General features: G+C 39.7%; 1 protein-coding gene, 2 long non-coding RNA genes and 1 other non-coding gene across 27 annotated transcripts; 2 read left to right on the forward strand and 2 right to left on the reverse strand.

Annotated features, from left to right (window-relative positions):
- Positions 1 to 15408: 15408 nt before the first annotated feature.
- ZNF462 (zinc finger protein 462) lies at positions 15409 to 190443 on the reverse strand. Of its 24 annotated transcripts, none has more exons than XM_087886386.1 (16): positions 189239 to 190439; positions 179479 to 179602; positions 105027 to 105276; positions 98734 to 104159; positions 96245 to 96409; positions 93215 to 93318; positions 85703 to 85738; positions 85070 to 85188; positions 76672 to 76863; positions 56028 to 56147; positions 42560 to 42815; positions 39388 to 39524; positions 29959 to 30182; positions 27359 to 27491; positions 20778 to 20892; positions 15409 to 18278 (listed from the first exon to the last, which is right to left on the reverse strand). In XM_087886386.1, exons 3-16 carry the CDS (start codon positions 105241 to 105243, stop codon positions 18056 to 18058), a joined length of 7467 nt encoding a protein of 2488 aa, XP_087742512.1. In that variant the 5' UTR covers positions 105244 to 105276; positions 179479 to 179602; positions 189239 to 190439; the 3' UTR covers positions 15409 to 18055. The 24 variants fall into 24 exon arrangements, with proteins under 24 accessions (XP_087742512.1, XP_087742504.1, XP_034266529.2 ...); XM_087886378.1 differs by having other exon boundaries at positions 93215 to 93489; XM_034410638.3 differs by having other exon boundaries at positions 93215 to 93492.
- Positions 190444 to 194341: 3898 nt separating this feature from the next.
- Positions 194342 to 194494, forward strand: LOC117662057 (U4 spliceosomal RNA). Its single transcript, XR_004590268.1, has one exon. It is a non-coding gene; the product is annotated as a U4 spliceosomal RNA (small nuclear RNA).
- A 14964-nt stretch (positions 194495 to 209458) lies between these two features.
- Positions 209459 to 222461, forward strand: LOC117662014 (uncharacterized). The gene is made up of 2 exons (XR_004590240.3): positions 209459 to 209632; positions 221853 to 222461. It is a non-coding gene; the product is annotated as an uncharacterized LOC117662014 (long non-coding RNA).
- A 27651-nt stretch (positions 222462 to 250112) lies between these two features.
- On the reverse strand, positions 250113 to 258838 carry LOC117662015 (uncharacterized). Its single transcript, XR_004590241.2, has 3 exons — positions 258759 to 258838; positions 253722 to 253891; positions 250113 to 250594 (listed from the first exon to the last, which is right to left on the reverse strand). It is a non-coding gene; the product is annotated as an uncharacterized LOC117662015 (long non-coding RNA).
- Positions 258839 to 288358: the final 29520 nt, after the last annotated feature.

Raw genomic sequence — 288358 nt, forward strand, 5'->3', positions numbered from 1 at the left:
TCCCAGTCCCCCACACCAGCCAATGCCAATACCAACACTGCAAGAAGGACAGGCACAGGGATGAATGTGGTCCACAGGCTGTAAAATGGTCTGTATATGATCTTACTTTAGAGAAGTCCCTTTGAAGTCAATGGTTCTTGATTTCAAGCAAGTATGTGTAGATCTCTAGTCCTATTAAGTTATGAAACTGCAACAGTTTATTTCTATTGAAGGAGAATTTATATGAGCATGGCTGCCTCTGCTCATACAGTAGGCTGCACATCTTCAATGAGGTAGAAGATAAGACTTGGCTATTGCTTCTCCTCACTGAAAGTGAGGATGCTATAAAAATGCTTGGATACTACAGTTACAGGGAGGTAAAGTTACTCGCGTCCGTGGCAACCTTTAAGTCACATGTGCCTCCTGGGTGGTGCTAAATAAGTAACAGACGGACTGGTAGCCATACATCCGCGAGGATCTCCTGGCTTCACACACAATCCCATGGTCCTTTTAAGGACCTTTTAAGTACCCCCCAAAAAAATAGCAGTAACTACAGTTACAGGAAGCTTATCACACAGTTATCTATGGTCCCTGATTAGGATGTTTGTCTGTGAATGGATGATCTCTCCCACGTCATATGTAGGGAAGGAACTTTGTCTTGTTTTAGAACCAGCATGGTGGTTGGGCTGGGTTGATGACGAGAAGGTTGGCAGTTCAAGACTCAAGCAACACGTGATGGGAGGAGCTCCTGTTCTTGCTCCAGCTCCTGCCCAACTAGCAGTTTGAAAGCATGCAATTGCAAGTAGATAAATAGGTACCACTTCAGTGGGAAAGTAACGGCATTCCATGCATCTCGGCATACAGTCAGGCTGGCCACATGACCATGAAGGGTTTTTGGATAATGCTGGTTCCCTCTGCTAAGAAATGGAGAGTTGGACATGATTTGACAGGGGAAACTTGTTGCTTACCTTTATGGACATTTAGTTGCAAGATTCTGTTGATAAGAATTCAGATCAAACGTAATGCATTCAAATGTATTTTGGCTTCCTATCTCAGTCTCCGCTGTCCATAAGATGCTGCTAATGCAGCAACAGGGTTTTTCTTGGGACAACGAGCATCAGGGCTACAGAAATTATTCAGAGAAGGACATTTAACATACAAACTCTTCAAAACATTTATCAAGATTTTGTGGTATCTTCTGTATTTGCTTCCAGGAAAAAAAAAAGTCAGATTTCAATAAAAAGGTAAAGGTAAAGGTAAATATATGCTAGTTGTTCCCGATTCTAGGGGGCGGTGCTGATCTCCGTTTCAAAGACGAAGAGCCAGCGCTGTCCAAAGACATCTCCATGGTCATGTAGCTGGCATGGCTAAACACCAAAGGCGCACGGAACACTGTTACCTTCCCACCAAAAGTGGTCCCTATTTTTCTACTTGCATTTTTTACCTGCTTTCGAACTGCTAGGTTGGCAGAAGCTGGGACAAGTAACGGGAGCTCACCCCGTTACACGGCACTAGGGATTCGAACCACCGAACTGCCAACCTTTCTGATCGACAAGCTCGACGTCTTAGCCACTGAGCCACCACGTCCAATTGTTTAATAGTTCAATAGTTGGGGCTATTTAAACAAAACACCTTTCCTAAATCTATTCTGAAGCCTTAAGGTTTTGAACAGCATTAATATACATCCAACAATCTATCTTTGACTTCATGAAATCTGGTGCACGTGACATTGGAGATAGAGCCCAACGGCAGGCCAAACATGTTTGTGATCTGATAAAGTAATGTGTTTTCAAATATTTGTAGTCCATTTAGTATTCTGAAATAAAACCTTTTCTTTTAAAAGGAGATGATGCCGAGACATTTTCCAGTTTTTAATTTTTTTTTCACAAAACACCAGTAACATGAACACAGTAAAGTGGAAGAGGCCCAGAGTAAAAGTGGAATGAACTATTGAAATCATCTATGAGTTCATTTTCTGACTCTATCAAGGAAGATAATTTGCTCTGATAAGGAAGGAAGCACTGCCTTTTTTTTAAACCGTTCCAATTGAATCATGCTCTGTCATCTTCCATGATTTATTAGAGCCATTATTGAAATTATAGTGTAGGTTACGTACAGGAGGTGAATGTAAGAAGAGAAGAAATTAAAGAGAAAGAGTGAGAGACTGAGTTCATGAGAGAGAAAGATGGAGAGACAGAAATAAGTGGGAAATGAGAAAGCAGGTCAGAATATACAGATCCTTGGTATACAGTACTGTGTTCTAAAGCTGGCCTTTGTAACATCAGAGGGTCTCTGAGAGGGTGCAGAGCAGAGGTGGGTTTCACCAGGTTCTGACCAGTTCTGGAGAACCAGTTGCGGAAATTTTGAGTAGTTCAGAGAACCGGTAAATACCACCTCTGACTGGCCCCACCCGCATCTATTCTCTGCCTCCCGACTCCCAGCTGATCGGGAGGAAATGGGGATTTTGCAGTAACCTTCCCCTGGAGTGGGGTGGAAATGGAGATTTTACAGTATCCTTCCCCTGCCATGCCCACCAAGCCATGCCCACCAAGCCATGCCATACCCACCAAGCCACACCCACAGAACCAGTAGTAAAAAAATTTGAAACCCACCACTGGTGCAGAGTGCATATTTAGCTTGGAGCAGCTTATCAGTTAAAAGAACCTTCTTCAGGCAGAGTTTGAAGCACCTGAGATGGTGGATGGAGACCAACCTTTGCTGCGAGGGAAAAGAAGAAAGAAAAGGCAGAAAGAAGTAAAAGGAACAAAGAGAGGGCAAAGGGCAATGAAAAGGGAACACAAGGTTTGAAAGATAGGCTGGCCTCCTTCCATGGGCTCCTATCCACTGATTCTTTGCAGACCGATTGGAGCTGGGGAAAACATGGACCCTGTTCTACAACAATTCAGAGACAGCTCCATCTTGCAACCCCATGAAGCAGCCACGCTTCCCTCCTGCTGAATAATAAAACATTACAACCACCTACAGTAAGAATTCAGTTCTTGGGTATCACGTTAGCAAGCCCTTGTCTCTTAGACAGCAGCGCTGCTGCATTCAGCAGCGAAGGCGAGGCCGTTCCAACAGATTGCCTTCCAGATGCTGCGCAGGAACATCTGGAGGCCTCCCTCGCTATTGGCCAAGTAGGCTGGGAATTGCCCTTCTGAGTCTCTGGTGAGCTGCATGTTGAGGACAACTCCCTGGAGCGTCCTAAAGAGCTAAACCCTTGTGTCCCTGACTATGGTTTATTGAATAAATCATGGCTGCCGTGACTGGGGACTGTGTCCAATGGGAATTGGAGGAGTTTGGGGCCTGGTGCGGAGGAGATAATAATAAGGTCAGGATAAAATGAAGCTAGTCAGCCATCAAACGCTTATTAGCTGAAACCAGTCATAAAACCGTCGTCGCTTGTGACACCAGCATTCTTGCCCGGATGAGCTGATTAATGCCCGGATGCCTTCAGAATTTGGGGGGGGGGGAAACAGATAGTGGAAGGAAGCAAAGCTGCATTTTAACACACCCCATTTTAACTCACCTGTCTGTGTTTTCTTTCAAATGTGCTGGTGGATAATTTTGGAGAACTCATATCTCCCCCTCCCCCATCCCTCACCAAATATGGCAACTTCATGGGATTTGTCTGGATATTCTAAAATAGGGTAAAAAAAGTGATCTTAACCACAGCTGGATTTCTGATGCGGTGAGTTCAATATTGTCATCACTGTCTGAGGAATTATTCAGGATTTCAGACTGGAATTTTTTCTGGTCCTGTTGCGCGGTAAGGAAGCAGACGTTAAAAATCAGGGAGAAAAAAATAAAGTGTCAACTCACATTGTCTTGCAGGAGCTATTCTAGTTTACGGCCTCACAGTTTTTTGTCTGGTGCCTTAACCGTTACACCAGCCTGGGTCCCTTGAGGGCTATTAGTTACCTAAAACTGAAGACCAGGGACTAGAGAATTGGGTTTTATTCCCCAAGGAATTATCCTTTCTCTATGTTTTCCTAATCCAAGCAACGTGTGTGACCAGTTTACTAAGGGTCACATTTTTTTATATAGGAGCAGAAATTGAGTAGCTAATATCTCCTATATAAATGCCCATCCATACAAAGGGAAGATTTATCTTCCAAATTTTGCTTCCTTGGGGGGGGAGGGGGGGCTAAAATTATTATAGCCAGCTTGCATTTTTAGGATTGTACACAGCAACGTTTCCCTTTGAGCACAACAGTGACGGATAGAAACTGACAGCTTGGGCTGGATCCACTTGATTTGATTCAAAAAACTGATCAGAATTTTCCCCTTAATCCAATTACTCTGTAGTGTAAATTGAATTAAGCCACAGTATCAGTAACAAAAGGGGGGGGGGGGAGAGTGGGAGTGGATGCATTAAGTTAATTGCTAATAAGGTTGCCAGGTTGCAGCCTGAAAAATCATGCTGTCTCTCTCACAGCCTCCAGCTGCCGAAGAATTAAAATACAGCTGTGGCCCTTGACATATTTAACTCTTGCCCACTTTTCCTTTTCATCCATTGGAGCTGGGTCCAGAAGATGGGACAGAAAGATGGCAAAGGGACAGAGGAAAGAATTGAAAAAACACCCCACCCGAAAACCCACCAGATCCACAAGCATAATTTGCTTCTCCAAATCTGCCTTTCCTTTAACAAATATCATCTAATGCTATAGCGTTTACTCAACTTGGCAGCCTCAGATGTGAAGGACTCCAGTTCCCATCATTGCAACACATTGACCCTGCTGGCTGGTGGTGATGGATTTATAAACCAACACATTTGATAGCCTAGCCTTAATGCAAAAAAACAGACCTTCTGTTCTGATGGTAAATATCAGAGTCTTCTGTGGAAGTGAAAGCATTTTCCAAATGTTCTGCGGGTTTTTAATAAACTGGGAAAAAAATAGATATCAAGGTTCAAATGACAACATGGAACATCAAAATTGCCACCTCTCTCTCTCTCTCTCTCTCTCCCTCCCTCCCTCCCTCCCTCCCTCCCCCCCTCTCTCTTAATATATACCGGTATATTTATTAAAGTTTGCACTTTAAAGTATTGAAAAACTCATTACTTTTTACTTTTCCGGCAACATTTTTCTTTCTTAATTGAGGTTTATGTATTTAATCCATCACAAAGAACTCAATCCGCATTAAATATTGGTTCTGGAAAGCAAAACGAAGCATAAGGTCCATCCATTTATGGAAGATTAAGGATTCAAATGAATATAATTAATCAAATAGAACTTATTGTGTAATTAAAAGTTAACAGTCCACATCCATACACCCAAATCCGTAAACCGAGCAAGGAAGAGAACAATAAAGTCTTCCCTCACAGGAAGTCCATGAGAATTTTTATCTGAATCGATTAGCATTTGACAATTAAAATCTAATGCCTCTTTGCAGTTTGTTCTGCCTATAAAAGATGACTTTCCAATTTTTCCTCTGATATCATAAGGAGCATTAAAACATTGCCAAAATAGGGGAAATGCTATTCAGGTAGTATCAGTGTGATTTCTTCAAGGGAAGCCTGAGCTCTTCAGTTTTTTGGAATCCTATATTTTAAAATTAGGTAATTGGGCTTACCAAATGCTGGGCCAATGCCCTTCACCTCTGAGATTTTGTAATAAGAATTATGAGTTAAAGAGATCAGCTTTGCTTAACGTTAATCACTCTTTAGAATGATTTCAGAAGCAGAGATAGTAATTAGATTCCATGGAGCAATGAAGTTCCAGAGCCTTTCTTGTAATTTAACTTGGTCATAAATGCAAGGAGCAATGAATTTGATCAGAGTTGGATGAACCCCACATTATTCTTACTTGCGGACAAAACCCAGGTTATTAAAAGTCCACACCTCATGCATTAATTCACAAATTAAGTCAATAAATGAAGAAGTGGGGTTCAGTGGTAAACAGAGGCACATTGACAGAAGCTATTCCTCCAGTGGATTACATTTCAGAGCAATCCTAAACATGTTTAATCAGAAGAAAACCCCAGTGCATGAACTAAATTTTGGTCCTTGTACTTATGCCAAGATTTGATGCTTACCATGGAATGCTTTCGATTCTCAGCTCTTCTGATCCGCGTTTTGGGCGGTTCTTTGCCGAAGCAGCAAACCGAACACAGTTTTAGGGAGTCAACGTTTTAATCCGCAACAATCGGGCATCAGAAAGAACCAAGTACTTTGATTGTCAAGCTGCAGCCAGGCTCGACATCTATATTAATTTCCCTGCTGCTGGTTTAAACAGGGTACCTACTCACCCTTGAGTAAGCAAATAACAACACTGGTGTGAAAGAGGCTGTCTCCCATCACCAGCTCTTTTACTGCCTGTGTTCTCAACCACTTCCAATCACCTGACCTCTCTTCAAGATAATAGGTCAGTGATGACTAACCTTTTCCGGACCGAGTGCCCAAAGTGTGCGTGCAATGTGCACACGGTCCCCGCGTATGTGCTTCCGCACGCCGCCCCCCTCACGTGCCCCGTGCATCTGTGGCAGAGACCCAAAGACCAGCTGGCCGGTGGGAAGTTTGCATGCGTGCACAGTGGAGCTGAACTGGGGCGACAGCTCGAGTGCCTTCAGAGAGGGGGCTGCGTGTCACCTCTGGCATGCGTGCCATAGGTTTGCCATCACGGTAATAGATAATGAGTTTTAACAGATGTCGCCCTAGTGCAGGGGTGTCAAACTTGCATCATCATGGCATCGTCACCTGACGTATCACGACTTTTTTCCCTTCGCTAAACTGGGTGTGGGTGTGGGTGTGGCCAGCGCGTGACACATCCGGCCCGCGGACCACGAGTTTTTACAGCCCTGCCCTAGTGGAAGGGAGGATGAGATGAAGAAGGTAATGTCATGGAGAAGCAGTTAAACAAAAGAAATTGCCATGGTGTCTATAAATGTTAAGGGAAGGTGAAGAAACAGATAGGTCAAAAAAAGGCTACATCTTATTGAGAGGTAAAAGTTTCAATGCAGTAACATTTTTATACAAATTCCCAACTCAATCCTATTTGGAATATTCTCTAGAATCTTAATTGCTTTAGTTCAGAGAGAATGTCCTTCTGGAGAAGGAAGAGAAAAAGATAACCAGGGCAATTAGAGAGCTGAAAAACCTTACCTCCAAGGAATAGCTATAATTCATTGTGTTTTTAAAATTAGAAATGGAAGATTCAAGAATGAGACTTTAATGAACGTGGAAGGTACATTTGCTTCCCTTGCAGTCAAGGAATAAGACATACAGAAGAAAAGGTAAAGTATCAAGCGTCGTGAGGAAGCAAAAACGGTTTGCAAGGAGAGGAAGGTACTGGTAGTCCTTCAGTTTCAACACAATGGAGACCGGAATTTTGGTCATAAGTCATTGCAGTCATAAGTTGAGACATAATGTGACCAAACTCAATGTTATGACCGTTTTTATGATGGTTGTAAAGCGAGTCACCATGGCTGTTAAGTGAATCCAACATATCCAATGGGTGGGGTTTCTTTTGCCATTTGCTGTCGGAAAACGGCAAAAAGTCACAAATCTTGGTCATGTGACCATGGAATATTGCAACAGGTTGTAAATGTGAGCCCGTTGCCAAGCACTTGAAACACAATCATGTGGCCTTGAGGAGGTGGCAGTGGTAATTTCGAGGACAGGTTATAATTAGCTTTTTAAAAGTCTATTGTAACTTCAAATGGCTGTTACATGACTGATCATAAGTCAAGGATTGCTTGTATGAAGTGGATTAAGGAAAGGCGTTGGTATAAACCAGATTTAGCTTTTTTTTTTTTTTTAAACCACCTTTATTTATTTATTTGGCATGCTATTTCTTACTCCATTCCTGTGTTTTCCAACATTGCTCACTTTCAAAGGAAGTGGGCAGGGGTGAAATCCAGCAGGTTCTGATAGGTTCTGGAGGACTGGTAGCGGAAATTTTGAGTAGTTCGGATAACCAGCAAATACCACCTCTGGTTGGCCCCAGAGTGGGGTGGGAATGGAGATTTTGCAACATCCTTCCCCCAGGAGCGGGGAGGGAATGGGGATTTTGCAGTATCCTTCCCCAGGAGTGGGGAGGGAATGGAGATTTTGCAGTATCCTTCCCCTGGAGTGAGGTGGGAATGGAGATTTTGCAGTATCCTTCCCCTGCCACGCCCACCAAGCCACACCCACTAAGCCACACCAAGCCCACCAAGCCCCGCCCACAGAACCTGTAGTAAAAAATAATTGGATTTCACCACTGGAAGAGGGTGATGGGCAGGTATGGATAGCATTTGAGGTAATAAACTCATAGCATTTGAGGTAATCTAGTTAAATAAATGAGCAGAAAGTACAGGAGAAACTTAATTAGCACAACTTTGCACTACAGATTGCTAATTTATAGCCAACAAGTCTTTCTTCTCCTTTGGTACAAGCAAAGTACCACACACACCCCTGACCAATCTCCTGCTTGAGCAGGGACAGGTGTGAGCTGCTGCTGGTTGTAACAGCCAGTTTGCCCGGAACCGAAACTGTGAGTGTGTGCCTTCCGTGCATGCGTGCAACATCAAAAACTCGGCAATTACTGTATATAAGGCGTAATAGCGCCAGGGCAGGTGGGTGGGGCCAGCCGCTGGTCAGAACTACCAGTTTGCCCAAACCGGTCCAAATCGGCAGCAGCCCACCACTGAGCAGGGGGCTGGACTAGAAGACCACAAGGTCCCTTCTAATTCTGATATGTCCATTTGACTTATCTATTCTTGATTCAGATAAGTCAATCTGCCCCAAGTTGTATTAACTGGTCATTAAAAGGATTTAAAAAGAGGATTGGGCAAGTAACTATGCTACTAGCAGTTAAGATGGCTATAGAGTTTAGGGATTTGTAGTGCACGTTAGGGTAAATGAAGTCCATTCTCTAAGTATTCAAGGAATATCCTTTGGAAGCTTCTTCCAAATCTTTCAAAGGTTGATTCTCGCACTCTCCATATACTTGCTTTCCTGGCACTTCCAAGTAGAAGACAACTTATCTGTGCATCCACATCAGGGATGGGTTCTACTTACATTTACTACTGGTTTGCAACGGGGCCGTGCGCACATGCTCACTTCGCGCGCGTGCATGCGCTCTTCTGCACATGCACAGAAGCATCCTGATGACGTCAGGGTCAGTGGGCGGAGCCTCCTGCCAGTTTTACTACTACCGGTTCTATAGAACCGTCCGTACCGGGGGCAACCCATCACTGATCCACATGATCACAAAGACAGGCTGAGCATTGCAGAAGATGCTATTTTGCTTCAAGGAGAATGTGCTTTGTTAGGCAAGGCATAGCTGAGGTCAAGCTGTCAAGGACTTCTAAATTTTCTGCCCGGACTAACTAAAGCAGGGCTGTCCAACTTTGGCATCTTTTAAGATTTGCGGATTTCAATACCCAGAATTCCCCAGCCAGCAAGTCCACAAGTCTTAAAGTTTCCAAGGTTGGACACACCTGAACTGGAGCCACTGTGCTCCAAGAGAAAATGTCACTGAACTACATGCAAAGTTGTAAAATTGCTGGGGCAGAAGCACATGGACTGAAGGACTAAGGATGGGCATGCCAGAAATCACAGAATTTACTGGAATTTTCTCCTAAAACTGAAGTGTATTCTATCCTTGGGAGATTTGTCACGCAACCCTCCAACTTTTGCTTCAGCCATTGGCAACAAGGCCACTAAGTGGAAAGATGTAAAGCAGGGGTGTCAAACTCAAGGCCTGAGGGCTGGATCCGGCCCACAGGGTGTTTAGATCTGGCCGCCCTGGAAACAGCAAAGGACTGGCCGGTGGTGCCTCTGCCTGGGAAAAAGGAGCTTGGGAGGGCTGCATGCGGCCCTCTCGAGCTCTGTTTTCCCTGGCAGAGGGTTGCAGGAGGCCATTGCAGCCAAAAACGGAGCCCAGGAGCCCGTTTTCACTGGCAGAGCGCTCGGACCATTACAGGCGCCCCTGACACGAATGATGTCGAGCTGGCCATGCCCCCCCCCGGCCATGCCCCCTGGGCCCTCAAGGTCAAACACAACCCTAATGTGGCCCTCAATTAAATCAATTTTGATACCCCTGATGTAAAGTCTTCTAACTCCACCCTTTTCCTTGGGGGGGGGGGAAAGCATTCTAAATTAATTATTAAAAACCAACTAATAAAAAGGGGATTAAGAGATCCAAGAATATCTTTTCTCAGAGCTTCTGAGGTCAGTCTGGCCTGGCTGGGTTATCTGACTGGATGCACTTTCTTCATTCCAAAAGGATATTTCTTTGTGCTGCCATTAAAATTTGGTCAACAGTGAGTGAGGTATTTGTGGCGCGATGCCCTCAGGAAATGTAAAACAGCCAAAATTCCCTTTGCATTGCCCAATGCTTTACCTTCCTCCAGTCCACCTCACCGATTCTCGTTCTGTTTGCTTTTGTTATTGCTACAAGGCTTAGAGCAGAGTTTTTCCAAACTTGACAATTTGAAGGTATGTGGACTGGGGGATTCTGAGAGATGATATATAAAGTTGCCAAGTTGGAATTACACTGGCTCAGGGAATGCAAGTGGAACAGCAGCAACCATGAGGAACAGCTGTATAGGTAGTCCTCCCTTAATGTCTGGTTGCTTAGCAACCCTTCTGTAATGTATTGAGTCTGCTCCTGGAGCAGGCCCCCCTAGTGGGCGTTGATGTAACGTTCTGTTCACGGATTGGTTAGCCGTTTGACAGCTGATATATAAGAGCTGTCAAACAGAGGTTCGCGGTCTTTTCCGCAGAGTTAGCGTGCTGCCAGTTATGTTGTAGAGTTAATTAAACAATTTACCTGAGAGAAGATCCTCGCGTAAGCGTCGTTCCTCAGATGATCGGCCAGTATTTATTAGTGGCGACGAAGGTGGGATCACTGATCTGAGGAATAAACGATAGAATAATAAGGATATATGAGGGGCTAGGAGCAGCTACCAGCAGAAGTTAAACCGGTGATTACGTTCTGTGCCATTAGGTGCACGGGCGAGTTATTGAGGCGGTGAAATGGCGTCCCCACATAATTTCCCTCCGTTTAACCCAGCAACCGAATCGTGGGACGCTTATATGGCCCGATTTGACTGTTTCCTTATTGCTCACGATTATACAAACTTGTCTAGTGAGCGCAAACGGGCATACTTCTTAAGTTTCTGTGGTACCGAGATGCTTGACATGGCCATGACGTTGATGGCACCTGAATCGATTCACTCAGGGACCTGGGAGGAGTTCCTAAAGAAGCTTAAGAAGCATTATGTCCCAGCCCCCTCGAGAATAGCCCACCGCCAGCATTTCTATCACTGGGACCAGGGCCCTGGGGAGACTATTAACCAGTATGTTGCAGCCCTGAGGCGAGCGGCGCAACACTGTGAGTTCGTGAATCTCGAGGATTATCTTCTTGACAGGCTCGTGAGCGGGGTCATAAAATCTGTGCAGTCTCATAGAGACCTACGTAATGACTATCACAACTTACGACTGTAATTTTGCACTCAACCAAGTTCATAAAATGAGGACTGTTTGTGGAAATTCTGGAGATTTTGAAGGTACCCAAGGATGCTGACTCCTGAGGTTAATTTAATCTGTCACTGTATTTTTTATTTACTGTAGTTATAAAAATACTTTTGCATACATACAAAATATATTTTTGTGCTGGAAATATCAATACCTTGTCAATATTTTGCAACTGCCAGCCTTCTTAGCTTTTTTTCCATGCTGGAAATTTAATGTGTGTAATGGGAATTTAATTCTACACTGTTGGAGGGTATGAGGTTGAAGAAGACTGACAGTTCAATTTTTAATTGCCAGTGTCAGTTGTATTAACTCATCTAATTTCTTTTCAGTGGTAATAGCTCTATAGATACAGCCTTCTAGATGTTACTAAATTACCCATTCTAAAACCAGGCTAGTCAATACATCAGCTAACTAGGAAAAACTAGTTTACTTTTACCAAGAACAGTTTGGTAAAAATAAGGCTAGCAGATCTGGGATGCAGAACTCCAGAAGATCCCTAGAGGGCAGCAAAGAGAAGGGCCACTTGCATTTTTGCATGGCTGCCTTATCTCTAAGCAAATTCTCTTTCCAAATTCTGTCTCATACTGATACTAATGGCAATTGCTTTTCCTCCTTGAGTTTGAAATATTAGCAATCAATTTGTTTATTGACTGTTCCAACTGTGGTCACAAAATGAGGACTACCTATATCTTGGGTTAAGAATCTGTCAACTTTTTTTTCAAGCTGGCAGTTTTCCAGAAGTGTTGAGACTCTAGAAGTCCTCTACAATTACACTCTGTAGGTTAATGGAGGATGACAGATTAGAGAAAACTAAGCTAAATTAATATTACTTTCCCATTGCAGATGACATAGGATAAATGACCATTTATCTAGTTAGCATAAGTTATGGCAAGGGTGAGATTTTTTCAAACCATTGTATTATCACGAACAGACTTTCTGGCTAACACTGGAAGACTTTTGTTCAATTCTTCAGTAAGCCATAAAGCTCATTCTATGATCCTTCACAATATATTTGACAACTTTTCAGTATACTATACAACTCAAGTTTATGATTACAGTAAAATGGGAGTTTTTAGACAAAATGCGAGAGATAAACGAAAGTATAGGTTAATTGTAATAGTTTACTAATCGAAGAACCAGGGGTGAAATCCAGCAGGTTCTGACAGGTTCTGGAGAACTGGTAGTGGAAATTTTGAGTAGTTTGGAGAACCGGCAAATGCCACCTCTGGCTGGCCCGAGTGGGGTGGGAATGGAGATTTTGCAGTATCCTTCCCCTGCCACGCCTACCAAGCCACACCCACAGAACTGGTAGTAAAAAAATTTGGATTTCACCACTGCGAAGAACCATCTGTAATCCATTCTTCTATTAATCATAGTTAGACTATAGGAGAACACACAACAGCACATTACTCTGAGCATATTTTTTCACCATTCAAACCAATAGCTTTCCATCTTCATTTTTGCAGTTATGTGCAACGTCTTTGAAATAAGTGTACTTCAAAGTCCTTTAATTGGTATGAGGACATTGCTTATGTATAGTTTCATGTATTGCCTATAAACTCTTCCAAATTAACAAAAATTAATGATTATTTAATACCCCCCCCCCACACTATAGAATACTATAGACCAATGGCCGATCTGGGAGTTGAAATACACACAGCTTAAGAGTTGCTACAGCCCCACTTAACATGGCCAATAATTAGGGATAATGGGAGTTGTTGCTCAACAATATCTAAAGAAGTTCCCTATCTTGATGGCTCTTAATTGCACCAAAATTAAGTATTTTGCTCCTGCTCTTATTCTATTCTTATCATTGCTTTTCTGCCCCCAGTAGATTTTTTCTTCTTAATATTCCCTGAATAATTTATTTATTTATTTTATTTATTTATTTATTTTATTTTTCAATTTATATACCTTCTCCCTGAGGACTCAGGGCGGTGCACAGCCAGAATTAAAAACATGAAATACAAATATTAAAAACAATTAAAATCTATATAAATTTGGCCCAAAATTTAAAAAACCACAAGCCAATTAAACATTTAAAAATTTTAAAAAAATTGCTTCCTAAGCCAGCCCGGCTTGCTGGAAAAAGTGGGTTTTTTATTAATTAAATAATTAATTAATTATTAATTATTAATTAACTCTGCATGTTTATAATTATCACCAAAATAAGCAAGCAAGTAAAGCAACATGATTCACTGAAAGCCCTTTAAGATGGCACCCAAGTGGTATGGGGAGAGAGAATAGTAGAGGCATTTGTTAAGTGAGTTTTTGCCTCTTTTTATGACCTTTCTTGCCACAGTTGTTTAGTGAATCACTGCTGTTATTAACATGGTTGTTAAGTGAATCTGGCTTCCCCACTGACTTTGCTTGTCAGAATATCACAGATCTTCTGACCCCAGGACACTGCAACTGTCATAAATATGAGTCAGTTGCCAAGCGTCTGAATTTTGATCACCTGACTATGAGGATGCTGCAATGATTGTGTCAAAATTGGCCATAAGTCAATTTTTCAGTGGTATTGTAAGTTTGAACAGACACTAAATGAAGTGTAAATTGAGGATTACCTGCAAGGAGATTGGAAATACAACACTTCTTCTTTTCCTAAATTTTGGAGATATTCCCAGAATATCCAGATAGCATAGCCATCAAACAAGAGCATCATGTGACAATCCACAAAAGAGCAGTGGTGGCACAGTGGTTAGAATGCAGTACTGCAGGCTACTTCTGCTGATTGCCAGCAGTTCGACAGTTTGAATCTCACCGGCTCGAGGTTGACTCAGTCTTCCATCCTTCCGAGGTCGGTAAAATGAGGACCCAGAATATTGGGGGCAATAGGCTGACTCTGTAAACTGCTTAGAGAGGGTTGTACAGCACTGTGAAGCGGTATATAAATCTACGTGTTATTGCTATTGCGTGCTATCCTTCCCTGCCCGCCCTCACCAAGTGGTAATAGATGGCATTAGAAGTGGAAGTTTGAATAGCTATGCCATTTTGGTTTTTAGACTACTGGAACCTACATCTATGGGTATTTGCTACGTTTATAGTGTCTTACTTCTCTTATTAGGAAAACTAGTTTTCACTAACCTGGATGACTGACTTCTGGGAAGAACTATGTAGCTATTATCATTAATTATTAGCTAAATGAGTTTCAAGGGGCATGATGGTTCAGCGGTTAAGACCCCAAGCTTGTCTGGTGGAAAGCCGACAGCCCAGGTTTGTGACCTGACTGCCATGTGACCGGTGAGCTCCTATTACTCACCCCAGCTCCTGCCAACCTAGAAGTTTGAAAGCATGCAAATGCGAGTAGATAAATAGGCACCACTTTGGCGGGGAAGGATACTGCATTCTGTATTTTCACGCCAGCCACATGATGACAGAAATGTCTCTCAGACAATCCAGGATCCCTTGGTTGAGAATCAGAGATGAGCACCGTCCTCCCGAGTCGCAGTCGTGTCTAGACAAGGGAAAACCTTTAAACCTTAAAATGAGTTTCAAACCTGCCGAGTTCAATGGAAGATCTGGTGATGTCTCTTGAGGAAACCAATGTGTTGAACCCTGTAAGATTAGCTCCAAATGAAGAACTTAATTTTCACAAGACCAATATATATATATTTTGACAAACTTCTAAAAAATGTTAAAAGTAATCCAACCAAACTTTTCATTGGGGAAAAAAATTAGCTGGGTCTGACAACGATTAAAAAGTACTTGTCTTTCATTGCTGATAACAATGACATCAAATTAAAGGGCCAATATTTCAGGGTTAAAACAAGACAAAAGAAAGGCAGAACGTTTCTGAACTTGAGAGAACCATACGCACACTTCTGTTTGAAAATTTTTTATTCGTTTTCTTTTGCCTTAAAAAAGTTATCAGTGCAACATTTCAGAACATCCACGCCTCACCCACCAAACACTGAGCAGTAGTTAATTTTAATTAGGAAATACTGAGTTCTGAAGCCAGTGGGTTATCATTTTGCTATTTATTTCCTTCTCTCAAACTCTGAAAAAAGTCCTCTGTATAAATTAAACAAATAAAAAAAAAAAGGATGTTACTCTCAATCCTAGGTCATCATTACAGCCAACAGAATCGTAATAATGCATCTAAAATGTGTGTCCACAATATATCAAGGGGTACATTTGGGAGGGGGAAAAACACAAGAAAAAAATATGACATTCTAGAATTGTTAAAAAGGATAATGGTCCCATATATTTATTAACAGGTTAGCAAAAAATAAAAATAAAAATAAACCAAAAAACCAAAAACAAAACAAAAAAAAATCCAATGGATTACAATATTTACATGTTATTCGAAAAATAAAGTAGTGATAAAAGCATGTCACAATCATTTCTTTTTTTTTTTTTCTTTTTCATTTTTGGTAACCATTACAAACATCCAATCCAGGTATGGAACTGTTTAAATACATTTGATATGAGGCCAATTAAAAAGAAAACATTCAGACACAAAATGTTTATTTATACTTCTCCTTCCAATGTGTTCGCCACATGACTTTCCCTCCCCACCAAATAATTAAAAAAAAAAAAAAACCAAAAAAAACCTGAAAGCCCACCCTCACAAACTAAGAATCTGCAAAATTCAAAACATGCTTTTTCAAGTAGCATTTCCTCCACAAATGCAATGGTAGTCGTAGTTTTTTTTCTTTTCACCTCTGTTACGCCATCCATTTGAGAAGTTTTGTGTGGATATCGGCTTCTCCGCAGCTTCCTGTCTCCCATCCCATCCCTTCCCTTCCCCTCAAAGTTAAAAAAAAAATAATAAAAAGGAAAAGGAAAAAAAGAAAGAAAAAAGAAAAGTAACCCAAAGAGACACATGCATTTCTAAAACTAGATTTCACTCAAGTACTTTCTACTTTTGGAAAGTAACCCCGTTTGTTCACTATCAGACCATTCTTCCCTGGGCCTGGACCTTCTGCTTCAGATTCATGCAAGATATCCCAACATTTTTACATGGAAAAAGGAACTCAAAACACAACTTTTGTTCCTATTTAGGCTCTGCTGTTCCCCCTTCATGTGAAGAATGCAAGGTGGCGCGATGATTTCTCTCCCTCCTTAAAGTCCACAAAATGTAGATCTCTAGGCTCCTAATATTGCAAAACCAGGTTACCTGAATTTTAGAACTATATGTGGTTATCGATTCCCTTCCCCTCTGACCCTCCTTGTACCAAAACGAGACACACCACATTAAAAAAAAAAAAAAAAAAAAGGCAACCATTCTTAAGTAACCGAAATAATAATCAGTGAAAGATGTTCAATTGGATGAGCAACAGAATGATTCTGAGGACACTTGGATGGGTCCACAACCTGCATAGCTGTGCTGTAAGTTTGGTTCTTTAGTTAAAGGGTTTTTTTTGTTTTTGAGTTTCTTTAAAAAAGTTACTTCTTTGATATCGCCACATGTTTAAAACTAAATAATAATCATCGTCATCACCTATTCACAAGAACTACTTCTCCTTCCCAGCCCTATCACATTGGGTGAGGGCAAAGGAGAAATGCGGGGGAAATAACATTACTTTACATGGAAAAAAAAATAATTGTGCTGTATTGTAATCCCTCAGGCTGAGCCGACGTAGACATGGGGCAAACAAGAACGGCACAGAGTCAATCACATGAGTCTTAAAAAAGAAAAAAAATAAAATAAACCCAACCAACCAACCAACCCAACGCCCTAAAATCATAGCTGAACGCTAACAAACAGCTTACCTGGAATAAAAGATGACAAGTCACAGACAGGTATCTAGGAATTCTCTCTTTTTTGTTTTGTTTTTTTACTAAAATAATTAAAAAATCACAGTATTTTAAGAAATAAACCCCCCACAGGGATTTTTGAGCACAATTTTGTTTTTTTTTTTGTTTTCTTCTCTTTTAAAACTTTGTGGTTTTTCTTCCATTCACCATCTTGCCCAGCAGTCTGTCTTTCTATATATATTTAACCACAACGACAACAGGTAGTACTCACAAATGCAGAGATTTGTTTTGTGTTTTTTTTGTTTTTGTTTTTAATTTCCCTTGGTTAATTCTGAGGTACTAGGAAACAGGTGACTGTTTTAAGCCAAAGCAGTCTTTAACTTTCTTTTTTTTTTTTCTTGGGTTTTTTTTTTTGTCACTCTGGAAAAGCGTAATATGTATATTAAAACTAGAAAAAAAAAAAAGAGTGCCCCAAAGTTGGGCACGGAACTTTGTCCCCTGCATTCTTCCATCCTTGGGACGTCTCCGTCGTCGAAAGGATCCCGAAGTCTCCAGTGGTGGAGCACAAAGGCAAAATGCAAGACGCGTCTGGGAATTTGATTCTCGCAAGTCCAAAGTTATGACTGTGTAACTTCCCATTGTCGAGATCCAGAAGAGTCGTGCGGGTGTCATGGAGCCACGGATCCCACCGTCCTCAATTAAATAAATTTAATCTATGTACACACACGCCCACGCATGCACGCACACATGCACGCCCACACACACACACACACACACACACACAGGTACCAGTGCTTTGAAAATAGATCATTCAGTCCTAAAAGCAGCTTTGATTCTTCCTTGTCCCCCTGCCCGCCCCCTCCCCATTCATCACTGTTCAAGTAGGTTGTCGGAAATCACACCAGGTGCTCATTCACTTTTGACCTCTGCCATCTCTGGGAGTGATTTATTATCAGCAGCAGCAGTAGCAGCAGCAGTGACACAGATGGCAGCTTCGCTCTTGTGGGAAAAGTCCACCAGTCTCTTTGGGCTGCTTTCCATTTCTTCTGCCAATGGTACCTTAACCGTCTCTTCTGCGTTCTCTTTGGCCTGGCTTTCGTCACTGATGACCCGGTTGGTTTCATTCATTGCCCTGGAAATGGAGACAGGAAGGGGAAAAAAAGGTGACGATTTGGGCATCACAGGGACTTCTCGGCTCTTCTTGCTAGGACAGAGCCAACATGACTTAGAAATTTGGAAGAGTAGATCCACGCTGGCTTTAGGAGTAACTTAGCACATCAGCTGGCCTCTGAGCCTGGGAATGAGATGATACGTTTGCAGTACAGGTGGTCCTTGAATTATGACCATAAGGGAGCATAATGCCCATTACGGTTGTAACGTTAATGGAATCGCTTTAAATGAATGAAACCCCCATCTCTTCTCTCCCCATTGCATTCGTTAATCGAATGCACGGGCCGTTAAATGCGCATGAAGTTCCTAAGGGGTGGGGAAGACCATGGGGAGCCCAGTGCAGAAAAAGACCACCTGCCTGGGGCCACCCAAGGTCTCCCCACACCCACTGAGATATCTCATATTCCCCTTCCCATCCCTTAGGGTCCCCATAGCTGCTTCAGCCTCCTCCGCACTTACCTTTCGAAGATCGGCAGAGCTCAGGGCTACGTGACAAAGAAGTGGCCTTATTCTCAGATGCAGGTGAAGTTGTCTTCTTTAGATCTCGTGTTCTTCTGCCCTCTTTGGAAAAAGCTTGTCCCTCAGACAACGGAGACCTGCAGGGGTGCGAGATCGCACCCTTGAAGGCTTCCATCCCTTTTGCAAAAAGCTTTTTGGCGCAGAGAAGAGAGGCCTGCAGGGGGCGATCTCGCGCATCTGCAGGCCTCTGTCCTCCACACCAAAAACCTTTTGCAAAGGGGATGGAAACCTTCAGGGGATTGATCTTGCGCTCCTGCTGGCCTCCATAGTCTGTGCAAAAAGCCTTTTGCAAAGGGGGCAGATGGGCATGTAAAACAGCTTTACCAGTTTCTGAGAAGATAAGTCACTTTTCTGCCACGTGGCCCTGAGTTCTGCGGATCTTCTAAAGGTAAGTGAGCGGATCAGTGACAGGATAGGAAGGAGCCAGTGGGCTAGCACATCGGGGCAAGTGCCTGTTAGGACTCTGAGGGATGGGGGAATAGGTAGGGGGCATGAGTCTCTGTGGTTGGTTGTAAGACTGAGCGACTACCATGGTGCTGCAACATTCTAACTGTGGGACTGGGTTGTAAATACTTTTGGGGGTAGTGTCGTAACTTTAAACCATTGCTAAGTGAGCTGTCGTAACTCAAGGACTACCAGTACAGGGCAAAATAAGGTGGGTGTTGTTTCTTCCAAATGATTAGCAAGCTCCCCCTTAAATCAGAAGAGAGGGAGAGGAACAAAGGCATCAAGAAGCACCTGTCTTCATGCACTTGCTGATTTGGGGGACTAAAACATACAGATATTTGGTTCCCAAGATTTAATTTCTTTTTCCTTTTAATAAGGATGACTAATTAGATTTTGCAAGATTATGGATTTCTCTGGGACTTAAAAGAGTAACTGGGCAATTTATTGTAGCTTAAGAGAACCAGTTTGTTATAGTGAGGTTAAAACACCAAGGCTATGGTGTGAGTATGAGTCCCAGTTCCATCTTAGGCACAAGGCCACTTGGGTGGCTTTGGGCCAATTACTATCAACCTTAGGCAGGAGAAAATGGCAAACCACTTCTGAAAAATCTTGCCAAGAAAACTGCAGGGAATCTAGGCAGTCACCAGGATCTGACTCAAAGGCAGCAATTTTTTAAATTTTATATAAAAGGAGTTCATGGGTTAATGTCTGTTTAAGACTAAGCATAAAATACAGTTAGGGAGTTGCATATTTTTGGTGGGGGGCAGGGAAAGGTTGTGTCTGCATGTCAGCAACTATACAGTAGAAACAATTCCATTCATGAATATAATGCATATGTCCAAGTAATGAGACACCCTCACCCCCCAAAAATAGAATACAATCAAATGTCTACTATATAATCCATGTTGGGAATTACTATCTAGTTAATGGATAACAACATTTGAAAATGTTATCCCGATGAAGCAGGATATTCAGAAGTAGATGAAAATATTGTAGGGAGTTGTTTGTAGGGAGAAATTATGACTTTTGTATCAAGACTGATATATATTATTGTCCCACTCAAATATTTGATACAGATGAATAAATAATTACATTTTGTGGAATGAAAAATACACAGGATCTCTTGGTGAGTTATACTGAGGGTAGCTTTAATTTTTCTAATTTTCAACAATATCACTGTGGTTATATATTAGACATTCATGTATTAGAAGGAAAATATTATTGACTATTTACCGTTAGTAAACTGAACACAGTTTTGAAACTACTGTTCAGTAACCTTGTAATCCAACAAGTTCTTTGTTTTCATTACAGTAAAACCCAAAGCTATATACAGTAAAAATACGGTTTCCTACAGTCAGCATTAATTTATCTTTAACTGGCTGATAATAAATATGCTTTGTTTATAGAATTTGCTTCATAATACACAGTATACCAGGGAAACACTCTATTCTTCCCTTTGCTGGTGGAAGAAGTGGTAGCTTCTGGATTCACTTACATGCCATGTCTCAGTACATGCCGTTCCCATTCAGAGCCTTCAGCAAATGTTCGCCCGCAAAATTCACAGGGGAAGCGTTTTTCAGGAGGACCGTTTTCTGAAAACCTCATGTCCCCTTGGAGGAAAAGAAGCGCATAGACATGTATCAATCTTAAGAATAAGACAAAGTTCTCTGAAGAAGGCAGAAAGAGAAAGTAGTCTGAAAGTCCAATAGAAAAAAAAATACATCACAAATTTCCCTACTTGAAAGGACTCGTGAGATGGGAATCCAATATCTTTAGAAAGGGACATTTTCATTTGGCAAAGAATGTGACCATCCTGTGCTTCTCTTTGAGACACACCCACACACACATATTTGAAAGGTAAGAGAAGCACAGGATGGTCACATTCTTTGCCAAATGAAAATGTGTGTGTGTGCATATATGTATGTATGTATGTATATATAAATACACACACACACACACACACATATATATATATATGTCTTCTTAAGTTAAGTTAAAGTACCCGAGATTTTAATTTTTTGCATATCTATCTATCTATCTATCTATCTATCTATCTATCTATCTATCTATCTATCTAGAGAGAGGGAGGGAGGGAGGGAGGGAGGGAGAGAGAGCGAGCGCCTAGATTTTGCTTAATGGTGTTTGAGAGAGGGTGAAATTTCATTTCATGAATAGAACATTTTACCGATTTTACCAGTCTTGTCTCCAACTCTTTATACAGGTAGTCCTTGACTTATGACCACAATTGAGTCCAAAATTTATGTTGCTAACTGAGAAATTTGTTAAGTGAGCTTGGTCCCATTTTATGACTTTTCTTTCCACCGTTGTTAAGTGAATCACTGCGGTTGTTAAATTAGTAACATGGTTCTTAAGTGAATTAGGCTTCCCCATTGACTTTGCTTGTCAAAGGTCGCAAAAGGGGATCCCGGGACACTGTAATGGTCATAAGTGTGAAACAGTTGCCAAGCATCTGAATTTTGATCCCATGATCATGGGGATGCTGCAAAGGTTGTAACTGTGAAAAACGGTCGTAAGTCACTTTTTTTCAGTGCCGTTGTAACTTCGAACAGTCACTAAATAATCTGTTGTAATTTGAGGACTACCTATTTCTACAGTGGTGCTTAACAGTGTGTGAACCCTTTTAAATTTTCAATATTTCTGCATAAATACAAAGAATCCAAGACCTCGGTGCCTTCCGCCATGCCTTTAAGACTTTTCTTTTTCAGCAAGCCGGGCTGGTTTAACACATTTTTAAATGTTTTTAATGGGATTGTTATTGTTTTTTAACTTTGGGGCCAAACGCATATATATCTTTTTAACTGTATTTTAATGTTTATATTTATGTTTTTACTTTGGCTGTGCACCACCCTGAGTCCTTCGGGAGAAGGGCGGTATATAAATTTGATAATAAATAAATAAATAAAATAAATATGATCTAAAATGTGACCTGTTCTCCACACAAGTCCTAGAAGTAGACACAGAGAACCCAATTAAACAAATGGGTGTGTATATATGTGTGTGTGTGTGTGTGTGTGTGTGTGTGTGTTTGTATACAGTTAATATCTCGGGTTTCTTCCTGTGTAATTGTAAACATATCCCTAAAAGGGTAGTAGTGACGTTTCGACGAAATCGCATTCGTCATCTTCTGGCTGAAGTTCTCGGTTTGGTGCTTATGGGCAAACTGTGTGATCGTAACTGATGTTTTTCTATGAAAAGAGGCAAAGGTATATTCTGATTGGTCGACAGTTGTTGTATTCTGATTGGCTGATGACGTAGCTGTATTTTGATTGGGTGGAAGCGCTGTTGCTTGGTTGTGGGTTAATGGATAAGTTATGCTACTACCCTTTTAGGGATATGTTTACAATTACACGGGAAGAAACCCGAGATATTAACTGTACACACATATATACCCGTGAAAACTTACATAAACATAAACATAAACATATACATACATACATACATACATATATATATATATATATATATTCATTGAGGATAATGACCTAAAGCTATATATTTGCATATGCATCACTTGTACATTACCCATCATACCTGTCTCATTGTTCTAAATCATACATTAACTTCACTATCAAAGCTGATACCAGACCCAGCATAGAAAAACTCAACGAAGTAGTGCAAGATTTGAAGATGTGGAGAGACCTGGCCCATAGAATTGCCAAGATTCAGACTCAACGGGTATCATCCTCATCCTCATCTAGTAACCTTGAAAATAATTCTAGGTTCCAAAGGCATGATTTTACTGCCATAGCTCAACTACTTTAACTATCGTTAGCTAATTATACTATTATTATAACAATTACTATTATTGTTAGTAGTTGCCATACTCAACTATTTAACTATTGTTAGCTAGTTATATAGTCCCTATATAAAATAATAATCCCAGAGGATATGGGAGAATTATGGGGGATCTTATAACTTCTAGGATTGTTATTTTACATAGATACTATCAATCTCTAAAGAGAATTATTTCCACTTGTATGAATTGTTTTGTATAGTACAAGGCACAGAAGTCAGAAAATGCCTCACAGTTGTCATCTTTGCCTTGCGAAAAATAGATGCTGGTTGACGACAAATCAAATAAGCCAGCACTGCTGGCTTAACTTTAACTTGTGAACAAACCTATTTTGTTATAACAACTGAAGAGTCACTTAACAGAAATATGATTTTTATGAGTTCATTCGGGCTAAATTTACTTGTTCTAGTGTTCTGTGAGCATCTTTTCAAAAGTTTTTCTGAATAAGAGTGCAATTTGGTTCCACTGAAGTGGGTGACATTTATGCCACAGGTCAGTGATAGATCAGAGCCAAAGGTCTGCAGCCATACGATCTCCACCTATAGGGAAGGCATTCCTTGTAGAGTAACACTCAGTGAAAGTGTTTATTACTCTGGGAATGCCCTGCCAATCAACCCTTTGAGAGTAGACCAGCCAAATACTTCTCACTGATTCTAACGGGGGAAGCACTAATTATCGGCTTAAGCTTTGGCTGGATGTTATTCTGCAGAACATAATGGAGCATTCCCAAGACCCTGAAATCACAGTGGACATTCCTCCTGGCTAAAATAAGGGAGACCAGTGTGAACCAGAGAGCTGTCTGCCAAACAAAAGATGAAATGTTTTCTCACAAAATTAAGACGATTGCCACACAGGCCATTAAAAATAATTACTTGGACTATCTTGCTTGATTTCTTTTCACTGAATATGAGACAGTACCATCTGCTCCAAGCATTAATTCTGTAGTGGGGATTATCCTGAGTAAAAAGAACAACAGAATGCCAATGTCTCTCGCTTCCCAGAGTCCTCTCAAAGTACATAATGAAAAACAGTCGGATTTTGCTTCATTTAATTGCTGATCTTTGCTTGCCTCGTTTCCACTTTGTGTTATGCTGCACACAACTCATGAGCCAACCTAACCCATTGACAATCTCTCTTTTGCTTTTCTGTGTGATCTCATACACATATATTGTATGCCCTTCTTCCCCTGCAGGTTTTTTTTTTTTTTTTTTGTGGGAATGGCTGCAAGAAATATTGTCAAATTCTTCCCAAGACTTTTCCAAACACATAGATGTGTTTTTGTTTCAGAGGATACTGTACTACAACTGTCTGAAATTCAAGCCAGGCCAATTTAAACTATCCTCAAACAGTTTAAAAAAAAAGACTGGTTGTTCTTTTGAGGTTAAACTTTTTTTAATTCCCCAAATGTCAATCTATCTGCTTCAGAATTTGGGTCCTCAAAGCAAGCAAATTCTTGGAGGGAAAGGGAAAGGCCGTCTGTAGTTTTACAGACTTTGCTGTTGAAAGTTAACTCAGAGTAGATACAACTCCATCATTTAATAATTTATTTCTCCTAGGGTTCTCTGCATGTTTCTGAAGGGCCCAGTACTGGAAAATGTTTATAAAATGTCCACAGGTTTACAGCTCAAAGCTAGTAAGACGAAGGGGCTTTGTATTTTAGGGTGCTCTGATTTTGGCGATCTCCCATCTTTTGTTCTGGATGGGATTGCCCTACCTTAGACAGATCCCGTGTGCAATTTGAAGGTCTCTCCTCGATTTGCAGCTTCTATTTGAAGAGCAGGTGGCAACCATGGCCAGGTGGTCTTTTGCACAACTTTGTGTTATGCATCACGTAACTGTTCTGGACTGTGAGGTCTTTTTCATAGTCACCCATGCCTTAGTCATTGGATTACTTGTACACACTCTACAACAGGCTTATTCAGAAGGTTTGCCTGGTGCAAAATGTGGCAGCACAGCCAGTTCTGGGTGCCAGTGGATCAGTATATGTAGGTATCTCTACTGTATTGCTATCAGGATGCTTTTGGGTGCAATAAAAGGTATTCTTCAGAGCTTACGGGCTGGGCTGGACTACCTACCAGGTTATGTCTCTCTAGTGGTGTCCACCCATCTTGTGGGATCCAACAGAAAAGGCATACTCCAGGTCCCACCCATGATTTAGTGCTGTCTGATTTAGGAACAAAGCCTTTTCTATCAAGGTGTCCATCCCCAGGAACATCGTTCCCCCAGAGACTGAACTTGTCCCAAAGCCTGTTGGCCTTTCACAAGGCATGGAAAACCTGGTTTTGTCATCAAGACAGAAGATAAAAGTGGGCGAACCATTTCTTAGTCATAGTTGTGCTAAATCAGTGTTCTCAATTACTATATAGTTTTATGTCATTTCTACTGTTTTTCGCCTGTATTGCTTTTTACTATGTTTTTATAGCTGCCTGGAGTCATGCATATGAAAAGGGGGGGGGGTGCATATTAAACAAAGAAACAAATAAAAATTGAGACTTATGTTTGTGGAGAACAGATCTATCAACAGCTGTGAGTCAGATTAGCTAAGAATGGATTGTAACAATACAAGGGAGATATTGTTACCGTTAATTATGATTCCCTTTCGAATCAGCATACCGTATTTTTCGGAGTATAAGACGCATCGGAGCATAAGACGCACCTTAGTTTTTGGGGAGGAAAATAAGAAAAAAGCTGATTGGCAGATGGATCGGCCTCCCGGAATACCCCCAAGCTGTTCCCAGAGGTGAATTTTAGCAACAGGTTCCTTGTTGTGAGCTCTGTGCCTTGCTTCTTTTTCTGCCTCTGAAACTTCTGAAACTCTGTTTCAGAAAAAAACTTTTTCCTGCCTCTGAAAGCCTCCGAAACAAAGCCTCTGAAGCTCTGTTCGGGGGCTTCTTTTCTGAAGCTCTGTTTGGGGGTTTCTTTTCTAAAGGTTCATTTCTGATGCATTTTTTAGCCTCTGAAACCTCCGTTTGAGAAGCTGGGCAGGGCTACATTCGGAGTATAAGACGCGCCCAGATTTTCACCCTCTTTTTTTGGGGAAAAAGGTGGGTCTTATACTCCGAAAAATACGGTATGTGAAATCCCAGTGAATTAAGATTGTGTTTTTTCACTCATTGCCTGCCTGCTTGCCAGCCATTGGGAGGATCCAATTCATAATCAAAGATCAGCAGCGCAAGAAATGGGTACGATTCAGGTGTCCATAATGGACAAACAGCAAGTCCTCAAGACAATGGCCTTCTCAATCATGGCACCTTGTTTTGCCCCTTTTCTCCCTACCCACCCCAAAAAAAGTTCACTTGGTATCAAGGTAATCTTTATGGTGTTACATAGATACATTTTCCTTCCGGTCATGCACATGGATTTAATAATTCTTTAAGAAACAGAAGACTTTGGGAAAGTGAGTGCTTATGCTCATTGGCAGTTCCTTTTTGTTGAAAAATTAATACTACGGAGGATCAGATCCATGAGTTAAGCTCCAAAGAGGTTAATGTTTAATTGTGCTCCTCAAATCTGAGATCTACAGTATATTTCGGAGTATAAGGCACACCTTTTTCCCCTCCGAATGTAGCTTTTTCGAAGCTTTTTTCCAGCCCTAACAAGGCGCTAACGAGTGAAGCATCTTCCCAGCTTTGCCTGCTCCCTTGACTCTCCTCCTAGCAAGTGAAGCAATCTCCATGCTTTGCTCTTTTGCGCCGACTCTCAGCTGTTCTTTAGAAGCCTTTTTTCAGCCCTAACTAGGCGCTAGCTGAGTGAAGAGATCTCCCCGTGCTTTGCCTGCTTTTCTCATTGCTGCTTCCTCTCAGCTGTGCCTTAGAAGCTGTTTTTTATCCCCAAGCAGGGGAAACTAATGTGCTGAAACTGACCAGACTAAGGACACTAGCCAGATGAATACCTGGTAGGCAGATTTTTTCCCCCCTATTTTCCTTCCCCAAAACTAAGCTGTGTCTTATACTCCGGTGCATCTTATACTCTGAAAAATACGGTATTTATAAGGAATTGGGGATCTACCGGTATTATACCTGGACTGTTGCAAAAAAACAAAACAAAAAACAAAACCCCAAAAACAAAACCATGATGATATATTCTTGGACTGATGAACAGACTCTAAAGGTTGCCCGAACAAACTGTCCTTTGAACAGGCTCCTGCTGTTTGGAGGAAAGGCAAGTCAGTTCACATTTTAGCATGACTGGAAGCTTTCAAAATGTTTCTCACTGGAACTGCTGGGTGGAGGAGAATTAATTAAGACAACCACAACACTGACCTCTCTCTTCTGTCTCGGGGCTCATCTCCTCATCCTTTTCTTCCTCATCACTGCTGGAGCTCTCCTCTTTTCCTTTCATTTGTTCCAACTGATCTAAGTTAACCCGTCCAACCAGCTCAAAATTGCGACTCACCTTTGGGGAAGAAAACAATACAGTGTATTTGCAAAAACTGCAACGAGTGCTACTCTTTTAAAGCAGCTGCTTATTTTTCCTGGGAGCAGGACACTCCTACTGTATATAAGGAACTGAGAGTCCAAACACTGTATAGTAGAGTGTTATGGAAACAACAGGTTGAAAAAGACTGTGATAGCACTATGCGTGCTTGAACTCCATAGACCAATACTCTTCTCACTATTCCACGAGAGGGAATCTTCTCCGTAGGAGCAAAGTAAAGAGTTGAAGATCTGAAAAGGGTTAAGTAACAGAGACAGATGATTTCTTCTGGCAGGGCTTACATTTGCCCTTATTTGAAGTAAGATGAAAGTGCTGATGAAAGAAAAGACAGAGATAAGAGAAACAATGCCCTCTGGAACGATCTGCTCCCGAGATACCATTGGCATGGACCCTGTTGGCCTTTAGAAAGGAAATTAAAAAAAAAGCACTTTCTCTTTGGGCTGGAAAAATTGGAGTTCCCGTCTGGAGCAAGATATGAATGCAAGTTTCTGGTTGCCTATTAATCTCTTAGAAGTTAATTAACATCGTTCATCTTGTTTTGATTTGGGGCACTATTGCACGCCATCCAGAGTTGCAATGTTCAAGTTGAGCAGCTTTAATAAATTCTATAAACACAAGCAAAACACCACTGATAACTTTCGAGAGGGTGGAGCAGGAAGCGGGCCATATCCATTCTGCTCTTCCAAGTCCCAGCACAGTCGAGCAAAAGAACATACTGAGAGTGTAATTAGACCTCCCTAGATTGATTGGTTGATTAATTAAAGGCTGGGTATAATGACTGGATTTCCAGAGATGCCCATTATTTCTCACGTCAGTGCAACCAACACCTCCACCTCTTATAATGTTGCTGGCTCGCCACCCAGTGCAGCCACTATAGGGAGGAATGGTGAAAATCTGGAGCCCTGCATAATATCTTAAGAGATACAACCACCGGGCATGGGAACTAAAGATGGCAGCCTTCAATTGATTCACTGGGTGATTCTGGCAGGAACAGGAGGCAAAAAATAAACTGTTTTGACCAGCTTGAGATAATATATACCATCCTCCTCATTCCACATATGATTTAATTGAGCAGGATGTATTTTATGTAGTCCTACACCATTATTATTAAGACAGCTGATAGGAATAAATATGGTCCTCTGTACAATTAAATTGTAAGGAGGCCTTTCACTGCATGCTTCATAACACAACTCAATTTATACATTTTGCCAGCCAAACGTTGTGACTCTTTGGGATGAGACACCTGCTAACAAAACATTGGCAGGACAGCTTGGGCAAGGGTGGTGAATACAGAACACCTTCCTAATGTCATGTATCATGTCACCATCTGGAATATTGTGTTTCACTTTGCATCTCAATGAGCACACAATTAAACAAATATGTGCAGAGACCTTTGTTACTGTCTGCTGCTTGCAGCGGGATGCCCCAGCCTATCCCAACAGCCCGTCTTCTACCATTCAGAGGCAGAGAGCTTCTGAAAAGAAGAGGCTCTGCCTTGCCATCTGATGAATTGTAGGGGGTGAGATTTTATAGGCTGTGCGTCTTTTGCCATTTCTACCACTTAAAAGAGCCATTTTAGCTAGAGTTCCTGGAAGCTCATCACCCGGAACCAGATGCAAAGCAGTGATGCCTGTAGCTTGTACTGTTGAATGTATAAAGAATGAAGCTGACACTCAACACGTCCAGCACTGGAATTTGTTTCTTTATACTAGAAACAAGCACATGGTCAAGTTTAAGGGAAAAATGCATTCCTGGTTTTCCATCCAAGCTCATTTTATCACAGCAGCTCGATTTAGAAGGGGAGGTTTTTTTTTCTCCTGGAGTTGCTGCTGTTAAATGACTGATAATCAGAAAACAGTGATTGATTTATGCCAATCTATTTTCTGCCGCGCACCTGCCATACGCTAACAGCAAGTTTACTGTCCGAATGAAGATCCACTTCCAATGGAGAGTAATTCACTCCCGATTATTATTAATTTTTTTATAGAAGTGAAACATTTTTGGGAGGGGGGTGGCAAGCACCAAAAGTGAAGAAGAAAAGGAGTTCAACCAGATGTTGAATCAGTTAGAATGCTACTGGAGTATATAAATTCAGAAAACCAAGATGAAGGGCATGGAATGAGGTCTCCGCAGTGCAACATTTAACAGCAGGTTAAACTTCTTTTGCCTAATAAAGACTGATAGATTTTCCTCTATGCATTTACCTCTAATAACATTTTAAAGGCCCAGAGTCCAGGGCCTGCACCCTGTGACATCCCTTAATTATGGATACACGTGTTCAATTCATTAGATACTTATGGAAAAAAATGAGTTCCTTTAGAAGAGGCTGGCCAGCTGACATCTCAAGTAAGGCGAGACACGCCCCCCCTTTTTCCTCCCCCCCCCCCCAAGGCCTGGGCCTCAGTGAGCAGAAACCACCGCTCACCTTATGCTCATCGCGAAGGTGAGCATCAAGCTCATCCGTGTGCTTGGTCTCGTAGTAGCAGAGTTGGCATTTGTAAGGTCTCAGCTCATTGTGCTTCTCTATGTGTTGCTGTAGACTCTCATCGCTGGAACAGGTGAAGGTGCACTTGTCACAGCGGAAAACGACTCCCTGCAAATATTTGGACAGCTTGGAACGGCAAACTTCTATGGGAACCACTCGCTCTTCTATTGGGGCGAAAAAGAGATGATAAGAGAAAGCATCATTAACAAGGAGAGGTATTTCTGCTATTTCTCCAGATGCTCAGGGATGGTCACTTCAGTTTATTTTTCTGTACTTTACGAATCCTCGATTTACAACCATTCATTTAAGGACCGTTCAAAGTTACGACAGCACCGGGAAAAAAAAAGTGACTCATATCATGTTTCACACTTATGACTGTTGCAGCGTCCTGGGGTCATGGGATCGCCTCTTTGCAACTTTCTGACAAAGCAAAGTCAATAGGGAAGCCAGATTCATTTAACGACCAGGTTACTAGCTTAACAACTAGTGATTCGCTTAGCTTCTGCATAGAGAAAAGTCATAAAATGGGGCAAAACTCACTTAACAATTGTCTTGCTTAGCAGCAGAAATTTTGGGCTCAACTGCAGTCGTAAGTCAAGGACTATCTGTGCTTGTCATAAAAACGCCACCTTTTACCCATTTTTTGTCTCAATTCTCATCATAGCCATATGAATTAGGAACACGGTTCTAGTTTTGCAAATATGCCCAGGCTGTGACCTTGGGAGTAAATTTCACTCAACTCGTTACTTTTGAGTGCACAATACATCAGCTTATCCAGTTAGTTACTGAATCATAAAGCCAATTCATTCATGATAGATGGAATAGGTAATTCAAAGCCTGTTCACTTCTTTTTTGTTCTAGCTGCGATTCCCCAAATGGGAAGTATTTTCCAAATTCTGCTCTGGCATGTTCCATTTGCCTATAAAAAAAAAAGAAGGGATGGGACGCAGCAGAGCAAAGTGGAATGATAAACATATTAACTGGCTACATTGGACTTCAAAATTGTTGTAGGAGGACATTTCTATTTCTATTGGAAGTTACTGCAAGCCTGAATGCTATTATTCCTCGGCAGAAGGACTTGAAATTGGATGCTAGTGCATAGTAGCTGAATCAGAAATAATAAAATTTGACTTTATTACAATATGGGCAACAGCTTTTCTCTAAAACAGATGCTTGTTTAGCAATGTTAAGACTTTATATTGCCGATTATTGTTGCAATGAGTGGTTGCTGTGGGTTGGTTTTTTTTTTTTTTTGAGGGCATAAAATGGTCTTCTAATCAAATTTGCCAGATTTTGTTTTTTGTATCCCATTGGTCTTCGATGAGTTTTTTAACAGCTTTCCCCCCTCTACTTCTTCATCTGTGTATATTTGCCAACTGAAGACAGCCTTTCAGAGATCTGATGAAATGCCTTATTGTTATTAAGGTGTTTCTCAAAATTCCCCATTGTAGCTATCAGGATTAAGAGCAATTAGAACGAGTTTCAAAAGAACCAGCAGGCAGGAGGACCCTTTGAAACCTACCAACTTCATGCAAGTGAATTTCTGCTCACCTAACAGAACTTCCCTTCCCTTCCCTCCTTCCTGGAAGGATGTGGAGAAGGGGAGGAACAGTGCAGAGAAAATACACAGCAAATAATCCTTGTTGCCTATTTATAAGAACGTGCATCTGTTTCTAAAGTTTTTGATATAAATAGTAATAATGTGTGTGCAATTCCTAAGTTTAAATGAAGGCATTTCCTACAATGGAAACAATTTGTGTGCTTTAATAAGTTTGGATTGTGCTGCTTCTTTGGAGAAACTGAAGTCTAAACTACTAGAAAAACGATTAAAATTATGGAGGTGCCAAGAATGAAGGCACCAGGCTACAAAGTGGGAGACTGTGAATTCTAATGAAAGGCAGCTGGGTGACCTTGGGCCAGTCACTTTCTCTCAGCCCACCCCACCAGTGGTGGGTTTCAAATTTTTTTACTACTGGTTCTGTGGGTGTGGCTTAGTGGGCGTGACATGGCTTGGTAGGCGTGGCTTGGTGGGCATGCCAGGGGAAGGATACTGTAAAATCTCCATTCCCTCCCCAATCCAGGGGAAGGATACTGCAAAATCCGCATTTCCTCCCAATCAGCTGGGACTTGGGAGGCAGAGAATAGATGGGGGTTGGGCCAGTCAGAATTTTTTCTACTGGTTCTTGAACTACTCAAAATTTCTGCTACCAGTTCTCCAGAACTGGTCAGAACCTGCTGAAACCCACCTCCTCACCCCACCTCACAGCATTGTTATTGTGGAAAATATAGGAGGAAGAAGTAGTATTAGATATGTTTCACCATCTTGAGTTATTTGTAAAAATAATAAAGGCAGGATACAAACAAACAAACTCTAAGAAAATCATTGGGATACAATGAACAAACAAGTAAATAAATATAGGTAGCCCTTGACTTAAGACCACAATTAGAATTGGAAAATTCATCATTAAGTGGTGCAATTGTTAAGCAAGACATAACATGATTGCGACTTGCAACCTTCCCTTCCTGCTATCACATTGGCTTTGCTTGTTGGAAGCTGTCTGGGAAGTCCCACAAATGGTAATCACGTGACTGTGGGAATGTTGCAACAATCATAAGAACTTGTTTTCAACACTATCGTAACTTCAAATGGTCACTAAATGAATGACTGTAAGTCAAGGATGACCTGTAGGTCATCTGTAAGCAAGCTACCATGAATATCCAGGAGCAAAGAGGAAGAATGATGTTCATCTTTTGAAAGAAGTCAAATAAATAAGCTATTACTGGGTCATGTCACAGCCCCAAATAGTGAGGAAGTTTATGTTCAGTCAGTAGCACTTTATCAAAAAATGTCATGTCCCAAAATACCATCTCCTATGGAACCATGGCATTTATGTAGGTCATTAATTATATGAGAAGTAACCTACAGGAAGATCTTAAACAAAGTAACTGCCAGCTGCCATCTTAAGTTTGCTTGTGCCTCGCTACCATGCGGTGATAGTCTGCCATGAACGCTGGGGAGAGTGGTTGGGAAGGGGGAATGCTTGGGGGAAAATGAAAGTAACTGCTGCATCTCCCTGAGAAGCTGCTTCAAGGTCACGGACTGGGAAAAGAAGGCAGCTGCATACCAACTGACTGTTCTGAAAACATTTTGCATGAACATGATTGAGCATGGGGCGGTCAGTGATGGGAGGGAGAGAAAAGTTGAACTTAGGGATTTTTCTGTACGATTCTCAGTTCTGCCTATGCATTACTGCACTACACTTGACTTCTAATAAAATTATACCTTTCTCAGAAAATGGATCCAAGGGTAGAGCAGGGGTGTCAAACTCGATTTCATTGAGGGCTGCATCAGGGTTGTATTTGACCTAGGGGGGACGGAGTGGGCATGGCTGGGATAGGTGTGGCATGGCCAGCTCGTCTTCACTTGTTTCAGGGGTACCTGTGGTGGCCAAATGCTAAGGCAGGACTTCCCTCATACCCTCACTCACTGTCATTATAATTTCCTTCCTTCCGTTTTGTTTTGCTAGCCCTCTGCCAGTGAAAACGGGGCCTGTTTTTGCTGGCAGAGTGCTGCAGGAGGCAGTTGCAGCTGAAAAGAGCCCGGGAGGGCCGCGTAAGCTCAGTTTTTGAGGCACTGCAAACCGGTCCTTTGCTGTTTCCAGGGTGGCCTCGCAGGCCAGATCTAAATACCCTGCAGGCCTTGAGTTTGACACCTCTGGTTTAGAGGTTTAAGTGGTGGTAGGTCTGACAGTAAATGTAATTCAAAGGCCAGATCAAACATTTACTGGGCAGCAGATAAGACAAGTTCTTGGTTTGCCTTGTCATCACATCTCACGTCATGGGTGACCCAAGCACTCATTTTCCCTTTCTTCCCAATAAGTACAGCCTGAGTCAGGGCATAATATAAGTGCATTACACAATGCATTTTCTGTGCACAGAACAGAAAAGGATGGCATATTTGCTCCTCCTTGCCACAATGAGAGCAGAGCTGGCTCTATAACTATCTGAACTTAATTGCCAGTTCTTTAATCATAGAGATCTTAGCTCATCGTCAAATGCACCTTTCTTTTCAAATTGTGGTCTGTGGAATTTGAATATCTTATTTGCTGTTTATACCTGCATAGGAATTATTTCTCTCAATTTAAAAGAAAAACAGTATTAATAAGATTCCAATGGTAAATATGTTACGTTTGCCTCAAATAATGCTGAAATTATTATCTCCCTCTAATCTTTGAAAAATCGAAGCCCTGATACCCTGCACAGCAACTGTCCCTATATTAAAAAAAAAAAAAGAAGAAGGAAGCAACAGCAGGTGAGGGAGAAAAACAGTCCTCATACTTTCAAATAACTATCATTTTATTCTGCTGATCAAGGTGAAACAGCGATACAAGATATTTAAAAAAAAATTTAAAAATTAAAGGCCTCAGGCAGATATTATTTGGTAAACTGCATGAAGCACTGGAAAAAATGTCAGGGCATTTATTGAAAGCCTGCATGAAAATTTGATTTATTAGAAGGTGCTAGCTAATTACATTATCTGGACTAAATGAGAAAGCTTTAACCTTTGGCTGAGGATTAGCATTTCTACCGCCCTGAGAATAAGGGTGCCAAAGGATTCAGGAGAGCTAGTTTGTTAGGAAAAGCAACCTCTTTTACAAGTCAGAAGTAATTCCTTACTACCACTGCAACCATGCAACAACTACTTTAAAAATCGCCCTGCAAATCTTTGTAAAGTACACAGAATCCCCGTTCCACTAGGCCTGTACGAAGTTAGTTGAAACCCAGCTTAGGTTGGTGTTCCAGTTGAATGACTGAATCAAGCAGCTCGGTACTGGCTTAGGCAGATTGATAACATCCTGTTTAATGAGAAACAGTCGGTAACTTTTTCTATGAGATTCTTGTTTGCTTCCCCACATATCCCTTAACTCTGGCTATATAGGAAATTCCACATCGTATCTTAATTGGATCTGAATGGAAACAGAATGTATGCATTTTAATCCCAACTCTACCTACGAAGTTTCTCTGGCACATATCTGAATTTGTTATTTCTGATTTCCACTGGAATAGAATATATTTCCTCTATTCTGAAACCAAGAAAGAAAACATAACATAGTCGTAAGTTGCTGTGGCCATTTTTCCTCTCTCCCTACTTCCAAATCTTTTGAGTTTAGAAATCCTAGGAGATTACTTAATACATGTGATTGTGGGTGAAAACGCCTAAATCTCACAAGGTCTTCTTTTTTTTAATAATATACTTTGTTAATGTACAACCACAATTGAGTCCAAAATTTCTGTTGTTAAGTGAGATATTTGTTAAGTAAATTTTACGACCTTTCTTGCCACATTTGTTAAATGAATCACTGCAGTTGTTACATTAGTAAGAAGGTCATTTAAGTGATTCTGACTTCCCCATTGACTTTGCTTGTCAGAAGGTCGCAGAAGGTGATCACCTGATCCTGCAAATATGAGTCAGATGCCAAGCATCTGAATTTTGAGCACGTGACCACGGGGATGCCACAACAGTCGTAAATGTAAAAAACAGTCGTAAGTCACGTTTTTTCAGTGCCATCGTAACTTTGAACAGTCACTGAATGAACTGTTGTAATCAAGGACTACCTGTTAAGATAAAAAAAACTAGTACAAACTAAGAAAAATATAAGAAAGGAAAAAGCAAAGAAGATCTTTTGAAGCACTCAAGTGGATTCTGACCAGGGGTGGGTTGCTGGGAGTTCACAGGTGTTTGGGAGAACCTCTATCTAAGATTCTGTGCAGTTCAGAGAACCCCCAAATCCCACTCCTGGCTGGCCCCACCCACCCCACCCCTCCCAGGAGTCCCCACACAGCCCATTTTGGATGCAGGAGGCTCGGGGAGGGCGAAAAATGGGCCTACCGGAAGTTTGGGAAGGGCCTCCGGAGCCTGAGGAGGCCATTTTCGCCCTCCCAAAGGCTCGAGGAAAGCCTCCGGAGCATGGGGAGGGCAAGACGCCCCTCCCCCCACAGTGGTGGAGGAGGCTGACTAGGCCATGTCCACCATGTCCAGGCCCACCCAGAAACCGGGCAGAGAACCCCTTGCTAAAATTTTTGAAGCCCACCTGATTCTGACCAATAGATCACAAATTGAGACCCACTTGTCTAATGCCAATGTAGATTGTAACTAAGCCTAAATGTCCTCTGTATTTTGTGACACATTCCCCAGAGAATCAGATGTAGCAATTTTTCAATTTTGTTGATAAAAGCTGAATGCCAAGTACTAATGCATTGCATGTGAAATAACAGATAATGCTTGCTCTTTGGTGATGCTATCCGAATGATATTTGCCATTTCCTTGAAACAATGGGCATGCTTCTGAGCATGCTTCCTGTTTGAATTTTTGATGAAATTATTATCACAAGTGCTACTGTTTGGGAAAAGTTTATAACGAAAGCTTCAAACATTCAGTCATATATGGCTTGGCTGGCATAAAAAAAAAAAGTCAGATATTGACAGAAGTTTTCACAGCTAAGATCTGTCAGGCAAAATTGGGCTAAACCCAGAACACTGCCCAAGAAAAAGTTAATTTGAGTAAAACAAATATTAGAGATGATTGACAAATTAGAACCCAGAGGCTCTATTAGTCATCCAGCCCATTGGACTAGGAAGACATTTTGACATCTAAAAGATTTCATAGGAATAGATTTTCAGAGGGAATGTATATTGGTGGGGTGAATCTGATGAAGAAATAGACAAAAAAAAAAAAAAGCACAATATTTTTTAAAAACCTCAGAACCCGAGTTAGCTATTTTGAACTTTACTAGTTTAGAAAGAATTGGCAAATGGCTGCAAAAATGCTTTCGTGGATTCAGAGTTCTAGGGACTCTACCACATTTAAGTATTATGACATCAGTTTTTCCTGTCCTGTCACAGGTATTGATCAACACTATACAATAAAATAATATTGGATATTACTTTGTATACATTAATGTGGGATATTACTTCATTAGCTTGCTAATAAGGGCAGCCTGCTTAGCTTTCACACCAAGTATAAAAGAATATTTTTTCAGGAATTCTTTATCATACAGAGGGAAACAGTATGCTATTCTTCACAATACTGCAAGTGCAGCTGCATCTAGATCTGCCAGGATCCTGATATTGTAGTGCTAATATAGCCACACCGTGTAGAACACAACTGCTAGTGATTTCCATCTCAAGACTTACTGTACAAGGCTGGAACTCAATCTCTGTGTTTCTAGTCTGAGGGCCTTTCACTTCTACACCAAATTGACTCTTATTCCACTCATACATACTTGTAACTCAGGAATTATTTAAGCAACCTATCCTTTGTAGAAACGGCAGAAATGAAACCTAGAATGCGACAAGATCTGCATTTCAGAGAGCGTTAACACAAAAACCACACTGGTTTAATTCATATTTCTATTTTTGCCTTTCCTCCAAATCCCACTCTTCAATCTTCAAAAGCCTTTTTGCAAGCTTGGGAGACCAACGGGATCGGGCTACATTGCCCTGTAACTTCCATAGATCTAAAACTCAACTGTGACAGCAACAGTTTCCCTTCCCTTCAGTTTCAGGATTCCGTTACACGGATCTGAACACCAAAGAAATCCCCTTTTTTGGGATGCCATCAAAAGGGCATCTGTGAAAGTCATTAGTCTGCTCTTCCTCTACATTCAGAGGCAATGACTACAGAAGCAGCTCTGGCTTTCCTGCCTCCCCTGTTCAAATTCTCAGAAACAACAGAAGCTTACAAAGAAGTGGCAAGCCACCGTGTAAGTTGCGACAGAAACACAAGAAAGGAAAAATATATTCTCCCGGAGAGATGGCACATGCTACTCATTGCTTCGGTGCCACTACCCTGCTGAGGAACACTACTCAGCGTGCAATAAGGCAAAATTCCACCCCAACACATGGATATGTGGTTTCAATAGCCAACAGACCATCTCAAAGCATCAAGGCTGATAACTATGGGCAAGGTTCCCAGCCAAGAGGACTCTAAGCAGCTGTCTTTTCAGAACGTATAAATCTGCAGCCAAGAGAATCAGATATTATTTTGCTTTTTCAGTGGGCTAAATGCTTCCAACATTGTAAAGATTAGGTAAGATCTGATGCCAGGCATAGAAAGATATCCTAGGCCTAAGGTGATATATGGAAACAGGATTCGCGGGCATTTTTATGATAGGCACACATCTACAGAGCTTGTAATGACAGTCTTCATTGTGAATACAAATGAGGAAAGCACTGAGTTGCGGATGGCAGCAAATCAGTACACTCCTTGGTGCCTAGGTGAATACAAGAATTGTATTCACATTTCTATAATCACATGAATGAGCAGCCTTTTGAAGGTTGGTAGCCACAATGGACTGGCCATGGCTTTCTTTCATTTCTAGACTTCCAATGAGGGTTTTTGGAAGCTTAACCGCTTTATAAAACCTTAATAAGGTCACACCTGGAATACTGCATTCAGTTTCGGTCATCACATTACAAAAAAGATGTTGATACTTTGGAAAAAGTACAAAGAAGAGCAACTAAAACGATTAAAGGTCTGGAGATTAAAACATATGAAGAACGGGTGCAGGATTTGGGTTTGGCTAGTCTAGAGAAAAGAAGGACTGGGGGGGGGGGGACACAGCATAGCAGTATTTCAGTATTTGCCACAAAGTGGAGGGAATCAACATATTTTCCAAAGCACCAGAGATCAGGACAAGACACAATGGATGGAAACTAATCAAGGAGAGAAGTAATCTGGAATTAAGGAGAAATTTCCTAACAGTGAGGACAATTAACCAGTGGAACAGCTTGCTGTCAAAAGTTGTGGGTGCTTCATCACTGAAGGTTTTTAAGAAGAGACTGGACAGTTACTTGTCTGAAATGGTACAGGATCCCTTGCTTGAACAAGGGGTTGGACGAGAAGACCTCCAAGATCCCTTCTAGCTCTATTCTTATTAAGCTTTCTTAGGGTTTTTTAAAATTATGTTTTCATGTGATTCCTGTCTCAGAATGGTTTCCAGCAATGATAGTCAGAGAAGTATCTAGAGCAGAGGTGGGGAACAATGACCCTTTTATGACTTGTGGACTTCAACTCCCAGAATTCCTGAGCCAGTATGGCTGGCTCAGGAATTCTGGGAGTTGAAGTCCACAAGTCATAAAGGGGGCCATTGTTCCCCATCTCTGATCTTGAGCACTAAAAAAAAAAAAAAAGGTTTAAGTCACATGCTTATGCCACCCTTATATTATGTGGATGCTGAAAATTGACAAGTGATCATGGATATCACAATTCTGGTATTCTCCTAGGCACCATGTTTTCCAGTGAGTAATGAGGAGCCACACATGCAGACCTTGGAAGGGTCACTGATACATTCTTGTAAAGTTCTTTACCTCTATGAAGGACAATATGGTCGATCATGTTCCGTTTATATTTGGTGTGGTAGAGACAAAGAGGACAACGGAGATCTTTGGGTCCTTCCTCTGGAACTGCTGAATGCCCAGCTTCCACATGCATAGTAAAAGCAGATCTACAAACACAGAAAGTAATACACAAGCTCAGATAAGTGGGGAGAACCTTAACCTTTGAGTAATTTTTTTGTGTGTGTGTGACAGAAACTACAGATATCAACATTTACAGGCATGCTATACAAGTTTGTCAAGACAAATTTCTCCGATTTAAGGAACAGTGGGTTTTATAATATTCCCAGGAATTGATAGAAATAAAAGCTAGGTCTGACTCATATTAAACAATAATGGTTTGTGACAACCCAGACATTATTTTGTAAACCATGGTTTAAGGCTTAGTACAATTAGTTTTTTGTTTATTCATCAAACTACAGTGATAACAAACTATAGCCTAGGTGATGAATTAACTCAGCCACATTTTTCATTTAATCTCTTTGGAGATTTAGGATTAAATGTTATGTTAACCAATTTTAACACAGATTAAACCTAATTAGTTATATTAATGAATAATTGAATACAGGTAGTCCTTGATTTACAACCACAACTGAGCCCAAAATTTATGTTAAATGAGACATTTGTTAAGTTTTGCCCCATTTTATGACCTTTCTTGTCATAGTTGTTCAGTGAATCACTGCAGTTGGTAAGTTAGTAACCTGGATGTTAAGTGAATCTGTGAGAAGATCACAAAAGGGGATCACATGGCCCTGGGACACAGCAAGTCATAAATATGAACAAGCGGGCAAGCATCTGAATTTTGAACACGTGATCATTGGGATGATGCAAAGGTCGTAACTGTGAAAAATGGTCATAAATCACATTTTTCAGTGGCGTAACGTTGAACTGTCACTAAATGAACTGTTGTAAATTGAGGACTAGCTATATTCAATAGATCAATGTTACATTGGTGCCAATTTCAAATATATTTAAAGCAAAAGTATAGATAACCAGCATGTATTCCAAAGGGAACAGAGTGGGCATGTACAGTATGGCCACAGAAAGGCATTTTAAGGAAAAAAGGGAATTCATCTCGAAATAGAAAACTTCTCCATTAACCCATAATATCAATCCATCCATCCAAATAGAATGGGAAATCCATATTGTCCTGACTGAGATATCTGTACATACTTCACATGGTTGTCAACATGTGTTTATGCACAGAAAATATTGGGATGCAGAAAATTTTGTTTTCAAAGTAGAGATTACCCATATTGTATCTGAATTGGGATCTATTCATGCAAAGTAACTGCAGGTTCATATACTGTAATTTATATCATATATCATTTCTTCCAAAGGACATACAACTAGCAGAGCATAATTCCATTTTCACAGTTTTATCCAAAAACTCCATGAACCGTTTGTGAAGTTTCTTTTGAAAAGCATTAAAACCAACTTTAGGGAATTCAAAACTTAAGAGAAGGAAGATTTTGCTGACTGCAGAACCCTACAGAGAGTCAATAAGAATTCACTACTATATTCCCCTAGGCAGGTTTCTAAATTCTTCTCCCTTCAGGGCAAATGTCAACTTTAACTAAAGAGACAAGGTAAAGCGCTGTTGGAAGAGCTGTGTTCGCACAGTCCCTCCCAGCCTATGCACACATAACGTTACTGAAGCTGCAAATATACAAGTGCAGCACAGGCAGCGCCAAGGTCAGGGGTGTCAAACTGGCGGTGCACGGTCCAGATGCGTCATGCGCAGGCCATCTCAGCTCTGCGAAGGGAAAAATGCCATGATATGTCACGTGACGGCAACGTGACGCGGGGAGTTTGACACCTGTGGCCTAGCCTATTTCTACATGACACAACTGCAATCTTTGTGTTGCAGACTATGTTAGAGTGAAGACCATAGGAGGACTAGCCTACGCAGCTGTTTGCAAAAGTGTGCATACTTCATACACCAATAGGCTTTCACACTTTTTCTGTCCTATGCATATTACAGCTGACAAGAGATTATCCATAAGCACATAGCCCTTTGCAGCTTGTGCTGCCCACTGGATTGTGTTTCTGGATTATAGACAGAACCATCCCAAGGACCCTAAATAAAAACCACAGCCATTGAAAGACATTTTAAATGTTTTGGGGGCAAACAGCCCTTATAGGATCAGCCTCCCCAATGACAAAGTGGATTTCAGGAGAAAGTAGCTTGTTGCTTTTCACACTTCTCCTTCACATGGAAAAGAGTGAAGTTATAATTGTAAGCATTTGTGGTCCATTGGATTAAGTGTTCAAAGTTTTGTAGGTATTTCTAGCAATGTGGATTACGGTTCTCTTACTCGCTTCTACCACCTTGTCTCAGACTCTAAAACTAAAACAGCAATCCTGTAAATCAGTGATCTAGGAATGAATCCAGTGTGATATCCTTCTGAGCTGATATTTATCGGGTTGTACAATAAAGCAAATATTTTTGTCTACTTTTCCACGACAAAGACTAGAAGCATGTTATATCGTAGTACTGCTAATAAATAAGTGGGTGTGTTTTGCAGTATTTAGTACAAGCAGCAACTCCTCCGCCCCTCCCCCCCACTGTGTAAATGGGACATAAACATCAGGATATGGAAGCTGAAGTCGCAATACAGAAATAGAGGGAATGCAGATCTACTGACAGAAGTTGTGTCAGCCCTTCAGGTAGTTCAGACAAGAAGCACCAACGATGAGCACTAACACTAACTTTATTTTAAGGTTAGAGTAGTATAATTTTTGCAAGACTGAAAATATCTCTCCCCTCTCTTACTTTTACTCTCCTGAAAACTAGGGAAGGTCCCTTCTGAGATGCTTTCTCCAGCCTATCTCTTCTTTGGACTCACTTATCAGACTGTTGTCTAGATCAAGGGTCTCCAATCTTAGCAACTTTAAGACTTGTGGACTTCAATTTCCAGAATTCTGGGAGTTGAAGTCCACAAGTCTTAAAAGTTGCTAAGGTTGGAGACCCCTGGTCTAGATTGTAGTTCTTCCAGCTGTCTCCCAAGGTCATTCCAACAGACCATTATAAATTGCCAGGAATAGCTGCAACTGGCAACAGAACAACCTTTAGCTATTCAACCCTGAATAGCTGCTTAATTGGCAACAGAACAACCCTTAACTCTCCAGTGTAGCAACTTACTTAAAGCCTGTGTAAAATGAACAGTCTTTGCACTTGAACAACTTCTTCCCTCCATGTTTGTCACGATAATGACGGCGAATGCTCTGTATGTAACCCGAAGTGAATTCACAAAATTCACAGTTAAGGATGGCTTCGGCTTTCTGGTCTCCTCCAGAAAGTGGGACAGGGCTAATGTTGTTATTATTCCTTGCCAAGGCTGCGGACTGATAGTGGTTCAGTTGTTGCTGGACATCTGGAGGTTCTGAATAGGAAGAATCTGCAAGGGAAAGTAAACAACTATTTAACATTAACATCAAAAAGGGGAGAGAAGGAAGGAGGACAAAGGAGGAACTGAGTTTGAAATTTAACTGCAACGCTAGATGAATGCTGTTCTAATTTATTTTTTTTCATTGATTTTAAGAAAGTTGATTCCTATTGGTTGAATTATTGTTTTAACATATTTGACAGTCAACATTATGGGTTTACTGTATTCATTTGCTGCTTGGGCAGACAAGGTCCAAAAAGGTGCTTAAACATACTTTTAAATATGTAAAGTAAGGTATGTAACGTGAGGTGTAGCACAGAGTGAATTTTATCAACTTAAATACATGAGCCAGCTGTGTAGATGTCCATATTTATCCACATTATAAAAAGCAGTGTAGCCTATTTCAGTGTATTAAAAATGAAAGTGCTCTTGAAGTGGATCTGGAAGCTACAATTAGGACAAATCAAAACGACAGAGCCTCTTTCAAGTTGAGTTTGACTTATCGTTGTTGTGTAGAGTGTTCTTGGCAGCAGTAAAAAAAATGGCTTATCATTGCCTTCTGTTGGGATGTTCTTTCAACTTTCAATCTAGCCTAAAGCCCTGGGATTTTCTAAATAGTCCGCATGCTAGCCAAGTCCAACCTGGCTTAGCTTCAAAACATAGATAAGATCAGCCAAGTGCTGCCACCTACTGAAATGCTGAAGAGTATTGCAGCCACATTGTAAACTGGAACTGTTTGATGCCAAGAATTGACATTAATTGCTGCAAGTTTATTTTTGGGCTGAAGTTGCTGGTTTTAGCCCAGAAAATTCTACCAGGCTCAGCATAGAACTACAGCATATAGAATATTGCCTCATAACTTAGCTTTCAGGTGGAAATTAGAGTTTTCTTTGGATGCCTCTTTCTTTTTTCTTTTTACTTTAAAGTAACTCTAATTGCTACCAAAAGGAAAATCCAAGTACACATAAAATAATACTTTTATTAAAGTACGCACATCTAACTTTTCTTTTAGGGATATTGGAGATGGGTTGCAAAAAATGAGCATGATCATTAGATAGAAGGAAAGAATTAGGAGTTTTTCTAACAATTTCTGAATCATTATCACCATTGAATGATCAGATCAATTCTGGCACAAAGATTTGGGAGCCCTATCTTTTATAAGTCTTAACTTACAAGCATTCATTTAGTGACCATTAGAAGTTAGAGCAGTGGAAAAATGACTTACAACCGGTGCACGTAATAAAACCATCACAATTGCATGACCAAAGTTTGAGCACCTGGCATTTTATTTATGATGGTTGCAGCATCCTGGAGTCATGTGATTTCCATTTGAATGTTCCCAGCTAACTTCTGACAAGCAAAGTCAATGGGGGAAGCTGCATTTGCTTAATAACTGCGTAATTCATTTAACAACTGTGTCAAAAAAGGTCACAAAATTGTGCACGGTTCCCTTCACAACTGCCTTGCTTAGCAATGGAAATTCTGGTTTAACTGTGGCTGTAAGTCAAAGATTACCTGTATGAAATAAGCACATGGAAAATACTGTACGAAGATTGAAAATGAAGGAGCTTGCAACAGGGAAAACATCTGTCTTATTCCAGATTCAATAAAGGGAATATCCCATTATGAAATGTATTTTTTGCAGCTTTTACTCCAGTGAGGAAGGAAAAAGGTCTATGCATTACCAGCAGGCAAGCTTTACTTATAAAATTTATGCTATACAGGTAGTCTTCAACGTAGGACCACAATTGAGCTCCAAACTTATGTTGTTACGTGAGAAATTTAAGTGAATTTTGCCCCATTTTATGACTTTCCTTGCCACGTTTGTTAATTAATAACATGGTTGGTAAGTGAATCTGGTTTTCCCTTTGACTTTGCTTGTCAGGAGTCACAAAAGGTGATGACATGACTCCTGGACACTGCAATTGTCATAACTGTGAGTCAGTCAAGTATCCAAATGTAAACCATGTGACCATGGAGACATTAAAACGGTTGTTAAGTGTGAAAAATGGCCGTAAGTCATTTTTTTCCAGTGATGCTGTAACTTTGAACAGTCACTAAATGAAATGTTGTAAGTTGAAGATTACCTGTATATGGGAATACAGATATAACTAAAGTGGGAGGCTACAAGTGCTGATCAAAACTACCGCAAAATTATAATTCCAAAAAGAGATAGATATTTAGAAACTTTGTATTTCATCTTTAGAACTGTAAGCTGAATGTCAAATTTAGTCAAATCGATATAACCACAAACAAAAAGGACTTTTAATCAAAGCAAACAAAAGTGGAAAATAAAAAGAGAAAATATAAATTACAATCTGAAGTAATGGAGAGATATGTCTAATTGCTACAAGCTAAGTTTTTGATATTTAACCAATTTGTAAAATCACCAAAAGGGAAAAACCCTCTAAAGTGATTTGCATGACCCTATTAAGGTAACTGATGAATGAAGAGCTTGCTAGTCCCTGCTTCATTCATTCAGGGAGTGGGTAATAAACTATAGATGGATTGTGGCTTCTTTTCTTGGCTTGTCCTGGGAGAAATAATCCAGAATCTGTTTGAACAAACCACATTATTTGCTTGTGGGATAAGCATAATTACAACACTTTAATTCATTAAGATAGACTTGTGCCAACTGGCTTAATCTAATTCTTGATAAGAAATTTTCTTTGATTCTTTGCAACTACTGTTACAGAAAGAAAAATAGAAGAAAACAACAAAATGAAGGACAAAAGAAATAACAATGGTTGAATGGGACCTTTCTCAGCTTCTAACAATTCAAATATATAGGACTAGCTGGATACCCATGCTTTGCTACGAAACTATGTGATGGGGCGTGGAACAGATTTCTTTTCAGGTGGGGAGGGGGAGTAGAACTCCTTAGCATCAGAGTGTGTTAATAATAATATAGGAAATACTAATGCTCTGATGGTCATTTAGAAAAATCCTTTCTTAGTGAGCATCTAGAAGCCAAGAAGAACATACATGCAAATTTCAAGTTTGTAGGCTTTACGGTTCTGGAGATTTTGTGATTATGGCGTGAGTGGTTTTCGCTTTTATATATATAGATTTTAGAGGGATGCCCCATAATGAAGTCTTTCAGGTGTTCTTCAGATAGCTCCCCCTGCTCATAAACACTATGAACGTCAATTGTGGGTTCGAAACCTCTGGACGCTCAAATAGATCATAACACTAAAATTAATTCTACAGCACCATAAAACATGCCTTGAATTTGGGACATGAATCCTATCTTTTGAAAGTTTTAGGTCACACTTCTTAATCTTTGTAGTAGAAGGGGTATAAATTAAATGGCATCCACACAAGCAAAACACAGGTCTTTAAGCCGGTTTCTCTAATTTATTTATTGTGCGAGTGTAGGGCAAAGCAAGGTCATGTAGAGATTTTAATGGGCCATAAGTTTAAATCACAGTGTAATACATTGCTTTCTTCCCTTGAGTCAAGCTGTCTCATTTAAATTTCTTCCCTTAAAATGAAGACAAAAAAAATTAAATTGCCAAAATTTAATCCTGGTATTAGTAGACTCATATAGAATATGTAAAACTGCTATATAATTTTTCATTTCCAGATGAAAAGGGAACCCAGGTAGTTCCTGACTTATAACCATTTGTTTAGTGACCGTTCAAAGTTACAGTGACACTGAGAAAAAAAAGTGACTTATGAGGTCCTTGCACGTATGACTGTCACAGCATTTCCAGTCACATTATCAAAATTTGGATGCTTGACAACTGGCATGTATTTATGATGGATGCAACGTCCTGGGGTCACGTGATCGCCAAACTTCCAATAAGCAAAGTTAATGTGGGAAGCCAGATTCACTTAATGACTATGTGAGTCACTTAACAATTGCAGTGATTTACTTAATAACTGCAGTAATTTGCTTAACCATGGCAAAAAAAAATTCATAAATTCAGGTATGAATCAGTTAATGACTGCCTTGTTTAATAACAAAAATTCTAGTCCCAATTGTGATTGTTAAGTCGAGACTACCTATAGTACAAATGAAAATTTCTACCACAAAGGCACACTTCTTATATTCAGTATGCATTCAACAGTATATAACTCAATATTTGGCTGTATTCCTCCTTATTCGATCCCCACAAATCTGCAAATAACATCGGTTTTAAGCCTGTTTGTGTTTTTAGCTAATGCTTTGTACAGCTTCCTCCTGAAATTTGGCTCTGCTCCTGTACAATGTTTCTTTCAAATTTTGCAAATTTTTAAGGAACCATTTAATCAGAATATGTAAAATCCCTGTTTAAAAGTGAGTTTATAAATCGAAGAACCCAGAATAGAACAAATTGCAATTGGCCTTGTTATGAATCTGAGAGCAAAAGTATTGAAACTAAGTGAACGTGGACTTAATGGGAGGTCCACACAAAATGCTTCAGTTTTCTAACACAAAATATGTGCTCCCAGCAAAAGATCTAAGACAGGCAGAGAGAAAAGAAAGCAGTATTCCAACAAGCAATAGCACTTATATACCGCTCCATAGTGTTTTTCCAGCACTTCCTAAGCAGTTGGCAGTCAGCATATTGCCCCAAACAATCTGGGTCCTCATTTTACTGACCTCAGAAAGATGGAAGGCTGAGTCAACCTTGAGCGGGTCAGGATCGAACTCCTGTTTATGGGCAGTGTTAGCTGCAATACTGCATTCCAACCACTGTGCAACCACTCCAAATGCCTTTATCAGAAAAATCTGGGAAAGTAGCATCTACTAGTACCATTCAATGGAGTTGTGAATTAAGCACATGGCTGCAACTCTTGAAAGCAACTAGGATCATAAGGTAGGTGCAAAACAGTCACATGATTTCTAGGAACAATTGCTATGTTTACCCTCCTCCAATCACCCAATTATCTTTTCCAAATTATCTCTGCACCGTCCTAAGATCTACTTTAGTGCCTTTAGAAAGAGACAAAATTATTTTATCTAACTAATCTACTTAACGCCTGCAGCTGTCAATGTTCTTTCAGTTCTGAAGATTTTCCAATTCTTTACTGTTTCTTTTAAATCTTCTTATATATGCTCATGCTTTGTATGTCGTTGCTATTTAGGTGTTTATAGTCAAGAGTTCAAGTATCATTTAGAGGTCCAGTACAAAATTGCACCACGGGCCTCTTTTTACATACGCACAATAGCATCCTGTGCATTACATTTTATGAGTCATGAAAGAACCATTTCTATTTTAATTTGGAATGGCATTTTCTACATTTCTGAAATTATACCACAGCCCACACTAAAGCATTTCTAACAATCCATAAGGCACCCAACCTCACTTTGCTCTCAAGTGATGAATCTTATCTCCAAGAGCACTTCAGGCAAAGATCCTGGACCAACAACTCTCTCTTTAAAACTCACAAGTGCTTGCTCTGCTTTGCAACAGGAGCAAAGATGTATGAAAACAGGTTTCTGTTTAGTATCTTCATATGTGAATTTCAGATTAGTCTCAAAAGACTTCAGTCTGGGCCAGTCTCCTTGAAACCCTTCCCCTTGTAAACATTTCCTTCATTCTGGATATACTGAAGAAAATGAGCAGCTTTTTAAAAGCTTTAGTGAATTTAAGGCAAATAAATACTGTACTTTTATTTTATAGGAAAGAATGAAAGTAAAACACCCTTCTGAATAAAATATAAGAATAGGTCATAACAATGAACTAATAGTATAATTAATCAGATGAAGTATTATCAGAGAAAAAAGAGAGCAGATACGGCTTATATTGGAAAAGAATTTGCTTTAAAACACATTCAAATATCAGAAAGATTTCTTTTTCTATTTTTCCTAAAATTGATCTCTGAGGTAAGGCAGGCAAGAAAAACCAGTAAATCCCATGATTCAGTTAAAATCTAGGCTTCCAGAGTTGAAGTTCACTGTTCATCACGATGCTCATCTACCTTCTCAACATGTCTTTTGGATCTTGGATATGGTAACAAAAAGGCAAGTATCTTGCTTAGAATATATCGCCGAAAACATGTTTAAAAATTTCTCGCCAAATTCCATATATTTTAATTGTTGTGCCATAAATTCCCAATTAACGTTATTGAATGCTTTCTGGGCGTTTAAAAATAACAGTATTACCTGTGTACCATTATGTATCTCATAATATTCTAAAATATTTAGTATTATTCTATTCTTATATTATTTTTCATTTGTCTTTTTGGTAAAAAGCCTTTCTGGTCGATATGAATGAACTCATTTAGGAACTTTTTTAGACCATTGGCTATTACTGATGTGAATATCTTGTAATCTGTATTTAGAAGAGATATGGGCCTATAATTTTTAATTAGCGTCCTATCTGAATTCTCCTTTGGTATCAGCACAATATTTGCCTCTACCCATGATGACGGTATCTTCGCCTCTCCTAACACTGCATTGTATACTTCAAGGAAGACTTATCCTAGGCTATCTTGAATTTCTTTATATAATTCTATTGGTAGACTATCAGGGCTTGGTGTCTTATTATTTTTTTGTTTTTGGACTGCCTCCATTAATTCTGACATCTTTATTTCTTCATTTAGCATATTTTTAATTTCTTCCGGGATTTTTGGTAGATCCGCTTTCTCAAGACATTGTAATATTCTCTCTTCTGTGTGGCAGTCAGTCTTTTTATACAATTTCTTATAGAACTCCTGAACTATGTTCCCCCCCCCTCATTTTGATAAGAGTATGTTCCCCTCTTCATCTTGTAATTTATTGATCCATCTCTCTTCGGTCTGTTTTTTTAGTTTATATGCTAACCATCTACCCAGTTTGTTGGCATTTTCAAAAAAAAGTTGGTTTGTCCTTTTTATCTCTTGTGCCAGATCTTTTTTCTCAAGTAGATTCAATTTATGTTTAATTAAGTCCTTTTGTTGTTTTTTGTTTCTCTTTTACAGCTCCTCTCATAATATCTCCTCCAATCTTTTGTATTCATCTTCCAGGCAATTCCATCTTTGCTTTTTTATTTTATTTTATTTTGCCATATAAGATATGGTAACTCCCCTCATGAATGCCTTAGCTATGTCCCATAAGTTTTGTATGGATGTATCTTCTTTTTTATTTTCTTTAAAGAAGCAGCTTAATTTTTTGGGCATCATTAATTTAAATTCTTCATCCTTTAAAATCAATCTTTTTAGTGCTCATCTTGTTTCCCTCTTTTCTCCTATCAGGCTAATTTTCATAAGATTATGGTCCGCCCAAAGATTTGTGTCAATTTTGACTTCTTTCACATCTGATTGTATTTTCATTGACATCCAAACCATATCAATTCTGGACCATGATCTGTGTCTATTCGAATACCCAGTTTTTCCCCAAAATAAGACATCCCCTGATAATAAGCCCAATCAGGCTTTTGAGTGCATGGCAATAAGGCCAAGTGCTTATTTCAGGGTTCAAAAAAATATAAGACAGGGTCTTATTTTCAGGGAAACACAGTAGTATGTATATTAGTTTATGTCCTGATGTCTCTGTCTCCAAATATCTTTTATGTTCAATTCCTCCACCATTTTAAAGAAAGTTTTGGCTAAGGTTCTTCTTATTCCTTTCCTCATCTTATTACTTTTATAATCTAATTTTTTGTCAGTTATTGCATTGTAATCTCATAAAATACAGATGTTATCATATGTTATATCACGAATGATATTATGTAATTTCCTATAAAATTTCTCTTGTCCTCCATTTGGGGCATAGATTTCTACTAGTAAAACTTTTTTTTTATTTGTTTCTGTCTCTACAATCAAAATCCTGCCTTCTTCATCTTTGTAGATTTGCTTAGCCAAAATCACCTTTTTAATGTATAGCACTACTCCTCTTTTTTTTCTTTTTTCTTTTTGTGCTAATGAGGCAAATATGTTCCCTAGTTTGGGGTGTTCCAACAATTGTTTTTGTTTGTCTTCTATATGAACTTCCTGTATTGCTATTATATCCAAATTTAATTTCTTTAGTTTATTGAATGTTTTCCTTCTTTTCACGGGTGAGTTTAATCCATTAATATTGAGAGATAAGATTTTTAGCTCTCCCTGCATTTCTATATCTATATCTCATTCTTGTGCTTCTTGTTGCTCTATCTTCTTTTGGTTCTTTGAGCCTTATTTATAGAATTATAAATGGAAATACAGTAAAAGGGTAACTTACTTAATAATACATATTATAACAGCAACAAAAATTGAGTTTTGCCCAAAATTGGAAAAATAAGGAAACTCCTCTACAAGAAGTAGTGATCAAAATTTTTTTGACATGGAAAAATTAACCTTGGAATTGAAAAATGAAGGCGAGTCAGAATACCACAAGATATGGAACAAATTGTATCAATGGTTGGAACAGAAAAGAGGGTCAAAAAACAAGAACTGACTAGAATTCATAAAATGGAGAATTAAAGTTATATAACTACAATAGAATGATAATGGATAAAACAAATGTATAAGTAATATAGATAGAAGAAGGATGTCTTTAGATATGTAAATACTGAACAGACTAATTGTATATAAGTAATAAGGTATATATGATACTTATCTTTCATTTTAGTATGCATGGCAAAAAGAATGCCAGGACAGTTACACCGTGTCCAATGTTTTAATATGTGTGTAATAAAACTTTAATTAAAAAAAAAAGGCAAGTCATGGGAGAAGTCAGATAGATTATGGAACAGAGCCAAGAGTTTGGCTGAATTATAGCATCAAAACAGCAGTGACATCAATTGTGTCCTCTGCTTAGGAATCCCATGATCCCAACACTACAAGAGAGCCAGGAAATTCTTTCTCCGTTGACCTAGTCTATAATTAGTAAGCATCCCCTTCCACATTGATGCCTACAGTTTGGTGTCAGGATATTTTCAGCCCTCCAAAGAAAGTGTGTTTAACAGACTTTGCTAAAACTTAAACGATTCCCCAAAAAAGTGCCATTTTAATAATACATAAAATGAATTAGAGGATTGGGGAGGAGGGTTTAATTTATACCAATAGGACAATCTGAGAAAGGCAAAGTCTAGGGCAGCCAAAGTAATAACCCAGAGAAAATAAGCTTGGCTGACCACAACTTCATTTGCATTTTTTGGCAGAGGTTACATATTAGAGTGGCAGTCCTCCACCTTACTTCCTTTCCTAAAACAAGCAGGACAGGGGCCATTTGGCAGGTGGGTTGCTCAAAGCTCTCAAACCCATGGTGCAGCTCTGATATAGCGTGCCTAATTGCCCCATGGTGGGTTTGTTTTTCTAATCATCAGAAATAAGAGAGCCAAAGTAGACACCAGCAAGCTCCTCCAATATAAATGGAAAGCGCTGAGCTTGATTAAGCCACCCTGTATTGTCATCCCAAAATCTGAGCAAGAAGTGAAATCCAAGAATGAAGAGAAATGCCCACCAGTGTATTGAATATAAAGGCTGGGCTTCACATCGGTGAGGAGACAGAAAAGGTAACTATGAGGACGTTTAAATTTCTTTTGCTACATTCTGTTGGAAGGACAAGTGTTGAGTCTTTAGAAGGTTTGCTGGACCAGCTGAAGAGTGTTAGAATAAATAGACACATTCTCAATAGTGAGCTGCTGGCTCAGTTCCATTCATAGATGGTCTTAAAGCTAGACCCGTTCAGGAGAAGCAGTGATATGCGAAGTGCAGAAAGGGAGTAAGAAGCAGCAAGCCAAATAAAATTTTTAAAAATATTAGAAGAAGAGAAAATAAAATGACAAATAGTTAGAACTAATTTATATGAATTATAGTTCATGGTATTTTTTTCATACCTTTCTATCCTTGCTTCCACCACAATTTGCTGCTTCATACATTACCTTTTGTTCTGAAATCATCACACCTTATTGTTTCTCAGGGTCCCATAAACTCTATACAATTACTTTTGGGCTTTTCCTTCTTCTCAACCCATTCATAAGTTGTGAATCCACATCCATTCTCTCTCTTCAAGCAACCTGTCTCTTCATACTGCTCCTCTTCTACATTGTCCCTCACTTTTGTATTTAATCCATTCATTTTTGAACTTATCTCTTCTTTTATTATACATGCTTATTAAGCACTCCATACCCCTGCATTCATTTTCACTACTTTTAACAAATATTCACTCCTGGCAAAAGGACACATACTACCCAGTATCTTTCTACCTGTGTTTATGTATCTTAATTTTTTTCCATTTGTTTTTCAATCTTTATTAGTCATTGTACCAAGATACACAATAATAATATCGAGGTCTGAAAATCAAAGTGGAAAGATGTTGGCCTAAACCGGCCATGATGGTCCTAATGGTTATTGGCACGCTGGGTGCCATATCATGAAATCTTGGATGGCATTCTTCACTTCTCAATTACAAAAGGCCACACTGCTTGGATTCACACATATGCTATGCCGATATCTTACAACATCTTACACCAGGGGCCTGGTGGCTCAGCAGACTGATAGCATTGTGATTAACACCAGCTGTCTGCAATTACTGCATGTTCGAATCTCACCAGGCTCAAGGTTGACTCAGCCTTCCATCCTTTCTAAGGTAGGTAAATTGAGGACCCAGTTTGTGGGGGCAATAAGCTGACTTTGTATAAATATACAAAAAGTATGACGGCTATTGCTTAACGCATTGTAAGCCGCCCTGAGTCTCCAGAGAAGGGCGGCATATAAATCAAATTAAAAAAAAAACCTCAATGCATGTGAACGCCAACATCAGCTAAAGAATTAACAGCTGTGATTTCACACTGTTGTGTACATAATAGTAATGAACACCATGAGCATTGGCAAAATCACCATCAGTCATTTGCAAAAGACAGCTTCACTTGGGACAGTTTGCATCCTGTGGTGATACTTTAACACAACAAATAATAACATTTATCTATCCCAGGTCCTTGGGAAAAACTTGATAGGTGGATCAAAAGGCCAAATCTGGTCTAAGCATCTAGCTGACTGTGTGATGAACTGTAATGTGCTGCCCGACTTCCAACAATTCAGGTGCTATATAAATTACTATTACATGCTATATTATATTAATTATATTACATATAATTATATTTATTAAGGTTGAGCAGAGTGGTGTTTCTTTCTCCTAGGGTGCAAAGAAAAAATATCTGCTGCGAACTCTGTGCGTAGCATCAGGAAGGACATCTGGCCAGTAAATGCTTAGCTCCATCTAGTCGCTCCGACTCTACCCTGAATTAAGTGATTACAGGATTGTTAAAAGGCGTATGATTACATGTTAAGGTGCTGGCCTAGAAATTAGGAGCCTGAGTTTTAGTCCCACTTTAGGAACGAAAGCCAGCTGAAGGACCTTGGATCTGTCACTCTCTCTGAGTCCAAACTATCTCACAGGGAGAAAACGGGGGGAGGAAGGAGTAATAAGTATTTTCTCCACCTTGAATTACTTCTAAAGTAATAAAGGTGGCATAAGCAATAATATGTTGCCCACAGATTGTAATTTGGAGATACATAAAACGTATTGACAGACACTCAGGATGTAGGCTCAATCCATCTGTTAAGAAAAATAGAGGAATTATATATATCTATACTTTTACTGGAAATTCTAGGATTTACTATATGAGAAACAAATACGATATACTATTGCAGTACAATATGCTGCTAGCATTTCCTCTGCAGAAGCAGATGACAGCCAACAATTTGTGGTTACTTAGGCTCACATACAGCATCAAAACATTCCCCATAATAAACTATCATACATTTCCTTCTTTTTTTAAAAAAACAACAACACTTCAGTTAAACATATAAAAATGCTGTTAAGCCTATATGCTAATTGATAGGGAACTAGGGTCTTGTATGTAGTTTAATAAGCAATTTAAGCAGAAGAGTTCTTATTGAAAACAGAGGGTTTCTTATAAGTATAATGTCCGAAAGTATTAATCTGGACAAATTTTCAAGTCGTTAAGCAAATCCAGCTTTCCTAATTGCATTTTTTGCTGGTTTTTTTTTTTTTTTTGCTTTTTTTGCCAGAAAGTTGCAAATTACAATCATGTGACCACAGGATGCTGCAACCTGACATAAATGTTAGCCTATTGCTAAGCACCTGAACTGTGATCATATGACTATTGGGGGGTGGGGAGAACAATATGATGACCATTAAATCTGAATTTTGGTCATGACTTTTTCAGAGGAAGAAGTTGTAATTTTGAACTGTCATTAAACAAAAGGTTGTAAATCAAGAACTACCTGTATTAATAGACCAGTGGTCCCCAACCTTACCTGCTTGGCAGCCCGGCGGGGTGAGGGGAGATGGTTCCATGTGAGCGGTAGGCACCTGCCTGCCACTTGTGCAAGTGGCACACTGCTTATGTGGCCAACTTCCAAACAGGCTGCGGCCCACTAGTGGGCTGTGGCCCAGGGGTTGGGACCCCTGTAGTAGACTACCGGCTACTGCTGATAACAATGCCAGGGTCCTCTCTGATGCTCTTTTGTTGCATGCCGTGGCACTTAATGAAATGGTCAAGGAAGAGCTCCTTCTTAAACATATGGGAGAGCCTGGTGGCTCAGCAGACTGATAGCATTGTGATTAACACCAGCTGTCTGCAATTACTGTAAGTTCGAATCTCACCAGGCTCAAGGTTGACTCAGCCTTCCATCCTTTCTAAGGTAGGTAAATTGAGGACCCAATTTGTGGGGGCAATAAGCTGATTTTGTATAAATAGACAAAAGTATGAAGGCTATTGCTTAACGCATTGTAAGCCGCCCTGAGTCTCCAGAGAAGGGTGGCATATAAATCAAATTAAAAAAAAAATGTTCAGAATCTTTTGTTAACTGTGTTTGCTAGATAAAACTGAACACTGTGGCTGTGGTGAATGGCAAGGTGATATGGACAGTAATGTCAAGGATGGATATCTGCTCACAATAGCCAGGTTTCATCCAAAATGGTTAAGGAACTAAGACAGGCGCTACGTATATTGCATCTTAACACCACGAGGGATACTATTTAGGAGGAAACTTGAGAAAAACCTTGAGGGAGGGTATATGGCATCAATCGCTTTTACCTCTCTCAGTTAATTTGGTTCCAAACAAGTAGATGGAAAAGCGAGAGAAACAAAATGTCTTATACAACCAAATAAAGCCCCACCTTTCTCCACCCATCTCTCTGTGGCTCTCTTGTGACAAAGGGGCAGCACATTCCTTACAATGACCAACTCTCTTCCTGAGCAAGGCTACATTACTTCCAGGACATTTTTAGTGGCAGCTGCCTGAGTTCATAAAAGCACCACTGTTGCTTTTCTCCATTGGTGCTACAAGAACAGGTTTTCTTACCTCTAACTGTGATTCTTCTTCTACAGCAAAGACTTTTGGAAGGAAGCCTGGCCCTCTGCACATGCATCAAGATGGGGTTCCAACATTCCCCCCAGCTCCCCAAGACTGATGAGTAAGCATCTAAAGAAAGGAACATAGGGGAGGAGCTGTGAATGCACAGATGACCACTTGAAGAACGATGGTTCTTCATTATAGTTTCTGGGCATCACACACAGGGGAGAGTCGTCAGCTTAACTCCAGGAACTAGGCAACTGCTTCTCTAGTTGAGAAGAACGACACGACAACCCTTCAAAAACCCACCACAGTTTTCTGCTCACTCAAACAAAACAGCTGCTTATCAAAGGACCTATAGGTAGTCCTCGCCTTATGTTATGGGCCACAATTCGGACCAGAATTTCTGTCGTAATTCGTTGTGATTGTAAATTGAGTTTTCATATGAAATAATAGGAAGAGGTTGACTAATCTGATCTCATTTGCTACTTTGTGAAAACCTGGCAAAAAAATTAAATTAAATTAAAAATCAAAGCCCTCCGTGGCACAGATCCAGGTTATTTGATGAGCTGTCTTGTCCTGCTAAGTCCGAGGTGGGGAACTAGGACCCTTTTATGACTTGTGGACTTTAACTCCCAGAATTCCTGAACCAGAACCTTAACTTGTAATAAGGCTCCCTTTTTACAACTCTGTAATCTCTTAATTTGAGGTAGAGTCAGGGTGACTGGATGGAACTGAGCATTTACTGGCTGGATGCCCTTCCTGACGCCACGCAGAGAGTTCACAGTTTTTTTTTCCGTTGCACCCTAGGAGAAACATCTGCCGTTACCTAGGATTGCGCTCTTGACCTTCTGAGTGGAAGGCGAGCATCTTCACCACCAGGCCACCATTCTGCTCAACCTTAATATGTAATAATATATAATAATATATATAATTAATATAATATAGCATATAATAGTAATTTATATAGCACTTGAACTGTCGGAAGTCAGGCAGCACATTATGATTCATCACACACTAATGGCTCAGGAATTCTGGGAGTTGAAGTCCACAAGTCATAAAAGAGCTATAGTTCCTCATCCCTGTGCTAAGACAAGTTTGCCCTATTCGTGCCGACAGAGGGTGCCTGCTGTGGATCCCATTGGTCAAGGAAATCCTGGAGAGGAATTCAGAAGAAAAGCCTTCTCTGCTGTAGCCCTCCAGAACATCCTGTCCCCTGGGGTGAGGTCTGACCCCATCCTTTATCCTTCTGTAAGGGTCTCAAGATTGGCTCTGCTGGTTGGTCTGGGGACCCAATAGGGAGATGGCTACTGGACTAATTAACTGACCCCACCTCCCTCCTGTGCTTTCTGCTCCCCTTCTGCCCTACTTTTTGCTTATTATTGTATTTTACTGTTTTATTGTTTCCTTGCTTTGCTATTGTCATGTTTCAATTTTGTTTTATCATTTTTTCTGTTTTACTATTGTTAAGTCACCCAGAGTAGCCCCACAGTGAGATGGGTGGCAAATAAATTTGAGAAACAAACAAACCAATAAATAAAAACATATGGGAGAAGTGAGGTCCCAGGATTTATTGCAAGAAAGAGGCCCTTTGACACAGAAGGCATACCAAAAAGCTGTGCACCATGTTGTCTCTCTCTGCCAAATATTGCCACTGGCTTGGAGTGTCTGTATGGTTGGATCAATGAGGTACATTTCCATAATGCAATACTATCTGTGGTCAATACTATCCTGTACAAGTATCTTAGACTATCACATTTATTCATCTTTTAATAGTGCAATAGTAAAAAGCTACCCACACAATCAAGACTATGTTCAATGTGATGTTGTAAAGTAATCTTTGTTTAAAAATAGCTGGGAGAACTTTGATTTGGAGAATCTGGATTCAGAATGGAATTAATATTACATCAGACAGTAAATAATGGTATATTTAAAACATTTGAAACATTACAAAAAAGAATAAACCAATACAATTGGATGGATGGATATATATATATCACACACACACACACACAGACACACACACACGCTAAATCATTCACTAATTTCAGATTTTGCAAAATGCGTTAATGAGCAGCTTCTAAAACTGTGGAAGCTCTAGATACATTGTAGAAGGTTTTTAAAGAGACCAAACTATATTTACTACTATTAATAGTAATTATTAATTAAAAAAAAGAATAAAAATGAAATATTGAATAGTATTGGAATAGCCTTTATTGTAAAATCAGTGACAGCAGGCTTTAAGAACTGTTATGTATGCTTCCTGTAATTTAAAAATTCATTTAATCCAACAAAAAGTCCTTTTTGAAGGTTTACTGGATTCATCAGGATGGCCCCCAAAAGCTTGGCTGTTATATTTTTCACACTAGAGATGTAACAAATTTGAAAAAACTTCCAGTACATGACATGATTGTGTTAATGGTATTTGATTAGATAAGGAACTAGAAGTAGAGATGACCATATGTCATGTACATATGAGTTCCTTTAACATTTAAAGAAAAAAAAATTACACAAAAAGAAAAAGAAAAATCAGCATTAAATTCTACTTCAAGCAATTAATTTTTCATTCCATTCTTGTCCTGATCTTGAATCCATTTTGGGCTTACCTGTGGTAAACATGACTTATTGCATGAACTGGAGTGAAGGAAATGTGAGTAAGTCTACCTACCACTGAAGGCAACTATTCTACAAATCATACTTTAAGCAGGAAGAATTGTATCCTACAACTGTTATCTCCAAGACAATTTTGGTTCATCCACCCTGCCTTGTATGAAGGATTATTACAATGATATCATCTTTTCCATATAATCCCCTTATGTGTTCCCACTGCTTATCTTTTTTCCTATCCTGGAAAAAAATACTCTTCATTAATGCATTTTGATTGGCAGGGCTAAAAGCTCTCCATCTGGAAACATCTATTAAAACTATAGGATATACATTAAGTGTGGTGTACCTGTGAGTCAGCGCACTTCTATAAGCGCTCAAAGAGAACTGAGCGTGAATGTATTATTCTGATTGGTAAAACGGGTGGATGTAAGTCGTGGGAAGGGATTTTCAAAAATTGGGTAAAGGAAAAACTCAGCCTTCAGATGGTTCCACGCATCAGCAAAGGGAACGCACAGCTTGCTTGCCTTGAACACTGCTTTTGTTTTCTCCCCACACAAATCTCCCAGTTTGAAAATCTTCACTTGAAAGCAACACGCTAAACAGCAGTGAGAAATGTGGTGGCAGCCGTGTGGGAAGTAGAGAGGTAAGGAAGCAGAGTTCAAGAGCACTAAAGATTTGCTCACTTCATGCCGCACAAGCAGATAAAACGGGAGGGAGAAGCAAGCCCAAAGAAGAAACAAACAAACTCAAATGGAAAACCAGCAGAAGGGTAGGATATGCAGGAAAATCATATAGCGCACGTAATTTTTTTTAGCTGTAAACAACCCAGTCACTCTAATTACATAGATAGATAGATAGATAGATAGATAGATAGATAGATAGATAGATAAGATAGATAGATAGATAGATAGATAGATAGTAAGATCTGAGCTGCAAAAATCCAGATAATCACTAGAAAGTAGCAAGAGTTAGTTTTGTGTTTCTTTTTTTCTGCTGAAGGAAAATCATATAGTACCCATAATTTTTTCAGCTGTATACAACCCAGTCACTCTAATTCGATAGATAGATAGATAGATAGATAGATAGATAGATAGATAGATAGATAGATAGATAGATATATTAGATAGACAGACAGACAGACAGACAGACAGACAAATTGCAAGATCTGAGCGGCAAAAATTCAGATAACCTCTAAAAAGTACAAGAGTTAATTTTCTGTTTCTTTTTCTCTGCCATGTAAAAGTTTTCTAGATGTCCACAGTACAGATCCGATAGCCCTAGCACATACACTTTCTAAGTACCTGTTTTGTCATGGGCATAGATGCGTTATGTTAAAACTATACAAGGCTATAAAGACCACCTACCTACGTTCTTTTCTTCCGCAACAGCAAAAAAAAAAACTTCTTGAAGGGAGGAAAATAAAACCCTCTAATGTGTCTCATCTGCTTTCTCTTGTTACATTGCATTTTTGGCTTGTTCACAAGAGAAAGACACAAGCTGGGGACTCCAAGTCAGCTGTGACTCTCAGGGATGATGGGAAGGGTAGCTGCCTTTTGAGGTGTCAAAAGAGCGGTGGGTGCCACTGGGGACTTCATGAGAGGGGTGGGAGTCTCCGGAAGAGAGATTTACTGTATTTATTAGAATCACACATTGCCTTATCTTTGGAGAGGTCAGACTAGTTTACACATGCTTGCCGAGCAATTTTTTTAATCCAAGCTGCTAAAATAACCAGAATTAGTATAGCTCTGGACTATACTTTCTTGGCATCAATGACCTACTACTCTTCACTCTATTTTCTTGTCTTACAAAAAATACCAGTGCACAACTAATAGAAATCACAATTTCTAAACTACAGGTAGTCTTTGACTTATGATCACAACTGAGCCCCAAATTTCTGTGGCTAAGTGAGACAGTTGTTAAGTGATTTTTGCCCCATTTTACAACCTTTCTTGCCCTAGACCATTGCAGTTGTTGTTGTTGTTGTTGTTATTATTATTATTAATTAAATTTTTATATTACCCTTCTCCCGAAGGACTCAGGGCGGTGAACAGCCAAGATTAAAATACATGCAATATGAAAATTAAAATAATTTAAAACATAATTAAATCAATTTGGCTTCCCCAATTTAAAACCCCTTACCCATAAAATTAACCAGTTAAAAATTTTAAGCCAGCCCGGCTTGCTGAAATAGAAAAGTCTTCAGGGCTCGGCGGAAAGTACGGAGGTCCGGGATCAGTCGTATCCCTGGGGGTAGCTCATTCCAGAGGGCGGGTGCCCCCACAGAGAAGGGTCTCCCCCTGGGGGCCGCCAGTCAACATTGTATGACTGACGGCACCCTGAGGAGACCCTCTCTGTGGGAGCGTATTGGCTGGTGGGAGGTTATCGGTGGCAGAAGGTGGTCTCATAGATACCCAGGCCCTAAGCCTTGGAGCGGCTGAGGGATGAGAACCAATACCCTGAGGATGAGGATGAGAACCAATACCTTGAAACGCACCCGGAAGACCACCGGAAGCCAGTGCAGCTCGCGCAGGAGAGGTGTTACATGGGAGCGCCATGTCACCCCCACAATCACCCGCGGGGCCGCATTCTGGACCAGTTGGAGCCTCCGGGTGCTCCTCAAGGGGAGCCCCATGTATAGAGCATTACAGTAGTCTAGGTGGGAAGTGACAAGGGCATGAGTGACCGTGCATAAGGAGTCCCGATCCAGAAAGGGGCGCAACTGGCGTATCAGGTGAACTTGATAAAAAGCCCCCCTGGCCACGGCAGTCATATGCTCTTCTAAAGACAGCTAGTTATTAAGTTAGTAAACTTAAATTGTAAATTGTTAAATGAATCTGGCTTTCCCACTGACTTTGCTTGTAAGAAGGTCTCAAAAAGTGATCACATGACCCCGGGACACCACAACTATTGTAAGTATGAATCAATTGCCAAGCACCCAAATTTTGATCACATGACCATGGGGATGCGGCAATGTTCATAAGTCTGAAAAAATGATCATAAGTCACTTTTTTTTAGTGCTGTTGAAGACTTTGAACGGTCGCTAAATGAACTATTTTAAGTCAAGGACTACCTGTAACTGCTTATTTCAGCTAAGCCTTTCACTCAGGGCTCTGTTCTAATATTCAGTTATCATGCATCTGGATCTATTTTGAGCAAAAGCCAAGTGAGCAACATATATCAACAAGAGTACGTTTTCTGTGTATTCTTAGTTCTAAACACTGAGTGTGTTTGTAGTCAAACATAATAGGCAAAACAGCCCACATTTTTCTAAAGAAATAAAAACCAAACCCTTGATTTGAATCCTCAGCAACGGGGAGACAGGTTGGTGAACCAAGAAGGTGGGTTGATAGACTAACCCCATGTTCTAGAACAGGGGTTTCAAACACAAGGCCAATGGGCCAGATCCGGCCTGTGGGGTGCTTAGATCTGGCCCATGGGGCTGCCCGGCAAACAGCAAAGGCCAGCGAAAATGGAGCTTGGGAGGGTTGCACGCGGCCCTCCCGAGCTATGTTTTTGCTGGCAGAAGGTTGCAGAAGGATGTCCCAGCCAAGAGCTGAGTTTTTGCTGGCAGAGGGTTGCAGGAAGCTGTCACAGCTGAAAACGGAGCTCGGGAGCCCTTTTCCGCTGGCAGAGCGCTCGAGCCAGCACAGGCGCCCCCGACACGAATGACGTCAAGCTGGCCACCCCCACTCCGCCCCCTGAGATCAAACACAACCCTGATGTGGTTCTCAATGAAACCTCAATGAAACCGTGTTTGAAACCCTTGCTTTAGATGGTGCAGAGTGCCAAGACACAATTGACAGAAGCAACAGACTTTTTGTTAAAAAAAGAAGAAATGGCCTGGAGGAAATCCCTTCACCTTGTGTTAGACATGACATTTTTCTCAAAGGACCTTTGGGCTAGTTTGTTAATAAAGTGAATATATGGGCTGATCATTATGAAATCCAAATAGAGTTAAATACAAGGGGTTGTTGATGTTGCATAATCCCTTTTACTAATAGGCAACACAAATTGGAGAGGCTTCAAGAGTTAGCTTAGTCTTACTTTGCTTCTATTATCAAACCAAATGAGAGGAACCACAATTACGCCGAACCCCTATCAATCCAGCAAAACCTGCAGGCATCCCTTAATACACACAGAGAAGCACAAACAGACACAGATACAACTCCCCAAGCATGGCCCTAAACTGAAACGGAGCACTCCGGTTTTTATTATGGGAGGCTGAAACAGTACAACTCTGTATTGTAAAATGTTTTTAAAGGTCATTGCTAGAACTACATGGATGATCTTTAAGGTCAGCAAGATTTGAAGGAGACGTGACTTGTTATCCAGGATGGGACCAGCCAGGCCTTTTAGACTAAACTACATTGAGGGAAGGGGAATAAGAAAATGGGAGTGGAAGCTGCATGCAAAGGAAGCACGTTGTGAGCAATGTGATGTTCAAATACCAGTCTATATTATTCATCCAAAAGGCCATTAGTTGGGAATTTTACATGTTGCAAAAGAAGCATCCGAAAAGGTATGAAAAACAAAGCTTTGGAATAAACTTTCAGAAAGCTGAACAGAAGACAATGAATTTTCAGAACTATATGTTACAGTAGCTCTTCTTTTGTACCAGCCTTGAAATTGCATGGAAGTCTATCAAGGCTGGATTTCTGCATCCGCTCTGGTCTTTAAATACATTGTCTTTAAAATACATTGAAATAATATGAGGGAGAGGGAAAGGGAAAGAGAATGAGAGAGAGAGAGAATGAGAGAGAGAGAATACTGTAAAGGGCAAGAATTAGAGGTGGACTATAGCAATGGTACCTATTATGTTATCTAAGTCTCTTTGAAACTTATTTTCTCCTTTTTTAAAATTATATACTGCACGTATTCAAGTTTGAATGGGTTAGAAAAGACAAATGCTAAGCAACAACTCACATCTGTCAATTTCACTCAGAATTTAAACCAAGAGAGGAAGTTTAAATGAATTTGGTGAGCCTCCAGCTTCATACCGTTCCATTTGCTGCAATTATTTTTAGTTTTTTTTTCTTTTTTAAAGAAGCACCTTCTTTAAGAAACTGCAATATGTTGCTTTATAATTTTAATTATGAAGAAATCTATTTGGAACTACAGTACTATAAACCTAAACAAGAGGATAGAACAAGAATATAATTGCAAAATTACGCCAGCCAATTTTATTCTGTTTTCTGAATCTTGATCGCATTTTTAGAGAGATTAAGACTAACTTAATAATACAATAATAAAAGAACATTGGAAAGGTGTGATTAGTTATGGCATTTCTGTATTGCAGTTTTGTAAGAAAGAATCTGAAACAGTAGCTTTTAGCTAACAGACATACATTTCCAAGTGTTCAGAAAAAAATATAACCTGACAGTACCACACCTTACACTACCTGTAGCATTTTCACATCCACACATTTTAAATTTCCACTGATTTCAGTGAAGAACTTCAGTACGCTTGTAAACTTTCCCTTCAGAAAATCCTTTGGACAGACATAGGTTAAATTTCACTGAATCATTTCTACATTCACACCGTGTGTTTGTTTTCCTATTATTTTTCATACACGCCAATTGTTGGTTTACTTTCCCAAGAGAGACCATGGCATTAACAAAAGATAAGCCCTTTTGGAAGGGCTTCTATTTCTTCACTTCTCTTACTTTGATCACTTCAAAATGAAATGCACTCTAACTTATCTACACATTTTACTTTTTCATTTCCCTGTCCCCGTTCCCCCCCCCCCAAACCCCCAGGAGATAGTCAACAGATCGCCAAGATGCTGAATCAACACATCCAGCACAACAGAAAAATGAGAGATAAACAGAAATCAAGTATCTCCTTTCTGCCAGGGGGGAATCAGAAATAATGGAAAATTTTCCCACTAATTTATTTTATATTTTTACTTGTTTCTTCAGTGCTCAACTTCCTTATTTCCCCAGACCCACAGCCAGCTTTTCCTCAAATGCATCGTTACTCCGAGGAAAGGAAACAGTAACTTGATTTTTACAATATCAAGATTAGAATGTGAGTTGTAGTAAATGGCTCTAGTCCTTATTACTATGAGGATTCCTGAAGCTCCAATCACAGTCCAATTCCTTTGAATTATCATTTCTAGCTTTATTATCAGCAACTGGCATGCAAGATATCCAAAATTATCAAGGTGAGTTCATATGATCCAGACCATCATATGGAACTTAAGGTATTTTAAAAGAAAGGTACAAAAGTAGCTTGTTTGTGCTGATGCTTAAGAACATCAGTAACATAAAAAGTAGAGTTCAAGTGAATGGTATCCTTTATCTCTTGCTCTAAGTATCCTCTAAGCAGGAGTGGTATTCACTTACCTTCGCTACTGGTTTGCAAGGACCTTCTGCGCATGCGCAGAGCATAAAAAAATGGAACGTGATGATGTCCAGGTGGGTGGGCGGAGCCTCCTGCAGCCGCCACTACCAGTTCTCCCGAACTGGATAGAACCGGTTGAATAGCACCACTGCCTCTAACCATCCATGAAAGCCCAAGAAAAGAAGCAAGCTTATCTGTCCCAAAGGTGCTTTTCTTTGAAAACTTTTCACTTCTCATCGGGGTGAAATCTAAAATTTGTTACTACCGGTTCTGTGGGCGTGGCTTGGTGGTGGTGGGGTAATGTGACTGGGTGGGCGTGGCCATTTTTTTTTTTTACTTTTAAAACCATTTTTTTCTACAACCTCTTCAGCTAAGAGGTTGTAAAAAAATGTTTTCAAAAGGCTCTGAGGATCCAAGCTGAGTTCCCTGATCGGCAGAGGCTTTTTTAAAAAGCCCCTGCCGATCAGGGAACTCAGCTTGGATCGTCAGAGCATTTAAAAGAAAACAAGGGTTTTTTTCTTTTAAATGCCTTTGAGGAGCCGCGCGATCATCAGAGGCTTTTTTTTTTTACTTTTAAAAGCATTTTTTCGGCCGAAGTTGTAGAAAAAATGCTTTTAAAAGTAAAAAAAAAAAAAAGCCTCTGATGATTGTGCGGCTCAGCTGGGCATGGGGGGAGGGGAGGGGATTTTTGCTACTGGTACTCTGAACCACCCGCCTCCATAGCTACCGGATCGGGCGAGCCGGTCTGAACCGGTCTGAACCGGTAGCATTTCACCCCTGCTTCTCATCCAAGAAGCTTCTTTCAGTTCTGGTGGGTAATGCAAGTTCTTCAGCCAGAAGTGAAGAAGCTTCTTGGATGAGAAATGAAATTTTTTCAAAGAAAAAAACAACAACCCAGAAAGTCCAGTTGCCTTTTGAAAAGCACCTTTGGGACAACCATGACCCAGATGACTGAAAATCTCCACAGACACCAAAGCCTGCCTGTTAACTCAGAAAACATCTCCTATTAAGAAGTAGCATTAACTGCATTTGCTCAAGTACCCCATTCTCTAACAAAGTTTACATTGATTTTTTTCTCCAAAGAATACGTGTGTTAATTAGCATCCTGTTCTTAAATTCCAAGGAGTTGTGATACTTATTTTCCTTTACAAGAGCATACATTTTACAGGAAACGCTATGCTATCTAAGAAACAAGTTTATTGTCTCTTAGCAAAACTATACAGCAATGAAAGCTTAGCTACATAAATTTAAATTAATCATCTATTACTACAGGTGATATTTATTTCAGTTCCCCTTGAAGTATAAGTTATCGAGGCGTTTGCTTCCACCTGACTGTACCAAGCAAAGCTTTAGGGATTTACGCAGTTAATAATTGAAAGAGATATTGCAGAAGGAATTTGGGACGATTAAAGTAAGACTAATTTAAACTGCATTTCAGATCACACAGCCGTCTAAGGATGCTTGTGCTGTCGCTAAGCAAATAGTGCTTCCAACTGCTCGCTCGCTATTCTCTCTTTGGGCTCTGTTGACAGGTTCTTCCATTGACATAAAAGAACCGAGAGCTTTTCAAGCAGAAAAACTAGACAGAAATTGTAATTAATAAATAAAGAGGAGAGCTTTGGGGCATGCCTAGAATTTCCAATTTTGGGGATGGCGAGAATAAGAAATTATCAGCTTTCCTGACATTTTTCTATCCTGTTATGACTCCTGCAGGATTCTATTCAGGGTCAGTGTGATAGGTATGCAGCTTTTAAGAGAAGATGTATGTACCTGCTTTAAGGTGCTCTCAGTTTTGCTAGGTAAAAATGGGATGAATTAGACTGGTAAGTACAATGGACAAATTTTTCCAACATAGTATAACCACCTCCCCCCCCTATGTTTCAGACAAGACCTAACCTCTTTATCCCTGTCTACTACAAATTCCTAGAGGGGAAAAAAACCTGTCATTTCCTGCTTTCTACACTTGCAGTGTGAAAAGAGATTTATGATTAACAAGGTTGTCACTATCGGTAGCAAGAGAAAAGCATATAGGAGCATAGAAAGGTTCTAATAACGAGTCACGCCATTGGTCCAGCCACCATACAAACTGGATGACAGCAGCTCTCTAAGGTTTCAGTTTTGATCTCACAAGCCTTAATTGAAGATCCCCGTCATCTACTGCATGCAAAGTAGGTGCTTTACTGCCGAGTTATGAACCTTCACTACTACAATTTTAAATTTAGGTTACATCTGTGTCTATGAATGCCCAAATCCTGGCATTCACAATGGTGGCTCATGCCAACGCTCCTCATCCTAAATTTGGGGCTTCCCCTAGTCCTTCCCCATTTTTCCATGGAAAGAAGCTTCTCAGGAATGTAGAATTTATTCACAATTGTTACTTACGTTGCAATAAAACCATTACAGTGCTTTTAGCTACCAAAGCCATCACATTCTTTTCTATATATAGGCAGACAAGACCATTACAGGTCAAACAAAGCCAAAGCAGAAAGAAAGGGGATGCGATTCAGAAGGGTTTTCTCGTTCTCATGACAGATAGAAGACTATTCTTCTCTTAAAAGCAATTGAATGAAATTCCCAAATCAATCATAAAACCAGAGGAATTTAAAGAGCCACTTCAGAGATACCAGGAGAACTGAAAGAACCACTTGGAAACAAAGATAAACTACAATGGTATTCACAGGTGAGTTCAGACAGATGTTGTACAGCAGTTTTTATGGCAAAAGAAATAGATTTTCAATATGACATAAACATCATTACTACATGCATTATGTACCGAAATCAATAAAAGTAATACTGTTGGCTTCCAGAGATGTCTTACTAATCATTAGCAGAGTGCACCAGGTTCAACTGAAGGAACAATCCAGTTAATCTTATTTCCAGTGACTACACAAGTCAGTTATATAGCTGATTCTATACAGTCTAGATCTGTGATGGCAAATCTATGGCACGCGTGCCACAGGTGGCACACGGAGCCATGTCTGTGGGCACGCCAGCGTTGCTCTAGCTCAGCTCGTTCGTTTGCGCGCGCCAACCAGCTGAAGTCAGGAAATGGGCCGTTTCCTGCCTTCAGAGGGCCTCCAGGAGGGGGGAGAGGCCATTTTCGCCTCCCCCAGGCTCCTAAAAAGCCTCTGGAGCCTGGGGAGGGCGAAAAACAGGCCTACCAGGCCTACCGTGCTATCACGTGCCAAAAGCAGGGTGACGGCAGGGGGATCGCGCTGGCATGCATGCAGGTAGGGGGCATTGAATTAAGGGTGTGGGCACACGCGCGTGACCCCCCATGCTCCCCCCACTTTTGGCAAAAAGGTTAGTTATCACTGGTCTAGATCCAGACCCTGTCAAAGTTAAAAGAGCAGAAGCATTCAGCAAATGTATCATTTATTTAAATTTAGGCAACTTCAAACCAACTCTGGGCTTCCTTTTTATCTTGTTTTTTTATTCCTTTTAATTCTGGGATAAAGTAAGATTAAAAATAACCCAATGACTTGAAATCCCTGTTCACCTAGACAGGAGTTTAGAGACCTCACCATGGAGGAGAACTACAGCTGCCCAGAGTCTTTTCAAATATGGTAGCTATAAGCAATTTTACACTTGAGGCCCTACCAAAAAATCTTGGATTGCACTTAGAAAATCTGCACATTGACAATCTTTTCATCTGTCAACTGCAAAAGGCCACACTGCTGGGATCTGCACATATACTATGCCAATACATTACAATTTGGGAGTTCTTGGGAAGAATCTGACATCTATGGAGGGCAATCCAGCTAAAGAACTGGTAGTTGTGACTTCAGATCATCCTGAACAGATAATAATAATAAGTGCAAAAGGCAGCTTGACTTGGAACAACTTACATCCTGTGACAATACCAACATCTGCCTATTCCAGATCCTTGGAAAGGACTCAATAGGTGGATAAAAATGCTCAATCCAGTTTAAACATCTGGCTATCTATGTGACCAAACATAATAATAATACATTTGGTTGACTGTGCGACCAACAACAATAATACTTTGTGGTATACAAGCTTCAAACGCCTCTTCTTGGCTGTCCTTCAAATTTGAACACAATCAGCATGGACAAAACCACCAACAGTCAATTGCAAAAGCAGCTTTACTTGGAATAGCTTACATCCTGTGACACCATCACCATCCTGTATCAGGATTGAACAAAAACATCTGCCTATCCCAGGTCCTCGGGAAGGTCATGGTAGGTGGATAAAAATGTCAAATCCTGTCTAAACTTCTGGCTGACTGTGTGATGAACCTTAATAATAATCAAATGACAATTTCTACCTATCCCAGATCCTTCAGACAGTCTGAACATCTGGCTGCTTTGTGGCCAACTGTAATAACAATGGCCAACAAGAAACACAAAACAATTGTTGATAAGAAAGAGAAAAAAGTCTGGATAGTGGATGTTGCAGAAACTTGGAGATAGCAGAAGAGAAGAGAAAGAACTGGAGAAAATCACAAAATACAAAGATCTGTAAATAGAAGTAGAATGAATGTGGCAAAAGAAAACAAAGGTAGCACCCAATAGGGATAGGCACCTTGGGTGCTATCCCAAAACAATTGGTGTACTGTTGAATATCATTGGCATTGACAAAATCACCATCAGTCAGTTGCAAAAGGCAGCTTCATGTGGAATAGCTTACATCCTGCGACGGTACAATTAACACCATCAAATTACAATAACCTGCCCATCCCAGGTCTTAGGAAAGACTCTGTAGGTGGACAAAAACATCTAGCTGCCTATAATAACACAAAACATGATTTGGCCTTAATTACGATGAATGGCAATGAGATATGAGGTTAACCATAGATAACACTGAATTAAAAGGGACTGCAAAAGCAGAGATGCTCTTAAGTGCTACACTCAGGAAGCTGGCCAATTTTTCATCTTTGCAAATTCGGTGTGTGTGTGTGTGTGTGTGTGTGTGTGTGTGTGTGTGTGTGTGCTCTTTCCAAGACTCTTCTGTGCATCACAAACAGCATGTTGATTTTTAAGCTTGAGGAGGATTCCAAGATCCCGATCCCTGGAGTTTGATGAGAGCTAAAGCCTCAAACATGGGAAGCTGCTTCCTCTCTGGTCTAAAGGGACCTTGGTATTCTAATGCACACAATGTGGATGCCTGTGAAATACGGTCTCAGAGGAGAAAATAAAACATCCAGTACTCCACAAACTATTTCTAGAGGGGCCTTCAACAGCTTTGAAAAAAGAATAGCTACTTTAAAGAAATCTGTAGAACAATATATGTCTTTGCAACAATTACTACTAATTCTAATTCTTACCCAAACACTCTCCTTTCAAAATATATTGTTCTTATTTCTATTTCCAACAGCAGCACTGCCTGTACATTTGACATAAGTGAGGATTATTTTGTATTTTTATAAATTCATGCAGGCAGCTCTACCAATTTCTATGAGATTTGTCTTAAAAAAAATTCAAAAGACATTGTTTTATCCTTTTCATGACAACTGAAAATACTCATTCTCCAAGTGAATATAGGTCAAGAATTTAGTTATTTTTATGAATCTGCATGTAGTTCTTGTATATAATGCCATATCTTAATGTATGTTTCTTTTATGTTTTATTGAGTTGATTCAATTTTTTTTGCTATTCTGAGCCACTCAGGGTCATCAGGTCAGCAGCCTACAAGTTTAATAAATTATCATTATTATTAATTACCTGTAGAGTTGGGGATTTTTCAAGCTATAATTCAAATACTATTGTGAATTGCAAAGTTAAACTTGAGATGCGCTGCAAGTTTTTAAAGCAAATAATTTATACGGAAGCCAAGTGCTAAATAACACCTTGTTTCAGCTTTAAAGAATGCAAAGTTAAAATGATATATTCTTGGCATGCAAAGTCTTTTAGGATTATGCACCCCCCCCCTCTAATCTCTTCTTTGGTGAAACTTTCTTGAAATGTTCCCAGACTCATTCAGGTATGAATTTGAAGTGCAAAATTTGTGGAGCAAGAACATTTGGGTTAAATATTTGGTTTGATAATAGGTATAGGTGTTCTGTTATTTTAATTAGTTGCTTTCCCATTTTTAAAAAGAGAATCACTATTAATCCAAGAGCAACCTAAATATCTAAGGTATTGAAACAGAAATAAATGCATTATTCCATAGAGTTGGTAGACTGGAAACTAGTCCAATCATCCCATAACATATTATCTTCCATCATCCACTGACCAATATTGCTATCTTCACTTACATCCCAGATTATCAAGTGAGTCATTTCATATTATAATTATGGGCATGGAGAATGACGACCCATCAAAGATATCCTCACAACTATATCCAAATTTTGGTGCCATTGCGGTTTGTCATAAAGGGAACAATCTTAGTTTTGCTGACAATATGGTAATGAGGTAGGTAAGTTTTCCTCTCCATCTAATCGTTCCTTTCTTATCATTATTTGTTCCGAAGTCATCTACAGCCAAAACTTTAAAAATGTATCATGAACAATATGCCAGTATCGTTTCCTTGCTGATCTGCCTTTGCTTTTTTTTCCAAAAAATAAAATTGCCTTCCACGATTTACTAACTATGATGTTTGAACTTAGATGGATTTTTTTCCCCCTCTCAAAACATCAGGAATGGTGAAGCCCAAAACTAATAATAGCTTCTCACTATGGCTTGTAGAGGTGGCAAGGGGTGGTAGAATTAGAGCTAGTGATTCGGACATCTCAATAAACAAACCATGGCAAGAGCTTTTCTGGGATGAAGAATCCAAAATACATTATATGTTAATATACTGAACTTTCATTGTGAATCTATAGTTCTTAAGTGTATTAATAAGACATTCTCAATCCGGCCAGGATCTTACTAGCTGTCACAGGTATCCCTAGCTGTGGCTACGCCCAATCATAAATTCCACTGTTCTAAAAATATCCACTGTCAATATACAATTTCTTTGCAGTAATATAAATTGCTTTTACAAGCTCTCTCTGCCGCAAAAGTCATTTCCACACTGCAGTGCTGCAGTGAAGGGAGCACCTGGTGAAGAAACCTGTCTAACATTTAATTACTAAACACCACTCTCCAGTAAAACAGTAGCTTGAGTGCACAAATATTCTGTACAAATCCTCACAGCAAGACTGACCCTCTCTGACTCTACTTCACACCTCAGAAGAAAAAAAAGCGGAAACCACTGAAGGCCTTTCTACAATCTCACAGCATGTATTTGCAAACTGCTTAGCCACAACAGGATTTCGCAAACAGTATGTTAGATCTGCCTTTCCCTAGCTATGAGTGTCATTTCCACTATATAATCAGCCATTCTAGACAGCTGCTTAATATTGACCCACAGCAAAAGATCAGTTGCTTGCTGGATTTCAGTCCCTGGCTACTCTGTTTGCTAGCCAACAGCCTTTGGCTGAAATGGGAGAGGTACATAATCATTTTTGGTCTGCTCTCGATAATCCCTTTGGGTCACTGACATAGCTCCAGTGAAGGGGTTCCCCCCCCCCATTGGCACCGGGCCGCAGCATGCCAGAAACCGGGCTGCACAAACAAGTGAAGCTCCATCCGTGGGATGCAGGCATGTCCCCTCCGGTCTGCAGAAAAACCTCTCTCCACAGACCCAGTCTCTGTTGCCCAAAAGGTTGGGGGCCATTGCTCTAGAAAACATAGGAACCAGTCACACTCCTAAAAGGAAATGTGATTATATTGCTAGAGATACTGGAGCTAAATGGAATTTAACGAATGGCTTGGTAGTATGGAAATTTGCATATCTAAGGAAGTCTGATAAATAATACAAATTACAGGTAGTCCTCGACTTACGACACAATTGAGACCAAAATTTCTGTTGCTAAGCGAGTCGTTAAGTGACTCCTTGCCCCATCTCACTATCTTTCTTGCCACAGTTGTTAAGCAACTCACTGCAGTTGTTAATAGTTAATAACATGATTGATAAGTGAATCTGGTTTCCCTGTTGACTTTGCTTGTCAGAAGGTGGCAAATGGTGATCACATGACCCCGGGACACTACAACCATCATAAATATGAGGCCAAGGGCCTGAATTTTGATCATGTGACCATGGGGCTGCTGTAATGGTTGTAGATGTGAAAAATGCGTCATAAGTCACTTTTTTCATTGTAATGTCAAACAGTCAAACTGTTGTAAGTCAAGGACTACCTGTATTTATAAATGTTAAGGGTCCCAAACACTCTCTGCCATATATGCCCTTGGTCCCATATATGCACACAGTTTTCTGTATTTTTAAGCAACCATATAACTGTGATGACCCAGGCTGGGTACGGAAAGGACACGACCAAAGTGAATGCTTAATTCCCTTTTATTGTTTCAATCTTCCTCCAAAATCCCCACAGTTGACTGCAAATTGAAGATCAGAGCTCTAAACACACACACACACAGACGTTTCCAATAGTTCTGGCTGCTATACATCCAGAAGAGCAGCCAAGGAGCAGATGCGGTACGGAAAACCTGAACACAGGGCATCCTTGCTGGGGCTACAGCAAAAACCTGGAGCAGAGCAGTGTTGCTGCGCGCTCGCACAAAGCTAGGCTAGGCAAGTGGAATTAAAGCAAAGCAAGGCAAAGCAAAGCAAGGTAGCAAGATGTCAGTATTTGCAAGTGTGGCCGGAAGAATGCAACACTTGTTCCTGACAAACGCCCCTCCCCACAGCGTCCCCTTAAATCCTGTTCGCCAGGTAAGCCTGGAGACAAGGGACGGGGTGCCCTCTTCCTGAGCCGCCCTGCGCTGATCCCGCCTCCTCTCCATTCTCCATGCTCAGGGGAGGCAGTTGTTCTTCTCCAGAGCTCCTCTGTTCCACTGCCTGTCCTTTCCGTCTCCTCCTCCCTCGCTCAGTCATCCTGTGCCCTCTCTTCCTCTCTGATGACCCTTCCCAGGCCCGAGGAATCTGGGGCTGCCTCACCCTGCTCCTCCCTGTTGCTCCTTTGGGGCCAAAGAGGCAGCACCATCTTCCTCTGTCGGCCCCGTCTCCGTCTCCTCCTTGGACCCGGCCTCCGACAGACCCATGACAATAACTTCATATACCAATGAACAATGGTGAGCAATTTAGCAGTAAAGCCAACTTGTGGAGCTTGTTTCTATACTAGAAATTGAAATCACTTCAAGGATGTACAGGTAGATCTCAACTTATAACCATAATTGGGACTGGGATTTCTGTTGCTAAGTGATGCAACCATAAAGTACAATGCCAAGTGACCATATTGATTAGCAAACAGGGCATAGATATGAGGAGAAAAAGATAGGTGGAGGAAGTTGAAGCGCCCCTGTGGGTTGTAAATGGAGGTGGGATGTGAAGTGCCTGAATTGTTATCATGTGACCATAGGGGGCGCTGCAATGACAGAAACCTCAGGCACTGGTCATAACTGCCTTTGTTCACTGCAGCTATAACTTCGAACAGTTGCTGAACAAATGGTTGTTAAGTCGAGGACTACCTGTAATGAAGTTGATGTTCAGCAGTATAAAGTTTAGAAAAATCACTGGAGGGATTTCTCCCTTTATCAAATGAGGCTGAGGATGTCAATTTCATTATTTCAGCACCTGTACTCTGACAGGCTCCTTAGTCAGCTGTTTCCATAATTGTCAAAAATAATGTGATTAATAAACCTATTAGTAAAGGGTGAGTGGATATCCACAACACAGTCCTTTTAATTCTGTAAGGTGATCTGGCTAACAGAGACATCCTTTTTGCTAATACGTGGGCTGGTTTCTTATTATTAGGAACATTATGAATTCCCAAACTCTTTGGCAAATATCAAATTGTTTGGGTATATATATATATTTCCTATTACTCTCTTGGCATAACATTATGTATTTTGAAAAAAAGTATATTTCACCATTGCATATCTGAATGAATATATAATTGAGAGCAAACACGGATATTACTGCTGCTTATACCAGTGGTGAAATTCAAATTTTTTTACTACCAGTTCTGTGGGTGTGGTGTGGCATGGCTTGGTGGGCGTGGCAGGGGAACGATGCTGCAAAATCCCCATTCCCACCCCATTCCTGGGGGAAGGATATTGCAAAATCTGGTGGCGCAGCAGACTAATGCACTGTTATTAACATCAGCTGCCTGCAATTACTGCAAGTTCAAATCTCACCAGGCTCAAGGTTGACTCAGCCTTCCATCCTTTCTAAGGTAGGTAAAATGAGGACCCGGATTGTGGGGGCAATAAGCTGACTTTGTATAAAATATACAAAAGTATGAAGGCTATTGCTTAACGCATTGTAAGCGCCCTGAGTCTCTGGAGAAGGGCGGCATATAAATCAAATTAAAAAAAAAAAAATCTCCATTCCCACCCCACTCTGGGGCCAGCCAGAGGTGGTATTTGCCGGTTCTCCGAACTACTCAAAATTTACACTACCGGTTCTCCAGAATCTGTCAGAACCTGCTGGATTTCACCCCTGGCTTATACTGTATAAGAAACTGCCTTTTAGTAATATCAATACAGATTTGATTTTTTTTCCCAGTTCCAAAGCCTTTAGACTTATTTTGCTCATGTCACAAATATTTTGTAAAAACAAAGATAGTTATGTCAGTCCCTAAGAAAGAATAATATACAACCCACACACCCTTTTTGCCTCATGCTAGAAAAAAATGCTTCTTTTACTCACTACTTTGGCTTAAATCAGGACTTATTATTCTTTTTATAAGTCATCAGAAAAAAAACCTGTAACCACATACAATTTTCATTTGACAGAAAGATCTACTAAAACAGTCTGAGGCAGAGAGATAGTGTTAAAGAACTTGCCTGACCTTTCAGTTTTTTAAGATTACGCTAGATGCCAAAAATTACACAACCTGACATGCGATAAAGTAACCAAACTTTATTAAGTGTGTGTAACCTGATAATGCTTTTAAAAATAAGTTATCAAATTCTAAACAATCTGCTATATGGAAAAGTTATAGAATTCTAAAAAATTAACTATGCTAAGCATTACTGCCATACTATTCCATTCACAGGTGCCACATTTGCTTAAAAAAATCACGAGGCCACTTTAGTTGTAACATATGTATACTGACCCAATAGCGGAAGTGGTGGACTAGTTCATAGCATTAATCTTTATGGTGTTTAGAAATTTTTGTTAAAGCTACTCAGAGACTTGCTAGCTGGTTTTTATAGATGTTTTCACAGCCTAGTGTCAGAAAATGTCAGAATTGATAAAGAAGAGAATATGTGTTGAGAGGAAGGGATAGCAGGGAGCATCTCTTTACTATGGTTAAGGAAGGCTCACATTTCAGGTTCCCTGACTCCATATGGCATTGCTTAAAAATGAATCAACAAATTTGCTTTCCCAAACACCTCTTACTGCTACTGTATGAAGGGTGACAGCCAAGGATCAACAAATATTTTAGCCTCGTTTCCCCAACAACATAATCCTCAGCTAGGGAAAGTCTGTAATGCTTCTGCTTCTTCATGTTAAAGCTGCAAAATAATGATAATGCAGTATCCTAAGACACTGAACAAGAAACGCAGGGAAATCTAAATTGTTTACGTGCCAATTATAGGGATAAAACATGAACGAGCACTGCTCTTCGGTGCCTATCAACATCCAATTTGCTTACGTGGGATTTTTCCACCCCCTTTACAAGTGAAAAAAAAATTACCTCTGTATTAGACTGTTTTTTCCCCATGAAGAAAACAGATTCTCCCTCTAGAACCCTGGGGCAGGAAGGGGGGGGGGTGCCGAGAGCACCTCTTACCATTTGAGTCTTCCACTTCTTCAGCAGTAGTGTGGTTCTTGGAGGCATGTTGAGCATGCGAGGTTACAAGGCTGATAATTCGTGGTCTTGGTAGTGTCAATGCCTTCCCATGCACTTTCAGGGAGTGCTCTTTTAACTGGCTGATTGTCATGGTGGAAAATGAACAGGAGGAACATTTGTAGGCATGTTCACCTGTTTGAGCAAAACAACAAGCAAGTCATCAGCTCACAGGACAACAGGAGGTGGGGAAAAAGTAGGAGGGTGAGAAAGGAAGCCTGGGGGGGGGGGGGATATTTTCCTTCAAATGGAATCAGCAATGGGTTCTAACGAAATTCCATGGGATCCTCCTTTGGGTGGTCCCATAGAATAAAATAGTTGGAACTGTGCTATTTCCTTTAGTCTCAGGACCAACTCTGAAACCTGGTTGCCGTACTGGAAGCTGTTATTTCCTTCCAAACCAAATGTTCTGGAAAGTGAATTGTCATTGCTTTTTCCTGGAGCTGAGAGGGAATGACTGGCCCAAAGTCTATGTTACACTGCCTAGGACAGGATTAGAACACATGGTATCCCAGTTTTGCAGCCTGGTGCCTTAAGCGCTGTACCAAATTATCTCTAATATGAGAGATTGTACATTCAGATAAATGAACTGCTGATTGTTATCCGTGGTGAAAATTTCCCTATATGCATGGCATATCGATGGGACGGCAAAGCTTAACAAAAATTGCTTGAGGGGACAGAAAATGGGGATGGGGCAGCTTCGCTTGAGGAAGCAACTCAATCTCCAAGAGATAAGAAGGGAAATACCAGGGGCTAAAGTGTACAGTGAAAACATAATATTCATGCCAAACAGTACTTAAATGATAATAACCCTCATTAACATGATTAATGATGTGTTACTTGTACCGTGTTGATTGAGGTCATGAGTCCAGGGGTGAAACTGTAAACTCTCCTAGTGTGTCTACTGGTAACTACTAATTAATCCTTTTACTTGAATTGAACTTGACATTTGGGCATCATACATACAGACTTACATGCCCATCACATTATTTCTTTCCCAGGGAAGCAAAGTAAGTGCAGAAAAGGAACAGGGAAATGTAACCCAGAGGAATTAAAAGCACAGATATCAAAAGGAGAAGGAAATTTAATTCTTAGACTGGTAGTTCTCGCTTGTTCAGTGGCAGGTGTTAAGTACCATTAATAAGTGATACACTTATACATGGTACTTACAACTGGTCCTTGTAGTTGCAGCCATCACACTGCACCCCTAGTCATGTCATTGCAATTTGGGCATTCAGTAACCCCCTGCATTTCCCATCATCATAGCATTCTACGGTCATGTGATCAGGATTTGTAACCATCCCTGCTGGCTTCTCACAAAGCCAATGGGAAAGCCGACAGGAAGTTGTAAATCACAAGTCATGTGATGTCCCTGCTTTACAACTGCATGGCTGTCATTTAATGATGGCTGCCAGAATTGTTGTCACCAACCATCACAGTTGTATGACATCATGCTTAACATGTGCACAACTTAGTGATGGGATTTCTGGTGCCAATTTTCATTGTTAAATGGGAATTACCTGTAACACCATAATTTTTCTTATCTTTCTACACTTGAGGATCATCCTTGCATCCACCACACATCTATCCACTGCCTTTTCTTTTTTAAATTTCTCATCTTTTTTGAACATCTTATCAACATTATCCAGTTACATTTTCAGTGTTTTGTTTTCTCTTGACCCACTGACTTCATTCATTCTTTCTGACCAAATTACTTCAATGTATTTTCAGTTTCCCATCTTTGATAAATATTTTACCAAGGCCCACAAATTCACCTAAAAAACCCTGTTCTTGTTTTTCATAATTTTTGCACAGCTTGCAGTGCTTAACTTTATTATTCCTCTCAAAGATAACTACTTTGATCTTTAATACATTAAAGTTTAGAATTCACAATATTAAGTGTAAATCATCTGGGTCCTCAGCCAACAATTCAGCATTATTTCTACAGAAATGTACATAGACATTCACATTCCCAACAAATGTATTTCTAATGTCAACAAATGTATTTCATATATATATATACTGTATATGCAGAAATGTATTAAATATCCAAAGGAATATCACACATCCTTTTTGAATCTTTTAAGCATGTATTTATTCTTCTTATTTTTTCTATTATTCATTATTCTTATTGAACATACTTTACATTCAACAGACTGTTCTCAGCAGCCTTCAACTCTATAAAATATCCCTTAATTCAATGCTATTTATTTTAGCCTGTGTTCTATATATAAGTTAGTATAATAATCTTTCTTTCTCATGTTCATAGATTTTTCACTAACCTGTTCAAAAACAAAACTTCTCCTTTCTAAGCCTTTGGTTGGTGTAACACCATATGCATTTCTCAAATTCTGCTCAGTGCCACATTCTGAGATCAGAATTCTGCTCAAACTTTCCCAGGCATATGAGACAACTTAATTGCTGTGTAATTCTTACATTCCTTTTTGTTATATTTCCCTTTGAACAAAGGAACATAATGGCAGTCTTCCAATCATCAGGCACAGATGAAATCTTCACACACATTATATAAATGCACAGCCACTCCAAACCACATCCTTCTTTTGACATTTCTCCAGTTCCACTATCTATACCTGCAGCCTTATCATTTTCCAACATTCTTCTAGCATTTATTGCTTTCATTCATTTTTTTCTAACAATAACAATCATTTCAATTCCACTGTCTGCCATATCAATACTACTCTCATGTAAATCTCTTTTAAAAATTCTCAGTATTCTCTTACATCAATTACACACACACACACACACACTATCACTACCATCACCTGACATTTATAATTCTTCAAAGTCATAAAAGCAGCATATATAAATAAAATAGCAAAATAAAACAGTAAATATATGTCATTGGGGAATGAGCCTCATGTAGATGGCCTAATGAAAATAATTTCTACTTTCTAGTTATCGTTGATATGATTCCCAAAGAGTCAATACAGCACCTGAGGGCAGGAAAGAAATAATGGGTGGAAACTCATCAGAGCAAGATGCAACCTGGAATCAAGGAGTAATTTCCTGAGAATTAGTCAATGGAACAGCTTTGCCTCTTGAAGTTGTGGGTATTCCATTGCTGAAGTTTTTCAAGAGAAGATTGGATAACCATTTGTCCGGGATGGAATAAAGACTCCTGTCCTAGGCAGGGGGTTGGACTAGAAGACCTCCGAGGTTCCTTTCAGCCCTATGATTCTATGACTTCTAACGCATCTTACATTCTGATAACCTTTCATTATCCAGATCTAATGCAGCATAATAGAATTATGGTGCAACTAGTTTTGATGCCTGAACAACCGAGAACATTTGAAGATGCACTAACAAGTGAATATAATGATGTTAGATGGAACATGTGCAAAAGGATCAAAGGACGAAAAGGAGTGCAATTAGAAATTAAGTGATAAAGGGGTTTCAAATTTTACAAGGACACTGTCTTTGACATGAAAACAAGACTGCTCCAAGATCTGGTGGATGTTATATAATAATGCTTATTTAGGGTAATTGTTTATGATGAACAAAATTTCAGTTTAAAAAACAAAATGACATTTAGGTGGAGGAAAAGATGGCTGTTTCAAGACATTACAAAGTACTGTATTTTTCGGACGCACTGGAGTATAAGACGCACCTTAGTTTTGGGGGAGAAAAATAAGAAAAAAGCTGATTGGCAGGTGGATCGGCCTCCAGGAATATCCCCAATCAGCTGTTCCCAGAGGTGAATTTTAGCAACAGGTTCCTTGGTTGTGAGCTCTGTGCTTTGCTTTTTTTCTGCCTCTGAAACTTTGTTTCAGAAAAAAATGTTCTTTTCTGCCCCTGAAAGCCTCCGAAACAGAGCTTCAGAAAAAAAGGCTGTGAAGCTCTGTTTGGGGGCTTCTTTTCTGAAGCTTCTTTCTGATGCTTTTTTTCAGCCTCTGAAACCTCCATTTGAGAAGCTGGGCAGGGCTACATTCGGAGTATAAGATGCACCCAGATTGTCACCCTCTTTTTTGGGGGAAAAAGGTGCATCTTATACTCCGAAAAATATGGTATTAATGATGTTTTCAAGAACTACTATATGAACACAAGTCTTTTTTTTTTCCTATTGAGGCAGACTAACATTTATGGATCAGGTCTCCCCATTCCACCTTCCTGCCATTCACCAGAGGAAAGAAGGAACTCACAAAATAATATGATTGAAAGGATATTTATTGCATGGAATATTTGTTGTTGTGCCCTCAAAGTCAGTTTTGACTCATGGTGATTGCCTAGACAAGTACTGCATTTTTTGGCAAAAGTTTTGGAAAGTGGTTTATCATTTCTTTTTCCTAGTGGTGAGAGAGAATGACTGGCACAAAATTTAAGTCATACTGCCTAGGGCACGACTAGAATTCACAATATCCGAGTTTCTAGTCTGGCGCCTTAACCTCTATACTAAACTGTCTCTAATGTGAGAGACTGTACATTGTACATTATCATGTCCCAGGATAATGTACAGGATCCAATCTGGATCGATCACTGGGACCAGAGGTTTAGTTTTCCAAGCTTCTGAACTCATGCTGGAGTCCATCCTCAGGGTTCTCTCTCACCAGAAATTCCCTGAGGTTGGGCTCTAGCACAGGTCTGAAAACTCAGAAGATTAAACCTCTGGTCCCAGTGACCGACCCAGATTGGTTCCTGCATTGTACATTCAGATAAATGAGCTGTTGATAGTAATCCACTTTTTTTCCACCAGGAAACAGGAGATATTTATGTGAGTGAGAATACCTACCATGAACTGATTCTAGTGTTTCTTCTAAGTACAATCCCAGTAGACCAAAATACACACTTCAGCCAGAAGTTACAACATGAGAATATGAGAATAAGAATTGATAAGAGGAAAACAAATGACAGTTCCTTAAAATGCTTTGCTAAATGTATTTATAAACAAAAGCACATCAGCCAACTGTTGATAGAAAAACGAGTATTCCAAATGCTTAAATACGAAAAGCAAAAATGCCAAAGTCTACAGCAGGATGAGTATGGGTTTATATATATCATTCATATTCTAAGTTCGTTCACAAAACAGAAGTTCCATAGACGTGAATGTTTAGGGTAAATGTTAGAATAACAAAACAGCTCTGCATCCCTCAAAGTGAGTTATGTAGAATAAAAATAGAAAATAGAATATGGAGGTCACCGGAGAATATTACGAAAGGCTCTGTTTTTTAGTACAGAAAGGTATTATTTGATTCCTCCATTAAGAAATCAGCATATAACCCTAAAATACACTTCAGCAGGACACTAAATGCTTCCGGCCCTCCTGCTCTACTTCTGGTTATGCAGCTAATAATTAACAACCCAAAACAAACCCTTTGACATAAAAAAAAAAAAAAGCAAAGGATATTCTGCAAACAGACAATTAATTGGCCTAAACTGCTTTCCGAAGGATTAGTTGCAAAATATGCATTAGGTCAAGAAACTCAGAAAAGCTAAAGAAAATATTGGTAGCAAATCAAATGAGTAGGATCCGTGGGTATGAAGAAATATAACAGCATTTCAAAAGTTGTTTTTTAAAAAAAAAAACATTTTCCATTTACAAGTCAACTGAAACGAACACCGAGTAATATTAAAAAATATACAGTGCAGCATACCTGGGCTCATAAGTACAACTTTATTATGCTAGAATAAAGGGCAAATCTAGTTTATTCCAAAAGTCCCTTTCAACTATATGATTCTAGTGTACTAGTCCATTTACAATGCTGAATAAATGTTTTCAGGATATGTATAAGCAAGTGTACAAGCAACCCCCGTTCCTCTGCTGACTAGATAAAAGAGCTAGCATTCAGAGACACTGCACAGAAATTCCTTTAATTATCAAGATTATTAGCCATGTGGATAGCTCATGTATATGAATGTGCTCAACCCATGTTTAAAACTATCTAGGCTAGTGGCCAATACTGTATCTAGTGCTAGAAAATTCCACAAGTTAATTCTGTACTCAATCAAAATAGAACTGAATAAAAATAGTACCTCTGTCATGTCTAGCTTTGAAATAAAATACCAGTTTTGAATAGAAATGTAATCACAGAGAGGAAAAAAGTCAAGGTAGAAATAAGTCATAAGATCCTGATGTGTAAACTGTGGTAAAACTGTAGCAGTACAGAACACAATGAAGATCACATAACCACATCTTGATACTTATGACTTCGTTAAAGAGGAACACAAACATTGAAAATCGCATGCAAGTATGTTCAGGTTATAACATTGGCTAAACATTCCTGAAAGAACATAAACTGGAATGACTGACTTCAGGGCACACCTTCAGCAATATACTTTCCTAAAGATCTGATCTCAAAATTATAGAGTTATCACTCAATTATCACCTGGAAGGAGCTTGGAAATCTGAATGATGGGGCCAATCTACCCTCTTCCCCACCCAAATTTTTTGGAACCAGGGGTGAAATGCTCCCGGTTTGGACTGGATCGCTTGATCCAGTAGTGATGGCGGCGGGTGGTTCGGAGAACTGGTAGCAAAAATCCCTGCCCCCCCCCATGCCCAGCTGAGCCATACGATCATTAGAGGCTGTTTTTTTTACTTTTAAAAGCATTTTTTCTACAACCTCTTCGGCCGAAAAAATGCTTTTAAAAGTTAAAAAAAAGCCTCTGATGATCGCGCAGCTCAGCAGGGATCGTCAGAGGCTTTTAAAAGCATTTTTTCTACAACCTCTTCGGCCGAAGAAGTTGTAGAAAAAATGCTTTTAAAAGTTAAAAAAAAAAATTGGCCACACCCACCCAGTCACATTACCCCACCACCACCAAGCCATGCCCACAGAACCAGTAGTAACAAATTTTAGATTTCACCCCTGTTTGGAACTAATTGATAAATGAAACCAAAGCTTATCAGAGACGAACCCATAATAGGACAGAACACAACAGCCAATCAAAGACTATGCTATACTTATTGAAGAACTAAGACTTACAAAAATGATCATAGACACAACTATAAAAAATAAAATTTGCAACTACCATATCCAGTATTTGGTAATATTATTTTAAGATAAGTTTCTCTGGGAACGATTGAGGGCAAAAGAAGAAGGGGACGGCAGAGAATGAGGTGGCTGGATGGAGTCACCGAAGCAGTCAGCGTGAGCTTAAATGGACTCCAGGGGATGGTAGAGGACAGGAAGGCCTGGAGGGACATTGTCCATGGGGTCGCGATGGGTCAGACATGACTTCACAACTAATAACAATAAGTTTCTAACTATGTTTGCTTTAACAAAGTTGTATCTTTCTCAACAACATTAATGTTGAAGAGAAATCTCTGAAGCCCACAGCTATTATTGAAATTCTTGGTTTTGAAATATATGCCCATAAACTAATGAGTTGGCAGGCTGTATTTAATTATTTTCAAGCTATTGTTAGTTATGTAGCTGATGAAGAACAGTCAAAATTATAACTGTCAGATTAAATACTCATTTAACAAACTCACCTAACTTCTCTGTGCTTTACTGAACAGACTACACATTATAATACTTAGTAGAATTTAGGTAAACCATAAGAGTTGAAGTTTCTGAATATTACTTATTAAAATATTCATGGTTTCCCACAATTTTAAAGGAGTCCATAAATTCAAAGGTTATAAAGTCTTCCCTGGAGATCACCAAGGCTCCTTGGGTTAATACATAACATGTTAGGACACCTATCAGAATGTGATTTCTTAGAATACACATGCTTCAAAATGTACATTTAAGCATGACAATCTGTCCATGAATGTCTATTGAAGTGTGCACTCCATTCTTGTTGCTTATTCTTACTGAACTATACAGTGACATCATATGTCCATATCCTCATAAAAGTGTTCAATATGGGATCTTTGCACAGTAACCAAAAAGCAGACTGTTAACGTAAAGACAAAATTATGCCAAACAACAAAATATGCAAGGAATGATGGCTATGACTAGGCTCAAAACAAAGTGTAAAACTACACTGTGTAATCTGAATATGAACATTTGGCACAGCTCTTTTATTTCAACCTGATTAACATTTACTATCCAAAGGGGGTGGCTGCTCTGCTGTAGCCTAAGCTCTTAATTCAACCTCTTGCCCTGGTTTCCACCCTAGTAGAAGTTTAATTATGGCTCTGGAATTAAGTTCCAGCCTGTGTCTAATTTAGGATCACCTAACTCAGTTGGTTCAATTCCAGCTTAAGATTTGCTGAATGGAGAATTAGCTTAACTTAAGCACTTTTCCCCTAATTGGCCCCAAGGCTCACTTTAAGGCTGCAAGCTACTGTTAATTGATGAGGCTACAGCAGCAGAAAACAGCGAGGGTGGGGAAAAAAGAAAGGGGACCTTCTTTTTATGAAACTAGGGGAGAGACTTACCAGCATGGACTTTGAGTAGGTGAGTTTTCAGCCGGCTATTATAGGAGGACTTGAAAGGGCAGAGTTTGCAGCGGAATGGTTTGTGATGTCCGTGGTGTGCTTGCATATGGCGATCCAAGCTTGGCAGGAGAAAAGCAGCAATGGAAAGGAAAAAAGAAAGAAGCAAAAGTATCAATCATTTCAACCAGTATGGGATGACTGAAAGACATCAACTTTCATCAACCGCCTGCACCGGCACAGATTCATTTTCTTTTCACAGATAAGGTGCACTGCGGAAGAGGTGCAGGAAAATGAATATTATATTATTTATTGCATTTATATCCTGCCTTTTGTTCAGGAGCTGAAGGTAGCGTACTTAGAGCTCCCTCCTCCAATTTCCCCTTCAATAGCATCACCATGTGCTAGGTAGGACAGAGAGTGAATGATGGGCCCAAGGTCACCAGGGAGTTTACGCAACTGAGAGCAGGCAAGAAACTGGTCTCTCCTCTCCTAATCTAATACCTTCACCACCACTAGCCCCCTGAGCTGCAAGCCAGATCTCTCCAGTGGCCCCATCGATGGGTTAAAAAGCTCAAGCAGTAGCAATTCAGGGCAGAAAGAAGGAAGAAAAGGAGAAGCATCACACAACTGTACCTCTGCCAGAAGAGTGGATATGAGTCTCCTGAAGGGCTGAGGAGGAAAGGAAGAAAGTGGTCACCTATATCCAATGTGCTGCCTGGTCAAATTAGCTTCTCCACATGGGACCATGTACATTGGTCCTACAACTGCCTGTGGCCAGGTCCATCTTTTTTTATTTATTTTAAGACTGAAGTCTCAGCTCACAAGGCCCAATGTAACCACTTCTTCTGTCTCCACTATAGCAATAGCACTTATATACCACTTCATAGTGCTTTACAGCACTTTCTTAAGCGGTTTACAGAGCCAGTATTCCCTCCCCCCCCCCCCCAGCAATCTGGGGTCCTCATTTTAACAACCTTGGAAGGATAGAAGGCTGAGTCAACCTTGAGCCATTCAGTATCGAACTACTGGCAGTCATCAGAATTAGCCTGCAATATTGCATTCTAACCACTGCACTACCACTATGGTTACACCACTGATAACATGAAAATGATTAAAATGAGAAGTTGTGTATTGTTCATTTATTAGATTTGTTAAAGGTCATCCAACTCTACGAAGACTCTTGGCAACATACTGTAAGTCCAATGCATATATTAAAAACATAAGTAAAAATCATATTACTGTCTGGACCAAAACAAGACTCCCAACATGGAAAATAAAAAATAATAACCTTAACAGGAGTTTTACAAACACTTTAATTTCAAGCCAAGAACACAGGCGATTTCCAGGAGACTTCTGGAAATCAAGGAGAGGCACAACTGTGAATATCTTCAAGGGAATGTTGCTCCAGAAGCCAGGAGGTGTTTCTTACACGCACACTAAGTACCATGGCTTTCCTCTTTTTACACACACAAAATTTTAGAAGTTGAAAGCACTTGCTTTATAATTCTATTTGTAGCCTGCATCGTCGAATATGACTGTAGCATGTTATGGTGAGAAGAGGTAGGTGACTTTCAATAGCTAAGCTCTTTGTAAATATGCAGTACCATCAAGTACTTCTCTTTTCATCTAACCATTGTTCATTTATTTCAGTCTTTCTTAGCTGAAATAAAAATACTTAGCAGACAGTTGAAGTCCCTGCTTCCTATCAGGAGAAAAAAATGCTGTGAATTTTTGCATAAAAGAAGACATTTTCCTAGGGGTGCTAGATCCACAATTCGTATTTAATTGAAAAAACTGAACATCTAACATGAAATTAGGATTGTTAGAGCCACCTGCAGAATATGAATAAAACAGATCCATTCAAAATATTGATTCCAACAAAAGTAAGCCTTATCTCCCAAAAGTCATGCAAATATGTGGGAGAAGTTGGTTTCCTCATTGGCTACTTATCTGAACAGTAAGAAATGCCCTTGCTATAAATTTTCATCCCCAGGTGAAAAGTATCTCCAGTATTTTTAATTATTCTCTGCTGGGAAGAATGATCATTACAGAAGTAAAATAAGACCAATTATTAAAAAGTAATTTAAAATTATTTCATAAAAACAGTCAGCAACCAGAACGGCTGGTAACGTCAATCTAAATGAAGAGCAGGATTTTTTTCAAAACCTTTCAAATGAGTGTTTTAAAGCAGGGGTGTCAAACTGGCGGCCCATGGGCCAGATGCGTCATGTGCAGGACACCCCCATCCCAGCTCCACGAATGGGAAAAACACCATGAAACATCACGAGACGGCAATGTGATATGGTGAGTTTGACACCTGTGTTTTAGACTATCCCAAAGCCTCTTTGAAGCTCAGATTTTCAAAGCAACCACATCAAGTTGCTTCTGGCTGACTCTATGCATTCAGACATAACCTCTTCACTGAGAAAAGTGCAAATCGCACACCTGAACAAAATGTGTTCCATACATTCTGAAGCCATCTTTCAAACGATTTGCTTTTATTTGTGTGTGTGTGTGTGTGTGTGTGTGTGTCTATATCTAAAAGGTGGAATAAAAATATAATAGTAATAATTATAATTATATTAATAACATGATTTCTAAATGATTTCTCCAACGTGGAGAAAATAGCCAGATTTATGAATAAACCTAACAATTTTCTGGGGTCCTTCAGATGATGATAATAGCCAGGGAAAAGAAATAGGAAATAATAGTTTGTATTTTCACTTAACAATAGTTTACCATTAATTCAAACTGAAACCTGGGACTAGTCTTATTTATGTCTGGTATAACAAGTTAATTTCTTACCTTAATTTTCACTAAACAAATTTAACTACAATTGTTAACTACAATTCAAAGTTAGATGATATACTATGATAATAAGCTATGATAATAACATAGATAATAAACTATGGCTGAACAAATATGGAAGTTAAACATTCTGAATTTTTAGCTATTCCACTAAATGACCAGAGAAAGTGCTAAGAGAGAATTCATTAATAGATCACTAAATTGACTTAAGTATTGATATGCACAGCTGTTTCTGTTCAGCTATCACTGTTAACAACGACTACCAACCAAATAAATTAAATATGAAATTACACAACCTTGTTTCAGTTTCATTTTAGCCCAGAATCAAAGTCATTACTTTATAATACCATCTACACTTCTGTTTTTTAATTTGGACATTTGTACTTTAAAAAGTATGGTTAACCTCCTCAAACCATTTATTTTATACCATGTGGACTGCAAATTACTTTTAATCCTTTTATTCACTAATAAGATTAGGGTTTTTGTTCTGTATTATCACTCCAGGTTTTTTTTAAAATATATATTCTTTGGTAGGATAAATTGGAAATAATATAACTTTTATCAATACTAGGTGAGAATATAAGTATAAAATTAAAAACCTGACTATTTCATTTTACTTTTCATTGAATCCATAGAATATAAAATATAATTTTGATTAATGCATAGCTTGGAGAAGTATATTAATGAAAAAAAAATACTGAAGAACGAAAAAACCAATTATCTCAGGTGCTTTACTAAAATACTGCGAATAGTATTTCCACAATATGCTTTATTTTAAGTTATTAGTGGGAGACTTATCCTAAAGGAAATCCTGTAACTTAAAAAAGTACAAGTTTAAAATAATAAAATGGAGCCGAAAGGATTTTATTTTAAATTTAACTTAAAATATTTTTAAAGTATCGTTTCAAAAAAGAACCAAAAGAGCAATCCTATCTCTGTCTCCCCATAAAATTAGCCCCCTAGTGGCTTCATTTTTCTTTTCAAAGGGAGTTTAAAAAAAAAAAAACTCTTGTCCTAGGAGACTGACCCAGGATGACTAAAATACAAGAAGCTGGTGTTATCAAGAAAGAAGAAACTGAGGGAAATCTAGTAATAGCTAAACAATACAAATTGGGAGCCTACATGGCAGTCATGAATTATTATCATTGTTATTAATATAATTATAATTCTTACTATTATATTTTTATTCCACCTTTTAGATATAGACACACACACACACACACAAATAAAAGCAAGCAAGGTCCTTTCCTCTGTTTTTCTTCAGAACAATAACCCTGTCAGGTGGGTTAGACTGAGAGTGAATGACTTGTCTGAAGTCACTCAGCCAGTTTTCATGCCTAAAAGTATTACCCAGATTGTAGGCCTGTGGAGATGACCTAGAGGTGCATCAGAGAGACAATGTCCTCTTTGTTTGGGCAAGGAAGCAACATGACTTGCCTCAGGGAAGCTTTTGGCATCCATTTGAAGGCTTCCTGTTGTATCTTGCTTTTCTCAGCTGCAAACTCAAGAAAATGACATCAGCAGGGTTGGAGAAGGCTAAGAGGACTACTACATTCTCTTGCAGTTTCCTTCTAGTCTTCTCCAGTATTCACAAAAGCCAAAATAGACTTCTGGGCAGCTACATACAGAAGCCTTACTTTGACTTCCCCAAGTGGTGAAGGATGCTGGAGAAGGGCTGCAAAGCGGAACAGTCTGGAACAATAAAGTCACTTCTTTTTACAAGAAATGGCTTGTTACTTCACAAACAGCTTCAAGGTAATGCTTCTCTTAAATCTTTGAAGCATCCTTTTCTACGTAGAAATGCATGGTCTCAATGTGCAGTGCACTTGAATATCCATTTCTATGGTTGATAGAAAGGCTGATCCCTGAAGAACTCTAGCTAGTACACACTAACAATGCATCCCTCGCATCTCCTCAGAAACCTAGGATCAGAGCAAAGATAGGTACCTTAAAATGGGTTCCCTGCTAAGGATGTAGGGGAAATCTCCACAGACAGTATTGACAAGATACCAAATTGCAGGATAATTATTTGCACCGTCCTGATATCTGCAAGATCTCACATTTTCTATAAACTGAAGGATTTGGGAAGGTCTTACAAGGAACAACATTTCCACCACTTTGGTGGTGGAAACTCTGCATGTTCCTAACAGCATTAGATGACTCTCCACTGGATGGATCTCAGATTTTATCTGTACCAGGGAAAAAAAATCAGAAAATGAAAAGCTTTTGCTGGTATAGTTAAGACTGCCTTGTTTTGGTTCCAGATGACAATGACAAAGCTGACAGAATGAAATTCTGCCTCAAAATTGTAGCCTGACTATAATAGTTTAAGGCTACCTTAAATTTAGTGCCTAATGCTTACAAAGGCACAAACCTGATAGTATTATAAACACTGTGTCCTTAAAGGTTTTTATTCAAACAAATTATTCAGTAAATACTATCATGAGATTCCAATGGGCCAGACCTAGAGATTATTTACCTCCATCAAATATTTCATTTCCTGTTAGATAAATAACAATGCATCATTTATTTCTGTGGGTTTATGGAAGAACCTAAACAAGGAAGGAACTTCTCTAGACTGACAGGTGGATAAGGTGAACTTGAAAGACTTGTATTAATTCCCTTCCTCTTCCAATTGGGACATTTTTACTACTCATGTTTGTCGATGACTTCATTCGTTTCCTTAAACTCCATACCGCAACCTGAATCTCCTGACATCCCTTGCATCCATTCCACCTCATCTAAGACCTTACTGCCTACAGCTAAATTGGAAGCAGTAAAGTTATGATCCTTTGATCCAACCTATTTCTTTGCCATCACTTTCTGTAACTAAAGTAAATGAAGTACACAACGTATTTGCATCACCTTAAACAGATTTCCTTCCTAATCCAACATATTTTTTCTGTGGAAAACCATCCCACAAGATCTATATTCTCATCCCTGGCATTCCGAAAGCTATGAAAAGACCTGCATCTTTAAAGAACTGAGACATGAGCAGGTTTATAATTAGTTTTAAGGAGACCCAGTTTGGTCTAGTGGTTAAGGAACCAGGCTAGAAACTAGAAGACTATGAGTACTACTCCCACCTTAGACTGAAAGCCGACTGGGTGTCTTTGGGCAGGTCATTCACTCTTTCAACCCACATAGTCAATTCCTGTTGCAACCAATGAATCAACCCTTGGTTGATTTGGGAAAAAAAGCAGAGCCTGCACTGGTGGGGAAATGCTAGGAAGAGGGGAAAAAGTATGACTAGTTTCTTAAGTGCTTTCATTTTTATGTCATATAGTTTTAATTATTTGCTAGTAATACAAAATTATAATTTGTACATTTGTTTTATTACATGTAACATTGCTACTGTGAGCTGCTTAGCGCCTTGATGACTCAGGTAGCATAAACGCATCTGTAATCAATCAATCAATCAATCAATCAATCAGTCAGTCAGTCAGTCAGTCAGTCAGTCAGTCAAACAATCAATCAGTCACAGTCCTTTACTTCAATACAAGTCTGCCTAACCTTATAAATCAGGCTATTCTTCATAGAAACCCAATTCCATAACGTAAAAGACATGAAGTTACACTATAGATCAGGGGTGTCAAACCCGCTCACATCGTGGGTCATATCGTGATGTATCATAATGTTCTTTTCCTTTGCAGAGCAGGGATGGGTGTGGCCTGGATGGGCCGTATCCAGCCCGCAGGCCGCCAGGTTTGACAGGCCTGCTATAGATCAAGGATGTCCAACATTGGCAGTTTTAAGACCTCTGGACTTTAATGCTGACTGGGGAATTCTGGGAGTTGAAGTCCACAGGTCTTAAAAGTTGCCAAAGTTGGACATTCCTGCTTTAGATTATTTGGGATGTTAACTCATTTTGCATTCTCTCCCTTATTTCTTGGCATCTTCAATGTCACAATACATACTATTTTTTTTTTGCACCATTACTATGTATATGGGGAGGTGTGTCTCTAAATAATTTCAATTTAATTTAAAGAAACAGATTAATTTATTTAACTTCTTTTTAGATAAAACATAAGATTAACTTTTAGTATATTCCTCACCTTTCCCTTTTAGTGGGAAAGATAAGAATTTAGCTTTTTGGTTCCTGCTGTTTTCTAAAGCCTGATCTTAAGCCAGCTTACTTAGAAGTTTTGCATTTTGTTGAAAGGGTCTTACTTCTGAGTAAGTATATTTAAAATTATAGCTTCACCGTGGCTGCCTTGTTTTGCTTGACTTGCACCTAGAGTACAGGTGCAATAAATAAATAAATAATAAAAGTGTGGTGATCTGTGTTTTTCATACGGAACTGGAAAACAGAAAGGCAAAAAGCGACTTCCAACACAGACAACTCAGTAGTGACATGCCACAGAAACGGAATTGAGGAGAAAGACTCCTAATTGAGAATTATTATTAATCCTTTATCTTTTCTGTCATACATTTTTGCAACACTCTAGTATGAAATTGCAAAAATGTTTTACAGGCATCCACAATTCTGATCTGGTCAATTAACTTATCAATCATACATTCACTTATCAATAGTTTTTCTGGCAAGTATTATACCAAGTATCAAGAAAACCAAGCAAGGGAAAAAAATATGGACACCCACAGGACGAATGCAGAAATCCAATAGAAGTCAAAGTTTAACATAGCAAGCCTACATAAGCTTGGCTCTGCAGAGGGGGAGCGAAAAAGGATGGTTCTGCTTTCCATTTTTACATCTTATTTAGTACAACCTCTATGAAACAGACTGCTTTACTCAATCTGTTGTTATTTAGCTGGCAACAAATTGAGGGTTATAAAATTGGAACATTTTTAAGTTTTAAATGTTTTAATTGGTTTGTATTTTTAATTTTGGGCCAAATTTATATATATTTTAACTGTTTTTTAATATTTGTATTTTATGTTTTTTAATTTTGGCTGTACACCGCCCTGAGTCCTCAGGGAGAAGGGCGGTATATAAATTTAAAATAAAATAAAATAAAAAAAAGTTCACAATTTCAAAAAAAAATCTCTGAAATGTATGACCTGGTTTCAAGGTAGATTTCGGTTTATAACTGAAAATCTAGAATTTATGGGGCTTACGTTTCAATTTCTGTATTTCCATAATGTAATTTTGACAAGTTTAAGTGTTGAAAAGCCAAAATAATAACTGCTTATTAAGAATTACTGGGGGCTTACTGTCATCCATATATAATACCTTTGATATTAATTGGGCACCGCACAGTAAAAGTAGTATATGTGGAAAATAAGAACATTTGCTTCGGTTTGGTAAATCTGTATGGTTCTTCAGAATATGGGCAAATGAACATTAAGAAGCAGAAATAGTAAGTAATACAGACTTACTTGTGCCTGAATGCAGAAACAAAGGAACAGTACTGGCAGCTGTACTTGTCTTCGCGAGTAAACATGGCCAGGGCCAAGTGACTCCTCTCGTGCGATCGTAGACCCTGCATAGACATCAAAACCCGATCACACTGGCTGCAATGGTAGCCACCAGGTCTGGTTTCATCTTCCAGTGATGGTCCAGATTCAGCTTCTGCAAGTTCCATAGTGGCCATATGGTCTTTGGCTCCCTCAATACCCTCCAAGAAAGCTGCATGTGAAGGTTCTTCAGCTTCCTGCTAAAAGACACACATCCCCACCAAAGCCATCAATTCTCTCTCCCTTCTGCCCTATGGTTACCATTATATCTATGGAAGCCTAGCAACTTCTTCTGATAGCAGTAATCTTGAAATCCAGCTATGAGCAGACATCCATGCAATCTGAGCTAAGATGTCTTGAAAAGCAACATACAGCTTTTAGTGGTGATCAGCATGGCTGGAGTGCATTCTGTTGCTAAAACCTTTTTTTTTTTCTCAGAACAATTCACTTCATTAGGTAGAAATGTCCCAATTTTGAGGCAATGCCAATATTCCTTACAGAAGATTATTGCAGTGTTTCCTTACGTTCTTTTGGCTTCCTGATGTAAAACTGGTACAAGGACACTACACTATAAGCCTTCTATATATATATATATTGCTGATTTGCCCAAACAAATATTTTTCCAACTATTTAGTTGGCAACTATATACTGGCTTCTATAGATCTGTTCAAAAAAGTCCAAATTTGTGTAAAATATTCTAGATTTAATTTGTGGTGAGGGGGTGGGGGTGAGCAGGGGATAAGAAGAATATCAAAAAGACTACACAGTATTCATTACTTTTCTCACCTACTGGGCACATTCAGCTTATTTGCATTAATTTATAAAATATATCAATCTGTCAGCCTTAAATAAAGATCCACAGATGGTTTACTAACCACCATTACCAGAAGGCATGTAAACTCTGGTCATGGCCTGTAAAAACTTGGGAAGGAAATAAACTTATAGAAAACATTTACTGCCACATTTGAAGAAAAAGCATTTTTCCATTCAATAGCATGTATGCGTAAAAAGATAGGACACATAGCAAGCAGAATGCAAATAAGGGGCCATTTCCAGTTAAGTTTCATTTATTGTACTAACATATCTCATACCAAGATTTAATTAAAGAAGTTATCTCTAAAGGAAAGCTAAATTTAAACTTAAGAGTGGGTATATTTTGACTTAAAAACAGAAGTTCATGTTTTGCAGCAATTACAGGTGAATTATGTAGAAACTATGCATTTCTACATAAGGCCTTGATTCAATTCTTTTTCATAATTTATAGCTACAAAGAATTTTATATAAATAAATGCACAATAGGCAGTAACATCCTAAACAGAAATGATAACATTATATACAAAACATTTATTTAAAAATGAAACATGGGAAGAATGTTATAGAAGCAACACCAACTTCAGCCTTGTCCTTGGAAACTTTATGCATCCAATTCCTCTGGCTACTGAGGTTTTTACATCTAATAGTCAAGAGCAGCTTCTCATATAAAAGGAAGTAAAGAACTGTTTTCTTAGAAGACAGGAAACAGTTCAAAGCAAAGGATCCTAGGGCAGCATATACCAAGACTTCCATCAGTAGCTTTCAGAAAACAGCAGTGGTGGGTTTCAATTTTTTTTTACTACCGATTCTGTGGGTTTGGCTTGGTGGGCATGGCTTGGTGGATGTGGCAGGGGAAAGATACTGTAAAATCTCCATTCTTTCCCCCAATTACTGCAAAATCCCCATTTCCTCCCGATCAGCTGGGACTCGGGAGGCAGAGAATAGATGGGGGCGGGGCCAGTCAGCGGTGGTATTTACTGGTCCTCTGAACTACTCAAAATTTCCACTACTGATTCTCCAGAACTGGTCAGAATCTGCTGAAGCCCACCTCTGGAAAACAGGTTGGCTACATCAGTATAAAGCTTTTAGATATGTTAGTCCAAACCTTTCCTCAAGGTTCCACAAAAGAGCAATAACAATTTAGCATGTCTATTTGTTATAAGCTGCCCAGGGTTGCTGAGAGTCAGTCAGCATTTAAGTTTAATAATAATGATGCTTGGATCCATACATATGCTACCCAGATACCTTATGACATCCTAGCTTCTTCAGAAGAACTTAATGCATATGAAGGCCAACACCAGCAAAAGAACTGGCAGCACTGACATTACATTGTTGAACATAGATAATATCAGGGGCAAGCTATCCAAATTAATGCAATCAAGTCCAGAATTGAAAAAAAAAATCATAGAATGATTCAAAGTGCAGAATGGGCAAAGAAGCAGAAGAAAAAGTAGACCATATACTCAGCTTGTTGAAGATCACGCAAACTGATTATAAACAACGACATAACATAATCACCAAAATGATTCACTGGAACATCTGTGCCAGTAATGAAAAAATTAGTGGGAACAAAAAGTAGGTGAAAATGAGCAAGTTAAAGTATTGTGAGTTTTCAGAATACAGACTGATAAAGTCTTGGCTCATAGCACACCAGATTTAACTGTGGTTGAAAAGGAAGTGTGGGTAACTGATGTGGCAATTCCAGGAGATAATAGAATAGAAGACAAAGAATGGGGAGAAGATTGCAAAGTATCCTGATCTGAAAATTAAAGTTAAAAGATTATGGCATAAATCAATCATGGAGGTCCCAGTGGATATTGGCGCAAAGGGCTCCATATCAAAAAATTTGAATTAGAAATGTCAAAATTTCCAGCTGCAGTTACAAATGGCTACATTGTTGGATCCACACATGTGCTTTGCTGATACATTACAACATCCTAGATTCTTGGGAGGGGGGGATTGATGTGAAGGCCAACACCAGCAAACAACTGGCAGCTTTGGTTTCACATTGTTGTGTTATAACAACATTAATATGGGTGCATATATTCTGCCCCAAAGGAACTAGGCTTAAGTCCAACAAAAAAAAGGAAAGCTACATAGAAATCATGGTATAAAATCTTATATATAGTTCTGACTCACCTTGACTCCAGTAGAGACTGAGGAACCATTCCCATACTGGACATGTTTACGAAGATGATTGCAGATGGCGCGAAGAGTCGGATGAACTTCGACACAGAACTTACATTTGTATCCTACCACCTTCCTCTCTTTCAATTTTGAAACTTCTTCCAAGCTGCCAAAAGGCTGTAAGGCAATAAAACTTGAAACTTAATTAAGCATTCCTTCTCTAAGTAAGCGCTTCTCATCCTTGGCAGCTTGAAAACCTGTGGATTTCATCTCCCAGAATTACTTAGGCAGCAGGGCTGCCTGGGGATTTCTGGGAGTTGAAATCCACAAATTTTCAAGCTGCCAAGGTTTAGAAACACTGGTCTAAACAATGTCACAAATTTGTAGATTTAAATACGAGAGGCAACATTATGCTGCTTCTTGGAATAAGTAAAACTCTGAGTTGGAATGAGTTTATTTTAAAAACTGATGTTTAAAAGTCCCAAAATAGATACAGCGTGCAATTACAATATTGATTCAAACCCTTGGGGCATGTAGAAAAACTCAACCTCAGTTTGCAGCATTCTTCTACTAGCAATACGAAATGGGACGGCAAAACTTTTGAGTTTGTGTACAGAAAGAAAATCAAAACATAAATCATCGAGTTTTTCCCCACTCAAATAACATCCTTTTAGCTGCAGCTATGCTAAACCAACAGGACATTAATGTCTTTCTCTATGGGGAGCAATTCTAGTAGTTATGTTTGTGAGCGCCTGTAAGCACCACGAAATTTAATTGAGAATTTGTATGTCTTTCATAAGGATTTTTTTTATAAAATTACTCACAGAAGTCTCTCTTAATCTGGTGCTCTCTGTATCTGCTGGAGTATAGTTCCCAATTATTTAAATGTCAACCAGCTTGGTCAATGGAAGTACCAAAGAGAAAATTTCTTTTTAAAATGTATGATTTTCAAAATAAGGCGAATCTTTGCACCTGAATGCAGAGAGCTAATAGCTAATACAGGTAGTCCTCAACTTATAACGGAGCCCAAAATTTCTCTTGAGACATTTCTTAAGTGAATTTTGCCCAATTTTACAACTTTTCTTGCCACAGTTGTTAAGTGAAACATTGCAGTTGATAAATTAGTAACCCCGGTTTTAAATGAATCTGCCTTTCCTATTGACTTTGCTTGTCAGAAGGCCACAAAAGGTGATCACATGACCCTGGGACACAGCAATGGTAATAAATATGAACCAGTTGCCAAGCATCTGAATTTTGATCACATGATCATGGGGATGCTGCAAAGGTTGTAACTTTGAAAAGCGGTCATAAATCACATTTTTCAGTGCCATTGTAACTTTGAAAAGTCACTAAATGAACTGCTGTAAGACTAGGGCTACCTGTAGTATGTACAAACATTTCAGACAAATTTTAGATATTCAGATGTATGACTGAATTTGCTGTAAAACTGATATGTGCTGAATCATTCCGATCAAACACAATCTCTTCAGAACCTGTGGCCATGAAGTTTTTCCTAACTTCCCTGTTTTGCTCATTCTGATTCTTTTTCCAGAATGCTGAACCATCATTATCATTTCTGTAATATGCCATATTCTTATTTCTTCCCTCACCAAAAATAGATCCCCGTTAATTTGACAATCAGTCTCAAAGACATAATTCCACTGGGATCCCACTTGAAAATTATTCCCCTGCAAAACCAGAAGGTAGCTTTTGATCCAATGAGATGCATTTATCATTTCCCTTTTCTCTCTAGCACCAACTTGCTGAAACATCTCTGTGTATGACAGAATGCCATTAAGAGCAAGTTTTATTCCACATGACATTCACTCTTTGACTACTTCCAAAAGAGGCATGTTCTTCCATGTATATCATCAAGCAAACTAAGGGTTTAATTTAATATGCAGTTCATTTAAAGAGATTGGTTTACATCCACAGATACAAAGGGCTTTGCACTGGATTTTCTTCTCAATTATTTCCTTGCATTCTTGCTATTTTTTGTTCAAGAACAAGAAATATATTTGACACGGGGACAGAGGAACAGATAAGAAGAAGAAGAACTATGATTTTCTTATTCGAAGAGAAATTCACTTCGAAATGAAAAGTCAGGAAAGGAGGAAATGAAACGGCATGCCAGAAGTCTAGAGGAGGAAAGAAATGAAACAAGGAAACAATGTGCATGGAACTTACTGGCACAACCCAATGACTGTAGGGCCTGAAGCTTTTCAGTTACCAAGGGCAATAATAAGAAATTAGTAACCTTTGCAGAATGGGGAGGGTGGAGAGGAAGAAGGAGGAGAAGGAGAAAAGCAGGAGGAGGAGGAGGAGGAGGAGGAGGAGGAGGAGGAGGAGGAGGAGGAGGAGGAGGAGGAGGAGGAAGAAGAAGAAGAAGAAGAAGAAGAAGAAGAAGAAGAAGAAGAAGAAGAAGAAGAAGAAGAAGAAGAAGAAGAAGAAGAAAGAAGATGATCAAATAGGAAAAAAGCAATGTAAAATCAGATCCTTACCCTCTCTGCTTTGAAATCTACAAAAGCACCATCCGCATATTTCTGCTTGCTCAGAAGCTGCTTCCTCCTCTCTTGGCGTTTGGCACGTTTCTGGAATTCCTCATTGTGGCCATTCAAGTGCGTGGTCAGCTCTGCCAGGCTTTGCAGCTTACTGTCACAATGCCTGCACTGGAAACGGGCCCCACTTCCCAGGATGGTAAAATCCCTCTTCAGGTCCTTGCTGTGGTGGTCAGTGTAATGCATGCAGAGCAGCTCAGCCGTGCTGAAGGAGAGCTTAAAACATTTGACGCACCGGAAAGGAAGCCACTCCATCTCGGGAGCCTCCACCTCCAATTCGGGCTTCTCAAAATCATTCCTCTCTTCTGGGGGAGGTTGCTGCTTTTCATACTCGTCCGCGTACACCGCAGTGAAGTAACCCCCAAGCTTGCTGGCATGCTGTTTCTTGGGGAATACTCCGGGATGGCGTTTCATGTAGTGGGAGACTATGCCTTTTTTGCTGAAGGACTGGAAGGAGCAGAGGGAGCATTTCTTCTTCTCCACCGCCCTTCTCAGTTCCTCACTTAGCTGAGGAGAGTCCTCCTTGGGGGGTGAGGGGATGATCACTTTGTTGGGTTTGTCGCTTATAGTCCTTGAGGCTGCTAAGCAATGCGTGTAGTAAGCATCAATGTCGTGCCGCTTCTGGTAATGCGCAGCCAGACCTTTACGAATAGGGTTTGTGTAGGAACATAAGGCACATTTAAATAGGTTGTTCTTGCCTTCTGGCTGTGCCCGAACGTTGTTGTGTTTTATTCGGTAGTGCCTGGCTATCCCTTTCCGGGTAGAGCAAAAATACTTACAAAGCTGGCAGCGGAACACAGTATGAGAAACCAAATGGGAACTGGAGAAATGGGAAGATGGTAGCGAATCGTCTCCGAGGAGATCTTCTGGAGCCATCTCAGGGGAGGGCTTAATTTCAGCGAGAACTTCGGGCTCCATGGAGGCAGGGAATTTTGGAGGAGACTGTGCAAATACATCAAATTCAGGCTGGTTATGGTATTTCTCATAATGAATTTTGAGCTTCTCCAAAGTGCCATGTGTGTAGGGGCACAATTTACACCTGTAAGCACCATACCCTTGCTTGAAAATTCTGCTGGTTTCCTCCACGTCATTCTGGCTCATATCAGCAGGTTGCTCCACATCATGCACAAAATCTTCTGCCGTGACCTTCACGGAAGGATGTCTCTTCTGGTAATGTGTAAGAACGCCATGAATGCGTGTGTTAATGTAAGGACAATGCCTACATTTGTACACCGCTCCTGGATTAATATCAATGTCTTGTGCAAAATCTGCAGCTTTAACTTTCATCCCAGGATGTTTCTTTCCATAATGGGTGAGAAGTCCATGCAAATTGTTATATTCTGACTGGCACACTGTACACTGGTACGGCGTAGAGGATATTGCAGGATTCACAGAGGTGAGCTGAAGAGCTTTATCTTGGGAAAGGTTTGACTCTTCTGCGTATTCGGTATCTGGGTCCCCGTGTGGCAATGCTAAATGATCCTCTGAAATTATTCTGGCACCAATACCATCAGATACTGGGTTCATTTTATCAACACCATCTTTTTCCTTGATAATATCTAGTAACACCGATTCATCTCCATTCATAGCCCAAGGGTGAAAAGCTTGGTAGTGATTAGTGATATCCCAAATGGAAGAGGCTTCAAAAATACAGTCTCTGCATCTATATATTTTCATTTCTGATGGCATTAGTAAGGCTGGTGGTGAAGGATCTGGCCCTGCCCAGAGTTTTGTTGCCATATATGTGTAATCAACGTAATGTTCAGGATGTCGCCTTTGGTAATGCACAAGCAAGCCACTGGGTTCCGCATGAGAATAGATACACCATTCACAGTGATATCCAGCTTCTATTAAACCATCCAAAAATGCCCACCTCAAAATAGATGTGACAGTAGCCTTTAAGCTTGGATGGTCCTTTTTAATGTGCTTCCGCAATGCGTAGAAATAAGGGGATGTATAAGAGCACTGCCTGCATTTGAGAGCTCTTAACTTAGCCCTTTCTTGGTCGGAACCAGAAGTAGCAATTTGTAAGCTACCAGGGGAATTTTTCTGACCCCGGTCACAGAGGCTCCTGATGGTGGCTGTGTGTTGCCTGATCACATCTGCATTGGCTTTGAAATCACGATGCTTCTTTTGATAATGAATAAGGACCCCTTTTACAGTCCGGTTTCCATAATCACAGTGCTGGCAGAAGAACATCTCGTTCTCCGCTGGAGCTACAGCACCATCAGAGTTATCCCTATTCAGGTGTTGCATAGAAACTGTAGGTCTACGAACACCAGGAGGTATCTCTCCAGCTCTCATCATTGCTGCAGTTGGGGGTGCCTGCCTAATGTATTTGGCAGTCACTTTTATCTCTGGGTGCCTTTTCTGGTAGTGTACTAGTACCCCAACCACTGACCGGTTGCTGTAAGAGCAATGTTTGCAGTAGTAAAGTTCCATTGTAAGGTCTGGAGGTGGTGGAGGTGGTAACGGCGACATTTTGGGAGAGCCAGGTGACCCTAGTTCATAAGCCATCTGAGCTAGGGCAGAACCCCTCTCTACTGACACCACTCGCATCGTTTTTTGAATCCTAAAATACGAAGCCTTCTCATCAGGATGTTTCTTCTGGTAATGCACTAAGACGGAATGCATGTTGGGACTTGCAAAGGAACAGACATCACAATCATAAACTACAACACTGTTGACTGTTGACTCTTTTTGGCTTTCAGATTCGGGGCTATTGCCCTTTGAAGAACTTTTGTTAAAAGCAGCAGGTATGCCACAAGTCCCACGTGCAACTGGGGTCGAAGTGGACAGGTTTTTTGGAGCAGAGTTCAGTATCTCTCTCAGCGTTTGCGATTCTGAGCTTAATCCTTCTTGTTGCTCCACTACGTAACTTGAGAATATCATGGCATTGTTAATTTTAACGGTCGGATGCATTCTTTGGTAGTGCGGCATCAGGCTCCTAACATTGGGGCTGGTGTAAGAGCAGAAGCGACAGCGATAGATCAAATCGGAATGATCAAAATTTAATACATTCATGGCTTCCGGGTGATGCTCACCATAATGCTGTTGCAGATCTTCAAAGTTTGTATAATCAATGTAACATTCAAGACACCTATACACTGCACTGTGGTCGTTGGGATCAAGAATATACCTAAAGCTGAATTTAATGTAGGGATGCATCCGTTGGTAGTGAGTGCTAACACTCCTGGCAGATTTGTTGCTAAAATCACAGTGTTTACAATAGTAAAGCCTTCCAGAATCACCAAAATCTGAATTCTCATTGTTTTGATCAGATCCATATAGGCTTGCCTGGCTGCCTAGAATAGATGAATTCAGTCCTGGATCCTTCAAACCCACCGAAGAACAATAATATTCTTCCTCATCCTCAGATATAGTTAGCTCAATTTCTGCCCCATTGGTGGAGCTGTAATCGTGGGGGATATTCCTGTAGTTGGGTTCTTTCTGAGGATCACCTGGGTCTCTTCCCCATATTTGCTGGGAAGCAAATGCCGCTATTTCCATCAGTGGTTCTGTTTGTTCTTCTTCCTTGTCCAGTTCTACTTCTATTTCCACTTCATTGTCATCCTCTTCCTCTTCATCATCCTCCACATTAATGACTGCATCTTCCTGCTGCTTGTTCTGATTGATTTTGCTTTGCAAATTACTGGCAATCTCATCAATTCTAGTTCTTTTCTTGACTGGGGACAGATCTAAGGGAAAATCATTGGACATCTTCCTAGAGGCTTTTGCTACAAAGTTGTTTTTAGAAGACAGTCCAAGAATTGAGGTCTGGCTTTTCTTCACAGTGCTGGGAGAAGCATGAGCATCGGGCTCACTGTCTTGCAGGGTATTTGCTGATGGGCTCTCGTATTTTGGCAAGTTATCGCAAAACGAGTGCTTGTGCTGCTGATGAACCCGAAGGCCTTTCAAAGTCGTGGTGGAATAATTGCACATGGTGCATTTATACGGATGATGCGAATTGGACTGCGGAGACTGTTGCTGCTGCTGCATGGAATCCATGATCCCCCCGGATTTCCTGCCGTTTATATTCCCCCCTTCGTAGGATACTGTACTTTCGTTTAAAGAAGAAGCTATACTTTCAGTTTGGGAATTCACGGCATCCCAGTCCGAAGCTGCGCCAGTATGACACTGCTTATGAGCACCAAGCTTAAAAGAGCTCTTACAGGTAAAAGGACATTCGTCACATTTGTAGACGGCTGTCTTTCCAGAGAGGTGGATGTTTTCAATGTGGCGAGAAATGCTTCGCCGATGCATGGTAAGGAAAGGGCAGAAAGGACACTGGAACCTATTCATAAACCTTCTAAAGGGGATCCCCTTGGTTTCCAGTAACTTGTGGCCCTCAGATCCCATCAGCTGCTCAGCAGTTAGTCCTGAGCTTTGGTGATCCATAGAGTTCAACCCATTCTCGCTGTCTAATTCATTGAGCTCATCATCTGAACTGGAGTCATTCAGCATGCTGTTGGTATCCAGATCAGTAGAATTTGCCATGTCACCATAACGAGATCGGTCAGACAAATTAACAATGCCCGAGTTGTGAGGAGCCTTATGTTTCATCTGAGGGTAGGAAGCAGAGGAAAATTTTGAAGAGGCGTTGGACCTGATAAGAGAATTGTTTACCGAACTCCTGTAGTTTGGGACAGTTGCGTTGGGCATCTCTCGCCCAGAAGCATTCATGGGTATATAGTTAGAGTTTGGGGGAGGGCTTGGGGGACTTTTGTTTACAACATCTGACATGTTGGTCCCATCCTGTTGCTGCCTCAGGTTGGACAGTATTTTCACCATGCTTCGGTGCTTCTTCATCATATGATCACACCAACGTTCCCTTCGGGGCGTCTGATAGGTACACCATTCACAGCAGAAGTTGCCTCTTGATTTGGTTAAAGGCTTGACCATAGACTCCAAAATGCTACGCTCAACAACTTCAGCTGGAAGCTCCTTGCACGAATCCTGCATCGAGACAGATGCAGAAGTTGATTCAGATATAGTAGCTGAAGAAGCAGGAGGGGTTGAGCTCTCCTTCAGGCTGTTTTTGTGGTACATTTTCTGATGTTTTATAATCCGTGCACGTCTTGGAGATTTGTAAGTGCAGAACTGGCATGAAAATACCTTCCCAAAGCCTTCGTGCATCATGATGTTGTAGTTTAAGGAACCAGCACTTGTGGATCCAGTTGGGGAGCTTCCAGTCTGAGCACCATGGACTTTCCGGGTATGTTCTATGAGAAGGTTTTTGGATCGGAAATAACGTACACAGTATTTACACTGGAAAAACTTGCTTGCTGATTTGGAGAGCATATGTTGGCCATAATAACCCTGGCTATGGCTGTAGTAATTGCCAGTTCCCAGCTGAGCTGCATTTTGCCCTAAAAAAGAAGAAAACAAAATAGTAAATATTATCTGTGAAGTATGCTTACTACAGCGCCAGTTCTTTGTTTTTCTTTTCCCCCTTCAAAGCTGTGTTTCCTCCCAAGGTATTTGGTTCATAAATACTAGATAGGATGTAAAACAAAAAACAAAAAAACAACCAAAACAAAAATTTAAAAAAACCCCACCACCTTATTCTTTACAACTGTCTTGCAGGGAAAGTTAGTAATAAAAGCACAATTGAAATGTAAATATTAATTCATACATATAGATACACATTTTTAATGTTAGTTATAGAGTGCTGAATTCATATATACTATTTCTAAATAATGTAACCATCCCCCGCCCCCAATTACTAGTTAACAAATAAGGATAAAATTCCAGTGCAATTTAGGGATACACACACACACAAACACATCTCACGTTTTGTTAGCAACGAAAGGCTGCTAGCAACTAGATAAACTATTAAAGTTGTTCCACAACATATTTATCTTGAAATGCATGCCTACTATGAGTTTCACGTACAAATGGCTTTCTAGACATCGCGTTGTAAATTCTGAATGTAACAAAAGAAGAAAAAGTCTTATCAAAAACTTAGCAGCCCTATGTAGCTATTCTCCTTTTCAACCAGTCCATGACGAACAAGTAATAGATTCCTTGATGAATACTTCTTGGAATCTACATTCTCAGCCACAGGGTATGGTTGCTTCCTGTTGAACATGAATAACACAGGTGTTGGTTGCCCTGCAAAGCAATTCCTGGTTATTTTTATCTGTCATAAGATTCGGATATGGCGATTAGGATGGTAATGTGAGAATGCTGCAATGGGATAACTTCTCAGAATGACGTTCCAAATAGAAAGTTACCTGCCATCCCATCTGCCACTGCAAATTCATCTTTTACCAAAGAATACTCCACCTCAGCCTGGTCACTGTTCATGGAACCGAATCTCGATGGGCTAGGAGTTTCTTCAGCAACATCCGTGGGCTGCAGAAATGCAGTATGAACATCCTGGATGTGAGCTTTAAGGTCTTCATAGGAAGGCGCTCGAAAATCACAGCCGTCACACTGCAGCACCTCCATGATCTTTGTTGCTAAGCTTTACATTAGGAAAACCTGAAAAAAAGATGGAGAAGAAACATATTGCCTATAAGAACAGTTCACAAAACTGTTACAGCAGCAGATTCAGTATTGAGCAAATATAGGAAAGGAAATATTCTCCAAACGTAAGAAATACAGCATACCAGAACAGTAACAGTTTTTTTTTTTACAGAAATCTGGGACCTAACGTACTTTTGATACATTCAGATATGTGACTCATAGTTACTTTATGCAGAAGTCTTGCCCAATTGCCCTTTCTACTCTCACTTTACCTGTTCATCAATCCAGTTCCAAAGAACAAGGAAGCATATGTTGGAAAGCCATCAACAATAAAATGCATGGGAACTATTGTTGAAAAAGTTTTAGAAAGCCAAGCAGATTATTTACTTAAGACATTTAATCCCATGCTTCCTCCAAGTTTACGTGGCACACGTATTATATCTTATCCAATTTTAACCTTCTTAACAACCCTGTTAGGCTGACATCTGCAACTTGCTTAAATTTAACTGGCATTGAGTTTTAAGTTGGTACAGCCGCCTCCTCTCCCATGGTGAGTCCAAACTTTTAACCAAAAAGCCTTTAAACTACTTTTCCCCCTTTCCAAGTTTACTACATTTGATATAACCAGCTATGACTGAATGTTGTTTTATGTAATCTCTCTCAACTCTAGAGCTTTCCAAATGTGTAGGGCCACAATTGTGAAATTCCAAGCCTGCAAGGTGAAAGAAAATGATAGTCAAAGAACATCTAAACCTCCTTCAATAACAGAAATGGAACTTTAGCAAGATTATGTATGTATGTATGTATGTGTGTGTGTGTGTGTGTGTGTATGTGTGTGTGTGTGTGTGTGTGTATATATATATATATATATATATATATATATATATATATATATATATATATATATATATATATATATATAAGATAATATATATATATATATTTCTCCCGGTATTTCAGACATGATTTTAAGCATGCTGATTAAATACTTAATAAATTCTCTAGTTTCTATGCTTCTGAGAAATTATCACTGAATAGGTTGAAAATATGTAGCAGACTAGGATAAGATACTTACTTATTTTCATACACTAACTGTATGCTAGCTTTGACTAATCCAGCAGCTATTACCTTAATGAGCTGTTTATTTTAAAGTCTCCTCACACAATTCAGGTCATATTTAGTCTAAGAGCTCCACCAGACTAAGAGATGGAATAGCAGCTGAAATGAGCTTTGAGAAAAATCCCATCTTCTCATTGTCATGTTAACATGAGGTGATGTTTATCAAATGTTCAAAGCCGACCAGCTTCCCACCCGTATTACAAAGGAAAAGCAGCACTACCAGGATCCTGCATCAGAAGAAAATTCCTCTCGATGGCATGGTTTTAAAAATGTGGACCTAATAAGCAGAAAAAGCACACCCACAGCAATCTCTTGGTGCCCCACTTCACCTTCCTCTTTCCCCTGAAAGACTGAATGCTGGCCCTGCCTTCTTTTCAGCTAACAATGTTAACAACAATCAGGAGACTCAAAATCTTTTATGTGCAAGCACCAGACCAGACTGTGTGTGGAAGAGGTTGCTATCTGCTCTGGATCAAATTACAGCAGTGAACACAGAGGCCCCACCCCATAAGTCTCCTTTTGCACAGTCCATTAGACCTGAAAACAATCTCTCTTCTCCCCCCACCCACCCCTTTTGCCATGGTGCAGCAGACGTCTCTTCTTGGATTCAGAATGCTCCAGAGGAAAAAGCAGGAGAGAAAATAATGAAACGGATCTTCTCACTGTCCATCTTCTTAAACTTCCTCCCCCCCCCCAGCATAGTCTTTTCATCTAAGTCAAACAAGCCACAGCTCTCTGAATGTGTTTATCACACTTTCAAGAGATATGAGCTCCTGCGTCACTGACGCTTTAAGACTCACTAAGCTGTCCTAGTCCTCTGAGCTTTAGGAGGGAGAGAGAGAGAGGTAGAGGGGGAGAGAGAGAGACAGACAGAGCAGCCATTTTAGCTCAGACATGCCATGTATTAAGTAAGGGAGAGATAGGCTCAGAGCTTGTAGCCTGCACACAACATGGCTTCACTTATCTCAGCCTCATCTCCTCCACACAATATTCTCCATCTTCTCCTTTGCTTTCCAAGGCCAGGATTAGAAACCAGAATTTTTTTCCCCTTGAAGGGGAAAGAACAGATGCCCAAGACTTCAAGGTTGCAATCCAACCAGCCTTTTTCCTCCTCTCCTTGAACAAAGCCATGGTCAAAATACCTCTGAAGGTTCTTCCAACCCTCAACGATCCATCAGCAACAGTCTTTGCTTAAGCAAAAAGAACTGGCCAGGTGGCCTCCCAGTCCAAAGCAAAGCAAGAAACACTAATGCAACCAGATTATTACTGTTATTATTTTAAGACAGGATGGATAGAAGAAAGGGAGGCAGACGGAGAACCAGGAGGAAGAAAAGAAGCAAAGGGAGGGGAAAAGCCTTCCACAGTATGCGCTTTAACCTCATGGGAGTCATTCTTCTATCCACAGAAGACATACCATCTGACTCTGCCTGCCAGATTCCAAAGTCTAATGACCTTTGTTAATCACCAGCCAAGCTGTCTGCTTAGCAAGCCTTGCCAATAGGCACACCCTTCAACACAAAGGCTGGAGCTATTCCTTTGGAGAGAGGTTCTCTTGAAAGCTCCATTGTGTATGGAAACCAAGGGGAAAGGAAAAAAAAACAAAAACGGGCGGGGAATCTCTTCCTTTACATACCGGATGGAGTCTTCCTTTAAGGACTGAAAGGGACCAAGGGAGAAAAAAAAGAAAGAAAGAAAGAAAAAGGGAAGAAAGAAGCAGGACTTTCTCTGCTGTGTTCCTCCTTGTTTAGAAAGTTCTCGCATCAGCTTAGGAATCAGAAGGAAGAAGGGGGGGGGGAATAACAAATGAAACATCTCCCTACAAGGTAAAAAAAAGCAAGTGAGAGTTGTCAGTACCACATGGTTGCATTTTCTTGAAGCTTCTTCTAAAGGTTATTAACTCTGGCTTGCCCATGAGTAAATCACTCAGACCAAACACTCCACTTGTTCTGTAGCAAAACAGAACGCAATTGTCAACTATTAACAAGGACAACCAGACAACCAGATCTGGCTGAACTGAGCAGAAGCTCTGAGATGAAGAAAAAGCATACCTGACACCGGGATTCTCATAGCAAGAGGTTGCTGGCTCAGCTTTTGTTTGTTTCCAAGGAGGTCTTCTACTCACCCACCCCCCAAAAAAACCCCAACTATGCTGGAGGATTGCATTGATCAGCGTGCATGCATTTATTTAACACATAATCTCTTGACAGTGCCTCTGACTTTAATAACTTTATGGTCAGTTACATCTGACCGGTCTTCATGTTTTCACCAAAATCTGAAGAAACCATTTCCTTATTATTTATTTATTTATTACTTCTAGAAGATTTGAAGGTAGAGATGAGCTTCCTCCAAAGGCCTTACGTGGTTTAAGTGGTCAAAATAGAGTGTCTGCATTTTTCTTTGTCTAGGGAAGATAAGGGAGCAGGGAGAACCATCTGTCAGCCAAAGAATGGAGCTTTTCACTGCTGATGTTAATATGCTGTCAAGATGCACATGAAAGAGAGATATATGGAAACAATATTGGCATGTTTGTCCATAATGACAAAGGCAGCAGTGGCATACTGTCCATATGATTATCGATGGATTATATAGTAACAAAATAAAAAAGAAACCCAAAAGATTAAGGAAGTTATTCAAAATCTGGCTGCCAAACAAAATGTTAAATATTTGGCATCCAAAAGAAAATTATGCGAACATAAAAATAGCATCATTATTATTTGTTCACAACAAAGTGAAGTCACAGCTACCAGTTCTTTAACTGGTGTTCACCTTCATATGCATCAAACTCTTTCTAGGAACCTAGGAAGTTGTGATATTATCGGTGTAGTATATATTCAGATCCAAGCATTGTGGCCTTCTGCAATTGACAGATGGAAATTTTATCAATGTGCAAATTTTCTAAGTGCCATCCAAGATTTTTTGGTATGGCATCCAATGTGCCAATAACCACTGGGGCCACCATGGTTGTCTTATGCCCTGATTTTTCAATTACTCTTATTTAATAAACAACTACTTGCTTATTCTTAATGCAATCATTCTAATAATTTGCATTAGGAAACATTTTGGAGGGATTAAGTATTGAAGAGACATTAAAAAGGTTTGCAAAGTGCTATGCATGGCACTGAAACAACCATGTACGAGAGCTGAATAGACCACATACTTTCTAATCCTATTTAGATGTTCACTTAATGTGAGAGCTCAAAGTCTAGAGCAGTGTTTTTAGAAACTTTAAGACATGTGGACTTCAATTCCCAGAATTCCCCAATGGCCGGCTAGAAAATTCTGGGAGTTGAAGCTCATCTAGCTTAAAGTTGTCAAGGTTGTGAAGACTGGGGTAGGGCACAGGGCTCAGCTCTATTATCAGTCAAGTTCCCAAGTGGGAAATCTGGAAAGGAAATCATATTTGCTCCAATGTAAGTAGACCTATCAAGGCAACTCAGAACTCTTATTTTTCAATTCCTGATGAGACAGAAAGCTATACCTATAATCCAGCAAACACAACAATCATGTAGGTCTTCCCTCACATTCAGATAAAACAGCATTTTTCTAAACTTTTAATTCCATTATATTTGTATTCTAGATCAAATAGTATAATTGCTTCCATGTTTAGAAACTATTTTCTGGTTTTAAAAGATAACATATTTGAATATTGTAATGTGATGTAAAAAATCAGAGATTTCATGGAGGGAAGGAAAGAGAGTAAAAAGATGTAATGTCCTAAGTCTGATAGACTTCTATGTATCCCAGCCATTGTTTAAAATTACTCAGTATGTGAAATCTTTTAACCTTCAAATACATGTTTCCTTACTTAACATGACAATACGCACACACATGAGCAGGCATATTAGAATTGATTGGGGAATAATTACAGTTTATTTAAATAAAAATATGCTGGTCATTTTTCTAATATCCATCTCAAGAAGTATTTCAAGTTCCATGTAGGGAGGGAGGGAGGGAGGGTGGGTGGATGAGACGGAGACTTAGGGTTTGTGGGAGAAAAACTGTTATGAATCCTCCAAAAATACACTTGTAGAGAAGTTTTGCATTCTCCATACATTTGAGCAAACATCTCTTAATAGAATCCAGAAGGCCATAGCATTGCTCTCATCTTTTTTCTTTTCCTATGCTGGAGAGAGATTACTCTACCCAAAATAAGCATTGAAACAGCAATGTGATTAAACAGCCAACTAATTATAGATCTTACAAAATCTTCAAGAAATAGAACCTGAAATACAATAAGCAACATCATACCGAGTGCATTCGTTTTTTTACAATTTCCCTGCTACAGAAATTTTGATTTTAAAATCAGGAAACACTAAGGCAAAGCATCCTATTGCTACCTTAAATTGCAAGTGAAGTATTTTACATATAGTGTCTTTAAGACAAATTATTTTGGCACTTTCCGAATTATTGTGAATTGTCATCTCTGTATCATCCATGTTAGATCTAATGCAAACACAGCACTATCTCCTGAAAACTGGCCAATCAGAAACTACATTTGTAATGGGCAGCTCCCTTTTTAGTAAGGAATTTCCTCCTGCTATCTGGTTTTAACTATGTTCTAGTTATATGCATAGGCAGCTACCAAATTTGCTCAAAATCATTTGCAAATCTCCAATCCAAAATTCAACTGAAGAACATCACAATGGGAAACAATAGTTAATCGTTAGTGTTAACCATGATTGTTAGTGTTTGTGCAATTCTAGAATGCTTCACAAGTAAAGAATTGATAGAAGCCTATCTCAGTTTAATTTGCACAAAACCAACAAATGATAGCCATACTAAATGTTAGTTGTACCTTCTCATTATAGACTCACCTAAATTCTTCTGGGCATGAAATATTTAGAAGAAATATTTAGTCTGATGTCTTTATGAAAGTAATGGAAAATAGCCCTTTGTAGTAGTGCTGAGAGAAACAGAGAGGAAATGGGTGACAGGATGTGACTATATAGATAGAAAAGCAACCAGACTTAGCAGTGTGACCTTGAGCCCAAGAGAAACTTTAATATATGGAGGCCAACTGCCTCAGATAGGTTTAATGTGGCGAAGGAGCAGAAGTAAGGAAGGAAGTAGATTGATGCCTAGCTAGTTAAAAAGAGATCATACTTGAATGGTTACAAAAAAAAAAAAGACTTTAAGAGGTTTTTGCATGTTTGTATGTATAAATACAAATAAACTCAATATAGGTTTGAGACTCCTCAGTAGACCTCTACAAACACTGTTACAAAACCAGGATATCACTCCAACATTAAGAGATGTTCTCTTTCTGGTCAACTTGACAAATGGTTCCGCTCTTGAAGTAATATTCCAATACCTCCATTCAGAGAACAATTTTAAGTGGTAGTGGTGGACAAAAGAGCAGACTTTTCAACAGAGAAAAACTTAAGATTTGCATGAAGGGTTGGGAGATCTTTACAGGGGGCCATCAACCATAGAAACAGAAGCAAATAAACATGGAAGTCCTTGTTGGAATTAAGCTCCAGAATTATATAATACAATGTGTGCAATAAGTGCTGGCTTGGATATAACACGGGTGTGAATTATCTTTGTGCTGCTTGACAAGGAAATAGATAATATGCAAGTGGAAATCTATTCATGCAGGTATGGTATATATGATTAAAGATACAGGATTATAAACATTATGGGAAGACAAGAAGTGAATATGTTTTATTCTAATACTTCACAAGATGTATTAAGATGTACAAATCCACTTTGGGTTCAAAATGAGGAAAGGATTCTCAGGATTTCTGTTTTCCAAAGGAATCTATTTCTTTTTTTATTTCCCAAAATAAATCTCTTCCCAAAGAAGTCAATATAATTAAAAAGAAGCACAAAAATGTTAATACAATCAATTAGCATTTTTAAAGAGCGTCAGAAACAAGAAAAAAAATGTAGATTCATTGATGCCTAGTGGCTTGGCATCTTGATCTTATCTTTCTACCATTCAAACATTTTGCATTGTGTTCTATTAATTGCATTATTTTTTAAATCTTGTTCCACAGCTTTTCAATTATCAATAATTTTGATTTAAAAATGAACTGTTTTTAAAAAGGTATGAAATGTAGCTTAATATCATTTTACAGACCAGAGTGAAATTAAAATAAATGTTTTAATCTGTATCTGCTAAAGAGCAGCAAAGGAGAATACAAATCAGATAATATTAAAAGGGAGAGTGCTTGAGAGAGTAAGATCTCAAAATCTTAACTTAATTGATATATACCCTGTTTTCCCCAAAATAAGACATCCCCTGATAATAAGCCCAATTGGGCTTTTGAGCGCATGGCAATAAGGCCAAGCACTTATTTCAGGGTTCAAAAAAAATATAAGACAGGGTCTTATTTTTGGGGAAACACAGTAAGATAGGGGGCTCTTCTCTAGACACCAATAAAATAAGACATTGGAAACAACCATAAAACTGATTATGTTCAAAATGTTCATTAAAAACTTCTGGTTTGTCAGTTAAGGGTATTTTATAGACTTACTCCTACCTTTGCTGTAGGAGGGGAAGAATTCTATTCTCCAGATGTTATTTGAAGAGTTGAAACCTCCTTACAAATCATAAAATTTGGTGCAGCTAGTAATACACAATGTCCCAGTGCTTCTCTTACCTATAAGCAAAGTTAAACTTCAATAAGTTAAACACTTTTGAGAGACAGGGGCTGTTGCTTGCAGTCAACCCAATTAATTTCTACAGCATGCCCTATAGTGTTGTTATAACACTATGGTGCAGAGCAGTGGTTCTCAACATTTTTTTCACCACAGACTCCCTTTAAATACCTTTTATGGTCACAGACCCCCAAGACTTAATTCAAGATTCAAATCATAACATTTCTTGAAGCCTTCACAGACCCCCCCACTATGATATCTTGCCCCCCCCCCCAGGGATCCATGGACCACAGGTTGAGAACCACTGTGTAGAGCACTGTTCCCCAAACCTGCACTCCAGTTATAACAGATTTCCATAGTTATGATGCCAAGGGTGAATTGAGATCTAATCCAATACATCCGGATGATGCCAGTTTAGGTAAGCCTGATATGTATGGCATAGAAAACACTACTTAACTAGTCTGTTGCAGGGAAATTAAACTTGTGGCTGCAGTGGGATAATTGGTGAACACTGAAACAAGTGGGATGAAATTCAGATCTGTAGTGGAACAATACTGCTTCAAGTTCAGTGACAGTCTTGATTTTTTACAGTGTTTGTTTTTCAGATGAGGAAAATATAACATAATGTGATACTTCCCTTGAAAATCAAGATATTAGGGTGAAAATTAGTTTAATAGATCTGGACATCATACTGCATTCTACTATGAAACTTCAACTTGATCCCAACAGCTGTTGTGTAAAACTTCAGGAATAAGGGAGGAATCTTTATTGCTTTATTTTATTAATGTAAATTTCAAACAAATCTACTTCAGAAGAAATATGCAAAGAATTGTGCTGTGCCTAGGCTGTATTTCTTAATCTTTGTCATATGGACATCCCTTTGTTTGGGTGTTTCCCATGATTTTGTATTTTGTACTTGAATGTAATCCCTCTTATTTATTTATAATATATATAAATAAGACGGACAAATACAGAGATTTTATTAACCATCTGGATGCACTGATATCTAGGGCAGTGATGGCTAACCTTTTCCGGACCGAGTGCCCAAAGCACACGAACCCCAAAAATGCAATGCATGTGCGCCCTGCGCGCATGTGACCCTGCCCCCCGCACATGCGTGCACACACCCCGCATGAGCCTCACCCCCACACGTGCCCCCCCCACATGACGGAGCTGAGCTGGGGTGATGGCTCATATGCCCACAGAGAGGGCACTGCGTGCAACCTCTGGCACGCGTGCCATAGATTCGCCATCACTGGTCTAGGGGCTTGACATCTTCTCATCTTTCTTTCTTATTACCATTCAAACATTTTTGCATTGGGTTCTATTAACTGCATTAGTATTTCTACCTAGCTTCAAAATTTTACCTTTTTCAAATTATGTAATAATCAATGATTTGTTTATTAAAAATTGAACATTTTTTTTAAAAAAGGTATGAATTATAGTTTCATTTTTCACATCAATAAAATACTAAATTGTTACCAATTAAAATTAGCTATAATTAAGTCTCATCATGATCAAGACAAACTTATACTAGCCACTTATATGAAAATGAATCAAATTATATTCATGCAGAGCTACCAATATATTCTGTCTTTCATCTCATAAAACTAATTCTGTCCAGGCTAATTAACAGGTCTGAACTTTTGAAAGTTATAGATTTCCCGTTTCCAAAAACCAAAATCAGTTCTGTAAAGACACAGACTAGATGAGGTCAGTTTATTCTGTTTTTACATGCTGCTGGAGCTGAGCCAAGTAAGGCAGAACACATAAGACAATAAAGTGACAGGACAATCAAGTGCAGAAGAGGAACAGAATTCCTATTCTGCTGAACTTGAAATCTGTCACAAATAAGAAGCATTACCTGCCGTTTCCTAAATGAATAAAAACTATTATCTAAGAATTATGAAATTCCTTCCTTGATGTTATAAAATGCTGGATTGAAACGCCAGTGAATATACTTCGGTGTTAAGATCCGTACTGTTTCTTAAAAAGAAACTATGTAAAACGCTTAAACTGAATTCAGTCTGAGAACATTAACAAACATAATTTATTATCAGCAAGCTTATGGGGGGGAAAAAGTGCTGGCTAACCTTTTTGGCAGTGTGCCACACATGAAGGCCAAAGTTTGAGATAATTCAATTGTAATGCAATCTACGCACAGCCCCATGTTACATGAGTCAGAAGCAAGCAACAATCATAGAAGGAAACGCAATTAGGCTCAATTAGGCCTAGGAGGCCTCATGTCTTATTATTGGAATGCCACCAAATCCTACAGTCTCTCCTGTTGCAGACTGTAGGATGAAGAGTCTAGTGATGGTATTCTTTAAGGCAACTCTCTGATGTTGGCCATTAGCCCTGGTGGCAGTGGGACAGCCACCGAAGGCCACCTGCTGGTAGACTGGTGGGCTTCTTGTGCCTTTGATTGGCCATGTGAGACCAGAGTTCTGCACTAGATGGGCCTGAGGTCTAATCCAGCAGGCCATTCTTTATGAGCTTAGATAATTAACTCAGCACTGAAAACAAGGACTGTATTTTTTTCCCATTCCTGCTTACTGGAGCAATTTAGGGCCTTGGTCAAAACAGATTTCAGGTTTTTCTTTTGCATCCATATGTCCCCTCTCAATTATGATAACAACTAGCTAGTACATTTAAATATGAAGAAAATCCAGAATAACTTCATTATATTATATGAATTAAATATTTTCATTAATGTGATGGCAATTTGCTCCTAGATAGGCAGATAAACCCCAGACAAATGCAAATGCACCTTACAAAACAAATTAGGATAAACAACATTACTAAAGCATTTGCAGTCAGAAATGGAGAATAAATAATATTGTATTAATAAAAAAATAATTAATGCAGCATCAGAATCTACTTTACAGCTTTTTCCTTGAATTCATAAGCAAATTTATCAAGGAGGATAATTATAAGAGATCTTACCTACTTTGCTCTGCACAGAGCAAAGTATCTTGATCAATTTTTCCTTTCTTTGCTGAGGAAGTTGTGAATTTGATTTATCAGACTTAATTTCCTAAAGGACCAACTTGATGCAAATGCTCTAAGCAGTCGTATTTTATTTATTTGTATTCATCATATTCCAACTTGCTTTCCTTGCACTTATCCAAGAATTTGAATTATTGGGCCTAGGACTCATCCCATCTACCCACGGCTATTGTTAATCCCAATTTGCAGGACTCCAACTATCCTGCAAGGAATTCTGGGAACAAGCTTCTTCTCTGATTCTGGAAAGATGAAAGATGAAACAGTAAATATGGGCTGTTGTATATAAGGAAAGAGCAATACGTACTTTTGTTCCAAAATTCAGTAGGGAAAGCCCAAGGCATTAAAATGGTATACAAGGAGGAGAAAGTACAGTTTGATTTAGGCTCTAGATTGTTCTGATCCATGGAATACCATAATCCCTAAATTTCTTTTGCACCAATGGAATGGTTTTTTTTTAATTATTCTATCACACTGTTGGCTTTCTGGAAATTGTAATGCTTTGTAAAATTATAGGATAAATGCACAGTAACTTATCAGGTACTCCTAAAAATGCATAATTGTTTCACATGTATTACCCCATAAAGACAGGTTGCAATTGTACAATCTTGGTGGCCCACTAAATGTAGAAATGTGAACTAGCATGGAAGCCCACTGAGAGCAAATAAATGAGAATCCCCAATTTGACATGCAGCTAAATTAACTGAACATAGCAGGATTTTCCTCTAGCTCCCCAAGATATAAGCCTGCCTTTCCAAGAAAAGTTTCTCTGGCCTTTGATGTGACTTAAAAAAAACAACGTGGAAATGACCAAGCTGGACAGCAACAGAAAATAAGGGTTAATGCTGGAAATACACCAATCTTAAAACAGATTGTTTCAAGGTTAGGTACATATTGCAAAAAGAGGCAAAATCGTTCCCAGCAAAAGCTTAAAAACCTGAATGAAAACATCTACTTTAGAAGGCTTTGAAAAGACTCGGCAGACAGAAGCTTTGGTCTGGATATCGGATCTTTCAGTAACGTTTTCTCATCCTTACAACCCTGACAACAATAACAAAATAAGAGCGCAACGAAGGCAGGAAGGGTAAACCAAGTTAACTGGAATAGAAATTCTCTCAGGGGAAGGAACCTACCGGCCTCCTTATGTTGCTTAATTATAATTCCCAGTGTGGCTCACCAATGGTCATGAGAACTGGGACTACTGAAATCCCCTCTGTCCTCACTAGCAAAATTCAGAAATTGAAACCTAGCAAAAATTAAACATGAAGGCTACAACCTGGCAATTCTTTCTCTGTCAGTAATCTGCTTGCTTAGACATTCTGTAGCCAGGTTACAATGAAAGGAAGAAAGATATAGGCAGCTCAAGAAAAAAAGGGGGGAGGGGATTATCACTAAATAACAAGGATAGAGAGACAATGAACAAACAAAAGACCCTCATCCATAAAAAAAAAATTATCCACAATATGATAGGTAGCAGGTTACAAATCTTCAAAGGAGAGCATTTTCATTTTCTAAATGGTAGGATATTTTTCAGTATAGTGAAAAGTAGAGCTCACTCAAATATTCTATCAAGCCTAATTATATATTAAGTAATTATATGTTAAAAATGCTTAATAGATCATTCTCATTTATATGTGAATTTCTTGAAAAAAAAGTGTTTTCTGTTGGATTCTCATAACGAGGTGACTCTAATGGTTTTTGTCTTTTCAAGCTCTCTCTTCCTTTCAGCAATCCAAGAAGACTGATTTTCCTGTCTTTTTTTTTTCAACATTTGTTAACAATTGTTCTAGGTCTGCTTTTTTGTGATACAGCTGTGATAATAAAAATTGAGTAAATTTAATGATGATTTTCAAAAACATTATTTGAATTTTTATTAAAAAATATTTTTATACTTTGATGATTTAACACTCTACAATGTTCCTAAATATATTCTGCCATGAGAACTGCATATGTATAACATGAATATGCAGAAAGCCAATTATCATGTTCCTATGTTTTAATTTTTTATCTGCCATAAAATATGCATTCCTTACACTTTTCCTGTTCAGTGCTCTTCGTTTCTGCTTCCACAGCCAGCAAATATGCCAAGCAGTATATGCAGCTTGAGCTGCCTTTGCTGTGTGTTCTTTTCTCCTCCTAATTATTTCTGAATTAATATCTTTGGGGAGGAAAATAGAAAGACTACATCTGGCTCAGATTTTTTTTTCTTTGAAGAAATAAACCAAAGCTGCTAAAGAAAATTCTTCGTCCAGACGACAGCCTTATGTATTTAGTAGACTTCCCAAATCATGGTGTCTTAATCACATGTTGTTGTTAGTTGCGAAGTCGTCTCCGACCCATCGCAACCCCATGGACAACATTCCTCCAGGCCTTCCTGTCCTCTACCATCCTCTGGAGTCCATTTAAGCTCACGCCTACTGCTTCAGTGACTCCATCCAGCCACCTCATTATGTCGTCCCCTTCTTCTTTTGCCCTCAATCTTTCCCAGCATTAGGCTCTTCTCCAGGGAGTCCTTCCTTCTCATTAGGTGGCCAAAGTTATTTGAGTTTCATCTTCAGGATCTGGCCTTCTAAAGAGCAGTCAGGGTTGATCTCCTCTAGGACTGACCGGTTTGATCGCCTTGCAGTCCAAGGGACTCGCAGGAGTCTTCTCCAGCACCATAGTTCAAAGGCCTCAATTCTTTAGCGCTCAGCCTTCCTTATGGTCCAACATTCAGTCAAACATTGCAACTGGGAAAACCATAGCCTTGACTATACGCACTTTTGTTGGCAGGGTGATGTCTCTGCTTTTTAGTATGCTGTCTAGATTTGCTATAGCTTTCCTCCCCAGGAGCAAGTGTCTTTTAATTTCTTGGCTGCAGTCCCCATCTGCGGTGATCTTGGAGCCCAGGAAAATAAAATCTGTCACTACCTCCATTTCTTCACATGTAGGTAGGGAATAATTTCAAAGCTCCTGAGACAACCTACCAACGGGGTCATTTAGAGAAAACAAAGTTACAGTCTAATCAGTGTTATAATTTAGACAAGCTATGGCCAAGCTGATGCTCTCTGGCTTGTAACTAGTTTCCATTGACAGGAGTGGGAACCAGCAAACCGGCAGGGTACCCGTTGGGAAATACCGTACTATCTTGGACTAGTTCTCCTGTTTCAAGGCAATCTCAGCTTGAAGATATCGAGACCTCAGTGCATAGCAGTGGGATATGTAGTCACTGAGCATCATAAACATGAATTTTAGACAATAACAACCACAACCAGCCTGCCATAATTGTATTAAAGGCTAATGTTTTACATAGCGCAGGAAGGAAGAGAAAACAACAGGAATAAATACATGCTCCTTATATTTGGAGAGCCTTAGCTAAGATCAGGAGGAAAAAGTATTTTTATGCAAAGTAGGATTTTTGTGAGAGACTTTAAACATAGCTATTTACAATCTGTGTGGTCTGGCATGGGGTTGGTGAGAACTATGATAAATTGGAATGACTACAACTGCCTGCCACAGTTCTTCTTGTTGCTCCTTTGAACTGAACTACCAATACATAGTGAATAAGGCTGACCGTGAACAGGAAAGTACAGGGCCCATCTTTGGTATTAACTCAATTGGTTTATAATAGAGGATCTTATCCTCGGCAGGCACAGGTATGCTCACACTACGAACAATTCAAAATGGAGACACAAGTATTTGACCCTAAACCTGATGATTAAAACAATCTACTATATACATGTCTACACAGAGAAAGACAGAGAATTAAATGAATTCTTACTAACCAGAGACATATCTAGTGGGAAATAAAAAACTTTTCTCCAGAATTACAGGGAATCCTCAACTTACAACCACAATTGAGCCCAAAATTTCTGTTGCTAACCGAGACAGCTGTTAAGTGAGTTTTGCCTCATTTTACGACTTTTCTTGCCACAGTTGTTAAGATAGTAATACGGTTGTTAAGTGAAACTGGTTTCCCATTGATTTTGCTTGACAGAAGGTTACAAAAGGTGATCCTATAACCTGGGACACTGCAACCATCATAAATAGGTGTCAGTTGCCAAGCATCTGAATTTTGATCACATGACCACGGGGATGCTGCAATCATTGTAAATGTGAAATACCGTCATAAGTCACTTTTTTCTAGTGCTGTTGTAACTTCGAAATAAACTTCTGTAAGTCGAGGAATACCTGTGTATACATCATAGCTGCTTGATGTATTCCCTGCAAAGGTACAATATACAAACATAAGGATCCTATGATCCATGAAAATAAGTAATGTTCTGCTTTCAATGGAAACCTGTTAAATACACGAATAGCAGATGTGATAGAAAAATACCTTTAGATACCACCTTACTGCTGATAGACAAGCAAGCAATGCACTGTTTGCAGTGATTATACTAATCATAAAAAGTGATCCATCACACCTCTGGGTTGTCATCACCATGAAAAGACATTTCTGTTTGTAAGAGTTAATTGGTTTGTTATATGCAATAATATGGACATATGCAATAATATGCATACCCCATACATGGACGAACGAACGCACACCAAAGTCACAAGTCCCTATGACTAAACCATGTTTGGTAAACCAATGATGAATTTATTGTATTTCTAGCTCAGCTAACCCTAAGAGATATAATTCCCCAGAGCTTTTAGTTACTTTCTCCAAATGCTTGGCTGTTGGGTAACTATCCCAAAGAAATCCAAGTCATTCCATTTATGGAAGATATTGTAGAATGAGAGTCATGTGGACTCAATGGTGGCCAAAATTCAGAGAGAATCTGGTAATATCTTTTGAGATGATTTATTATATATTTTATTCATTCATTGAGTAAATTTGTAGGCTGCTCATTTCATTCATATGTCTCTAGGTGTCCCACAACTGAAACAGTAAACAGTAAAAACAACATAAATAAGAATAAAAGCTGAAAAGTCTCACATTTAAATGAGCCACGACATGGACTCATATATGCCATCAGAGCTCTAGCATAATGGCAAAGCCAGGTTTTTAGTGCCTTTTCGGGACAAGTCTAATTTTGGAGAGGATGATGTACCAAAAGGCAGGGGCCATGGCAAAAAAAAAAAAAAAAAAAAACTCTCTTCCTGGGTTCTGACAGATGACACTTTCTTGTAGATGGGATTCAGTGTATGCCTTTTCTCCAATCTAACAGGATGGTAGACACCACAGGGAAAAGTTCCATAACTAAAATTAACAATACTATTTAAGGCATAATTTTTTATGAGCTGCATCTCCCTTTATCAGATGCAGGCTTATGCCTTAAATAAACTTATGCCTTAAATTGTCAGTCTCAAAAGATACTACCAGATTCTTTAAATTTCCATTTCTTCAAGGAGGCTCTCTTGGCATTCACATTTTGTCTCTTGAGCAGGAGATAAAAGTTCTCCCAAAATTTAAAAGTGTTATCCCCTGATTAAAACTATTATCCTAGCCTTTAGAGATCTGAGCCAAGGTGGCGCAGTGGTTAGAGTGCAGTACTGCAGGTACTTCTGCTGGCTGCTTGCAATTTGGCAGTTCAAATATCACCAGGCTCAAGGTTGACTCAGCTTTCCATCCTTCTGAGGTTGGTAAAATGAGGACCTAGATTGTTGGGGCAATATGCTGACTCTGTAAACCACATAGAGAGGGCTGTAAAGCACTGTAAAGCAGTATATAAGTCTAAGTGCTATTGCTGCTACCCCATTATTTCTATTTTGTACTGATAGTTGTCCCTGTTAATTGGTTTTCATCTTGTATTGCATTTGAATTGTTTAATGAACAACTTAACTGATCCAGATAATTTCTGTTATTAGTTGGACTCACATATAGTGTAAGTTCCTCTATATAAAAAATACAGAAAGAGGAAGAAACTTGAGCATTTTATAAGCCACACTCAAATGTCGTGGAGGATACGGCGCATATAATATTTGAATGTAGGTTGTATGAGGAAGTAAGAAAACAGTATCTGTCCCCAATTATAAATAAATTTCTCCACTGGAATGTAAGGCATAAATTATCATTTCTATTGAAGGCAGACTCTCCTCCCCTGGTAAGGGCTATCACTCGCTATTTTAAAAGGATGACAGCAATAAAAGCCAGTTATATCGAAAAGAATTTCATTGATTGTAAGAAAGATGAGCTGAGTTAGAGAGGAGCTATCTTATTTGGGTTATCTAGTTTTGGAAATCTAGTTATTGAACTTCGATATTGTTAAATTTTAAATGTCATATATCATATATTTTTAGACTGTTATTTCTGTAACTGTTTGTTTTATCTGTTTCTTTTTTCTTTTTTTTGAAAAGGCCTTCGGGCTATTCAATAAAAGAACTATAAGCCACACTCCTAATAAGCACGTATCTGAAAAATACATTTCTTTGTGAATTTGCATTCGTGGGTATAAAGTTAAGAACTAATTTTCAGTATCATTTCTGAATTTGTTATGACTTTTTACTAAGACAATAAATTTGATAACTCTTGCTACATTTCAACTTGGTGTCTGGGCAGTTTCAATTCTATTGGGTAGTAAATCTAGTTATATACAGCAGGATGCTTTTTAATAAAAAAAATCCTCTAAGGAGCTCATCATACAGAGTTGTAAGTAATAACTTGACTAGACTAGAACGGCTCAAGAAAACTCTTTTATAATTTAGGAAAATATGATTAATGCATTTGTAAGCTGCCTCACTATTCTAAACTCATGGTACTTAACATATCATGTTTAACCCAAGGATAATCTGTAGTAATTGGTTATTGCCATCTTATCCTTTTAAGATTAATTAAAAATTGAAATTCAGGAATAGATCTAACTGGGGAAACAAACTGGGTTCCATGCCAAGAAAAGTAGACCAAAAAAAGTAAAAATGTAAATTTTATCTGAGATACATGATTTAATTACATTTAACTACCTTATATTTCCCGTTCACCAGTAATCAGTCTCTGCATTAAAGGTTCCTGAAACTTTGCAGAGGCAAGAGTTTTCCACAGCTAATAAAATATAGCTAAAAACAGACTAGTCCATTTATAAACTACATGGTGTCTAACATTTGACATTCAAGGTATGATATGCCAATGCCATAACCTTAGTTAAATATGAAAAGCCAAGATGACTTGGTCTTCTAAAGTTTTCACAAAGAAATTACCCTAAGTATACTGTTCAATGATTTGTCAATATCTAATTAAACAGATTTTTAAAAATTGAAATTTAATCAGACACAGTTTTGAAATGGGAAATCGCTGGGAACTCAAGAAGCCAATTTTGAGTGTCATGATAGAAGAAAAACAGGGGATGTGTTTAGATAATTTAGATTTTGCATACTGTGGGTTGGTTCCCCCGGGGGATCACAAAACAAAATGGAGGAGTCACTTTTTTTAAAAAAAAAAAAATCTACTTGGGTTTGTACAGGCAATATGAAAATAACATCAAAACTTATACTGGGCTTTGATCATCATTTTACCAATATAAACCCATAGTAAGGAGGTACTGCATCGTACTGTAAAGTTTGTAAAGTCCTATCAAATATAGATTAAGAGTCATAATACCAATGCCATTTTTATTTCCTGCATAAGCTGAAACCTAATAGCACCCTTATTAGTTATTAATTAGTTATTAAACTAACATACATTAGTTTTACTATTGGGTAATCCACATAAATTCATTTATGGTTTTAGGGGGTATTACAAAGTTTGAGAACCACCGGATTAAGCAGTACCTATATATATGCCTCTCCCATAACGTTTTATACAACATGGCCTTTAGATTGGTTTGCGCTCAAGGAACAAGGGTAAAGTTCATATATAAATGAGTCAAAACAAATATAACACCCAGTTTTTCAACATATGAAATTAGCACAGTCATATCAATGTCTTTTTTTTCTTTTTCTTTTTTCTTTAAAGGATAAATTCGATTTGCTGGTTACTGCTTCCTTGTATATACATAGCTACAAGCATGTACTTTGTTTTACTTTAAGGTCTTTCTTCTTACTCCCACTTGGATTGTAGTGTAGATAGGCCTTTCTGGTTGTGGTGCCCCAAAGTATTCTAAATATTTATTATTCTAAATATTTGCTTATTGCTAATCAGGTACACTGATTAGATTTTTTAAGATTACTTTTTAAAGTTATGATTTTTTTTAAAAAAAAATGTAGCAGCTGCCTAAAGAGCTTATTCCACCCCACTCCCTGAACACATTATTATCTATTTTACTTTTCTTAAAAAAGCCTCAAATAAAATCTTATAGCGGTTTCTAATAGATATTATACAGGTAATCCTCAATTTATGACTGGTCACTCAGCGATTTTTTGAAGTTATGATGGACCTCCCCCAGGCTGTGACTCAGATTCAGAGTTTCGATGGGTGTGTTCCTCTCAGTGGTCATGTGACCACATTTTGGGCATTCAGCAACTGGCTTCCATTTACATCGGTTTGCAGTGTCCCACAGTCCCATGAGCACAATTTACTATGTCTTTGCTGGAAACCAGCATTTACTTCCATAAGTTTAAAACAGGGACGTCAAACTCAAGGCCCACAGGCCGCATCCAGCCTGCTACGTGGTTGGATCTGGCCCGCAAGGCTGTCCTGGAAATGTATGACAGGGCTGGCCCGCGTCGCTTTGGCCCAGTCTATCTAATGCGAAGAGGAAACATTGGGCCAGCGTGGCTTCGGCCCGGTCTACCCAATGCAAAGAGGAAACATGACAGCAGTTTGGGGAGTGGCATCAAGCTGGCCACACCCACCCAGTCACTCTCCCCCCAGGTCAACCACAGCCCTGATGCAGCCCTCAATGAAATTGAGTTTGACACCCCTGGTTTAAAACAAAACAAAACAAAACACCACAGTGAACGGTAGATTTACTTTACAACTGCTATTTTGGCTTAATTACCACCACAAAAAAGGTGACCTGCTTAATAACCTGCACAATTTACGGCCATAATTTTGGGGCCAATTACAGTGTTAAATCAAGGACTACCTATACCGAGTTCCATTGCTTTCACCAGTGCTCTTTTTCCTAGTGCTCTTTATAAAGCCTAGAGAAATAATGGCAATCAAAAGTGTAATTAGCCAAAACAAATTTTATGAAAGCCCTTTAGAGTGGTCCATTCTGTGCCACTACATCAGAGAAAAAAGAAAGTGACAAATGGACAAAACCAAGTTCTAGCAACCAACCTCACTTTTCCTATTCCCTCCTTTCTTATTCATCATCTCATGCATATTCAAACACAATCAAGGAAAGCACTGTGAAAATGCATCAGTTTTGAGGGTCTTTCTTTCTAAAAAATCTTAAAAATGTCATTCTTTACATCTTTTTTCTTAAAAAAAAAAAAAAAGATTCCGATCAATATTTGAGCTATCATCAAACTAGAGAATCAGGGTAGCTTGCAGAGAACTCTGTCTCAACATCCCATCTAAATCTAACAGGAATATTGGTATATGTCCGTGATGGCAAACCTATGGCATGCGTGCCAGAGATGGCACACAAAGCCCTCTCTGTGGGCATCTGCGCTGTCGTCCCAGCTCAACCAGCTGATCGTCAGGTTTCCGAGGCGCGTATGCGCACTGGTCAGCTGGTTGTTGGACTTCTGATGCTCGGGGGGGCGCATGCACACAGATGGGTGCGCACCTTCCTGTTTGGGCACTCTGTGCCTAAAAGGTTCACCATCACTGGTATATGTAATGTATGCAACTGTGTTCGATTCTGTCCAACGTCTTTGGAATGTGCTCAGAAAGAATACTGATACATATAATATATGCTAACTAATTACATGCATTTTATTTATTAATGTTCCTACTAGAGAATTTTATGTATGCTTTCTTGGGGGCAATCCAAGAGAATTCAATGGGCCCTCCCACTGAGTAAAAATATACATGATCATGTTGCCTGTCAAACACATCAAGCATTAAAACCATATAGGGAAAAATATTTTGTTTCATAACGTTTGCACACTAAACCTAACCCTGTTTGATGGCAAAATTATTTCATTAAAATTTTTAAAACTGAACTTTTCAGGTTAGGCTGGAGGGAAGCAAATATGCAGTTGGATACCTTCTATCTGAAATTTTCTACCCGCAGCTGTGCTTAATAGCAAATTAGAATAGCAGATGCTAATACATTTCCAAACAGCTCATTAATTATTTCAGCCACCTAGGGCCATCACCAGTTTTACAATTTGGCCATATGTCTTGTGGGAGTTGAGTGGAACAACAACACAGAGCAAAAAAAAAAAAGGAATTAGAAAAAAAGGAAAACTAACAGAACATATTTCTTTTTTTTTTCTTTTTTGCATTTGGCCATGTGGATAATATAACAAACTGACGGTTGGAATGAACACTTCTACATATGAACTGGTAAGGGAAAGGAAGATACTTGCTAATCCTGAACAGTACTGTAAATCAGGAAATCTATTTCCTTCAAATATCAGGAGCTAGACACAGATGGAGAGCCTGTTTGGTTTAGTGGTTAAGGCACCAGGCTAGAACATGAGAGATTGTAAATTCTAATCCCGCTTTAAGCACAAAGCCAGCTCCAGCTGGGTGACCTAGGGCCAGTCCCTCTTTCTCAGCCCTAGGAAGGAGGCAATGGCAAACCACTTCCAAAAACTTTGACAAGAAAACTAAAGGGATTTGACCAGATATTTCAACATTGACTTGAAAGTTAAAAAAAAAAACTAAAAAAATCCCAAAGGCACAGAGGAATTCACTTTTAAATATCTGCACATAAGCATCCACATTTGCATGTGTATGCACGTTACAACATGCGTAATACACTGGGATAAATTAATCTGAAAATGTCAGAAGAAGCCCTCTAGAAAACAGATTGAAAATTATACATTATTAGTCAAGTTTACCAGCTAATTGTATTAATTGTATAATTAATAAGCTACTGCAGTTTTCATGGCACAGATAAAAGAAAGAGCACATCAAAAGAGAAACCAAATAATTTTTAGAAATGTAAGGTGTGGCTATCCGGCAGCAAGCTCATTTGTCCAATTCAAAAAGGTGAAACATTTTTTTCCTCCGTGGAATATGCTTCCTGAATATAATGAAACAACACTTTGACTTATAAATGGGTCTTTATGGCTGGTTTTGTGGAATCGATGCATTTGAACACCCAAAAACTTCAATCTGAACCAACATCTATAATATTTGATCCATAACACAATCTGGATCCCTGCCATCAACTATTCTGTGAAATAGAATTTTCTATGGAAACTAGGATTATTCACTTCAGGCTAGTGTCTGTTTTTTAAATAAAAATATAAATTTTCTGGAAAGGAATGTGTGTTCTTTTGGATTCTGAAGGAGATAAATGTAAGTATCTATAGCACAAAAAACTGCTGCAGCAAAAACCAGTAAACAAATTTATGGATGAGTTTCTGCTTTACACTTCAGGATCTATAATATTTCCTGGATGTTAATAATTAGAATTCCATACAGTGCGAATGGAGTTGAGAGAAGATACACCTCAACATTTCCACACAGCAAAACACACAGTGACTTCAGATGTAGCTGCTGAAATTTCCGGAAGGCTGAAAATTACCTCAGCTATCAAACTCACTAGTTGTTTTGTCTAATCATGTCTAAAGCATAATTCTGCTTGAAATCAGGCTTCATTAACACCTATGCATTGCCAGTGGGAAGGCTGGCAACTTGATATGTTTGCTAAATCACACAGACTTAAGTTGTATTTCAAGATCTACATCAATACAATGTCCCTCTTTCCATAAATGGTCTTTAAGGTCACATCTTAATGTTTTTAGATGGGGAGCTATAGAGTTAAAGAGTGTTCCATCTCATCTAGTTGTATAATATTTTTTTGGTGTCCTTTGTTTTCTATTAATACAAGCCATGAAATGGACAAAATAATACTATATAAATATACCTTTTTTGTTTTTACATATTTATTGCTTATCCTACAGAGAAAACAGGAAACAGATGATTCAACCCATTCTTGGCCACTCCTGGGACCTTGAAGGAGAACAGAGACTTTATGCACAAACAAATATAGCCAGATCCATAGAAATATAACTCCATTTTAAACAAATCAAAACTTTAAATAGACAGAAAAATATTGGTCAGACTCTCATCTTTGGTTACAAAACGAATCATGGGAGGAGAATGAACACGTTTCATCAAACCAATATTTGAATATCACATGCAATGTTTCAAGCACATCACTTCCTAACCAAGATTGTGAAAATTAGAGGTACACAGCTACTAGAATGATTTCCAATCCAATAAAGGGGAATATTTGTAGCTCAAGGTTGAAATAAGAGGTCTTTGCTGTTCTCTGAGCTTGGTTGTTCTTTTGCAGATGTTTCATTACCCAAACTAGATAAATTACTTCTGAAAAAAAAATCTGCCAAAAATTGCAGGAATCTTTTCCAGGCAATTTCTAAGAATCAGACATGATTGAATGGAAGAAAAAAAATTTCAGTAAATTGACATTTTTCTGAGAAGATATTCTTGACTGATTGAACCAAAGTAGGCTTTGAATGGAGAAGACAGCAATTTTCTGAACTACTGCCCATGGCTTCTTGCATCAGGATGCATTTTGTCCCAAAGGTCCTTTTTCAAAAGGATTGTTTTTCCTTGAAGGTGTTTCACTTTTATTGAGTCATTGAGGCCACTTGGAGGTTTATCTATGCTCTAAGTTCATTCTTTCAACAGTTCCAAGAAGGTTCCACACCCATTTGCATTATTCTGGTGATGACCCTGAGGGCACAGATTAACCTCCAAGAGCCTCAACAACTCAGAAAAAAGAGTGCTAACGACCAGATGACTGCAAGGAATATAAATCCTTCCATCCTCCACCATTCAATCAGAACTGAAGATGAGAAGTGAAACATCTTCAAGGAAAAACAAAGTCCAGGTGCCTTTTGAAAAATCACCTTTGGGAGAACCATGTCTTGGATGATTGAGACTCTACATAGACAATCAGGATGCATTTGTTTTTTTCTGAAGACCTTAGTTGAAATCATTTCCATCTTTCTTTTCCTGGCTTCTTCTATCACACCAAAATTGGTCCTGTTTTCAGATAATCATCATATTGACATACACTGAAAACTCCTTTTACATTATTTCTTTCCAACATTCTCCTGGTTTGGAAAGAGTTCTTTAAAAAGTCAGCGTTCACAAGGATCAGTAGGCATTTGAACTATCTGTAGAGCATAATATGGGTAGCCCATGCCACCGATGTAGCCACACTCCTGGTAGAGTGGGCAGTGATACGACGAGGAATTGGTAAAGACTGGGATTTGTAGGCGGTGGAAATCGTAGCCCTAATCCAGTGGCCCAAGGCCAGCGCCGAGACACTGGAGCCCATGGAAGCCGGCTGAAATGAAACGAATAAGGCTTCCGTCCTGTGGAATGATGACGTGTATGAAATGTAAATTTTCAAAGCCCTTCGAACATCCAAGGTATGCCATACCCTCTAGATAATGCACGGAGCCAGGCAAAAATTGGGCAATACAAGTTCTTGAGCCCTATGAAATATGGAATTAACCTTCAGCACAAAGGTGGTGTCTAGTCGGGACACGACTCTATCTAGGTGAAACACGCAGAGGTCTCAGCATATCGAAAGGGCAGCCAGTTCTGAGATGCGGCGGGCAGAGGTGATTGCGATGAGAGTCGGCGAAATGTGAGCTGCTTTCAAGGAGGCTAGATGTCTCTCTGCCCAAAGGCCTAAGCGGAAGGCCTCCTGCATGTGGGCTTTTGAGCAAGTGCTGCCCAGCCTGTTTACATGTGCCTTGGCCAAGACATTGTCTGTCAGCCCGAGGACATGCTGAGCGATGATCAGGTGGTGAAAGTATCGAAGGGCCAGGTGAATGGCCCGGAGTTCCAGCCAGATGATGTTGTATTGTCTCTCTTGCTGAGACCATTGACCCTGAGCCATGTGGGGACCCAGATGGGCTCCCCATCCGAAAAGGCTGGCATCTGTTGTAAGGACTATGCAGCAGGGTTCCCAGAATCGACTGCCCTTGGAAATTGCTGCCGAGGTCCACCAAGTCAGTGATTTGAGGACCATGGGAGGAAGTGGAGTTCTCATTAAGGTAGTGCTCCTGCGAGCCCTTTGGAAGGGAAGAAGGAACCACTGCAACTCTCTACTATGAAGACGGGACCAAGGGACAATGCCAAAAGAGGAGACCATTTTACCCAACAAACGGGAAAGAGTTAGGAGAGGGATCAAATGATCCCTGTAGCAACAGAAAGCCAGTTCTGAGAGACTGCATTGATGGTCTAATGCAGCGATTCTCAACCTGGGGGTTGCGACCCCTTTGGGGGTCGAACGGCCATTTCACAGGGGTCGCCAAAGCCCTCTCTCGCTCCCGCCCACGCCTTCACTCACCCTCACTCTCTGCTCTGTTGGATCGCTGGCCGTTCACTTACCCCGCCCACTCCCAATCTATTGCTGCCTCCTGAGTCCCAGCTGATGGCTAGAGGAAAAAAAACGGTTTAAATTCTTGCCGCGGGGCTTGCCCAAAGGGCTGCCCTATGGCCAGTGGTGGGATTCTGCTGGTTCTAGGGGGATCGGTCGAACCGTTTGTTAAATTGCTGGCTCATCCCGCCCCTTGCCCCGCCCCTCCGCCCACTATTTATTGCCAATAAATAGTGCTGGGCGGGGGCAGGCAAGCCAGCAATTTAACAAATGGTTCGGTGTTTTTTTGTAATTTTATTGGCCCGCGGAGCTTCAGCATAGGCTAATTAGCCCTTGATTAGATCGGCTCCCGACTGTCAGCTGATTTGCTCTCAGCTGTTTTGCTCAGGACTCTGCTGCTTGCTGGAGCAGATTTTTTTCCCCCTAGCTATGCTGAAAAACGAAACTGAAAGTAAAGCAGGCTATTGGCTTTGCTGTTGCTGCAACGTTGGAAAATTAGGCAGGCAGATTTCTTTTCTTTTTCCTCACCAAAAAAGGTAGGTGCAAACAATGGGAAATTTAGGGAAAAAGAGGAGAGTTCAAGATTTTAAAACACAAAAGAAAAAAAGCTCTATTTAACTAGGGAATTGTAATAATTGAGATACTATTAATTGTATATTGTGTTGAAAGCAGAAATGGTTAAGTTGTGGTTTGGAGGAATATATGGGGGAAATTATTTGGTTTATTATTATTGGTAAATGTAATTAACTGATTTGTAAGAAATTGGATTGCATGGAAATAATTGGAATATTCATGTTCATATTGATTAATATACAAAAAAGGTAATTATATAACTAATTGATTTATATTAAAATGTTGAATTTATATTAAACAACTGTAATATTACATAATTAACCAATGTGAGGATGGATATAAAAATAGATGACAATGGGAAGGGGTATAATATAGAAGGGAAAAATTGAATTTGATTAAGATTAGAGATGAGGATGAAGGGTAATATTGGTTTTTTACAAAAATAGATGAGGAATAAATATGGCAAAAAGGAAATATAGAAATTGTAAATTTAATTGAAATGACTAAACACTGTTTACATTTGTGAACCGGCCAAATACTCCGTTCAAAGAAAATACATTGTATGTTTGTATGTGTGTTTCTAATTATTGTTATTTATTCATATTTGTTCTCTTTTATTCTTTAAAGTTTAACAATTCATTCTTTATCTTAATATCTTTATATTTGTTTGGGGTTGACTTTCTTCCCTTTCATCTTTTTTATTGTACAGCAATCTTTCTCCTCAAACCTACCACCTCTCTCTTTTCTTTCCTTCTTACTTTCTCTTCCTCCCCCTCTTCTTCTCCTCCCTACTTCCTCTTCCTTTCTCCTTCTCCTCCTCTCTTCCTCCCTCTCTTACCCTCACTCCTACTCTTAATTTCCCTTCCTTTCCTTCATCCCTCTCTATTGCTGTATCCTTTTATGCATATGGACTACTCAGAGGGCTGAAAAAGTTATTTCTGACTGGTCCTTGCACTTTTGACCAGTCCTCAAAGTTACGACTGTCCTCACATTTTATGTTTTTGCCCTATCTTGTCACCATGGTGAAGAGAAGCAGTTGTGAAATGAGTGACATGGTTGTTAAGAATGCTGCACGGGCATAAATGTGAGGATGGTCATAAGTGTGAGGACCAGTCAAAAGTGCGAGGACCTGTCAGAAATGACTTTTTTCAGCCCTCTGAGTAGTCCCTATACACAGAGCCATGGCCACCCGATCACATGACCAGCTAGCCACGCCCACCCAGTCACATGACCTCCAAGCCACGCCCACAAAATAAGCCACACCCACAGAACCAGTAGTAAAAAAATTTAGAACCCACCCCTGGTTGGGGGTCACAACATGAGTAACTGTATTAAAGGGTCACGGCATTAGGAAGGTTGAGAACCACTGGTCTAATGATAGTGAAACCTCAGATTTGATGGTATCTATTAGAGCCCCTAGGTGCTTAATACGGGTAGAGGGAACCAAATGACTCTTGGACTAATTGATCAGGAACCCGTGGGCCTGCAACTGCTGAATGGAGGGGCGGATGTCTTGCTGAGCTAGGGACTTGGAGGTGGAGAGAATGTCATATAAGTAAAATAGAATATGAATGGGTAGGGAGCGGATGTGGGCAATGAGGGCAGCCATGAATTTAGTGAACACCCGAGGGGCGGAAGAAAGCCCAAGGGCAAGCCCCTATATTGATAATGGTGTCCAGCATAATAAAAGCAGAGAAATTTACGGTAGGCGGGAAGGATGGGGACGTGAAGATAAGCTTCCGTCAGGTCTACTGATGAAAGGAAGTCACCCACCCGGACTGATTCTAGGATAGATTGAACAGAGTGCATTTTGAACCAGAATAATATACCGGTTCAGGGACTTAAGATCAAAAATAACCTTCCAGCCCCCCGAGGATTTAGGAATAAAAAATAAACGAGAATAAAACCCTTGTCTGTGCTGGCCCTGTGGAACCAACTGAATGGCCCTTATGGATAGTAGATGACTATCGCCGCAGCCATATGCTGGCGTTTAGATCACTAGATAAAGGGCATAGTAGAAAAATCCTCGGGGGAGTGGAGAGAAACTCAAAGGAAAGGCCCGCCCGAACAGTCTCCCTCACCCAAGAATCAGATGTGGTGGATTCCCATCAACTGGAGAAGAAGGAAAAACATCCTCCAATGTGGGATTCCTGAGGGCATCTATCTGGACCTACAGAAGGGCCAACCACTGCCACCCCGAAACGACCTTTTGGGAAAAAATCGTGAAGATTGCCTGACCTGACTGTCCTGATGTTGAGCCCCTCTGGCTGGAAATGCCCTTTGAGAGCAATGTTGACAGAATCCGCTGTCTGAGGCACAAAAGGACTGGGAACAAAAATAGCCCTGTTGATGAAATTCAGTCCTCCGGGCGACAGAAGGCAAGATTTTGTGCTGATCTCTGGTCTCAACCAGAATAGGGTCAAGGGAAGAACCGAAGAGCTTCTCACCTGAATAAAGTGAAGAAGCCAAACGCTACTTATTTCTGGCGTCAGCCTGCCAATGTCTGAGCCAGAGAAGCCTCCTAGATGTGACTGAGGAACCAATGGATTTGGCTGCGAATCTGGCAGCATTGAGGGTGGCATCTGCCGAGAATTCAACTGCTGCCAATATCTTATTTATATCTTGGTGGGCCCTGAAATCAGAAGAAGGAATCCTCTCCTGCAGCTGTTTCAACCACAAAATAGAAGTCCTGTTAAAAAAACGAGGCTGCTGAAGCCGTTCTTACTGACCAGGCAGCTGCCTGATGACCCTTGATTAAGGTCCTTTTAGTTCTCTTGTCCTCCGGGCGTAAGGACTCCTCCGGAGGGCCAGCCAGGTGAGTAGCAGAAGAAAGAGCTACAACAGGAGCATCCACGGTGGGAACCTGCAGTAAATCAGAAAATTCTGCAGTCAGGTTATAAAAAACGTTTGTCCTGTGCATTGGGGAGCGGACCCGAACCAAGCGACACCCACTGTCGCCGAACAACATCTGAAAGCAATTTGGGAGCAGGTAAGGTCTCCGCTTTGTCTGTTCCAAGTCTGTTCCAAGAAAAGGGAAGCGGAAGGATCTGCCTCAGCTGAAGTAGATTCGGGCACCAAAGAAGCAGATCTCTGTTGGAGACCTTGAGCAATGCCAAGTCTAATGGCCTCCAATATCAATGAAGCTAAGGCAGGAGTAACTTGAGTGTCCTGCAGATTAGCCGGGTGGTCAGAGGGGGGAAGATCCGCCATAGATGCCGGAGGAGTAAGGTGGGAGGCCCTTTGTCTAGGATCTGAAGAGAACCCTCTGCTGGCAAAGTTGCAAACAAAATGGCCGCATCAGCTGATGAGGCGGTCATGCCTTGAAGCGAAATATCTGGTGATAATGAAGCCCGAGAGGAAGGCTGAGAAGCCGAAGGGCGAACTGCCTCAGGGGATACCGTGGCCAGTACAGGAGTTGGCTCCGATCTGGCAGGGGACCTGGCCTCCTTTTGAGCCTCCTGTTGTGCCTTCTGGATGGCATGTTCGATGGCTCTGTGCCTCCTCTGTTCATCCTTATAGGCCTGGGAGGTCTTGGAATGGTGTTTAGGGGAAGGAGCCCTCCCCCTAGTTCGTTTGGGTTGGTTCTCAGTTCCAGAAGTCCCTTCTCCTGGGTCACTATCATGGCGTCTCTTCCTCCCCTGGGTCGGCGCCATGTGGTCCGATTTTGATAAATTAGTGTCCGCCATCTTGGATTTTTCAGGTGCCTGAATTACAGCCTAAGCGGTGGGATCCCCCAAAAAATCACTACTCACTGCGCTGCCACAGAGATCTGTGGCTAATGATACCTTCGGATCCGTCAGGCAAGCGGCAGATAGAAGCTGCTGGTAAGAGTCTCGATCGCTAGCCCTCAGGTTAAAACGCGATCAAATCCGGCGTGGAATAACCAACCTTGCGCCAAAACGCTGCTGAGCAAAGGCTCTAAATGCAGACCAGGAGCTCCTGCTGTAAGGACGCCGTCCGGTGAGCAGCAAGCGGGGCCAGTGTGGGTCAGTGCCACGGAGCGGACTCGTGAGCGCTGCCCGTTGGACCGCCGGCCGGCAGTCTGGTGCCGCCACATGGCCTTCAGCAAATTCGGACAATGTCCTTCACGCTGGTAAGGCTCAACCAATGAAGGGAGCAAGGTGGTATTAAGTTCTGTTGAGATACGAGAATTGAGCAAGGAGAGACACGACTGTCCAAGCAGACAGAGTTGACAAACTGGAGGACAGCAAGAAGGGCGGGACTTAGCAGATTCGGTCCTGATTGGCTAACAGACAGAGTCATTCCATGTCTGACTGCTGTTCCCGCCAAGGAGGAGAATATCCATATGTAAATTCCAGAAATTTTTGGGTAATTATCACCAAGTTTGTTTCAATGCTTTAGCAAATAAACTCATAAATCTATGAAAAAGATCAATATTTTAAGTTACAATAAATTAAGTCAGACATCTACCTCCCAACTTCTGGTGTTTTTTTTTTCCAGTTGCCATATACTCTAACTGGAACCGTGTAGAAGAATTTCCTAATGGATTATGCCCAAAGCAAACAATTTTTTTAAAAAATAGTCAAATGAAGATACTATCAACACTAATCTGGCTCACTTTTGTCAATGGTGTGTCAGCAGGAACAGAGAAAGAATGGTCTATGAAGTGGAAGAACAACACAGCATGTACTTCCTTCAAATAATATTTCTAAGAGTTGTGCATTGCACAATATATCACCTTTGCTAAACTAAGAGTGCTTCAGGACATATGAAACACTTTTTACCTCAGCTGCCCAACAGTAAGGTATATCATAAAACGAATGGAGTTGTAATACTAACTGCAGATATTACAAATGGGTCCTCTTAAACTTTATTTCAAGTTATGTTTGTTTTTTTAAAAAAAGGGAAAAAAAACAGAGAAGACAAAATGTAGTCAAAAGCCTACACAATGGAAACTCTATCTAATTTGGGCTGTATTTGACAGAAGGTGGAAACCTACACTATTTGACCTAGTTAAAAAGTCCCTGCTTCTTTTTGAAGTTCTATAGCATGGGATTTAAGAGAAAAGGCTCATGGATCCAACAAGGCAGCCTCTTTCACAGAAGGTGGAAGGAAGGTGACAAAATCTGAAATTATTTACAAAAATAATGGAAGCATGAGCTTGAATGTCTTCTTTTAACCAGTGAAGAATTGCTGTAAGGAACATGAAAACAATTTCCTACAATCTTAAAATGAAGTTAAACAATGTGTATGTTCTCCTTGCCTATATTCCCAGTATCTGGCGTCTATCAAAACATCAAAAATTGTAGGTTTTTCAGGCACAGAGACTACCAGTTAAAGAACAATAATATAACACTGGCATAACACCTGATATGAATCAATGAATGGTTGAGATTTATTTTTTGCCTAAGGTTCCCCCCCATCCCCAATCCCCATCAAAGGTGCAAGGAAGAAGACTTCTGAGTACATGGAGTTGTTTAAAAAGTTACATTACATGTATTTATTCTTTTTCCTCTATTTATCAGTTTAGCAGAATAAAATAAAATATGTATGAAGTTTACTAATACAACAAGGAACTGCAGGATTTAATCACGTGTTTGCAGAAGCAAAGGAGGAAAGAAGTAATACACCAACCCTTATATGGAGTTACAATAGTGCTCTGTGCTATTATCAAGGCCATCTCTTTCAAATCTGTTCTTAACTGATCTTCCTGCCAATCAGACCAGAGTTATTTTCTGTCCAAGGAAGAACTGTGGGCAGCTTCTCATTGCAGAGATTGTTCCGCAACCAATTGGGATCCCATGTCAGATAATGTCATGTCTATGCCTTGTTACCCATCCTTACATTAAGACACAAATTCTTTTATAAGGCAAGCTTTTTTTTTCTTTTATCTATTCTAGGACAAAGCCACTCCCCAAACAACAATGGAATTGAGTTTTAATGAATATTATTTCTAAATGATTAGTTAATTCTGGCTTTGTATCATGTAATTTAGATCATAAATCAAAACACAGAAAAATTCTGAACTACTCCAAAAAAGAAAAAAAAACATTTTCAACTCATATCGTAACCCCAATAAATTAACTAGGGCTTATTCTCGTGGTATATTGTTGCCTATATTTCTTAGAAGCTATTCTGTTAAATTCACTGAATTTTATTAGCAGAATTCTAAAAGATTGACCATCATATGAAAAATAAGGCCTCCACTTTTCTTAATTTTTTCCTCTTATTGCAGAACTTAAATTTGGAATGATGGCAGTTACTTTTTCTAATTCCCAGCATCTCTAGGAAAATAAATTTAAGAGTTTTTGTTGTAATATCCTTCTTACTTCCTTGAAAAAACTTCAACAGTTTTCTTTAAGTGGCTTCATATATATTAGCATATAACTCCAAGCTATATGGAAGACTGTAGCCTGGAGAACGCAACTAAACTCCTCATAAATGAATGCAAAATTTTAGAAACAGTAACACAGAATTAAATTTAATTAATTTATAAAAAAAGCAAAGCAGTGAAGCTGATACATAATAAAGCCAGTCTCAGAATGATTTAACTTCTGTGAGTCTGCTATGGAATGAGTATGAGTGAGATAGAAAGGACCATTTTCATTTTTAATTGGACAATAGTTTTAATAAACTAGAGATCTATTTATGGGATGCCCTTTGATTCAAATATGTTGTGTGTGTGTATCTGAGAGTGGGAGAGAGAACATTAAAGATGGATTTCATTTTAAGCATGATTGTTAACTCTGCACTCACACTGATGTAGTATTTCTTTCCAAATCTCTTTAAATTAAACCAAGGGCGAAATTATCAATTAACTAAAGATTGTACAATCTATGGACAGCATGCAAAAATATACTGTGTATTTATTAGTTCACTCTAATAGTTGTTCAACTCTGGGATAAACAGTGAAACTATGGCTTTTCTCAGTTGCCAAGGATACAGATCATCTCCTGCTTATTAACCTCGTGAGAAAACAATGACTTCTTTAATCATTCTGGTCTCTGAAAACATTTCCTCTCTGAAACCTAACCATGTCTTGCCAAGTTTGAATAGCCCCACCCTTTTTAAACAAGCTCTGCCCACTTTGCATGGATGTGTTATTAAAGAAAAGTCCAAAAGATAATGGAATATCAAATCTGAGTAAGAACAGAACAACAATCTCAAACAGAATCATTGATAAAGTTCTGCTAAGTAAATTCATTCCTTCATGTATGATTGGGTTTTATTTATTAGCAAACATAATTAATATGGATTATAAAGGCCTACTATATTATGACTACTCTAAAAGGAAGGTAAATAGATTTCCACAATGTTTATTTGAAGCTCCTGAATTTAAAAGGGAATTTAGAAGGAAATTGCTATTTTTAATTAAGAATCCTAAAATATGCAACATCCAAATTCTTTGTGGAAAAAAACATCTTTCAAATGAAATTTTTCAAATGAAATTTATTTCCTAAATATTAATCTGGGTTCAATTCATGGTTCATTTTAATTAGTTCTCTGGGTCTGTTGTGATTGTGATGCATACTGTAAATTTCTGTCCATGTGAGATTCTTGATTCTTATTATTCACATGACTGATTATCAATATGTCGTCATTATAGGGGTTATGTGACCTCCACTTTTACTCTGCAGGTGATCTGCCAAATCAATGTCTGAGTGCAGCAATGGATTGGATGAAGGCCAATAAACTGAACTGTAGTTTAAAGAGTATTCTACCCCTCCCCCCAAAGAAGAGTTGAAAAACATGTGATCCACCAAAACAATATTCTCCAAAGTAGAGTGTATCTATTAAAGGAGAGATATGCAAAATAACCTATAGGGATAGGCATAGATAGATTAGATAAGATAGACAGATGATAGATAGATAGATAGATAGATAGACAGATAGATAGATAGATAGATAGATACTATAGACAGATAGATACGATAGACAGACAGACAGACAGACATGGATGGACAGGCAGATACAGATAGACAGGCAGACCTATACTATACATATTTAACTTTTTAACGTTTATATATACTGTTTTATATTTTAGTACTTTATTTACACTGTCCAGAGTCCCTCCTAGTAGAGGTTTATTTATTTGGCTGACGAGTACAAATTCAAAAAGTTTGACACTCCTGCTTTGCACTACAATGTAGTCTTCGACTTACAACCACAATTGAGCCCAAAATTTCCATTGCTAAGCAAGTCATTTGTTAAGTGAGTTTTGATCCATTTTATGACCTTTCTTGCCACATTTGTTAAGTGAATTTGGCTTTCCCATGGATTTTGCTCGTCAGAAGGTCGCAAAAGGGGATTAAGTGACACTGTAACCATCATAAATATGAACCAGTTGCAAGCATCTGAATTTTGATTATGTGACCATGACAATACTGCAAGTGAGTGTGAAAAACAGTCGTAAGTCAGTTTGTGATGTTGTAACTTTGAACTGTCTGTAAACGAACGGTTGTAAATTAAGGACTACCTGTACTTGCAGGGTGAAATAATTAAAGTTGCAAACTTCTGGAGAACCTCAAGTTCCCACATGCTTTGCAGTACTCTGCTCTAAAAGAATCAGTTCCTTGATCTGGGTACACTGATTCTGTAATTATTGCTGTGATGAAGCTGTCGAGACATCTAGTTGCTAATATTGCCATACAGGAAAAGGAAACGTAAAGCTGAAAAGATAACATTACAGTAGGAACAGGGAATGTAAGAAGCATGAACACAGGAAAGCTCAAGACAGTGAAAGATGAAATGGAACAACTATAAATTGACATCTGCAGCATCAGCAAACTGAGATGGTTTGAGATGGGACTGTTTCAGTCAAAAGATCCCATCATTTATTACTGTGGAAAAACAAAGAAGAAATGGTGTGGCTTTGATAGTTAGGAAAGGTATAGCAACCTTTATTATTTGTCTACAATGATGACTGAATAATATTGAATTGGTTCATGGACAATCAGTTAATATGACAATCATTCATGTTTATACCAAAAATGCTTTTTTTTTTCAAGAGGCAACTGCACTTTGTTTTTCTTTGAAAACATTTTGCTTCTCATCTAAGAAGTTTCTTCAGCTATGAATGGATGGTGGGAAATGGAATCCAGTCAGAGCTGAAGAAGCTTCTTGGATGAGAAGCAAAATGTCTTCAGTCTGGTTGGCTCTTGGGAAAAAAAGCACCTTTGGCACAACCATGATCTGGATGACTGAAAATCTCCATAGACATTCATGTTTATGCTCCATCCACCAATGCAAAAGAAGAGGAAGTTCAGGGGTGAAATCCAGCAGGTTCTGACAGGTTCTGGAGAACCAGCAGCGGAAATTTTGAGTAGCTCAGAGAACCGGCAAATACCACCTCTGGCTGGCCCCAGAGTTGGGCAGGAATGGAGATTTTGCAATATCCTTCCCCCAGGAGTGGGGAGGGAAAGGGGATTTTGCAGTATCCTTCCCCTGGAATTGGGGTGGGAAAGGAAATTTTGCAGTATTCTTCCCCTCGCATGCCCACCAAGCCACGCCCACCAAGCCACGCCCACAGAACCGGTAGTAAAAAAATATTGGATTTCACCACTGAGGAAGTTGATGAGTTTAATGTCCATTCCAAGCCCAATTTGAAATCAACAAAATATGCAAACAATATGTACACTGCTTGGGATTGGAGATTGGAAGGTGAAAAAAGAAAATGCATTGGATCATATGGTTAAGGAAACCAAAATGAAGCAGGGGACCGACATATTGAGTTCTATCACTCCAATGATTTCTTCATAGCTAACAATCTTCAAACCACCAAAACGACACTTTTATACATTGATATCACCAGATAAGAGTATACAGAAATCAAGCTGACTATTTTATTGCTAAAAGCAGCTCAACTATGCCATTAAAGACATGGTCCAGTGCTGACTTTCATTTTCAAGAACATCAGAAACGACTTTGAAATCCTGATCTTCATTGATAGAGAACCAGAGAAATTATGGAATGAAGTTCAAAGAAGTTATTAAGGATGAATGTCAAACGAGACAGCCAAAAATGAAGAATGAGAAGAAAGCAAACTGGATGTCAGAACAAACTGTGGAAATTGCCAAGTAGAGAAGCCAAAGCCAAGATCAACAAATAGTCTCAGAAAGGAGCTTAACAAAGATTTTCAGAGAGCTGTTAGAAGACACAAGACACTGAAGATGGAAACAGAGATGGAAAAACAAGGAAAGTCTTTGAAAAGATTTCTGAACTCAGAAGAAAGCCCTAATTTCAAATTGGTAATGCTAAAGAAGTCAATGGACAGACACTAACCAAAGGAGATCAAAGGAAGAGGTATACTGAAACACTATACAGAAGAACATTTCAACATCTGAGGTAGCTTAGAAAATATTTCTTACTTACAAAAACATCTACTAGATAAGTTAGATCAGCACTCTGGCCATTATCAAGTCAAAACCTGATAATAGAGAAACTTATGGAATCCCACTGAAATATAGCAAGCAACAGAAGAAGAATCAGTGGTAGTTCTAACCAAGTTATGCCAGCAAAACTAGAGAATAACACAATGGGCAACGAATTGGAAGAGGTCAATCTACATTCCAATGAGGGTGGACTTCATTTAAATCAAGTCAATTTAAATCACGATTTAAATCATGATTTAAAACACTAGTAAAAAGGCTTGATTTAAATAATTTTTAAAGAGCAACTGTCATCGCTGTTCCGCAGCGGCTCCTCCTCTGACCTGCTGTTGATTCACCAACAGTCCCATTCACTTTAATGGGATGGCTGGTGATGCGGCGCTGCCATGATGGATCTGAAATGACAGGTGCTCCTCAAATATAAGAACTCATTCTTGCAAACAAAATGAAGGTTTCCTATTTAACTTGCAGAGCTTGGATTCACTGAATGAGTTTACCAAAAATTTAAATATAGTAAAATATACATCCTCATGCTATATAACTAAGCTCCATTTCATGCTGAATAAACTATCAATGTATCTTAAATAGAAAACTATCTTTAGATTTTTACTCCAAAAGCATTTTATTAAAATAAATTTGATAAAAATAAAAAATCCAATTTAAATAAGAAAAATTCAATTTTTTAATATATATTTTTAAAAAATCATCATTTTTTATCCACCCTGATTCCAATACAAGATAAAGAGACTTAACAAAGCACGCAAACTCATGCAACATTCTTAACTTCACAGGCTAGCAAAATAATACTTGGGATCATTAAACACAGATTAGAGCCTTACATGGAAAAAGAGGTACAAGTTGTTCAAGCTAGCTTTAGAAATGGCCAAAGAACAGAAACATTACTGATGCATGCTGGATAATTGAGAAAACCAAAGAATAACAAAGAAATTTCATCAATTATAGAAAATTCTTGGATTATGTTGATCACATCAAGGTATAGAAAGTGCTCAGAAAAATGGAAATCCCAGAACAACTCATTATCCTCATGAGAAAGTTCTATACAGTATAGATCAGGAAGCCACAGTATAGACGGTAGTGAAATAGATGTATAGATGGTGAAATACACTGGCTCTAGATTGGCAAAGGAATGTGATAAGGCTGAATATTTTCTTCTTATTATGCAGAATCTTTATTAAGGGAAGCTGGATAGGAAGAAGATAAGCATGATTTTAAAATGGGAGGAAGAAACATCAGTAACCTGCTGATAAATATGCTGATGACACTACCTTGATAACTGAAAATGCAAAATTTCTGTAAACTCTAGTATTAAAAGCCAATGAGCATTATGGAAAAAATTGGACTAAAATATAACGGAGAGGGTAAAACCAGCGTCAGAATTGACAGAGCAGGAGTGAAATGCTCCCGGTTCGGACCGGCTCGGGCGAGTAGGTAGCGATGGCAGTGGGCAGTTCGGAGAACCGGTAGCAAAAATCCCTGCCCCCGCCCCCCATGCCCAGCTGAGCCGCGTGATCATCAGAGCTTTTTTTCTTTTAAATGCCTCTGACGAGCCAAGCTCTGACGAGCCCAGCTGAGTTGCCTGCCGATCAGGCAACTCAGCTTGGATCATCAGAGCCATTTAAAAGAAAAAAAGTTTTCTCTTTTAAATGGCTCTGACGATCCAAGCTCTGATGATCCCAGCTGAGTTGCCTGATCAGCAGAGGGTTTTTTAAAAACCCTCTGATGATCAGGCAACTCAGCTGGGATCGTCAGAGCCTTTTGAAAGCATTTTTTTACATGGTTTTACATGTAAAAAATGGTTTTAAAAGTAAAAAAAAAAAATTGGCCACACCCACCCAGTCACATTACCCCTCCACCAAGCCACGCCCACAGAACCGGTAGTAACAAATTTTAGATTTCACCACTGCAGTAGAGATACTGAAATGATGGAAACTTCTTTTAGAATCAACAATAAAGAAACACACAGAAAAGCATTTGACAAACATGAAAAAAAGGTGTTCAAATCCTGTGATGTATCTATACCTACAAAGATTAGAATCTTGCAAGCCTTATATTCCCTACGACACTCCATGGAAATGCAAGCTGGACTTTGACAAAGCAGGATAGGAAGAGGTATTGACATTTTTGAACTTTGGTATTGGAAAAGACTCCTGAGAATATTGTGGACAGCCAAGAAAACAAATCAATGGCTCATTGAACAAATCAATCCAAGTTTACACTTGAGGCATAATTAACCATGCTCAAATTACTCTACTTCAGACACATTATGTGAAGCCTGGAAAAGGCTCTAATGCTGGGAAAGATAGAAGGAAAGGAAAGAAGAGAATAACCAGAGGTGGATGGACTCAGATGGTGATGAGTGCACCATCACTCATGAGACCTGAAAGAACAGGTTAGAGTTAGATCATTATGGAGAAAATCTATCTATATGGTTGCTAGGAGTCAAAAACTACTTGATGGCGCAAAAGCAATAAATGTGTTGCAATCACTTCAGTTTTCCAGAGAGTGGCTGGCACTGAGCACCACAAGAACATCTTATGCAGATTTGGGTTCAAAGCACTCTTGCCCACTTTAGATCCAAACCAAACTAATAGCAACCTATTGATGATTTCATCTCCTTTTGTAGCTTCTAGATTGTTTCCTATTGCTGAATTTGACCTGTAGAGGTTAAAATTCAGCACAGGTCTTTCATGGCCTGTGTCAATATTATTTGAAAATCTACATTTCTTACCATTTAAGATACGCTGAGAAATGTTGACTTCGGACTGCTGTCCTCAAGGAGACTTGCCTGACACCTCTTGTGCAGTAACTTTGCAGTGATTTTTTGGGGTTGCAAAAAACATAAAAGCACCAGTTAGCAACAAAGATATATAAGATGCCAAATTCTTGCTCTTATCCAGTGGTCAGTAAGATTCTTGCAGTCCAGATAACCCAGCACTTCTTTTCCCTCAATCCATACTTTCATCTCAACCTGCTTTTATGCTCCAATCACCCCCATCTTACCAAGTAAGTCATATCTTCACTTCATTTGATCTGTTAATATTTTATTCTCAACAAAGTGGAAGACTGCTTTACATAGAAACCGTGAACAGTGGAGTTAGAATAATGGTCCTTTAAAAAAATACAGAAAACCCAAACACTTTGCTGCCATCTTGTGACTGTCCCAATTTCTGCAGCCTAAAGTTGCCTCAGCAATATGTTAGTTTTGTTTCCCATGTCTTGCGTTTTTATTCTCTGATTATTTTTTTACTGCTGTTTTAAATTAATTACTGACTTCCAATTGTTTTAATATTTTGACCTCTTAAGACTTTACTTCAGGACATACTTATATTACACCAATAAATTAATAAATTAATGAGCTTGAAACAAAAAAGACGGAAAATAAAACCTAGGTAGTTTTATTTGTTTTTAATGACCTTTTTTAAAAAAAAATAAAGAACATAATTGGGTCTTCTAAAAATCTTTAAAGTTTTCATGGGATTGTAAAGTTTAAGATTGGGAATTGGGGGGGGGGAATCTTGCAGGGAAGTCCATGCCTTGAATATTATGTTTAGTTGCATGCAACTTTAGTAAACAAGTGTCTAAAAAAAATAGATGAACAGAAAATGAAAGACACAGATGCCATTCAGTCTAAGTTCAACTGCAGGTAGGGAAAGAGCAAAATGGTTAGCTTTGTGCCACCCTAAATAACCATTTTGTCATGGTTTGCACTTTTAGACACCCTTTTTAAACCAACAAGAAATTTTAGTTTCTAATAGCAGAACAGAATGCACATGTGAGAAGCCAACACGTAAGCAAAGTCTGATGCTGTGATATTTCCAAAGTAGCTTAGTAGCTACCTAGCTAGCTACCTCTCAGAAGAAATTAAGTCCACCAATTCAAGAAAGTCAATAGAGGTCAAGGTCTGCCAGAGAATGGACGTTGTCTTACCTGAACGTCCCTTTTCTGGGCGCTGCGTACACTATCCATGCATGGGTTAATCCTTCAGTGCTTGGCAACAGCTGAGTGAAAACAAAAGGCTTTTGTTCCCCTTTCCGGCTCCCAAGCCACGCCTCTGGTCCCATGATCCCCCAGTCTGAACGAAGGCGCAGCAGAAAGGAATCCATACTATAGGTAATTTATAACTCAACTTTATTAACTCAAATCAGCTTAAGGAAAGAAGGTAAATTCAGCCATAACGATGGCAGGCAGCCCTAACGGGCGGGATATGGATAGTGTACGCAGCGCCCAGAAAAGGGACGTTCAGGTAAGACAACGTCCATTTTCCTGTGCGCTGCTCCCACTATCCATGCATGGGATATACCCAAGCTTAAACTCCCTGGGTGGGGAGCTGACTGCCTCCAGAGTCCTCTTCTGTCAGTACTTTCTGCAGGACTTTGCGGCCAAAGGATGCCTCCGCCGAGTTGTACTCATCAATCTTGTAGTGGCGGATGAACGGTGTGAGGGACGACCACGTCGCCGCTCTGCAGATGTCCACGATCGAGGCTTGGGTGGACCAGGCCGCCGTGGTGGCTGCACTGCGCGTCGAGTGCGGTAGGATCTTGTCGGGAGTCGCTATGGCATTCAGGTCATATGCCAGGGCGATGCAGGCCTTGATCCATCTGCCGACTGTGGCTGCTGATATCTTCTGACCCATGGACTTCGGGTTGAAGGCAACCAGGAGTCCCTCTGTACGGCGGAAAGGAGCGGTCCGTCGGATGTAAGTACGGATGGCACGTCGCACATCTAGGGTATGCCACTTCTCCTCTCTGGGGTCACGAGGTGAAGGGCAGAAGTCCGGTAGTATGAGCTCCTGGGCTCGGTGGAACCATGAGTTGACCTTCGGGATAAATGCCGGATCCAGGCGCAGGGTCACCGCGGATTCGTGGAAAATGCACAAGTCTTTGCGGACTGACAGGGCTGCTAGCTCTGAGACCCTCCTTGCTGAGGTGATTGCCAGCAGGAAGGTCACCTTAAGCGATAGGTACTTCAGAGATGTTGAATCTAGGGGCTCGAAAGGGGGTCCGGTCAGTGCCCGCAACACTAGAGGTAGATCCCATGAGGGGTATCGGTGAACTGTGGGGGGTCGCAGGTTAGTGGCCCCATGCAGAAACCCCTTGATGCGCGGGTGTTGCGCGAGGGATTGGTATGGAGGGCACGCGATGATTGTTGACAACGCCGCTGTCTGTCTCCGTAGGGTTGCGGGGGCCAAACCCTTGTCTAGGCCGGCCTGTAGGAACCGCAGGATGTCCTGAATGGTGGCTGATGTGGGGTCGATGTGCTGTTGGGCGCTCCATCGACAGAACGCCTGCCATGACGACTCGTAGATGCGGGTCGTAGCTGGGCGTCTGGCCGCCTGGATAGTGGCAACCACCTCGTCTGGTAGGCTGTCCTTCTTCAAGATGACCCGTTCAAGTGCCAAACGGCTAATTGGAGCCATTGGGGCTCTGGGTGCGTGACTGCTCCTTGGCACAGGACGAGCTGCTGTGGAGGGATCAGCCATGGCTGTTCTACGGACAGTGCTACAAGATCGGCGAACCAGGGTCTCCGGGGCCAGTTCGGGGCTACCAGTAGTAGGTCGGCTTTTTCTGCCAGTAGCTTCCGAATGAGTCGCGGGAGCAGCGGGACTGGTGGGAATGCGTACAGGAGACCCTCGGGCCACCTGCAGCGCAGCGCATCGTGGTCCTCCGCTTGTGGTGTCGGGTAGCGTGACACGAAGCGGGGAAGCTGAGCGTTGGTCGGGGTTGCGAAGAGATCTACGACCGGGCTTCCGAAGCGTGAAGAGAGTTCTTGAAACAGGTGAGGGTGGAGCTGCCACTCCGCTTGATCTATTGTTTCGCGGCTGAGCCAGTCCGCCCTCACATTCGCTGCCCCGGAAATGTGATCTGCTCTGATCGAGAGCAGGTGTCTCTCTGCCCAGCTGAACAGCTCCACGGACTCCTTCATCAGGGTACGGGACTTCGTGCCCCCCTCCCTGTTGACGTGTGCCTTGGCCGAGATGTTGTCGGTCAGGATTAGGACGTGATGCCCCTGCACCGTCGTCTGGAAGCTGCGGAGTGCCAGTCTGATCGCTCGAAGCTCTAGGAGGTTGATGCTGCGTTGACGTTCTTCTTGCGACCACCGACCTTGTGTGACTAGGTTGTGGAGATGGGCTCCCCACCCCTGAAGGCTGGCGTCGGTGGTTAGTATCAGCCGGTCTGGCTCTAGGAAGCTGGAGCCCTTGAGGAGCGACGGTGACGTCCACCACCCGAGGGACCTGCGGACCTGTAGAGTGAGGCGAACCTCCCTTTTGGAGTTGGCCCTTCCCGTTCGCTGGAACGGAAGGAGGAACCACTGCAGGGGCCTCGAGTGTCTGCGTGCCCACGGTACGATGCCGAAGCAGGATACCATCTTCCCGAGGAGGGTTGAGAGGTGGCTCAGAGCAACTTTCCTCCTCGTCAGGCACTGCCGTGTTAGGGTTCGGATGCTTTGGACTCTGTCCGGTGATAAAAATACCTGCCCGCTGGCCGAATCTATCTGTGCCCCCAGGTGGAGAAGTCTGGTGGTGGGCATGAGCTGACTCTTTGCAAAGTTTATGGTGAAGCCGTGATCCTGGAATACCTTGATCACCATCTCCATGTCCTTGTAGGCTTGGTCGGGCGTGGACGACAGGACCAGAATGTCGTCCAGATAGCATAGCACCCGGATCGGGACGGCCCGGAGCTTGGCCGCCACCACCGCTACCAGCTTGGTAAAGGTGCGCGGGGCCGAGGAAAGTCCGAATGGCATCGCCCGATATTGGTAGTGACGGCCCGCGTACGTGAACCTCAAGTACTGCCGGTGAAGCGGGTGAATCGGCACGTGCAGATAAGCCTCCCGGAGGTCGACTGATTGAAGGAGGTCGCCCTGTCTCACTCCCGCAAGGATGGTCTTGAGGGAGTGCATCTTGAACCTGTGGTAATGTACCGACAGGTTCAGGCGCTTTAAATTCAGTATGCCCCTCCAGCCTCCGGAATTCTTGGGGACCAAGAAGAGGGTCGAGTAGAATCCTGAGCCCCGCTGGCTGTGCGGAACGGGCTCTATGGCCTCGACCTCCAGGAGGTGGGCGATCTCCTGCGACATCAGGTCCTGAAGCTCCGAGGATCGAGGGGTTGGACAACTGACAAACCGGTGGGGCGGCTGGCCGGAGAATTCGATGGACAGACCTAAAGAGGTCGTACGCCTTACCCAGGAGTCCGAGGTCGATCTGGCCCATTGTTGATGGAAGTGGATGAGCCGTCCCCCTATGGGCCCCGAGGGCCTGAAGTCATTTTCCCCTTCTGGCGGGCTTAGGGCCGGCCCCGCGGAAGTTGCGTTTGGGCTGTTGGTGTCTTCCTCGGTCTCGGAACTGTTGTCTGTCGTTGAATCTGTCTCCCCCTTGGTAATGGGGGCGGTGCGAGGAGGACCCCCTGGGTCCGGCGCCTGCACGAAAGGGCTGATGGAGCGGGTAAGGCGTGTACCTGCGTTCCTGGCGCCTGTAGGTTGAAGGGAGGATCTTCCTCTTGTCCTTCCCTTCAATGAGTAGGGGTTCCAGCGAGGCACCAAACAGATCTGGTGCTTTATATGAGGAAGCCGCCAACTTCCATTTGGCCTTGAAGTCGGCTTTCCAAGGTCGAAGCCAGAATAGCCTCCTCGCTGTAAGGGTCGAAGCCAGCGCCCTTGAGGCGAACTTGGCTGAATTCAGGGAGCTGTCGGCGGTGTATTCGGTAGCAGCTATTATCTTGTTTAGATCCTGATGCAGTCTAGTGTCCTCAGGTGGGAGCCTGTCTTGCAGGTGCCGAAGCCAGATAAGCGAGGCTCTGTTGAAGAAGGACGAGGCTGTCGCGGATCTGATTGCCCAGCCCACGGCCTGGTGCGCTTTGCGGAAGGCCCATTCCATCCTCTTTTCCTCCGCCTTGAGCGAGTCTAGAGGGTCGGTAGAGATCAGGGAGCTGGCAGCTAGGGTAGCCACTGGTTGGTCTACTGATGGGAGCACCAGCAGATCTTCTAACTCTGGGGCTGAGCAGTAGAGTTTTTTATCAAGGTTGCTGGGTGTTGCCATGGAGGCCGGCTGCACCCAGGGGTTCTGAATCACCTCTGTAAATAGCTGCGGGCAAGGGATGTAGTCCTTCTGCGGCTTTGAGGACTTGAAGAGGGCGTCGTGAGGGCCCGCCGTTGAGGTGGAGGGCACTGCGATATCTCCTGGCACTCCAAGGTTGGTTGTAAGTCGTGCCTTGTGGAGGAGCGACTTGAAAAGAGCTGGGTGGAAAAGACCTGTAAAGGCCGGGGTGTCCGGCGCTAGTCCTTCGTCCTCCGATAGCTCCATCTCCTCTGGGCCCTCCTCTGCTTGGTCTGATTCGTCTGAAGAAGAGTCCCGACTTCGCTCTGGGAGGGGCTGGGGCTGAGGATGGACCGGCCGCGCCTGACTGGGTGCGGTTTGTATGGGCACCTGGGCCGCCTGCTGCATTGTTGCGGTGAAGAAGGATGATAGGGCCGCCGAGAACATGGCCTGGAAGTCCACTGGGGGTGGCAGGCCCAGTCCGCCCTGACCCTGTGGGTCTACCCTTGAGGGTGTGGAACTTGCCTCCCTGGCCCGGCGGTGCTGACTTGGCGCGGGGGAGGCTGGAATCTCCCATCCGGCCCTTGACGCTGTCTCATTGCGAGGCGTTGTGCGAGCGGGCCCAAACCCCTCCGGGGTACTGGGGGTGAGTGTGATGTCGGCCACAGATGTTAGTCCCCGTTCCGCCTCTCTTGGGGAGAGGGGAGTAGGCTCCCCAGGTGCAGGGTCCCTGGACGTGGTTCCTGCAACCGCCTTGTGCGCCCTCTCCCACTGCCGCTCTAGGGTGTTATGCCTCCTCGGGGCGTCCCTATCCTGGAAGGGTAGGGAGCCTTCTGAGGCCGCCTTGCTGGCCGAGCTGAGGTGCCTCTTTTTTGATTTCTTTTTCCCCCTTTTTTCGTTTGTGCGTGGGGGGCTTAGCTCCAGCTCCATGTCTGACGATGGGGGGGAGTGAGACATGGCTGAGGCGGCTGGGAGATTGAATTAGGAGCCTTGTCCTGCAGCTCACGGGTGATCGCTGAGTGAGCGCCCCAGGACCTTACCAAACCTCTTCAGACGGTGGTGGTAGAGGTGGTTTGATGCCCCTCCAGCTGTGTGGGGAGGGGGGGGTGCAGGTCTGTAGCTGGCTCCCCGTGGGTTGGGGAGGCACGAGCTAGAGGATCTCGCCCAGATGGCGGCCCGAAGGTCCACCAATATGGCGCTGCCACGTGGTGCAAGGCAGACCTGGCAGCGGACTTACAATGGCGGCCCGAGGGTCCGGCCAGACGCCGCGCAATCCCTTAACGAGGGGCTTTCCGTAGTGCAGGGAGGGCTGCCTCCTTCTTCCGGCGCTTTCCCTGTCTCGCGCCCTCGCTCCGTTGCAGCCCAGCGACGCTCCGACTTCAGCGGCGGCTTCGGATCTTCGCCGCGTGGGCGGCCCGCGCTTCCGGCTCCGCCGGCCAGCTGATGAGCGCGGCGCCCTCTATTTGAATTTCGGCGCGTGGGCGGCCGGCGCTTGGGACTCCGCCGGCCAGCTGAAGAGCGCGCCGCCGCTAGCCTCCACGTGGGCGGCCGGCGCTTGGGGCTCCGCCGGCCAGCTGATGAGCGCGCCGCCGCTAGCTTCCACGTGGGCGGCCGGCGCTTGGGGCTCCGCCGGCCAGCTGATGAGCGCGCCGCCGCTAGCCTCCACGTGGGCGGCCGGCGCTTGGGGCTCCGCCGGCGAGCGGATGATTCCGGCGTGGGGCGATGAGCCACAAGCTCCCTGTAGCTTAGCTAGGAGGCTGGCGAGCGAGCGTGTGAGCGCTCTGCCCCACTCCCCCTCCTACGCTCCAATCGCCCCACACAGCAGTCAAAAGAAAAAAGAAAAAAGAAACAAAAAACGCGAGGGGGAGCTACTCAAAAATAACACAACAACCTAACGCTCAAAGGAAAGGGGAAAGCCAAGAAGTTTATAGAATTAAAAGGAAAGAAAGCCCCCACAGACTCACCAATACCAGCAATCTGTGGAGCTCAAAAAATCACTACAGTGTTTGCCAGCAACTGAGTGAAGACTGGGGGATCATGGGACCAGAGGCGTGGCTTGGGAGCCGGAAAGGGGAACAAAAGCCTTTTGTTTTCACTCAGCTGTTGCCAAGCACTGAAGGATTAACCCATGCATGGATAGTGGGAGCAGCGCACAGGAAAATCTCACAGCAGAATAGATGCCACAAAAGATTTAATTAGATCTAGGCCAAATCACTCAGAATATAATTTTCTCAGAAATAGCTTTTTCAGCCTGTTTAGAGATTTTTGCCTACAGCCTTCTCTCCCCTTTGTAGGTAACTCAATTTTAGCACCAACCTGCTAGGTTTATCATTAAGAAGTATTAGACCATTCTTGGATTTTTTCAGGGCCTTGCAATTGTGTTGCAGACAATGACCATCCTTAAAAATACTGAAGTGAAAAGAAACTGTAAGAAACCCGGTTTAATAAGATGAAAGTTGAGCTGAAATCCAAAGTTTTTACAACAAAGAAGTTCTTCCCTACACACGGAGGGGGGGGGGAAGAGATTTGTAATTTTTAAAGTTCCCTTTCATTCATTTTTTTTTTATTCTAGGAATATACTGGAGTGTGGCTCAGTGTGTTGTTAATATCCATGACTTTTTTTAACAGCTTGGTTCCTTTTATTATCTTATTACTTGCCTAAATAATGGTTTCCAGATACAAAGTTTTCTTCAGCAAGGGGGTTTGCTGTAGAACCACTTTTCCCAAACGGGTGCCCTCTACTTACACAATTCCCATAATTACTATTCCCAGCCAACACTACCAACTGCTGAACAACATCAGACTATGCCAAGCTGTTCTTAAATAACAAAAAGGCTATGTAATAATTAATTTTACAGGCCACATTTCCATTGACACTTTTATTATGACTCATAAACTCTTAATCAGAACTGGCAGAAAAATCACATTACACGTGCTGATACGTCATGAAAATCTGGTATTTCAAAGAAAAACCCTGCCCTGGATAGGTTACCTTTCCATATACATGATGCTTTTGATTTTCCTAGATATCCTAAAAATGGTGTATTTCTACAGAAGTGATATTAATGGGGAAAGTCCCAATTGTACTTTATCCCAATCCAAATGATCATTCAGGAGATAAATCAAAGTATTGAATGCATGTGACAATGAGGAAAAGAGATTTTAAAACATATTTAGCAGAATTAATGACTAGCTAACTTTTTTCGGAAAAGAGAAGATAAATACAAATCTGCATCAGAGCATTTCATTGATTTGTTATATATATATATATATATATATATATATATATATATATATATATATATATACACACACACATACATATATGTATGTATACACACACACACACACATACACACACCCCTACACACACACTAACTGAATACCCATACTCCACTATGAAACTATGTGATCGGGTTTGATAAATCGACACTTAGTTTGAAAATTAATGAGTAGTTATGATTGGCCTCTCCTCTCTCCTTCCTCAGGCTGGCCCCACAAAAGCCTCTCCTCTCCCTCAGGGTGGCTCCACAGAAGTCTCTCTTATCCTACCCCCTTCTCTCCCTCAGGCTGGCCCCACAGACTCTCTCCTCTCCCCTTCTCTCCCTCAGGCTGGCCCCACAGACTCTCTCCTTTCCCCTTCTCTCCCTCAGGCTGGCCCCACAGAAGCCTCTCCTCTCCTCTTCTCTCCTCAGGCTGGCCCCACAGAAACGTCTCCTATCCAATCCCATTCTCTCCAGAGTTATTTTCAAGTTGAGAGGGGGAGTAGAACGTCTAATTAGCATCAGAGTGTGTTATAATAATATAGGAAATACTAACGCTCTGATGGTCATTTTGAAAAATCCTTTCTTAGTGAGCACCTAGAAGCCAAGAGAAACATACATGGCAAATTTCAAGTTTGTAGGCTTTACGGTTCTGGAGATTTCTACTCACACATTTAATGTTTGAGTGGTTTTCGCTTTTATATATATAGATATATATGCAATACAACTTCCAAGAAGGTACATTAGAATAAATGTTATACTTAAGCAAGTTTAAACAAAATATATGTTGTTTATTAAGAAAAAACAACATTTTCAATCTATTTTTGAAAAGTAGTCTTGCAAAGGAACATCTTACATACTAAAGATTATCTCTATAATCTCTGAAAAGTCAAGTCATCCAAATTTTTATTTTTAGATTTAAAATTAAATAGCTGATCTAGACATATATCTATTCTCTTTCCAGAAGTGTATTCAGAATTTCCCTGCCAGACCCACTTTTGATTGTCATACCCATATCCAAGCCTGGACCTATCAGAAAGAGCCGGATCATGATTAAGAGAGGCAACAGAAGCTAAGCAAGATTTCTTCCCAAAATTATTTGTTTTATCAAGGCAATTTTCCCCCTGTCCTTCCTAATCCTCTCACATTCCCTTTCTAATACTCTCTCGTAGGTAATAAGATACCTCCTCTGCGAAGCGATCACATGTTGTGCATACTTCAATGTCACCTAAGTTATCTGGACTGTTTCTCCCAGCAGGTCATTATGGTATAAGACTGATAATTTTCAAAAAGAATGACTGAATTTTCTTTTTTTCTCCTCCTCCTCCTTTCCTTTTTCTTTGTGTGGGATTTCCTTATAGACAGTAATTCAGAGGGCAAAGGATGTCTCATTACTGAGATTTATAAACTGCTAATGTAAACTCACTTAGATTCCTCCTGGTGATTTCATGACATATCTAGATAGCTTTCTTGGCAACAATTATCAAGAGGATGGTTGTTGCCTTCTTCCAGAATGCCCCCCCACCCAGTTCCCCAGAAAAGCCTGCTGCCTTGGACTTCCTGTAGTCTGAGCACTCACCAGATGCTTACTCATCAACACCTGCAAAGATTGGTTAGATGCTACCCTTAGCTTGGCATATAAACATTTCAGGAACATATTTTGGTTACAGAACAAAACAAAAAGGTGGGAGAAAAATAGCCTTCCCTCAAGTAATACAATACAGGGAGTCCTTGACTTAAAACCACAACTGAGCCCAAAATTTCCACTGCAAAGCAAGATAATTGTTAAATGAGTTTTACCACCATTTTACAACCTTTTTTGCCACAATTATTAAGTGAATCTGGATTCCCCATTAACTCTGCTTGTCAGAAGGTTGCAAAAGGTGATCACATGATCCGGGAACACTGCAACTGTTATAAATATATGCCAGTTGCTAACCATCTGAATTTTGATCACGTGACCATGGAGATCTGGCAATGCTTGTAAATATGAAAAATGGTGGTAAGTCACTCATTTCAGTACTGTTACTTTGAACCATCACTAAACATATGGTTGTTAAGTTGAGGACTAACCAGTGATGGGTTGCTACCGGTTCGCCCCGGTTCAGGTGAACAAGTAGCAGCGGCAATGAGAGGCTCTGCCCACCCGCCCGAACATCATCAAAAACGCTATGCGCATGCGCAGAAGTTTCTGTGCATGCGCGAGCGAACTGGTAGCAAAGGTAAATGAAACCCACCACTGGGACTAACCTAAATTTATTTCGGTCAATGACAAGATAAAACAAAACATACATTGCAGTAGAAAAAAAGGGGAAAAACAAAGCATCCACATGGCTGTAAGATTAAATCAATCAGATATGAAGATGTCAATCATGTTACTTGCATCAGTCAGTCAATTTTTTGTGCACATTCACAACACTATACAGAATTTTGCTATGTTACGGGAGGTAGCAATTTTCTTATCTGCTAAGAGAAAGTTAACAAGTCGTTCCTGGGAAGAATTTGGTGCATGTAGCATGAGAGGAAAGAAGAGTCTTCTTTAAATACAACTGTAAAAGGAGCAGTGCTGCATCATGTGGAGAACAGATTCAACTGAACCATCACCACAAGGGCAGGTTCATTTAATCATGGGGGTTTTATTGAATCTACTGTATAAAAGCACTAAGGGTAGACTATTATATCTGGCTCTGAAGAAGAACCTTTGTTAGGCTGGAGAGATGAGTGAGTTGATGTAGTTGGCTGGTTTCTACCTAACAATGATTAAGCTGAGTTTTGGACCAAATTTGGTATCAGTCCTTTTTTCATTCTATCCTTCAATCTTTAAAAGCCTTTTTCTAATAACTCTCCTAGCCTGAATGAAGTCAAGCGAATGTAGAGAGTCAAGGTAGAGGGACCCACTATGTATTGTAGTTAAAAATGTCCCAGAAGTAGGTTGGTTTTAGTTCTTGGACTGTTTGCTTAGACCAGCCTTCAAAGAATTAAAATGAGTAGGGGGACGACGACAAGCTTTTGGTCTCATTTTCCTAGTGCTTTGCTTTATCGATTTTGAAAATGTTCTAGAAATGGGATTCAGAATAATTTTGTCACAGCAAATATGACAAAAGAAAGCTCCTCAGGTTATCTCTTTATAACCTAACTGAATGAATAACCCACTGCATGTGTGCACATGTGTGCTGAAGAGCATTACATGAACTTCTGCTCTTAGAATGCAAGCAATGATTGTAACAATAGGCTGTTCCTTCTAATGAACTTCTGTGTCCATCTGTAAATCTGCTTACTTGAAACCTTATTTGCATTTGGGGAGCATTCATATTTACAATAACTAAAATTTTATGGAAGAAATGGCCTTGCCCAACGTTTTAAAAATATGTAGTATGTAATCAGGAAAAAAAAAACTGCTGAAGTGGTCCAATTTTTAAAACACTAGTGCAGCTAAAACATGCTGGCTATCTGTTAAGTCTCTGAGAGTTTGATGGAGGTCTCTTGCAGGTTTAGTACCAGTGTAGCACTTACTATAAATGCAGTAAGAAAAGAAGTTGCTGAGCCAACAAATTAAGCAGAAGAATATGCTTCTAAATTTTAGTTTTATTTGTTCTGGTATTGTCTTTTATCGGGTCAGGCAGTCTGGCATATGCCAATGTTTCATCTTTAATCACAAGAAATTAATTTTTAGACAAGAGAAAAATTTGGCACATTTTCTCCAACTTCTGGTGAGATCAGACAATGAGAGTTAGCTAACGTTATCCATGTTCAATTTATATTTGGGCTCCAATTTGTCTTCCCTCAGTAAATAAATCAATCTCTCTCTAGCAGAACTAATGTTAATATATTCTAGCGAAGGATTTCCTTAGTTTCCTCAGGTGCAATTGAATGAGAACCTGTCTATAATTTTCGTGGTTTGCTCCAGGCTGAAACTTACTTAGGTTCTCTTCAGGAAGTGAATGACGCCCAGAGTAACTTTATATTGCACTTTAACCTGTTCCCAATCCCTAAATTAACTAGAATGGGAAAGCACTTGGGGAAATGATTCAATATTTTCATGAGTCTCAGTTCTGACATTCCTAATATCTCCAGTCAGCATGCCACACTGGGTGAAAATTACAGAACTCTCTGGAAGACACCAGGTTAGAGAAAATTAAGCTAAGTAAAATACATGCAATTTACTATGGATATTTACATAGAGGAAGTTAATTTTTGCCTGATGTTGATCCAAGCACAAATCAGAAAAGCCAAGTGCTCAAGGCTTTACATTACAATATTAAAAAAAACAGAAATGCATTTATGAAAATATTAATGACTCACTTGTCAAATATTCTACGGGTACTTCTTCACTGTTCAAAAAGATACTGCACTCCCTTCCTTCCAAAGATCAACATATTTATCATTCTGTATCAGAAACTTGTGTTTCATAGATAATTCAGACACTGTTCAACAGATTTACCTCAAAATTAGTTATATTCCCACTAGAAATATTAAAGACAAGATGATATGACTTTCTGATAAGGTGCTTTACTTATATCAGACAGTAGTTGGGCTAGATAACTTTCCATATTCCTTCCTTAGGAATTCTTTCTCATATTCAGCAAGGCACTATATCTTGATTCTTATTACAGTATTTCTCCTTATAACATCAATCAATTAGACCCAGGATCTATTTAGTAATAGTCCTCGCTTTCCGAAGAATTATGCTTCATAATCTTCTAAGGCTTTAGGGTTACTTTAAAAAAAAAAGAACCTAAGCTTCAGGAACACATAACACTCCTAACTCCTAACTTTGGAAAGCCCCTAAAAGAAGGCAAATTGCAAATAACCTTTATTAAAAAATCAGCTCTTTTGCCTCAGAGGTAACTCATTGGATCTATATTGCTTTGTCTGTTCCGCAAGAAGTTTATGACTTTGACACTATGCGAATTTTAGTCAAGATTTCCATTACATTTTCTTCAGGAACACAAGCTGGTTGATCTCCCCATCTCTGTACAATAACTATTGTCTGCCTGACAATGGATTGGTACATTTTACTGAGAGAAAAGTGATGAGAAGCTGTGAAGATTCCATTGGCAAGCTAGGCTTAGAAAAATGTGGGCTTTATTGAGAAGTCGAAAGGAAGTAAAGAATGCCACAATTTTCCCCTCATATATATTCTCTTCAAATTTCCAAAGCTAAATTTTTATACATGCATGGGAGAAAATGAACACTTCTTCCCCAATGTGAAATATTCAAAATATTGGGCTTTTAAAAGGACATTGCAAAAGCCTTCATCTCTCTCTCAGCCTCAGAACCATTTTGCAGTGAAACCCAGGGAGTCACTTCTTGATGGGCACAAACCAGACCCACCTTGAGGCACATGTCTAGAATTATATTTTGGAATCCCACATATAAATCTGTTGATAATACCTAAAAGCGAGAAATATGCTACTATTAGGTATAAGGTGACTATATTCAGGTAGCTGACAACGTTTCTTTTCCCTTAAAAACATAGAATTCTATTTAAACCAACTTCACCATTGGAAATTTGTGTCTATTTATATCAAATCACATTTTCTACAGGGGAAAAAAAAAAAACTCTCGAGGCTTGACCCTTCAGGGTAAGATAGAATAATAAACCCAACAAATGAGAATAGAAAAAAATTGTTTCACACAGGAGTACAAAAGTGCCTCAGAGAAATGTAAAACTTAAAGGTATCATAAATAGATAAAATGAATGAGGAGTTGCCACAGAAAAATACAACTCTTAAGAAGTTAATCAAAGAATTCACATAGTATAAACTTGAAATAAAATAAAAAAGGGAAATAATATACCTTTTTAAACAATTCACAGAGCAATTAACCCATGAATGTTATTGCTAGGGAAACTGTTAATACAAACAACAATATCAATAGATAAGATAGAGGCAGGAAACGCCACCTCACTGTTTATAAACACTATGTATTGTGAACTATTTCACGGCCATTTTTTGCATGTCCAACTTTTTGGCTTGCCTAGGCCACACTGAGTGAAGTGAAATTGTTTGGGGCCACACATAAAATATACAGTATAATATAGTTAATGTATATAAACAACAAACTTCCTTTATTTTTGCATATTTTTATTATGAAATTATTGGGCCACATTAGTAGCTGTCCGGGGGCACACAAGGCTTATGGACCGTGGGTTGGTCATGCCTGGTCTACATCATGGTTAGAGTAAAAAATCCTTTCCTACTGTTTTAAAATTCCAGTATCAATAACTACCGTATTTTTCAGAGTATAATACGCTCTGGAGTATAAGATGCACCTTAGTTTTTGGGGAGGAAAATAAGAAAAAAAAAATCTGCCTCTGCCTACCAGCATCCATCGGTATTCATCTGGCTAGGGTCCAGTATGTGAGAGTGTTGAGGGCTGTTTGGAAACTGAAACAGTATTTGCTGTGTGAGCAACAAGGAAGGAGACAGCAAGGAGCCTGGGTATGGCTTAGCTCTGCAGCTCTGAGTCTGTGCATTAGTCTGCTGCTCAAAACTGAAACTCCTCTCCTCTGCTTGTGTTTTGCTTGTGTTGGAAAACCTGCTTTTGGTATTGTATATTTACTTTATATTACATATAAAGAGAAGTTATTGAATCCTGCTGAATCAGTTACTTGTGTGTGCTTTCTGGATGTGATTGCTCTGACAGTCCTTGCAGCAAATAGCGAACAGCCAGGTCAGCTTCAGCACATTATTGCAGTCTGATTGAGCATGAGCAGCTGATTGGCGGGTGGATCGGCCTCCCGGAATACCCCCAATCAGCTGTTCCAGGCTGCAGGGATTGCCACAGACCATTGCCTCCTCCATGCTTCATGTTTTTGGCTACATTCAGAGTATAAGACGCACCCAAATTTTCAGCCTCTTTTAGGGGGGGGGAAAGTGTGTTTTATAATCTGAAAAATACGGTATTTTAGAATGGTTGTTTTGCAGCTGCAAGTCCTCAAATATGTATTATGAACTCTTAACTATTCTTTTAGTATCCCATCTCATACAGTCATCCTCAGCTTTATTAGAAAAATAATCAACCAAATAAATCTTTATTACACAACATACATGATATAGAGGTTATGTACAAAGCCCTTGAATTTACAACCATAACAAAGTCTCCTAAATTACAGTTGTATCATAACATTTATAAAGTGGACCATCATGCAACCAACCAAATTTTATGACCTATTTTGCAGTAGTCGTTAAGCAAACATGGTCGCTATTGTCAAGAAAGCCCATTGTTTCCTTTGGGGCATTTTTGCCAAAAGAGGAAGTAAATACTAGGTTTTTTTGGCAAAAAAGTTGTAAATCGCATTCATGTGACTGTGGGATGCAGCAAAGAGCTATAAATGCAGGCCAGTTGCCAAGTGCCAATAATGGAGTCACATGCAGCCAATTGAAACTTTGGAACTGGGTCATAAGTACCTTTTGGTGGTGGGGGGGTCTATCATGACTCTTAATGGTTGCTAAGTGACCAGTTGTAAATCAAGGATTACTTGTAGTTGTTTTTTATGTGCAATTTTTCCTGATAAAAGTTTGTTTTCTATAAAGAAAACTACATTACATTAGAACAATATCTGACTATGGTTGAATTTCTTCATACAGAAGTAAATTATCTTTATCACTTAGTAAACAGCAAGTTTAAAAGTACCTGAAGTCCAGATTATTATTTTTAATGATAAAAACAGCAAACATGCCATCTGGTCAGGATAATATACAGAAGAAGAGTCTATTGTGTGTCATGGTATGTTACTTCTCTTAATTGCAGATCACGTATTGCTAAAACTCTAGCTAACAATATATTGTCTTAAATGCATTGCTATTCAGAGAGAGACTAGAAAGCCATGTTGTATGTGGACAGGACAGCAGGGAGGGAATAAACTTTTTAATAAATTATCTTATGCTTCTCAATCAGTTTCTCAAAAACTGAATGCTATATCCTCTTTCAATCCTTAAACAACAGTGAGGAAATGGATACAAATTAAAACTACTCAAATAGACCCATATAAATGTTATGGAATATGTTGGATTTCTTCACAACAACTTGCATTGTAAAATTAACCCAAAGGTCATGCTTCTTAGAACTCTGATGAATAATATTTATTCATGAGAAAATTAAAATAAAAACAGAAGAATTCCAGGAATTATTCCATTTTCAAATGAGAGGAATTATCTAAATAAAGGAAAGAATACTTCTCTCTTTTAAGGAGATAGAGCAATCACCTCTTGACCAACTGATAACTAGAGTTATTAATCTGAGAACCAGCTCTCACAGCAGTTTCAAAATGGAAGAAACATATGGAAGCAAGCTCCAAGATCAATACTTCAAGGAATTTCTGGAATTCAATCCCAATACTAGAAAGAATTATAGTATGAGTCCTTATTTTATGAAACACAGGCCTATCACAAGCCACACCTGAATATCACTTTAAAAGTGGTAGATAATGTAGATTCCAGTGAAAAACAAATATTCCTCCTTATAAGATAGAGGGTAATCAATACAGTTTTTATTCTGTAAACAGGAAAAAAAGCTTGGTACAACCACACAAGGAGATTTTTCTTTTGGAAAAGCAGCATTTCCAATAAAATTAAAGAAGGGTAAGACTGTTATACAACTGAATTTAAAAATCTGTGAACCTTTCTGAATATTCAAAATTTCTGTCTTACTATGACTTAAAAAGTGATATCCCTACAAGTCAGGGGTGAATTTCACTTACTTTCTCTACTGGTTTGCAAATGTGCGCGCACCATCGTCCGTGCATGCACAAAGCCTTCCGCACATGTGCAGAGGCTGAAAATCATCGCAAAAAAGGGATGTCATGATGTCCACGTGGGTGGGCAGGGCTTCACGCAGTCGGCCCTACCATATTGCGCAATCCGGATAGAACCGGATGAATTTCATCCCTGCTACAAATCCTAAAACTATATAAAGAGAACCTAATTAAACATTTGAATCAAAACATTATACTTGTTCCTATGCTGGCCTATGACTATAATAAAGATTTGATTTGATTATATTTGTTCATTGATTTATTGAGGAAAATAATCCAAAACTATATATTTGTGTGTAACAACATATGTGAACCTCTAGGATCATCAATTCATTTAACGGGGAAAATAGAGTCAGATGTTTCAATCAATATTTTTGCCACATACAAATATGCAGTTTTGGATGATTTTCCTCAATAAATCAATGAAGTATGATGTTTTTAATTCATTTGTTTATTTCGATTCTTTATCTAGCTTTAAGACTTATGTGGAGAACAAATAACATTTTAGGTCATATTTACGTTGAAATATTGAACACTTAATGTTCAATATTAAATATTCACAAACATTTAAGTGCAGTGTCTACACAGAAACTAATGTTTAATGTAGATGCTAACATAGAGATAACCTGTGCTATTGAGTGTGCTTATCAAAATTCTGCAATTAAAATCACAAGGATTAGAGTATCACCCCCAGTCAAAGCACACAAGAAAAAAGCTCTAAATATTATTTATTTAGGATATGTTCACCAAAAAGATAACGGCTAAATTTTTCCCTTTATAATTTGCTTCAATTTAAATATCAAAGCTGACTTGCAAATACACTAGGTAAAATATATATATTTCCATTTTGAAATGGGAGGCAAAAAGAAAACACTGGCCACAATCACACTCACAAATATATTAAAAAAAACCACACAATTTGGAGCCTGATTAAGTTTCTACAATGTGTTCTATATGGGTTTGCCTTGGGAAACTGTTTTGATCTACAACTTGTTTCAAAATACTGCAGCTGGATTGCTAACTGATATTGAAACAATATTTGTTTTTACATTTTTCTACAAAACGTTGTTGCGGTTTAAAAACTAACAAATTCTGCAACATTCTTTGAGCATGGCATTGATTTTAATTCAATGATTTGACTTTTGCTGCTTTTATCTCCCATCTTGTTTGGTGCATTCTTTATATTAAAATGCATTCCAGGAAGCAGAACAGTTGAATTAGGTCAACCATTAACCAAATAAAATGGGTAGTTGTTCTATAAAGGATGTCCTTCAAAAGTCTGCTTGATGAATTAGTTCTTTAGAACATGTCCGTCGGTCAGGTTAAAGTTGGTAGCATCTAAGGACTTTCTTTAAAGCTGCCCGCTTTATCCAAAGGTTTTTTTTTTTTTAAAAAAATCAGGTACCAGCAGGGGTGGGTTCTAAAATTTTTTTACTACCGGTTCTGTGGGCGTGGCTTATTTTGTGGGCGCTTGGGGGGGGGTAATGTGACTGGATGGGCATGGCCTTTTTTTTTTTAACTTTTAAAAGCATTTTTTCTACAACTTTAAGAGGTTGCAGAAAAAATGCTTTTAGAAGCCTCTGATCAGGCAACTCAGCTGGGATCGCCAGAAGCTTTTATAGGCTCCCCCCCTTTTTTTCTACAACCTCTTCTGCTGAAGAGGTTGTAGAAAAAATGCTTGAGCCAACTGAGCCACGCGATCATGCTTTTAAAAGTTTTTTTTTAAAAAAGCCTCTGATGAGGTGAGCGGAGTAAACGAGCAGCCACCGGGCCAGGGACCAGTTCGGGGCTGTGGCCAGCCAATGTTATTACCGGTTCTCTGAACTACTACAAATTTTTACTACCGGTTCTTGTGAACTGGTGCAAACTGGGAGCAACCCGCCCCTGGGTACTGCAAGTTAAAATGATATTCCCTTAAAAAATTGAGGGGGGGACAGAAGTTGATACTAAGGTTTCTTTATATCAGAGTAATCAGACTCAACCAGCCCAAATATAGTGGAGACTTTGCCTTTACCTACATTCCTCTTTGATAACTTTCCTAAACATCTTGGGATGGGAGGAGCAAAAACCATCAGTCATTATATAGTTGTATCAGATCTTTGAGAAGTTTTATTCCATTATTCCTTGCTTCAGAGCCTGGCATAAATACAAATTTATGTATTTATGTACAAATTGAGGCAGTGGTGAGACCTCTCTTCAAGAAACCTGCCTTGGATCCAGCTATTTTGAATAACTTTCGTTCTGTCTCCAACCTTCGCATTATTGCAAAGGTTGTTGAGAGTATGGTGGCACATCAGCTCCCGTTAGCCCTGGATGAAACACTATATCTGGACCTGTGCCAGTTGGGTTTCAGGCCCAAGTACAGCATGGAGACGGCATTGGTCACACTGGTGGATGATCTCTGGAGGGCTCGGGACAAGGGATATTCCTCTGTCCTGGTCCTATTAGATCTTTCGGCGGCTTTTGATACCATTCACCATGGTATCCTACCTCTCCAGCCGTTCGCAAGCGGTGTTGGCGGGGGGACAGAGGTCTGCCCCGAGGCCCCTCACTTGTGGGGTTCCTCAGGGGTCAGTCCTCTCTCCCCTTCTGTTCAACATCTATATGAAGCCGCTGGAGGAGATCATCCATGGTTTTGGGGTGGGGTATCATCAGTATACCCAACTTTTTATATCCACCCCGAATCAGCCCAGTGATGCCCTCGACGTGATGTCCCGGTGCCTGGAAGTGGTGCGGCTCTGGATGGGAAGGAACAGGCTTCAGCTCAACCCTGCCAAGTCAGAGTGGCTATGGCATCTCAGTTCCAAGGGAATATTCCATCGCTGGTTATAGGGGGTGAGGTATTGCCCCCTGTTGATAGGGCGTGCAACTTAGGCGTCCTCCTGGATTCACAGCTGACTTTGGAAGATCATATTACGTCCATGACCGGGGGGCATTTGGCCAGATTCGTCTAGTGCGCCAGTTGCGACCCTACCTGGACCGTGATGCCCTACTCACAGTCACTCATGCGCTCGTCACCTCCCAGATTGACTACTGCAATGCTCTCTACATCGGGCTGCCCCTGAAGACCACTCGGAGGCTTCAGCTGGTGCAGAATGCGGCCGCGCGGGTAGTGATGGGAGTGTCCCGACACTCTCATGTTACACCCCTCCTGTGGGACCTGCATTGGCTACCAGTTGCCCTCCAGGTGAGATTCAAGGTGCTGGTAATCACCTATAAAGCCATACATGGCTTAGGCCCGGGGTATTTGGCGGACCATCTGTGGCCAGCGACAGCTCCCCATTGTCCGGTGCGTTCCCACAGGGAGGGCCTCTTTGGGGTGCTGTCGGCCAGGCAATGTTGGCTGGCGACTCTTAGGGAGCGGGCCTTCTCTGTGGGCGCACCTACCCTGTGGAATCAGCTCCCCTTGGGGCTCCGGGTGGCCCCCAACCTTCGCTTTTTCCACCGTGGCCTTAAAATATGGCTATTTCGCCTGGCCAGCTTGGACTGAAGGGGTTTTAGGGGGGATTTTAATGGTTTTTATAGTTTTATAGAGTATTTTTAAAGGAAGGATTGGACTTTGTGTGTTTTATTGTTGTGAAATACCCCTGAGTCCTTTTGGAGATAGGGCGGCATATAAGTCCAAATAATAAATAAATAAATAATAGTAAATGAGAAGTTTCCTAACTCTAATTTTGCTACCAGGCAAAGATTTTCACTATTCATTTTGACAGAAAAATTAACACTTTCATATTACAAAATTTAATATTTATCTATTATTTAGTATTTCTCTTTGGTAGAAAGAGAGAGGAAACATAATTTTAAAAAAAAAACGGAGTTGTCAAACTCAGAATAAGAGTTATTGTGGTTATGTTTCACATGCAAATTTCATCAAGGTACTGAATTAACTATTAACAACTGGATTAGAAAGTCATTTAGTGTGATTCTTCATAGGTGTCTGCCCTTTAGACTTAATTCAAATGTTGACAAATAAGAAAAAAAATTATGAATGTGGGATAAGACAAGATCTAGTTTTTAAAATTTCCATATGATTTCCCAGTGTCTACTATCTTATACATCTTATAAGTATCTTATAAATACTGCTATTTATAAATCACAGTAAAAGTAAATAATAAATCCATGGAATAAGTGAAACCAGCACTACAATTTTATACTTTTCTATTCAAATGTCCTTTATTCTTAAATATGTGTATTCCCAGGCAATTGCATAAAGGCTTGTCCTAATCTATTTAAAATATACATGCATACAATAGATCTAGGAATCAACTCACAGACTGGTATTTATACTCCGATCACATTCAAGGAATCTATTATCTAATGTTTTCATAACCATCCTAAGAAGATGGTGCATGACAGAGATAATGTTTGCCCAAAATGATAAGCTTTATGGGTGAGCAGTACAAATCCATATGTAGTCTTCAGTGACTATGTTTCTGGCTGTTAAGCATCCAAAAACTGTATATTCTTGTCAATTAATCTTTTTCTTTCCTTCCTTATTCTCTATTTCCTTCCTTCCTTAACCTCTATTTCCTCCCTCCCTCCCTCCCTTTTTCCATGAGAAAGAACTAAATAATTCTAGTTTTTATTAAAAAGTCTAGGTCAAAGTCGAACATAGTCCACCATGAAATTTGAACCTTAAAGATAATAAAAACTGCAAGCTCCCACAGGCCATAGGTAGAAAAATAAGTTCCATTCAGACAAGCAAATTCTTGTATAATAAACTAGAACATTTCAGAGAAGCAACAAAACAAATTTAAAAGCCACATTTAGCTATGGTTTCTTAAATTCAAAGGTCCATAATATTCATGCATTCCCTGAGTTTTTATTTATTGTCAGAAAGAAACTGAAGTGCAATTTATGCATCTATGAAGAGAAGGATTTCTTTGATTGGAGATTAACTATGTAATATTATCTTGCTCAACAAAATAGTATGAATCAAAACTGAAACGGATACCTTAAAGCATGACTACTGTTTATTACAAAATAATTAGAGCAAAAGCAAGACATCTGGTAATACATAATTCACAGCATTTTTATGATTACTTCATTAACATGTGTCATCATTTTCCCTCCTGCCCATAAACGACTATGTGCAGAAATTATAGGGTGTTAAATCTCACAGTATATACCAGTTTCTTAATCAATAGTGAAAGATCAAAAAGAAAAAGACTAGAAGGAAAAGGGACATGAAAGAGCAAAGAGAAAATCTGTGAAATTACGAGACTTCCAGAGGAAAAATGGCAGACTGAAGATGCTTCTACAAAAACTAGACCACAGCAGAATGAGGACCTGGTGAGGAAACCAGCTCTTCACAATTCCTCTCTGGCCAAGGAGAATACTTCAGATTGCCCACAGGCACTCCAGACAATTGTTTCTCGGGAGGATATTGCAATGCTCCAGCAGGTAGAGAGCTTTGGAAGATGAGGGAATAGCCACGTTGCTCAAAATATGGTTGGCACCTTTAAAAAGATACTGGGTTCATATGATTCCTTTTCTAATCACTTTCAGAAATGGCTTGTTAATTGCTTTTCTGCTATTAGAAACCTTCGATCAACCAGTTTTACAGCAGCGGGTGATTTTTCTTTCAATCCTTAGTAAAAGAAGTGTTAAATACATGTTTAAGGATTTAATTTTTTTGAATAAACACCAAAAGGATAATTAAAATGATAAATGGACTAAATGTCCAGATAAATTTGAAATAAGATTTTGGAATTATTTGTGCCTAAAAGATGTTATTCAAAAGAAATAGTTAACAAGATTGAAAATGATTTGAAGCTGAATTTAAAAATGACAGACTACAAGAGTAAAAGAAAAAGAAGTTACACTGGACATACAAAAGGAATCGACTGATGTCTCTTAATGGATTTTTGCTGACATCAGGATTGAAATGATGAGAGTTTAAGTATTTGTTTATAGATCAGATAAGGGAAAAAGTGATTTTATGTTGTATTTTAAGAGGAGATCATAAGTTATTAAAGAAATTATATGTGATAAAGGGGGAAAAATTTTATATATTTTTTTCTTTAATATTTTCTTTTCTATTATTTTTCAATTTTTTATTTTTTCTTCTCTGCATTTTCTTAATTTTTTTACTTTCTATTAGTTTTATTGTACTTATGATTGTACTTTGTACTTAGTGTACTTATGCTTTTGAATAAAACTTCTATTAAAAAAACCAAAAACTGTGTAGTTGTACAGATTTGCATTTAAAAACAGAGAGGCTGCTTGAAAATCTGATACATAATGCATTCCATCTTGAAAGGAAAGGTGGGGTCATAAGTATCACATTTTCCCCAAAAGTAGTAGAATACTTATTTGGTAACACAATACACAGGGAACACTTTTTTTGGAAAGACTAAGTAGGTCCTACATTATCTAACTTTGCAAGTGTTGAAATCTGGACAAAAAAACGTCATCCTTATTTTAAACATTATGCCAGCAGAGAAGCTTCAACCTCTGCTTCCTCTGCAACCATCAATTATAATCCAACACTTCAGGGCCAATATATGTGTTATTGAGGATTATATCTACATACACACACACACACACACACACATGTATCAGTTGTTATAAGGTGTAAATTTATATAGTACTGTTTCACACAAGAAAGGCAACCAGAAGAATACAAAGCATGTCATGGCAGCCTATTCCTACAGGTGTGATGTACATGTACTGCAAATAATTCCAAGGTACAGAAACTTCTGCAAGCAGAGAAAAGCTGACAATTATGAGGTGTAGCATTGACCTGAAACTGGAGACACCAACAAGATAGTGACTCAAATGGAATGGACAAGAATCAATCTTAGATTTGTGGTATCTCCAAATAGACACTTAGTCTTTTATATTTAGGCGCTTCTTTTTGTCTAATGGATTGTAATTAATTCAACGATATCTCCCACCAACATCCCTTAGCGATGAATATTAGTTTGGTTATAGGAATCACCACTGTATTCATATGCAGCAGACAAGACACAAAGGATGGTCAAAAATTGTATTCCCCCCCCACCCCGGAATGGTTTGAATGGGATTATCCTATTCCCATGGAATGTAAATGGCCGTATGCTAACCTGTGGCCATGCAAAGGTTTTTAATCCATATAATATGACTCTATATAGTGGCTCAGACACTGAGTTTGTAGATCAAAAGGTCGGCAGTTCAGCGGTTCGAATCCCTAGTGCCACATAACAGGGTAAGCTCCCGTTACTTGTCCCAGCTTCTGCCAACCTAGCAGTTCGAAAGCATGTAAAAATGCAAGTAGAAAAATAGGGACCACCTTTGGTGGGAAGGTAACAGCGTTCTGTGCACCTTTGGCATTTAGTCATGCCGGCCACATGACCATGGAGACGTCTTCGGACAGTGCTGGCTCTTCGGCTTTGAAACGGAGATGAGCACCGCCCCCTAGAGTCGGGAATGACTAGCACATATGTGCGAGGGGAACCTTTACCTTTATGACTCTATAATCTGAAATTTTATTTGGATGGTCAGAACTGGTACTTTTAGTAGATTCCGATCCTGAAGATCAAAAAGCCAAAATCAGTCCAGGTAACCAAGCCTGACAAAAACATCCTTTTAATCAGCATTATTTTCCTGTCCAAATGCATCCTATTGCTTCTGTTCACTTAACTAGGCGGGAGTAATATTTAGCATTTTATCAAGCAGGCTTGGGAATTAGAAAAGCTAAATTGCTGAATGAAACCACCAGCTTTCTCAGGAAGACACAAGCAGCCCATTCAGTCCTTCAGTCAAGTGGTCTCCATATTTGTTGTCCCCCCAAAAAAACCTTTTTTTTAAAAAAAAGAGATGACAACAGGCACCTTGATTGGACTATTCATTAAAAAAATTAATTATAGATTCTAACACCCTCTAGAATGTAGCAAGTCAGGAACTGAAGCGTATCTTTTTAATCAGCATGCATAATGTGATTTCATCTCTGATTGGAGAATTATGGGGGTTGTAGTCCAGGATATTTGGTTAACACTAAGATTAGAACGCTGCTTTAGATATTGCCAAACTGGTTTCTTGGGAATACGGCGGCTCGAGTAGCCCTGAGCTACTTCTGTTCATTCTGGTGAGCAGGAGGAAAGATCCTGGTGATATAACTCATTGACTGTAACTGCGAGTCATCCCTAATTGTAAATTATGACCCATTCCTTATTACACAGGAAAGATTAGCCATAAGCAACATTTTTATAAAGCTACCTGCACGGGCACTGTTTATTCAAAGTATTTCGGGGATACAAGGAAACAGAGGAACCTGGACAGAAAAAGCCATGTAAAAACTTAATTAATATACTGCAATCCCCTTTGAACACACACAGGTGTTAAGTTCTACTTTGTTGTTAGCATGAATGGAGGTGCCAACTCTTACAAGGGAGCTAAAAACAACTGTACAGTTTTTGCAAGGTGACCATTATCTCATTGCACCTAAATGTAATCCTTGAACAATTACCAAAAGATTAGATTAAAAACTCAATTTTATTACCCCTCCCCATCTCCTTGCACTAATAAGTGGAGAGCAAGCAACAGAAGGTTCTTGCTATGTAATTTCAGTTAAATGTGTGCCCTCCCATCCCAGATGGTGCCAAGAAATGCAAACTACATCTCACATTGAGGTCTTAATAGTATTTCAATTTAATCATTCCATGGGAATGTTTCAGAAAGTTTGATAACATCTTATTCTTGGAAAACCTCATCTGTGCTTTCAGCTTAGTAAACACAGGAATATCTATGCTATACAGGTAGTCCTCGACTTACAACCACAATTGAGCCCAAAATTTCTGTTGTTAAGTGAGATATTTGTTAAGTGAGTTTTGCCCCCCTTTACAACCTTTCTTACCAGAGTTGTTAAGCGAATCACTGCAGTTGATAAATTAGTAATCCAGTTATCAAGTGAATCTGGCTTCCCCATTGACTTTGCTTATGAGAAGGTCACAAAAGGGGATCACATGACCTTGGGACACAGCAACGGTCATAAGTATGAACCAGTTGTCAAGCATCTGAATTTTGATCCCATGATCATGGGGATGCTGCAAAGGTCATAACTGTGAAAAACAGTTGTAAATCACTTTTTTCAATGCCGTTGTAACTTTGAACAGTCACTAAATGAACGGTTGTAAATCGAGGATTACCTGTATTAGCAAAGCAGAACTCTGATTATTATTCTTAAAAGCATCCCAATTTTCAGTTTACCTTAACGCTCTGCTGGCCAATTCTAAAGAACTCAAAAAAATGTTCTGAACATTCCCAGAACTTTTCCTACAAAAGTGTTACACCATATATGGCATTTTTACAGACTCCTTAAGTAACAGCACCGAACCAGTGCTGGTGACACAGCAGCTAATTGAACAGCAACGAATGTACAGAAAAGGAAGAAATGCTCCCCAAATCTATAGTAATGTCTTATTAAGAAACAATTGTGATGGATTTTCACTATAACATGGAAATTGCATAATTGCACAGTCTATTCTATATCATTTGCAGTGTTCTATACCCTTCCCCACTTCATAGTCATCACACAGTGTTCTCAGATGATTGCAGCTATTGAACAAAAGTGTCTCTGGGCTGGAGACAAAGGAAGGAATCGACACATTACAATGGAGCTTCATCAGAAGCTTAGGACTTTTCACATGACTGAATGCTTCCTTTTCTCCAGATTTTGTGAACCTCTTCCAACAACCCTTCCCAGCCTTCATTTATACAAAGCTTTTGGAATATTCTTCAGTTCCTTCAGGAGAAATAAAAAAAAGGCAGATAGGGGAAAAAAGGGGGGGTAGAGAGATGGGTGGGGGGAGCCAAGAAATGTGCGTCTGGGCTGAACTTTTCAGATGATAAAACACAAAGGTGCAGCTTTATTACAAAATGGGAAGGCTGTAGTGTAAAGGACAAGATGCAGAGCCTGGAGTGGGGAGAATCTGTTTAGACTTCCTGCACTGGCATGAAATGGCTGCTTTTCTTCCTAGTGCCAACTCCAGGGCTTCATGTTGACATTACACATCCTCTGCTACAGAACCACCCCCATGTTACTGCTTGCCCAACAGAATTATCTCCTGTGTCACAGCAGTGGTAATAGATCTGCTGGCTCTGCAAATCCGAAAGGCACTATTTCAAAACTCCAACATAAGCAGCCACGGAGCGCATTTTTCAGAAACACGGAGTTAATCTGTGGGGCACCCTCAGCAAGACATTACCTGCCCTAACCTTCTGTTAGCCAGATGGTCTCTTTTCCCCCAAAAACCCCATTAAAACTTCACTTCATTAAAGCAATCTGTTTTTTTTAAAAACCAAGCATAGAGCACATCGAAACTACAGTCTTAACGTAGAGTCTGCGTGCGACAGTGCACCTGGTCTATCTCCAACTGGACTGCTGAGAAGAACATGACCTCAAAGAATAACTAGAAACTGTAATTCGCACTAGCAGGGAAGAAAAACACAGAGCCACAAATGAAGTGATGTGCCAGATTGAGCACCCTGACAAGATAAACCACATATATTTTGAACAACTGCACATTTCTCTTTTTAAAAAGCCATGGAAGAACTTCTCCTTCATCTAATATCCAGTATTTTAATTGCAAAACCTTTGCAGCAGTCTTTAAAACCAAAAGTACATGTTTACAAAAGCTCTTTGTAATATTCCCTTGCTACCCAAGTGATCAATATAAACAAGGGTGATGAAAGAAAAGAATATGGTTGAGTGTGAATGGAATGAGGGAAAAGGTTCTGCCCTCATAACTTTGTCTGCTACAATATGTACCGATTCTCATCAACTGTTCCAAATTTAGCCAAATGCTCAATTGTTCTGTTCTGGGTATCCAAAGTATTTATCTTAATCGAAAGAAAACTATCAGGTGTGAATCTTCAGGTGACCCCAATTTAACAAATACAGTTTATTTAAATAACCGAAAATCATACTCTTGTATTTTAGTTTTAAATTCTGACTAAATGGAAAGGAACAAGTCATGAGAAAACCATATGGTTTAATTTCTCCTATTGCTAACCATGCTAAATCCTGCTATACTCTAGGACTAACTTTTTAGGGAACAAAAAATATCTTTTAAAAAACACAAGGTAGTTTTCTGTTAAAGGAAAAAGGAAGCAAGTTCATCAAAAGAAACGCACACAAGCCCATAATAATAATAATAAAAACAACAACAAAAGGTCATACCTCTTGGATCCATAACTATACTACGCCAATATATTACGACATCCTAGCTTCTTGGAAAAAATTCAATGTGTATGAAGGCCAACACCAGCTAAGGAACTGGCAGCTGCGACTTCACATTGTTGTGAACAGATAATAACAACATTTGCTTATCCCAGGTCCTTGTGAAGGCCTTGATAGGTGGATAAAAATGCCAAATCAAGTCCAAACATCTGGCTGACTGTGAGATCAATCATAATATAATGGGAAATCAGAAACTGAAATTCATTAACAAACATTACAAGAATTTCAATAGCAATGGAATTTGGCCTAAGGAAATGTGCTGCAGGAGCAATAGGGTTAAAAATCACAAACACTGATGGAATTAAATACCACATGGCCAAACCATTAGGAGCCATTAGGACGAAGCCAACAAGTGCATGAGTGTGTTACATATGGATAACAAAAACCATGGACAAGTTAAAAATATGATTAATGAAGAATACATTCAAAGAGTGAGAAATCTGCTAAAGACAAAATTGAATAGTGGTAACACCCTCAAAGACATGAATACCTGGCCCATACCTGTGATATAAGGCACTGCTGGAATTATTTAACTGGACACAAGCTTAACTAAGCTTAATAGTTTGGACTGAAAAACAAGAACACTGATGAATATTCATTATGCATTATATCCCTGTAGTGATATCGATAGATTATATACCTGCTCCAGAGAAATAGAGGCAGAGGTTTATTTCAGGTCAAACAAACTGTTGAAGAAGAAAAATGTGCCTTGGCTGATTATATAAAACACAACCAAGCACAAGCATTGGTGCAAATTAAAAATTGGAAAACTTCCTGAATGTACACCAAACAAAAAATGAATATTGAAATAATGTAATAAAAACACAGACAGAATGCTGGAAAGGAGAAACATTACATGTTCAATTTCTACAAAAGATCAAGGGGAAAGCAGATAAAGATAAAACCTGACAATGGTGTACAACTGGAAGCCATTCTTTAAAAAAAAAAGAAAAGAAACTGAAGGCTTGATTTTGGCTGCTTAAGAGCAGGCTATTAAAATGAATGCAATCAAGACCAGAATTGAAAAATAATCAAATGATTCAAAATGCAGATTGTGCAAAGAAGCAGTAGAAATAGTAAATCCTATATTCAGCTCGTGCAAGAGGATTGCACAAATTGATTATAAAAAACAATAACATAACACACTTGCTAAAATTATTCACTGGAACATCTGTAAAAATTATCACATGCCAGTAATGAAAAAATAGGATAGTTGAAAATGTAGTAAAAAATGAGGAGGTTAAAATATTGTGGAATTTCCAAATATAAATGAACAAAATCTTGGTTCATAATACATCAGATTTACTGTGATTAAAAAGAAGAAAATATGGATAACTCATGTGACAATACCAGGGGATAGTAGAATAGAAGACAAAGGACAAGAAGATCATAAAGTATTAAGATCTAAAAATTGAAGCTGAAAGATTATGGCACAATCAGCCATGGTGGTCCCAGTGGTTATCAGCACAATGGGTGCCATACCAAAAAAATCTTGAAACACTTAGAAAAGTTGCACATTGTCAACATTTCCATCTGTCAATTATAAAAGGCCCCACTACTTGAAGCCACACTACACCAATACATTACAACATCCTAGATTATTGGGAAGCATAGGAAGCACACCACCAGCTAAAGAATTGGTAACTGAGGTTCACATTGTTGTGTATATAAAAATAATCACTAATCATAGTTGAGACTACAAGCAATGTTCTCAGAATCCCGGTTCCAAATTAATTTTAAATTTAATCTGCTCAAAATAAATGGTGTGAAAGAAAAAGAATGCCTCTGTTAGGTCGGAACTTACTTATGTTACACTTACTGTATTTAGAAAATATATGTTTTTCCCATAGTAACACATCATTCCCAACTAGGACGAACATGGCAATTAGGATACTTCAATGTGCTTTTTGAACCCCTGGGTTAGGAATACTAGTAGAGATCATTTTCTTCTTCTTTGGTTCTTGCAAGATAGGAAGAGTTCTCAGAACAGATTTCCAGAGACATTGAATATTGTTTTTGCATATGAAAACTGCAGCAAGATTATTGCATGTACACAAATAGAAAGAACTGGCAATACCTACAAGGTAGGAATGGCTGGTGAAGAAGACAGAACTTGTCAAAATGGTTTGTTTCGTTAGAAAAGAGACAGTATCTACATTTATGGATGACTGAAGATCCCTTATGGACTTTTTGCATAAAAAAGAATAAACTTATGCTTTATGGTTTTGATGATTATACAAAGATTATAGAAAGAAGAGAGGCATGATGTAACTTTAGAGAGTGTTTAAAATGTAATTAATTGTATTTATAACTGCTGTGTAGATCAGGAGCCACATCTTTATAATTTTATTTCTTTTTTTCCTTTTTGTTTTTCTTCTACTTTTTTTCTTTCTGCTCTTTCAGCTTTTTTTCTTTTCCCCCTTTATCTTTTTCTTGTTCTCCTTTAATATATATTAGTTCTTATTGTTAAAATTTTCAATAAAAATTATTTTTAAAATTGAAAACCTTATTTTTATTTAAAAATTATACACAAACACATACACATACAGAACAGACATCTTTTATAAAGTAATATTACTCTGTAAAGGATAATGTATTTTGGTGAAGTTAGCTGGTATGATGGTAAGAGTAACAGTAGTACTAATAATAGTACCTATTATACTATTCCTTTTCAGAATAAGCAATATTATGCAAAGTGTAGAAAAGGTAAAAAAAACAACACCAAATAAATGAAAGGCATGATCAATAACAAAGAATATATAGCTAAACTTAATTTACACTTACACCTTTTTATTTATTTATAATATTTAGAGACCACTCATGTTTCTCATGGAATATCTCGTTTACTATATCTCATCCTGCTTATTTAACTTTGCAAATAATCTTTGCTTCCACCATGGCATTACTTGCATATGTTAAATATACTTATATACACACCCACAATCAAAACATTTCTAAGAATTTCTTATATATTTATCTATAAATACCTAAACAATCCTGGATATCATATATGCTGGTCTTATTAGCTTCTCAGTGTTGAACTATTTCTTAGCATTTTGTTTATTCTTATAGATGCTTTATCTTCTCTTATCATATTCAGAAATCAACTTTCAGCTCCATAATCACGCAACACATCCTGTACTTCAAGTCTACTCATTTTATCATGCATGTCTCTAAATCAACAAACATATAGTAAACTCTCTTCCTCCCATTCATGTATTTCTCAAAAATAATAATGATGAAAATAACTCCTAAATTAACTTGATAAAATATCAACTTATTTCACCAGAACCATTGTCCTTTCTACACTTCTTAACAAAATGCTAAGGTTGATAAACCAAAATAAAGTCTATAACATCCAGTTAGAATTTAGCTTTGAAAAAACTAGCTTAAGATTATCTAATATCAAAACATGGCAATATTCCACAGATGCACTTACACACACCCAAAGTGGCAACGTTCTTCTGTATATGGTAACAGAACCTCCAAAGTACCATTAGATAATCTGAAACTTCATCTACCAAACTGACATGATAAAAATAGCTTACCAACCCCTTGAAGTCTCAATAGACCATTTGATATAGCAGTATAGCATTAGCAAAGCCAAGTAGACATCAACTCTTAAAATAAACAACTCTACAGTGAAGACCAGGAGTCTGTCACACCCTACATCACCATAGATGAAATGACTTGAGAACCACCTGAAGGAACATACAGAAGGCTATTTTAGACCAAGAGCAGCATGTAAGTTATGCATTGGCCAACATCATCTGCTTTCACAATATGCATTACAGATTAACCGAACAGTAGTTATCATGATTTTAATGTCCTAGCTGCCAGCTTCTAAGAAGAAAATATAAGAAACATCAACTCGATGAAAACATTGGTGCTACTGAAATATCCAGTAACCAAGCTTTCTATTCTAGAAAATTCCATTTCTCCTAACAGTTGGGGGTCACAGATTGAAATGGTAGACCAAAAGTAGTCTCTTTTCTATGTAAAACTTTCTTAATTTTTTAAGGATCACGATAACTTATAAAACTAGTAACGTAAATTAAATGAAAGAATTAAGAAGCAATTAAGTTAAATTTCCTCATATTCAAACCCATCTTTGCCAGAAATGTCATAGTGTTATGCTCATTCAGCGTCCTCCGTGGTATGGATTTTCACTTTAGACCATTCACTGTCATGATCTACAAGTCATGAACAACATATTATCTCCTCTATCTCATTCCTTTGTACCAAATGCAGAAATAATTTCAGTCAAAACTATTTTATAATATATTTAAGAAAAAAACCCAACACATAAAATAAAGGGCCCCCCATAAAACTAAATACTAATTAGTGATAAATGAAGATATAGCATGAAAAAGAGAAACTTCAACTATACATACTATACCATCAATTTCTTACCCCACTGCGTTTCAAATAATATTGACCTTGTACATCTCCATAATCACTCAACCAGCATAACCACATTGCCATCTCAACTTGAGGAAGTCAGCAATAATGAAAAGGCAATAAAATGTAGTCTTACGTTATCTGATGTTGTTAACTGGACTTCACTTGTTTCACCAAAAGTAAACCTAAAATACAGATGTGGCCTCAAGGCCATCAACTCCTATAGGTTACTCAGAAGGCAAGGGCAAGCCACTTCTGAAAAATGTTGCCAAGAAAACTTCAAAGACTAATCCAGGCAATCACCAGAAATCAGCACTGACTCAAAGGCATCAAATTAAGAGTTTCTAGATACAGCTGATGATTTTCTTACGTCTGCATTCTAAAACAAGACAACATTGCTTCCAGGAATACTCGCAGCACTTTCCTTCCCTTTTCAGAGCATGTACTGCATTTTCAGAATTACAGCTCACTTAAAAATCTTTGCATAAATTGCAAAGGCTCCTTGAAAAATAATCACATCATCCCCTTAGAGGCAGCTCATCAGTGACATCACCAATGCACCTTAGAGAAAGGTGGGATTGCTCATTTTCCCTCATATGTTAAGATGTACAAACAAAGGTCTTGCCAAATAGGGTTAATGTGATCGATTCAATAGATAACTTGGTTTAAAGGATTTCAGAGGGAAATCTGGAAGACAAGATGCTTGAAAAGCTTTGTCTGTCACTTCCATTTTTGCTGTATGGGTAGAGCAGTTTCACCTGCAGGATGCTAAAGCATATGATTAATGGACTTTCCAATTGCACACTAAAGCAATGCCTTCAATGAACTAGGTTAATTTTGAAGCGGTGAAATATTTTATTTTCTGACCTATTACTGCAGCTAAGCCTTGAAATTCGCACTTGAGGTTAGAGTGCCTTTTCATGTCTGTTATGGACTATTGGCTAATATCCATCCCTGAACAGTATGATTTGGCTGATCTCGGATATAAAATGGGTAAAGATAATCAGTATCTCTAGCCAAGTGGATCTGGCAACAAGCCATTTTGGAAAAGCAGAACACCATATCCAAACAGTGTTTGAAAAAACCTCTAGGAAAAAGTTGCTGCTTACCAGTTGCGTAAGAGCTCAAAATCTTAATGTTTCCAAATGGCATACCTATCTTGGCCACAATCTCTAGATATGACACAGAACATTTTTGTAGGCACTCTTTTCCTATTAATACCACAACTATAATTATGACTTCACAGAAAGCATGAGAGTTATACTCACATTGCAGCTTCTTCCATAATCACAAACTCTAGATCTTAGTTCACAGCTTAAATCTCCTAACTCTTTACCAACAAGACAGCTTATTTTTCTGTTCAACTGCCAACAGCTGTCAAAAATATCATGGAACCAGACAGTGTCCACATATGACATTTCCAATTTTAGTACCAAATGGTCTTCTCATTTGAAATCTACTGATTCTACTTCTGCAGAATCTTTCATAAAAGTCTACCTTCTTTTATAGTCCATGATTAATTACCCAGTCTCTTTCTCTAACACAGATAGCTTTGTTACCAGAGATTTTCCACTACATATTGCTTATGGAATGTTTTAACCTACTTTGTGCTTGCTTAACAGCTCTGCCTGCCTTCTGCTTCAGTGTCTCCTGTTTCCGCTTCCTGACAGCGATCATTGCATCTTTGAAAGCCAACCCTATAAGCTGACATTCCAGTTTTTAGGTTCCTTCTAATACTTTCCATTAATAATAGTCATGCAGTGGGTTTAAACATCACCTATCTTCATTTTCAAGACAGTTTAGATGCTTCGGGTGTCAGATGGCTTTACAGGATGTCAGTCTCACAAGACTGTTATGTCACAGGTAATTCCTTTCCCTTGATAATTACTAAGTAATTAACTGTAATATAAAGTGGTAAAGAGAGAAAAGGAGGCAGCAAGATGGGAAATACACAGCAAGCTCTTCCTTCCATCAAGCATTTAAATAAAAACTTTACAGACCAACCTAGTACTGAGAAATATTGAGGAACTAAAGAGTTTCTTGGCTAAAGCTGATCCAATCCACTTTCACTTTTTTTATGACACTATGAGACATTTGTTCCCTTGAAGCCTTTTGGAGCAGATTGCCTTAATTCCCTATCTACCAATGTATTTATTTTTTAAAAAAAGGATCTTAATGCTGAACTACATGGCAAACCCACAGTAAGAATTCTTAATATATGCAAATCACTCTGAATGCTTTAAAGGAAAATATTAAGTAATAAACATGACTGTCTTAATTTTACACTGCTTACAAAACCTTTATAGCTTATGATTATGATTTCGGGAGTAATTTCCCATATACTCATTCCTAGTGAAGTTTCAAAAAAATTGACTTTAACTACTCCACAAGTTTTGTCCCCAATGAATTATTCTTCAGTAGCAAAGTATTTCATTCCCCTAATCAAAAACACTGTTTTGTTCCTTTACTAATCACTTGCACGTTCCCTCACAAAACAATGGAGCTTCTTAGAACACTTACAACTTCTGGGAAAGGTTTTTCTCTTCTTGGAGCACGAAGAGGCCACCAGGTCACCTCATAAAAATCTCTCCTCCAATCCAATGTATATGTTTGGTTTACCCCCCTTCTATCACATGGCTCGAAGCTGTGTATTAAAAAAACAATGTTTATCTGGTTTGCCACAAAAACATACAGAAACCAGTGGAAACAATTACTTGCTCTTTGTTACAGAACTGTTGATGAGATTCAGCCAAGCAAACGGGAGCATTTCCCCAAACACTTAACATGAACTGAATGCCATAGCACAGGACGGTGAACAAATAAAGTGGCACCTAGTTCATGTTTTATAGATGGAGAAATTTAACTGCTGACACCATGGCTATTCATATGTGGACACCAGTGGGTTAATATTTCAAAATTTATTATGACAGGGTCCATAATTTTTTTAAAAATCCAGCTAGGAACCTTTTCTTTGCACGAAATATAAGTTAATTGAACAGTGATCAGTTACTCACTTCATTGCTATAGGATACCACCATATCTACCCCATATAAATAATGCCAATTATATTCTTGAATATTATTTCAAACCTATTTTTCATCTTTAAAAGCTTAACGACCATATAAAGATATGAAAAAAATTAACACTATTCTTCAGTCTTCAATTATATTTAGCCCAACATAGGAATCCTAATTAACCCTGATTATGCCCTATTAAAATTAAAGTTTCAGAAATATGTCTTATCAGGTATAATATGTCGTAGTTCCAGTCCAATAAAATACTGGACTGTTCCTATACAGGTAGTCCACAACTTACAACCATTTATTTAGCGGCCATTCAAACTTAAAAACAGGGCTGAAAAGTGGCCTTATGACCAGTCCTTGCACTTATGACCATCTCAGCATCCCTGCAGTCACATGAATAAAATTCAGGCCTTTGATAAACTGGCATGGTTTTATGATGGTTGTAGCATCTTGGGGTCACCTGATCACCATCTGAGACCTCCCCAGCAGGCTTCTGACAAACAAAGTCAATGAGGCAAGCCAATTCGCCTAATGACTGCATGATTTATTTATTTATTTATTGGTTCGATTTATATGCAGCCCTTCTCCAGAGACTCAAGGCGGCTTACAATACGTTAAGCAATAGCCTTCATACTTTTGTATATACCTGCTTAGTAGGGCTTTCGCCCCCCCCCCCAAAGCAGTGTTCTTTTTTATACAAAGTCAGCTTATTGCCCCCACAATCCAGGTCCTCATTTTACCTACCTCAAAAGGATGGAAGGCTGAGTCAACCTTGAGCCTGGTGAGATTTGAACTTGCAGTAATTGCAGGCAGCTGGTGCTAGTTAACAGCACTTTAGTCTGCTGTGCCACCAAGGCTCTGATTCATTTAATGACTGATTTGTTTAATGACCATGGCAAAAAAGTCATGAACTAGGGTCTGACTGAATTAACAACCATCTCACTTAGTAACAAAAGTTCTAGTCCAATTGTAAGTTGAGGACTACCTGTAATCTGTACTTATGGAATGAGCCCAATTTTTGTTGATTTGGAATAGGGATCAAAATCTCATCTGGAGGGAGGAGTATAATTTCAATATAGCTAGAATAAACTTCAGGGGTAGCTAAATCAACAGACTAAGCAACGAAGCAGAATCAATCAGTTGGCTACTTTTTGAATAGAAAAGAATGCTCTTAAATTTCCCTGGCTTAAGACACTTTAAATGTTATGAAATTATAACAGATCCTCTTGTTATAAAGTAGCACATAAATCAAACCAGCTTATTCTAAATCAAATTTCTAAAGATAACCGTCCCGTTTCGTAGTGCTTGCAGGATAGCCTTTCATAAATTAAGGGAAACATCCAACATCTCATGTTAGTTAGGGCTGTGAGGGCCACATGTGATCCATCTGGGCTTGCTAGCTAGTAAACATTTATAGGCCAAACAATAAGAAACCAAGGGTCAGATCGCTCCATTTCCTGGGAGAAACCTCAGGGTGCTTTGAAAACTTTCTGACGTCTCCTAGAAGAAAAATCCTTTGGTGAACAAGAATAATTCTATGCTTTCCAGTAAATTAATGCTGGAATCACTTGTCTCTATTGGCCAGGGAACAAAATATATCAATTATAATAAGAAAAGTACTGGGCATAATTTCCACCCAAAAATAAATGTGTGCAGGTACACCTTTTCATGCTCGACTTAGATCATAAAGAACGTTGAAGAGTTTTTGTTTTTCAAAAGCATACTTCCTATGATCTAAATTATAACATAGCTCCCCTATTTTCTAATTCCTTATGTTTGGAAGTGAAGACAGTAGCATAAAAATGATTCAGAGACCATTTTGAGAGACGAAGGAAAGAAATCATTCAAATGCACCTCTGAAATTGTGTTCTTTCAAGCAACACGACTGTCAACGTTGTGATAATTACCTTCTGTCTCCCTTTCTCCTCCTCCTCCTCTCAGCATTGGCATACAAACTATGCTATTTTAACTTCTTTCCTGTTCTCCCAGTTCTTCTGGAACATTTTATTTTCAACAGTAAACTCATCTGGAATATTGCCATGGTGAGGTTCATCCATTGCAATGTTAACTGTGACTTTCCCAACAGCAGATATCACCTTTATGTTTCTCGGTGTCCCAAACAGCTTGCTTTTTTAAACAATGGGGGAAACTGTATGGTTTTAATTCTAACTTTTCAACGACTAAAAGCTCACTTCTAGGACATAAGAAGATATTTTTAAATCTTTCTAAAAAGCAGAAGACCTGTAAGACCACGATAAACAATCGCAGCAATGTAGACATAATTTCATAAAACTTGCTAATTTTTCAAGAATGGGCCACTTTCATAACTCATATCAGAGCATCAAGAAATTCATTAGTACTCTCATATACAAAAACCACAGCTTCAAGAAGGCCACATTTCCAAAAACATCCAAAACTTATGGTCTGAAAAGCCACCTCTAGTTATTTATAGAAGCAGATCATCTAAAGTTGTTGCAGTCTTTTGCTGTAGATAGTATTTGTGCATGTTCTATGTTCTACTTCTTAAATACATATCTATGCTTTCCAAGCAATTCATTGTAATATATTTCTAGATTTATATTGCAGCCTAAATCTTCCAAGTGCAATTGCTGCCACCTCTTGCAATTAAGAATTTCTTAAATGCTCTCTCATTTCAGGAGCTTTGGGATTAACCATAGCTTTGACAAAAGCCCAAACAGATGAGAAATTGCTGTTCTTTTTCACGCAAGAGGCTGAAATACTTTTTGAAAAAGTAAACCATCATAACCAGTATGTCCATTAAGTGGTGAAACAAGGTCTTATCCATCTAATATGTACACACTGACCTTATCCTGCTAGTATGTCCACAGTGACATTATCCCAAGGTTGTTACTAGAGTGCACCAGGATTCCTTAATGTATCTTCTATTAATCTGACAGGTTATAGAAGATCCCCAAAATTATAATCCTAGATTAGAGAAACTGCAGCTTTCCAAATAGTACTGAATACAACTTTGCAGCATTGTAGCATTGGCCATGGTGGGAGTAGTCATTGAGAAACTGTCCTGAAAGTGGACAGGATTTACTAACAGCAGTACCTTCCATCCAATTCAAGAAGTATAGCAACAGCACTATCATTTAGACTTATATACCATTTCACAGTGCTTTATAGCCTTCTTTAAGCAGTTTACAGAGTCAGTATCTTTCCTCCAACAATCTGGGTCCTCATCTTACCAACCTTGGAAGGATGGAAGGCTGAGTCAGTCTTGAGCCAGTGGAATCAAATTGCTGACAGCTGGCAGAATTGACCTGCAATACCGCATTTTAACCACTGCGCCACCACAGAAGGACACCATGGAAATTGATTGATTTTTCTGCCACCTTGCATGCAAAAGTGGAATACTTTTTCATATTTAATATAAAGATCAAGAGCGGTGTCTACGATAGCAGAAGTTGGAAAATACTTTTCTGCAACTCAGTCTTATGGTAGAAATCAACACTGAGTAGTAGCACAGTCCGATTCAGGAAAAAGGTAGCCTTCAAATCAAGAGGGATTACTGCAACTGTTGGAATATTTTCCAGAAATAGATTGAAAATCTAACTAATTAACATATTTTTCAAAATCTTCAAAATTAACATAACAAAGGAGGACTTTCCTAGCATATCAATGCAAAATGATCTTCCCTAACTTATCCCAACAAGGTGTTATCCAGATGTGTTGGAATTCAACACTCACATTTTCTAGGGAAGGCTGTTCTACATATTCCTACTATTTCAGTATGAATAAATATCAAAAATCATACTGTGCAGTTCAACTGATGGTGCCAGTTGGTCAGAAAGGCAAAATATTAACATCTGCATCCTACACTTTAGAAATTTAACTCAAGACAAGTGTTATCCCAAAAGAGAACTGTTATACAAGTTGCTAAGAATGAAATTAATGCTTTTTTGAAAAGCATCCATAAACATACTACTGTAGAATGTAGAAATTTATGTCAATCAGTACTGCACTTCTTAAAGGATGTGAATGCTTTGGACCTCACAAATCTACATTTATCTATCTATCTATCTATCTATCTATCTATCTATCTATCTATCTATCTATTTATTGCTTTCCCCATAAGCTTCCTTCCTATCCCCAAAATATATATGCAACACTTAAAAGGACAGATGGTGGTTTAGGTAACAGCAGAGATGCTATGTTTGCACAAGAGGTTAAGGTATTTTTTCCACTACCAATTTTCAAAGTGTGCAGAACTCTATCCTTTTTCTCTCAAGTAAGAATATCTATTCCACTCTCCCACTAAGAATATCGGTTCCACAAAATATTTTTGTTGTCAGCCTTAGCTAAAATTTTATACTTGGATCACTATTATTCAATTATGCCTTTCTCGTAGTTAAATGTATTGATGGTTTGCAAGTAAGTGTTACAAAGGAATAACTGAATATATATATTCCAGTGTATCTAATACATTTTTACCATTAGCCGTCACCATAAGAGTCCATCCCTTCAACTATAAAAAATAACTTATTTTTCTATATTGCAATGAGAAGGCAATGCAGCATACTTTAATAAATTAAGGTAAAAGTTTAATTAAAACATTCCAACTGGGGATAAAATTATAAAATTTTATTAGAATTGTTTTAATAATGCAGGGAGGCTATTATAAAGAATTGAAATTAGGGAGCAATTCTGTTGATTTTTAAAGAATTTATCAGATTGTTATACATTTTTTTTCATTTCAAAAATTTGCAAAGGTTTGAATAAACAACAAATGTTTAACACCTCTTTAACTCAACATTAAGAGAAATTATCTTGCCCTCAAATCTTTATTTTTACCATCTTTGCAATCATTTAGACCCTAATGCATAAAATATGCAAGATTCCTTGCTTCTTCTTGCTTATATGGGAGATTATCTGGACTCCATTTTAATGGAATCATTAAGAAAAACAGATACTATAGATGGGTGTTGAAAAACTAGAGGCTTATTGTAGGAGTTGCATCTTAAGCGGGAATTTGCCATATTTTATATTATTTGATCCAAGAACAAAAAGAAAAGGAATATAATTTATAGCACTCACATACATTCTAAATGACCCTTTTTGCTGTCATTCCTCCTATCCTACTTTAAAAAAAATAGAACTTCAAGAAAGTACACTTTTATCCATTCTGATATTCATTATTCATATATCAAATTCCTCATTATAGAGAGTTCTTTACTATAGAATAACATTCTATAATAATACAACATTCTATAGTAGCATGCTATTAAGGAATAACATCTACGCTTTTTCAGAGGACCAAAAAGTTGACATATCTATGTTTTTATTTTAGTTTTGAGGCCATCCAACTCCACAGCTACTCTGGCCACCACAATAAAGAAAAATTAGAAAGAAAATAAAATAAAGTATGGTAAAGAAAAAGAATACAGCTGCCTGAAAGACAAAACCAAAAATCAAAAGACTCAATCATCATATAGCCTAAGGCCAAAATTAGAAGAAAGAGATAAATTCCAACATATATGAATGTGTGCATGTATTTTCATCTAGGTGACTGCAATGTCTTTAAGATGGAAATGGATGAAACATCCCAATCACATGACATCAAAGGAAAGAAACCCACACTCAATTTAAGTCAAGAATGAAGAGCTCTTAAATACTTCACAGTTTCCTAATAGAGTACAATTGGAATATTTGCTTGTGCAAGCAAAGAAAACTGCTAAATGCCTGCTAGAAGTTTTAATGGGAAGAAACATAAGGCTCATTCCCTTTTTTAAAGTACACCCATCATTGATTACAAATGGTGTTTCATTTAAAATCTGTCATGCAAATGATCTTTATATTTTTATACCAATTTTCTTGAATGCCTACAAAGGATGCCTTTAAGTGACGTCTGATCTATCTTTACCTTAAAGTGAGATTAAAAGTATATGTAATTTTGTGTAATATTAAAAGGGTACATTTTCTTATAAGTAGAAGCTGAGTATGAATAAATCTGTCACAGAAAGAAAAAAAAAAGGACGTAATCTTTTTAAATAAATCAAGAACAGATATATTAATTGGCATAGATTCACCCCAGTGTATCTCTTTTGACTTGGCACAGTATGTGAACCCAAATACTGTAAGTGTTTCAATAAACTATGATTAAAATAAATGATGATATCAACTATGGTGCCCCCTAGCCTAGGTGTAAATTCAAGGACATCCACAGAACAGGCCCTCCCACAGACCCATATCATAGATGAAAGTTTAAGCATAAAGTTCAGATAATAATGTGCTGTTTCAAGGATGGCTCAATGAACATGAATCTCATAAACTTGGGAAGAAAACAGAATCAAAAGTTACCTATTTATAATCAAGAGTTGTACAAGAGTTTTTAGAATATTGTTTTGTCAGTTTACTAGCTACAATTATACTGACAAGGTGAATGAGCCATTATTTTCTCATGACTTCCAGCTATCAGTGGCATCCACAGAAATCTATCTGGCAGCGTTACCTGGTGTGATTTTAAGGAACCCCAAATTCTTTTAAACATGTCAAATATTTTGGTTAACTTATTTTCAGTAGTTTACTGTTGAAATTTTATTGATTTTTGAAAGAGGGATTTAACCTCATAAGGAAATTCTCATGGTCATTAGTTCTAGAGAATTTAAAATGTAAAATTAAATGTTACATATACTGCTACATATTTTTCTTCCACACAGACCTTAAAGTAGTCCAAATAAAACTTTGATGTATATATGGAGGCCGAGAACTTCATGTTTTGCCTGAACTGCCGTACTGTAAAAAAACCTTGGAAACCCATTATTACTTATCAACTGAGTTCATAATCTAGATTAAAGACATTTTAAATGATGTAGATATGAGTGTAAAAAAATTAATCCTAGATCTACACAACTCAATGGGATTTAGTCCTGGATACAGACTTACTGAAACAAATAGATTTAAATATATTCAGATATGATTGGTTCATAATGGAAATTCACATGAAATGTCACCATTTGTAAGAGTCAGAACTGAGGGTTTACTCTTTATCACAAATGAATCCATAAAGTGCCTCATGGAATTTCAGGAAAACTAACAATGGCCCATTTAGATTTTTTTAAAAAACCAGCAACAATACCAAGAGTAGCTGTAATAAGGTATACAGGCCCAAATTACAATGGTTCCAGAAGGCAGCCTACTATCATGGTTCCCAAATTGGAATGATCACTGCAAGATTATCTCGAGGTTTGATTGACATTGATTCTCATGTCATACTGAGGAAGAACACTGCCAGCCTCATCAGATACACTAACTATTCCTTTTCTTTAAAAATCCAGACATGTCTTTGATCAACTGAATCACAGTCACTTGAATGCCATTAAGTTCAACCAAAAAAGAAAGAAAGAAAAGAATAAAAAGGCTTAGTTTCAAAATGAAACTATAAGAGACAGGGAAGAAAACACGTCCTTTTAGAAGACAGGTCTCTTTCTTTCTTTTTTTCTTTCTTTCTCCGTCTCTTTCTCTGACTGTCTCTGGAGATTCTATGAAAAGAATCTATGAAACTTCCTCAAATCATCCATTTCCTGGAGGCAGAAAGAGAAGAGACATCAAAAAACGTTGCTCGCTGAAGGAAAAATCTTGTCAAAGCCAGGCTTTGCCAACAAACCTTCAGAGAAAAAAAATGGAGAAACATCCATAATTGCATGAGCACTTCCCATCTCAGCTTTGTCTGGTGGTTAAAAGCCTGTCCTTGCTCTCCCTCTCCTCCATTTTCTGGTGGAGCTAGAGAACATGACATGGCTTACCTGACTCAGATCACAGCCCTCTGTCCAACTATTCATTTCCTCTTAGGCATGCAAGTAGCTTCATGAGACAAACAGCCATGCATACAAAGCAACAGCAGAAAGCAACTCCATATCTCGCCACCTTCCTCCCCTCCCCTTTACCAGAAGGTCCTTCCAAAACCAAGAGGAGAAAACTTTCTCCAGGGTACAAAAGGAACAGATCTCAAGGATCTCCAAGAAGAGATTCCTCCCACCACCCCACCACCCACCTCTGCTCCCCTCCCCCAGAAACTACCAAGCTTAAGAAAGAAAGGAGGTCTTTCCAAGAGAGGGGGGAAAAAAGAGAGGAGAAAGATGGTGTATGTGTTGGGGTGTGTGTGCGGGAAAGAGAAGTAGCTTTGTATTTTGGAATCTGGACTGGAACCAACGCAGACAGCTTGCAAATGGAGGACAAGGAGATAAAGAAAGAAAGGGGGGAATGAAGGAGATGGGGGGGGGAGAAGCTCAGCTGCTTCTCATTCCCTAGAAAGCCATAGACACCACGGAACTGAACAAAAAGTGAAGGTCTCTGTCCTCCCCCCCTTTCCCCCCCCCCTTCTTTCTTCTCTCCCCTTCTGTCTCTCAAAGGAAAGAGCAGGACGTGTGTAATGGCTTCTCTCCAGCTTAACCGCTGTTCTCCTCCAACCCTTTCAGAAACCGCAGCCAAAGGGAAGACCCCCACTATATCAACTTCAGGAAAGGCGGGAGCTCTCGTGTGTACACACATACACACGCATATATATATATATATAGATACATACATATACACACATATATACATATACATATATCCACACCGGTTGTAGGAGAGGAGGAGGGGGGACCCAGTATACCTGCCTGAGAGAGGGACCAGATTTGCAAGGAGAGGTGGAGGATCAGAGAGAGAGAGAAAGAGAAAGCAAAGAAAGAAAAAGAAAGAAAGAGGTCACCACATAGCTGGGTCGAGTCAGCTCAGAGCTCGGAGCTCTGGTTTTTTTTTTTTTCCCCACCTCTCCCGCCTGTGATCCAATCACTTCCCCACATCCAACCCCCCAACTGCCCCCACACACTTCTGAGCTCCGCTGCTCTCACTTATCTCTCCCTCCCCCCCCCCACACCACCTTAATGCAAGAACAACAAAAAATTAATTAACTGCCTTCCTCCTCCTCCTCCTCCCACCACCGGCTCTTCCACTACCACCTCCTCCTCTCCTCCTCCCCCATTAAGAGACAAGAGACTTCTTCTAACAAAACCATCGTTTCCCACCACTACTTCGGGTCGCCTCCCCCCTCTCCCCCCGACACACACACACACACACACACACACCCTTTCTTCTGCTTCTTCTGGCTTGCCGGAATGAATGGATCAGGGGCTTTGAGAGGAGATCTATCTCCCTATCTTTTCCAAGGTGGTGGGACAGCCAAAAGAAGGCTTTTTCTTCCCCGTTCCCATAGCTTAGACCCGCGATGGGCTTTAATTGCAAGAACTTACAGTGGGAAGGTCCTGGCGCTGGCGTTGGTCGCTTTCCACGGGTCTCCTTTCTCTCCTTCTCCTGCTTGCAATTGTTGTGGAAGTTGTTTTTGCTAGACTCATGTGCTCCTTGCCAGGTCTCAGCAATGGAGAATCGCCATCTTTTTCCCTGCTTTTCCCCCCCTCTCCCTCTCTCTCTTCTCTCTCTCTCTCTCTCTCTCCCTTACTGGTTTGCTGCAGCTGCAGATGACCTGAGATATCCGTCTCTCTCTCTCTCTCTCTCTCCTTCGCTCTCTCTCTCTCGCTCTCTCGCTCTCTCTCAACCTTCTGTGTGTCTCTCTCTGAATAATGAGCAACCAGAGGGAGCGAGAGAAGGAGAGAGAGAAGACAATCTCCTTGCCTACCACACAAAACGCAAGAGCACCAGGGGGTGCAAGAAGGCTTTCTAACAACAACAACGTGGAGGGGGGGGGGAGAGAGAGAGAGAGAGAGAAAGAAGAGAGAGAAAAAAGGGGGGTGAAGGCAAGAGAATAAGAGGAGGGGGAAAGAAAGCTAGAGATGGTGATGGTGGAGGAGGTGGTGGAGGAGATGGTGTTGATGAAGAAGATGAGAGAAGAGGAAGATGGTTACAAACTTGAGTCCTCTGGGGATTTGATTTCTGAGGCACTCCCCGGCTTCCTGAGGTTGGGAGAGCTCAAAAAAAAATTGGGGAAAAAAAAAGCGCGACCTGGAGAGGTTTCCCAATTCTAAGCTGTTGCTTGTAAACTCCAACCCTCGTTAAGTCTTGGAGATGCTGAGAGAAAGCCCCTTCTCTACGCTGCTGGGTCACCAGAGCCTTTGCCACCAGACCTGACAAGTTCTAATAAAATCTGTACCACCGGGCTTGAGCGCCTCCAGAGATGCGCCTTGTTGTCTGTCCCCTAAACTGATCCCTGAGATGCGTCCATCTAGAAGAGGCTTAGTCTTTTTCCTTCTTCTTCTTTTTTTCCCCCTTCCCCTGAGCAGCGTGAAAGAACACAAATGGAACTGGAGGTTGCAAAGTGTATCTTAAAAGAAAAAAATAATAATAAAAAGGAAAGCTCAGATCTACCACGTGGTTGATTTTAATCCCCCTCCCTCTTCTTTTAGCTTGCGTTTGAGGGTGAGGGGAGAAAAAGGACTCAAATTGTCCATTTCTAGCACGTATTTTGAAGTCTTCTCCCGGAAATAAAGACTCTTTGTCGTTTGATTTCTTCTCCTAGCATGTGTGTGCGTGCGCGTGCGTGTGTATGTATATACATGTATGTGTGCGTGTGTGTAATATATACTCAACAGAGACACACAAAAGGAGAAAGCTTGAAGCACACAGGAGTAAATGCTTCTGCTTCCTTAGAAAGGTCTGTGCAGTGTTTTGACTACCACAGGATCCTACTTTAAAATTAAAATTAAAAATAAAACTTTGGTGCCATCTTCCCCCTCCCTTCCCTCTCCTTGTCTGCACTTCTCTGGCTGACTATAATAGGCGCAAGCTATGGAAAGTGACAATCAAGATTGCCAATGATAAGGTGTCATCACCTTGAAGACAAAAGAGAGAGAGGGGGAAAAATGAAGATATTACAACCATGGATCTTTATTTTTCCAGGAAATCATTCTGAACCCTTCCTGCAAATAATATGTGTGTGTAGGATTCTCTCTCTCTCTCCTCCCCCCCCTTCTAGTTGCATCTTTCATGCCAAATTTAATACCTTTCAGATTTTAATCTAGTACTGGGGTTGGGGAGAGAAGGGTAGAAGGGAGATGAAGTTAACATTGCAAAAAAAAAATCAATAAACACTGTAGTGAAGAGGAAAGCAATTTGAAATGGAAGACATGACACTCCTGATATTTCTCTGTTTCTCTAGTCCTTCAACTAGTCTCTCTGGAGTAAAGAGGGGGTAGGACTTTAAAAGATGGGGGAGAGAATCCTTTCCATAGAATGAGAAACCTTCTGTGGAAAAAAAAAAGCTGAGTCTTTTATTTTAAATATGTGGATTTAATTAAGATAGAGAAACAATTCAACTCAAGTTTTAAAGAAGAGTTGAGTCTAAGGAGCTACTGAATAAACCCAAAATTGGAAAGACGGAAGAAACATTCATCAATTAAGTAAAAATGAGAACGCATATCTGTCTCTAATTTTCCATCATGTCCTCAACGTTGTTCTCCTTTCCTAAATTATGATGATTAATAATGAGTAAAACCTAGTCCTTCTAAAATTGTCAGGATTTATGTGATCTTGAATGAGATCAATGGCTTCCAGTGTTTCATATTATATTATTACAATAATGGGGGAAATTGTTTTTGCACACTTTGGAAACTAATACATCTATCAACCTATGCAGATGCTTCTCACCGCCCCAATTTTGACTTTGTCATCAGAGGTAATAATTCTAACAAGATGACACGCCAGAAGTAAAGTACAATGGCCTTTTTCTTTGTGGGAAAAGGCAAATCCAATCAGAATTGCATCACTCTTCAGCTATAGTGTTAAACAAGATAAATTCCACTGAATTTAGGGAAGATCTACATATCAACCTTTCATGGCAGTGCTGATGGTAATTGTATCACTGCCAATTTTGCATTTGTGCTTTTACGGTGCACTTGCTTCACTTCCAGTGTCTTAAATCCAGTGGTGGGATTCAGCCGGTTTTCTCCAGATCTCACAAACCGGTAGCGGTGACTATGGGAGGCTCCGCCCACCCGCCCAGTTGTAATGCGTGACTACTACGCAGGCACAGAAGTCCGTGTGCATGCACAGAGGTGGCGCGGGTGAGCACGCTCACATTTGAGGACCGGTAGGGAAGGTAAGTGAATCCCACATCTTTACTAAGTCCCTTCTCTCATTCATTGCAGTTCTGTAAGGAGCCCAGATAGTGTATCTGGCAACCATGAGGGGCTGCTATGTCAACATCTTGGGCCACCCTAGTTGGTACACCATTGCTGCTTCTTCTGGGTTTTTTTTTTAAGTTTCCTTTCATCCTGTAACCAACTATTGGATAAGTATTCCCGTACTTGATGTCAGTTTTCCCCAATGTAATCAGTTTCTTTGTTTTGTGCATGTTCTTGTTCGTGTGCATGAAATGCCAATATGTTCCAGTGTCCAATTAGCATGCCTTTTTTTCTCCATCAAATGTCATTTTGTGGTCACTCCCCATCTACTTCTCTCTGTTTATACATGCATATATACATAATACTGAGAGACAGAGACAAAGATAGAGACATATACTTCTATATTTAATACACAAGTATCCAATGAGGCTGGGAAACGAATTCTTAACACCAGTCATCTCGGCAACCCACTGCCCTTCTCAACATCACCACTTTGAATCCTCTGCTTTCCAAGCAGGCAGATCACTAACTGTATAATTTCTATGTGCTCAAAAGTGTTTACAAGAGAGGCCCGCAGACTTCCTGCTCTCTTCTTCTCTCATGGCATTGCTGTTAGTTAGAACTGGAATGTAAGGAAATCAAGGTCCTTCTGTGATGGGTCCTTAGTCTGGGCAGCAACAGCTATTTGCCAGCCGCAGTTTGGTAGCATTTCCTTGTGTGTATCTGGAAAGGACAGCTTTGAATGGTTATCATATCAAACCCAAATGAATTTTAAGAGGCTAAAGATGGACTGGTACTCCATGGGCAGTAAGGAAAGCCACCAGCCACTCACTTATTAGTATAGTACCATTAAGTAAGGGTGGGTAGGAAGGGTGGAAGACCATATTGGAAGGAATATCACTTAACTGCTATGTATTTTGTGTCCCCTGGCCTCATTCTCCATGATTATGTATTGCTTTACGAGCCAGGATGGTGCAATGGTTAGAACACAGTATTGCAGGCTAACTCTGCTGACTGCCAGCAGTTCAGCAGCACGATTCACTCACTGGTTCAGGGTTGACTCAGCTTTCTATCCTTCCGAGGTCGGTAAAATGAAGACCCAGATTGTTGGGGGCAATAGGCTGACTCTGTAAACCGCTTAGAGTGGGCTGTAAAGCACTGTGAAGCAGTATATAAGTCTAAGTACTATTGCTATTGCTTTCCCAGTTTATACAGCAGTGAGCAACTGCCGTACGGGGAAACCCTGACCATGTTTTGTGCCACAGCCCAAACATTAGTTTCGCTTACCTTACATTTTTATTCAGGCTAAGGGATTCCTCCTAGTACACCACACAGAAAGCAGTGGAAGGAGGGCACAGTGGACCTGCAGGTGGGATATTGAGTTGGCAAGATAGCACAGGAGATGGTCATATTATCTTTTCCGTTCTTTCCCTGACAGATACATCACACTGAGCACATCAGGGACTCAGCGTAATCCTGAGCTTCTCTTTTGCTCATGAGGAAGGTGAGGATTGCAGTAGGTTATTCTAACAAGTATCATGTGGTCAGCTTAGAGGTTGCCTTAACAAATATCAGGATTTAGACTGGCAACCCTTCTTTTTGTCCATAAATATAGCAATTTGAAGTTCAGCAATCTTCATTTAACACCATGCTGGACAGTCCCGTGAGTTGCCAGATATGAGGGTGGGGGTATTGCCGGACAATTCTGCAGCTGAGAAATGATGGGTCTGTTGGAATTTTAACAGTTGACCCAACATTTTCTGACAAAGCAATGAAAACAGACCCACAATGTGAGTTCCTTCACCATCTGCCATGACACCACAGACCAGAAGGCCAACATGGTGCAGTCAATTCCAGTCAACTGCACACTGCAGGCACCAATGTTCCAACCCCAAAAAGCTTGATTTCATTTTTCACCACTAAGGTTGCAAATCTCATAAGATAACATTATGGTGTACTGGTGGCTAATGGGCATCTTACCATGCTGATTTCCCCGAGGCAATGTCATCCTGACCCTTTCAACAAGAGTGGTCTCTGTGAGAGCTTAATAGCAGAATTGTCTTTCTATACACGGAAACATAATTTCCATATTGGTCTCCCATGCAGATACATCTACCAGTCTGCATAAGCAACATATTCCTGCTGAAAGCTTCAAACTCATGGAGTCTAGTTTATCATAAGAATACAGAAAATGTTGTTCCATGTGTAGGAGTATGGGTGACACTAGGACATAATCTACTGCACTAGTTTTGTTTCTCTTCTTCCCCTGGATGGCATTGCATCTTTGCACAGTGGCAGTATCATAGCCATTTAAGGAAGTTAATCAGAGGTGTGATTATTGCTAATTGAAAACTTTTTCCCAATATCCCGTCATGAAACATGAACAATAGTCTGCACTGACAGTTTTTGAAAGTTCATTCTCTGATCACTGAGTTGCTTATATCCTTGTCCCGATTCCCTCTGTTGAAACTGAACTTAACTACTGGTAAATTGTGTTGTTGTGCACTAGGGTTGTGGTGGGATGACTGAGAGATACGGTATACCCACAGATACCCACAGAACAACTCCTGCCATTGTCTACAATTGAGAAGTAAAAGGCACTGATTGTACCACAATGTAGTGAATCGTGATAAAGGGTTGGGTTTCCAAAATATAATACCAGGTTGCATGGGTCCCTTCTTTCCTACTACAGGTAGAATATAAATGACAAGGGATTGAGTATGTTCATGATGCAGGGGGTCTGATAGGCTCCTGTAGCCTCCTTCTGAGCATAGCACTTGGAAATAGTGAGTTGTAGATGTAGGCTTATCAAAAGATGCAGGGCAGTAGTGGGATTCAAATCCCATTGCTACTGGTTCGCTCGTGGGTGCGTGCTCGCATGCGCGCTCACATGTGATGCTTTTACACATGCTTCTGTGCATGCACAGAGACATTGGGGCGGGTGGGCACAGCCTCCCGCTGCCACTGTTACCAGATTGCCCGATCCGGGGTGAACCAATAGCAACCCACCACTGATGCAGGGCCTACAGAACTAATATAATTTCACATTTGTTGTTTGTTGGGGGAAACATGGAGGAACAGATAGTCCTACATGCAAAGTTTGGTGAAAGACTTGTACAAGTTAGCAAGCACAGACATGTAGAAAATCAAGTTAAATCAACACCAACCCAAAGTAATCAATGGCCTGTCACCGCTTGGCCCTCATAATATCCTTTAGCTTCAATAGCAATAGCACTTAGACTTATATACCGTTCCATAGTGCTTTACAGCACTCTCTGGGCGGTTCATCACTCTCAAGTCCTGGCTTTAAGTAATGCACACTACGACCCTTGTTCACTGATATCATGCAGCAATATAGGTAGTCCTTGACTTACAACCACAATTGAGCCCAAAATTTATGTTGCTAAATGAAGTATTCGTTAAGTGAGTTTTGCCCAATTTTACGACCTTTCTTGTCATAGTTGTAAAGTGAATCACTGCAGTTGTTAAGTTACTAACATGGTTGTTAGGTGAAGCTGTCTTTCCCATTGACTTTGCTTGTCAGTCGATCGCAAAAGGGGATCACATGACCCTGGGACACTCTAACCGTCATAAATACAAACTAGTTCCCAAGTATCTGAATTCTGATCACATGATTATGGGTATAGTGCAACAGTTGTAAGTGTGAAAAATGGTCATAAATTGCTTTTTTCAGTGCTGTTGTAATGTTGAAAGGTCACTAAACAAACTGTTGTAAGTTGAGGACTACTTGAATCTACATTGCCTCCTGCAGTGAATTTCCTGAATCCTTCTTAGGGAATTTGGTAATTTATCCAATCTTTAGCTTCCTGGAAAGAGGATTGGCTGGCCACCTATGGACACCACTCATGTGGATACAGAAGAACCCACTGCAGGCCAAATCTTATATGGGACATAAAGATTACAGGCAGTGGTGGGATTCAAATAATTTAACAAGCAGTTCAGCCAGGGTCAGGTTGGCTGTCGTGGGAGACGTGGCCCATCCCCGTTCTCCAGCTCCACTGCATATGAGGGACGAGCCTTCCGCCAACCTGACCCTGGGTGCACCGGTTGTTAAATTACCCCACCCCCGCTATCAAAGTGGATCCTGGGTGCTGTGCTGCAATGGAGAAATGGGCAATGGAGCGCCCAGCACGAGGGAAGAAGAAGAAGCAGGGAGAAGAAAGAGGGAAAGCGGTTTTCTCCTTCTCTCATGCTGGCCGATCCGTTGCCCGTTCCTCCATTACAGTGCAGCACAGCACCCAGGATCCACTTTGATAGCAGGGGCTGAGTAATTTAAAAACTGGTTCGTCCGAACCGGTGCGAACTGGCTGAATCCCACCGCTGATTACAGGGCTATCCTCCTGCTTGTTCTAGTTGCTGCCCTATAACAAAGAATGGTGTGATCTGAAGACTAATAGTGGGAAGCATAATGGTCCTGCAATGTGAAATATTGCAGCTGTGTTCCAGATGTCATGATGTAAGTGGTTGACAAAATCCATGGTTGTCCTCATGGTGGTGCATAGGTCACAGTTGTGTTTTCATGGGGCAAGCTCTTTGTGAGCCTGGTCCTTCAGCTGCTGCACAAAGACAGCCTTACTGGAATGTTTAGAGGCAATCTCCTTAACAGTAGTACTTGTTTCTACATGGAGGGGTGAAGGAGACACTCTACCGGTATGTTCTCAGTGCAAGACTTTTGTTCAGCACTACTAATTGGAAAGTCAGGGGCAATGTTGCAAGCAATGGGTGCTATGATAGAAAGAGAATCATATTAGATGGATGCTGGAGGAAGAGCAGATTGGCCATGACTGTGCTAATTTCCAGAAGCAAGCATGACTCTCCTTAGTTGATGGCCCTGCTGCAGGAGGAAAGTGGCAATAGTCATGGTTGCTATTCCAGATGCAGCACCTCACTTTGCTCACCGTATTGCATAGTACAGTGGAGAAACTCATCTTGCATTTGATTATCATACGGTTGTCTATGGAGATTCTCAGTCATCCGGGTCATGGTTGTCCCAAAGGTGCTTTTTTTCAAAAGGCAACTGGACTTTCTGGTTTTTCTTTGAAGAAGTTTTGCTTCTCATCCAAGAAGCTTCTTCAGCGTCTTCAGAGCTTCTTCAGCTTGCTTCTTGAAAAAGCACATTTGGGACTTCTGTATCTAAGTAATTTAATACCAACATAGGGACATTCTGGGCATTCTAATAAACATATTATAATCAATATCCTTCTGTTCTGTAGTATTATTTTCCTTGTTCAAAAAAGCACCTTTGGGACTACCATACAGTTGGTTATCTAGTTCCCGCTCATTTTGATACTGTACAGTGTCATCCAGCAACTGCTCCATCATGTCATGGGAGTGGTAGTCTATAAGAATGCCATGGAAGGGAAGAGATGGAAGAGAACATTAGACAGATGATCAGGCAGCAAACCAGCCTTGATCTGGAGGGACATGCTGTGGGTGCAGTAAAGCAGAAGACTTCTAGGTGCATTGATAATACAACTGCAGATTCCAGGTTGCTATCATCCTTCACCGTCGTGATCCTGGCGAGAGTTGATGAAACTTGTAATGAAACATAAAATGAATCACATGTTGCTCATCCCTGATGAATAGACATTATCAAATATGTATTTAGATAATTCCCACTGAAACCAAATAAATTGAGCAACAGTATTTAGTTCTGCAATCATATATTTATTTACATTAAAATAAATTCCAGTGGCATATGCTTCTGAAAAGATATGCAAAATATTTTATTGGTGGTTGGACATTATATACTAGCTGATGTACATCATATGCTGTATTTTTGGATCCCCTCCCTCTAACTGTCTTAAGGGAACACCAAATACATCCAATTTTTCCTCCCAGACAAATCCCTTTAATCCCTGCAGATTTCTTAGTAAACGTCTATGGAAATTCTCAGTCATCCATGTCATGGTTGTGCCAAAGGTGCTTGTTCAAAAGGCAACTGGACTTTGTTTTTCCTTGAAGATTATTTCGCTTCTCATGCAAGAAGAACTGAAGAAGCTTCTTGGATGAGAAGTGAAACATCTTCAAGGAAAAACAAAATCTAGTTGCCTTTTGAAAAAGCACCTCTGGGATTTTCTTAGTAAAGGTTTTCAGAAGTGGTTTGCTATTGCTTCCTTCCTAGGGCTAAGGGAAAAGGACTGGCCCAAGGTTACCCAGCTGGTTTTTGCCTAAGGTGAGACTAGAACTCACAGTCTCCCAGTTTCTAGTCTGATGCCTTACCATTATATCAAACTACCTCTCCCATCCTATATACCATAATTCTACAAGAATTAACTATTCTGCTCAGTACTATTTAAATAATCTGAAAAAAAAACAAAAACAAATGATGGAGGAGACAAACGGAAAACTGCCTATTTTAGAAAATCAATCGGGTGGGGTGGGGGAGAGATCTGGAAAAATTTGTATTGATTCTCATAGTTCCATGCAGACAAGAGAAGCAGACACGACCTAAGATGCTGATAAAAGAACATTATTAGGGAAGAGGGGGTGGGGGATAGACTTTGCTGCTGCCAGGGTGTGCATGTGTTCTGGCAGCAATTTTCAATAAATCATCCCTTCTCATGAAAGGAACGCCAGGACTTTTCAGAAAGTCTTTGACATACCTTCAGCACAAGAGCAGATAATGTGTCTCTTTGTCTTTTAATAATGAATCCTGACTCTTCCTGTCAGCTGGTTCTCCTGGAAAATAAGAACACTGGGCTGGTGCGAGATGGAAGCTTGGAACTTCAGTTATGGGAAACTCGACTCATCGCATCCTTCTTTCCCTTTCTCTTTAAAGAGAAAATCAAAACTGATCTTCCCAGAGATTATTTTTTAGCTGACCTCATTTCCATAGAGATGGCCATAAGGATTTTGTCTTCCTGCTATCTTAGCTTGCATAATTATATACAGATTGTTTTAGGTAATGCATTACTTTTATCTCCAAAGATGGCCACAGAGCTCAAGGATAATAAAATACTGATTCATCCTTCCAAAATATCATAGTTCCGCGCGGCATAAATGTATGCCTCTTCATCCTTTCTGCCAACTAGAAGTCAGTAGACTTGGCACGAACGCTTGGTGGTGCATCTTACTTAAGAAGCATTGACCTGGTGTTCTGCAGATTGCAAATTTAACTTTCTTTAAGGGTTGCCCAAGGCACATGCTCTGGTAAGCGCAAGGGAAATAGCCTTCTCTGTAATTGTACTCACCCTTGCTCCCAGAAAAAAATAGAGCTTCATTTACTTTTTGATTAATTTTGATAGGGTCTAAAACCTGTATTTTTGCCAAACTGAACTGATTAATCTGAAGGTGGCCCATGATTTTATTTAAGAATTTTAACTGTTGCTATTTTCCTACGTTTTTATTACAGTGGATTTTATCCTTTAAGTCATATTTTCCATTTGTTTCATTACTTATTTTGAGTCCTAAAAGGCAGCAAGAAGAAGAACAAATAGATACCAATAAGAAGAATATTAAAGATCTGGTAAAGACAAGAAATTTAAGCTGCCTGAAGCAATAAAAATAATGGGCAAGGAATGTTGGAAAAGAACTAGTTCCTTTAAGTCACATTTTCAGCATGTGTATAGCTTAGTAGATAATCTATAGAAGTTGGTTAAATAGCCATTTTTGCATAGTAGCAATTTTTCTTTTCACACATAGATTTTTAAAGGGATTTGGTTAACCAGTATCTGCTATAGGAAGGACAGTGAATGGCTGCTTATCTTATCTCTAGTATGTCTGGAGATGATCTGCCAACCAACTTGGACCCAAACTATTTAGTCCTTCAAAGGGCTTGCCAATACTTTGATTTAGGCCTAGAAGCAATAGATGAGTGCAGACATTGTGAGATCCAATCTAATGATTTCATGGAAAGTGCTTGCTAACATTTTTACGGAGGCAGTCTGGAACAACTGCAACTTCCAAAAAACACTTCAGAAATAGCCCCAGGAAGAGCATGTTGCAGTAATTAAATCTAGATGTAACTAAACAGTGTGCTACTTGGCTTCTTCAGAAGCAAGTATGTTGGTTTACCGGTCTAAACTGCCAAAGATTTTCCTGGATACTTTACCATCTGGCCAACCAGAGGCATGCCTGAATCTCAGAAAGCACCACAAATCTGTAGACACATTTTTTTTTCCAGTGTGAGCACTTCTCCATTACAATAGCTGTGACCTGCTTCTGTTATTGATCTAGAACCTCAGCAGCTTCATTAAAGTTAGTTTTTTGAACAAGGAAAATAATACTACAGAACAGAAGAATATTTATTATAATATGTTTATTAGAATGCCCAGAATGTCCTTCCGTTGGTATTAAATTACTTAGATACAGAAGTCCCAAAGGTGCTTTATCAAGAGGCAATTGGGCTTTCTGGTTTTATCTTTGAAGACGTTTCACTTCTCATCCAAGAAGCTCCTTCAGCTCCGAAGAAGCTGAAGCAGCTTCTTGGGTGAGAAGTGAAACATCTTCAAAGAAAAATCAGAAAGTCCAGTTGCCTCTTGGAAAAGCAACTTTGGGACAACTATGACCTGGTTGTCTGAGACTCTCCATAGACATTTAGATTATTTATTAGATAAATTATATGAATTGATAACCAATATATAGCCAACATATCAGTATACTATTTTGAAAAAGACTGCAAGACACTATAGCTAAGGAATCCCACAAGACTCTCTAATTATCATGTGATTGCCATTTATACCTAAATGCAGTGGTGAAATCCAAATTTTTTTACTACTGGTTCTGTGGGCATGGCTTAGTGGGCGTGGCAGGGGAAGGATACTGCAAAATCTCCATTCCCTCCCCACTCCAGGGGAAGGATACTGCAAAATCCCCATTCCCTCCTCACTCCTGAGGGAAGGATATTGCAAAATCTCCATTCCCACCCCACTCTGGGGCCAGCCAGAGGTGGTATTTGCCGATTCTCCAAACTGCTCAAAATTTTCACTACCAGTTCTCTAGAACTTGTCAGAACCTGCTGGATTTCACCCCTGCCTAAATGCCCAAAACCTCTAACTTTCCAAAAAGAATCTATACCATATAAAATCAAAGGTGAACCTGCAAGTGGAAAGGAGAAATATCAGCTGATAGTGATGTCTGTCTATCTGTATATTTCTGTCTTCATCTCAAGGATGTATACAGATGTTCCAGTCCTGTCTCAGGCAAATAGAAAATATCATTTCCTCATTCAAGTTGAAGTTATAGTTAACATGGGAACTAGTTTTCCAAACGGGCTCATTTAAAAGACGAACAAGCCTAAGTTCCTTATTAGAACCTTTAGGTCTTCTGAGTAGTCTGTAGCTCCTCTAGCATTTGCCAGGCAAATTATTTCACTCTCTTTAGATTCCAGAAACTGATTTCCTTAGTTAGGGAAAGAAGCTTCTTCAGCACATTTTAATATTGCAAACATCAGCTTAACCCTTCATCTCTTTGCCATTATTAAAGCAAGTGTCAAGGACCATCTGGGTCATACACATCATGTCATAATGTAGTTGGTTGCTTTGTGATGTTGTGGAAAATCAGGGTAGAAGGGTTCACACAAAATAATGCCCATCACAGGTCTGACATGACAAGTAGATTAGAAGATAGGTACAAGGAGCAAAATATGGAATTTGCAATCGGCCCAATCGTGGGTAGGGAATTAATGATGGAGAAATGATGAAATAACATTAGATGCAGATAACAGTCAACCACATCCATTATTAAGCACCAATCATACTTTTTATGTGTTTTTAAATTTTCTTTAACAATGTAGTTACAGGTAGGCCTCAACTTACAACAGTTCGTTTAGTGGCATTGAAAAAAGTGACTTATGGCCATTTTTCACATTTACCACCATTGCAGCATCCCCCATGGTCACCCGATCAAAATTTGGATGCTTGGAAACTGATTCATATTTATGACGGTTGCAGTGTCCCAGAGTCATAGGATCAGCTTTTGCAACCTTCTAACAAGCAAAGTCAACGAGGAAGCCAGAGTCACTTAACAACTGGGTTACTAGCTTAACAACTGCAAGGATTCACTTAACAACTGTGGCAAGAAAGGTCATAAAATGGGGGCAAAGCTCACTTAACACATATCTCACTTTAGCCACATAAAGTTTGGGCTCAATTGTGGTCATAAATGAAGGACTACCTGTATTTTCATCTTTGCATTTTGTTCTGCTTTTTAGTCACTACTTTATAAATGATAAAATAATAAATTTTAAAAAGTATAATTTATATCAAAACTTGTGATCTTTATGTCCTTGAGTAAATGGGGTGCTTAAGTAATGACGTCATGGCATCTGATGCAAATTCGTACAGGTGGGGCTGAGAATTCTGAGAGCTGTAATCTTATATATCTAGAGGGTTCCAGGTTGAGAAGGCTGGTGTCATTAAACACAGAGGTGAAATCCAGCAGGTTCTGACAGGTTCTGGAGAACCGGTAGTGGAAATTTTGAGTAGTTCGGAGAACCGGCAAATACCACCTCTGGCTGGCCTCAGAGTGTGGTGGGAATGGAGATTTTGCAATATCCTTCCCCCAGGAGTGGGGAGGGAATGGGGATTTTGCAGTATCCTTCCCCTGCCACACCCACCAAGCCACGCCCACCAAGCCACACCACACCCAAAGAACCGGTAGTAAAAAAATTTGGATTTCACCACTGATTAAACAGCGTTGTTTCCTGAATGTAAAGTGACATGTAGAAATAATGAGACTATCATCACTTCCATGTTCTCTCTGAAAACAAGTGGTGCCTGAAAAAAAATGGGTGCCTATTAAGGGTCAGAGATCTGGAAATGGGCAAGGTTTTCTTTTTCTGCATCTGAAAGAATATTCTTTTCATTGTAACCTTTCACGTTTCAGTGTGTCCATTTTGATTCCATTTCTCTTAGCCCTTACTCTCCCAAATTAGCTAGTAAACTGAATTCCTGGCAAGACTCTTTTGATTCAGGAAGTTCCTCCTTGGACTCTGCCAGAGGTCAACTGCCTACTTTGGCAAATTAACACTGATTCTCTTGCATCAGGAATGCAGGGATTGGAAGCTCCAGGTTCACAAATGCCTCCCCAAGTTGTAAAGACAGTTGCTGGAGCTTTTCCAAAAGTTGAAAATTCTGACTTATAAAAGTGGGGAAGATTTTAAATACGGAATGGAACGGAACGGAACAGAATAAAAAATATAAAGGAAAACTAAAAGGCCACAACACATCTCTTCCAGCAACCAACACCCAGATAAGCAGGGATTAAAACCAGATAAATAATCAAGCATAAAACAATACTCTAGTCAAAGGAGAAACACCCTCACCAAAACTGGCAAGGCAAGCTACTGAATATAAACAGGGAGCAAACACTACACTCATGTTGTGACCTAGTTGGGTAATGAAATGTCTGCAAGCAAACAACCAAGCTCAGAGAACACAAGGACCCCACAGAATAGAATAGAATAGAATAGAATAGAATAGAATAGAATAGAATAGAATAGAATAGAATAGAATTTTTTATTGGCCAAGTGTGATTGGACACACAAGGAATTTGTTTTGGTGCATATGCTCTCAGTGTACATAAAATAAAAGATACATTCATCAAGAATCATAAAGTACAACAATTAATGATAGTCATAGGTTACAAATAAGCAATCAGGAAACAATATCAATATAAATCGTAGGGATACCAGCAATGTTACAGTCATACAGTCATAAGTGGGAGGAGATGGATGGTGGGAACGATGAGAATAATAATAGTAGTGCAGACTTAGTAAATAGTTTGACAGTGTTGAGGGAATTATTTGTTTAGCAGAGTGATGGCGCTCAGGAAAAAACTGTTCTTGTGTCTAGTTATATTTCATCTATATGTATAGGTATAGTATAGGTATACCAGGGGTGAAATCCAGCAGGTTCTGGAGAACCAGTAGCGGAAATTTTGAGTAGTTCAGAGAATCAGAAAATACCACCTCTGGCTGGCCTCAGAGTGGGATCGGAATGGAGATTTTGCAGTATCCTTCCCCTGCCATGCCCACCAAGCCACACCCACAGAACTGGTAGTAAAAAAATTTGGATTTCACCACTGAGGTATACATATATATGTATGTACATATACACATAGAGAAGCGGGAGGTTAAAATTAATATATTACCTTTAATGTTTTATTAAATTGATTTAGATTTAAATACACTTAAAATAAAACAATTCAATTCAAGCTGAATTACATTAGAGTAACATTAGACTAAATATAGTTTTTTCGTGGCCAACCTCATTTCCATCTTCTGCCCTAATTTTTGCGGTGTGGCTCAGGTTTCTCATTCACAAACATAATTGCTTCATCAGGAAGACTTTTGAACATTTTCCTGCATTTTACAAACTTCAGCAGAGCTGAACTGTCATGAGGAAGAGATTGAATCTTGTAAAGGATCTACCAGCCAAAGAAGGGATTTTGGATATGACAGCATATCCATAAGCATCCTTCCTTTTTTTTTCTTGTATATGAAAGAGAATTGACTATGTTTGAAATGCATAACATCTGTGTTCATGGATATCTACTTTGGTATCTGCCAGATTCCTTATAAAGCAAACTGATAGATAGCTATGGTTTAAATTGCGCTTCTCCAAAGTGAATGCTAGCAGGCAAATTATGAAGCTCTTCGCCAGAGGGAAAAGGGAGTCAAAAAGAGTAAAATTGTGCTCTGTTGACCCCTGGAAGGTAACAGTAACAGTAACAGAGTTGGAAGGGACTTTGGAGGTCATCTAGTCCAACGCCCTGCTTACGCAGGAAACCTGTACTAGGGATTCGAACTGCCGACCTTGCCAAGGAGGCCTCAATGTTGCCCCATGGAAAAGAAGGTCTCTTCACATCCAACTGCAAAGATCCTGTTCATTGTCTTTCCAAAGAGTTCAACCTTGGCCTCTTCTTATTTTTCAGAATGGTTTGCTGGGTGTAGATAACACTTAATTTCCACATCTCAACTTTTTTTACACAAATGTGCTTCCTACAAACATTGTTTAACAACTGCAGCACACATTTTTTCAAGGCCACTAACTTTCCAAATAAAGCATAAAGGAACTAGAATTGAAAGCATAATTTTGAACATATAAAAAACGGTAACCAAATCAGAATAATCCCAAAACCACGTTCATTTTATATGAAATCAAAGTTATTTGGGCAAGAGAATGAAAGTGAAGGGCCAAGTGCATGTAGTTGTCCCTAAAATTAAACACCTTAACCCAAAGGTGGGTTTCAGCAGGTTCTGACCAGTTCTCGAGAACTGGAAGTGGAAATTTTGAGTAGTTTGGAGAACCAGCAAATACCACCTCTGACTGGCCCTGCCCCCATCTATTCTCTGTCTCCCAAGTCCCAGGTGATCGGGAAGAAATTTGGATTTTGCAGTAACCTTCCCCTGGGGTGGGGTGGGAATGAAGATTTAACAGCCTTGGTGGCGTAGCTAATTAAGCACTGTTACAGTGCACCAGCTGCCTGCAATTACTGCAAGTTAAAATCTCACCAGGCTCAAGATTGACTCAGCCTTCCATCCTTTCTAAGGTAGGTAAAATGAGGATCCAGTTTGTGGGGGCAATAAGCTGACTTTGTATAAATATACAAAAGTATGAAGGCTATTGCTTAACGCATTGTAAGCCGCCCTGAGTCTCTGGAGAAGGGCGGCATATAAATAAAAAACAAAAACAAAACAGTATCCTTCCCCTGCCACGCCCACCAAGCCATGCCCACCAAGCCACACCCACAGAACTGGTAGTAAAAAAGTTTGAAACCCACCACTGCCTTAATCCCTTACTTAACTCCCAGGTCCAATAGGGGAAAATCAGGTTTATGAAAGTCCAGCAGGCTGGCATCATCTGTGTCCTGGGGAGATGTAATAATATATGTTTCAGTCCAATATTGTGTATAAAATTACTACAACTACTGACGTATCATGACTTTTTTCCCCTTCGCTAAACCGGGGGTGGGCATAGCCAGCGTGTGATGCATCCGGCCTGTGGGCCGTGAGTTTGACATCCCTAATGTAGAGTAAAATTTACTTCCAAGGAACAGATTCGGGCTCAAGGTTGTCAAATATTGCTGAGCAGAAAGTTTTAGAAAATACATTTTGTGACAGTCTTTTCTACTTTTTGGCTACCCACATGCCATGGCTATTTGTCCCATCATCCTCCCAGCATAACATGACTATGTGGGCATGATGGGCTATAGTCAACCATCCCTATAAATTTCAGGTCAGATAAAGTTGCATCAGAGCAAGAATGTTTTTAAGTGAGAAGGAAAAAAATACTTGGGGCAAAATTCTTCCCAACATCCAAAAATCAGATCTGACTGTTGTCTGATTAATAGCCTGTCTGTGAACTGTCTACTTGTGGATTACTGATTTGGTAGATATACGGAAGATATCGGTAGATATCCTTACGGAAGAACTAGTAGTGGAAACAGATCAGGAGTCTTATCTACATTTAAGTTGCTGAGTTCACTTCAGCATTGATCAACTAATGTTGAATTCTCAGATAAGATTCCTCTTCCCGTAGCCTTGTTCCCTGTCTCTGTATACTTTGGAGAAGAAGTAATCAGTGCTGGAGACTTTGGAGCCACACTGGTAGGACTGAAGAAAGAAACAGAATCATGCATAATTCTCTCCTAGTCAGATGGACATTTTTAAACTTTGGACTTTTACACTTTGGCTGACACACATTCTTAACTGCAAAATGGGTCATTCTGTCCCATGTTTTAAAGTCTATTATGTCGGCTTTGAAAAGATCTTTTTCCCTTTCTCGTCTACATCATTGTAGGAATCTACAGATAGATTTCTGAGTATTTAGCAATTAAATAGTGGGTTACTGAGTTCCAATGGTTTTATTTTAGCAATAGCATAAGGACAAACTCCAATGTTATATTGCTGAAACAAAAAAACTTTAAGGGAGAGGTGTGTTAGGTCTGGATTTTGGTCTGAAAGGGATGGTGTCGTCAATTGTGGTCCTGAAAACAATTCCTTGATTCAGAACAGTTTCGTTCTAAGTGCATATCACTTATGTGAAGCATTTGGCGGGGTGGGGGGGGGGCGAGGAGAAAGAAAGAAAGAGAGACTGTGCTTTTTTAAAAAAAAGATCAAGAAGCCCAGAAATGTTCAGATTACAGAAAAGCCAGGTATCACCAGGAACTTCTCCAGAGTCTCCTCCAATGCTTCTTGCCTTTGAACTATGTATCCAGTATTTTTAAACTTTAGCTTTAGTGCTTTCAGCGAGCAGCCTGGCTTGTTCTCCCTGGGATCAAGTTATTCTCATCCGTTTTCTCCAGCAACACAATTGAAAAAAAAAAATATCAGAACTCTCTGATGCTTTTCATAGGATGCTACCAATCTTTCTCTTTTCTCTCCCAAGCTTCCTTTCTTCTCTTAATCTTCTTTGTATAAAACTCTGGTTCCCGCAACCGACGGAGTTTTCAAGGCATCCATGTGTTTGTCCCCTTGCACTGTGTCTCGCTCTTCATTCCTCCCAGTTTAAAAGCATTCTATTCATGTAGGCACAGCCACAATGCACAGCACTGGTCTCCGACTTCATCTTCATTTGCAAGAATGCTTTGAGCTTCAAAGCACACAGACACACACACGCCTAAAAAAGGAAACAAAATGAAGTTTTGTTAGGCCCACTTGCAAAAAGGAAAAAAAAATGTAAACAGGGGTAATAGTGTTGTTGGAAGAAATACCCAGGTCCAGTTCCAAGCCGGGAGAAAGGCACTGGAAATAAAATGGAGGCTGATTGGAAAGAAAGGTTCCCTTTATTGATGAAGCAGAACCACCAACCACATGTGATTCTGGGCAGCTGACAAATGGGAGTTGAGAGTGGGTGGGTTTTATACCTTCTTTGGCCTTTGTATCTGAGCTTCCTCTTCCTATGCAAGAACATGTCCTTTAATATTCTATTGGCTGCTGTCAGATTCCTATGGGGTCATGGCTGGCTCTATAGGCAAAAGGGGAAATGCAAATCCTAGGTGCTTGTCTGAGCTAATTTTGTCAACCTTTTGTTTGTTGCTTATCCGAGTTTCTGTCTTGACCCAGTGTTGGAAGAAATGTCCAGCTGGGTTCAGTTCCAAATGGGAAGAAAGACACTGGAAACATGGAGACTGCTTGGAAAGATGGTTTAATGGTGGACAGGACCACATGGTTTGAGGTCCTGGGCAAAAAGAGCACATGGGTGAGAGAGGGAGAGAGATTTATACCCTCTCTTGGGCCCCAGCTTGGAGCTTCCTGTTCCTGTCTAAGAAATGTACTCTGATTGGTTGTCAGACTCCCATGGGGCCATGCAGGGATAATTTTGTAGGTTGTCTTGAGTCCCAGGCCTGGTTGAAACTTGCTGGGTGATGATGGGGCTTTGGGCAATTCCTATTATGGCTTAATGGCTTTGTCCTGGTATGGATCTTGAGTGAGGGCTAATCCTATCATGTCCTGAAGGCCATGTCTTTTGTTTTGTAGATAAACTGGCCCAGCCTTTGTCTTGTAGATAGGTTGGCACCAAAATATCTGCTGTTGGGGCGGGGGGCAGGGAGCTGAAGCTCTGAGTTTATGTCTTTAGAAACATGTTTCTCCTTTAAGGAAAATATAACATGCTCCCTTTTTAATATTTCCTAGAATATTTCATTTTTCTAGGAGAGGGGTGGGTGCTAACTTCCTACACCAGTCTTTCTGAGTGGATTACCAAATCTGCATTTTTAAAAGCTGGCCTCCTCAGTTTCTGCTTGGGACAGGAAAACTGGGGCTGGTTTCTGCCTCCCTTAAGTTTTTTTTTTAATTTCTCCTTTAGGGTAAATATTTTATCCTGCTTTTTTAATATTTCCCAAAATATTTCATTCGGGTGGGGGGGCTTCCTACAGTGTCATATAAAAGGGAATGTTGCAATAGATAACATTCTGGCAAATCGGTGCTTTGTAACTCCTAATATCTCTCACATTAACCATTTTGTGAAAGGGCAAACCCCTCTCCACATTTTAGAAGCCCCCAACAATCTCTACAAATTGCATGTGGGTTCACCAATCCCCTAATGGTTAGGGACCATTATATAGGTAAAAAGGTTTTTGTAGGAGGAGAAGTGTTAGAACCTGGGGGAAGAGATAAAGGAGGGGTCAGCCTGGAATCCCTACATAGCCACAAGCAGACTTCACCCCTAATTTTTGTCACTCCTTCTCCTACAGTTTTGTTGTACTGTTGTTTGATGAAAGGGGAAGAGACATGTGAAACAAATAGTCAGTTAAAGTTGAACTCATTTAATTCCCACCACTTTCAAGCAAAAGTTTTAAATACAAACTTTCTCTTGAAGGCATTGGGGCTTTAAAAAAAAAAAAAAATCCCTAACCTTAGCTGGATTGTTCTGTAACAGACATTAGAGTTGCCTGTTACTACAGGCAACTCTAATGCCTACAGTAACAGACATATCTCAGCATCCTCATTATGGAATCATATTACTCTTGTTTCTTGTTAGCCAGTTGACACCCAAGTGTTTTTAATGAACCTCTGCAATTAACAGCCCATTAGGATGAATAAGCAAAGTTGGCACATCACTTAGTGACATTTCAGCTTTCCTGATGAGAAGATTCACCAAGCCAGTAAGGCATTTATTCACATTTGGAGGGTTAACATGAAACTTAGAAATCTCTTTTGGTGATGTGAAAACTAAATGTAGGAGATGTTTCTATTATTGCAAACTTATTCTTTCTCAATCATTGTCCAGGTATATGGCTGGTTTGGAAACTAAACAGGTTCATCTTTGCTTAGTATTTGACGTGGTTTTATCTGAGAAGCTCAAGACTGTCGGTTAATTTGGAAAATTGAAACAGTACTCTGGAAGAAGGCAATGAGAAATCACATCATGCCAAGAAAACTGCTTTGATATAGATATAGATACACATATATATTTACTTTGAAAAAACAAGCAGTTTAGGACTAGTGGGCAAGAAGTACATTTTAGTCAGGAAATCCCATAACATGTTTATCTAGATAAACTATGGTTTATATAGTTGAACTGTATAAACTATGGTTTGCAAATATAAAAACTGGATTCATGCAACAACAGATCACATGTTGTTCTCTGAGGCATGTATAGATTGTGAAATCCAGATATAGCAATTGACCACACTTGACAGCTGATACTTAACTTTGAGGACTGGATCAGTGATGAAATCCAATTTTTTTTACTACCAATTCTGTGAGTGTGGCTTGGTGGGCCTGGTGTGGCTTGGTGGGCGTGGCTTGGTGGATGTGGCAAGGGAAGGATACTACAAAATCTCCATTCCCACCGCACTCCAGGGGAAGGATACTGCAAAATCCCCATTCCCACTCCACTCTGGGGCCAGCCAGAGGTGGTATTTGCGCGGTTCTCCAAACTACTCAAAATTTCCACTACCGGTTCTCCAGAACCTGTCAGAACCTGCTGGATTTCACCCCTGGACTGGGCATCCTCTTCCATCACTCTTGAGGACAACAAACCAGTCTAAAGGGCCAAAAGAAAATCATATCACATACTGCTTAATGCATCTCTATCTGATCATTATTTGCTGCTTTCTGTCATCTTTGCCCTTGTGTCCCCATGTTTAGAAAGGATTTTTCTTTGTGACTTTTTCTTACATATCTGAACTAGTGAATGTCATAAGAGAGGAGGACATAGGCACTCTCCAAAATACTTGGTTCCTTCAAGTTGAATCCGAAGTTAATCCAAACACTTGAATTAAACCCAATGCTTGGATAGAGAAGGCTACCAGATCTAGGCTGCAAAAATCCAGATGGCAGATGACACAGAAAATTCTTCATAGTTTTCGGCTTTCCTGGTGGTTCAGATTCCTTTTTCAACATCTGCTTAAATGTACAGATCACAATCAATGGCACTGAGTTATATTAATTGCTATTTCAGGTGTCCCATGCCTTTCCCAGACATATATGACAAATACAGAAGAGCTAAAACATAGTTTTTAAATGGTTAAAACCTAATTTGAGGTGGCACAGTGGTTAGAATGCAATAATTGCAGCCTACTTCTGCCCACAGCCTGAAGTTTGACGGGACTAAAGGTTGACTCAGCCTTCCATCCTTCCGAGGTCGGTAAAATGAGGACCCAGATTGTTGGAGCCAATATGCTGACTTTATAAACCGCTTAGAGAGGGCTGTAAAGCACCATGAAGTGGTATAAAGATCTAAGTGCTATTGCTAAAATTTAAACATTTTAAATGGCTTTTAAACATAAGCAGAAATAGCAAGGGCAGCCAATTTAGAAATCCTGGCTGAAGAGAAATGTACTGTAGTATCATATTATAAATAAGATAGCCGTCCTTATTTATGCTCGTTTAGTAGTAATCTTTACATCTGAGTAGATGTTATAAATGTACACAATTAGAGTAGTAAGTACATATCTCAAGAAGCGAGATCATGTCTTGTATCCACATCCTGTTGCGTGTTGGTAGAGCAAAGAGGGAGAAATCTTTCTTGCCTCACTTAATTAACCTATGAAGACTGGGGCACACTTTAGTTTAGTATGCAATCATAGACTTGTTTCTGCAAGCACAGATCTGTCACAATGCAATGTCATGGAATTATCAGTTCCAATCCACCAATTCCTCGTAGATGCAGAGATTTCAGAGGGTGTTTTGAGCTCTTCTGCCACTGACTGCAGATTTCTGCTCTAAGGTCTGAAGCAGCCCACAGGACCCGTTTCAGCTTATGACAAGAATTCAGTTCATTTCAATTTAGCTTAATTTTTTCCTCTACCAATTAAGCAAAGGCCTTTCTTCTCTTTGTCTGCATCTGTGTGGATCTGAGAACATTAGTATTTAGAATTCTATATTCTTCATAGAATTCTTTATTGGCCAAGTGTGATTGGACACACAAGGAATTTGTCTTCGGTGCATACGCTCTCAGTGTACCTAAAAATGCATTCATCAAGAATCATATGATACAACTCTTAGTGATAGTCATAAGATACTAAATAAGGAATCAAAATCATACTAGGAAACAAAATAAAAGAATATAATCGTAAAGATACAAGCAACAAGGTTATAATTTATTTATTTATTTATTGGTTCAATTTATATGCCGCCCTTCTCCGGAGACTCAGGACGGCTTACAATGCGTTAAGCAATAGCCTTCATACTTTTGTATATACCTGCTTAGTAGGGCTTTTGGCCCCCCCAAGCGGTGTTCTTTTTTATACAAAGTCAGCTTATTGTCCCCACAATCCGGGTCCTCATTTTTACCTACCTCGGAAGGATGGAAGGCTGAGTCAACTTTGAGCCTGGTGAGATTTGAACTGGCAGTAATTGCAGGCAGCTGGCAGCTAAGTGCTACTTAACAGCATTTTAGTCCACTGCGCTACCAAGGCTAGTTGTTAAGGAATAACCCTTGAGTAGCAAGGGTGTGCACATGAAAGCGATTGAGAGTAGTTATGAATAAGCACAGTCACCAGACAAATACACTGAGTAGTGTTATAGTTTATATTCAGGAAAAATAAAGCACAGTATAAACAAATAAACAAAGTCTTCATACCAGTCGTATTAATCATACACAGTAAACAGTTTCAATATACTGCAAACATACATTGATGGTTTATATATTGCCAACCCAACAGGTTAGGCACTCATCATATTCCTAACAATAGTCATAAGTAGAAGGAGATAGGTAATAGGAAGGATGAGAAGAATGATAGTAATACAGCCTTAGTAAATAGCTTGACAGTGTTGTAGGAATTAGTTGTTTAGCAGAGTGATGGCATGTGGGAAAAAAACCTGTCCTTGTGTCTAGTTGTTCTGGTGTGCAATGCGCTATAATGTCGTTTTGAGGATAGAAGTTGAAACAAGTGATATCTAGGATGTGAGGCGTCTGTAGATATTTTCACAGTCCTCTTTACTGACCGGTATTGACAGGGGATGTAACAAAAAAAATTACTCATGGCAGCATTGGTCTCCACAGCTAGCCATGATGATGCAAAACTACAAGGCTTTTGCTGTGATGTCACAACAAAAACTCCACCTTTCCATTTGTACCCTGATGTTAGAGGGAACTCATGAGATTTGCATCATGATACATTATATCACTTCTCTCCCAACACTTTGCAGTGTTAGGCTTCCAAGTGGGGATTAGACTTTTCACCAGGTTGGGTCAAGGACAATTCACCACAGCCAACTCGCCATGGCCAACTCGCTGCAGGACAACTCATTGCAGGACAAGTGTTACACTAATACCTAAGAAATAGTGGAATAGAATAATTAAAAGTAGATGCCAAAGGAGGGACAAAATAAAATGTGAATGACAATTTTTTAAAAAAATAAATAAATTATTTTAAATGATTAAATTGAATCCTTGAATTGACCTGTGGTGAGTTATTCCATAGCGAATTGGCCATGATGAGTAGTCCCCCGGCGAGTTGGCTGAGGAGAGTTGGCTGCAGAGAGTTGGCCATATGACGATATGACGTCACCGAACCAGTTCTCTTTGTTCGGGAGCTGGGCCCTCTTGCCCCCCCCCGCATTATTCTTACCTTTTATTTGGCCCCAACCCCAATCTATTGCTGCCTCCTGAGTCCCAGCTGATCGGCAAAAAGAAAAAAAAACTGTTTAAACTCTTGCCGCGGGGCTTCAAAGAGCCGCCCTACAGCTGATCAGTGTTAAAAGGCAGTGCAGTGGTAGACCAGTGCCTCCAAAAACAAATGAGTAGACCGGTACAGCTCTGCAAGAAGTTAAAAGCCTGGTAAACCAGTACCTCTGCTAAATCCTAAAGAATTGTCACATGACCATCAAGCCACGCCCACAAAATAAGCCAGGCCCATAGAACCAGTAGTAAAAATTTTTACTACCCTGCTATGGATGCCTCTGTTGTGCCCCCTGCCTCCCCTGATTGGTTCCAAAACGCAAGAAGTAACCTGGAACCAGCCACCCTGCTCTCTGTTTCTTTGTCTCTTTGGTAAACTGTCAAGATGTGATTTAACAGATTAACAGACTTAGAAGGGACCTTGTAGGTCATCTAGTCCAACCCTCTGCCCAAGCAGGGAGACTAAATGGCTGTCTAGGATAACCCTCATGGCTATCTAAATGGAGGATCAAAAATACGACTTCTTGACTTACAACCTTTCATTTAGTTACCATTCGAAGTTATAACAGCAATAAAAAAAAGTGACTTATTAACATTTTTCACACTTACAACCTTTGCTGCATCCCCATGGTCACATAATCAAAATTTAGACAGTTGGCAATTGTCTCATATTTACGACGATTGCAGTGTCCCAGGGTCATGTGATCACCTTTTGCGACTTCCGACAAGCAAAGTCAATGGGGAAGCCGGGTTCACTTAACAACAATGTTACTAACTTAACAATTGCAGCAGTTCACTTAACAACTGTGGCAAAAAAAAGATCGTAAAATGGAGCAGAAATTCACTTAAGAAACGTTTCCCTTAGCAACAGAAATGTAGGTCTCAGTTGTGATTGTAAGTCAAGGACTAGCTGTAGAACTACATTTTGATGGGAACAGAGACAGTCTGGGAGCTCTGCTCTCCGATTTCTCAAGCGTCAATTGTAGTGTGTGTTTGTGTTTGTGTATGTGTGTGTGCTGCCAAAGCCTTACGTGGAAATGGCCTTTGTTTTAGTCCCAGGGGAAGGCAAAGGGTTTTAAGTGACTTATGTCTCACTTGTCTATGGAGATTCTCAGTCATTCAGATCATAGTTGTCCCAAAGGTGCTTTTTCAAGAGGCACCTGGACTTTCTGGTTTTTCTTTGAAGACATTTCGCTTCTCATCCAAGAAGCTTCTTCAGCTCTGACTGGATGGTGTGTCCCTCTTGGCAATATTAATGAAGTCTTGATTCACCCCTTAATCATTCAGCCTAGCTTTAATCATAGGGTTGTTGTGTGGCTAAAATGAGTCACCTCTCTATATCCCATCCAGGGTTTGTGCAAAGTGGGGTGTGAGACGACAATGATCAAAAATAAAATCGCACTGCTAGTAATTGTGTGGTGCAAAGCTGCCTCCATATCTTGTGGAACTGGTAGAGATTGCAATGCAAACTTATTAGCTAGATGTACGTCATAAAATATCTACACCCTTGACTTGAATAATAGTCCGCCACACTATTTAATGACACTGATGTTACTGCTACTACTTCCACCACCATTGCTAGCAGTAGTAATTTTGTATTAAGCATATGCTGACCTACCCAGAAGGATAATTACAAGTGAAGTGTGGATTACTTTGCAAATGTCTGCTTGGTTGGGAAATTAAATCTTCCCAACCAAGCGTTGGTTGAAATGCACTGCAGAAAGACTGAACTTTACAATTGGACCAGCTTATCCTTAAACTCAGGGGTGAAATGCTACTGGTTCGGACTGGTTCAACCGAACCGTTAGCGATGGCAGCAGGTGGTTTGGAGAACCGGTAGCAACAGCAGCGCGAGGCTCCGGTTACCCGCCCGGTCATCGTTACTTCCTAGTTTTAAGCAGGAAGTAACCTGTTTTTTACCCTCTGCGCATGCGCAGAAGGATTTGCACATGCACATGGCACGTGCACTTCCAAACTGGTAGGGAAGCTAAGTAGATTTCACCCCTGCTTAAACTGGACTAGGGGGAAAGAAAGATACGCTTCTGAATAGCTATCAACTCTCCCACTTTCCTTACTGGATGTAAGTAAAACAGAAAGAAGGCTTCAGATGTTAATCATAGGTGTGAATAAAGGACATGCTGGAACGTTCTGTCCCAGTTGCTGTTCAGGACATGCAACTGACTTTAGAGGAGGACACTATGACTTCTTTGTGAGCAGGTTATGTGTTTCCCTACCCTTCCAACCAATGGTGAATTCAATTTTTTTTTACTACTGGTTCTGTGGACATGGCTTAGTGGGCGTGGCAGGGGAGGGATACTGCAAAATCTCCATTCCCTCCCCACTCCAGGGGAAGGATACTGGAAAATCCCCATTCCTTCCTCACTCCTGAGGGAAGGATATTGCAAAATCCCCATTCCCACCCCATTCTGGGGCCAGCCAGAGATGGTATTTGCCGGTTCTCTGAACTACTCAAAATTTCTGCTACCAGTTCTTCAGAACCTGTCAGAACCTGCTGAATAGCACCCCTGCTTCCTGCAAATTATTACGTTCAACCTAGCGTGCTTTTCTGTCCACATCCATTATTCCACTGATTTATTTAATGAATTCTCAAGTTCTGTATAAAAAACAACAACAACTCAGAATGGTGCACAGTAACAATCAACTAGAGATAGTCCTCGACTTACAACCACAATGGACCCCAACATTTCCATTGTAACTGAGGCACTTAAGCAAGTTTTGCCCCATTTTGGGATAGTTGTTAAGTTGAATCACTGCAGTTGCTTAGTTAGTAACATGTTGTTAAGTGAATCTGGCTTCTCCATTGACTTTGCTTGTCACGTGGTCGCAAAAGGGGATCACATGATCCCAGGACACTGCAACTGTCATAAATATGAGTCAGTTGCCAAATTTTAATCATGTGGCCATAGGGATGCCGCAACAGTCATATGTGTGAAAAACAGTCATAAATTTTTTGGTGCCACTGTAATTTTGAACGGCCACTAAATTTAATTTAATTTAATTTAATTTCCAATTTATATACCGCCCTTCTCCCTGAGGACTCAGGGCGGTGTACAGCCAAGATAAAAAACATAGAATACAAATATTAAAACATTTAAATATATATATAAATTTTGGCCTGAAAGTTAAGAATCACAGACTAATTAAAAGAATTTAAAAATTTCTTCTTAAGCCAACCCGGCTTGCTGAAAAAGATGGGTTTTCAGGGAACGACGGAAGGCATTGAGGTCCTGGATTCTTCTTATCTCCGGGGGCAACTGATTCCAGAGGGTGGGAGCCCCCACAGAGAAGGCCCTCCCCCTGGGGGCCACCAGCCTACATTGTTTGGCTGATGGCACCCTGAGGAGGCCCTCTCTGTGGGAGCGCACGGGTCGATGGGAGGTCATCGGTAGCAGCAGGCAGTCTCGGAGATAGCTAGGCCCTATGCCATGGAGCGCTTTAAAGGTGATAACCAACACCTTGAAGCGCACCCGGAAGACCACCGGGAGCCAGTGCAGCTCGCGCAGGAGCGGTGTTACATGGGAGCGCCATGTTGCTCCCATCACTACCCGCGCTGCTGCATTCTGGACCAGCTGGAGCCTCCGGGTGCTCTTCAAGGGGAGCCCCATGTAGAGAGCATTGCAGTAGTCAAGGCGAGAGGTGACGAGGGCGTGAGTGACTGTGCACAAGGAATCCCGATCAAGAAAGGGCCGCAACTGGCGAATCAGGCGAACCTGATAAAAGGTCCCCCTGGTAACAGCCGTCAGATGTTCCTCCAAAGACAGCTGCCTATCCAGGAGGACTCCCAGATTGCGAGCCCTTTCAGTGGGGGCCAAAGACTCGCCCCCAATAGTCAGTGATGGAGTCAACTGACTATATCGGGATGCCGGGAGCCACAGCCACTCAGTCTTGGAAGGGTTGAGCCTGAGCCTGTTCCTCCCCATCCAGATCCGCACAGCCTCCAGGCACTGGGACATCACTTCAAGGGCATCGTTGGGGTGGCCTGGGGTGGAGATGTACAGCTGGGTGTCATCAGCGTACTGGTGGTATCTCACCCCAAAGCCACGGATGATCTTGCCCAGCGGCTTCACATAAATGTTGAACAGAAGGGGCAAGAGGACCGATCCCTGCGGCACTCCACAAATGAGAGGCCTCGAGGTCGACCTCTGCCCCCCTGCCAACACAAACTGCGACCGGTCGGAGAGAAAGGAGGAGAACCACCGCAACACAGTGCCTCCCACCCCCAACTCTTCCAGCCGGTGCAGCATGATACCATGGTCGATGGTATCAAAAGCCGCTGAAAGATCTAATAGGACCAGAACAGAGGAATAACCCCTGTCCCGAGCCCTCCAGAGATCATCCACCAACGCAACCAATGCCGTTTCTGTGCTGTGCCCAGACCTGAAACCCGACTGGAACGGATCTAGATAGGATGTTTCCTCCAGGAATTGTGGAAACTGTTGCGCGACCACACTCTCAACAACCTTCGCAATGAAGCGAAGGTTGGAGACAGGACGATAGTTAGCCAATATTGCTGGATCCAGGGACGGCTTCTTGAGGAGAGGCCTCACCACCGCCTCTTTCAGGGCAGCGGGGAAGTGACCCTCACTCAACGAAGCATTAATGACGCCCTGGAGCCAGCCTCGTGTAACCTCCCGGGAAGCCAGTACCAACCAGGAGGGACACGGGTCCAGTAAACATGTGGCCGCACTAAGTCTCCCCAAAATCCTGTCCACATCATCGGGAGTCACAGCATCAAACTCCTCCCAGATAACATTCTCAAGACTGTTCCTCGTCACCCTGCCCTGATCTACCCAGTCAGAGTCCAAATCCCCCCGGATCTGAGCGATTTTGTCATACAGGTATTGTCCGAAATCCTCCGCCCTGCCTTCTAAGGGATCCTCCCGCACTCCCAGATGGAGCAGGGTGCAGGTCACCCTAAACAGGGCGGCCGGACGATTCCCTGATGATGCAATAGAGGCGGAAAAGTAGTTAGACTTTGCTGTCTTTATCGCCACTAGGTAGGCCTTAATATGCGACCTTACCAGTGTTCGATCAGATTCAGCGAGACTGGCCCTCCAACCGCTCTCCAGGCGTCTTTTCCGGCGCTTCATTTCCCTCAGCTCCTCAGTAAACCAAGGAGCCACCCGGGATCGGCATCGGGTCAGAGGCCGTAAAGGCACAACTCGGTCCAAGGCCCCACCAGCCGCCCGATCCCTGGCGGCTACCAGGTCCTTGGCCGAGTCATGTGCTAGATCCTCAGGAAATGGCCCAAGCTCCGTCTGGAACCTATCAGGATCCATCAGGCGCCTGGGGCGGATCCATCTAGTTGGGTCCGCCTCCCTGCGGCGAGGGGTCGCGGTTCGAAGATCTAGGCGAAGGAGTGAGTGGTCAGTCCATGACAAGGGTTCCATGTCTATATCCCCTACAACAATGAATTGTTGTAAGTCAAGGACTGCTTGTACAGTAAACCCTGAAAATTCAAAATATTTTTTCTGATAGGGAAAATATAATTAAATAATTAGAATATCCAAGCATTGAAAACCAAAAGGTGCAACCCTATTGAAATCAAATTTTAGTAAAACAGACTGGAAGAGGTAGTAACAGGTCCTTTGCTGGCCCACATGAGAAAGTTCATTTAAAGCAGGAGTTGTCAATCTTGGCAATTTTAAGCCTGGCAGACTTCAACTCCCAGAATTCCCCAGCCAGTTGGCTGGGTAATTCTGGGAGTTGAAGTCTACCAGGCCTAAAGTTGCCAAGGTTGGAGACCCCTGATTTAAAGTGTGGGTGCCATCCTAGACAGGTTCATATCAGTTGAAAATAATAGCCCACAAATTGTGATATAACCCACAAAGACCTATCTAATCAACAATTTTAATTGCACAGATTTATATTGGGAAGTCAGATACTATATTCCCAAGTTGTTCAGGACTTTATATACCAGCAGATTAAAAAACTCTGAATCTTGATTTGATCACTAATTCAGTCTCTAAGTCCTCTTTCAAATTCATCCTATTTTTCTTCAGCCCAAACTACAATCCTCATAATCCACAAATATTCTGGAAACTGTTTTTATAATCCAACACAATGGGAGGGTCAAGAAAAAGATTGCTGCCTAATTGGATCTCCTATGTATGCAATGAAATTTCATTTTAATGTATGCCCATTGGTGTACATTTAAAGTGACAGTAAAGTTATTCTAAGTCTAAATAAAAGCACCAACTCACAATTTCCCTAATCTACAGCTTTATCAGTTTTCTTTACTTTGTGTATTTTGAGAGGGAAGCATAGTCTTTCTTCCAAAGACTTAGTCCTTACGTTAAGAAAACTAGCACATCAAGGATAATGGTTTGAAATTTACTTTTCCATGCCATCCTGATCTTCTGTGGCATGGCAACGTGGCTTGCTACTACTTCTTCTTCTTGTGCCATATCCATCATCGGATGTTGGCGATCATGTTGGTGATCCTATTTTTATCAAAGCTGCATGAAAAAGTGCTGCTGAGTTTTGTCCAAACCAGTTTTTTAGATTTTGAAGCCATGACATTCTTCTTCTGCCTGGACCTCATTTGCCTTCCCAAACACCCAGGGGTGCTATTCAGCAGGTTCTGACAGGTTCTGGAGAACCAGTAGCGGAAATTTTGAGTAGTTCGGAGAACTGGCAAATACCACCTCTGGCTGGCCCCATAGTGGGGTGGGAATAGGGATTTTGCAATATCCTTGCCCCAGGAGTGGGGAGGGAATGAGGATTTTGCAGTATCCTTCTCCTGGAGTGGGGTGGGAATGGAGATTCTGCAGTATCTTTCCCCTGCCCTGCCCACCAAGCCACGCCACGTCCACCAAGCCACGCCACGTCCACCAAGCCACGCCCACAGAACTGGTAGTAAAAAAATTGAATTCCACCACTGCAACATCATTTGTATGTCTACTTAGTGCAAGAGTGTTTGATTAGGTATTTACAGGCCTAAGTGGTGCAGTCCAGAAATATGCTTATTTTCTTGTCGGCTATGCATTTTATAAAGTATTACATGCTCTTGATGCAAAAAAAGGATACAAGAACATAGCAAATTGCTGGACAGCAGAAATGAGCTTCTTCAATGGTACCCAAGCCTTGTGGATGATTAATTTCTACTTTCAAGGTCTGGAGGTCCAAAAAGCTTATCTCTTGCTGAGGTGCCTTTTCTGCCCTTGGATCCTTAAAAACTCCTGTATTTGTGTAGTTCCTACCCTGTTTCAAGTTGGGATACACTCAGGAATTTATTTGATCAGTCTGTCTTTCCCCGCACTCATTTTTATGATAGGTCTGAAAAGCCTCAAATGTTTAACAAATGCAAAGTCTGCAGGTAATAAAATTACATTTGTATTCCTTTCACTATTGATATGCAAGATTTCTTTTATGAAACATTTTCTGTATGCTGCAGTATTTTCTTGATAACATAAAGTATATAAACCGCTAAAATATGAGGGAAAAAAATGCCTGGCATATCAACTATGATTTAAGGGCATGTTGTTCCCAATTGGTTTTGGGAATGCTTACAATAGGGCTTTGATTTTGTTTTTTTCACCAGACATAAGGAAAGTTCAGAAAATATTTACCAAGACTTTGTTTTATCATTAGCGACAGAGTTTGAGGAAGTAATGGGGACCAAGATCGTGTTTCTAAGTACCTGAAGCAAAGACTTATTCTTTGTTGCCCTGGAGAGATTTAGATCTTGCAAGCTGAGATGGTAAGGAGGCCATATTTCACGCGAACATCAGAAGAGACTTAATGATAGTAAGAACAATTCCATATTGGTGTCAGTAGAAAGATAGCAATCTTTTCCACCCTGGAGGTATTCGTAGACAGTCTACTGTCACAAAGGCACATTTGGTGCTGGTGATTTCCTTTGTCTTATTGTTATTAAAATATATATTTTGAGCTACCTGGAGGTGCTCTTGGTTAGAGCTGTCCATTGCCTTTTGTTTTATTTTGTTTTGTTTTATTTAAAAAATAATGTATTGTTCTTGTCTGTGAGAAAACTGTCCTTATTCCCAAGCTATTTATATGCTTCGAGACAAAAGTAATGCAATACTCAGAGCCTTTTCAAGTCCCTACCTGCCTTTTAACATCATTCAGTCCCAAATCTAAAAAAGATCTCTCGCTGCATCATTGGAAACCTCGGTCAAAAAGCAGCACCAGTGCAACTTCTTTTGCTAAGCCTATTCTTTCATCCAACAATAGTCATCCAGAGCTATTAATATTTATTTTTCTAACCCTAGGCCACTTCTGCCGTTCCTATGCATGAGTCTAAGACGGCCTGAAGCACTGAAGGTGGCTTTGGAGAAAGAAGTAGATAGCCGTTTGCTTCGATGAAAAGGCCACTTAATCAACCTGAATGGCTCTCTCTAATCAGTACATTACTCCAAGCAGGATTCCAGCATGCCTGCCTTCCGTTACCATCAGTGGGATAACACACAATTACCTGCTTCCATTCAGAAGCAATATTTCAGGCTTCTGGGATGGGAAAAATGCAGAGGGAGGCAACTTGCACAAGCTCAATGACAGCAGGAAAAAACAAAATGCACAGTGAACGTGTGGATGAAGTGAAGTGGCTATAGGAAACAGGAGGAGAGAAATAAAACACACAACTGATATCTTAAGATCAGGTTGTAGCAAAAGTTCCACAGCATGGAGTAATTTCCTTTTCTCCAGTGGCATTGTTTCGTAAAGCTTTCCAGTAGCAGTGTCAAAAAGAAAAACAGAAAGTAAAACAACAGAGAAAAAACACTCCAGCTATAATCTCAGGGAAGTGTTGCCAAGATTTGGAAAAAGTGGAATGAGAAAGGAAGAGGGAGCCAATAGGGTACATTAAAAAAACCTCCACTCAAGCTTTTCTTATGTACGATTGCTTAATTGTAATGGCTGAATTAATTTTACTTCCAGGTTGTCATCAATAGGCAAGGAGGATGGCATGGGGATTCATTCAAATAAAGCCAATGTTGTTAAAGAACTGTGGTGGCGCAGTGGTTAGAATGCAGTATTGCAGGCTAATTCTGCTGACTGCCAGCAGTTTGATTCTACTGGCTCAAGGTTGACTCAGCCTTCCATCCTTCCGAGGTTGGTAAAATGAGAACCCAGATTGTTGGGGGCAATAGGTTGACTCTGTAAACCACTTAGAGAGGGCTGTAAAAGCACTATGAAGCAGTATATAAGTCAAAATGCTATTGCTATTAAACGAGAATAAAATAACAAAAGAACAGGATTGATGGTATCCGACTTGTACATGTAAAACGATGCTGGAAAAGATGCAATAAAAGACCACCAATGTGATTAATAGGCTACAGCACCTCCTTTACAAGGAAACACTACAATGAGCGGGCTTTTGGGATTAGTTCGTAAGCAAGTACTGCATAGGGAAATGTGACCAAAAAATATTATAAAATCATACTGTGGCCAGAGGGTTTTTCCCTTGCTCTATTATACTGTATTGTTAGAAATTGAGCTCATCCATTGAAACTGATACAGAAAGTTACAGGTAGTATTCCACTTATGACCACAATTGAGCCCAGAACTTCTGTTGCTAAGCGAGACATTTGTTAAGTGAGTTTTGCCCCATTTTATGACCTATCTGGCCACAGATGTTAAGTGAATCGCTGCAGTTGTTAAGTTAGTAACATGGCTGTTAAGTGAATCTGGCTTCTCCATTGACTTTGCTTGTCAGAAGGTCGCAAAAGCTGATCATGTGACACCCCCCCACCCTCCCAGGATACGACAACCATCATAAACATGAGTCAGTTGCCAAGCATCTGAATTTTCAATATGCCACCTTTGGGATGCTGCAATGGTTGTAAGTCTGAAGGACGGTCATAAGTCACTTTTTTCAGTGCCGTTGTAACTTTGAATGCTTACTAAATGAACTGTTGTAAGTCGAGGACTATCTATATTTAACATAGTTAAATCATGGATTGGTATCAATTACAATAGCACCACCAGTTTAGATATTAAATAAAGGGTCTAGTTGCATTTTTAAAGGGAACCAGACAGATGCATTTCATATATAGCATTGATGGTTAACCTTTTTGGCATTGAGTGCCGAAACTGGAGCATGGGTGCATGCACGCACACACGTGCACCAGAGAACCGGAACCCAGAAGGGAACAACTGGCCAGTGAGCAGGCACACGACGGACCCCGGAAGAGCAGGTGGCAATGGCACGCGTGCCCACAGAGAAGGCTCTGTGTGCCACCTCTGGCACATATACTATAGGTTCGCTATCCCGGATATTGTTTTGCCCCAGCTACGGACTGCAAAGAACGCAGCACACACAAACTCTATACAAAACTTATTTTACTCAAATAACTCAGTCTTTATCAACCAAAGGCTGTTAATAAACTGTCTTAACAGCCTACCAGAATTCTAAGATAAGGTAATCACAGTTTTACTAGAGTTGGCAGAAAGCCCAGAAGCAATTTTGCAGAGAATCCAGACGCGACGGAGAGTGAACTAAAGTTGTTCCCTACAGTTTGCTGCAAGCAGCGTTCCTCCTTATATAGGCTAAGGGAGTGGCCAATTAGCCCCAAGCCTTACTGTCAAGGAGACCTCCTCCTGAGGAGCCACTCCTGCCTTTTGGCAGCTCTGCGCGCCCATGCATTGAGAAGAGGCTCCTCCTCTTCGTCCTCTTCACTTAAAGGAGCTTCTGGAGCTTCTGAAGGCCCTGGCTGAATCCCTGCCTCTGGCACCACATCTTCTCCAGCCTCCTCACTGTCCGACTCGAGTGCCAGTTGCACAGGCTGCTGGCGCAGCACCACACCAGCCTCCTCGTTGTCGGAATCAGCTACAATCCGCACAGGCCACTGACGGGCCACAACAGATATATAGGCTCTTGGTGTCTTACAATTCTTGAATCATAGATGACACACATTCAGAATCCAGCTATTGAGGAGCACCAGTGGAACAGGATTTTATGACTTCCATGTTCATATGCCTTGGGCTCCTGAATGCAGCATGAAATCTAAGTCAAATAAATAGCTGTGTATCTAGTTAGTCACTGTTATAATATGCTGGACTGGAAAGTCCTTAGTCTGATTTAAAACATCTTGTACTCATGCATCAGAGGTCAAGATGAGGTCTAGAAATTCAACAGGACAACTAACAACCTTCCTGGGAAATGGCAATCCAAAAACCCCCTGAACCTCTATGGTTCCTCTAGTGGTGCCATCCAGTGGTGGGTTTCAAATTTTTTTACTACTGGTTCTATGGGTGTGGTTTTGTGGGCGTGGCATGTCTTCATGGGCGTGGCTTGGTGGGTGTGGCAGGGGAAGGATACTGTAAAATCTCCATTCCCTCCCCACTCCAGGGGAAAGTTACTGCAAAATCCCCATTTCTTCCCAATCAGCTGGGACTCGGGAGGCAGAGAATAGATGGGGGCGGGGCCAGTCAGAATTTTTACTACCGGTTCTCCGAACTACTCAAAATTTCAGCTACCGGTTCTCCAGAACTGGCCAGAACCTGCTGAAACCCACCTCTGGTGCCATCTTAACCGTAGATTCAGATCAAGCTAGATTAATACTAAGGCAAAGCATTTTAGATACAGAAGGTCAAACAAAAATCACTTTCTTTCATAATACAATTGCAAATAACCAAATGCCATATTTATAACGTATCAGACCTTCCAAATTTAGGAGACCCCCTATCTTTCAATTTCATGTTCTCCCATAGCTGTCGTGGAAGGAAACTATAGTAAAACCCCATTTGAATTCTGATGCAGCTCCAGTGATATAGGTACTGTAGAAAGCAGAGCCCATATTCTTTTACATGAACCATGGTGGTGAAATGGTTGGAATGCAGTACTGCAGGCTAATTCTGCTGACTGCCAGCTGCCAGCAGTTTGGTAGTTCGATTCTTGCCAGTTCAAGGTTGAGGTCAGTAAAATGAGGATCCAGATTGTTGGGGGCAATATGCTGACTCTGTAAACCTCTTAGAGAGGGCTGTAAATCACTGTGAAGCAGTATATAAATCTAAGTGCTATTGCTATTACTATACAGCCAGTTCTAACAAGGACAATTCAATTGCCACCTTTTGTTTAAATTTCAGGGGTGCTCTGATAGCCTTTATCTTTTAAATCAAGATAAATTTGTTTTTCTAAAAGTAGCAAAATCCTGCTACATTATGTGTAAGTTTCGCCCAAAAATGTTTGCTATTTGTTCTGGTTGTTAGGGGATAGTTTTGTGTTGTTCATTATTGATTGTACTTTTATTGGTCAATGACTGAAATAAAGTGTGTCTGTCTGTCTGTCTGTCTGATACTCTGTCATTTCTGGCAAAACTTATCAAGGTCATTTATTATTGAACCTGGCTGGACCAGTGTAAACAGGGCGAGCCGATTTGCAAAGTGTTTCTAGAGCTTCCCATCTGCTACAGAACCTGGATCAAAAGGATGCTTTGCAAATTTGTCATAAAAAAGCTTTTGAGTCATTACCATTTTGGTCACTGGAACTTTTTCTAAATAGTCCTTTCAGCAGCTGAAGAAGCTCTGTTAAATAGCTACCTGAAAATACAACAAAGGTTGTTGTTGTTGTTGTTGTTAGCTGCGAAGTTGTGTCCGACCCATCGCGACCCCATGGACAACGTTCCTCCAGGCCTTCCTGTCCTCTACCATCCTCTGGAATCCATTTAAGCTCACGCCTACTGTTTCAGTGACTCCATCCAGTCACCTCATTCTCTGCCGTCCCCTTCTTCTTTTGCCAACTAAGGTAGCAAAGTAAATTATGCTGACCAACTTTACTGTTACATACAGGTCCTCTCAGTAGAATTTGATCTTATTTTCTTCGGGACTTCTGCTATTTGACTTCAGGTTCTTGCTTCTGTGGTCAGCTGTTCTTCCTCCAAATACAAGGTTAGAATCCATATTGCAGAAAAGTAATCTTGTCTGTTTTCGAATATTAGCCATAAAAAGCCTTGATAGTACAGTGGTCTACGCACCCTGTTATTAACACAGCTGCCTGCAATTTACTGCTGGTTCGAATCTCTCCAAGGCTCAAGGTTGACTCAGCCTTCCATCCTTTCTAAGGTAGGTGAAATGAGGACCCAGTTTGTGGGGGCAATAAGCTGACTTTGTATAAATATACAAAAGTATGAAGGCTATTGCTTAATGCATTGTAAGCCGCCCTGAGTCTCCGGAGAAGGGTGGCATATAAATCAAATTTTTAAAAAAAAAACACATTTAAGAATATCTTGAATTCTATTTGTTTCTTTCATAACTGATTTCTCATCACTATGGAGTCAAGAGTTAGGAAGTGAGATGAGGCAAGAGTTCATAGCAATTGAAAATCAGATTGCTCATAAACATATAGCAACTGAAGTAGGTTAAAGGAAAACAACATATTTCTGGAGTTTCTAAGACAAAAGACAAGGCAAGGCATTTGCAGAGTGCTCAAGGTGGTAGCCATAAGCATCTGATTGAAGCCATCATCTTGACTTTTTGACCGCTAGAGTTGCCTCTGGACCAAATGTTAATCTTGATGAAGAAAAAGCTATTTACTTGGAATAATCATGTATCAGAAGTTAACTTGTGAGAAAGAATGCCTCTTCCATCCCCACCTCATGTATGTTATTTCATGAATTTACAAAGTGCTTTAAACTGCTTGCAAGAAACTTCTGGCTGAATATCATTTGAAATATATAGAAACAGTTATTGCTTGAGAATGTCACAAGTAAATTAGTAATCAACATCAGAATTCTAGATTGCAAAGCAGAATATGCCAAAAGGGATTGCAAATCATAACCTCTCTTAATTTTGTTGTAGATTTTAGGATAATTGCAAAAGATATTTAGATTTCAGGATTTTTTTTTTCACTTTATCAACCCCATTCTTTATTTCCACCATCCAATGCCCATGGTAAAAAGAACAACTCAAGCAAGTAAGAATCTTATCAGGAAAAATTGAAGCCCTATAGAACTTCAGTAAAGGGAATATACTTGATAGTCTTTGCGTATGGAAGACCCAATGACTGTTCTTCAAGAGACACCTGCAGCTGAAATAATGACGCAGCTGTCAAATTGGACTCAATAGTTCCTAAGTGTCTGCAATAAAGTCAGAAGGCATTTCAGCTCAAATGAGTAAAATCACTGAAAATGCAAATCTGGAGTCTATGAAACACACACACAGACACAGAGAAGTTTTTTTTTTAATAATCAAATGTTTATGACAGGTACTAATACAGTTTGAAAAAAGTTGTTACATGTCCTGTTAAGGCAGGGGTGAAATCCAGTAGGTTCTGACAGGTTCTGGAGAACCGGTAATGGAAATTTTGAATAGTTCGGAGAACCGGCAAATACCACCTCTGGCTGGCCCCAGCAGTGGGGTGGGAATGGAGATTTTGCAGTATCCTTCCCCTGCCATGCCCACCAAGCCACACCACACCATGCCCACCAAACCACATCCACAGAACCGGTAGTAAAAAAAAAATGTATTTCACAACTGCTGTAAGGAGTGCATGAGAATTTTTTGGGGGGGAAATCAGCTATGCAATCTTTTGAGATCAGTTGCAATCAAAGAACTACTATAGTTAAATAAAGAGAGTTCCATTCTTAAAGCTCCTATGGCAACAAGTTGCAATTTTTCAAGTGTACACCCCCATTGAGACATTCAAGATCAAATTGTCAAAAATGAGTGTGTTGTAGAAAACATTGGTCGTTTTATCTCTGAATAGTTGGAGCAGATTGTACTGCATTGAAACTTGAAAAAATATAATAAAATTACCATCATATGATGAGAGGCCATGGTACCTGCTCTGTCTGACCTTCTATCATCAGCCTGTAAATAATTAAATAAATGAAAACTTTCCTAGCTCTTTTTACTAAGAATTAGAAATATTGTGTTTTCAATAAAGGAGAATATTTGTAGATCAGAGTTGAAATGAAGGCTCCACTGATGATGTTACCTAGTTAGGGTAATGAAACATCTGCAAGAAAACAAGAAAACTCAGCACCAAGGACCCACCCCCCACATTCCCTTTTACAGCATTAATATGGGGAAAATATGCACCATTCTTATTCATACTTATAAAGATGAATAGAGCCTAGTATCTGTTGAAGAGAACTCTACTAATGTAGAACCTTCAATACATTCTTGGCATAGTTGGTTGACAAACTCCTCTTTCATAAAGTAGAGAGGATCAGTTTACATTCTTTATTTGACCTAATCAGTAGGGAAGAATTGGTCAAGGAGATACCAGAGTTTTAGAAAAGTATGAGTGTAATGCTTACATCAATCCTGTATCTTAGATGTCAGAAAAAGTTATTTGCCAGATAAATACTAGGTAGGATATCATGGCAAGATAAAATAATAGAGACAGCAGGCCAAGATAAGTAAGAGTTTCTGAAAAGAAAATTACTAAACATAATCTCAAGTCATGTCAAAGGGGAAAACAGAAGGAAGGAAAGAATAATGAAAGAAAGTTTTATTGAAGGTGATTTTTTTCATCCTGTAATTCTGTCTTGAATCCAGTATCTTTCTTTTGTTTGACTTATTTTTTAAACTCAATTATGTAGTTAAGGTGTGTTGAGAATCCTTATTATATCTGCAGGTGAAATAAAATTCAAAGACGCTAATATACACAAAGTTACTAATACAATTCAAAATAACCTTGATTATTCAGAAAAGCTTACCTGAAATGAACAAAGTGATAATCCCACCAAATCAAATGCAAAGTTTTTGTGCTGAGGTAAACTTTTATTATCATCTTCAACAAACATGGCTGCTATAAAAATGACAAAAATTGTTATGGCACTAATATGTGTAAAAGCATTTTGAATGTTCAGGAGGTAAACATGATTCAGAAGGATAATGACTGTAAAAATGTTTATGTGGGTTTAGGAAAAATTGGCAGAAGTTAGGATAATTTCCAAGTTGTAAGATATTGTAAGGGATCATACATCATTTGAAATATTGTCAGCATTTCAGCTGATACACTAAGAAAGACAGAAAAAAAACCGAGGAGAGTTCAGAAAAAGGTGATTAAGAATATGGAAAATAAATTGTATGAGAATAGATGGAAGTAATTTGAGAAGAGAATTGGAGAAGGAATGGAAGGGGGAGAAAGAAATGAAGGTAAAAAAAAAATGATAGCGTTCTTCAAGTATCTAAAGGACAGATATTTGAAGAAACTGGTGCTTCTATTCTGCCCAAGATCTAATTTTAAAATGAGCAGTTTTTCACTGAAGATTAAAAGAAAGAGTTTGTCAATTTTCAGACTGATAGATCCATTTGGAATTTTGAAGAAGATTACCAGACCTGGTCTGGGGAAATGTAGAAAGCCACTACATAGCTGTAATCAGTGAAGAGTTTGTTGCCATCTAAGAGTAATCAAGATTAGTGCAATCCAGAACTTGGGCACTAAAAAAGCTGTAGAATCTTTCCCCCTCATTTTTATATCTCAAGAATGCTTATAGGACCTTCCTGGAAATAAAGAAAGAGCTAGAAGCTTGCAAATTCCTTTGCAGTACCATATGCCACGTTTCCAATGCTTCATTTATTTATCAGAAGTATATTACAATAGAATGTGATAATCTATTCTTGATGCAGGAATCCTGATGGCTTTACTTCTGCATCTAAGACTTGTCTTCTTGGTAATTATCTCGTCACCATGGTGAGTAACTTGTGGCTCAAACATCCTAATTTGGGGAAATTAACTAACCATGTGCATCAAAGAGTCCAAAGTGTTTAATCTACCCATGATAAATTGACCTCCTTCAAACAAAAATTTAAAAAGGCCAAAATAGTCCACATATCTTGTCTTCATTCTCTGATGACCTCATTATGTCATTACCACACCCTCTGGAAATTACAGCAATCCACATTTTTTTTAAAAAAAATAATAGAATTATATGGCAGTAATCCCCACTGAGCTGAACAGGCGTACTTCTCAGTAGCCATACCAAAAATTATGTGATTGTAAGTGTCTGAATGTTCCTCTTAAACAATAAACACTGTAAGAAATACTGGAGAGAAAGGAGAGATAAGAAAGGTTATATAGTACATGTCTTCAAGGAAAGTATCTGGAAAGAAATTATTCCCATTTACAGAATGTGTTGAAATCTCAAAGAAAGATAACTTGAAATTCTGGATACATTTCAAAAGAGCATATTTAGAACTGAACATTGGTCTATGAATTTTATATGGATGGCTAACAACTGATTAACTAAACAAATGGTATTTAAAGGATGTTAGGAATAAATCTTTTTGGAACTTTTCCAACTGGTCATTTTGCTACATTAAACATTTCTAGTTTCTCTCTCTTTTAAATTTCTGAATAGAAATTAGCTAAGTGAGCCTTCACTTTAAGAACAAATGACATTATTCTGAACTAGTAATAAATCCAACATGGTTATGAAGGCAACTGATTTTAGACTTTCCAAGCTTGAGAAGTATAGTGTTAAATTAAACAGATCTTCTGGATAGAAAGAAGAAAGGATTAAAGGGGAAAACAAGCACAAAATCATATATATATATATATAGTATAGATAAATTGGGAATACTTTATTAAGATAGCTTTTAGGAAGCTACTAAGATAGCTTTTAGGAAGATAGCTATTGGGAATCTAAAATTGATGGCCTGATTTTTTTGGGGTTAGACCTTTGGCTCCCACATCCCAATATCAAATAAGGCTACAAATTAATCAAAATGTGCTGCTAATCTGAAATTGCAAAGGTTTTTTTTTCCTTTTAAGATCAGTGGTGCTTATTTTCCTCTGCTTCTTGGGCAGGTAAAGCTTGAATTTTAAACAATTGGCTTCATGTATGGCCTTATAATAAGCAATCTGTCCTGGCTTGATGTTTTTCTGTCTAATATAGCTTGATCATCAGCCTTGTATTGTCAACTAGTAAGGAAATTTAATCATAATGAGACCTGCTGGCACAGAAATACAGTACAAAGCAAAGTAAAACGTACTCATCCCATACAACCATTTTGTTCTGGTAAGCAAGATAGCATCTCCCTAGAGAGGTTTGGTAGACAGTGTTTTCCACATCTGGAATGTTCTAATCTCATGATTTCATGACTGAATATCATGGGCATTGCAACACAGCTAGAGAGCAGCACCACATTAGGGAAGGTGGGTTCAAGTCCTTAAGGCAGCTGAATCATTCCAATTTTATTGAGAGACAGATTTGGTACAAGCATGAAATTGCAATAATGCCCATACCACTTCATTTTATCACTTGTTGGCACTGAAAATGGCACAAATATCTGATGCAGATCATATTTCACTTGACTAGTAACCTAACTTCTCTGATTAGGGTTCTAGACAAGAACAGTTTTTCCCCCGAATGCCATCACTCTGCTAAATAAATAATTCCCTCAACACTGTCAAACTAGTTACTAAGTCTGCATTACTATTAATCTTCTCATCATTCCTATCACCCATTTCCTCCCACTTACGACTGTTGCTGGTATCCTTAAGATTTATATTGACTGTTTCCTAATGTGATTTGATGGCTTATTTGTTCCCTATGACTATCATTAAGAGTTGTAAGTGTTGTACCTTATGATTCTTGACGAATGCATCTTTTCTTTTATGTACATCGAGAGCGTATGCACCAAGACAAATTCCTTGTGTGTCCAATCACACTTGGCCAATAAAGAATTCTATTCTATTCTATTCTATTCTATTCTATTCTATTCTATTCTATTCTATTCTATTCTATTCTATTCTATTGTGTTCTATTCAATGGCAAGTCAATAGGTATCACATTTAATATGCTTCTTAAAAAAACATTTCTGTAATTCCTTAGGCCAAATATCATGATCTGATAGTTAGGGTTTTTTCTGGCAATTTCCTTGTTAATTGTCAGATTCTTTCTTAGAACCTTCTAGCTCAATGGTTTTCCAAGAAACTATAATGATATGTAGGAAAGCTCTTGGGAGACTGGGCACGGAGATGCTGCCAAGGTCAGATAACAGATAGCATAGCCCACAACTGGATAGTGGGTGAGACAAGAGGCTCAGAAGAGACACACACACCCTCATTTCTTGGGTTATAAAGGAGCTGGGGGATGGACTTGTGCTTTCAGACTTGCAAGGTTCTGTTGATGTAGCTTTACAATAAAATAGAATTAGCTCAGATGGTTGCAAACCAGTTTACTCTAATCTAGCCAGTTTACTCCAGGAGGCCAACAGAAACAGGCACCAACAGAAAATGGTACTCCCTTTCCAGTTTGGAATCAGCCTTGGTCTTGATTGATCTCATGAACAAATTAGTTTTGGGAAGCTGAAACAATCTGTTTGTAATTCTACTCCTGCTTATTGGAACTGCAGCAAAATTTGTATTTTCTTTGGAAGCACTGTGCTTCTAAGGCCTTTGCAGTTGGTTCTTCCCTTATTTGCTCTCAAATCCTGTGCTCAGGAAGGCTACTATTCTTTTACTCCTGCCCTCATATCCGCATCAGAAGGTCAACAGAAGTTTCTGGGGTTGCATCTTCCTGCAAACGCTGTTCAGCACTCACCTCCTTTACTAATCTAGTAGTAATATACAACTTCACCACATTGGGAAAAGCGCTGAGCATCACAATTGCCAACACACAGTGGCACTTCACTGTCACAACTCAGGGGGGCTTTTAAAAGCAACTGAGGAATGCTGGCAAAGAGGAGGATCAAAATCCTTTAGAGGATTTCAATCTGCTTTTGTTTATTTATTATACTCAGTCTTCTCTGTCTCAATTCACACCACAGCAAATGCCTAGAGCTATTCAGTATTGAAAAAGATCGAAATAACTGTACACGGTAAGAATGGGGAAAAATTATTTTATTGAGACTGAGTAGATGTTTCTATTTTATAACTGATGATAAGTCAGGGGGCAGACCATTGATTAAATACTGCTTTTTGTTATATCCTGTTTATTAGTTGGAGGAAAGGGAGGCGAGAATTCATGTCTCACATTGTATTTTTTATATTCCCTATATTTCAGTGTCTACCTTGAACAAGTTCTTTGCAAAGGATGCTGGTGGAAATTCTGATGGTGTGAAAATGCCATAAGTTAAAATGAAGGATTGCTATTTTTCCTTTTCTTCTCTGACTGATGTTCTAGGTCTGTATTTTTCTGATTCGTAGTAGATCATAAAATTTGCGCAAGAGACATTTGCCAACCTTACACAGTGTAATAAGAAGAAACCCTAAACCTGGCTGGGGCGTTCTGGGAGTTGAAGTCCACACAACTTAAAAGTTGCCAAATTTGAAAAATGATGGCCTAAAGCACAGGTGTCAAGCTCGCCATGTCACATTGCCGTCACTTGATGTTTTGCAATGTTTTCCCCATTTGTGGAGCTGGAGTGGGCATGGCCTGCGTGTGACGCATCTGGCCTGCAGGCTGCCAGTTTGACACCCCTGGTCTAAAGCTACCAATCTACCCATTCCTTTAGGAGGGACCCTATTGACCCTAAGGTACCCCTTCTTTAAACTTTTGTCAGATTTAAGCTCTTCATTCCTTCTGGTCATTACTTCTAATCTTGCAGATTTTAACAAATAGAGGACAGATTATTTTGAAGTGCATTCTGCTATTTTTTTAATCAAACAATAGCCATAAATAAAATATCTAATTCTGAAGCATCTAGTTCTCCAAACTCTTTTGTTGACATTTTTAAAAAATCTATGCATCCTTTAAATAAAAAAAAAATGTTACTGAAAATTAAAGTTATTTATGAGTTCTCAAATTCAATTGCACAGGCTTGAAGAATAAACCTACAGTCTCACAAAGGAAAAGAACTAGAGTTTAAAATGTGAACATGTTTAATTGGTAGCTATGGCAACGTAAAAATAAGTTGATTGATGAGAGGGCAATTTCATTTCTGAAATTAAAAAAAAAGTTAATATTTGAATGTAAAGCCATCTTCTTGACAGTTTGTGTCACAATCAAATCAAACTAAAGTATTTATTTCAGTGTGAGAATTTTTTTTAAAAAAATAACTATTTACAAATACACTGGCAGTGTTTAGCCTTTAAGCTACATGAGATTCTTGTTTATTACACGGGAGTTACATCTAAATCCTTCAATGTTCATAAAAGTGTCTATATTGAAATCAATCCAATGATTTTTATTTCTAGATGTTGTCTTGTCTCTGATCAAATAAGTCAACATTTGAGCATGTTCCATCGTCTTCATCAACTGTTCCTCCATTGTAAGTAGTGCTAAATCTTTTCATCTTTGTGCATATAATAATCTTGATGCAGTTATCATGTACTAAAGCAAAGTTCCGTGACTTTTTTCCCCCAACTGACTGTCCAATAATCCTAAGAAAAACTTCTGGTCTCAATTGCATATTGATCTTTAAACTCCTCTGGAGCAATGTATGTATTTGAGTGCAGAATTTTCTAGCTTTTTTAACACCAATTTTTAGGGATTTCCAGGAAGATAGCAAACTGAAGATAATTCTATTAAAAAGTGGACCCAGCATTTGTGGTCATGAATAGGCGCTAATGAGTAGACCGGTTCCTTTAGTCCTCTCTAGATAAATAGAGGATGTGAGATCACCCAAGCTCTTCACCTTATGGTTGATCGTCAGAAGGACATAGCAAGATAGCTGTGTCCAGAAGGGGTGAGGGGAGAATTGGGAGATGAGGGAATTCACCATAATTGTTCTAGCCACACATGGAGCCTGTTTAAAAGACAATAAGTCCTTTGTTAGCTACTTTCAGAAATTGCCTATTAACTGCTTCAAAGACGTTTGACAACTTCAAAGTGACAAGATTGCAAATACCAGGAGATTGCCCTCAATCCTTAATATAAGAAAATGAAGATGTTCCTTTATAATCTTTAAGAGTTTAAACTAAACAGCAAAATCAAGACAAGGTTTTGGTTACAGAAAATGTTAAGTGGATTAAGGACTCAGAAAGCATTGGAATATTGTATTTGAATATTAAGACTTTGAAATTAATTTTAAAGAATAAATGCATGTTATGGGAAAGAGAAATTATTTTGACATATAACAAAACAAGTAATATATAGTGGCATTCAGAGATATCTTTGAGGAACTGCACTGGTAACAGCATTGGGACTTTGAATCAATTATGTCAGCTTGTTGCTTCTTGAAATACAGTCTGTTCTCAGAAGAAGATGTTATAGAAAAATATATGCAACAAAATCTACCGGAGAACTGGATGAAAATTTGAATTAGAATTTGTCATCAGATATGATGAAACAATTGGATGATGTTTTAAAAATTAAGAAGGAAATAAAAATGACAATTCCAGAGAGCAATTGGGACAATTTTTTTTTTGCTTATCAAAAAGGCTGTTTTATAACATTGAAGAAATTCATATCAAGAATCTAAATGGATTACAGACAAAGATTGTTCTGTATAAAAAGGAAAAAAAAGGAATATAAAGATGGTTTACTTGACCAGGGTTAAAATGGGTTATATTGTCATTTTGTTTGATGCTCTTTGGATTCGCTGATATCTGAAATGGTTAGGGTTTATTAGATTTGCTTACATTTAATATGATGTTTAAGCATTTTCCCCTACAGTTACTGCATGTATCCTAATTTGTTAGCATCTAAACTGGATTTACATCTAACTGCCTTTTTATTTAAGGTAAGGGTCTTTTGTGAACTTATTCTTTTTAAAGGAGAAATTATACCTCTTCCTTATGTTAAATTTTAATCTTTTGTTTATATTCAGATACTGGGATTACTTTACATTTGCTAAATGTAGAATTGTTTATAGTTTATAGTTGAGATAGGGAATGTTTATTTGAATGAGATATGTTGCTATTTGGGATGGTTTTCCTTGGAACTGTTGGCATTTGAAATGGAAAAATGTTGCGTATTGGAGTTTGTCCTTTTTAAAGGAGAAACCATTCCTCTTTGTCATGTTAAACGTTAGTTTTTTATTTATACCACGATATTAAGACTATTTAATGCCTTTTAAATGGGGTTTTGCTTAGAGTTAAGAGCTGATATGTTGAATATTTATTTATTTATTTATTTATTTTTGAATTTGTATACCGCCCTTCTCCCTGAGGACTCAGGGCGGTGAACAGCCAAATAAAAACATCAAATACAAATATTAAAATACAGTTAAAATATATATATATAAATTTGGCCCCATTAATTAAAACAATAAACCAAACAATTAAAAACACTTAAAAAGAATTAGGCCAGCCCGGCTTGTTGGAAAAGGAAGGTTTTAAGGGCACGGCGGAAGGCACTGAGGTCATGGATTCTCCTTATCTCAGGGGGCAACTGATTCCAGAATATTGAGTTTTATATATGTTAATTAATATTATTTTAAATCTCTGGTTGGATTTTTATTGATCTCTTGATTGGGGGAGATGTTACTTATTTGATTTGCCTATGGTTAAGAGATGAATTATGGGATGAAAAGTTTTATATTCATTAAGAAGAAAGTGAAGAGATTATGAAATGGTTTATACTTGTGATGAGTATTTGCTTTCTTGAGAGGACATTCTTTTTACTTTTTTGCTTTGTTGAACTCTTCTTATTCTTTTCTTTTTTTAGTTCGCGTTAACTTTTCTTGTTGTAATTAAAACCTTAAATAAAATTATTGCCAAAGTAGAAAAAAGAAAAAATCTCTTTATCTGTAAGTTAGTTATACCCGAAAGTAGTTAAGAAATGAAGCTTGGGTAAATCTTCCCCCCTTATAGGCTGCATTACAGCTGTGAGTTTGACTGAGCTCTCTTGATTTCTAGCTACTCACAAACTGACCTCAAAAACCCAAGTCCTGCAGATTGGTGATGAGGAGTAGCTGTCCAGAGTGCAAGGGGCAATCTCATGATCACTCCTTTTTTGTGGAGATACTGCACTGGCTAGAATTCACCCTTGGGCTGCTGATCTCCCCTTGCTCTTTCAAGGATGTCTAGTTCACCACGAATCCTCATCAGAAGATCTCAGCTTTGAAATGACTAATGTGATAAAATAGAATTGCAAAGTGTATCTGGAACAAAATATAATAAAATATGCGATAAAATAGGAAGTCTTTCTATCATGTTATCAAGGGATATGGAGAATTTTGCCACCTGTCAATTGTAAAAATGTGTAGTAAATGTTGCTCTTTAATTATTTGACACAAATTTATCAACACAAGTCCTTTATTGTGATTTTTCAATGATTTACAATTATATATATACCAATGGTCTCTTCTAGAGTACCTTTATTTCAATTCTTACATGTTACCTTCATTTTCACCTGAATTTCGTGAAAACAGAATATTAATGACTATTATTTCTCTTCTTATTAATATTATTTTGTCCATCCAGATATGACTTGCACTATTTGAGTGCAGTCTCTTTCAATCAATTGTGATGAAAAATCCATATTTGGGAATAAATAATAGCTATATTCCAAGAAAAATAATCCAAGTTTTTCTTTTGAGCCTAGCCGAATAGTCTAGGAAAGACTGCCTTCAGTTCTCAGGGACATATGCCAATTTGGTGGTTTAATTAGCCAACACCAACATGTCCAATTGTTTCGAAACACTCCTAATAATGTTATCTTTCATGGATTGCTATCCATGAAGTATATCACATTTCTCCTTAATTCTTTGTGCTGTCCAGCTGATCATTTTCTGTTAGTTCCAGGCCAGTGGTGGAATTCAATTTTTTTTTACTACCGATTCTGTGGGCGTGGCTTGGTGGGCGTGGCTTGGTGGGCATGGCAGGGGAAGGATACTGCAAAATCTCCATTCCCACCTTACTCCAGGGGAAGGATACTGCAAAATCCCCATTCCCTCCTGACTCCTGGGGGAAGGATATTGCAAAATCTCCATTCCCACCCCATTCTGGGGCCAGCCAGAGGTGGTATTTGCTGGTTCTCTGAACTACTCAAAATTTCTGCTACCAGTTCTCCAGAACCTGTCAGAACCTGCTGAATAGCATCCCTGTTCCAGGCTTACTGCAACTGTTCTCCATCTTTTTCTTTCATTTAAGTTTTCCCATAATTACCTCAGCCTGTGTCTCAGTGGTACGAACCTAGTACCACTCTCTTTCTCCATGATTTCTCTCTCTCTCTGTGGCTTAGTTTATCTTAGTGCTCAAGTGTTATCTTGATCATTGTCAACATTTGTTGTATTGGACTAGAAGATTGATGATGGAGTATGAATAAGGTTGGGAGTTGAGGAAACCAAAGTTCTGTTACATAAGCAGAAGCTAAACATTCACCATCTCCCTATATCAAACAACATGTACTTTGTTGGAAATACATTGGGTTTTCCTCACACAGAGTTATCTCCCAGTCTTGAGATATACTGGATTAGGCAACTTTTACCATTTCTAGATGGATGACCTTTAGAAGCAATAGGCGATGCAGTCTGAAAGTGCCAGTTTCTCTTGAAAGAGTTGGAAAACAATTAAAACCTGACCTGTGCAAGGAGCAACTCTATCTTTCAATAGAAGCATGTGCAAAGCATTTAGTTAGGAGTAAGCATAGAATATCTCACATTGCCTTTTCAGGAGACAAGTCATCTTTCTCAGCAGCAGAACTCCTCCTCCTCCTCCTCCTCCTCCTCCTCCTCCTCCTCCTCCTCCTCCTCCTCCTCCTCCTCTTTTTCCTGCTGCTGCTGCTGTAATTCCATGTTCACTCAGAGGGGAAAGGCAATCTATACATATTTTAAAGTACTTTCTACTCCATATACTTATCGCTAGGGCTAAGAATTAAGCTTCTGATTGAGTTCAAAATATGTCTCTGATTTTCTAAACTATATTTTCTTTCCAACTATGCCTTTGCCTATATCAAATATTCCCCTTAAGAACATTTAGTCTCAATTTTCTTTGGAATTTTATCTCAAGGCATGCCTTTCTGTTGGAATCTACAGCCCAGGTTTTCTCCTGATTCTGATATTGTTTACTGAGGCTGAGATATTTTGCCAGGAATTAAACTTTTGCAGCTGTTCTTCAAAATCTTAAGTGTTACTGTGTGCACTTACTTTATCAACTGATTTACTTGGCTTTCAGTTTCTATGGATGCTAAACTTGGTATTGAACACCAGACCTTTTCTTTGCAGATGATAATAGCATATGGGAGGTTTTTGAACTTCAGTATGAGTTCCCTGTGGAAAAATGCTCCTCTCTCCTATGAAATTTCCAGAGGCTGAATTATATGCTGGAAAATGATGTCCAGAAGAACCCAACAGCAAGTGACTTATGATCGTTTTATCAAACTTACAACCATTGCAGTCTCCCTATGGTCAGATGCTCAAAATTCAGAGGCTTGGCAATTGACTCACAGTTATGACGGTTGCAGTGTCCCAAGGTCACGTGGTCACCTTTGGTGACTTTCTGACAAGCAAAGTCAACGGGGAAGCTAGATTCACTTAACAACCATCTTACTAACTTAACAACTACAGTGATAACAACTTTGGCAAGAAAGGTCATAAAATGGGGCACTTAACAAATGTCTTGCTTAGCAACAGAAATTTTGGACTCAATTGTGCTCGTAAGTTGAAGGGAGGAGTATCTTTCTTAGCTTGGCCAGAATAGTGCTACAGATAATGTTTGCAGTCACCATACGCCACCTGATGTAGAAGTTCTCAACCATTTTTTGTTCATGACTCCCTTCTAAGCATCATGTACCTTTATGACCCTCCTATAGTCACTGTTAGCTAAAAAAAAGGCATTTAACACCTGCATTTTTTATGCTAGACCATACCATACCATACCAATAAAGAAACAAATAAAGATCAAGTTTTTACGCTGCTGAACTCCGCACAGAATGAGATGGGAGGATTATTGATAAATTGATCATAGGTCTGGCAGTTCAATTATTGAACTAAAGGGGCCACCACTGAAGGACTGCCACAAAGAAGAGGTGAGTCAACCTATTTTCCAAAGCACCAGAAGGCAAGACAAGAAACAATGGATGAAAACTAATCAGGGAGAGAAGCAGAGGAGAAATTTCTTAACAGTGAGAACATTAACCAGTGGAGCAGCTTTCCTTCAGAAGTTGTGGGTGCACCATCACTGGAGGCTTTTAAGAAGAGACTGGATGGCCACTTGTCTGGAATGGTAAGGAGTCTCCTGCTTGAGCAGGGGGTTGGACTAGAAGACCTTCAAGATACCTTTCAATTCTGTTATTCTGTAAGTTTGGGGTACTGCCTCAGAATCTTATTCTACCCCCCGCAATTAGAAATATAGCATGCCTCCCTCCCCAAACCACCTAACATCAAAATATTTCTTCTTTGCCATGGGCATACGGATTTCAAATCAGCCAAAACTCTGTCGGCTGTTTATGATCATTCAAACCGTTGTTTTTCCTTTCAGGAGTCAGTCATTTCCTTTTTTCCAAAAGCACAAGTTAGCACAGTCAAGATCTGGAAGCCTGCTGTCACACAGTAGGTCTAGCGTCTGAAACTGATACTTTACTGCAAAATTGTAATAAAGTCGTTTTCTCATCCAGGGTCATAGGAGACCTATCAATTAATCCTGTTTTGAGTCGACAGGAGTCAAATGGATGTTTTTCCCCACTCCTGGTCTGAAAAGCAGCTCAGACAGATCTCCTCAACCCAATGAATACATACCCTCCCTGAACTGCTTCGTAAGCCACCTGTCAAATAATAGAAACCCCCAGCTAAGGTTGAGATGATGTATTTGGCAATTTAGCATATTCTAAATGGCTGTCTAATCCTAGGGGTAATTAACTGCCAAGTCACAAAAGCCAAGATGTAATAAGCAAATTATTGTTTAAGTTCAGGTTTCCCCTGATCCAATTGCAAATTAAGCATTATCATTTACCTGAAAGGTAAATTGATTTCCCTCTGCAACTCCCATTTTTGCTCCCTTTCTTCTCCCCTTCGTGCCTTTTTATCATCCTAATTATAGCAAGGTAGCACCCTTATTTACACCAACCATCCTGAAATCATAGAAATTAGTTAGAAATCTGAAAGGCAGCCAGATAAAAGGAATCAGTGGCATTTGTACAGCATCTCCTGGTTGCATGATTTCAACAACTAGTACCCTGATCACTGCACACTAGCTAGGCCATTATTTCACTTTACAAATGAAGAAGAGCAGGAAAAAAAAACGTACACAGATTTTTTTCCCCACCACGGGTTATTTCTCATAGTTATACTTAATTGTTGCATCTGAACATGTCAGATTGCTCAACTTCCACTGTGATCTTGAGCAGGAATATTGGTAGGGAGGTAAATAATGTTTCTAATCAACCCTTTTTAGGAAGGAAGAAACCACAATTTCAAAAAAAAACAAAAAAACAAACAAAAAAAATTCCTGCTCAGGCTTCTGGTGATCAGAATCTCCACCATCTGAGGGCAACAAACAATAGTTTGAATTACTATTGTTGCATGTATTTGTTTGCCTGGACTTAGATCCACTGAACATACATACATGCATACATGCATACATACATACATACATTTAATAGGGCTGTCCACATGGCCAACTAAATCAAGCAGATGGTTAAGCATGGAATCCACTTTCTGTTGCCCTTTGAGATTCTCTCCCCCCCCCCCAGCAGTGTTGCTAGCTATCAGACTGGCCTTGTTTAGTTTAATGCTTGAGGGGTTGCCAAGCATAACTAGGAAATGTGTCCACATTATGCTGCAAGCTCATTTATGGCTATATTACATGCTTAGCTATCGCGTATGCTTTCCTGTGTATAGTGATTCCGAAAAGGGCTAATGGGAGGGCCCTTTACAGAGACGTCAGGAGCCCCTTGATAGGAAAACAAAGAGAAACCAACCCCCACCCCACTTTTGTGTGTCGAGAAGCTAAACGTTGAGCAAGGAGAGACCGTTCCCAACACATCTGGAGGGCATTAGGCTTAGGGAAGGCTGCTTTAGATAACAGGAGTGGGGGGAAAAAAAATTCAGACTTCAACTCAGAAAATAGTTGGGCATTGTGCAAACCCATATCTGAACTGTAGATTGCCAGTTTCTAAGCTTAAAGATTTCTTAAAAGACACAGTTGTCAGAGAAAACAAAACGCTTTGCCCATTAGTTTCTGACTATTTTTTTTAAACAGAATGTTGATATTGCTGCCCTATTTGAGGGGATCAGCACAGTGTACCTCAAAATTAAACACATATATGTCTCACTGTTCTTTTAGTGGGAAGGTAATATATGCCTCTAGCCATCTCCCATTTAAATCAGTAGGTTTGAAAGTTTTTAAGGCACTTATAATGAATGGTAACCTGAGCTTTGTTTTTGGAAACACATAAAAATCTCTGCATCTTTTTTCTTCTTCCAAATATAATAAGTATTAAGCTTAGAAAATATTTATTTGAAATATCTTATAGACCTCTCAGGGTCAACAGGTACTTCTTGTCCAATACAGTACAGGTAAGTCCTCGACCTACAACAGTTCATTTAGTGACCATTCAAAGTTACAATGTCATTGAAAAAAAGTGATCTATGACCATTTTTCACACTTACAACCGTTGCAGCATCCTCCTGGTCACGTGTTCAAAATTCAGATGCTTTGGAACTGGTTCATATTTATGACGGTTTCAGTCTCCCGGGGTCATGTGATTCCCCTTTTGTGACCTTCTGACAAGTGAAATCAATGGGGGAAGCCAGATTCACTTAACAACCATCTTACTAACTTAACAACTGCAGTGATTCACTTAACAACTGTGGCAAGAAAGGTCTTAAAATGGGGGCAAAACTCACTTAACAAGTGTTTCAATCGTGGTCATAAGTCGAGGACTACCTGTATTGGCACCATCTGCACCCAGATGTTCTTGCAGCTGGCATCTCACCACAGCTTCAGCACCAAATATGCTAATGAAGTTTCATTGTTCTTCCTCAATAGCTACAGAAGAGCCTTCCACTTGAGGCCTCATCATATTTCAGGTATGTTTTCTTTGAAATTATGCCTTTCAGAAGATGCCTTTGCCGTCTTCTGATTTGATTTTTGGAGTTCCATTTTTTGGTGGGTTGGCTTCCCTCATCTCTACAACACTCCCTTGATTACTCTCTCCCTTTATGGATTATTTTTAGCAGTTCTCTTTCTATTTTATCTTACCAGCACGGATTATTATTCAAGGAATGGTCACTCCACTGACATCACTCTTGAGGTTACTTGAAGCCACTGAGCAATTCCACCATGTGAGAACCAAATAAAATATGAAATTATAAAAACAGAAATGCAATATTCTAATTGGGTATTTTAGGAACAGCTGACAATTGCAGTTATGCAAGAGACAATGAACAGAGTTCTTTCATTGCCAACATCTTTTTTGAGCAACATAAGCACAGACTTAATACGCGGACAGCACTTTATATACAATTTTAACATAACATCGACTAGCAATTAGAAAATAAAAGGGGGAAAAATGCAATCCAATTTGCCAGGACATTTCCAGGTGTATACTGTGTATCAGACTATGAATTATTGGCAGCAAATATACATTTTAAACTTAAGAATATTAAATAAATGAGGTATACCTAGAAAATTGACTAAAGGACTTTTGGTCATGCTATAATATCAGAGGAAGAAAGAGATCCAGTCAATTTAGCACACATGAAAGTGAACTTAAGAAATTTATCATGGGAATAGGAATAGGAATTGTGAAAACTGAAATGAAAAAAATATATATACATTTAAAATTTCAAAGAAATTGTCTTGGCTGATAATGAAACCAGCTTTAAAAAAAAAAAAGCATTTTCCAGATTTTAAGCCATTTCTCAGCTTTTGCTCTAGTGATGACTAGATTGCTGTTAACACAACCCCAACTGAGGATTTTCCCCTTCCAATCCTTAACAGCTGTTTTCTGTTTTGTGGACATCTTTTGAGGGTTGGTAGGGAAAAAAATGACAATGGGTTTACTGGCTTTTCTGTTATTTGAGGTAGAAGGGGATTCTTGAAGAACTCTTCAAGTTTACCCAGGGAGGGAGGGAGGGAGGGAGGGAGGGAGGAAGGAAGGAAGGAAGGAAGGAAGGAGGGAGGGAAGGAGGGAGGAAGGAGGGAGGGAGGGAGGGAGGGAGAGAGGGGGGAGGAAGGAAGGAAGGAAGGAAGGAAGGAGGGAGGGAGGGAAGGAGGGAGGAGGGAGGGAGGGAGGGAGGGAGAGAGAGAGGGGGGAGGAAGGAAGGAAGGAAGGAGGGAGGGAGGGAGGGAAGGAGGGAGGAGGGAGGGAGGGAGGGAGGAAGGAAGGAAGGAAGGAGGGAGGGAAGGAGGGAGGAAGGAAGGAGGGAGGGAGGGAGGGAGAGAGAGAGAGGGGGGAGGAAGGAAGGAAGGAAGGAAGGAAGGAGGGAAGGAGGGAGGAAGGAGGGAGGGAGGGAGGGAGAGAGGGAGGAAGGAAGGAAGGAAGGAAGGAAGGAAGGAAATAGAGTACAAGGAAAGGGAAGTCAGTATTTCTCTCTTCTTCTGGTGAGCCTTTTAAAAGAACAATGACAAAGAAATGGTCAGCATTTTACTATTTGATTACTGAATCTATAAACACACTTTTTTTTTTCATGGGGAGCAAATGGCAATGGAAGGCAAAGCCCATCCTGGCCCATTAGCCCAGAGGTATTAGTGTAATGGAAGCATAGCAGATGGACTGGATTTCCCCACTTACACCACTGAGACTGGGGGTGGAGGGAGAATACTACATTTGATGTGGTGCAAGGAAATTTTGTGGAGGCTGCCTCTCCCAGGGATGGGCTGAAGAGGATGCTGTCATTGCTTCCCCAAAAGGTAGATGACCAGAATCTATACTGGGGCAAACAGCATGGATCAACCCAAAGACATCAACCCAAAGACATCAACCCAAAGACATCAAAGGCCCTTATGTTGGAAAAGTAAAAAAAAAAACCAGCAATAACAAAAGAGTGCTAAAACAAGACATTAAGTGAGTCTAAGCCTTCAGGGTTGAGGTTAGGACTTACACAGAATTAAATGAACTTGCAGCTGCATTTGCAGAGCCCCTGGAGTGACTGAGAAATTCTTGAGAATCAAAGAAGAGGCAATCTGCCAAGGTCACCCCATTCTTCAAAAAGGGGAGCAGGAACGAAAGTCTGATCTAATTCCAAACCAAGGAAGATCCTAGAACAGGTTAGGAAGAAGATAAATCATAATGCCAGAGTAATGAGACAGTCTAGAGGGTCTAAGTAGCCCTGTACAGCCTCTGTTAATTAGTTACAGATGGCAGGATATACAGGAGACCTGAGTTCAAATATCAGATCAGTCATGAATCTTAGAATAGTTAAAGAGATGAAAAGATGAAAGCAATTACACATACTTCCTTTGCCCTAAGATCTTTGGAGGAAAATGAGTGAGTGAGTAAGTAAGTAAGTAAGTAAGTAAGTAAGTAAGTAAGTAAGTAAGTTGGAAGGAAGGAAGGAAGGAAGGAAGGAAGGAAGGAAGGAAGGAAGGAAGGAAGGAAGGAAGACATACATTAATTCCCAGTTAAATGTTTCTAACATATCAAATCCTTACTTATTTTTCACTAACATTGGGTTAATTTACTGAAACAGATATTCCTTGATTGATCAGTTGTTTGCAGATGCCAGCTTTATCAGGATGCTGGATGTTGAAAGAATGTCCTAGTGACCCAATAGTTCCTGTTTTTGATCCTGATTTTCTTTACCCTTCTCCTGTCACACTCTGTAACTCTAGCCATCTGCAGAGCAACACAGAAGACTTTCAGACCAGCTCAGTGGCACTGGATTCAAACCAAGCCTTTCTGCCAGATTCCTAACACACCTGCTCAATTGATTCCTTTAATCCTGTTTTTCATCTAACTCTTCAACGTTACAGGCAGTGTTCTAAACGCTGATATCAACAGTGGTAATATAGGTCTTTCCCTGTCAGTGGATCACTAACCCTTAAAATAGAGAAGAATTAAGCAGTGGGACTATACTGTATGTACTATGAGGCTTTCATTCAGGAGAGCTTTTATCAGTTAGTGTGTAAAATCAACTAGGGAAGAATCCCAATGACCAAGCTGCCTTCTGCTTAACTTGAAGCATAGGATTTAAGGATTGTGTTGCTGGACCAGTTTCATTTAGACCAGCTGCCACGTAGGGCAAGACCAGTTTCATTTAGACTTTAACTTTCTTTTATTGATTTTGCCCAGTGCCAGTTTAAAAAAAAAAAAAAGCTGGATTTAGCTATCAGGTTATAGCCGTTAATATACTTGAAACAGGGCTGGGCAATTTTGCAGCCCTTAAAATTGCATACCGCCTTTGGTCTAATTGCAAGACATCGTCATCTAATTCAAGCCCCTCTTGCAAATCATTAATTCAGATAATGTATCCCTTCCCTAGCAATATACTGTGTGAAGAAAAAGGAGAGAGTGTGTAAAAAAAAAAAAAGAGAGAGAGAAGGTAATGCATGAAAGAGAAAGCATAGTGCAACCATTCACTTTTACCATCTACTGCCCTCATCAAAGGGAAGAGATTCTCCATATTAACCTCATAAAATAATTCTTTTCCCCAGCTTTCTCCAACCTGCCATCCTCTGGCTGGAAAATTGTATGTCTAAAGTAAGTTCTAAAAAGCCACTTCAAAAAGTGGCCCTTAACCATGTCTTCCATAAATTATGAATGGTGATTGTGTATTATGTAAACCATTTTGTCTGAATAAGAGCTGAGGAGCATGAAAGTTGGTCTGTATTAAATTTATAATAACAATGCTTTCTGTTCTTTGCAGTGACCCAAAATCTCCTCTGAATTTGGAAACAAGTCTCCATCCTATAGTGACAAGTGTAAGATTAAGATGCTGATAAGGACAGAATTCTAATTCTTATGAACATATTTTTTTGGGGGGAGAGAATCACACCCACCCACCCACCCACCCGCCTACCCACACACACTCACTCACTCACTCAAATTGCTTTGGTTACTCATTCCATTTTTGCTCCAATCAAAATATAACAAAGCATTAGTGGAGATAAAACAGGGTGCCTGATTGTGATCTACAGGGAGACTCAAGTATAACTTGCTAATATAATAAGTCATTTGCACAAAGAGCTCTATCTGCTAGCCAATTATTTTATTAATATGGTGTTTGTTCTGAACAGAATAGCTTTTCCCCAAGCTAGAGTTAAGGCTGCGCCATCTATGTTTCTAAGGGCAGGTATAATAACATCCCTCTGCATGATCGTCTCTGTTCCTCTTTGGAAGGATCAATAGAGTCAGTTCCACGTGTCTTGTTGCGTTGTTTCAGATATCAGTCTTGGTGCTCTACACTAATACAGGCCCTGTTAGCTGGCTAACCTTATCAGATGGATGAGGAAAATGTTTATTTCCTTTTAGTAGACCACTCTCCTGAAATACTGAAGAAGATGGCTAAATTTTGTTGAATAGTAATTGCAATAAGGAAGACTTCATTCAGAATTCAGTCTGAATTCTGGGTCAGTCACGGGGACCAAAGGTTTAGTCCTCTGAGCTTTCGAACTCCTGCTGGAGCCCATCCTCAGATCAAATAACTTCGATCAGTTATTATTACTCAACTGTATTTTTTTTTTTAAATTTGATTTATATGCCGCCCTTCTCCGGAGACTCAGGGCGGCTTACAATGTGCTCAGCAATAGCCTTCATCCTTTTGTATATTTTTATACAAAGTCAGCTTATTGCCCCCACAACTGGGTCCTCAATTTACCTACCTTAGAAAAGATGGAAGGCTGAGTCAACCTTGAGCCTTGGCGAGATTCGAACCTGCAGTAATTGCAGGCAGCTGGTCTTAATAACCAGCTTAATAACAGGGTGCCTTAGACCACTGTACTACCAAGGCTCTTTTTATATTGTTTTTAACAAGAATTGTTACTTATGTTATTAAACAGCTTATTATTTGTGTAATAGGGTGGTTGTTGTCTTTTAAAGTCAGCGCTGGATCTGATGTCCGCTTGGGCAAACCCCAGCAGTTTTCTTGGCAAAATTTCTAAAGTGGTTTGCCATTGTTTCCTTCCCAGGGCTGAGAAAGAGGAACTGGCCCAAAGTCACCCAGCTGGCTTTGTGCCTAATGCAGGACTAGAACTCCCAGTCACCCAGTTTCTAGCCTGAAACTTTGACCACGATACCAAATGAGCACTCTTTATGTAATTGTATTTAGGTTATAGCTGCATTCTTATTGGATGCCTGCAAGGATATGTGACTTCAATAATACTCCCCAATACATCATTAAATTGTGGAACATGCTACCACAAAAGATAGAGGTTATTGCCACCATGGATGCTTTAACGGATTAACAGAATTGGAAAGGATATTGTAGGTCATCTAGTCCAACCCCCTTCCCCAGGTCAAGCAGGAGATCCTACATTATTTCTGACAATTGCCAGTCCAGTCTCTTCTTGAAAGCTTCCAGTGATGAAACTCCCACAACTTCTGAAGGCAAGCTGTTCCATTGGTTGATCATTCTCACTGTCAGAAAATTTCTCCTTATTTCTAGGTTGAATCTCTCCTTGATCAGCTTCCATCCATTATTCCTTGTCTGGCCTTCAGACGCTTTGGAAAAAAGGTTGACACCCTTCTCTTTAAAAGGAGTTGATACCAATTTGTGGAAAATAAAGCAGTGATGGCTACTAATCATGATAGCTACATGACTTTCAGTAATGCGTTTTTCTTCTTGCAGAATTTCCCACCTAGAGACGTTTTTCCTAGCAATTTCTTTATTTTGCTTTTGCTGTTAATTGAAAATCATTCATAGGGCTTTTAGTGTTTCGTTCAATTCATGTGGGAATTTAAGGGCCTGCGATCATGCATTTTTGTCAATGATGAATATTGTAGGTACTTTTCTGTTTCATCTAGTAAACTACTCTACACCTTTCCCCACTGGTGAGTTGAAGTACTACCCATCCATGACTTGACAGAAAACTACCAGCATGAAAAATTGCTGCCCCCCGGCTGATCACTATCTTGCCTCTGTTGCAATCTGTCAATCCAATCGTCTCACTTCCTCTGAGAACTTGGGAGTGAAAACCTAGTCAAGTTAAAACCATTTGAGGTTGCCTTTGGTGTTGGAATAAGAAAGAAGATACTACATTATTAAAAGTATGACTTAAGTGTATCTTATTCATGTGTCATGGATAAAAGGAAAGCAACATTATTATAGGAAGGAAGGGAGGGAGGGAGGGAGGGAGGGAGGAAGTTTGTAGGACATGTTTGAGCTATGGTTTGATCCAAGTGGGAATGTCCATCTGAGAATTTTGATTGAAAAACAATTTGCTGATCAAGCTTCTGTAAAATCCAGTACAAGCTAGTGGAAAGATTTCACATTTCTGCAGCAGTGGTTGGATTGATTCACAGAGCATCTTGCTTAAATGTTATTTCCACATTCAAAGACCTTTGCTATCCATTGGCTGGTCTCCACAATTGGTTACTATCCAATTAGAATTTAGAGGTGAAGAAAAAATATAATTCACTAGATTTCCATGCCACTAAACAGGAAGTGAAGGTTATTGAAACCTTTTAGTAAAGCCTTAGCATTTAGCTATATTTAATAACTAGATAACAACTTATCTTATATGTTGGTAAGAAATATTATTTACTAATGGACCACCAGGTTTTTACACATCACATTCCATTGTTCTTTCACAACTTGTAGAAACAACTCTTTGTAGCAAAGTGTACTGAGGAAAAATGGATGTCCTACAATGATAGGACTGAACCAGCTTTATTGAAAGAAAAGAATAGCCTTCACTATTATGAATTTGCTGGGGTTCTAAGCAAAATTTCGTTTAAGTTTTTCTTTACATGTTTTTTTTTTCAATCTCAGAGAGCATAGAGTGCAACTGAACAAAAACATTGAAGTTGGGGAAAACATCAAGGACGTTCTAGATAACAGAGCTTGCTTGAACAAGCTGTGGGTTTCCTGTTCTTTGTGTCCCTCCACTTTCAAGAGATTTTTGGCTTCCAAATAGTGATTTAACTGAATGCTAAAAATGGATGAGAAGCAAACTTTGCCCGCTGGTTTCTTTTCAACTTCCTTTCCACACTATTTGTTTGGACTGCTGAAAAACCAGCCTGCATTCTCACTGGCATTCTTTCTTCAGGATTATTCTCTTTTATCTGCATAGTAGCCTCAAGGATTCCAGCAGAACCTTTAAGTGTCTCTCAAGGAGAGTGTGTGTTCCTAGAAACTGGGAACATAAGAAGTTGCATTATTCACAGTCATACCTTGGATTCATTAGGCTTGTTACGATTAACATTAGCCAATACTCTAGAGTTTCAAGCAGTTTTGCCTTTGATTTAATGTGACCAGATTGAAACTGGTAGCTTTATGTGTACATTCAATAATAATGAGCCTCTAAACTATGCTGAAAGTTGACTAGCATAGGAAGTTTCCGAATGTTTCTCTGAAAAATTATGCTGTTAATGTTATTACAGACAGTCCTTGACTTCCAGAGTTCATTTAGAGACAGTTCAAAGTTACAACGGCACTGAAAAAAGTGACTTATGACTATTTTTCAGACTTAATGTCAGGGTTCCAAGTAACACCCTCAACGAAAAAAGACTCCGAGGCTGGAAGTTCCTCAAAATTCCATTTTATTAGTGATGTCATATTGGCACATCTAGGAAAACCCAAATTTGAAAGGTTCCAGGTTTTCCCCATCCATAGGAAAGTTCAAGTCCCTGCCCAGCACCCACATGTCCATCACATGGCCCAATCAATGCATCGTCCCAAGTGGAGATGCCTTCCAGTCACACCACTCCAGGTGCAGGGTAGGATGTCCTTGACTCTCAGAGAAAGGAATGTTATTATGACTATATATCTCCCCTGTTCCATACAATCCCCCTTCCCAGTTTCCCACAGCATTAAATTAGGGGTGGGTTTCAAAACCCGTCGCTACTGGTTTGCTCGTGGGTGCGCGCCCATGCACAGAAGTGTCCGGGCTGATGAGCATATCTCCCGTCGCTGTCGCTACCTGTTCGCCCAAGCTAGGGCGAACCGGTAGCAACCCACTACTGCACTAAATGTGGCAGGCCTGAAGATCCAATGCAAAAAATCCAGGGGGATCTACCCCAGCCAGGGGTGGGTGCAATACCAATGACATTTATGACTATTGCAGCATTCCCATGGTCATGTGATCAAAATTCAGACACTTGGCAACTCACTCATATTTATGATGGTTGTAGTGTCCCAAGGTCATGTCACCTCCTTTTCCAACCTTTTGATAAGCAAAGTCAATGGGGAAGCCAGATTCACTTAACAACCATGTTACCAACTTAATAACTGCAGCGATTTACTTAACAATTGTGCAAGAAAGGTGGTAAAATGGGACAAAACTCACTTAACAACTGTCTCACTTAGCAATAGAAATTTTGGGCTCAATTGTGGTCATAAGTTGAGGACTACCTGTATTGCTGTTGTCATGCTGACTATGATATTTTTTTTAAGATAGAGGTGTGCAGGTAGCACCTTTCCTTGGATCTATTTTATCCAGAGATCTGAGTTCAGAAGATGGTATTTGGTGACTTTATTTCTGTTTCATTACATTTATTATCTCCCTTGAATATGCATTTGGACGTATTAGACCATTCAGCATTTACATGAAGCCATTGAATGAGATCAAAGTGTTTGAAATTGTTTATTGATAAATAATGCAATAATCCTTCAATTTGCTTTTTCCAAATGATGCAAGGAAAAAAAAATCACTGGCTGGAAAAAAGTCCAGTAAATGATATTTCAGCTTGTAAAGACAGAGATGACCTTGGTGGGCAGTTTGATTACCTAAGGAGTTAGCATTCAAATATACCTGAAGAGGACTTCAATCTTAGAAGATCCACCATTACTACATGAGGTTTAAGAAGAATGGATGGAATGAAATGAATTCCATCCAATGAGGTTGATCTGCCATTTGCATCCTCCCTGGGAAGATTGTCTGGCCAAAATTACAATGCCTATGGTAAATTTATATTGTTTTTATTATTGTTATTGATGTTAGGTGGACTAACTATTTCAAAATACAGAGCCTAAATGACTAACAGGGACCAGTACATTTCTACCTCTCAACCTTTAAAGCCTTATTTGATTTAGATTGAGAGTATCTCCTAGACCTAGACATATATTGCTTCAAATATTCTTGTTTTATGAACTATGATGAGCTACTCTTGAAAATGGAGCATGTGTGCTTCTATGGTCCCCTTGTTTGGGGATACTACGGTATCCCCAGAAAGGCCCACCTGACTGCCTCATTGCTTTCATTTAAAAGTGGCTAGCTGGGAAATTCTGGAAGTTGAAGTCCAAAGGTGCCAAATTGGAAAAACACTTATTTAATCACAGGACTGAGGTCTATGCATATCTGTGTGCTACTGCTTTCCATTTGACTGATAAAGTGTACTGTTTAACTTTTTAAAAATTGCTACACAAACCTGTTAGTTAGATTTATTTTGGGTTTTTTTTTTACAATACAATATATAATACCATAATCACAGCAAAAACATGAATATTATGTCCTAGATTTTGCTTAAAAGCATAACAAATAAGGCACTAGTTCAAAGGAAGTACTTACTGTAGCTCAAGGCAGAGTCTGTAACTCAGACTCAGAGTGCTTGCGTTGCAGGTACTGTTGGGCGTGTGACACATGATTATGTTGTGGGCCAGGTTCATCATCTTGTTTGATGTTTAATATATTTATTCTGATTGTGGGTAGGTGAGTGTGTGTATATAAAATGATGCCAAATGGATCAATGACCCACCCGAATACAAGGAGGTCAGATTAGCGAGAGCTTGAATCATGCGATATTGGATTTAGTGTGAATTATAATAAACTCAAGTTTAATGTGAGACGAAATTCAGTTATTGCAAGGCTAGCACGCAATCAGTTGAGGACAGAACAAGCACAATTGCTGTCTATCTAGAAGATTTCTTTTAAACAAAGTCACGGAGTAGTTTCAGGAAGCAAAATTAAAACAAAACAATTTTTTTAAAAAACCAATACCATTCCTTTCTATTTTCTAGGTAGATCTGTCTAGATATTTATCTTCTGGATAGGAATGATATTTAAAATATTTTTTTTGTCTTAATTTTGCTTTTCTTAACTATCCTATGACTTTAAAAAAAATGAATTTAAGTTTCAAGTATATTCTTTTAATATTATATTTCATCGATACCCAGAAAAATTATGTTTCAAATGCTTCATTTTTAGTTTCCATCAGACAGGAACCAATTACCCTATTTTCCATAGAAACAGCACTTCAGATTGTATGCATCTGAATAATAGGACCATTTTGGGGGATTCACAATCAGCACTAATCGAGACTTACCTGTATGAGGCATTTTCCTATATATGTATTTCAAAATTCCAGGAACTAAGAAGAGTTTCCTGCAGACTAAGACAAAGCTGGACAGCCAGATCTGTTTGAACAAGAACCGCAATTGAAAGGAAGCTGCTTGCCCTGTGTGCAGCTTAGGCAGTACTGGAAGGACGCTACATCTGCAAGCAAGCAAGTGAATAAATAACTAAATAAATAAATATCTTAGGGTTATAAGTGGAAAAGATTCTGAGTGTCCGTTCCTACTTGCCAAATAATTTTTCAGCCTTCGACACTGGCGCATACCCAACTGTTGCAACAAGTTAACTCTCAGATAGGGACAGGCAACAAAACTTTTAATATGTTGTTTTTTTTTAAAAAAAAATCATGTTGCCTTACATTTCTAAACAGTAGCTGTGCTAATTCAGCCTGTATTTAAAGGACGAGCGCTTCATGCAAAACTGCCTACAGTTATGGAAAAAGGGCTTATTAAAATTGGTTCTCAGGGTTGTTTCAGCTCCAGCACCAGTCAAGATAAAAGCAATTAATGCCTCGTGCTAATGACCGCCCATTTAGAACAATTAAACTAACCCAAGAGACGAGGAGGCCTCAAAGCCCTGAGAGGAGATACAGGCTGCTGCGGTGCAGAAGGCATTGCCTTATTATTCCTTCTCAGTGACATTTGGGGCAAAGAGCTGTTGTCTGGTTGACCTGCAATCTCTGGGAATTAAGCAGCTATGGGCATGACAGGCAGCATGGGAAGGAGCCCATTATTAGCAAGTCATTGTTCCCTGCTCAAGTTGTGGTTCACCCGCGTATGAACTTTCTCTTCTGGAATCAGCCCCCAAATCATCTCAAACTAGCCGCTTGAACAGCAGATAAACCAGATGATATGAGTTGAAAAGCAGCCAGAAGAACATTTTTTTGCCTCCATTCTGGGTTTTCACAATTGTTTTTTGTGAGGCAAAAAATTTGCTTTGGAGGAAAGCACACTAGGGGGAAAAAAAATCTTTTTTCAGGTTTAGATTTCTTATTGTCTGAGCTTACATGAAGGATGAGCATGGGAAAGAAAATTAATACGCATCCTTTAAGTCAAAATTACATTATCTTTCTCTCTTGGTTTCTCACTTCAGGGGCTCTTATCTCAGGTAGGCAGGTAGAATACAGCAGAATTTAGTGCTATAAATCAAGGATCCCGGTTTGAAATGCACTTTGATTGTAAACGCTGTTGAATATTTTGCTCACATCGGCCTGCATAGTTAGTATGGAGATACAAATGCTAACTCCTCCTCCCCAAATTTCCAGGATTTTTGCAACACTCTTACCTCTGGGTAAGATTTAAGGACTGTTAATAATCTCCTCATTATTTGCTTGTTAACAACTTACAGAAGCTTGGGGACGCCTTTATAATGCATATATACTTTATTTATTTGTAAAATAATTCACCTGCTCTCGCTTATACATGTTGTAAAAAAAAAATAGGATAAATCCAAAGAGCCCAAAAACTGGCAGCAAAAAACAAAACAACGTTTTATAGAATATAGTTCCTTAAAACTAATGTAGATTAACCCCCGGCTTTTCTCTTCATGCATCAGATTGGGTCCCACTCTAAAATTTACACAATATTGAATATTCTTTGCATATTTAAATGATTGGATCAATCTACCCACCCATCATTCAAATACACTGAAAAACTGTTTGGATTGGAGGGTTAGTGAGGACACAATTTTCAATTTGGCAGCGCTATAAATTGCTGTAATTTGCAGAGACAGAAAACCAGTTTACTCTGAGCCATGGTGGCCCAGTGGTTAGAATGTAATATTGCAGGCTAACTCTGCCCACAGCCTGGAGTTCAATCAAGGTTGATTCAGCCTTCCATCCTTCCAAGGTTGGTAAAATGAGGACCCAGATTGTTTGGGGGCAATATGCTGATTCTGTAAACTGCTTAGAGAAGGCTGGAAAGTACTATGAAGCAGTATATAAAGTCTAAGTGCTATTGTTATTCATCAGGAAGATTTCTCAATCCCCAAAAATCTGGAGAACATACTTCCCCAGTGCCTCACGGCTCAAATGCTACAAGTGTGTACACAGCCTCTATTTGCTGTAATGAAGGCGTTAGCATTTTTCACCAGAAGCCATCAATTTCCTACAAGGAAAAGTGTTATTTGTGTATTTTTAAAAGGGATAGCTTTCCACTCAACCAGCTTTCAGATTAAGTATGTCAACCATCAGTCAACTCTAAGACTGAATGGATCAATCCAGGGTTCTGCAAAGGAAGGCCTCCCATTTGATTATAACTGCTAATAGACCTAAGAGAATTGACCCCTGAATTAATGCTTTGAGATTTGAAAAAGCCATGATTCAAACTTGGAGGGCAAACTTTTTTCAATCTGAGCCATTTCAAGATCAGATTTTTTTTTTTTAAAAAAATGGATACATCCATGCACTATAATGGAAAAGCTGCTTTGTATTTTTGACAAAAGAGATGGAAATAGCAAGGATGTCTGTTTTCTTCAAGGGGTTCAGTATGAATAGTTTTGCAATATCTCCCATGACCATATTTTTAAAAAACTGGATAGCATAGAATTCAAAGAGTATTAAAAGTATTCTGCAAAGGTTCTAAATTGATTTAGGTGTATGTAAAACATAGATTGTCACAGACATGAAATGCCTTCAGACCATTACTTGTTTAGATCATGTCACTCTGGCCACCAGCAGTTTTCAATTACTAGTTAATCTCAACTGGTTCAATAGATGGACTTTTTAAACACACACACACACACACACACACACACCTCCATCCCTTGGAATGGCCAAACTGACATGGTCCAGAGGAGAAACAAACTTATTCAAAGGATTAATGTCTAGAAGTCACCAGAGTAGCTTAATTAAGATTGTCCAGCAGAAAAATCAGTTTTGCAGATGGAACCAGTACTGATGGAAACTATTCAGAAAAAAAAATCATTTTCCAATTTAACAGTAAAAACATTTAAAGATGATTTAAAAGTAAGCTCTTATTTTTCAGCTTATTTTTCTGGAGTCCCAGGTTTGACACAGCCCTGAATAAAAACCCCTCCCTTGGGGAATGGGACTGCTGTGTTGGGTTCACTGGGTTTTGTGGAATACTAGAAGGGGTTGCGTAACTTGTGGCAAGCTTCCCTGCCAACAGACTGCTATTCAACTCTTCTCCTCAGGATTATCCATATATAGAAGCAAGGGTGCAGCATTCTGTATTGTCTAATCATTTCAGAAACAACAGAAAAAAACCCAGTGGATATGTAAAGCCACTCGCAGTTGCATGATTCAGTTCATTGTCTCCAAAGCAATCTCCACTTTGATTCCCAAATCTCCTTCGGTGGGGTGATTCGATAGACACTTCCTTGAATCAAAGCTCTCTTTTAAACCTTTTCAAAGCCCTAGCTGCTATTGAAGCAAGCTTAATCAGTAGAAGGTCAACCACAGCTCCAGTGCCAGTTCTCATTAACGTTAAGTGCATATTATTAAGCTGATTTGGCTTTGATGTATTATTGTAACACAGACAGAAACATGAAAGATGGGCTCTCCTTAAAAAAAAAAAAACCAACAAAAATCAGTGATGGCTAAAATTGTTACTTTAGAATTGCTGCATTGTCTTGAGGAGGGAGAGAAGGAAGAGTAGGAGGTGGAGGAGGAAGAGTTGTTTCCTCCCTTCTGAGGTGTTGATCATATGCCAAATTAATTAACCTAATGAATGTACAATTTGTAATATGGGCTAAATCATTTGCTACACAATCATAAAGTTGAATGGGTCGTTTAAGCCATGGACTCCAACTGCCTTTACAGTGCAAGGATCCTAATTAAAACATTCCCTGTCTAGACTCTACTTGAACACACTTAACTTTGTTTAGGATTCATCCACAACTTGCCTTCCCATAATTGAAATCCATTATTCTGTCCCCTATATTCTAGAGAGATGGAGAACTAATCTTGATTTTGTTCTGTCATAGTCTCCACAGTCTTCTCTTCACAAGGCTAAAGATCCTTATTTCCTTCAATATCCTTTCCTAACAGTTAGGCCATTTCCTCACTTATAATAATTTATAGTCATCCAGCCATTGTCGAGATGATATAAAGCTTGCTGCCTTTATTGTTAAAGTGAGACAAATATGATTGGGTGAGGTTGGAAAATACTAATGAAGAAATAGATGTAGTTTCTAACACTATGTTCATCCTCATTGCCTTTTTCTGATCCCGATCCTGTTCCAGTTTACCTGAATGTTTTTTTAAAATATGGTATACAAAACAACATTTTGATATGTTGTTATTTGATATGGGGTTTAGCCAACACAACATAAAAATATATTTCCTGCAGTTTAGAAATTATACTTTTGCTGATAAAATTTCATTGGAAGAGTACATAGGACTCCCTTCTCCTATTTTTCCTCAGATAAAGGATCTTGTGAGGGAGGTCGGACTGGCCTAAAGACAGTTTCAATGGTTGAGAGTGGACTAGATACGAGTATTTGGATTACCATGTCCATTTTTCACACTTACAACTTTTGTATTATCCCCCTAGTTAAATGATCAAAATTTGGATGCTTGGCAACTGACACATATTTATGATTGTTGCAATGTCCTGGGGTCATGTGATCATCTTTTGTGACCTTCTGACAAGCAAAGTCAATAGTGAGGCCAGATTTACTTAACAATCATGATACTAACTTAACAGTTGCAATGATTCAGTTAACTGTGGCACAAAAGGTTGTAAAATGGGACAAAATTCACTTAACAAATGTTTCACTTAGCATCAAACATTTGGGGCTTAATTGTGGTTGCAAGTCTAGGACTACATGTGTTTGGATTTATTTTATGTTATATTTCATAACCTGATTTGTACATCAAACTATAATTCTAAAGTGGCAATTTGCTCTTCCTATTTCTTTTGGGTTCTGAGCAAACGCTGCCAGCATCCATCTTGTGGCTGCAATTTTAACCAAAATCTCTAATCCCACAAGCCCAACAGCCATTTCTTGAGTCTCGCTGGTCCTCAGATTAAACTACAGAACATACCAATCACTTTTTCCTCTGTCTATTCAGTTCAGTTATGCTTATACTGCTACATCTGCCAGCTGGAGAACACATGCCGAAGCATCCATTAGTCTAGTGGTGGCTTAATGTATGGTTGCTAGGTAATAATCTCTAGCATCCACACGCTAAGCCTTATGGAGTTCTATTCACTTTGACTATTGCCCAGCAGCGTCTGCCCCTGAAACTTAAATGAAATTTCAGCTGCTATTGTGTGATGGGACACAACTCTGGATTTCAGCCAGGTTTTTGTCTCTTGGGAGCTGCTTTGGAGAGTGTCAACTCAGCTCTGTTCCTTTCTTCTTGTGCACAAATACCTCACCTCATTGTACCTAAAGTGTAAACAACAGAAGCGCCTTCATTTGGCACAAAATTAAATTAGACCTCCCTTCAGATGTTTTGCTGATGACATGGCTGCTTTTATGGACAGGTTAGGCTTCAAAATTGATTTTTCAGCACCCAAACTCTCCTCCCAAGGAAAAAAAGGAAGAAGGAGAAGGAATTATTTTCATTTAAGTCTAGTTTTCTTTCATCTGATGGTGAGTTCTTTATTTTTCTGAAAAAGGAAACCAGAGTCTTCAGAAGCTCTGGAACCTCTTTTAAGATGAAGTACAGATAGTCCTCGACTTAAATCAGTTCACTCAGTGACTGTTCAAAGTTACAACGGGACTGAATAAAGTGACCTATGACCATTTGTCACAATTACAAGCTTTGCAGCATCCCTGCGGTCATGTGATAAAAATTCAGATGCTGGGCAACTGGTTCATGCTTATGACCGTTGCAGTGTCCCAGGGTCATGTGATCCGTTTTTGAGATCTTCTGACAAGCAAAGTCAAAGGGGGAAGCCAGATTCACTTAACAACCGGGTTACTAACTGAACAACTTCAGTGATTCACTTAACAACTGTGACAAGAAAGGTCATTAAATGGGGCAAAACTCATTTTACACTTAATAACAGAAAGTTTGGGCTCAATTGTGGTTGTAAATCGAGGACTGCCTGTATTGAAGTGTTTTTTTAAAAAAAAACAATTGTCCAAACTGGAGATTTCTCTATACAGTTTTGCCACCTTCTTTTCTTTCTTTAGATAAAGTCCTCTTCCATATCCACTAGATTTGAGGAGAAAGAACCCAGTCCAAAAATGTGTCAATTCATATCTCATCATAAACTGCTTCAAAGATTAGATCACATTCAAATATCGTCTTGGGAAGCTTTCTTATTTGTTTGTTTGTTTTGTACATTATGCATGATTTGGGACTTTCTCAGATTGTTCATCAGGCTACAAACAATGCTTCATTAACAATTCCCATTGGCAAAGATTTTTGAGTTGGTTGACATTATTTACAATGGAGTGCGTTAATGCTGTTAATGCTGTGTTCGTTTTCATTATACACCATTGTGTGTCATAGCCACATGCTAGATCTGAAGAATTACTCCAGGTTTGCTTTATGAATCTTTCACAAAAAGCTCTCTTGAGCCTATCAAAAATGCCACAGAGAAAGGACAACTTACTGAGCTTCTGAAAGGATGTATTACCCAGTATAACTCGCTAGTTCTTCAGTGGGGTAGAAGGCAGAGAACTATACCAGTCTGAAATGGTGCTTTATATCATTTTGTTATGCTACAATTTGCTTCCTTTGGAAAACTTTTTCTTTCATACCTCATTCAAATTACAAATAAGGAAAACAGAATCTCATTACAAATTCATTCTATTAAACATGGGTAGAATATTTCTAGGTCTCCTGATATTAGTCAAATCTTATTCCCTTGAGTGGTTGACCAGGCCATAATTGGTTCCCTTCATACAACACATTAAGCCCTTGAATATGTTCTACAAGCCACAACAACTTGGGGTTCACACAATCAGGGGATCGAAATCAACACCCAAAGATGGCTGTCGCATTGTGATGCAAGTACTGTTTCAGCTTGTCACCATTGCAAAAAGATTCAAAAAGTTTGGGACTTGGATTACAATGTTCTGTCTAACACTTGCCAGTTTTGAGAGACACACATAACCCGCTGATGCTGTTGAGTTCACATGGTCCATCAAGCCAATTTTGGTTGGTTGGTGTGGCTTCTAAGCCCAGTTCCTAAACGCACAGTGTAAATACATCAGTTCTGATCAATTGAACGCATCATTACTAACCAATATGGGAGACAGTTCAATCTATCCAGAAATGTGTTGGGAACGGCTGATGCAAATAGTGTACTGCATTACACACTACAATAAGATTGCACTGGCTTTTTTTGAGCTGACATGTCAGTTAAAGAGATTTGAAGGGTTTTCACATTAAACCACTTCTAAATTGCACCTAGTTTCATTTAAAATGAAAAGAAATTCAAAATGTAATAGTGAGCTGAGCACAGCTCTTAATCTTGTGACTTTCAATATTCTTTGACTGAGATCTATAGTCCGCTAACTTGCTTTTCTTTCCAGAGATAGCCCCATCAATACATTATTTTTGTAGAGTCCTTACTACCCTGTATCACAGATTTGTGCTGGCAATAACTGCCTAACTAATAATTATGATCCATTTATAATTTCCAGCCATTGTGAATGTGTGGCTCTTATGTTTCCACTTAGAGCACCAACCCTTTTTCCAACGTAATCTGTATGTCATATTTATGCAGTTTTCTGAAGGCAGCCGAAGCAAAATTTTAGACATGTCTGGCACAATTTAAAATACAGAGTAACAAATTCATCTCTGTGCTTCATTCTGAAACAGTAATGGTGGACGCCTTTGGAGATTCTCAGTCATCCAGGTGTCCCAAAGGTGTTTTTTCAAGAGGCAACTGGACTTTGAAGATGTTTCGCTTCTTATCGAAGAAGCTTCTTCAACTCTCACAAAGAAAAACCAGAAAGTCCAGTTGCCACTTGAAAAAGCATCTTTGGGACACTTTTGGTCCCATGGTGAACTTTTTGGCAAAAATTCAGAAAATGCCTAATTGGCTCTGTGTTGAACCTGGCTGCATTCATGTGTGTGGAAAATGGAAGTCAGCACTGGACCTGACTGGACATGAGGCAACACAACATGAGGCGAAGTGAGGTGAAATTTGCGGAGGAGCCAGCAACCCGAGTGCTACTAGTCAGCTGGTGTAAGCTAGTTTGCCCTCTGTGGTGCATCAAGGATAGGCATTCAAGTACTGAACAGAATGAACTAGCAATCTAGCTGTCAGGACTCATTGTGTCTAGCATTTTGTTGTGGTCCACCAGCAGCCTGCGGAGCTGGCAGCGGAGTCGGACAGTGAGGAGGCTGGGGAGGAACATGGGCCAGACCTGGAGTCTGGGGAAGGCCTGGTTGAGGGCTCTGGGTCGGAGGCAGAGATGGGGCCAGGGCCATCTGGAAGTGATGCACGGACACCGGAATCCCCAGAGTCAGACACCAGAGATGCAGAGGAACAGGAGGAGCCTGTTCCTAGTGCATGCATGCGCAGAGCTGCCAGAAGACAAGAGCAGCTAAAGCAAAAGGGACGACTTGGGAGTAAGGCCAGGAGATGATTGGCCCCTCCCATAAGGCTTAAAAGAGAAACAAAAGCACTTGGGTCTTTTGCAGGAAAGCAACATTGCTAACTCTGTCTCCAGTCAGCATCTCTTGTTTGTTTCTGAACTTTGTGGGGGTTTGCCAAGTAAGGCCTTTGTCAGGGTGTCAAAAAAGATAAAGGTTGGTGATTATCCTGAAGGACTTCGTCCGAAGGACTTGTTTTGCAACTAATTGGGACTCAGCTGGGAATGAACGTAATTCTTAGCTGTTACAATAAAATAGGTTTGTTTGGGACTAATTGTGTATTGTAATGACTTAGTAAGCCTAGGTCACAACACATTTGTAGATTTTCCTGACATTGTATGCCGTACGCTAAATAAATATTGGCTCTGCGGGTGTGTCATATCTCCTCCTCAACAAAAGAGAAACAATTCTTTACATATTCATAAAAAATACAGTCCATCCATATGTGGGGTTATGCATCACATAAAGAAATGTCAAATAATTATAGAAATAAAATACGAGTACAAAAATAAAAATGAAGAAAAACAGATTCATTATTACACCAATTTCATTGTTAAAAACATTTAGAGAAGTGCCAGTCATTGAGCTATGGTGGACCTCATTTTCAATTAAACGTTTTAAAGAACATTGGTTTGTTAAGAACTTGGAAAAGGAAGCAAGTTTCCTGGCCCACACTTCTGAAGTGTTCATTATTTTTTGAAACAGTATAATACTTTGTCAAATGAAAACGTGCCTCAGTTCCATGTACCTCTCAGGGGAAAAAAAAATGCCTAGCCAAGACAGCTCCTGGTCACATGAGGCCTTCACTCTGGAAACTTCAGAGAATGGTCTTGTGTGGCCTTGCAGCCTCTGAAAAAAGTCAGAAAGCATGCCTCATTCAAATATGCTTTTTGGAGGTCCTCTCTCACAACTTTCAAAGGGTCCAGAGCAGGGGTGAAATCTACTTATCTTCCCTACCGGTTCAAAAGTGCACGTGCGTCATGTCCATGCACGGACTCTTTGCGCATGCGCAAACCCTTCTGTGCATGCGCAGAGGGTAAAAAACAGGTTATTTCCTGGTTAAAACCAGGAAGTAACGACAACCGGGTGGAGCCTCATGCTGCCATTGCTACCGGTTCTCTGAACCACCCGCCGCCATCACTACCGGTTCGGCATTTCAGTAGCATTTCACCCTTGGTCCAGAGGCTGTGTGAGAACACACCACATTCACCACTGTGACTTTTGCAGAAAACTTTTGCTCAGAAAACTAAGCAATAACAGGACATGAAGCTGTGTGACCAAAAATGACATGGTGTTTCATCTCTGATGTGTATCACAATGATGTATATCATTGCTGTTGTAGAATGTGCAAATTGTCCCTGGAAAGAAAAATGGAAACGCAAACCCCACAGCTTCCAAAACATCTAATTTTCAATAAATGTTAAGAGATGGAAAGCTGGCCTTACATCAAGGGTGTCAAACTCAAGGCCCAGGGGCCAGATCTCGCCCACGGGGTACTTTGATCTGGCTCACAGGGCCACCCTGGAAACAGCGAAGGACTGGCCTGCAGTGCTTCTGCCAGCAAAAATGGGCTCCCGAGTTCCGTTTTCGGCTGCCATGGCTTCCTGCAACCTCTGCCAGTGAAAACAGTTCTTCCGTGAAATCTGCATCCGTGAACAAATAGCACCAAATGGATACTTGTGTCCTATCAAGATTCCGCTTTTTAAGGAAACAACCCTGTGACTTGTTTTCTAACTTTTAGCTAAGATGTACAACACAATGGCCTCCCAAGAGGCACTGCATTTTAGATTGTATCATTTCAGCAGGCAAGGATCAAATTTTCAAACCCCTCTTGAATTAGAAAACAAATAAGAATATCCTGAATTTCCCTCCAGATATAAAAAAAAAATCACATACTGTAAGACTGAAGATTCTAACCCATTTTACTGCCTTATATATTGTTTCTGTATACGTAGAGAGGTTACAGTACAATGGGTAGTAAAAAAATAAATTTATTTCCATGTTGTGTACAGTCCTATCAAACCCCCTTATTGTTTTCCCGAGGCCTGGAAGAAAAGATGACCTGTGGTTATGACTTGATGAAGATGGAGCCTTGTGAACTTCTATGATAGTTATGGAAATTATGTAAGATTGATGAATTCTAATATTTGTTCCATTTGTTCTGCATCCTGATTCCACTGCTGACTCCATTATATATATATATAATGTCTGTATTGATCTTTTGCTTTCACAAATGATTTCCCTTTTAATTAAATGACAATTATGTTTAAATAGATGTTTAAATTATATATATATATATATATATATATATATATATATATATATATATATATATATGTATGTATATAATACATGCATACGTATGTATGTATGTATATATATGTATGTATATGAGAAGCTTAAGTTGGCCTATCATTGGCTTTTAAAAAAAATGGTTTTCCAGAGTCTATTTTCATGAGGGAAAAAAACCCACATTTATTTATTAATATAGTGCGTTCACTGCATGGATTCAGGCAAAATGGAACAGGGATCAGAGAATGAAAAGGTTGCTTATGCTTAGCCATATCATAGCATTCTTTAGCAATTTTATTTCAGAGTGCCGGAAAGGGGAAAAGTTACAATAAAGACATGGAATCAAATGATAAGCAGATAGATTCCATTTTAATGTTGGGGGGGGGGACTTTCCTAAGAATAACAGAAGAACAGAGTGGGAGGCCTTCTAGTACAACCCTCCTGCTCAACCATTCAGACAAATGGTTTCATCTGAATTGTCCAGTTTCTTCTGAAAAACCTCCAGTGTTGGAGCACCCACCCATCCAATATTGGAGCAATCCTTTTCAGGGATGGAATTTCACATGGTGAAATTCATTTTTTTTTACCACTGGTTCTGTGGACGTGGCTTGGTGGGCATGGCAGGGGAAGGATACTGCAAAATCCCGATTCCCACCACACTCTGGGGTCAGCCAGAAGTGGTATTTGCCGGTTCTCTGAACTACTCAAAATTTCCACTACTGGTTCTCCAGAACCTGTCAGAACCTGCTGAATAGCACCCCTGCGTTCCACTGATTAATGGTTCAACTTCCGGAATATCTTATATCTAGGTTGGTTCTCTTCTTGATTAGTAAGAGTAAGTGCTCTTTGACAATTTCCTAAAAAAATAATAATAGTGGGATCCCCTTCATTGGATATCTTTGTGCAGAAATGAGACCACTGCTTCTTCTGGGATCCTTTAATATGGATTTCTGCACACTGAGCACATAATTGGACCTGACTGGCTAAGTGGCCTCTTCCTTCTCTAGGTTTCAGTGGTCCTCGTTTAGCAACTGCTTGTAATTACAACGATGATGAAAAAGTAACTTTGTGACCACTCCTCACATTTATGACCTTTGCAGCAGAGGTGGGTTTCAGCAGGTTCTGACCAGTTCTGGAGAACCAGTAGCGGAAATTTTGAATAGTTCAGAGAACTGGTAAATATCACCTTTCACTGGCCCCGCCCCCATCTATTCTCTGCCTCCCGAGTCCCAGTTGATCAGAAGGAAATGGAGATTTTGCAGTATCCTTCCCCTGCCACGCCCACCAAGCCACGCCCACCAAGCCATGCCACACTCACCAAGCCACACCCACAGAACCGGTAGTAAAAAATGTTGAAACTCACCTCTGCTTTGCAGGTTTATAAAGTGAAGCTGATGTAAGATCATAACTTCACTTAGATTCACTTAGCAACCACTTAGCTTAACGACTGAGTTGCCAGGACCAGTTATGGTGGCTAAATGAGGACTACCTGTACTGAAAAAGCCTGCACAATTCTTTTTCTCACATGCTTTTCCCTTATACTTTCTGCATCTGAAGTTGACAGTTTTAACGTTTAAAACTTACTTTAAAAAAAACAACCCACAATCCTATAATTTAAGCCTTCTTAGGCTGCCCATTTCCTCCTAATTCCCATGCTTCTACAGAGCCATCACAAAATGGAATAAAGAAGTTTCGCTGAGGTTTCAGTTTCCTGATACATTCTGAAGACATGAGTGTCATGTGGGTGTTTATTTTGGAGGTTAGGACTGTCCATTCAATTGTACAGGTAGTCCTTAACTTACAACCATAACCGAGTCTGAAATTCCAATCATAAGTTGCGTTGCTCATTAAGTGGGTCGTCACGTGACTGACCCAATGTTACATTTTTTTTCTGTGGTTGTCATAAAATGAACAGGACAGTCATTAACTGAACGCCAGGGTTGTTAAGGGAACCCATTGTTTGCAATGTCCTTTTTTTTTGCCAAAACCCAGAAATCAACACCAGAAAAAAACATAAACCGTGGTCATGTGACTCTGGGATGCTGCAAATGGCCATAAATGTGCGCCAGTTGCTGAGTGCCCAAAATGGATGGGATCACATGACCATGGGGAGGGCAGACATCCAAACTTCGAATTCAGGTTGCAATTACTTTTGGGCAGGGGTGAAATCCAGCAGGTTCTGACAGGTTCTGGAGAACTGGTAGCGGAAATTTTGAACAGTTCGGAGAACTGGTAACAGAAATTTTGAGTAGCTTGGAGAACCGGCAAATACCACCTCTGGCTGGCCCCAGAGTTGGGTGGGAATGGAGATTTTGTGATATCCTTCCCCCTGGAGGGAATGGGGATATTGCAGTATCCTTCCCCTGGAGTAGTGTGGGAATGGAGATTTTGCAGTATCCTTCCCCTGCCACGTCCACCAAGCCACACCCACAGAATCAGTAATAAAAAAATTGGATTTCACCACTGCTTTTGGGATGTCCATCGTAACTTTGAACAGTTGTTGCATCACTGATCATTGAGGACCACCTGTGAAGCATTCAGGGAACGCGGCTCAGACTAAGCAATATTTAATTGCTGCATGAGATAAAATTCTAGCCTCAAAAGGTCTTTTTCCCCATGAAAATCCAGGCTCAGTTCACTTCCTGTGGACATTAGTGGCTAATACTTCATTAAGTGATGATCGGCAGTAGTTAAAGGTCCTTCACTAATAATCCAGAACCACAAATAATATTCCCAGCTGATTTCTAGCAGATGTTTAAATGTGATCCACTCATCAGATGGCAGATAGATATAGAGGATTGAAAAATACATGTCGTTTACATGTCTTAAATGTCTTAGTAATCCAAACAGCAGCTTTATGTTTCAAAAACGCATCCAGGCTAAATTGGAACAAAAATACATTGCCCGGCGCTGAAGGAAACATCTTGTAGGCCCAAGTGATTAATACATAACATGGTCCTTCTCCTTTCCCATGTTGTGGATTACTTCAAGCAATACAAACACCCACCGAAGCACATGGGACAGGACCGGCCATCTGTGGAAAATACTGTTCCATGGGCAGCAGATGCCAAAGCTGGAAAATGTTTGTTTTTGCTGGCTTCTCCATAAAATATTATTGATCAAAGGACGAAGTCAAAAGAATTGAAACAGAAGCCTGGCAAAGCATATACAGTATATCATGAGAGACAGGGCGGTTCAGAGGCATCCTGTTACTCAGCTCTTCTGGGAAAGGCAGTGGTGTATTGATTATTGAGAAAGGCACATGATTTAAGACTTCATGTCAGCAACATTACTGGTGGTTGCGTCCCTCTACCTGCTTCAGTGAGAGGCTTTAAATAAACTAATCTATTCACTAACCCGTGAATCAGCTCTCATATAACTTGTTGGTCTATGTTTAGTTTTAAGTGATATTTATAACTCCCATTTATTGAAACACATGGAAGCTTTGTCTGGACAGAGTTACCATCTATATATCTTTATGAATATGTATATATGCATGCATGTATGTATAAAAGTTGTATGAGAGCTGATTCATGGGTTAGTGCAGGGGTCTGCAACCTTAAACACTCAAAGAGCCATTTGGACCAGTTTCCCACAGAAAAGAAAACATCGGGAGCCACAAAATCATTCCTGTGCCTGACTATTTCTTGAGCGGCCACAAAACTAGCATATGTAGTTCAATTAAATGTTCTGTTTTATTCTGAAACTTTTCTTTTTTTTGGATTTATCCATGGTTAGCCTACCATGGGTTGAAAAGCTCAATATATCGCATGCCGGTCGGTGTTGCACATTGGCGGTTTTGACGCATATTTGAGTGACAGGGAGCCGCAGCAGAGGGGTGAAAGAGCCACATGCGGCTCCAGAGCTGCAGATTGCTGACCCCTGGGTTAGTGAATAGATTAGTTTATTTAAAGCCTCTCGCTGAAGCAGATAGAGGGACGCAACCACCAGAAATACCGCTGACATGAAGTCTTAAATCATGTGCCTTTCTCAATAATCAATACACAATACACTTACATATACATACCAGGGGTGGGTTCTAAAATTTTTTACTACAGGTTCTGTGGGTGTGGCTTATTTTGTGGGCGTGGTTTGATGGTCATGTGACAATTCTTTAGGATTTAGTAGAGGTACTGGTCTACCAGGCTTTTAACTGCTTGCAGAGCTGTACCGGTCTACCCATTTGTTTTTGGAGCGTTCCGGTCTACCTATTTGTTTTTGGAGCGCACTGGTCTACCACCACACTGCCTTTTACAGCTGATCAGCTGTAGGGCAGCCCTTTGAAGCGTCGCAGCAAGAGTTTAAACAGTTTTTTTCCTTCTAGCCGAACAGCTGGGACTCGGGAGGCAGCGAATAGATTGGGGGCGGGGCCAGGCAGAGGTGGTATTTACTGGTTCTCCGAACTACTCAAAATTTCCACTGCCTGTTTGCAAGAACCAGGGAGAACCGGTAGCAACCCACCACTGATACACACACACACACACACACACACACACAATACCCTTGACTCTCTGCTCCCATTTCCCCAAAACTCTAATATTTAAAAAAAAAGCCATGGCCAACTTCTATGAAATCATGAGCTCTTTATTTGGGGGGGGGGACAAATAATCTTCATTTCATCATACAGGTAAGTCCTCGATTTACAACAGTCCATTTAGTGACCATTGCAAATTACAACAGCACTGAAAAAAGTGACTTATGACAGACCTTTGTAGCATCTCCATGGTCACATGATCAAAATTCAGAGGCTTGGTAATGAATATTTATGACGGTTGCAGTGTCCCAGGGTCATGTGACCTTCTGACAAACAATGGGGCAGTTAGATTCAATTAACAACTGCGGTAAGAAAGATTGTAAAATGGGGCAAAACTCCATAACTGTCTTGCTTAGCCACAGAACTTTTGAGCTCAGTTGTGGTCATAAGTCTACCTGTACCAGTTTTCAGCCAAAAGGTCAACTGAATGAGAATTGGGAACTCTTTGGAATTGGGAAAAGGTTTTCTATGTTTTGAAGCCATCTGCTTATGGTTGACATTTAACGATCATATTTTTTTCCCTCAAAAACTCAAAAGTATTTATCTTATTTTCATTTAATACTGAAGTTTGATATTGGCATTTTTCGATCTTGGGATTATTTTATGGATTACTGCTTGGAACTTGGAATATATTATACTTTTTTGTTTGGGCACTGCATTGGGATTTCGGCATCGTTTCTATAAAATATGTGCAACAAGAAGATAATGAAAAACAAAAAGATAAATAAGCATCACCATACACTATTCTGTGTTGTATCATTGGGGATATTAATTTCTTTTTAACACTGATTTATCCTTCCTCTTTCCTATTTTGTTATTAAAGATTTATTGCTTACTTCCTATTTTCAAAATTATTTTAAACATATAATTGACAATTATCAAACTAAATTTAATTTAGCACAGATATTAGTACTTAGTACACTGGTACTCACATTTTTAGAAATTGGTAAATTTATGAACCATTTTAGTACTGGTTATTATGAAAGGCACATTTCTTGTTTGACAAATTTGCTTCCATTGTTTTATACTAAGTAGGTATTCTGTGAAGTTCTCATCTTGTTAAAAATTATTATCAAGCTGCTATACAACAATTGTTATACATGGATAGTCCTCGTGGAATGGATCAACAATTTTTCTAGAACTTTCTAAATGTACATCAATTTATTAGCTATTATTATTTTCAATAAAAAAGATTAGCCTTAGTTTACACTGAACAAAATTCAATTGTTCATATAATAATAATAATAATAATAATAATAATAATAATAATAATAATAATAATAATAATAATTTACTAAATTTATATGCTGCCTGACTCCCAACGATTCTGGTTGGTTTACAATTGTTAAAAACATTTAAAAACAAAAGACAATACAAAAACCCAAAGCAGCACAAACAAAAGAACAAAGATGGAAAAGAAAGCAAACCTGGAGGAGAACAAGGAAAAAGAAGAAAGGAGCATCAGTCATCCCCACCAAAGGCCTAGTGAAGAGCCATGTCTTTTCAAAGCCCTTCAAAATATCAAGAGATTGGGGGCCATTTGAATTTCAGAATGAACCTCACTCCGGATGACAAGCGCTGCTAATGGAAGGCATGTTTCCATGGTCCCCATAGGTGGCATTGATTAATCAACAAATGGAACTTGGACCACAGCAATCCTGCCAGATCAAACCAGCCAGCCAGATACTATGGAAAACAGGCAGTCCCTCAAGTAATCAGGCCCTACGCCATTTTATAGGTAGCAACCAACATCTTGAATCAAACTTGACAAAACTGACAAGCAGTGCAGTTTGTGCCCATGATGCTGAATTCTGGACCAGCTGACGCCTGCATGTAGTCTTCAAGGGCAACCCCAGCGAGAGTACATTTCAGTAATTAAGCTTTAAGGTTATCAGGATGGGATAAACTATCTGAAGGGCCCACCAATCTAGGAAAGCATACAAGTAGCATACTTGAGGACATCGGGCAAAAGCCTTCTTGGCCATAGCTGTCACCTACTCATCAAGCATGAAATTGTGCACCATCCTTGAGTGGGGAAGCACAACCCCATCCAAGGTTAAAGTTGAATTGATCTGTGGAGTCCAAACAACCTTGGATTGTTCATTCCGGGGACTTATTACTTGGAAGTTTGACACACAGCTACTCAGTCTTGATAGGAATTTCAGAGACGACTACAAAATTAATACCAGGAATGGATAATCTTCTGGATATTGTTAAATACAACATGTAGCATTCCACCATTACCTCACTGGACTTCTAGGAACTGAAATTTAGCAACATCTGGAGAACCACAGATTATAATTTACAACAGCTTCTGTTAATAATGGTTTACGCAGCCAAACTGGATACGATTATGGCTGCTCTCCTATGAACACACAGCAAGTTGATTTCAGTTACTTCAGTAAATCAGATGAATCAGAAAATATGTAATGGTAGTTATCTCTACAGGCTTCCCAAAGTTAAATTCTCCCATCTCAGACAAATTCCACTTACTGATCTTAGTATGCTCAGCCTGAGGACACCTAGCCAATTTTGGTCTGATTTGAAAAAAGATAGGCAGATTGGACTGTGTTTAACATTTGCATGGAACATACCAGTATTATAGACTAGCATTGGGAATTTTTTTAAAAAAATCATAGAAGGCAGTGACAACTGGCCAAGAAAGTTACATGGATGTATTCATTAAATTATTGGAAGCAGAGTATAACTTAAAGACTATAGCCCTGTTCTGTTGAGAGGTGTTGTGACCTAGGCTCATTTAGTCATTACAGGACACAATTAGTCTCAAACAAAACTATTTTATTATAACAGCTGAGAATTACTTCATTCCCAGCTTAGTCCAAATTAATTCTAAAACAAGTCCTTCAGAAAAAGTCCTTTAGCTTATCACAAACCTTTATCTTCTTTGGCACCCTGCCAAAGGCCTTTCTTGGCAAAGCCCCACGAAGTTCAGAAACAAACAAGAGATGCCGACTAGAGACAGAGTTAGCAACGTTGCTTTCCTGCAAAGAGCCCAAGAGACTTTGCTGCTCTTTTAAGCCTTCTGGAAGGGGCCAATCATCTCCTGGCCTTACTCCTGAGTTGTCCTTTTTGCTTTAGCTACTCTTGCCTTCTGGCAGCTCTGCGCATGTGTGCACTAGGAACAGGCTTCTCCTGTTCCTCTGCCTCTCTGCTGCTTGACTCTGGAGGCTCCGGTGTCCGCACATCACTCCTAGATGGCCCTGGCCCCATCTCTGCCTCCGACACAGAACCCTCGTCTGGGCCTGCCCCAGACTCCAGGTCTGGCCTATGGTCCTTCCCAGCCTCCTCACTGTCCCACTCTGCTGCTAGCTCCGCGGGCTGCAGGCGGACCACAAGAGGGTTAAAAAAATAATAATCTTTGAATAGCTTTCTAGGAAGGAACAAAACACATTAATCATGAACAAGGATGTCTGCCTAAGGATGTTTTTGTCTCTTAACTTCATTACATTTTTTTTCTTATTTTAATTCTGTCAATAAAGGTAAGTTTTACTCAGGAGCAACAGTCTTACAGTGAATCGTGATATGACTTGGGTCAGGCCAATTAGCTCTACATCAACATCATCTATCCTCAGTTGGCTCCACTCTTGCTAGGCCTTCATTAACAAAAAAAAAACCAAAAAAACAAAAAAGCAATTTTCTTTTTTCTTTTTTTAATTGAAGCCCTAAAATAAAAAAACCCAATGCAATCTAAAAATTGAGACAATAATGTGTCACTACTGCTACAGTTACAGGCAGAGAGCAGTATTGATAGTCAAGGAAAAGCCTATATGAGCCAATAAATATTCCACTTGTTGGTGGAAACTGTCCACATTTGCATAATTATGCAAATGAAGAGTGTGCTCCTCTTTAACTCCACTACACAAATAACACTGTGCCGATTTATTCACTGTAGAAATAAAAACTGGGGAGACTGATCGGTGAAAAAGGATGTGCAGACAAGTCACTACATTTCCATAACATGTTCAACCTTTATTTCTCTTAACTATAGTTTCTTCTCTAAATTACAGAGAGTACACTAGTGGCAATATTAAGATCACAGCTAATATGTTTATGCAGAATGCTAAGCCAAAAGGTCCCAAAACTGGAGGTGAGCATTGCCTTACTTGAATAAATTACATTTAAGCTTAAATGTAATTAAAATAAAATTAAAACCCAGCAAACCATGTTCCAGCTTCTGTATAATACAGAAGGCTTATTCAATAGCTTCATTTTTTGGGGGGGGTAGAAATTCCTGAGAAATGTATGCAGCAGATTGATTGATTGATTTACTTATTTATTTAAGCATGTAGTGCTCTAAACTAGAATTTAATTTTGCTTCCCATGAACCCAGGTAACTGTGTCTCATTCAATAAAACATGATTTAAAACTGTCCTTAGTATGATGTATGAAGTAGGGCATAGATTCAATGTATAAGCCCGTGGTGGCGAACCTATGGCACACGTGCCAGAGGTGGCACTCAGCGCCGTCCCTGATGGTACATGAGCCGTCACCCCAGTTCAGCTCCGCTGTGCATGCACACCTTCAGCTGGTCTTCGGGTCTCTGCCACGCATGTGCGGGGGTGTGTGTGCCCCCCCATCATACGCATGTGTGTGGGTGGGGATGGAGTGCATGCAGGGGGCCCACACTCGCATGCATGGGGCGGAGCGCATGAGGGAGGATGCGCACAAATGCACAGGGGGCAGGGGGCATGCAGGGGTCTGCATGTGCATGCAGGGGGTGAGGTGCATGCTGGGGGCGCACACGCATTGCATTTTGGGGGTTTGGGCACACACACATGTATTCCCGCGTGCATGTACACGCTTTGGGCACTCGGTCCAGAAAAGGTTAGCCATCACTGGTATAAGCATTACTTCATTGTGGGGTTTAAGCCTTCGGTAAACTAGAGAAAAATACCACCTTGATGCACTTGCTGAGTAACACTATCATCCAAAGGATAATGAAAAGACTTTGAGTTTCCGGCAGGGTCATCCTTGCTCATCTGGTAAAAAGTTTAGACCTGAAATTATGAGTAATCCATAACAAAAGATAGTCAGATGGAGCTCTGAAAGTTGGGGGAAGCTACTTAAGAGAAGGAACTCTAAATCCAGAAGAGGTATTGATGTAGGGTGATATGAATCATAACCATGGCTGTAATATTTAGATATGTTTGGGTGTCAGAAGCTGATAATCCCAAGGAAAGAAATATTAATATTCTCTACAAAAATCTAGAGGCAATGATGTGGCCAGAGAACAGCCACAAAGATATCTGCTCATTGATAATTTCAGCCATTTTTGAAAAAAAGAGATTATTTGCTTTATAAGGACAGAATGATATAATCAAAATACCGAATGTGATGAAGTATGAACCAAGGAAAACTTGAAAGTGTCAAGGCAGAAGTGATGCATACCAAATTGGATGTGTTAGGAATGAGTGTACTTGAATACCCCTCTTTAAATCAGAGAATTACATGATACACTTATTCAGCCCATATAAAATAATGGAGTAGCAATGATACTCAAAATGTAAGTGTGTGCATAGTTATAATCTAATCAATGGCACATATGAGCCTATTAAAATTAGTGGCTATCCGATAATTATATCCAAGCTCAAAAGAGGAAGATATTAAAAAAAAATGATGGCAAATTGAAGAGATACTAAATGCATCATCAAGAAAGGACATAGTGATTGGAATGCAAACATTGGAGAAACTGAGGAACCTGAAATCACAGAAAGACCGGGGTTGGATAAACACTGTGCAGGATATACTTTAAGAACTTGGTTTATTGCCAAATATGAACACAGAGCCACACATGGTCAGCATCAACGGGACAACATCAACTCAAATAGACTATAATAGGAAACAGAAAGTGCAACCCAGGCAGCCAGAACATTTTCAGATGCAAAGTGTAAAATAGCCCGTGAATTATTAGTGTCAAACCTATAGCTTAAACTGAGAAGATTAAAGAGAGTAGGTGTATGAAGGGCACATAGTCAGAATATAAAATCAATGTAAGGAAAAATTCAGAATGCTCATACAAAACAGAACCCGGGGAGCTACAGAAAGATATAAGAGACGTTGTGAAAGCTAAGGTGGAGGTGGGGGCGGAAATCCCAAAATTTCAAAGAGAAAATAAAGATCCAAGTGTCTTTCAAAACAATCTCTTACTACAGGAAGAGAAAATGGAGGATGAAAGCCTTGGGCATCAAGAAAGACGTACAAGGACTGAACTCAGTTTTCTAACATCAAGCAAGAAAGGACAAGAATGTCGGTCCATCAAGGAGCATCTGCAAGAAAACAAAAATGAGTGAGGTTTCCTAAGAAAACCAAATAAGCCAGAGGAAAATTTAAAACTACCGAATAAATTATTCTAAATAATCACAGAGGAGATTAAATAAAGTGTAAGGGAGAATGTAGAATAAATTGAAGTCATACTGGCTCAGAACAGGGAAGGGAATAAAACAAGGAATTGTATGACTCCTGTATTGCTTAATATCCATGGAGATTTTATTGCAAGAGTGGCAGGGTTGCTAAAGATGACAACTAGAATCAAAACAGAAAGAATTTGAGCCACGCAGACATCTTTCGCTTAGCCAAAGATAAAGCAGATTAACGTCATTACCAAAGGAAAATTGGAAAATAAAGATTCTGGGCTAATGATTACATTACTGTCAACCTGAATGTTAATGAAATCATGGATGATAGTAAAAACATGAGGGTATTAGATGTATTGAGCTCAGCAATAGTTATGGATGGACAGTGTGCTGGAGGAATGAAGATAACATAAATCCTAAGAAGCAGCACCTTGACAATCATAGAGGAGACCGTGAAGAATAAAGACATCTTCAAAACAAGAGGAGTTAAAGCGATGATTCTTTTCCAATGGTAATGTATGGTTGTGAATCTAGACACTGAGAAAGTATGAGAATGAAAAGATCTACACGGTCAAATTATGGATTTGTACCAGTGGTGGGTTTCAATTTTTTTTACTACTGGTTCTGTGGGTGTGGTTTGGTGGGCATGGCTTGGTGGCCGTGGCAGGGAAAGGATACTGTAAAATCTCCATTCCCTCCCCAATCCAGGGGAAGGTTACTGCAAAATCCCCATTTCCTCCCGATCATCTGGGACTTGAGAGGCAGAGAATAGATGGGGGCATGGCCAGTCAGAATTTTTACTACTGGTTCTCCAAACTACTCAAAATTTCCGCTACCAGTTCTCCAGAACTGGTCAGAACCTGCTGAAACCCACCCCTGATTTGTACATACTAAGTGTATCATGAGTTGCTAGGAGAACTGATAAATCAATGAATTCAGGCAGACTTAACATTGAGGTGGTGATCAGTAAACAGTAAACAGAAACTCATATGCTTTGGGCATATTTATTTATTTAAAATCTTTCTGTATGATGCCTAATTATCTAACTATGGGAGTCTTCAACTTACAGCCACAATTAAGCCCAAAATTTATGTCGCTCAGTGAAAAATTTGTTGAGTGAGTTTTGCCCCATTTTATGACTTTTTTTGCCACATTTGTTAAGTGAATCACGGCAGTTGTTAAATTAGTAACCCAGTTGTTAAGTGAACCTGGCTTCCCCAAATTGGTGTCACACATGCGCCATGCCCACCCCAGCTCCACGAAGGGGAAAAAAAATGTTGCAAAATGTCACATGACCCGTGGTCTTCTACACCAATGTTTCTCAACCTTGGCAATTTTAAGATATGTGGATTTCAACTCCCAGATTTCCCCAGCCAGCAAGGCTACCTGGGGAATTCTGGGAATTGAACTCCATTCAATTTAAAATTGTTAAGGTTGAGCAAAACTGGTCTCTATCCCATTTAGGCACCTGTTCTTTTCCTCTTGCCTTCTCTAACTTCTAGAATTTATCTCCAGTACTCCAGTTTCTCTAAAACATTATTTTCTCCTCCTTCACCTAGTTCTACCAAGCTTTATATCCAGTCAACTAAACAATTTCCTCTGCCCTCTCAAGAAGCTGGTCTGCAAATATTCCAGTAGTTTTGTTTACTGAGATGTTAATTACTCTGAAGAAATGCAATAAATAAGAAATGTGTGTTTATACTGCAGCAGTGAATGTGTATATATAAGACATAACCAAATTAATGTTTGTAGCGCTAGAGTGCTTATGGAAGCACAGGTAGACTTAATTAGACTCCAGCAGGTGCAACATATCAGGAATTTGAAATTAGGAGCAGGAAGTTAGAAAACCTCTTTATTCAAAAAATTTTTTTGAAAGGGAATAGAAGGTACATGCAAAATAAATACAGGAATGCTGGTTGGTTGGTTTTTAATAGTTTGATGCTTCCTTATTGTCTACAAGATCTTGTTTTCTCATGTTGTTTGATTTGATTCACCCAGTACGAGAAACCTTCAAATATCTTGGTTTCCTTTTACCTAACATATTGTACAAAACCAGTCAATTTTGGTTTATTGAATAAAACATCGCTAAACCATTATGCTTATGTGTACCTCTTAGGTTCTTTTTAGATGGAAGAGGCCTATTGCACTTTAAAAATTAAATTTATAAATAAGCCATGGTGAGTGTGATGTGTAAACTCGGTTACTAAGGGTTGAAGATGATGATAATTTGGTAGACCCATATATTGCCTAGTTTTTGAAAGCCTTTAAAAGCAGTGGCCCTCAACGTTTTGGGCACCAAGGACTGGTTCCATGGAAAGAAGTTTTTCCGTGGATCGGAGGAGGTATGGTTTCATGCGCTGCCTGCATCCCGCTTTGTTTCGCTTGTTTGCACAGCCCTGTTTCTGGCATGCTGCGGCCTGTCCCAGTCCATGGACTAGGGGTTGGGGACCCCTGCTTTAAAGAACTGCCTAGCAGTCTGAGAGTAAGGTAATTTTTTAGATATATTTTTCCCAGCATTTTTTGGCTTTATATGTTTCCATTCTACACTACTTTCTGTGTTTTATTATGTGGCTTTTATTGAATTTACTGTTGTTTATTAATGTTGTATTCTACCTTGAGCCATGTGCTAAGTGGGCAGCTATATAAATCTATTAAACATATAAACAAAGAAACAAGCTAGCAAAAAACTGTAAAACCCTTGCACCTTTTTAATTAATTTCTGTACTTAAATACAAGCCTGTATAATCTTTAAGGGTCATCAATCATTTCAGCCAATTAGTCATACTGGAATTATAGTCAGGCTCTAAAATGAAAAATTAACCAGGGACTCGGATATACGGTTGAAGTGGTAGTGGCGGCGACGACACTATAAAGAGTTAATGTAACATAATGTTACTGGAAATAAAAGCATTCACTGCGCCTTTTTCGTTTACGCAGCTTCTCTTTTTATATAATTTATTAAGCATTGCATTTATACAAATAAGAACTAATACAAACTGCAAAAAAAAAGCATTAAAAAAGTGAAATGCATGAGATGGAAATCCAACCGTTCAACAAAAGACATGTACAAAACACAAAAGTAGTTTTGCGTATTTTGGCCCAATGCCTGAGAGAGCAACCAGGCCATCAAGAACGCCATCAGGATTCTAAAAATCTTAGGGAGGACCTGATTCTGGAGGGCTGTGATAAAGATAGAATGGCTTTGTTTGTTTTTTTGCTCCGGTAATAGGGCACTGTTTAATTGAAGGGACCCAGATCATATCAGCTCTGCTGACCCATATTGGCTGGGCAGGAAATTGTGAGAGACAGGCCATCCTTCCAATAAATTGGCTCCCTTCCATGGAGGGATTTATAGGTAACAACCAGCCAGTGGTGGGTTTCAAATTTTTTCACTACCGGTTCTTTGGGCGTGGCTTGGTGGGCATGGCATGGCTTGGTGGGCGTGGCTTGGTGTGTGTGGCATGGCAGGGGAAGGATACTGGAAAATCTCCATTTCCTCCCAATCAGCTGGGACTTGGGAGGCAGAGAATAGATGGGGGTGGGGCCAGTCAGAATTTTTACTACCGGTTCTCCGAACTACCCAAAATTTCCCCTACCGGTTCTCCAGAACTGGTCAGAACCTGCTGAAACTGACCTCTGCAACCAGCACTTTGAATCACATCCAGAGGCAAACTGATAATTATGCAGGTTGCAAAGCAGAGATGTCACAGGGGCACAATGAGGCATGCCCATCATGGCCCGTGTCACTACATTCTAGACCAACCACAATTTCCAAATGGTCTTCAAAGACAGCTCTTTGTGGACTCCATTGTAATACCTGAGCCGTGAGATAACTATGAAATAAGTTACTGTATGAAGGATCTCCTGATCCAAGAAAGGGTGCAAATGGGGACCCAGTTGGAGGTGTACAAGGGTCTTGGCCATCGCTCTTTGAGGAGGAGCTGTGAGTCGAAGAGAGTCTGTAGCTTGACTACCATCTTGAATGGGAAAATGCTATCTTATCCAAAGTTAGAGATGGAGAATCTCCAGATATAGTGTGCTCTAGTTCCACAATCATTCAGACATGACAGGATTAAATCAAAGCCGGTTCTTCTACATTGAAGCCCACACAGCATCCAGCACTGGAACAGGATTTGACAGCTTACTTTGCTTGGCTGGGTTAGCTCAAACTGCTAGATGACCTCGCCCAGCAGTTTCATATAGATGTTAAACAGGAGGAGAGAGAGAACACTGAACCTGTAAAGGAGGAGGCTAGGAATAATCTCTCCGCTCCTTGCTAACGACAACTGGAACTGCCTTGGACAAAGAAAGAAAAGCACTACAAAATGGTGTTTCTAATTCCACCTTTGTAGTCAGTTCATAAGGATACCATAGTCAACATTAACAAAAGCTGCTGAAAGTTCAATGAGCACAAGAAAGGATGCATCACCTCCATTCCAGCTCTACCATCATCATCATCATAAAAGTGACCAAGGCTATCTCTGTAGTGAATCCTGTTCTTCCATATTTCTACAAATCTTCTACCTTTAGAACATGCCTTGTGGTCTGGCCTCACAGAGCTAGATCTTCATGTGGTTACTCATGGACCACAGAGCCTTAGCATGGCACATAATGATAAACATCTGCTCAAAACCGCCATGCAGCATAGAAGTAAGAAGAAGTATGTGAAATAGGAATATGATTGAAGCCAATAACTATTTGTCACATCCTTCCCCCCTAAGATAAAGCTGCAGTTATCTTTGATTATGATACTGGTGGGGAATATATCTGATGTGGACAGGAAATATAGGGTAAATCATGATGCTATGGCATGAAGGACAAACTATTATCATACTATACTTGGAAAATGTGAGGAGATGGCTTGGGAATGCAATGTTATACAAGCTACATTTGATTTCTCATCCATCTTCCTAGATGTATGTCAGTTTAAGTTGAAAATGTTTTCAAGATTCCATTATTCATAAGATTCATTCATAAGGTTCATTCATAAGGTTCATTCATAAGGTTCCTGCACTTTTCCTGTAATTAACAGCTATTGCTTGAGTATGACATAAGGTAAACAATTGCTTTTTGTCTCCTTTCCAACACAGAAAGACTCCAGTACAGCCCTTACTTAATTTTATACTTTCCCTTCAATCATTCCAAGTTGGCCTGGCCTTTGTAAACCAGTTTTTTTTTTTTTTTTGCTTATTATCTTCTTTGTCTTGCATTCCCATCGTTTCACTTGCCAGAGATGCAAAGTTTGTGGTAGATTCTCACAAGTCCCTATTCGGGTTGTTATCTTTACAACACTCTTGGCCAAATCTGCCTTGTTAGCTTGGTTTTTTTGCATTCTGCAGTGAAGGTTTTGTACCATGGCATTGAGACCCTAATCATAACAGAGGCCTTTGAACGTGACCCAGACACAAATAACACTAATAATATTAGCTTGTTATATAGCAAAGAGCTGTTTAATTAGGAGCCATAAAAGGATTACTAGCTTTGATTATTGCTATTCATAGCTGCATAGTTCATGGCTTGAGGACATCAAATATACAAGAGAAGGAGGTGCCCAGCATAAGCAGGGCATTTTTATAGCTAGTTAAAAACTCTCTTATAGCTCTGTGTCTACCCAGCTAATTGATGTATGTAATCATCTCTTTTTTTCCGCTCTCTTTTGTTTAGAGACTCAGAACTTGTCCAGACATAGTAATTTCCCATGCTGTTGATTCACCAATGTAGTGTGACGCATTAAGAATACAGATCCTAGTATAGCAAAAAAGATTACTGGAGGGAGAAGGGTTATGGTGGATCTTCATAAAAACATGAATGGAAGGGAGAAGATGGTAGAAGTACAGGCAGTCCTCATTTTACAACTGTTCATTTAGTGACCATTCAAAGTTACAACGGCACTGAAAAAATGTGACTTATGACCGCTTTTCAAAGTTACAACCTTTGCAGCATCCCCATGATCATGGGATCAAAATTCAGGCAACTGGTTCATACTTACGACCGTTGCTGTGTCCCAAGGTCATATGATCCCCTTTTGCGACCTTCTGACAAGCAAAGTCAATGAGGAAGCCAGATTCCCTTAACAACCGGGTTACTAGCTTATCAACGGCAGCGCTTCACTTAAGTAACTGTGGCAAGAAAGGTCATAAAATGGGGCAAAACTGACTTAACAAATCTCTCACTTAGCAACAGAAATGTGCTGTTGGGCTCAATTGTGGTCGTAAGTCGAGGACTACCCATAGCAAGTAACAGACACAGAAAGAAGATAGTTTGACCTCTCCTGCAATGTTTCATAAGGTCTTCAAACTACCCTAAACAGGGAGGTCTTCTGGGGGTGGCATGTCAAAAGATCAGCCACAATTCCTTGATCAAAGCCCAGCCCCATTTTTACAATGAACATGTCTGAAAAAAGGTCAAGGTTTTGATCGTGATCTTGACTTTTTTGACACACACACACACACATATTTCCACACTTCGCATCACCATTGAGCCTATCTCATAAAGTCAAGGCAAAATGAGTCATGCTGATATTATAAAAGAGCCTTCAGCTAAACCTTTTCACCTGGATAGGTCATACTTGTTTGTAAGAATGGCGTTGGGAGGCAGGGGGAAGAGCTGCAGCCAGGGCAATGGTTGGATAATAGCAATTAGCAATAGCACTTAGACAGTGGTGAAATGTAAAATTTGTTATTACCGGTTCTGTGGGTGTGGCTTGGTGGTGGTGGTGGTGGTAATGTGACTGGGTGGGCGTGGCCAACTTTTTTTTTTTTAACTTTTAAAACCATTTTTTCTACAACCTCTGCGGCCAAAGAGGTTGTAGAAAAAATGCTTCTAAAAGCCTCTGACGATCCCAGCTGAGTTGCCTGATCGGCAGAGGTTTTTTTTCTTTTAAAAGCCTCTTACTGATCGGCAGAGGCTTTTTTTTTTTTAAAAAACATTTTTTCTACAATCTCTTTGGCCGAAGAGGTTGTGAAAAAAAATGCTTTTAAAAGCCTCTGCCGATCAGGCAACTCAGCTGGGATCGTCAGAGGCTTTTAAAAGCATTTTTTCTACAACCTCTTCGGCTGAATCTTCACACGATCATCAGAGGCTTTTCTTTTTACTTTTAAAAGCATTTTTTCGGCCAAAGAGGTTGTAGAAAAAAAGCTTTTAAAAATTAAAAAAAAGCCTCTGATGATCGTGCAGCTCAGCTGGGCATGTGGGGGGGGGTGTAGGGATTTTTGCTACCAGTTCTCCGAACCACCCGCCTCCATCACTACCGGATCAGGCGATCCGGTCCGAACCGGGAGCATTTCACCTCTGCACTTAGGCTTATAGGTTTATAGAATCAGCATATTGTCCCCAACAAGCTGGGTCCTCATTTTACCAACCTCGGAAGGATGGATGGCTAAGTCAACCTTGAGCTGGTGAGAATTGAAGTCCTGGAGTGAGCAGTGAGTTAGCCCTGCAGTACTGCATTCTAACCGTTGCGCCACTGGCCCAGTGCTGAAAACATTGAGGGCAACTTAACCCACAAAAGAATGTCAACATGGCAAATGTCTCAGCAAGAACTCTTCCTGGTTCATTAGGCTACACAGCAGTGGTGGGTTTCAAATTTTTTTACTACTGGTTCTGTGGGTGTGGCTTGGTGGGCGTGGCATGGCATGACTTGGTGGGCGTGGCTTGGTGGGCGTGGCAAGGGACGGATACTGTAAAATTTCCATTCCCACTCCACTCCAGGGAAGGATACTGCAAAATCCCCATTTCTTCCCAATCAGCTGGGACTTGGGAGGCAGAGAATAGATGGGGGCGGAGCCAGTGATGAATTTTTACTACCGGTTCTCCGAACTACTCAAAATTTCCGCTACCGGTTCTCCAGAACTGGTCAGAACCTGCTGAAACCCACCTCTGCTATAGAGGGAACAAGGACAAGAAATCCTTTATTTTACAATAAAGTGGATCTAGTTCTTTTGGGTGTGTTCCTTGTCTGGACTACTTTGCTTGGCTGACGTAGATTGTGATTAGCGCCAGTTCAAATAATACAATGTTCAGTTTAGTGTTTAATGTAAAATTGATATCAGGTTACATTTCATGGGACCCAAAATTCAGTTAATGCGAGGCTGCTGGGTGAGCAATTGAAGCTAGCACATATAGAATTGCAGTTGGGTTTTAGATGGACCTAATCTTTTTGCATAATGGGGAAAAAAGAAGATTCTGGAATGGTTTAATCCAGTATTTCTCAACCTTGACATGGCTGGCTGGGGAATTCTGGGAGTTGAAGTCCACATCTCTTCAAGCTGCTATGGTTGAGGAACACTGCTTTAATCTCTGGTAGATTTCTTTTTGTTTTGTTTTTATTTTGCTTTCTACAACTACTTTGTGACTTTGTTAACCATAATTTTAAATTCTAAGTATATTCTTTTTATTCTTTACTGTAATAGTTTATTAATATGCATATAAACATTTATGTGCAACCAATTACCACATTTGCCATAGAATAACACTTTGACTAGCATGAATTTGAATAATGCAACCCTTTTCATGAGATTCATTAATCGCACTAATCGAGACTACCTGTATTTCAAAAAGACTTCTATCAGCCCCATGCATCAGCCATTAAAAACCAGGAACTAACATTAAATTAAAATGTTTTACTATAATGAAATTTGAAATGAAGAAAGAATGAATGAAAGAGTGCATAATAAAATGAAATTTGGACATAATATACTGATGGACCAATGGGAAAGCATGTGGCTAAAATGATTGAATTTTACATTGTTAAAATTTAAAAGAAAACATTTTATAAAATGATGTACCATTGGTATGTGACTCCAGAAAAAAAAAAAATCTAGAATATATCAAGGTACTTCAAATTTATATTGGAAATGTGGAAAACATGAAGGCTCATTTTTTTCATGCCTCATTTCAGGCCTAACGGATTTGCAAAAAACTTCAAATACATACATAATTTTTTTTAAAAATCCTAAAGATTAATATTTAGTTGAAATCAGAACTTTCCTTGTTTGTCTCTTTCTTTTTATTTTTCCTTTACTTTTCCCCCTCTTTCACTTTTAGCTTTCTTTTTGATTTCTTTCTTTCTTATTTTTTTCTTACTTGATATTAGTTTGTATTCATTTTTATTTTCTTTTAAAGAAATCTTTCATTAAAATTTATACACACAAACACACGTGTATATATGTAGGCATGAATGCATGCTTGGGCCTACAGTGATTCTATAAATTTCATTTATATATATTGCACCTTCAGATCTATCTATCTATCTAATCTATCTATCTATCTATCTATCTATCTATCTATCTATCTATCTATCTCTAATCTCCTACCTTTCCCATACCTTTACAAATAACTCAAGATAATATATCCAACAAACCTTCCTCCTCATATTTTCCCCCACAATAACAACCCAGTGAGGTGGGTTGGACTGAGAGAGAGTAACTGGACCAGGGGTGGTATTTACTTACCTTCTCTACCAGTTCGCAAATGTATGTGTGTGTGTGCACGCGCACGCTTGCTCCGCTCGCATGCGCAGAGCCTCAAAAATGTGAAAAATTGGGACGTCATGACATCCGCACAGATGGGCGGGGCATCCCGCAGTCTTCCCCTACCAGTTCGCCCGAACCAGATAGAACCGGCTGAATACCACCACTGAACTGGACCAAAGTCACCCAGTGGCTTTCATGCCTAAAATGGGACTAGAACTCACAGTCTCCTGGTTTCCAGCCTGGTGCCTTAACCATTAGGCCAAATTAGCTTTCAGTCACTGATGCCTTTTCTTCCTCTTCCCAAAAGCATTTTCTTTCTACACATACAAGAGGTGTCCTGAGACTTTGTAAAGCACACTTTCTTATTTTCCTCTTAGTAGGAAATATATCTCTATGTCAGACATCCCAAAGAGTCCTCCCAAGCGCCAGAGTATTTTCACCCCAAGGAGAGATATGATGTCTAACCCCTACAGGGAGAAGGCTGTTGAATCCTGATCAAGTGTTTGCAAGCAGACAATGACTCCTATGTTTTTGGACCAGTGGACAATTTTCTTCATTTCCTATATATTAGTTTGTGTGTATTATTAATTTTATGGATATGTATTATTTTTTATAGTCATTCTTAACTGATTTTGAAAATTTAAGAAGAGTTCACACCAGGTTATTACTTTGTTGGGATTCCATCAGGATATACTAAGGCTGTAGGCCAAACTGGGATATCATAAACAAAACATCCCAGAACAACACAGTGCAAACCATCCTTTTTACAAAAGATGAGAACATCAATAGACATTCATATATTTAAAAGTGTAAGTCAATCCTTGATGCAATTTTCTCTCTCTATCCAGGCTGCCTCCAAGGCAAATGTTCTCATTTTCCCATCCTGTTGACAATACCAGCTGCCTTTCCAGGAATCACATCTTTCATTTCAGGATTGATTTCATGATCATCTTCTTCTTCTTTTCTTTAAAAAAACATTTTATAATTTTATAATTTGTTTTGTTGTTGCTGGAGCTTCTTTTTGTAAAAAAAAAAAATGTTTATCTGGGCCTTGTCTATGTGAAGTCGAAATCCCAATTCCTATTTCAAGGTACAATTTCTAAAGGCAGCATTGAAAAATAAAATAAAATAAAAATAAAGGAAGAACAATGGGCAGCCAAGATTGACTCGAATTCCTTGTTTGGAAGCAATCCAGCGGAGTCCAGATCCCTCCTCACCAAATCTGTCAATTATAACTTAAAGAGAGATGAGAGGCAGATGCAGGATCTCCGGTACGTATTAAGCTATCAGATTTTTGTTTTAATTGCACACGAATATGACAGTACTGATGGGGATATTCAAAAGGCAGATGCTTTGTTTGTAAAACCACGAGAGAAAGAATGAGGAGGGAATTCTGGCACGTTGTGCTGGAGAGGGTCTGTCAGCCTGGAGGTGGATTTTATCAGCTGGAGCTGCCACCCTGTCATTATTTAAAGGTGGATTTGGATGTGATTAATTCTAAGAGAGGCCAGAGAGTTTCTTGATATGGATTTGCTTCAGATGAATGCCCAGGAGGTTTGGGAACAAAGACAAATCAGTCAGGGAATCTAAGTTAGACAGGCCAGCTGTCAGGGTTTGGCCCTCAACCCCTCAGATCTTGGGGTTTTGTTAGCAAGTATTAAAATTGACAGGCTGTAGAATCTGGGATGGCTCCGCAGCAATGTCAATTCCCATTGGAAAACTGGCACAAATCAGGTCCTGAGGTTGGATATTGGTCAGATCCTTCAACATGTGAAAGAGTCCAGGATAATGAAGTGGATTCCTGCATTAAATAGGGTAACCATATCTGGTTTATGAAATCTGTCCTTAGCTGAGATTCAACCCTGGCTGTACAGTATCACTATTTCTGAGGCTAATCACCTCAGCTGGCATTATAGAAAAAGCATTTCACAGTGCTTTACAGCCCTCTCTAAGCGGTTTACAGAGTCAGCATATTGCCCATCTGGGCCCTCATCTTACCAACCTCGGAAGGATGGAAGGCTGAGTCAACCTTGAACTGTTGAGAATCGAACTGCCGACAGTTGGCAGAATTAGCCTGCAATATTGCATTCAAACCACTGTGCCACCATGGCTCTTGACATAATCTGCTTTAAGTGAGGCACAAATGAAATTCAATGGTGAAAAAAGTAAGGTTCCACATTTAGACAAGAAAAACAAAATGCATAGGTACAGTGTATGCGGTACCTTGCTCAATAGTAGTAACTGTGAGAGGGATCTTGGAGTCCTAGTGGACAACCATTTAAATATACGGCCCCTGAGATAGTTAAAGAAGCCCAAGATCAGAATATTATTAGTAGGATATTCTTATATTAGGAGATAGGAGGTCGTAATTAGTAGAAAATCTTATTAACTTTCTGCTTTGTTGTGTTACATAGTATATGCTTTGGTGATTATGTGCTGTTATGTGTTTTTTCTTTAGGAGTAAGACTACTGTTTACTACATGATCATGCTCAATTCTTCAGTAGAAGCTCAATATATCCTATCTAAGCACATAGTAGCCATTCTAGTCATAAGTAGTAGCTTTATCCTACTTTTACTCACCTCGGAAGGATGGAAGGCTGAGTCAACCTTGAGCCTGGTGAGATTCAAACTGCCAAATTGCAGGCAGTCAGCAGAAATAGCCTGCAGTACAGCATTCTAACCACTGCACCACTGGGGCTCTTATACTTTTCTATACAGCTGGATGTTGTGGGTTTTTTTGTTATATGCCTACTTCCCCAAATTTCTCTGCCATCACTGACAGTTTTATTAGGTTTTTCAGTTGTGGATGGGTTGTCTTTTAATTTAGACCACTATATTGTGCTGCAAAACTCCTAGTTGGCAATCAAAAGATACAAAACCTCTTGACTGCCATCTAGTGGGCATCCAGATAGTTACAAACTGCAAATGGTATCTTGCTTTTTGCCTCACCATTAGCAATAGTCAAGTTTATTACAGTTAAAGACCAGAACAAATAAAAACACTCAATGAATATACAGTTAAAAATTCTAGAATAAAAAAAATAAGTAACAGATAAAATCTATATTAAAATCACAATTTGGCATCCAATCTGTCAGTTACACATTAGCAATAGCAAACAGAAGCAAGGAGACCCATCCCCAGCGACCATTTGAATGGATATTTTTATATACAGGTTGTCCTCAATTTACGACCACAATTGAACCCGAAAGTTCTGTTGCTAAGTGAGATAGTTGTTCAGTGAGGTTTGCTCCACTTTATGACCTTTCTTTCCACAGTTGTTAATTGAATCGCTCACTGAATGAACTCTTGTAAATTGAAGACTACCTGTATCCCATTTTTCTCCTCTTTCTCCTCCTGATGTCAATCAGCTTTCTTCTGACTGTCCAATCTTGCTTTCTATTGATGTC

Source organism: Pantherophis guttatus, chromosome 2 (assembly GCF_059756535.1).
Source record: "Pantherophis guttatus breed Tessera chromosome 2, ASM5975653v1, whole genome shotgun sequence".
Lineage (NCBI taxonomy): Eukaryota > Metazoa > Chordata > Lepidosauria > Squamata > Colubridae > Pantherophis > Pantherophis guttatus.

Excerpts from the sequence above, each read along its gene's own strand:
- ZNF462 (XM_034410637.3), bottom strand. The coding sequence starts at position 105,243 with ATGGAGGTGCTGCAGTGTGACGGCTGTGATTTTCGAGCGCCTTCCTAT. Across the intron at positions 104,160-105,026 it reads AGTGGCAGATGGGATGGCAG|GGCAAAATGCAGCTCAGCTG; the intron begins GTAACTTTCTAT and ends CTTCTTTTTTAG. Across the intron at positions 93,493-96,244 it reads CAGTCTCTACTGGAGTCAAG|CAGGAAGCTGAAGAACCTTC; the intron begins GTGAGTCAGAAC and ends TGTGTCTTTTAG.